The sequence below is a fragment of the Eleutherodactylus coqui genome, chromosome 1, assembly GCF_035609145.1.
Source record: "Eleutherodactylus coqui strain aEleCoq1 chromosome 1, aEleCoq1.hap1, whole genome shotgun sequence".
Taxonomy (NCBI): Eukaryota; Metazoa; Chordata; class Amphibia; order Anura; family Eleutherodactylidae; genus Eleutherodactylus; species Eleutherodactylus coqui.
Window position 1 is genome coordinate 58,320,108 of NC_089837.1, and position 243,793 is coordinate 58,563,900.

The 243,793-nt window shown below is 45.2% G+C and overlaps 4 protein-coding genes and 1 long non-coding RNA gene across 5 annotated transcripts in view; 1 reads left to right on the forward strand and 4 right to left on the reverse strand.

Annotated features, from left to right (window-relative positions):
* The window catches only part of EVA1A (eva-1 homolog A, regulator of programmed cell death), an 814,688-nt gene extending 738,356 nt beyond the window's left edge, over positions 1-76,332 (reverse strand). Inside the window, exon 1 of the mRNA XM_066594304.1 lies at positions 76,239-76,332. Within this exon, the coding sequence (XP_066450401.1) occupies positions 76,239-76,332 (94 nt within the window). The remainder of the gene's footprint in view (positions 1-76,238) is intronic.
* On the reverse strand, positions 54,337-55,082 carry LOC136609709 (uncharacterized). Its single transcript, XR_010790055.1, has 3 exons — positions 54,995-55,082; positions 54,539-54,632; positions 54,337-54,452 (listed from the first exon to the last, which is right to left on the reverse strand). It is a non-coding gene; the product is annotated as an uncharacterized lncRNA (long non-coding RNA).
* A 24,991-nt stretch (positions 76,333-101,323) lies between the features above and the next one.
* Positions 101,324-108,206, forward strand: MRPL19 (mitochondrial ribosomal protein L19). Its single transcript, XM_066596561.1, has 6 exons — positions 101,324-101,404; positions 101,554-101,662; positions 102,698-102,816; positions 104,915-105,049; positions 106,118-106,296; positions 107,904-108,206. The coding sequence occupies exons 1-6, from the start codon at positions 101,359-101,361 to the stop codon at positions 108,141-108,143; spliced, it is 828 nt and encodes a 275-aa protein (XP_066452658.1). The 5' UTR covers positions 101,324-101,358; the 3' UTR covers positions 108,144-108,206.
* Positions 108,207-114,066: 5,860 nt separating this feature from the next.
* GCFC2 (GC-rich sequence DNA-binding factor 2) lies at positions 114,067-148,369 on the reverse strand. The gene is made up of 18 exons (XM_066596574.1): positions 148,056-148,369; positions 145,051-145,161; positions 144,661-144,783; positions 135,760-135,969; positions 135,502-135,599; positions 132,375-132,493; positions 131,886-132,069; positions 125,928-126,051; positions 125,775-125,835; positions 124,635-124,747; positions 123,000-123,199; positions 121,507-121,657; positions 118,937-119,043; positions 117,646-117,722; positions 117,234-117,300; positions 116,844-116,990; positions 116,586-116,710; positions 114,067-115,424 (listed from the first exon to the last, which is right to left on the reverse strand). Exons 1-18 carry the CDS (start codon positions 148,324-148,326, stop codon positions 115,325-115,327), a joined length of 2,388 nt encoding a protein of 795 aa, XP_066452671.1. The 5' UTR covers positions 148,327-148,369; the 3' UTR covers positions 114,067-115,324.
* Positions 148,370-153,421: 5,052 nt separating this feature from the next.
* Positions 153,422-220,067, reverse strand: LOC136618248 (hatching enzyme 1.2-like). The gene is made up of 13 exons (XM_066594318.1): positions 219,865-220,067; positions 199,120-199,237; positions 198,638-198,659; positions 197,070-197,126; positions 192,542-192,676; positions 187,521-187,646; positions 186,353-186,470; positions 171,251-171,429; positions 171,001-171,082; positions 161,769-161,896; positions 161,539-161,654; positions 161,232-161,442; positions 153,422-153,470 (listed from the first exon to the last, which is right to left on the reverse strand). The coding sequence occupies exons 1-13, from the start codon at positions 220,065-220,067 to the stop codon at positions 153,463-153,465; spliced, it is 1,503 nt and encodes a 500-aa protein (XP_066450415.1). The 3' UTR covers positions 153,422-153,462.
* Between the last annotated feature and the right edge of the window lie 23,726 nt (positions 220,068-243,793).

The following is a 243,793-nucleotide window of genomic DNA, read 5'->3' on the forward strand; positions in this document are numbered from 1 at the left end:
TGTAATTGCATCCATGATTTCTATCAAGAGCTATTGTGTCAAGAAGCAGACATATTTTCTTCTAATGGTATATCATTTTTCTCATTGATGCTGACCACCTCTTCTTATAAGGAGCATCTTGTAAGATGACTTTGTGGGACCTTGGGGCTTAGTACGCAATGTAAGCAAGCCTACATGTAAAGCAATGTTAATGCTGACCCTTAAATTTCATCAGATGTTCTTTCTTGAGAAGTCGAATGGATTACTTGGAGATAGTTTTCAATTCTTTGAAGTTACTGTAAGCATTTAGCTGGGGCTTTGCTTCCAGCAGATGTGACTATTCATGAGGCTTTAAATGAGATTACTTCTATCAGCAGGTGGTCTCCTGGGCTCCCTGATCTGCTTCTACAAGAGGAAATCTTCACAAAACCTAAAATTATCTCCTGACACAGGAGATAAGCTAATAGGCATCATACAGGTCATTGACAACATTATACTACAAAAGGGATGATGACAGCCCCATAATTCAAGTTTATCATCATAAAGTCCCCTTACAACGTCAAGCAACTTTTTGCATGTTCAGATTTTTCCATATTAAGAAATTCATTCAACGAGGATTAGTAATTTAATGCAATACCTTATGGCTGAGGCATAATTTGGGGGAAGGGGATTTGGAGAAGTGATTAAAGTTTGGTTTCAGAAATCTTGACTCTCCCACCCTGAATGCTTAGCTCAACAGGATTATGTAGTGGAAATATTGTGGTTTTGAAAGTAGTAAGGGCAGTGGCATAACATGAGGCTCTGGGGCAACAATACAAAATTTGTAATAGGGCTTCCACCAAGCATGTGTGGCATTTATAATGCTGGAGTCTTATTATGTGATAGAGGGGTCTTTGGTCTCCCTCAGGCGCCAGGGTGCTGGTGCAACTGCTACTTATGCAATCCCTATAGATATGCTCCTGAGTAAGGAATTAAAGAAGTCAGATATCTAAATGTGGGCTGTAATTCCATGATGAATTTGAGGATATTTCATTGCAATTTTTATGAATGACATGATTGCAATGTGTTTTAATTGAAAGTGCCTATTTCTTCCCATAACAGAGCCAATCTTATCCATGGGTTGTGCCTGGAATTCACTTTAGAGGCCCTTTTACACGCAAAGATAATCTTTCAAACAACTGAAAGACTGAGAGATCTAGAGATCTATTTGCTTAAAGTGTTAATGGCCATTAACACTTTATCATCGTCATTTGCATGTGAAAGGACCTGCAGGAGTTGTTTGCAGAGCCTAGCATGTTTTTAAACCCCCCCCCCCCCCAGCTGTGCAAACAGCTGCGGGCACATTCTATTGTTCTCCTTGCAGCTCGTGTAAACATGCCGCGGGGAGAACATCCTGCAGTCTTTTGAAAGATGAGCGAAATACATTCAAATGGAATATATTTTGTCAGTCTTTCAGTGGCTGAACAATGGACCTTAAGTGAACTAAAATCCATAGTTCAAATGAAAAGTGCACGATGTCCGCATTTACATATAATGATTATCGCTCATTATCGGCCATTTGGTCGAACTTTTGAGTGATAATCATTGTGTGTAAAAGGGCCTTAATGTAGTGTGGCTGAATGCAGTATCAGACAGAAACAATAGACAAGTGTAAAAGAAAACAATGAAGAAACAGTCCTTGTATCACATAAATCCAAGTACCTCAAGGTTGGATTTCAGAAAGGCAGATTTTAATGGACTCAGAAAGAGGGTAGGAAAACTCCAATGGCTGGATGTTCTTAAGAACAAAAGTGTCCAAGAAGGTTGAGAATATTGTGAAATTAGATTTTCAAAGCACAATCATTAACAATCCCTAAAAGAATGAAGACTGGGAAGCATTCAAAGAGACCAGGATGGATGAACACAGAACTTGCACACATGTTAAAAAGGAAGACAAATATGTTTATCAAATGGAAATAGGGGGGAATATCTAAAGAAAAATATAATGTGGTCTGCAGAAACTGTAGGGCAACTGTCAGAAAAGTTAAAGCTAATAATGAATTGAGGCTTGCAAGCGAAAAGGATTTGGGGGGGGAATGTCGAAAGCAAAAGAAAAGTCAATGATGCTATAGGATGTTTACAGAATGAAAATGGGGCTAAGAAGGCCGAACTTTTAAATTCCTTTTTTTGTATCTGTTTTCTCTCATAAAGTAGATGCAACATCAACTGATCTTCTCTGTTCTATTGGGGGGATAAAAGAAAGCAGGCTATCTATAAGCAGAGAGATGGTGAGGGAATACCACAAGGCTCTGTCCTAGGCCCAGTGTTGTTCAACATTTTATAAATAATCTGGAGGAGGGAACTGATAGGAAACTGATCAAATTTGCATATGACACAACGCTAGGAGGGATATCTAACACTAGGGAAGAGAAAGAGAGTATTCAAAAAGATCTAGAAAAGCTTGTACAGTGGGTGGCGACTCACAGAATGGTATTTAACAAGGAGTAATGCAAAGTCCTACATCTGGGCAAGAAAAATGAAGAAAGCACATACAGAATGGGAGGAATTGAGCTTAGCTGCAGCAATATCTGTCTCAATGTCAGATGCCACAGGCACCTTCAATTTTTCAAGGAACTGTGTGGTATCCCTAATATAGGAAGCTGATTCTACGGCAAATTCACGCAGTACTTTATCCAAAAATTTGGAAATGTTGGAAAATAGGTAATCACGCCCTAACACAATCGGGCGGCCTGGGGGGGGTTTTAACATCTTTATGGATCTTCGGCAAAGTATAAATTATAGGCACTCTTGGGAGTGCCACATCTAGGTATTTAGCTAGCGCTTGGTCAATGATACCATCTGTAGTGGCTTCATTGAGTATCACACTTAGTTCTTCTTTAAAGCATGCTGTTGGATCACTCTCAAGTTCTTCATAGACCTCAGCTTCTGCCAGTTGCCTATATATTTCTCGCTCATATTGCACGGTGTTCATTATAACAACTGCCCCTCCCTTGTCCGCAGCTCTCACCGTTATACTCTTGTCCTCTGGCAATGTCTTCATCGCATTCCTCTCTTCTCTGGATAGATTATATTATCTAGCCTGGCTTTAGTCCTCAAATATTTAGCTCTCAGCTTTCTAATATCTTTCTCCACCAATTCTATATACGTCTCAACTGGACAATTGTTCGCAGGAGGTTGATAGTGGCTTTTGTTGCGCATTCCAACCCCACCGAGGGTAAACCCATCACGTGGGTTGGACTGCGCAACAACACCACCCCTCACTGGATTGGAAGAAAAATGAGCCCTAAGCCGCAAATTTCTGAAAAACCTTTTCAGCTCCAGGTCAACCTGAAACCAATCTACCACATTAACAGGGCAAAAAGACAAACCCTTGGTTAATACTGCAATTTCAGACTTGTCAAGAGTTCTAGAGGATATATTCACCACTAGATCGGATGTGGAGACCTCTTAGATGGACTGTGTGTCGCTCCTGTACAGTTATGCGTGAAGGGGCAGCGGATAGAGGTCACGTGGGTAAAATGAGGCTCCGTGCTGGCGTGATGATGTGGCTGGAGCGGGTCACGTGGTGATGACGCGGCCCTGTCTGGCGTGGTGACGCGGTGGGCGTAGATCATGTGGTAATGACGCGGCCCGTCCTAGCGTGACCACGTGACCTGCGCAAGTGTGATGACGTAGCGCTGGGAACTAGCTTGGTCTAGGAGGTCAGCGTAGGTATATTATACACTATGGATAGATATATAGACACTTTAGTAACCATGGCAGCAACATATATGCTGATTAGTCAGGTGATCCGTAGAGGTGCAATGATATGTTCAGATACCAAAATGGAGGACGGATGCCGGGTTGTGCTCTCATGCAGGTGCACAGTACAGGGTTAATATATTAATTACTGTTTGATGGGATACAGCTATGTAAGTAGGAATGTTTTGTTGCAACCAATGACCATTTGGCATTACCTCTGTTTTTAGTATATAAGGGGGGTAGATTTGTGTTACTGCATTCTTGAGAAAGACCATTGCAATGGCCGAAACGTTGCGTGTTTTACTGATGAAATAAAGAAAACCAGTTTTTTACTGCACCTGGACTTTTGCTGCTGTCACTCTATCTGACATTGGGACGTATTCTATTGAAGATAAGAGTCCATCTTCTGCCTGTGGCTTTGCAGCGTTTAAGAAAACCTCCCCTTTTTGAAGGGTTGTTTCCATTTTGTGCTGTTGTATATGTATATTGCTTGCAGCAATATCTGTCTGAGATGATTTAGTGACTCCTGCACTGAGCAGGGGGTTGGGCCCGATGACCCTAGAGGTCCCTTCCAACTCTACCATTCTATGATTCTATGAATACTTAGCTAACTTAAATGAATTCAAGTCTCCAGGTCCAGATGAATTACATCCTAGGATAATAAAGGAAGCAGAGAAGGTCATTGCTGAACCACTCACCATAATCTTTGAAAATTTGTGGAAAGCAAAAAAAGTCCAAGAAGATTGGAAAAGGGCAAATGTTGTCCCTTTCTTCCAGAAAGGGAAGAAGGTGGATCCAGGAAACTACAGGCCTGTGAGTGTGTCTTCTATACCAGGAAAGATCTTTGAACAAATTATTAAACAGCATGTATGCAAGTATTTGGATGAGAATGGAGTAATTACCCAGAGCCAGCATGGGTTTGTAACGAACAAGTCATGCCAGACAAATCTAATTTCCTTCTATGACAGAATCACCGACTGGGTTGATCATGGAAATGCGGTGGATATAGTATATCTTGATTTTAACAAAGCATTTGACAAAGTATCTCATATTATACTTATTGAAAAAATTACCGAATATAGTATCAACAAGGCAACTGTTAGGTGGATTCACAACTGGCTGAGTGATCGTACTTAAAGAGTGGTCATAAACGGCTGCACATCCAAGTGGAAGAATGTGTCAAGTGGGGTACCACAAGGCTCTGCCCTAGGCCCAGTTTTGCTCAACATTTTTATAAATAATCTGGAGTAGGGAATTGAGGGGAAACTGATCAAATTTGCCAACGACACAAAGCTAGGAGGGATTTCTAACAATAGAGAAGAGAGAGAGTATTCAAAAAGATCTAGAAACAGAATGGTATTTAATAAAGAGAAATGCAAAGTCCTACATCTGGGCAAGAAAAATGAAAAAGGAACATACAGAATGGGAGGAATTGGGCTAAGCAGCACATGTGAAACAGAGTCAACAATGTGATGCAGCAGCCAAAAAGGCAAATACAATACTGGTATGAATTAAGAGAAGAATAGAGTTTAGATCACGTGAGGTAATTATTCCCCTCTACTCTTCCTTAGTCAGACCTCATCTGGACTACTGTGTCCAGTTCTGGGCACCCCACTTTAAAAAAGACAAAGACAAACTGGAGCAAGTTCAGAGAAGAGTTACCAAGATGGTGAGCGGTCTGCCAATCATGTCATATGAGGAATTGTTAAAGGATCTAGGAATGTTTAGCTTGCAAAAAAAGAAGGCTGAGAGGAGACTTAATAGCTGTCTACAAATATCTGAACGGCTGTCACAGTTCAGAGGGATCAGTTCTATTCTCATTTGTACAAGGAAAGACTAGAAGCAACGGGATAAAACTGAAAGGGAGGAGACACAAATTAGATATTAGAAAAAACTTTCTGACAGTGAGGGTGATCAATGAGTGGAACAGGTTACCAAGGGAAGAGGTGAGTTCTCCTTCTATGAAAGTCTTCAAACAAAGGCTCGACAAACATCTGTCTAGGATGATTTAGTGAATCCTGCACTGAGCAGGGGGTTGGACCCGATGACCCTGGAGGTCCCTTCGAACTCTACTATTCTATGATATGTATATGGTTAGAGGTAGAGAACTTACATCTGCGAGGATAGAGGGAACCTGAACCTCTAAACGACAGTAGAAGCCTTTAGCAGAAGGATGATCACCTAGAAATGATCTTGGAATTTTATTCACACTAGCTCAACGCGTTTCAGGAATATTGGTGTTCTTCGTCAGAAAAACACTTAGTAAATGAAATAATACAATACTGAGTATTATTGAAGGTACATTCACACTTGCATTAGGGCTTTCAGTTAGAATTCCATCTTTTTGTTCGATTTTTAGAACATCAAAACTAAATTAAAATGGAAATAAACATCTATATTTTCGATTATAATAAGATAAAAAAAATCGAATGCTTTCCATTTGTTTCAGTTCTGTTATAGTTCTATTTTTTTCTACAGGAACGGATAGCGCTGCAGAATACATTATTTGTTCAGCAAAAAAACAGAACCATGGCAGAAGGGAAACTAATGGCACTATATAAGCAATATGGATTTAAAAAATAATGGGGCTGAAATGCATAAGAGTGGCTCTGTTAATGAAAAAAGTAAACTTTTTTTATTATCTTAGATGACCTATTTAAATAAGTTTTTCAGGGGACTCTTTTGAAAAACAAATTGAAACATTGGGCCAAATTATTACCGAAAGCCAGTCAGTTTCTGGCGCAAATTACAGATGGAGCAAAACTTAACCTAATGCTGATAACTTGCTACAACAAGTTCCCTTAACACAACATAAGCCATTGAAAAAACTATTGAAAGGGCAAGAAATGTTTCCTCAGTAAGACATTGACTAATATATTCTACTGGCAGTTTCTTGGCAGGAAGATAGCTATGTAGTGATGCAGGAATGAATTCTGGTTCCAGGTCATATAACAGCAGAGAATTAAAGGGTGGATATTAATTATAGAGAAGATAATCGCTTCCTTAGGAGATAATTCTTACATTTATTCTCCCGGAGGTCAGATACAGAAAGTTACTAGTACACGATCGGAGGAGATAAAGCTTCTCAGTTCTGTCTTATGTATCTTTTCAACTTGAACAAATGCCGAACCGTAAAACATGCACTCAGATCAGTTTACTAAACCACCTGCCTGCCACATAAGGTTGCCACCTTTGTCATCAAAAAAGACCATACAAAGTAAAAGAGGTGGGGTTATAGCCATGGCTTATCATAATGTATGTTTTTACCTTTGTTACTCCAGAGACTCCAGTAGTAATAGTGCCCCTCTTAGTGGCCCCAGTAGTATTAGAGCCCCCTTTAGTGGCCCTAGTAGTATTAGTGCCACCTTTAGTGGCCCCAGTAGTAATAGGGCCCACTCTATGTGACTTCCCCATCCCTAAACCTTTAGCTGGCCAGCAGCCGTATCGTCAAGCGCTATACTCACTCTGAAGTTCCGTTTGAGATGCCACTGCAGCACTTAGAGAAGATCCTCACTCCTCTTCCCACCCTCAGTGCTGCATATAGTGCATGCAGGAATGCAGACATTGGAGGAAGGACTGAGGATCTATTAATATGGCTGTTAAAAAATAAATACTGGCCTTGGCCCCCAAAGTAAATAACTGGCCAGGTGGTAACCCCACTCCCACTTAATAAAGAAAAGAAGCAATATAAACCAATAACCAGAATCAGAATGGCCCAATAGAGTACGGAAGGATTCTCTGGTGGGCCTATGCCCTGACACAATAGTCCTAATAATAAAAAGCCCATGTGCATACACAATGAATGGGTACTATTTTGGACTAATTTTTCAATGGAAAAATCGGAAAGAAAACCCGTCCATGTGCATATACCCTAAGACTGGCTGCACCCGGGTGTATTTACATGCATATTACGCAGTGAATACAACCTGTTGATTTTAATGGGTACTTTCATATGCGAGTATTTTACTGCACATTTTGGACACACAAGAAAAACCAAAACGCAGCATGCCCTATTTTCCTGCGCATTTGTGCACCAAAATTCACCATAGAATTCAATGGGGATGTAAAAATGGGCACACAATAAGACAGGATAAACACTGTAACAGGATAACATAACTTGCACATGAAAAAAGTAAATTAACATATGCCAACAAGCATGCAAATATGCATATGCTTGTGTGAAGCCGTTCTATTGGAGGAATTATCATAGAATCATAGCATTGTAGAGTTGGAAGCGACCTACAGGGTCCTGAGCTTGAAGAAGGCCATTCTGGCCAAAATGTTGCTTCTGTGGTGATGGGGCAATAAACAGTTTTTTACTTAATCCGCCTATGCTTCCAGCTATCTTGATATTGGATGTCCCAGACAGATATTTGTCCAGCCTTTGTTTGAACACTTCCATTGAAGGAGAACTCACCGCCTCCCATGGTAACCTGCTCCACTCATTGATTCCCCTCACTGTCAGAAAGTTTTTTCTAATATCTAATTTGTGTCTCCTCCCTTTCAGTTTCATCCCATTGCTTCTAGTCTTTCCTTGTGCAAATGAGAATAGGGCTGATCCCTCTGCACTGTGACAGCCCTTCAGACATTTGTAGACAGCTATTAAGTCTCCTCACAGCCTTCTTTTTTGCAATCTAAACATTCCCAGATCCTTAAACTGTTCCTCATATGACATGATTTGCAGACCGCTCACCATCTTGGTAACTCTTCTCTGAACTTGCTCCAGTTTCTCTATGTCTTTTTTAAAGTGGGGTGCCCAGAACTGGACACAGTATTCCTGATGAGGTCTGACTAAGGAAGAGTAGAGGGGAATAATGACCTCACATGATCTAAACTCTATTCTTCTCTTAATTCATACCAGTATTGTATTTGCCTTTTTGGCTGCTGCATCACATTGTTGACTCATGTTCAGTCTATGAACTATTAGTATACCCAAGTCTTTTTCACATGTGCTGCTTAGCCGAATTCCTCTCATTCTGTATGTGTTTTTTTTTTCATTTTTCTTGCCCAGATGTAGCACTTTGCATTTCTCCTTGTTAAATACCATTCTGTTAGTCGCCGCCCACTGTTCAAGCCTTTCTAGATCTTTTTGAATACTTTCTTTCTCTTCCCTAGTGTTAGCTATCCCTCCTAGCTTTGTGTCGTTGGCAAATTTGATCAGTTTTCCATCAATTCCCTCCTCCAGATCATTTAAAAAATGTTGAACAACACTGGGCCTAGGACAGAGCCTTGTGGTACCCCACTTGATACATTCTTCCACTTTGATGTTCAGCCATTTATGACCACTCTTTGAGTACGATCACTCAGACAGTTGTGAATCCACCTAACAGTTGCCTTGTCAATCCCATATTTGGTCATTTTTTTCAATAAGGATGATATGAGATACTTTGTCAAATGCTTTACTAAAGTTAATATATCCTATATCCACCGCATTTCCATGATCAACCCAGTCGGTGATTCTGTCATACAAGGAAATTAGATTAGTCTGGCATGACTTGTTTGTTACAAACCCATGCTGGTTCTGGTTAATTACTCTATTTTTATCCAAGTAGTTGCAAAAAAGTATTCTCTTCGGGATGAAGGTTTAAGCATTCCTTTGGGGTACATTACGATCAGATAATATACTGCTTGGGGGATTAGTGGAAGAGGTGTAAACTAACAAACTATATGGTGGGAATAGTAATCTATTTAGCAGGATTAGCTTTATGTAGATGGTTTAATGTGCTCTTTTGGTGGAGGGCCTATTGTTGCAGAAGGTCAATATGCTGTTAAGTGGGAGATTACCTTGCTGAGAAGGGCTAATCTGATATTTGGTGAGGGGATTAGCCATGTTAGGGGGTTCTGATGTACTGACCTGGGGGTATTATACGGTAGACACAAGAAAGGGGATCTTAAGATGCTTTGAGCAGCACTCTTGTCGTGTTTGGATCATCCAAATAGAGTTGCAGATAAACTACTCATAGTTCTAAGTAGAAATAATAAAATTTATGTTAGGCTTTACAGAGTTTGCAGTCTCATAAGGATTAGTTAGTGTACCATCCTCATATCGTTTAGGGATAAATTTTAGGCAAAGGGCTATTTTGTCAAAAAGATGTATGGTATATCCAAAGGTTGGAAGCGGAGAGGCACCTGTACGTCCTTTTATCTAGTGCATCATATTAATTAGGCATCTAATGTCTGCAACTTCCTATTTATGCATGGGCCTTTTTAATAAGCTATACTAATGCTTCCCTGAAAATATTTAAAGCAATATCTGACATTATCTCACTATATTAAATGTCAGTTAGTGTTACAACCTTGTCAAAACTCAAGAAGAAAAATAAACCTCCAATTCAGCCATCTTCTTCAAAATAAAGATGTAAAACACTTTGCCCATCCTATGAAACCTCTGTCATAAACTAGAGATCTGTCCAATTCCTATTAAACAATGGTGCCTGTGGGAAACTTTAACCTCTCATGTGTGACCTATGTAGATGTCGGGTCATAGTAAAGATATTCTTTGGGGCTTTCAAATAGTTCATAAAATCTATTTTATCCTTTTCTTCACATGACAAACCAACCAACAAAATATGTTCCAAACAAACCAATTGACTGTGGCTATAAAAGGGAGTGGATCACGCATTCTCCCACAAACTGTAAGGGGTTAATACATTAAGTCACATTGTTTGAAAGATCTATTGAACATAGGTCCTGATCTTTCCTCCGCAGCTGAACAACAGGTCTTAAGTCATCTGTGTGGTAGTTATTTTGTTTCTTCCTTGATTAGTGCCTTCTCCTAAACCCTGAAGACTCCTTGGCCAACTATGCCAAGTCATCAGTCATTGCTCTGACATGATTGGAGTGAAGAGAGTATGTGTAGTCATAACTCCTCTACTTTCTCCTTGCAGTTAGTATAACAGTCATTCTTACGAGTCTTAGGTGATTAGATTCAGACACCACTCAAGGTTAATGCACCTATTTCAGATACTGCTGCAGTATTCAGTCTTCTCTGGTTCAACCATAAAGCCTTATAAAACACAAATGGCCAATTTTGAGCAGATCTTAAGGAGGTGTCCAGATTTGATGTATATTTTGGTATTGTTCGTAGGGGTCAATGAACATAGTGAGGATGTAGGGATGAAGGAAGCTAAAGGTGTCCGTAGACAAGAAGAAAATAATCTTGGTATCTATATTGACTATTGCTTTGGACCAAGAGAAATTTATAACACAGATCAGGAGGCACACTTGACCTGCTGAATGAACTCTCATTTGCTACTCGTTATTACAAGGGATTTTCCACTTTTTACAAGAAAGCTAGTGTGGGATTAGAAGGACATGAGGCAGAGCTCTTCCCGGGGCAACTACAGAAACCCAGTAGTGAATCCGTACTTTTTGTGAAAGTCTAGAAAGCTTCTCCTTTAAATAAAAAAAATTCCAAAGTACCAGACAGGTGCCTGAGGCTGATGTGAGTTAATATGTAAATAGTCAATAGTAGGTTGTTGCATGAAGTGTGCCCCATGTCTAATTTAATTTAATAAGAGTTGGCAGGCCTCAAAGCAGTGTTCACTTCTGGATATTAATAAAGAGGATTAAACTTTTCAAGATACATAGTTTTGATTCCAACAAGTGAAGTCTTGGCAGATCTTATGCTCCGGCTCTGCACTCCTTTACATGTCTTTTTACAAGAAGAGATTCTTAAAAATAAGCTGATCCCAGTGTGTCCCATTTATATGACACTCACTGATCAGTGATAAGCCGTAATCTGAGAAGACACCTAGCAGTAAGTAGTCTATTCTACTACAGTGCCACTACAAGGGGATGTGAAGCACTACAGGGTATCCATTAAAATAAATAAATTGGATAGATATGTTAGGTCCTCCAAAACAAGATATGCTCTTTGTAAATACTCTCTGCTCTTCCTAATTGATGCCGTCATGAATGAAGAACATCCCCAAACCCTATTAACTCAGAATGCTCTCATAAGACAGACGTCTTGCTACACTCATCAAGAGAGCTTTAACCCCTTAGTGACGAAGCCTGTTTGCGCCTTAGTGACGGAGCCAAATTTTGGAAATCTGACATGCGTTGTTCAACGTAGCATAACTCCGTAAAGGCTTTACATATCCAAGGGATTCTGACATTGTTTTTGCCACATGTTGTACTTCATTTTGGTTGTAAAAAGAGACCGATATAATTTGTGTATATTTATTAAAAGTACCAATATTGGAAAAATTTTGAAAAAATTGTCATTTTTTCACATTTTCAACTGTAATATCTCAAATATGTCCAAACATACTGTACACATTTTTGATAAGATATATATTTCCATCTGTTTACTTTATTCTGAATGCACATTTGAAAAACTTTTGTGTTTTTTTTTAACCATTTAGATGACGTACAAATTTAACATTACTTTTCAGTATTTTGAGGAACACTTCGTTTTCCTGCACCAAGCCAAGTTCGCAAAGGCTCATAAGTGTCAGAATAATAGATACCCCCACAAATGACCCCATTTTAAAAACTAAACCTCTTAATGTATTCACTGAGGGGTGTCATGAGTATTTTGACCCCACCAGTTTTTTTCAGGAATTAATTCAATTTAGAGGAGAAAAAATAAAATTTCATATTTTTGCAAATATGTTATTTTAAAGACATATTTTTTTCCTATAGTGCCCATGAAAATGAGGATTTACACCACAAAATGGATTCCCTGTTTCTCCCGTGTTAAGAAACATACCCATTGTGGCCCTAATCTTATGTCTGGATGCACAACGGGACCCAAAATGAAAGGAGTAGTCGGTGTTTTTCAGAACATAAATTTTGGCCCCATATCACTTTTGTAGAGCTCTTGAGCGGCCAAAACCAAAGAGAACCCCCACAAATGACCCCATTTTGAAAACTAGACCCCTTAACGAATTTATCTAGGGGTGTACTGCCCATTTTAGCCCCACAGTTTTTGAATGACTTCAAGCAAAGCAAAAGGAAGAAATTGTGATTTTCGTTTTTTTGTCAATTCTGGCATTTTAAAAACAGCTTTTTTTGTACAACACACATGAATGAAGCCTTGCACCCCAAAATGGATACCCCTGTTTCTCCCATGTTCAGAGACATACCCATTGTGGCCCTAATCTTATGTCTGGATGCACAACAGGGCCCAAAACGATAGGAGTAGTCGGTGGTTTTCAGAACATAAATTTTCCTTGAAGGCATTTTAGGCCCCATAGCACTTTTGTAGAGCTCTTGAGCGGCCAAAACCAAAGAGAACCCCAACAAGTGACCCCATTTTGAAAACTAGACCCCTTAACAAATTTATCTAGGGGTGTACTGCCCATTTTGACCCCACAGTTTTTGAATGAATTGAAGTAAAGCAAAAGGAAAAAAATGTGATTTTCGTTTTTTTGGCAATTCTGTCATTTTAAAAACTGCTTTTTTTTGTACAGCACACACATGAATGAAGACTTGCACCCCAAAATAGATACCCCTGTTTGTTCCGTGTTCAGAGACATACCCATTGTGGCCCTAATCGTTTGTCTGGATGCACAACGGGGCCCAAAATGAAAGGAGTAGTCGATGGCTTTCAGAACAGAAATTTAGCATGAAGGTGATTTAGGCCCCATTGCCCACTTGTAGAGCCCTTGAGCGGCCAAAACGACAGAGAACCCCCACAAATGACCCCATTTTGAAAACTAGACCCCTTAACGAATTTATCTAGGGGTGTACTGTGTATTTTTACACTACAATTTTTGAATAAATCTAAGCAAAGCAGTAGGAAAAAAATTACAATTTTCATTTTTTTGGCAGTTGTATTAATTAAAAACAGTTTTTTTTGTACAGCACACATAGAGATGAAGACTTTCACCCCAAAATGAATACCCCTGTTTGTCCCGTATTCAGAACCATACCCATTGTGGCCCTAATCTACTTAAAGGACACATGGCTAGGCCTATAATGGAAGGAGCACCCGTTGGATTTCAGGGTACAACGGAATAAATTCCAGGCCCCATCGCCCACTTATAGAGCCATTGAGCGTCCAAAACGATAAAGAACCCCCACAAGTGACCCCATTTTAAAAACTAGACCCCTTAACGAATTCATATAGGGGTGCACTGAGTATTTTGACCCCACAGTATTTGAATAAATCTAAGCAAAGCAGAAGGAAAAAATTACTATTTTCATTTTTTTGTCAATTTTGTCAATTTAAAAACTGTTTTTTTTTGTACAGTGTACATAGGAATGAAGAAGTTCACCCCAAAATGGATCCCCCCGTTTGTCCCATGTTCAAAAACATACCCATTGTGGCCCTAATCTACTTACAGGAAACATGGCAAGGCCTATAAATGGAGGGAACACCTGCTGGATTGCAGGGTATAACTGAATAAATTCCAGGCCCCATTGCCCACTTGTACGGAATAAAAATTGACACCTTAAAAAAATTTCACCCCCTCCCCCCCGCGCCCTTTTCGGCATTCTCCAAATCTTAGATAAAAGTAATAATGTGAACTGTGTAGTATTTCCAAAGACAGGGGTAATTACGGAGGCTGGTTGGGAGGGGTACATGGGGCAATAAAACCGGGTATCCCCCCTCCTCTCATGCTTTTTGGGGGTATTTTGTGACCTCAGTAGCGGGTATGGGGTGTAAAAAGTGGCGCTCTGTGAGTCTCTGTAAGCTTGATGAGGTGCGGCGGTCTCGCACAGAAGGCGCTCAACAAGCTGCTCCTGGAACTGCATGAAGGTGAGTGTTCCCGGGGCTTCCTGTAAATTACGGATTACAGGTAGCGGTCTGAATAACGCCGGGCTCACACGGCCGGATGTGGAATCTGCTTGCAGAGGCCCGCAGCGGATCCCAGCTGTGAGCCCAGCTGTGACCCTGCGTACGGCCGCGTAATGTACTGCGCATAACTGCCTACTTACACGGGCAGTAATGTGCAGTATTTTTTTTGTTGTTGTTTGTATTTCCCGCACCGTCACTTAGCGATGACACGGGTACCCGCAGCCCATATACAAGGTAGTTGCGTATGGGCTGCGGGTATATCCACGACCACGGAGCACAATGGGCTCTATGTTGCGGATATCCGCAGTAAAATAGAACCTGCTGCGTTCTCTTTTCTGCGAGTGGATTACGCAATTCCGACCCGCTAATGTGAGCGGAATTGTGTAATCCAATGCGATTGATCTGCATATTACCGCGAATCAGACGCATGCGGAATCCGTAATTCCTATCCGGTCATGTGAGACCGGACAAAGGTAGATCGCTACCTTTTTATCACGTGACCGGGGACCGCTCACTGCTCCAGTCTCTCGGCGACCGTTGGTCGCCGGGAGTAAGGGGATTTTGCATTTCCTGGGCTCCCCGTCTCCTGCGCATGTGTCCGGTGTTTTGCCGGCGGTCGCATGTGCAGAATCCGGGAAATTTCACGGAGGAAGATCGCGTCGGGGTGCAAATACGGAGGGCTCCGGTAAAAAGTTTCATCTCATCTCACCGATCTCATTGGTGAGGGGAGATGAACCTTCCCCTTTTTTTTACTTTTACGTGATCGCCATTATCCATTGGATAACGGCAAACACGTGATCAGGAACCGCTCACCGCGGCCCCTCGTGAAATCTCCAGGCTCTCGGCTAAGTTTTGTAGCCAGGAGCAGGGAGATTTTAAATTACCACAGCTTTTGCGCATGCGTCTGCCATTTAGGCGACGGGCGCGTGCGCAGAAGCTGGGGTAAGGTCCGCGGATAAATCCGCGGGCCTTAGGTACGTCATTTCATCCTCCCTCACAGATATGATCCGTGGGGGGAGAGGAAACGCAAGCTTTTTTAACTTTTTTAAACTTTTTTTTTTACTTTTTACCACTTTATTTTTTTTAATTTTTACACTTGTTTTTTACTTTACATGATCACTGTTATCCATTGGATGACAGTGATCATGTCCCCAGTGACATCCCTCTGCTCCTGGCTACACATGGCAGCCTGGAGCAGAGGGATTTTAAATTTTCCGCGGCTCGAGCCCCTCTGTGCACGCGCCCGATGATTGACATCAGGCGCGCTTGCGCAGACGGGGATTCAAGTCCCGGGACATCGCAGAGGACCCAAGGTGAGTATTTTCACCTCCCCTCATGGATCCGATCCATGAGGGGAGGTGAAACCTTGCTTTTTTTTTTACTTTTTAAACTTTTTCGCGATCGCCGCTATTCAATGGATAGCGGTGATCGCGGGCCCGGGGGGACCCGCGATCGCGCTATCCATTGAATAGCGGTGATCGCGAAAAAGTGTGAGCGGTACCCGGTAACACCTCCTGGCTCCCGGCTACCTTCAGGAGCCGGGAGCCAGGAGATTTTAAATTTGCCGGGGGCTCCCGGGCTTCTCTGCATGCGCGTGATGTCATCGTCTGCACATCGTCTGCGTCAGCGCAGAAGGCCGGCGGCGGGTCTGGGAGGACCAGATCTCTGGGGGACACCGCGGACAAGCCGGGTGAGTATTTTCAGCTGCCCTGATGGATCCGATCCATCAGGGCAGCTGAATATCTGCCATTTTAACCATTTTTATTTACTTTATTGCGATCGGCGCTATCCATTGGATAGCACCGATCGCAATGCCGGAGGGGACTGCCCGCATCCTGGGGATGACAGCTCCATGCTGTCGGCTACCTGCGGGCACCGACAGCATGGAGCTGTCACGTCCTCAGGCAAGTGGGCATTAATCCTAAGAGGATGCATAAAACTACGTCCTCTAGGATTAAAGCCCACTTGCTGAGGACGTAGTTTCCCGATCGGGCAGTCGTTAAGGGGTTAAACTAGAATAATATGGGAAGGGAAATGAAAGGCCAGGCAAAAGTAAACAGCTAATAAAAAGAATTGAGAGCCTTGCTATTAGAAGCGGAAAGAAAGCACAAAGAAAAAAAATTCTGAAGGAAAGTAGAGAATAAAAGACTGATCACAAGCTAAAATGTTTCTACACAGATGTGCAGAGCATTGGAAATAAACAAGGAGCTTCTATTGCAGGAAGAGAAATATGATGTCATAGGCATCACGGAATCTTGGTGGAATGATACACATGATTGGAATACAAGGCTTGTCTGATACAACTTATTTATAAGAAATAGACCTCCTCTCCCCCATAAGAGGGGAGGAGGTGTTGTGTTGTATGTTAGGAAAACATTAATCTCCACAGAGATTCAAGCTTCAGTGGATGGAAGCTCTGTAGAAACTGTTTGGGTAAGACTACAAGGAGAGAACAACAGAAAGGACACCATTGTAGGCATTTACTATAGGCCACCTGCACAAGCAGAAGATTTTGATGACCTCTTTCTACATCAGATGTCCAAGTTCTCAAAAAAGCATGACATAGTGATCATGGGAGATTTTAACTATCCAGACATTTGTTGGAAATCTCTCTCAGGTAAAAGTTATGGGTCCAACAAATTCTTATCCGCTCTTGCTGCCAATTTTATCTTCCAAAAGGTAGAAGAGAAAAGGGGATCTGCTATCTTGGACCTAATTCTACTAACAGGGAGGAAATGGCTGTGGGAGTAAGGATGGCTGAGACCTTAGGAGGCAGCTATCATGTTGTGCTTGAATTTTGGATAACAAGGGGAGAAAGACCTGAGAGGACTCAGACTTTAAGGTTGGATTTCAGATAGGCAGATTTTAATGGACTAAGAAAAAGGGTAAGAAGGATCCAGTGAATGGATGTTCGTAAGGACAGAAATTTCCAAGGATGACATATGTTGCAAAATGAGATTCTCAAAATACAATTATTAAGAATCCCTAATAGAAGGAAGAATGGAAAGCATTTAAAGAAACCAGAATAGATGAACACAAAACCGATGACATAACTCTGCTTGCAGAAACAGAAGCTATTCTGAAGCAGCTGATAAGTAAGATTAAAAGTGAAAAAATGGGCCCTTCCTGTATTTAAAGAAGACAAAAATTATGAAAACTGCAAAAAATGGCAAATTCAAATCAAAATAGTCAACACGGCCGTAGAATGTGTTTGAAAATTGACCAAGATGAAGAATCTAAGCCAGAGATAGGATAATATTGGGGCAATGAACAATGCTAAACATGGACAAAATCTGGAAAAGTAGATAGAGCAAACCACTGTTTTCCCCCTAGGCATGAATGGATGTGAAAAATGGACTGCAAAAAAATCTGATAGAAGGAGGTGCATTGATGCGTTTGAGCTGTGGTGATGGTTAAAGCTGCTGCGTATGCCCTGGATGGCGAGAGTAACAAACAGAGAAGTCCTGAATTGTATAAGACCCGATATATTACTGGAGGGCCCATATTTTGGCCATGTAATGCGAGCAGAGTTGTAAAAAAAATCTGTAATGCTTGGACAGATCAGTGGCAAAAGAAGAACTGGCCACCAATGAACATGATGGCTTCATACTGTCAAAGCTGATGCTGGCATGGATATCAACCAACTGAAAGAAGCAGTGCAAAACCTAAAAACATTCAAGGGTCGATGAGGGTTGTGAATGACTGAACAGCTAACAACAATAATTCTTCGTTGGTCAGAGTTCATCTGGAATACCGTATCCAATTCTGGGGACCCCAATTTAAAAAAGACATCAACAAAACAGAGGAAGTTCATAAAAGAGGAATGATTAAAATAGTTGGGAATGTTTAGTGTTCCAAAAAAGAAGGCTGCGAGGAGACTTAATAGCTGTCTACAAATATCTGAAGGACTGTCACAGTGCAGAGGGATCAGCACTATTTTCATTTGCAGATGGAAAAACTAGAATCAATGGGATGAAGCAAAAAGGGAAGAGACATAGATTAGATATTAAATTAAACTTTTTGACAGTGAGGGTGAGCAATGAGTGGAACAGGTTGCCAGAGGCGATGGTGAGTTCTCCTTCAATGGAAGTCTTAACACAGAGGCTGGACAGACATCTGTCTGGGACGATTTAGTAAATCCTGCATTGAGAAGGGTCTTGGACCTGATGACCCCGGAAGTCCCTTCTGAGTTTAGGATTCTATGTTTCTATGATAATTGGTTAATTTTAAAAAAAATGTTTCTAGAAATTAACCAAGAATTTTTCCCAATTTGCATCTACACAAATATTAGAATTTTTGCAAAAATTTAAATTTTTTTGGAAGACAAAATTCATGACATATTCAAAGTAAAGCTCTTTAACACTTAAGGTATAAGCAAAGAAAAGTCAATACAACACATGATCAACATAATCGGTGAAAGGGCCCATAAATTGCACACACTGCTGCTTTGCATTTGTTGAAAGAGGAGTGGAAGAACATTTTCCAACAGCTGTGGTTCAATCACTGAGAGGTCTCGGGAATGTATAAAGGATTCTAAAAGCCTCATTAGGAGTGACAGTCCTGATTTATAACACATATTGAAGGTGACCATCAAAGGCAAGACAACAAAAACAACTAGGAAGGCAATAAAATGCCATAAATCAATCTAAAATATCCCTGTTTACGTTCAGTGATTACTCTGAATCTGAAAATCAGGATGTAGGGAGAAGTTAGAGGTGTCATGTTGAATGTTAACATTATAATATCAGATGACATATTTCTTGTTTCTTTCATCTAGGAGACAGATAACCTCCTCTACAAATAGTTTCCCTTTTAGGGCAGAATAAGGAGATAGGTTATCATCTTAAAAACACCATTAAGAGCTGAATGATGGCATTTCCAGAAGGTGATCAATTTGCAAACCTCAGGCTCACCTTCTTTATTATGCTATTCATAGATTGTACATAAGACATTGTATATTTTTATGAAAGGTTTGTCTGTAACAAAAACAAGATCGGATGCCCCTTCTCACACCTCCTCTAGTTGGAAGCTCCTCCTTTAGCCGTTAGTGAGTGACCCTTCCTCTAGCCCCTCCTCTAGTAGGGAGCCCCTCCACTAAGTCCTCCTCTAAATGAGAGCCCCTCCTGTAGTGGAGTGCCCTTCATCTAGGCTTTACTCTAATAGAAAGGCCCTTCTCAAGCATCAACCTAAATTGTATATTATGCTGGCTACTCAACCAACCAACTCTAAAATCACCAATGCTATTAGAGATGCATATGTGTTATACAGTAAACACAGTGTTGAAGTTTCAATAACATAGATAGGAGGAAGAAACGTAGGGCAACACCCTCTTCTTCAAGCACTGATACTGGCTTAGCACCTCCCATGGGATGGTGTTACAGTGGTATGGCCTGCTTCTATACTTAAATTACTGATATTAGATAGCTTGTAGGGCTTGTGTTTCAGGATTGTTAAAGTGCCATACACATTAGATAACTGATGGATGAACAGTTGTTTAGCCAGCAGGTATTCCACCTGACCTTTCCATATACATGCACACCATCACGGCACTCAACCACCATTACCCATACTCTCCTGTTGCTGGGACCCCAGTTGGCCAAAATTACTGTCCACATACTGCATGCCATGCTTTTTCATCCTCTTATTCCTATCTCTTTTCTTAATGGATCAGCGTGTGCTTACCTATTCTTTCTCCTCCAAGCAACAGTCAACATCAGCTATATCATGGAGGATGCCTAAGCAATTGGTCTCGCATAGCCATTGTAACAAAGGATAAGTATGTGCATTTCAGCACTACCCTTTTGCCTGTGTTCTTGACTATTCTGTCTTCCCTGCTCCCCAGCCTTGGTTTTGTATATTGGACTTCATTGTCACCTGCTCTGCCCTACTGCCTGGACATCGTTATTGATCCTGTGCCACCAGCCCTGACCTTAGCCAATTTTATGACTACGAACCAGTTCACACCATCAGATGCCATGCCTCAGCCCAGTGCAGCATCAGCAGCCACACTACTGGGACTGTCTTTGTGAGTAACAGCTTGGGGACCCCACAGTGAATATCAAATCCTGCTTGAAGGGGTAAAGGGTAAAAAGCGAGTTCCCCAGGTGTTGCCTCTTTACATAGCCCAAAGTCAAAATGGTGCGCAGGAAGACGGATCGATGTTCGTCTGTTTAATACACACTAAACTCGATCAAGAGTGTATGCATTCACAATGGGGAGAGGAGAATAAACCACTGTAAGAAAACCTCTGTGGTTGACTTATCCCGCTTGAAAACTAAAAGGTTTGGCCATATTAAAATCCAACAGCCCGATTCTTCTTTACCCAACATCTGCTGTCAGGTTGGTCAACTGGTCCTGCCAAAATCAGGTCTTCAGATACATTAATCTTGTGCATGGCCCTCATAGAGTGTCATCCTAGGGACACTTTGTTAAATGTACAGCCATTATTTTATTTATACACCCTGTATCAACGCATGCTCTGTCAGCTCCTCTGCCTGCATGTGATACATGCATTAATGCAGCTGCATTTTTACTACAAGAAGAAAACCCATAATTATATATTATTACTCTATTTATTCCTCCTACAGCAGTGAATATCATCTTGGAAACCACAAACAGAGGAATAAACCGTGATACATGAAGCAGAAAATAACTTTAACCCTTTCCAATCCATTTTGTATCCTCGTTTTCCTAGGGGGGGGCTTACTCTTTTTCTGCTGTTATACAATGTCACTATATACTGGCTAAAGCCAGTACTGCATGAGGTGACACGTTGGATAGGCTCCGATAGCAGAGAGGCTGGCAATATACAGTAAGAGAACCCCGACAGACGTCTTCCAACATCAGAGCTGTACAGCCTTAAATCATAATGTCTTTACACGTCAGACAATGGATTGGAAAGGGTTAATACCCCGTCCATGTGCTGTGCGATCTGTGGGACACCCCACATTTGCGTGTGCTATTCTTGAGTGAGATTCACTGCAAAAAAAATTAGGTCTATATTCGTGCGAGTTTTGTGTGTCTCAAAACTCATGTAAGAATACCGGCCTAAGCGCTCCGGCACACTGGCGATAAAATCGCGTGATGCGAGAGTGAGTAAAAATGCAGAATTATGAAACCAATGATTTTCAATGGTTTCATTCCTATTATCGATGTTTTCTGTCCTACGATGTTGCGACATTTGAAAATCGCAGCATGTCCTGTCTTTCTGCTTTTTGCAATGTTCACGCGATGCAATGCGTTTTTAACATTAGAAAATCCTATTGTCTTTGGCGCAAGAAAATTGTCAGCGCTAGCGATGCGAGATTATTTTCAGGAAAAAGGATCACTGATGCTCAAAAAATCGTGTCAATAATCGTGTGCCATTTTCTGGTGGAGATATCGCGATTGTCAGTGTGAACGAGCCCTTGGGAAGTAAACTACTTGCCAATCTCGTGTCAGAATAGTCCAACAGTGGAATCCAGAGATGACTAACTGACCGCTGGGCGACAATAAGAGCTTAGAAGCAACCCAACAACTGAGATTGTTAAGTAGGGTTACATTGGCCCACCAGAGCCCAGGTTCTGATATGATCATTTGGCCCATAAGGTCTAGCAGATACCATCTGATGTTGGTTTAGAGGCCAACTGCTCGCCACTCAAAGTTACAATTAAAAGTACATTTATATAAGGTCTTGTGTTTGATTTACATTAAGATACCTTTGCACGGGATGACTATCAGGCGCTTATGTGTCCCACAGACTATTGCTCCTGTGCTTTTACATAGAAGCAATACTCTATGAATGGAGATAGACTGCGCCTCCATTCACTGCAGACAGATAGTCCTTCATAGATGAATGACTGCCTATTTACATGGGCTGGCAGTCCTTGGGTTTTCAGTTAGGCTAAAAACCAAGTGACTCCAACAAGTGAGCTTTTTCTCGCTCAGTGCCCTGTTGGTGGCTTCAGCCCGAATTCACTGCTTCCAGCGATAATCGCCCCATTTAAAGGTACCTTTACAGGAAGAAAAGTAGGTGCTTTACTGAAGCCACTAATTGTACTAAATCCCACATTTCTGACAAATATACAGTACTTAAGGTGCCCATACATCTTCTTCAGCTGTTGGCAAAGTGATCATTGTGCCGACAGCTGTATCTCTCATCTCAGTTCAGCCAAGTGTTCGTGTGTTCAGGAAGGTAAAACAAAGCCATACGGCCATGGTGCAGCTTATCTCTTTGGGAACCAAAGGATTGTATGTTGACATTCATCCATCCCGGAAAGTTCATTGGCCCCCATACACATTACAGAGTTGTCTGGTTGGACTGAGAACAGCAGGTTCAGATGACTACAAACTAATGTGTATGGGGTCCTTTACAAGGCTGTAGCACTGTAAGGAGTAGTAAAAGAGGGACATCCAATACACATATATACTATAAAATATAACCAGTAGCGTAAAGAAGATCTGGAAGAAAGAATTTCCTAGGAACTTTTTGCAGGACCCGTGTGTCACTTTTTATTGGTGCACCCTACCTTCCCATATGATGTACCAATAACTATGTATGCAAATAACTATAACAGTGTCTCATGCAGTATAGTGCACTAATAAGGCCTCATGTCCACAGGCACGCTCGGATTCTGAGTGCAGAATCCTGCCGTGCCTGCAGACATGTGGCAAAAAATACATTTAATCACCTGTCCGGATGCGGCGCAGGTCTCCTTCATTGCAACCGGATCTTCTTTCTTCTGCGCGCGGATGCGCTTGGCACGCCGGACAGCATGCCGCGCGCAGTCGCCATGCCATCTCCTGCTTACCCGTGGATCGTCCGCAGTGTCATCTGTGGACGTGCCACGAACCGTATGGCTTCCATTGCAGTCAATCCGCAGATAAATGGAGTATGGTATTTAAATACCTGCGGATGCCCAATGATAGTCTATGGGCACATTGAACTGCTGATCATCCGCGCGGGTGACCCATGCGAATTCCGCACTTAAATTATGCGCATGGGGGCGTGGCCTGCGACCAAGATGGCCGGTCGCACTTAAGTGAAGCTCCCCAGGGGATCCTCTAAAATCCTGCCAAAATCCTGGCCTAATTTGCTCCACTCACCTCCCTGAGGCACCGACGGGACCTACACACCCTGCTACAGCTGCGGAGCGAGGAACAGCGGTGCCTCCAAGATCCCACCGGACGGCGGGAAACTCGGGACGAAGCGCGGGAGTAACTGCTCGCCAACGCCCTGCCAGCACTCTCAGCCACGACCCGGCGGCGCTGCGCGACATAGTCTCTGGACGCGCATACCCCCGCTACACCTCTGGGACCGGCCCCCGGCATCTGAAGACGGCGGTGCAGTAGCCCGCGGCTTAAAAACATCGGCGGCGCAAACGGCCGCACCGGACCACACCGCCCAGCCCCCCCCCCGCGATCAGTGCGGCCGCACACAGCCCTAGACAAGGGCCATCTCCCGGTCCCCGACGGGACACCTCGGCTGAAGCGCCGGGAACTAATCCTGCTGCCGGATCCCTCCTGTAACGTCCCGCTGACGGAGCCCCGGACGAACTCTCTCCTCTGCCTGTAAGCCCTGAGCACACCACGTGCTGGCCCTTTTCTCCTGCCAGACGGGACTCACCAGACCAGCGGCACGCCGGCCGGAGCTGCCGCACTGCTGCGCTGTACCAGCGTGCTCGCCGGAGCACAAAACCCACGGCAAGCTCCATCCACCGCTGAGCCCCTGCTCTGGGAGACCAAGAACCGTGAGTAAACCTGGGGGAGCCATTGCCCGGGAGATTGACATCCCCTGGGCTATATTGGAGGAGGAGGTTGCCCAATGCAATGGGAGCGTCACCCAGATAAAGCCCTTGGCAGGACACCCCATAAGACAGCAGAGGCCGCATCGCAGCCCCCCACAAATCCGGGCACCCGAGACAGCCGCTGACAAACGGCGCAAAAGACAGCGGGAATAACTGGCCTATTAAAGCATCTACCTGAGGCCCGAGGGCTATCTCCCTGGAGTCACCTCAAGACCCTCACCGAACCTCTGGGGCCTAATCTTCACGCCTCCGTTAAATACCACCTCCCGCCAGACCGACAGGACCGTAATCCAGGCCCCCACACAACGTTTCAGGGCCCACATCCTACACCCTCAGCGGCTGACTGTGCCCGACTAACACCGCCGGGTGTCTCAAGCCACTCAGCTCTTCAAAACAGCACGAGCAGGGCCCCTCTCCAGCCTCATACACTCTCTCTCAATAACATCGCGGAGCCACACTCTTACAGCCTCAATTATCTTTCCCGCTTAATATCTGTTCAACATGAGTACCCGAGCCAAGGGTAGCACTGCAGCCGAAAAACTTAAAGAATTCTCCCGGACAGAGACACCTGAACATTCACCACGGCCTTCGCGTACCACCCAGGCGAGAGAGAGCGAGACATACCTGGGGCAGCCCCCAGAACCCACTATGCGACAACTTCTTGAAGCTATCAATACCTGCAAATCCTCCCTCACGGGCAAAATAGACGAAATCAAAGCAGATGTTTCCCTGCTGAGGCAGGACTTACAAAATATGCGAGGCAGAATGAGTGAGATGGAAGACCGCGTTTCTAATATCGAAGACTCCCTAAGGCCGCTCCCGGCAGCAATACACAAAGCTACTAAACAGTCAGAATCCTGCCAGTCCAAGATGGACGACTTAGAAAATCGCCTCCGCCGCAATAACCTACGGATAATTGGCTTGCCGGAACGAGCGGAGGGCTCCCAACCGGAGACATTTACAGAGAACTGGCTAAAATCTATACTGGGGAGCAACATCTTCTCGGCCTCCTTCACCGTGGAGAGAGCCCATCGTGTCCCAGCCAAACCCCCGCCCCCGGGGGCCCCCCCGCGCCCCTTCCTGGCAAGGATTCTAAACTGCAGAGACCGTGACATCGCACTGCGTCAAGCTAGTTAAAGGCCCACTTAAATACAACAATTCGGTGATCTCCATTTTTCCTGACTTTTCCGCGGATTTACAGAAGCAGAGAGCCACCTTCATAGAGGTCAAGAAAAAATTCAAGGACAGAAACATCCCTTACTCCATGGCCTACCCTGCCCGCCTGCGCATCGTAGCGGACGGGAAAGCCCTCTTCATGCAATCACCAGCCGAAGCCATGGAATGGCTCCAGATGCATCCCAGACCATCCGCGGGCGCTGGATCCTGAATACGCCGTAGCTATACTCTAAATCTTACTTACAATGTTATTTGTATAATTCCCCTGGCCTACTGGGAACAATGTGCAATTAATATTTAACAACTTCCAAATCGGGACTCTAGCACATAATAAATAAGACGCAAAAAATTTATTAGTCTCAGTCGATGCCACCACTTCCCTTAAGGTCATAGGAATTTCCCCTATTCGTAACAACTGTTACTCTCTCGTTAGAGCGTAACTTAAAGATTTTCCTCTTGACATTCCCGCTATAATAGTCAAACGGAATGTCACATGTTAAATGTTTGTGTGATTATAGTTCAGTTTCTGTTAAATTCCCGGAGAGTCCGCGCTGGTGCTATTATTCCACCATTATACGTAAAATGCCGTCGCTCTTAAATGCCCCATTTGGGAACTACCGACTTACACCACCTAAATGTCGTTAACATGTTTTAGTTGGAATGTGAGAGGTCTGGGCACCGCCGCCAAGCGCAAAGCTGTGTTCTCATACATTAAACAATTTAACCCTCACATTGTATGTCTACAGGAAACTCATCTCACCATAGAAAAAGCCGAACTTCTTAAAAAACCTTGGGTCCAATGGGTAAGCCACTCCTTTCACACCTCCTCCTCCAGGGGGGTATCACTCCTTATCCATAAAGCAGTTAGATGGAACCCAATTAGCACCCGTAGAGACCCAGAAGGGAGATTCACCTTCGTATATGCTGAAATAGACTCTAAGCCCTACACCATCTTATGTATATATAACCCACCCCATAACAATCAATATCCATTGCAAGCGGCCATAGCATTCGCCCACCAATACCCCCTGGCAAATGTCATCTGCATGGGGGACCTTAACCAAGTAATGGACTCAGATATAGACAGGTTCCATACATCTTCCACAGCCCCGGCCACAGCTAAATCTCCCCTGCAACAGCTAATTGATGGTGTGGGATGGATAGATCTCTGGCGCATCAATCACCCCACTACCCAGGAATACACCTGCCACTCCCAGGGACATAACACTCTGTCCAGAATTGATTATATATTCGGCTCCCCAGCTCTAGCAATTCATCTCTCCAACATAACACACTGCCCGCGAGGCATCTCGGATCACTGCCCGATACTATTATCCTTAAAATTCCCCCAATATAAGATCATCCCCACCTGGAAAATCCATCCATTCTGGCTTAAACTTATCGATACCGAAGACCAAACACCCGCCCACATAGCAACCTTTCTGGACGTCCACAACAACAACACCCACTATGCCCTGAAATGGGATACCCTCAAAGCTTACCTCAGGGGTTGTCTAAAATCTGCCATCACCCACATTAAAAAAACCACATCCCAGACCGACCGCGATATTGAGGCCCGGGCTGTGGAGGCGGAGAGACTATATATTTCAGACCCTACAGACTCCAACAAAGTAGCATGGCTTAGCATGTCCCGCCTACATAAAATTCAAATCCACGAAAAAACCAAACGCAAACTATTCTTCACCAAACAATATTACTTTGAACTGGGGAACCAATCAAGCCACCTTATGGCTAATCTCATCAGACGGGAGGGCCAGTCCAACACTATCCTTAAAATCCAAAATACACAAGACGAGACGCTCACCGACGCCCAGTCCATCACAGAACGATTTAGGGAATTCTATGCCAATCTCTACAACTCCTCTACTAACAAATCCACTACAGACTCTCTCAACTACCTTCAAGATCTGGTATTCCCAACACTCAATGCCGACCAAACTGCGCTTCTAGAGGCTCCTATTTCCCTAGAAGAAATTCAACAAACCATCCGAGAGATGGCACTGAACAAATCCCCGGGCCCAGATGGCCTTCCCATTGAAATATACCAAAAATATAGCGAACATCTCACCCCATTACTACACGAAACATTACTCCAGGCCCAGCTAGGCAACTCCCTTCCCCCCTCATTTTATAAAGCCACCATAATCGTTTTACTAAAGCCTAACAAAAACCCACTAGACTGCAGCTCCTATCGACCCATTTCGCTAGTTAACACAGACTATAAAATTCTAACCAAAGTCCTAGCAACTAGACTAAACCAAGTTATTCTCTCCATTATACACCCAGACCAAACTGGCTTCATGCCTGGGAAGTCTACAACGATCAATATACGGAAGGTCCAGACCGCCATTCAGATTGGTACCAAATTTAATATGCCCTGGGCCCTCGCATCACTGGACATGATGAAAGCCTTCGACTCCCTGGAGTGGAGCTTTCTGGAGGCCTGCCTCCACCGCTTCGGTTTCGGTCCCCAGTTCATACACTGGATCAAGATTATATATAAATCCCCAAGCGCCAACGTGTCTGTGAATGGTATTCCATCGGCTGATTTCTTGCTGACCAGGGGCACCCGTCAGGGCTGCCCGCTATCCCCGGCTTTATTCGCCATAGCCATAGAGGCTATCGAGTGGGGTGGCCTGGAGAGTAAGGTAGGCCTTTATGCGGATGACACGATCCTTTTCTTATCTAACCCTGAAACCTCCTTCCCCCAGGCCCTACACCACATTGACAAATTCGCCCAGTACTCAGGCCTACAAGTTAACTGGTCCAAATCCACGATCCTATACATGGACCAGAACCCTGTGATAGACCCCTCAGTAGCTAGATATGGCCTGGCAGTGGTATCCACGTTTAAATATCTTGGGATAAATATAACCCGAAACCACAACAAAGCCTTGGAAGAAAACATTAACCCTCTATTTGAAACCATTAGACACAAACTTAAACAATGGTCCAGGCTGCCCCTATCAGTTGCAGGACGCATTAACCTAGTCAAAATGGCTATACAGCCGAAATGCCTATATATTCTACAGCACATGCCTACGATAGTCCCCAAACGGTACTTCCATTCCCTAAACTCCCACATCTCCTCATTTATATGGGGCTCATCGAGACCCAAATTAAGTCTAATGTCACTACAGAGACCCAAGAACCAGGCTGGAATGTCCCTCCCAGACCTCAGATTATATTACCTAGCTGGCCAGCTTCGTAATATCCGTCCGTGGTTCCAAAACACAGGAAAACCCACCACAGACCAATACCTTGAACATCAAGTGAAAGGCGGCAATCTGTTGGTGTATCTGGAGTTCCCTGATTGTTCAAACCCCTCCGATTTATTACCAATCCACAGACTGGCGCTGAGTGTATGGAGAGAAACAAAATCTATCCAGAGATTCGATGATACGGTATCCGATCTACCTCTCTGGAACAACCCAGGCCTGGCGGCGCTGCAGTCAGTCCCAGACCCCCAATATTGGAGGAATCTGGGGGTCATCTCGCTGAGAGACGTATACACAGACGGTATACTCCCTACAATCACTCAGCTGCGCGACTCAATACAATCCCCACACCTCCAGCTGTTCAGATTTTTCCAACTTAGGCACGCACTGACCACTCAGTTCCCCCCCAATTCTACTCGGATATCCAATTTCCCTACCATCGGAATCCTTAAATCTCAAGGTCCCAAGGGCTTGATTTCGGCACTCTACACACATTTGCTTTCAGCCAAAATAAGCCACAACCCGCTTCCAGTCTTTAATAAGTGGACTCTCGCTATCCCATCCCTTACAACGGATGATTGGACAGACATCATGGAATCCCACATGTCTGTCTCTCCTGCCGTGAATAATAAACTGATCCAACTCTATATAATCCATCAAGCTTATCTCACCCCTAGCCGATTACACAAAATGGGCAACATCCCATCAAACTCATGCCACAGATGCCACCAACCTGGGGCGAATTTCTGGCATCTAATCTGGGATTGCCCACCAATAAACAACTTCTGATCTGACATCACAGCCTTTACAAACTCACTTTTACTATCCCCATTTACTATATCAATGGATCCCAAGATAATTCTATTTGGTCTACTGCCGGAAGATCAATGGCCCAAATATACACGCATCTTTCTCAAGAAAATACTGTTCCTGGCCCGCAAGGTGGTAGTACTGCATTGGATGGCTGCAGACCCACCCCTTCTAACACAATGGATAAAATTAATAAACGATGTCACTCCATATGAAAAAATCATCTATAAGAACAGGGGATGCCCTGGCAGGTTTCAGGAGATCTGGGGCCTTTGGCTCATCAACCGACAAACTTTATCAGCAACCTGAGCTTTATCCAGACTCTTATCCTTCCCCCTCCCCCATCTACACTCCGCATTTCCCGTATCCCTCCCCACATTCCATTTGTATCTCTGATATATCCCCCTTTTTTTTTTTCCATAAGGCATTGAGCGGCTGCCCGGCGCGGGCTCTCCGATACTCCCTCCCCCCCTTATTGTTATTCAACTGTTCAGTAAGTAACCAAGCAAAACTAAACAAAAAAGCAATATTTTAATGACCAGTTTATGTAGGTGCAGAACAAATTTAGATGTATTTGTACGCATATATATTACTCGCATGGAAATACTCAACGCTATGTACAATGCTTTTCTTTAAACAAGTGTGCTCTGTACCGTGATTTTGTATTCTGTTAAATAAAACAAAGTTAAATTATGCGCATGGACATGAGGCCTAAAGATGATATACATTGGCTAAATAACACTTATTTATATATTTTCCTCAATAACAGTGTAATACAGTGCCATAACCACCATAAACTGGAAAGTGCAAAAGTAGCCATGCCAAAAAAATTTAAAAATCACCATACAGTGCACAAATAATACCAACATATTGTACAATCACTAAATATCAGAGTCATACATATAAATCTATTAACAAGGAGGAGGGAGGAGGAGGAGCATGGTGGCTCAGCGGTTAGCACTGTTGCCTTGCAGTGCTGAGGTCCTATGTTCAAATTTGACCAAGAACAACATCTGCATCTAGATGGTATGTTCTCCTTATGTTTGTAGGGGTTACTTCTTCATAATAATCACCTTTATTTATATATTGCATATATTTATTGAAAATAATTAGGAAAACTATTATGGCTTTTAGACAGTGCTATACACCAATATGATGAAGGTTTGGTTTGAACTCATTTGGATAGAAGTGAACTTTTGGCCAAATTTCGGCAAATTATTCGAACCAAACTTCTCAAAATTTTGCTCAACACTATCCAAGATATAAACTGATCTGCTATCTACAGGCTGGGTGATCAATATCTGATAGTTAGAAGTCCAAGCGCTGGGTCCCCTGACGATAATGAGAATGGGGTCCCACATCCCCCCATGAAGAGAGTGGTGACGGAGCATGCGCGTTTCTACTCTATTCATCTCTAAGCAACTGCCGAAGAGAAGTTAAATATAGTGCAGAGCAATCTCCAGCAGTCCCATAGAGAAGGTTGCATGGGTTCCCCATTCTCATGATCGGTGAGTGTCCTACTGGTTGGCAGATGTACTCTGTGTGATTGTACTGGTCCCACACAACTAAAGAAAGATCTGACTGCTGGTTCAGGTTGCTGTCTTGAAATAACATGCACACTTGACCGATCAGCTTCAGCAGACTGAACCCTCTTGACCGATCAGCTTCAGCAGACTGAACACTCTTGACCGATCACAGCTTCAGCAGACTGAACCCTCTTGACCGATCACAGCTTCAGCTGTCTGAACCCTCTTGCTATCAACAGATATCCATTGTGTAAGGCTGCCTTAAGAAACGTAAAATACATAATTCTGCAGTGATTGTTGTAGCTCAGATTCGAACCGCACTGACACATGCAACATTTATACAAGATTAATGTGTGACATGAGCAAACATGTTTGGAAGGCTGAAAGCAGTTAACTAATAAGCTAACATCCCCACTCAATCACTGCTGTCAGACAGGCGAGGAACGGCCCAAGAACTGCATCAATATATATAACAAGATAAACTGGGTGCAACTGGAATTTAGTTTGCTGCCATTTTCAACTAATGTTCTATAAATTGAGACTAATGCACACTACCACTTGACTCTGAGGTTGTATGGAATCATATCATGGCATCTACAGACTTATGTGTAGGGCCAAATTATTGCATTTTTAATTACAAATGAGACTGCAGAAAACCCACGTGGACCTGAAGATCTGACAATTACTACAGCTAGCCATAGACATAAAGGTTCTTTTACATGAGACGACTGTTGGGCACCGAAGTGATGATCGCTGCTGTGCTTTCACATAGGAGCAATCATCGCTCAGTGACTGGAGACTTACTGGGCCGGGGATCATTCCGACCTACCCACCTTCATTCACAGTAAACCCAATGATGCAGTAGCAGACCAACAATGATTTTATGGTCTGCATGAAAAGTAAATCGCAGATCAGTCTTTCACTGCAGTTATTGTGCAAACGGCTCGATCTAACCAGTGATTTGCAGGATTATTGTCCCATGGAAAAGGGGCTTAAGAAATTGTTGTCAGATTGAGACAATTTTGATGGGATCTGACAGTAATCTATTCTTCACGGGTAACCATGCATATTAAGATACCCAGAGGGGCATTTTACACAGCACAATTAGCTGCACCATTTGGTATAAGCAGGCATTGTTACAATTTGCAGAATATAAATAATTGGTAGCAGAGTTGACTAGAGGTGTAGTAATGTTTCAGTATTGCTAAATGTAAAAGCATGCCATGAGAGCGATATGCAATCACTGCTTCACCGCTCATCGCATGCTCGTTCCAGGTTATCTTTCAGTGTTAAAGTGCCTATGTTATTCCAAGCGTGCATGCAATTTCAATAGGCAAAGTGAAATAAGCCACTGTTAAGCACCTCTTACTCAGCACGATTATCACGCATATCGCTTGTTAGATTGAGTGGTTTGCACAATAATTGGGCAGTGTAAACACATGCAGTGCAAGAATGATCAGCGATAAATAGCTGATCAGATATTTCATTCAAATATAAAAATCATCATTGGTCTTCCATTGCATCATTTGGTGTAAACAGGCCATCATACATCTATGAACAACGGCTGTTCACTGTGAAAAGCACAGGAGCGAGCTTCGCTGAGATGAAGTGCCTGTCATTTATCCCATTTAAAGGGGCTTTAAGGCCCATTTAGACCCAACAATTCTCGGTCAAAATTCACTCAAAGCTGTTTTTTCAGCGAGAATCGTTGGGTCTAAATGCACAGACATCGTGCAGTTTTCGTGCACGAATCGTTTCTTGCTCAATTCTAGTTTTCTTGAATTGAGCGATGACCTCTTATCAGCAGTGCAGCCTGTTATCACAGTTGGCAACGCTGATAAAATTCTTCAAGCTCGCGTCCCACTAGTAGTTCACAGTGGGAAGCAAGCTGTAATCACGGAGAACAAATGCAAAACAGCTGTTTTGTTCGCCGAGCGATAGCGGCGGTGTCCCGCTCCGCTTGCATAGCTCTTAAGTAGCTACTTAGCTACTATAGACTATGCAAAGATGATTGCTCAAAACTGTTACTCAAACTGTTGTTTGGGTGACTTTTAAGCGATCATCTGTCAGTGTAAATGGGGTCTTAGACACCTCTGGTATCAGCTTACCTCTAGCAGAACAAGAGATTGGACATGTTGAAATCCAACATGCCGAATCCTTGACATCTGTCATTATGGGAAATTCAGGAAATTCAGGACACTAGTCCAGCCAAACTTGAGGGTTTTGGCCAACTTACATCTACTGGTTATTGATATACATATCTGACAATAGCTTATCTCCCTTGAGAACAAATGCATTGGGCGTGCTGAAATCCAACACCATATTTTTCTCTCCTCTTATGTGTCATATGGTTAAAGGCAGGAGTCTATCATACACATCAGATGATTGTCTGGTTCCACCAAAATTATCAGGTTTGGCCATTATCCATCTGCATGGCTAATAACTAATTACTAATATGTTTGTAACAAATGATCATAAGACAACTATGCTAAAACTTTCTATGGTCTCTGAATTAAGAACACGTTATAACAGTGAAAGCTTGACAACAAGCTTGTTCCTCCTTGTTCGTTGTTGTCCTTCAAAATCAAGGGAGGAAAATAAAAATTAAAGTACTTTGTTTCCAAGAGCTGTCCATAGCCGCAAGAAAATCTTAGGCCCCAGTTCACAATTGTTGTATGAGACCATCAACTAACAGATGACAAACGTGTTTTTCAGTCACTCAGTTAAAAATGTATAATATGTACAATAACCACTTATGGTCTGTAACATTAGGAACCAATGAGCTTACAAGAAATAGAGACTTGGTTGTGATCAGTTGAACCTATATGAGCATTTTATTAGACACACCGGCCCTTTTACGGTTTGAACTTCCCTGTATGAAAATCAGAACATGTCAGCACCTCCATCTAATTTGCGGCAACTACAAGAAGCCTCCTGTCCACATGGGCCGATATTCCTGCTGAATGATTATAACACCTGTTACAAACTATGCTATGATTATTTTACTGTGGTTCTGGAGAGCAAAGAAGGTCCAACACGCTATTAGACGTGTGCTTCTAATAAAGGGGCCATTCAGTGTACTGTACAACCTTTTGTTCATAAAACTATACTGACTACATTAAATGCAGATATACTTTGCATAGCATGCTTCCCGCTAGTAAGACTGATCAATGTACAGCCATAAGGAGAAATAATGGTAAATATCCGCACATGGATTCAAATGTTTTCTTAAACCACCAGCAAAAGTAAAAATAATGGGACTGTAAACACAAATCTGATGTTTTGGATCTTAGCAGACTAGTACTGCACTGAATCTTATGAAATAACCAAAGAGATTGTCATAGAGAGATGGATGTTGGTCGTATCTTTGCCTCTCTGGGGTGGGATGCAGATTTCCTCTGATGGAGGATCAGCTAAGTAGTAGACAACACAACCAATCATTAATTATAATATGCTGTCCATAGTTGGTGAGTAGAGATGAGCGAGCACCCAAATGCTCGGGTCCGCGTTATTCGAGTCGAGCTTTTCGTAAAATTCGAGAGCTCTACTCGAGTAATGAACCCCATTGACTACAATGGGAGACTCGAGCATTTTTGTATGTGGGACGCTGGGTCCCGAGCTTTTTTTTTCTTTTTCCTTGGTTTGTCTCTCTCTCTCTCTCTCTCCCTTCCCCTTCCTGCCAGACCAAAAATTTTTGAATGACGCGCGCTGCATCGCAGCGGGGAGGGGCCAAAACAGGCACGTCACAGAGGGGAGGAACCGAAAGCTGGGGCGGGGTCAAACACGATTTGATTCTTGTTCGAGTAATGAGCACCATCGAGTACGCTAATACTCGAATGAGCATCAATCTCAACAGAGTACATTCGCTCAACTCTAATGGTGAGCAGTCTCACAAGTTACATCTTAATTCTTAATTTTTTAAATTCCTATTTTGTATCTGTTTTCTCTCAGAAAGTAGATGGAACATCAACTGATCTTTCCTGTGCTATTGCAGGAATAAAAGAATGCAGGCTATCTGTAAGCAGAGAAATGGTGAGGGAACACTTAGCTAACTTAAATGAATTCAAGCCTCAAGGTCCGGATGAATTACATCCTAGGATACTAAAGAAAGCAGCGGAGGCAATTGGTGAACCACTCGCCATAATCTTTGAAAATTCCTGGAGAACAGGAGATGTCCCAGAAGATTGGAAAAGGGCAAATGTTGTCGCTAGCTTCAAAAAAAGGAAGAAGGTGGATCAGGAAACTACAGGCCTGTGAGCCTGACATCTATACCAAGAAAGATCTTTGAACAAATTATTAAACAGCATGTGTGCAAGTACTTGGAGGAGAATGGAGTAATTAACTAGAGCCAACATGGATTTGTAACAAACAAGTGATGCCAGACAAATTTAATTTCCTTCTATGACAGAATCACCAACTGGGTTGATCAGGGAAATGTGGTGGATATAGTATATCTTGACTTTAGTAAAGCATTTGACAAAGTATCTCACAACATACTTATTCAAATATGGGATTGACAAGGCAACTGTTATGTGGATTCACAACTGGCTGAGTGATCATACTCAAAGAGTGGTCATAAATGGCTGCTCTTCCAAACAAATTATATATTAGAAAAAAAACATTCTGTGAGGGTGATCAATGAGTGGTACAGGTTACCACTGGAGGTGGTGAGTATTCCTTTAATGGAAGTGTTCAAACAAAGGGTGGACAAATATCTGTCTGGGATGATTTAGTGAATCCTGCACTGAGCAGGGGGCTGGACCAGATGACCCCAGAGGTCCCTTCCAACTCGACCATTCTATGATTCTATTATCTCTTGTTTTCTGATCCCTCTATGATCACTTGATAACTAGTCATAAAAAAACAATGGGACTGATTTTTATGTGAAAACAAAATATTTCACCATGGATAACTATCTGAATTGCTTATAATCAACTAGGGCAACCATTCTTATGAATTCAAGTTGGCCATGGGGAATATCAACAATAGAAAATTAACAACCAAATAGCCATTTAGGTCAACAACTATTATAAAAAAATAGCTGACAAGCACATAACTTCAGTAGAGAAGGGACGTGATGAGAGAGGGGTATATGGAGTACCTGCATAGCACCTTTATAGGGCACCATTGACAACAAGGAGGTTTGAAGTTATGGATTCATCTCTATTCACACTGGCATTATCGTTCTCATTTAAAACAGAAACTATGTCACATTGCTAGATCCACTGGCACTTGAGGGATCCCACTGACTTATAATAGTGCATGCAGCAGTCTGTCCCAGTATGACATATATATATGTGATATATATACGAGGGTGAGTCAAAAATTATCCGAACTTGGGCTGTAGAATTTATCTTAATTAACTTTCAGAAGAGACAAATATGCTATTTCTGACACAATCTCCTTGCTTTTCAATACACTTTGTCCATCTGTCAACAAGTATTCCCTCACTAAAAACATTTTTGCAGGTTGAGCTGCGAGCTACAAATACACCTCTGTCTTCACCTCTTCATCAGACGTGAATCTTCATCATCTCAGGACTTCTTTCAAAAGACCAAACAGGTTCAATAGGACAAGATTAGGACTTGTTCTACCACTGTCAAACAACTCTGGTGCCACATAAGGTATGAGCCAGGACACCATCTTCAATTTCCACTCATAGTTGTGTAAGCAAATTTGATGGTCAATGATTACCATTCTTAGTTCCGACCAAGGCAATCAAAGACTTTACATTTTTTTAGCTGTTACTGATTGAACTCTACGATTTTAACAGCTAATCACTTATCATACAAGAAAATCTTTACAAGTAAAATCATACTAATCATTCTTGTAGCCCTAATACTAAATAATAATGTAATATTGGTCAGATAGGAGGAAAATTAACCAATTTACGACCAACTTTACAAAGACTGTGCATCTAAATATGTTCATTAGTGGCAAAGATCACAATAGCTAATCCTTCTTCTTTTGCAGCCAATATAATGTCTTTGCATTGAACTCCACAATAATAGACCTCCAATCTCTCATTACCAAGCCTATTACTATGTCCCACCTCAACATTAAAGTCTATTTAAGCTACATTCTGGAAATGTTTCCATCAAGGTGTCCTTGATAAGAATGTGAATGGACTTGTCAAACTAATTGCCTTTTATAAGCCTCTGAAAAGAAACCTACAAGGGAAAGGTCCCCACACTCAAACTAGTCCATATCAGCTCAGATAAACAGAGAACACTAATTAGCAAAAGGGGACAATGAAAGCCACCAATTAGGACACATAAAATGTTCACACTAAATGAAATTAGGAAATAAGGGGGTTGGAAGCACTTTGAAGATTCATGGTCAGTTACCTAGTCTACCTAATGGCATACTTAAGGCCCATTTACACTGGACGAATGTCGGGCAAACACTGTCCGACACTCGCCCCTGCACATACTCGCTCCTATGCTGTTACGTGGGAGTGAGTATCCCTGGCTCCCTCATAGAGTGGCCAGCAGGGGGCCAGGGCGGCGGAGGAAGAGATTTCACTCCTTACTCTCCCCGTCCCTCTCCATTCACTTAACAAAGCGACCATTCAGTACTGAACGGCGACTGTTTACACTGAATGACCATCCTTCATCGTTTATGCAGCTTAAAATCCTGAACGATGAGCATTCAGTGTAAACAGCAGCCATTCAGTACTGACCAGCCGCTGTGTTAAGTGAATGGAGAGTGGCGGGGGAGAGCAAGGAGTGAAATCTCCTCCAGCCACCCCAGCCCCCTGCTGGCTGCTTTGTCAGAGAACCAGCGATACTCACTCCTTTGTAACAGCATACGAGTATGTGCAGGGACGAGTGTCGGGCATCATTTGCCCAAAATTCGGCCAGTGTAAATGGGCCTTTAGTTTTTGGGAAATTTTCCTCTTGTTCTTCCTTAGCAGGCTATGTATATATTTACTCCTCTACCCATCTTGTACTGGTATTATTTTAAGTGCAAATTAATCACTTCATGTCTATTCGTTTTCATCATGTTATGGCCTTGATTTAAGTGCAAATTATTCACAGCAGATCTGTGCTTGTTCGTATGTATGTAGAAATGCATGTTGTTCAGATCTATTCCATAAGCCTGAGGAAGTACCCTGCATAGGTTTGAAAGCTCGCTATAACATCATGTAATTTTGTTAGCCATTAAAAGGTATCATATCTACAAGATTACTTGGTTTCTCTTGCTAAGAACAATCAGATTTTTCTTCATAGACAATGGAATAATTGACATTATACATGGTATAGTCAAAAAGACTGCTTATGTGCTATATCTCAGTGGTGGTGTCCTATATTGAAATAGCAATAAATTATTTAAATATGAAAGCATGGAAGCACTACATGATGGCATGTCATGCACGCCCCTGGGGGCCACAGAATAGAGAGTAAAACCCAACTGCAAGGTGGAAGAGTAGCATGTGAGAAGTAGAAATCTGCCTTCCACATCTAAGTGCCATGGGACTGTTACTATGGCTGAAGTAAGGAAAACTCACTTGGAGTCGCCTCACCCTGTTACGATACATGCATGAAGCCATCATTGGACTTCTGGTAATTCCAGGGACTCTCAACATTAATCAGTACCTCAGTCTCTTGTAGACGATTGATAGATCATCAATTCTCTGGATACAGCTCCTTTGTTCTGCTGTGGGGCTGAAAGCTCAATACAATGTAATCAGCGCTCCCCGTGGAGAACACAGCATGCGGTCCCTGCTATCAGCTCTCAGGCCTAAAAATCATCATCCAAAAAGTAAACTTTGGTAGCAGTTACACGCAACGATTATCATTCAAAACACATCTCTTGAGTGAATTTTGAGCAATAAACGTTGCATGTAAATGGGCCTTCAGTTTATTAGCTGCTCCTAATATAGTAACATAGTATATCAGGTGGAAAAAAGACACATGTCCATCCTATTCAGCCTATTATCAATGTTAGTCCAGAAGAAAGCAAAAAAAACCCAATGAGGTAGAAGCTAATTTTCCTAATTTAAGCGAAAAAACAATCCTCTTTAACAGGTCTGGAATTCAGAATAGAAGTAATCAGTGACTGTAACATGTAATATTGTAATGCCCAAAAAAGATGTCCAGGCCCCTCTTGAGCTCCTTTCGTGATTTTGCCATTACCACATCCTCTGGCAGAGAGTTCCATAGTTTCACTGCTCTTACAGTAAAGAACCCTCTTCTACATTGGTGTAGAAACCTTTCTTCCTGTAGACATAGAGGATACCCCCTTGTTACATCATAGTCCTGGGTATAAATAGATGATAGCTGAGATCTCTGTGTTGTCCAGATACTTATTCATACATAGTTATTAGGTTGCCCCTAAGCATTGTTTTTTCAAAAGTGAATAACCCCATATTTGATAACCTCTCTGGGTATTGTAGTCCAGCCATTCCATTTATTAATTTAGTTGCCTGCCTTTTAGCCTGCTCAAGCTCTGATATTTCCATCTTCAGTACCAATTCCCAAAACTGTACACAATATTCCACGTGTAGTCTGATCAGTAATTCATAAAGACAATGTACAATGTTGTCATCATGTGCCCCTAGACTACTTTTAAAGCACCTCATAATCCGATTTGCCTTGGCAGCAGCTGCCTGACACTGCTTGCTCCAGTACAGTTTACATTTAACTAAAATCCCTAAGTCCTTCTCCATGTCAGTGTTCCCCAGTGGTTTCCCATTTAGTGTGTAATGGTGACATGCATTTCCCCTGCCCATGTGCATAACCCTACAATTATCAGTGTTAAACTTCATTTGCCCATTTTCTGCACAATCCCCAAACTTATCCAGATGAATGTAACCACATTCTTTCCTCTCTTGTGTTAATATATTTACATAGTTTTGTATCATCTGCAAATATTGATATTTTTCTGTGCGATCCTACTAGGTCATTAATAAATATATTAAAAAGAATAGGGGCAAAATACTAACCCCTGTGGTACCCCACTTGCAGCAGTGACCCAGAGTATGCACCATTAATAACAATCCTCTGCTTTCTATCACTGACCAGTGCCTTACCCGGTGACACAGATTTTTGACCGGACCAAGCAGTCTCTTTTTATATACCAACCTTTTATGTGGCGCAGTATCAAACACTTTGGAATAGACAAGATATACGAGATCCAATTACTTTCACCTGTCCAGAGTAGAACTTACCTCCTCGTAAAAGCTAATCAGATTGGCTTGACAGGACTGATTCCTCATAAACCCATGAAAATCTGGAGTTATACAGCTATTGTCACTGAGGCACTCCAGAATAGCAACTCTTAGAAACCCTTCAAACATTTTATCCACAATAGAAGTAAACTAAAGACTAGAGATGAGCGAACGTGTTCGTCCGAGCTTGATATTCGTGCGAATATTAGGGTGTTCGGGATGTTCGTTATTCGTAACGAACACCATGCGGTGTTCGGGTTACTTTCACTTCCTTCCCTGAGACGTTAGCGCGCTTTTCTGGCCAATTGAAAGACAGGGAAGGCATTACAACTTCCCCCTGTGTTGTTCCAGCCCTATACCACCCCCCTGCTGTGAGTGGCTGGGGTGATTAGGTGTCCGCCGAATATAAAAGTCGGCCCCTCCCGCGGTTCGCCTCAGATGCCGTGTGAGTTACATGAGGGACAGTGCTGTTTGTACCGGAGCTGCTGTAGGGAAAGAATTGGTAGTTAGTGTAGGCTTCAAGACCCCCCAAAGGTCCTTATTAGGGCCACTGATAGCTGTGTGTTGGCTGCTGTTAGCAGTGGCAATTATTTTTTTTCTCAAAATCGCCTCTGCAGAGCGTTGCACCCGGCATTAGGGACAGAAGTGCTGCATAGGCAGGGAGAGTGTTAGGAGTGAGTGTAGCCTTCAAGAACCTCAACGGTCCTTTCTAGGGCCATATTTAACCGTGTGCAGTACTGTGCTGGCTGCTGTTAGCTGTGCTGCATTTTTTTTTTCTTCTCAAAATCGCCTCTGCAGAGCATTGCATCCTCCATTGATACTGCAGGGAAAGAATTGTGTAGGCAGGGCCACAACACAGTTATTATTCATTGAATATACGCAGTGCTGCCTTTTGGTGGAAAAAAACTGAAAATAATTCTATTTGTCCTGCCTCTGTCCGTCCTAAGGGCGGTGGACACGTGTCGGCTGCATGTGCAACGTTTAAAAATCAGACGCACCCAGCTACGTTTTACTCCTGGCTTCGCCATTTGCTTTCCTTAATTGGGAAAAAAAATACCTGCTCTGCCAGAGTTAATAACTCTGCTACCCTCACGTTCTGTGCCACATTAGCAGGGCCACAGCACAGTTATTAAACTTCTCATGTTCATTGAATATATGCAGTGCTGCCTTTTGGTGGAAAAAAACTGAAAATAATTGTATTTGTCCTGCCTCTGTCCGTCCTAAGGGCGGTGGACACGTGTCGGCTGCGTGTGCAACGTTTAAAAATCAGACGCACCCAGCTACGTTTTACTCCTGGCTTCGCCATTTGCTTTCCTTAATTGGGAAAAAAAATACCTGCTCTGCCAGAGTTAATAACTCTGCTACCCTCACGTTCTGTGACACATTAGCAGGGACACAGCACAGTTATTAAACTTCTCATGTTCATTGAATATACGCAGTGCTGCCTTTTGGTGGAAAAAAACTGAAAATAATTGTATTTGTCCTGCCTCTGTCCGTCCTAAGGGCGGTGGACATGTGTCGGCTGCGTGTGCAACCTTTAAAAATCAGACGCACCCAGCTACTTTTTACTCCTGGCTTCGCCATTTGCTTTCCTTAATTGGGAAAAAAAATACCTACTCTGCCAGAGTTAATAACTCTGCTACCCTCACGTTCTGTGACACATTAGCAGGGACACAGCACAGTTATTAAACTTAGATTATTCATTCACTAGAGGCAGTGGGGCCTTTCGTTTTCAAAAAAGGGAAAAAATTATTTTTGGCTGCAGTCTTGCGCCAATTTATTTCCTGCCTGTGAAATCAAATCACTGGTAATACAGCATGCTAAGGGGTAGGGGTAGGCCTAGAGGACGTGGACGCGGCCAAGTCTAGGCTGCGACCTAGGGCCAAGTCAGGGTGTGGGCACAGGCCGAGCTCCTGATCCAGGTGTGTCGCAGCCGACTGCTGCGCGATTAGGAGAGAGGCACGTTTCTGGCGTCCCCACATTCATCGCCCAATTAATGGGTCCACGCGGGAGACGGTTATTAGAAAATGAGCAGTGTGAGCAGGTCCTGTCCTGGATGGCAGAAAGTGCTTCGAGCAACCTATCGTCAACACGCAGTTCTGCGCCGTCCACTGCTGCAAATCCGAATCCTCTGTCTGCTGCTCCTCCTTCCTCCCAGCCTCCACACTCCACTACAATGACACCTGCTCAGGAGCGGGAACACTCCCAGGAACTGTTCTCGGGCCCCTGCTTAGATTGGGCAGCAGCGGTTCCTCTCCCACCAGAGGAGTTTATCGTCACTGATGCCCAACCATTCGAAAGTTCCCGGGGTCCGAGGGAAGAGGCTGGGGACTTCCGCCAACTGTCTCAACAACTTTCTGTGGGTGAGGAGGACGATGACGATCAGACACAGTTGTCTTGCAGTGAGGTAGTAGTAAGGGCAGTAAGTCCGAGGGAGCAGCGCACAGAGGATTCGGAGGAAGAGCAGCAGGACGATGAGGTGACTGACCCCACCTGGTGTGCAACGCTTACTCAGGAGGACAGGTCTTCAGAGGGGGAGTCAAGGGCATCAGCAGGGCAGGTTGCAAGAGGCAGTGCGGTGGCCAGGGGTAGAGGCAGGGCCAGACCGAATAATCCACCAACTGTTTCCCAAAGCGCCCCCTCGCGCCATGCCACCCTGCAGAGGCCGAGGTGCTCTAAGGTCTGGCAGTTTTTCACAGAGACGCCTGACGACCGACGAACAGTGGTGTGCAACCTTTGTCGCGCAAAGCTCAGCTGGGGAGCCAACACCAACAGCCTCACCACCACCACCATGCGCAGACATATGATGGCCAAGCACCCCACAAGGTGGGACGAAGGCCGTTCAGCGCCTCCAGTTTGCACCCCTGCCTCTCCCCCTGTGCCCCAACCTGCCACTGAGATGCAACCCCCCTCTCAGGACACAGGCACTACCGCCTCATGGCCTGCACCCACACCCTCATCTCCGCTGTCCTCGGCCCCATCCAGCAGTGTAGTTCAGCGCACCGTCCAGCCATCGCTTGCGCAACTGTTGGAGCGCAAGCGCAAGTACGCCGCCACGCACCCGCACGCTCAAACGTTAACCGTCCGCATAGCAAAATTCATCAGCCTTGAGATGCTGCCGTATAGGGTTGTGGAAACTGAGTCCTTCAAAAGTATCATGGAGGCGGCGGCCCCGCGCTACTCAGTTCCCAGTCGCCACTACTTTTCCCGATGTGCCGTCCCAGCCCTGCACGACCACGTCTCCCGCAACATTGTACGCGCCCTCACCAACGCGGTTACTGCCACGGTCCACTTAACAACGGACACGTGGACAAGCACAGGCGGGCAGGGCCACTACATCTCCCTGACGGCACATTGGGTGAATTTAGTGGAGGCTGGGACAGAGTCAGAGCCTGGGACCGCTCACGTCCTACCCACCCCCAGAATTGCGGGCCCCAGCTCGGTGGTGGTATCTGCGGAGGTGTATGCTTCCTCCACTAAAGCACCCTCCTCCTCCTCCTCCTCTGTCTCGCAATCAAGATGTGTTAGCAGCAGCATGTCGCCAGCAGTCGGTGTCGCGCGGTGTGGCAGCACAGCGGTGGGCAAGCGTCAGCAGGCCGTGCTGAAACTACTCAGCTTAGGCGATAAGAGGCACACGGCCCACGAACTGCTGCAGGGTCTGACACAGCAGACCGACCGCTGGCTTGCGCCGCTGAGCCTCCAACCGGGCATGGTCGTGTGTGACAACGGCCGTAACCTGGTGGCGGCTCTGCAGCTCGGCAGCCTCACGCACGTGCCATGCCTGGCCCATGTCTTTAATTTGGTGGTTCAGCGCTTTCTGAAAAGCTACCCACGCTTGTCAGACCTGCTCGTAAAGGCGCGCCGGCTCTGCGCACATTTCCGCAAGTCCCACACGGACGCTGCCACCCTGCGCACCCTGCAACATCACTTTAAGCTGCCAGTGCACCGACTGCTGTGCGACGTGCCCACACGGTGGAACTCTACGCTCCACATGTTGGCCAGGCTCTATGAACAACGTAGAGCTATAGTCGAATACCAACTCCAACATGGGCGGCGCAGTGGGAGTCAGCCTCCTCAATTCCTTTCAGAAGAGTGGGCCTGGTTGGCAGACATCTGCCATGTCCTTGGTAATTTTGAGGAGTCTACCCAGGTGGTGAGCGGCGATGCTACAATCATTAGCGTCACCATTCCTCTGCTATGCATCTTGAGAAATTCCCTGCAAACCATAAAGGCAGCTGCTTTACGCTCGGAAACGGGGGCGGGGGAAGACAGTATGCCGCTGGATAGTCAGGGCACCCTCCTGTCTATTTCTCAGCGCGTACAGGAGGAGGAGGAGGAGCATGAGGAGGATGAGGAGGAGGGGGAAGAGACAGCTTGGCCCGCTGCTGACGGTACACCGGCTGATTGCCTGTCATCCTTTCAGCGTGTATGGCCTGAGGAGGAGGAGGAGGAGGAGGAGGAGGAGGATCCTGAAAGTGATCTTCCTAGTGAAGACAGCCATGTGTTGCGTACAGGTACCCTGGCACACATGGCTGACTTCATGTTAGGATGCCTTTCTCGTGACCCTCGCGTTGCACGCATTCTGGCCACAACGGATTACTGGGTGTACACACTGCTCGACCCACGCTATAAGGAGAACCTGCCCACTCTCATTCCCGAAGAGGAAAGGGGTTCGAGAGTGTTGCTATACCACAGGACCCTTGCGGACAAGCTGATGGTAAAATTCCCAGCCGACAGCGCTAGTGGCAGAAGGCGCAGTACCGAGGGCAAGGTAGCAGGGGAGGTGCGGAGATCGAGCAGCATGTACATCCCAGGCAGTGCAACAGTCTTTAAGGGCCTGGCCAGCTTTATGGCTCCCCACCAAGACTGTGTCACCGCTCCCCAGTCAAGGCTGAGTCGGCGGGAGCACTGTAAAAGGATGGTGAGGGAGTACGTAGCCGATCGCACGACCATCCTCGGTGACGCCTCTGCTCCCTACAACTACTGGGTGTCGAAGCTGGACACGTGGCCTGAACTAGCGCTGTATGCCCTGGAGGTGCTTGCTTGTCCTGCGGCTAGCGTCTTGTCGGAGAGGGTGTTTAGTGCGGCTGGGGGAATCATCACAGATAAGCGTAGCCGCCTGTCAACCGACAGTGCCGACAGGCTAACACTCATCAAGATGAACAAAGGCTGGATTTCCCCAGACTTCTGTTCTCCACCAGCGGACAGCAGCGATACGTAAGCAATACGTAGGCTGCACCCGCGGATGGAAGCTACGTTCTCTCTCACCATCCAAAACGGGGACATTTCTGCTTCATCAATCTGTGTCTAATATTCCTCCTCCTCCTCCTGCTCCTCCTCCTGAAACCTCACGTAATCACGCTGAACGGGCAATTTTTCTTAGGGCCACAAGGCTCACTCAAATAATTTTTCTGAACAATTTTTATAAGTTTCAATGCGCTTAAAAGCGTTGGAACTGTAACTTGAACCAATTTTTCGTTACACTGGGCTGCCTCCAGGCCTAGTTACCACTTAAGCCACATTAACCAAAGCGATTAATGGGTTTCACCTGCCCTCTTGGTTGGCCATGGCCAATTTTTGGGATGTACATTAGTACTGTTGATACAGCAATTTTTGTGGGCCCTCGCCTACAGTGTAATCAAATTAATTTTTAGCCCACCTGCATTCCAGCTGACGTTACCTCAGCTGTGTTGGGCAATGCAATGGGATATTTCTATGTACCGCCGGTGGCTTCCTGGCACCCACCCAGGCAGTGGGTCCACAGGGAGTTTAACCTACATGTGTCCACTTCTAAAGAACCCCAGTCAGACTGGGGCATGCAGTGTGGGCCGAAGCCCACCTGTATTACGCACGACATTACTACCTCAGCTGTGTTGGGCAATGCAATGGGATATTTCTATGTACCGCCGGTGGCTTCCTGGCACCCACCCAGGCAGTGGGTCCACAGGGAATTATAAATGCATCTGTTTCCACTTGTAAAGAACCCCAGTCTGACTGGGGCATGCAGTGTGGGCCGAAGCCCACCTGTATTACGCACGACATTACTACCTCAGCTGTGTTGGGCAATGCAATGGGATATTTTTGTGTACCGCCGGTGGGTTCCAGGGAGCCACCCATGCTGTAGGTGCACACGGAGTGTAACCTACATGTGTCCACTTGTAAAGAACCCCAGTCTGACTGGGGCATGCAGTGTGGGCCGAAGCCCACCTGTATTACGCACGACATTACTACCTCAGCTGTGTTGGGCAATGCAATGGGATATTTTTGTGTACCGCCGGTGGGTTCCAGGGAGCCACCCATGCTGTAGGTGCACACGGAGTGTAACCTACATGTGTCCACTTGTAAAGAACCCCAGTCTGACTGGGGCATGCAGTGTGGGCCGAAGCCCACCTGTATTACGCACGACATTACTACCTCAGCTGTGTTGGGCAATGCAATGGGATATTTTTGTGTACCGCCGGTGGGTTCCAGGGAGCCACCCATGCTGTCGGTCGACAGGGACTTCACAATAGGGAGTTGTACCTGCCTGTGTCTATGAATTAAAAAGCCCGGTCTAACTGGGGCATGCAGACACCTTGACAGAATGAATAGTGTGTGGCACATAGGTTCCCCATTGCTATGCCCACGTGTGCAGCTCCTGATGGCGGTGGCACAGGATTCTATTTCTCATTGCTTCTGTACAGCATTGTGGGCTATCGCCCCGCCCCTTTTAAAGAGGGTCGCTGCCTAGCCGTGCCAACCCTGTGCAGTGTGTGCCTGCGGTCCCTCATCATGGCAGACGCACTTCTAAATAGACTTGAGGGTGGTGTGGCATGAGGGCAGCTGAAGGCTGCGCAGGGACACTTTGGTGTGCGCTGTGGGGGGGAGGGGGGGGGGGCGGTTGGGCAGCATGTAACCCAGTAGAAGTGGCAGTGGAGTGTCATGCAGGCGGTGATTGTGCTTTGTTGGAGGTAGTGTGGTGCTTAGCAAAGGTATGCCATGCTAATGATGGCTTTTCAGAAGTAAAAGTTGTTGGGAGGGGGGGGGGCCCACTCTTGCCGGTATTCTGGCTTAATAGTGGGACCTGTGAACTTGAGATGCAGCCCAACATGTAGCCCCTCGCCTGCCCTATCCGTTGCTGTGTCGTTCCCATCACTTTCTTGAATTGCCCAGATTTTCACACATGAAAACCTTAGCGAGCATCGGCGAAATACAAAAATGTTCTGGTCTCCCATTGACTTCAATGGGGTTCGTTATTCGAAACGAACCCTCGAACATCGCGGGAAGTTCGTTTCGAATAACGAACACCTGAACATTTTGGTGTTCGCTCATCTCTACTAAAGACCCATTTACACACAAAGATAATCGTTCTAAAGATTCAAGCGATTGTTTTGCATAGACTGCTAATGGACACTAATGACCATTAGCAGCTTATTACCTTCATTTGCATGTAAGTGAGCCTCCTGCACCTGTATGCAGAGAACAGCAGGTGGTCTGTTTTCTGCATTCAGCTCCTTTGTTCTGCTGTGGGTCTGCAAGTGGAATACAATGTAATTAGCACTCCAGTGGAGAATACAGCACCATGGACAGCAAACACAGCATGTAGTCTGTGTTATCTTCTCTCTGGCTGAATAATGGATTTTATGCTCACCTAAAAATCAGCGTTCAGCTGAAGAGTGAAAGATGGGAGCATTTAAGGCCCATTTAGACACAACGAATATTGCTCAAAATTCACCCAAACAATGGCTTTTAAGCGATAATCGTTGTGTCTAAATCCTACCACTGTTTGCTTTTCTACTGAACGATGGATTGCATGTTAGCATGAATTCCATTATTCGTAATAGCAGGGACCTCACACTGAGTTCTTTAGTAGCAATGAAAATATTATTATTAGCTGTCAGCCCATGGCAGAACAAAGGACTTGTATTTAAAGAATAGACCACCTGCTGTTCTGTAAATAGATCATGCAAATGATGTTAATTAGCTGCTAATGGACATTATTGACTATTAGTAGCTTTGCGAAATGATCACTCAAAACTGTCACTCAAACTGTCTTTTGAGCAAATTTTGAGCTATCATCCTTGTGTATAGATTGGGCTTTACATAAAACGATTATCGCTCAAACGATGGCTTTTGAGTGAAATTTAAGCGATAATTGTTGCGTGTAAATGGCCCTTCAGTGATTTGTCTATTTTAATATGCTCTGCTTTTCTTCCTGGGTAGAGGCCCTTTTACTCGCAAATATAATAGCTTAAGCTGCCAAACGATTGAAAGATTCAGCAATGGTTTTGCATTAAATTACATGCACAGGTAATCACTCAATTTCTCTCATTAGCTACATAAACTCAATATTAGTGGTGTGTGTTTAGTGCGAATTATCTGCCCAGCGGGATTCCATTGTTCTCTCCTGGCATCTGTTTGCCTTTCATAACCAATGAACTCATTGTGTATGGAGGGTAAACAAATCCATCCTGGAGTCTTTTGAAAGTCTGAGCGAAATGAATTTAAATTAAGGAATTTGATCGGTCTATCAGCAGCTTCAATGATGGATTTTGCATGGGATGAAATCCATTGTTAAAAGAAAAGTGCACACCTGCCCGTGTTTACACGTAACGATTATTGCTCACTTTTGGCCGTTTGAGCTAATTTTGAGCGATAATCGTTGCGTGTGAAAGGGCCTTTAGACTAGTGACATTTAGTGGAGAGTTTACTTTGTAACTCTCAATTTCACCTGACATCGCATTTTGCTTTGTGAATGCACTGGAGAAAAACTTATTTAATAGATTTGCTTTCTCTTCATCATTCTACAATTTTTCCTACATTATTTATTAAAGGGACAACACTTTCAGTATTAATCTTTTTACTATTCATCTACTTGTAGAACAGTTTAGGGTTACTTTTACTCTCTATGGAAATGAGTCTCCACCTTTTATCCACTTTTTACATACTTTATTTGCTTTCCTTATAACATTTTAGTGCTTCTTCACTACCTTCTTTTTCAGTTGTTTAAAATCGTTCTTTTTGTTGTTTTTTGTCCCCTTTATATCTTTATTGAGCCACATTGGTTTTCTGCTATTCCTAATTACTTTATTTTTTTCTTCTAAAGTATGCACTGCTCACAATGAGTATTTAGGATGCTTTTAAACAATTTCCATTTATTGTCTGTACTCTTATTTTTGAGGATATTGTTCCAGTCAATAAAGTTAAGGGCATCTCTGAGCCAATCAAATTTTGCCTTCCTAAAGTTCAGTGTTTTTATAGCTCCCTGATTAAGCTCCCTATTGAAAGACAAGTGGAAATTTATTCTATTATGTTCACTATTTTTCTTTGTTATTCTGTCAGATCGGTTGGTTAATATTAAGTACAAAATGGCCGTCCCTCTAGTTGGGTCCTGTACAAGTTGGGAAAGGTAATTATATTTAGTTATTGACAGAAACCTATTGTAGCATAAGGAGGCCACTTTGAGTGCACTTTCCTGACTTCAGTCATAGCAGCAGTCCCATGAGATTTAGGCTGGATTCACACAGGGCGGATTTGTTGCTGAAAGTTCGCGGTTTTGCCGCTGCGGATTTGCCGCAACCTTTCCGTTTCTGCGGCAAATCCGCATGCAATGGCCCAATTAAGACGCGTTTTTGACCGCGTATTTATCTGCGGTTCTGCCGCCGGTAAATCCGCAGGCCCTTTGTTGCGGAAAAAAACGCAGCGGTTATTTTTGGAGAGGCGCGGTTTTTTTTGCAGATTTGCCTGCGTATTTTACTAGGTGCAGATTCTTAAAAAAACTGTTTCCTGTGAGGTCATCGATCCCACCCATTTCTGCATAGGGTAGGAAGAGCTTTGTATTTGTGGCCATTTTCTCTGCAGACATGGACCGAGCAACAGTCCGTCTGAGCCGCGCATACCGACGCAGACTGATTACATTTGTGCTTATGATAGATAGAGAACAATCTGAAAAGGTGAGCGATTTGTGGTCATTGTGTGCTTAGTTTCCTTGTTGTTTGTTTATGCACTGCGGACTAGAGTGTAATTGCAGTCATGTGCTTTAAATTCATGTGCTTTAATTCATGTTAATGTGCTTTAAAAATTCATGTGCTTATTCTTCTTCAGACTGATCGTGCTTCCCGGCGTCAGAGACGTTTCTGGGTTCATCCCCTACTAACCGAGAGGGGGACGAAGGGCCATTTTGCGAGCCTCTACCACGATCTTAAAAAGTAAGTGAAGTGTTGCATGGGAATAGGTTTGATGTTGCACTCTGAATTGTTATTAATTTTAGCCCGCTCTCCCTTTCTCTTTCTCTCTGCAGCCATCCTGAGAAGTTCGTCTCATTTTGTCGCCTGCCTCTGGAGGCCTTTGACCGCCTTCTGGAGCTGGTGCGCCGGGATCTGACCTACCAGGACACGCAGATGAGGAAGGCGATCACTGCAGAAGAAAGGCTGCTCATCACCCTTCGGTAAGTTACATTTCTTATTGTGTCACTGTAGTTATTTTTTTTTTTTTGTTTTTCCTTTTTTTTTTTTGGTTCTGTGATTTTTGCGCGGTACCTTTTTTTATGCACTGATTGCTCCGGTAGTAGGACGTAATGCTATAGCATTACGTCACACTGCTTTTTCACAGCTGGGCTATCAAGCACCCCTGTTATTAGCACCACGCCCATCATGACACCTGCACGGCTACCCCGATCTCACCGGGACGGGTGGGTCTTTATTTGCCCGTGCGTGGCATTAGAACAGCATCATCTTGTGGCTGGTTGACTTCATTGACATTGTCAGAAGCTACATTGTTGAACTTACCAGACCAGCAAACTTGGGCAACCTTTTTTGTGCACCGGCAGTGAACGGGACCAAGTTACCTTTCTGAGTGTAGCAGGAACATGTTTTCATTTTCTCATTCTCCCTCCCCTTTTGTTTGGGATGGGGAGAATGGAAATCTGAACCATGTGTGGAATGGATAGTGAGAATTTCACGCCCCCCCCCCCCCCCACATCCCATGTATACCTTTCAATTGCAAATCTTATTTCCTTCACACGAATTCTTCTGCATTCTCCGATCTATTTCGTGTTGAGAACAATATCTGAATACTGCATACATAGAAGTGTTGATGTAATGCAAGTCTTCATTGTGTACTAATTTTTTTTTCTCTTCTCTGCTTCTTTTCAGCTTCTTGGCCACAGGAGAGATATGCATCCCTGCATCTCCAATTTCGTGTTGGTAAATCAACCATCACCGAAATTGTGAGGTGCACATGCAGCGCCATCTGGCAGAAGTTGCAGCCCATCGTGATGCCTTCACCTACCGAGGACACTTGGCAACGTGTTGCAGCAGGCTTTCAAGATGTTGCCAAATTTCCTAACTGCATAGGCGCCGTCGACGGCAAACATGTGCGTGTGCTTCAGCCAGCCCACTCAGGCTCCAAATTCTTCAATTACAAAAATTTTTTTTCAATTGTCCTGATGGCCGTGGCTGATGCACATAGCAAATTTGTTTGCATCGACGTCGGCGCCTATGGCAGCACTGGGGATTCTCGGGTGCTGCGAACATCACAGATTGGGATGCAAATTCTCCGAGATGGCGTCACGCTCCCAGCCCCACAACCTTTCCCGGGAACCACACATCCAGTCCCCTTTGTGATGGTATCGGATGAGGCTTTCCCGTTGATGCCAAACCTGTTGCGCCCATACCCGCGGAGAGGACTGAATGCCCGGAAAAGGATTTTTAATTATAGGCTGAGCCGGGCACGTCGTGTGGTTGAGTGTGCCTTCGGGATTATGGTGAGTCAGTGGAGAGTTCTAGGGACTACACTGTTAGTAGACCCTAACACAGTTGATGACCTTGTCAAGGCATGTTGTGTTCTTCACAACTACCTCCGGGACTATCGCCCAGAGGTAGATGTCGAAGAACTTGATCCTGCCTTTGACACGGTCATCAACTGGGGGGGAGGTAGGACGCCTGCTACTGCAGTGCAGGTACGCGAACTCTTCACTGACTATTTCCTTAGTCACGAAGGCACCGTGCCATGGCAGTTCTCCTGTGTCGGTGGTGTGCAGCCCTAACTGCAGTGTGACCCTCCCCCGGCGCCCAGCCCCAGAAGGAAGCGGAAACCAAACTGCGTAGAGAAATACGTATTTTATTGAAGGCACAAAAGGACACTCCTCCACCTTTAATTTAAAAACTTCAATAAAATTGTGTTAAACAGTTTTCATAATAAAATGTTTTAATATTTCACAAAAAAGATTGTTCTCCAAATTTTTCCGGCGCACAAAACATATAATCTGCATTGTAAAGAAACGGAATTGGTTAGACAATGATGGTTTTTTATTTTGTGCAAAATAAACATAGCATTAGTTGAGCCGTCTACTTTTTTTCAGCGCACATACCAATTACCACAACTTGAATACAACTAACTTTCTCCTTCACTGGCCAATCCACAAGCAGTATAGCTCTGGCCACACTTGCCGGTCATGCCGCAAGCGAAAATGATGATGGCAACAGGCACGCAGAATGGCCCTGTTGTCATCACCATTTTTTTTTTCCATGCTCGAACTCCTGTTACAAACATAGAGCGAGCATGGAAACAGACAGACATGAAAATAAATATAGGGAAAGAAAGGACTATGAGTCAAGAGAAGTGATGTACCCCAACCTTGGAGGACAGTAAGGCAGCGTTAAATTGAAAACAAAAAAAAAAAAAAAAGGCAGTCCTTCTCGTACAGTAGCACAGGCCGCAAAGAAATTTACGTGCGTTCCACTGCCGTAATGGAATTAGTGCGCCTTGCCTCTTTTGCCGCAGAGCACATCTTAGCTGGGAGTGAGCGATGTTTGCAACCCCAATCGTTCCCATGACCATCCATCGGATTTCTGGGACACCAGCATAATCCGTGCATTGGCAGACACGGCAACAGCACCACGGAACCTGTACTTTCCGATGGTTTGCTGTAGGACATTGCAGTTATCCCAAACTGAACGTTTGCGATTACTCCAATGTCGTATAAGTAAAAGAGTTTTCTCCTATAATGCATTGAGATGCATTTGGTGGCGTGCACAGTCGTGAGGTGGACTGTTGCGATGTCTGTTGCAGAGGGCTATTCATGAGTGATAGAAATGACGCTTGTGATGGGGAACCGCCTGAGGCAGTGTCGCCGTAGCCAGTGTCAGGAGAGCCATGGTGCATGGGGTATACCGGTGTCCTAGAAACCCTGGGCGGTTGATCAGGGAAAGATTGGGGTGCAGGCAGCATGCGGTTTGAGTGTTGAACAGGAAAGGCTGCATTTTTCATTGCCACAATAATGGCAGTGCTATCGGCAATGGCTCTTGGCGATCCGAAAATCTCTAGCACTGTGTACAGAACTGGCGGAATTGTCCACTGCCGCTCTGAGCTGAGTTCACGAAGGCGGGACGCAATGGCTGTACCCATTGTGTCCCACTGGTCGGCCGTCTCAGAACGGCGTAATAAAGACAGCGCCTCTTGGGTGGCATCTGCCTTGCTATTCTTCCGACGCGGGCCAGCAGCAACGCTGCGGCTGGCCCGCGCGGAAGTCACCACCCTGCTAACACATGCTCTGCTGGCAGGGGCAGTAGTATTGCCACACGACACAATTTGTTCCCCCACTTCTGGAGAAACAGAAGTGGGGTTCAAATCGGGCGTGCTACGCTGGCTGTCCTCCAAGGCTGGGGTACCTTCTCTGGACTCATCGTCACACGGCTCCTGTCCCGGCCCATCTTTGTCAGGTGAAGCGGTGGTGTCCGTGGGAGGCGCGGCCCCAATGTTCCCGCTGGATCTGTTGGCGAAACAAGAGTAACATTAGAGACCTAGAACCTCAAAATGACACCACATCGAACCCGAGCTAGGAGAGTTATTTGCACTTACGCGCGCAACACTCGACTAGTTCGGAGGAAGCGCAGTTGCTCCTGGTATGGACATTTCTTTTGTGAAGGCGACATGCCACTTTTTTCACAATCTTTTTCATGCTTCTTGTAGCGGTCCCGAACCGACCGCCAACGATTCTTGACATCTCTAACTGCAAATAATGAAAAAGGACAATTAAACAGGGTACAAGCAGTACCACCGACACCTGCAATAAAGAGTGTTGTTAGATGCAGTACAGTTCTGAGTACATCCAAGGAAGAAACAACAAAGCAGTTTCAGGAGTGTAAACTTACGTATTTCACTGTGGAGGGCAGCGGTTCCGGAGTCCCAATCGGGATACATGCCAGTGCATACCGATAGCCAGGCGTCTGCCTTTAAATCTCGGTCGCTGTAGCCCGTCTCGGCTGGGTCCCATATCTCAGGCCTACTTTCAACCTGAAGGGGGGGGAAGAAAGAAGAAAAAAAGTTGAATAGCATTCCAAGTGGGTGGATATGGTTGTGTCAGCGCACACTACACTCACCAATGTTATCATCCTGGCAACGTTTATACCCATTCGCTGGTACCACGCCATACTCCCGATATATCCTTTGCGACAACCGAAAATCTTTTTCGTCCTGTGAGTAAACAGAGAATGGTTGCATTTCATTACATACACAACATTAGTGCCCAGTGGCGCAGAATTTCAATTTGCACAAAATAACAACGAGGCTCACATCTTCGCGTCAGATGCCGAAGGGGAAAGAAGCAAGGGAGGAAAAAGGCGGGAAAAATGCATTGCAATGCAAAAGATGAAAAGGCCATAAATTGTGCAGCAAAGCAAGGGAGGAAAAAGGCGGGAAAAATGCATTGCAATGCAAAAGATGAAAAGGCCATAAATTGTGCAGCAAAGCAAGGGAGGAAAAAGGCGGGAAAAATGCATTGCAATGCAAAAGAGAAAGGACGCAAAAGAGCAATGATAGGCGAAGTAGTGCATTACCTTCGTTATCCGATGTGCCGCCCGCTGTGGAGGGCTGTGGTGCCGCCCGCTGTGGGGGGCTCTGGTGCCGCTGTGGAGGCCTCTGGTCACGCCCGCTTTGGAGGGCTCTGGTGCCACTGTGGAGGGCTCTTGTGGTGCCGCTGTGGGGGGCTCTGGTGCCGCTGTGGGGGGGTCTGGGCCCGCTGTGGAGGGCTGTGGTGCCGCCCGCTGTGGAGGGCTCTGGGCCCGCTGTGGAGGGCTCTGGTGCCGCCCGCTGTGGAGGGCTCTGGGCCCGCTGTGGAGGGCTCTGGTGCCGCCCGCTGTGGAGGGCTCTGGGCCCGCTGTGGAGGGCTCTGGTGCCGCCCGCTGTGGAGGGCTCTGGGCCCGCTGTGGAGGGCTCTGGTGCCGCTGTGGAGGGCCCTGGTCCGGCTGTGGAGGCCTCTGGTCACGCCCGCTGTGGAGGGCTCTTGTGCCGCTGTGGGGGGCTCTGGTGCCGCTGTGGGGGGGTCTGGGCCCGCTGTGGAAGGCTCTGGTGCCGCACGCTGTGGAGGCCTCTGGTCACGCCCGCTGTGGAGGGCTCTGGTGCCACTGTGGAGGGCTCTTGTGGTGCCGCTGTGGGGGGCTCTGGTGCCGCTGTGGGGGGGGTTCTGCCGGCAGAGCTCCTGCTCCCTGCTTCCAGTCTCCATCAAGTCCTGGCTGAAATGGCGCCAAGCAGCTAAAATGGCCGCTGAACCACTTCCTGGGAACAAACTTTATTGCCCCTCTTTTTCATGCGAACAATCTGCTGCGGAACCGCAATGAAAACCGCTGCAAAACAAGCAATAGCGGTTTTCATTGCGGTTGTAGCTGCGTTCATGGGGCCCTATGTAAAAAAAAACGCTGCGGAACCGTCAAAAGATTGGACATGCTGCATATTTCAAAACCGCGACGCAGTTGCATATCCGCACTGCGGCTCTGCGGAAAATTTTACGCCCTGTGAGAACGGGATTTTGGCCAAACACATTCGCACTGCATTGCACTGCAACCGCGACGGAATGGCCGCAATGCGGATATGCAACGGCCAACCGCGGGAAATAAGCAACAAATCCGCCCCGTGTGACCCTAGGCTTAGAGAGATACAGAAATTGGATTTCTGCTTCTCATATGCTACTTTTCAAGTATGCAACTGAGTGTTACTCTCAATCTCTTACACTGACCACAACACAAAAATGAAATCCATGTTCTGGTGGTCACATGAGCCCATGTACCATACTATCGTGTAGCATATCTAGACCTTACTATTCAAATACGCTATTGTTACTTCAATATATGACACCAGTATTAAAGGGGTTGTCCCGCGGCAGCAAGTGGGTCTATACACTTCTGTATGGCCATAATAATGCACTTTGTAATGTACATTGTGCATTAATTATGAGCCATACAGAAGTTATAAAAAGTTTTATACTTACCTGCTCCGTTGCTGGCGTCCTCGTTCCCATGGAGCCGACTAATTTTCGCCCTCCGATGGCCAAATTAGCCGCGCTTGCGCAGTCCGGGTCTTCTGCAGTTTTCTATGGGGCCGCTCGTGTAGAATGCCGGCTCCGTGTAGCTCCGCCCCGTCACGTGACGATTCCAGCCAATCAGGAGGCTGGAATCGGCAATGGACCGCACAGAAGCCCTGCGGTCCACGGAGACAGAGGATCCCGGCGGCCATCTTCAGCAGGTAAGTATGAAGACGCCGGACCGCCGGGATTCAGGTAAGCGCTGTGCGGGTTGTTTTTTTAACCCCTGCATCGGGGTTGTCTCGCGCCGAACGGGGGGGGGGGGTTAAAAAAAAAAAAAAACCCGTTTCGGCGCGGGACAACCCCTTTAAGATATAGCACTAAATCAATATTTTTGACTACACCCTGTAAACACCATTTATATTGAGCTAAGCATGTATGTATTGAAGTTGAGAAAAATAGATATCCAAAAGCTATCCTCTGTGCATGGCAAGGTTAAGGGAGATACGTAAAATCATTGGAATATTTCCTTGCCACATCTCCGTTAAGCAAAGGCACTCCAATTCTCAAGCTGGTTTAGAGTTCTACTATACAGGCTTCTTGTTATATGAAGACTTGATCTACCAGTAGGCCATGAGATCTGCCTTTATTTCCAGCAACACCTACTGTGTTTTTGGCATGTGGAAAAAAAACAAAGCATGAGCCCTCATGACAACATATGTTCTCCGTACAGCTGCAGTTTATTCTAAACATAAGACCAACGACATCAGAACTTATTGTAGACCTAAAACACACAGTGTTTCATATATTAAAACTAAGATCTCTTATTAAAGCTCTTAGCAACTAACCAGACTATTTTTTTCATTCTCTAGTACAGCTTTGTTGGATGAGGCCCGTGAAGTCATTTTAAAAATTCTCAAGTACCTACTGACTTCATAGCATCTTTACTCACATATAATAACACTCAACTTTGACCTTCTATTTACTGATTTGGACTGTAAAACGTAACTTTTAATACTACCATTAAAATGTTCTCAGAAACTCACAAACGGACATCTCATACTAGTGAGAGATTAAAAACATAGGACACTTCTCACTTATCTTTATGAGAAATAAAGTCAAGATTTATGTAGATTTCTTTTTCTTGTTCTTTTGCTTGTCTACTTCAAATCTAATATAGGACGATCCTATTTCTAATTTTTATTCTCTAAATGTCCCTCTTAATTGCAAGCGACCCAAGTAGTAATGATAAAGAGAAAGAAATTCAATCAAAAAAGTAGTGGAGCAACAGATCAACAGCCTTGATGGTAGGCTGCTGGTATCCAAAGAAATGAAAGATGTTCTCTAGTTTAGAACACAATTAAAGTTATCATAGTGATAACATAGGAACAAAATATCCCTCTGTTACTAGAATGATACAGAGTTTCCCTCTTATGGAAATATTTTGTATTTTCCTTTATCACTAAAGATGTATGGGTGCCTTATCTAACCAATTAATATAGAAATCTAATGTATCAGTGGTGTTGGAAAGTCACATATATATGGAGAACCGAGGTATATCTAGGTCCCTGAAGATCTCACTTGTGAGTGAAATGCGTAGGACCAATTTATCATTAAAGAATTATCTTTTTCCTGCTATGAGTCGATCCAACTGACACTTCCCCGTACCCAGGGGTATGCCACATAAAGACCAACTATCTCTCATAAGTTACAGTGACACCAAACATAATCCAACAAAGTGTATGAAATAATCTACATAAATCTTGGCTTTATTTCTCACACAGATAAGTGAGAAGTGTCCTATGTTTTTAATCTTTCACTAGTATGAGATTTCTGTTTGTGAGTTTCTGAGAAAATTTTAATTGTAGTATTAAAAGTATAGAATACTTTCTACATACATTTCTTTGGACTATTCTTGCCCCTGTGAAGTCAACTTTGACCTTCAAATCATAAATAATCGGAAGCTACAAGCACTGATTTGGAACAAGGCGGTGTCAAGTGTCTGGGAGTTTTTCTACAAATTCCAAGAATGAAGGAAAGTCAAAGGACATCCAATATGAATTTCTCCTCACTTCACTGATTGCATCCGCTCCAAAAATAGTTGAGCTGATACATGGCCTCATTGCCTGCCAATGTATCTCCAGTTCACAAATGTTACTTTAACATTTAATCAAATTCAACAGGTTGTGTCCCAGAGATGTTTTCAAGCTCACATGGTCACTCCCTATGCTCAACTCCGAAGCCTGTGCAATGTGCGACAATGTCCCTACAAGTTTTTCTGCAAACTTTTACCCTGTATCTAGAGTTAAAAAACATTTTCCAGACATTTAACTCCTTGCCGTACAAGCGATCACATGATTTCAATGTCCTTATTTATTGCACTGGTGTAGTGGCCTAGTACAACGGGGCCCCTCCATAACTATATGCATGCTTTTGTCTATGTAATGTCAGAGTCTTCTGTGTTGCATGATTGATGTGTATTGCATAGCTGCATTACTGAAAGTGATGTGTCTGGTATGTGAGCTGACTGTCTGGAAAATGTATCCGTTTGTTTGTCACGTGACCTTGTAATATATATGTGAATACAAGGTGTGTGTAAGAGAGTTCTGGATCTGGGTCGAGAGAGTTCTGTTCTAGAGAGTGCAAGAGGACCACGCAGGCACCTTTAGCTTGTGCGCCCAGAATGGAAGAGGCGGAAGGGAGTCTACCACCTGCCCTGGGACTGCCGTACCCAGGAGATATGGAAAGACTCTTCCCATGTTAGGAGAGAGAGAGAGTGAGGAACCGCCATGCAGTATACCTTCTGTTATCAAATATGAGTGTCGACCGGTTGAGTGCTGGAGAGAAGCAAGTGTGTTGCCAGGATCAGGACCTACAGATGAGACTGTGGTTTCTCTTGTTCACCCGTGAGTCCTCCCTGTCACACCACTTTGATGTTTTACACTGTTTTACTGTTGGCGTGCATTTCCACATTGTAATCAAGTTATTTTAAGTAAAGCAACCAGTCGCCCATCCGTTTCTGGAGGCTGTGTCTTAAATGAATCCTGTGTGTGTGTGGATTTACTCCAACAACCAGGAATTTCCCCGCGGAGGCCGCGCAAGGGTGAGTTTACTCTGCCATCCAGGAATTCCCCGCAGCAGATAAAAACAGTGGTGTCATGCATGACATAAGAAACTGAGGTAATCCATTACTGGGTTTCCCACATATCAACCTGCCTTGGCCCTTGGACATGTCACCGGTTACCCTCTGGGTGGGAGACAGTAGAGCCACCATGACAAGGCCCCAAACTCTACCCTGTTGTTTCGTAGGCCGTGTCTCGCTCTGCGGATGCTGCAGTGGTGTCGGACATCTACATTATGGTTGGATCTGGAAGTGTTGTAGAAGGTAATGCTCCCATTGATTTCAACGGGTGGTATACCTTCTATGGCACTTTTGGTTTCAACCACAATACGGATGGAGCCATGAACATCCAGCCAGCTACAGTAAGTAAGGGGCTGAGATCAGTTAATTGCCAGGGGTCCCGAGCAGAAGATCACTCTCTGATCAACTACTGAAAGAGGTTAAATGCTTGGAAAATACCTTTAACTAAGCCCCTTGACTCTGTGGCAATGGTAAGCCTTGTGCCACTTTAAAAAGGTATTTGGTAAAATTTGTAATGTTTACTCCCTAAGCCAAGGACCACATTTAAACAGGGGGCTTTTTCATTGCATACCCTTATTTATGGGGACATGACTCTATATAGACGTATCTCATGTTTGTGTATGGGTGTATGTAAATGATCGATCCCACTCAATTCAAATGCAATCCCTAAGATCATTAAAAGGGTATTCCCATTTTGGCTTTTCATAGATGAAATAGGAAACCACTGCCATTGCTATCAGCAACCTGGTCAGAGTATATGGAGGGAGCGCAGTGCTTAGCTCAGCACTGTTTCTATATTTCTCATTGGAATGAATAGGAGCTACACAAAGAGCATAGCACAACGTATTGCTCTGTTTCTGGTATAGAAACAGTGTAACATGCTGTGCTTCTGTGATAAGTGCTCGGCTCTTTCCAACAGGTGTTTGGAACAGAGAGGCCAGGTTTTCCCATCTCAGTCATAAAAAGATGAGATGGGAATACCCCTTTAATTAAAGGAATATTAATCCTAAGAATAAGAGTTAAAGCGACCCTCTAGTTAGGGATCAAAATTTTGTCCTGTGACTAGTGGGCGAGAGAGGTATATTACCGACATACATTCTTAACCATCACTCTGATGCACTGATTGCAGTTCTGGTTTTTGGACGTCCAAGATGGCCTACAAACTATTCATATTACCTAATCCCTACAATGCATTGGTAGAGTTAGACTACTAAACCCTATACCTGACTGGCCAGAGTTGCTCATGTGATCAGCACTGCCAAATCAGAGAGCAGTGCACATTGTACATTAGATAGATAGAATGCTAACATCTTGGACAGCCAGGATGCTGGATTGGAGGGGTGGCAGAGAAGAACTGCAACTAATATATCTCCCTTTCTTGTCAAGGGACAGCATTTTGTCCTGAGGGCCACTTTAACAGAAGATTAAATTATGTTTATGCTGAATGGAGTTGGTCGGCTAGAAGAGATCTCTGGCTTACTTTGCCTCCATACAGTGAATGATTACTGAGGAACAGAAAACCATTTTTTTCATGGTGCCTGGAATTGAAGACCTTATTTTGGGTATTTTTGTGCCGCTGATTCTGAAAATACCATCTATTTTGCTCTAGGAGCTCTAGTTTTTGAGATATTCCTGATGTCATTATCTATTTTTGCTACATTTATTTCCCCGCCAGCATTTGCTTACTATTAGTAGTACATATAATAATAATAATTATGATGATCTTTATTTATGTAGCACCAACATATTCCGCAGCGCTTACAACACACAGGGAAATAAAACAAGACCACAGTTACATGAAGTAATCAATTGATGGAGACAGTAGGGGTGAGGGTCCTGCTCCAATGAGCTTACATACTACAGATAATGGGGTGATACAGAAGGTAAAGGGGCTGGAGATGTGCGTGGTATGACGGGGGGGGGGGAGTGTGGGATGTTATGAACACAGACAATGGTCAGGCCGTATAGTGGCTGCATTGGTATGACTGCAGGTGCTGGTTGATTACGGCTAGCAGGAACTGCAGTCGGTAGGACAGGGAGCATGTTATCAGGGGCGTACAGGTTTGGTTTAGGTTATATGATATACCTCCGTGAAGAGGTGCATTATGATATATATCGCCACCACTGCACATCAAACTTGGTTTGATGACACAATTTATAAAGACATTGAAGAGAAATGAAATGCGTTTTGGCTACAAATTTACAATATTTCCTGCGATGAGCATGGAGAAGCTAAAACCAGGTAAATTCAATGGACCACAAATCCAGGAACTCATGAAAGACCAGCGTTTCCTAAATTCAGTGGACAACTCTGAGGCGCGTGCGCGGTCGTTGTTTTGTAGGGTTGTAAAGCATTTCCTTGGGAACTAGAAGGCCATAAACTCCGGTGAACTTGTGGAGAATATGTTGTCTTCTGTTTCTGAACCCTTTGGTGTAACATGAGCATCACATTGCAAGACCTGCCGTCGTTTTGGATCAGTTTCCAGATTATCTTGGTGATGTTAGTAATGAACAGGGTGAACGATTTGACCAGGAAATAAGAACCATGGAAATAAGAACGGTACAGTTGACACTGGGATATGCATATAGTGGTAGACTACTGTTGAAACATCCAGCCCAAATATCCAGGAGTATCTCATCTAAGAAAATCACAAAAATGTAGTTTCATCAACATGTCTCAATAAAAAAAACTTTTGTTTTATTTGTGTTTTAGGCTTCTTGGGATTTATCTCTGTACAATACAATATGTATACATGTATATATGGACATACATCATATCTTAATAAGCAGACCTGATGGAGAAAAACTAATATCATTTTCAGAATCTATGACCGCAAAATACCCCAAAATAGTTCTAACTTCTAGCATCTCAGTCACCAAAAAAGTATGTTCCCCGTTGTTGTTATTGCTGCTGCTTGAAAGCCCTGGAGCAATGATCGGGACAAACAAGTGCCCAACAGTCACCCTTGGGTAAAAGACCCTTAGTAATCAATGTATGATACGATTGTAATCAACCTTTTATTTACAGATGAAAGAAAATGTGACGCCTATAATCAGATTTACTGCTATTGTACAATCATTGAATGAGTTCAGCACAAAATCCATTGAAGTAGGTTAAGAAGACTTTCTGCTAGGCCTTTCAATTGTCTTTATTTAGAAAATCCTACCATTAAGTTATAGTTTGCTAAGTGGTGATTGCATTCAAAAGCTCCACATCTTCAATGGTCTGGGTTTGGTGGGGGGCTGGAGGTACTAAAATTAGCCCATACCCCTTCAAAACTGGTATCATTGAGAATAAGAGACAATCTTATGATTAACATTTCTTTCATGCCTTTCTCGAATGTAATAATATTGAGACTATGTGAGACCAGGTGGCAGTGAGATGATGAAGCTCTCTGCCTGAGGATGTGATGATGGTGAACTCGCTAAAAAGTACAAGAGGGGCCTGTTACATTATTACCGTATATACCGGCGTATAAGACGACTTTTGAACCCCGAAAAATCTGCTCTGCAGTCGGGGGTCGTCTTATACGCCGGTAATTCAAAAAAAAAAAAAGTGTAAAAAAAAAAAATTCATTACTCACCTGCCCCGGCGTTCTGTCGCGCTCCGGCAGGATGTCGCTCGCTCCGGCAGGCTGTCGCTCGCTCCTCGTCCCGGCGCAGCATAGCTTTCTGAATGCGGGGCTTGAAATCCCCGCTTCCAGAAAGCTAATACACACGCCGGCAGCCATGACATCATTGAATGGCTGTGATTGGCTAAAGCGCACGTGGCTTCAGCCAATCACACTATTCAATGACATCATTGAATAGTGTGATTGGCTGAAGCCACGTGCGCCTTCAGCCAATCACAGCCATTCAATGCTGTCATGGCTGCCGGCGTGTGTATTAGCTTTCTGGAAGCGGGGATTTCAAGCCCCGCATTCAGAAAGCTATGCTGCGCCGGGACGAGGAGCGAGCGACAGCCTGCCGGAGCGAGCGACATCCTGCCGGAGCGCGACAGAACGCCGGGGCAGGTGAGTAATGAATTATTTTTTTTTTCTCCACTGAATACCGGCGTATAAGGTGACAGTTGGGGGGTCGTCTTATACGCCCCGTCGCCTTATACGCCGGTATAATATGTTATAGTCACTGATTACTGCAGAAGCGATGGTGATCCGGGGATTATTCTGATTGCCAGATTAGAGTTGAGAATGATTTTACCACTAAAATGAGGAAAATTGGCTTCTACCTTATGAGTTTTTCTATCTTCTTCTGGATTAACATTGGAGGGGTAATAGGCTGAACTAGATGGACTTATGTTTTTTTTCAGCCTTACACACTATGTTACTATAACAATTTAGTTTGATGAGTTTAATAAATAATTGCGGAGAAGCCCATTTACTTTAGAGGCCATGATGAAGGTACTGCAATGCCCTGAAAAAGACCAAACAGCATAGAAAGCACAGCTCTTGCAAAGGTTATTCAGTAGGGAATATAAGGCCCACTATAAAGATTAACCACTTTATGACCAGCCCTTTTTGTGCCTCAAAGAGTTATCTGGGCTAGTGTCAACTGATGAGTAGTTGAAATCAATGGGACAGCCACGCTGCTGCTGCACTTCTTGCCCAGGACAGGATGTCCATAACATGAGAAGGAAGTACAGTAGCAGTGCGGCTCTCCCATTGATTTAAATAGAAATGAAGTCAGTAGCTGCACTTTTTCCCCTGTCCGCTAATGACAATGTCCAGCCTGCTGGACTGAACAGAAGGCCGGACAGTCAGATCATGGACAGGGTCCTGAGTGGCGGACCCCTGTACAACAATTACTAATGACCTCTCCAGAGGAGAGGTCAGACAACCCCTTTAAGGACCAAGTGATTTTCATTGGCACATTGCAAGAGCTGTAACTTGCTAGCATAACCATATGATGGCATATTGTTTTGGGACGAGTTGCATATTTTAATGGCACAACTCTGGTGTTGTAAAACTTTTAAAACTTTTATTGGGGTGTGCGGGCAGATGGAAAAATGGCCAGAAATGTTGACATTGCTTTTGGGTTTTGTTTTTATAGTGTTCACAATCTGGTAAAAACATAACATGATAACTTTCTTCGGATCGGCACGATTACTGCAATACCAAGTTTATATAGGTGTTTTAACATTTTTTTTACTACTTCTACACAATAAAAAGACATTTTTGAAGAAAAGCAATTGGATCTGCATTACCCCATTCTAAGACTCATAACATTTTTACAGTATTTTTATGGCATTCACCATGCAAGATAAATAACAAAACATTTCCACTGTCTGGGTCATTACGAACTTCTAAAATTTGCTTTTGGTATTTTATCAATTTAAAATCGTTTTTTTTAACTGTACTTTCTTTTCTTTGAATGAAACTTCGTTGAAGTTTTTTGACACTATTTTTCCCTGAAGATGTCTTGAACATGTGATTGTTTGATTGTTAGGATAGTACACTGCATTACTTATGTAGTGCATTCTACTAAGCCTATTACAGCATCCTATCAGACTTTCCAGGAGGCGGGGTCTAATAGGCTGAGTTATATAGCAGACATGAAGGACTCTGTTAGGCTTCAGGCTGCCATGGGAACCCACTGATACCTTGTGATCTGTGGAGTGCAGATGGGTGACAGAAAGTTCTGCTTACGTGCTGCAGTTGCTATCGATTGTAGCAAGTAAAAGGTTAAACTGGCAGGATCTGAGGTCAGTCAAGCAACCTCTTTAAAAAAAATTGTATGTACAGGTTTAAAGTCTATTAATGAGGTCAGTAAAAATCCGTTATGTGGTCATGAATGGAAAACTAAGATCTTCATATGACTACTTCATTAAAAAAACTACTCTCAGCAGATTCTCTCAGTAGCAGTAAGGAGGTAGCATGGCAGTGTGTGTGTTCCCATATACTGTAGGTGATGTATGGAGTCATCTGTAGAGAGGATGAGGGCCTGTCAACCATTGTGGGAGAGGCAAGGCTTTGTTTACAGGCTGCCTGGCAAGAGCACATTCCCTGGCTTCTTTCATCAGTCTCATCACTATGTGGATATGTTGTCCTGTCTCAGGAGAGATCAAAGGCCACCCCTGACAGCACTGCCCACAGTTCACTGGTCATCTAGAACAATGCCGGTCATCTAGTCTTGTGATATATTGTAGCAGGTACTATCCAGAATCCTAAACATTCTGCACAATGAGATCAGAGCACTAAAAATGTCCTAAGGAGCTTTTTTTCTAAGGACCAAGCAAAAATTTGTAACATATTTTAAAGAAATATCAAAAAACCTTACTTTAAAGGGTTTTTCTCCCAGGAGCTGCTCTTAAGTTGTTGCTCCCCTTTCTGGTTCAAAAGTGAAGTCCCGTGTAGTAGACCCCCTCTGAGACCCTAATAGGGCAGGTGGACAAGGATGTCTTGATGAGGAAAACCCTTTAACACCATATCCTCAGTTCACAGCTCATCCAACAAGCTGGATAGTATTATAGATGTTAGAAGATCATAAGATGGCCTTCAAGGAGCTCATTATTAATAAATTAGGCTTATTTATGGCAACGCTAAAAGATCAGTAAACATGTAAACCTAAAGGCTCTCTTACACGAGTGCCTCCTGCGCAGGGACCACACAGCAGTACGCAATTCATTGAGGAACCTGTTAAATGTAATGTAAGCGTGTTCCTGCATATTACAAGCACTAAACCCACACGCATAACATGTGGTAAAAAACACTTGTGTGAGAGGGCCATAAGACAGAGATGTTACAAGTCATGGCTTGACTTTGATAACATACAGTCATACTTAAACTGTGGGTTATATGAATATACATCATATGCAAATTAGCTCTTTCCCCTCCTCATTTAAACACTCCATCATATCCCCTCTGCTTAAAAAACCAACCCTGGACCCAACTGATGCTGCCAACTACCGACCAGTCTAAAACCTCCCCTTCATCTCCAAATTATTGGAACACCTGGTCTACCCCCGCCTTACACGCTTTCTCTCTGACAACTCACTCCTCGACTCCCTCCAGTCTGGTTTCCGCTCTCTACACTCAACTGAAATTGCCCTTACAAAAGTAACAAATGACTGGATGACTGCAAAGGCGAGAGGTGACTACTCCCTACTAATCCTCCTTGACCTGTCTGCTGCATTTGACACTGTCGACCATAACCTCCTTCTCACTATGCTCCACTCTATTGGTCTAAAGGATACTGCTCTCTCCTGGTTCTCTTCCTACCTCTCTGACCGCTCTTTCAGTGTTTCCTTTGCTGGTTGGGGTACCCCAGGGCTCTGTCCTTGGCCCCCTTCTCTTCTCTATCTATACTGCCCGAATTGGACAAACCATCCACAAATTTGGACTTCAATACCATCTCTACGCTGACGACACTCAACTATACACCTCCTCTCATGAGATCTCTGGACCATTCCTCCAAAATATCACCGACTGTCTGTCCGCTGTCTCTAACACTATGTCCTCCCTTTTTCTCAAACTAAACCTCTCTAAAACTGACCTCCTTGTCTTTCCACCTTCTAACCGACCTCCCCTCAACATCTCCATTCCAGTGTCTGGCACCATCATAACCCCCCGACGGCATGCCCGATGCCTTGGGGTCACAATGGACTCTGACCTCTCCTTTACCCCCCATATCCAATCTCTGGCCCAAACATGCTACATGCACCTCAGAAATATTGCTAAAATACGTCCGTTCCTAACCACGGACACGCTAAAGACACTCGTGGTCACCCTCTTCCACTCCCGCTTGACTACTGGAACTCGTTACTCATCGGCCTCCCCCGCACTAGACTCGCTCCACTCCAATCCATATTAAATGCGGCAGCTAGGCTCATTTTTCTATACAGTCATTACTCAGACGCCTCTGCATTATGCCAGTCGCTGCATTGGCTGCTCATCCACTGCAGAACTACATTTAACCTCCTCTACCTCACTCACAAAGCTCTGCATGGCGCTGCGCCACCATACATCGCCTCCCTACTGTCAGTACACCACCCAGCCCGCTCACTCCGATCGGCTAACACACTCAGACTAAACACCCCTGTAATACGAGCCTCACATGCTCACCTACAGGACTTCACTAGAGCAGCACCCATCATCTGGAATGCTCTACCCCAAGGCATCTGGACAATTCCCGATGCACGAAATTTCAGATGTGCCTTAAAAAGGCACCTCTTCAGGAAAGCATACCAAATCTCCTGACCTAGTCCCCTGCCCCCCCACCCCCCCACCCTATGGTGGCCCACCCCGTTTGCCTTCTAATAATTGATCTGCACATGAAATTCCCAATTGCCTGTGTTCCCCATGCCTTGCTCCTCCCCCCACCCTCGGCACCTCCTGTACCTTCCCCAACCCATTTGTGTTAAACCCAATGTACCTCATATTGTAATTGTTGTATTGTTTTGCATTTATCCATGCCTGAAAGCGCTGCGGAATAAGTTGGCGCTATACAAATAAAGATTATTATTAATGATTTCCCATGGAGCATTGCCTGATAAGTCTCCTTCCACAGCTGGATCTCTTTAATATAGATAGATAGATAGATATGAGATAGATAGATAGATAGATAGATAGATATGAGATAGATAGATATGAGATAGATAGATAGATATGAGATAGATAGATATGAGATAGATAGATATGAGATAGATAGATATGAGATGGATAGATAGATAGATAGATATGAGATAGATAGATAGATAGATAGATAGATAGATAGATAGATAGATAGATAGATAGATAGATAGATAGATAGGCAGATAGATAGGCAGATAGATAGGAGATAGATAGATATGAGATAGATAGATAGATAGATAGATAGATAGATAGGCAGATAGATAGATATGAGATAGATAGATATGAGATAGATAGATAGATAGATAGGAGATAGATAGATAGATAGATATGAGATAGATAGATAGATAGATAGAAGATTGATATGAGATAGATAGAGTAAGTCTATGTATCAGAACAACCCTTCACAGAGTAGACCTAAATATAAAAACTAATGTTTATTAGGATAAATACTTAAAAACACACACATGCAGGGCACAGGTGGCACGTGGTAAAGAGAAGAAAAACTAAACATCTGTAGTGCCTTTGTTCTACGAGGGTGCAATAGTCTGTCCAGGGCCACAGTGGAATGGAATTGGTCCTGCCACGGCACTAATAGAAACACAGAGCCATATATATTTCGATAGATAGACAGACAGAAATGATAGATAGATATGTGATAGATAGATATATAGATAGAATAGATTCTTTATTGTCCAGTATTCACTAATATCATCACTGAGTTACATGTAAAACCTCAGTTTTTCCCAGCAGGACTCTGGTTCTGTCCTGTAGGATCAGGTCAGTGACATAGGACTGCTGGCCAGGGGCCCTGGTATGCAGGCAGACTGTATAATCATGGACATGGCACAATCCCCTTCACAGTCAATAGACCCTCCCTGAAAAGCCCAAGGGTCTCAGACAGGCCACTCTCCTGACGGCCTACAATCTCCAATCCTTTAGAAACCCTGGACTCTAGCCCTGGGTCTTTACAAAGTACCTTTTGGTAGAGACCAGTCTACCAGAAAAATGCAAATGCTGCATCTTCCCATAAAGAGGCAGTAAGTAGGGTCATTGTGCAGCGCAGGTTGTTGTGGTGCTTGGGAACTGCTAAGTCCCTTACAAATAACTTTCTTTATGAGGGATAATAGGCCTTGTAGTTGTCACGGCACAGTCTCCTATGAGGGTCTCGCTGCTGGGAAATGAGGTCTTGGTCAACGTGCTTTGACATAACAGACTACATGACAGCAGAGCAAACTACCTCAATATCCAAGGGCAACAGGAAATAAACCGTTTCTGATGCCGGGAATGCATGGAATAAAGCCAAGTACAGAATGTCCATTAATGTCCATTGTATAAATGTATACGGCATGAACATATACTACAGTGGTGTATTCACTCATTGGTCTCTGTCTCCTATAGAATAAATGTAATAGAAATGATGAGGATTGTAGATTACGTAGATTTTGCTCTGATCAGATCCCAGACTCACCTCTGTGCCTTTAAAAAGTATTTAATAAAAAATACTAACATTTTAAATCTTCGAGTTTGTACTTATCTTTTCTGAGAAAGTCATGTGACAACTAATATCACCGTCATTGTATCTTTTCTAGGGATTGTCACTCATCGTTCATAAACTCCTGAATGGCAAATATACCTAGTGGGATAGAGATCCATTCTCTGCTTCCATACTATTGCACAACTAAAGCAGAGGATAGCACCAGTACATACTGAATGGCCCCTTTAATATAGATCCCCATTTAAAGGGGTTGTCCCGCGCCGAAACAGTTTTTTTTTTTTTCAATAGCCCCCCCGTTCGGCGCGAGACAAACCCGATGCAGGGGTTTAAAAAAACAAAAACGCATAGTACTTACCCGAATCCCCGCGCTCCGGTGACTTCTTACTTACCTTGCGAAGATGGCCGCCGGGATCTTCACCCACGGTGGACCGCAGGTCTTCTCCCATGGTGCACCGTGGGCTCTGTGCGTTCCATTGCCGATTCCAGCCTCCTGATTGGCTGGAATCGGCACACGTGATGGGGCGGAGCTACGAGGAGCAGCTCTCCAGCACGAGCGGCCCCATTCAGAAGGGAGAAGACCGGACTGCGCAAGCGCGTCTAATCGGGAGATTAGACGCTGAAATTAGACGGCACCATGGAGACGAGGACGCCAGCAACGGAACAGGTAAGTGAATAACTTCTGTATGGCTCATAATTAATGCACAATGTACATTACAAAGTGCATTAATATGGCCATACAGAAGTGTATAACCCCACTTGCTGCCGCGGGACAACCCCTTTAATACAACATTGGACTTCCTTTGGATTTCAGAGATGCAGCAATTCATCATGGCATAGATTCCACTAGATGTTAAAATCATTCTGCAGGAGTATCGGCCCCTGCGGACAGGAAGCTTCTCTTGTAGGTTAGAAGGAGGTGTTGACATGTTCTGACCAGCTGACAGGAAGGGGTCATCAATTCATGCTTCTTCTGTCAGATTCTGACCTCCCATCAGCACGATGCAACAGAAATCTGGATTCATCTGACAGGAGATGTTTTTCCACAGCACAGTGATACAATTTTTGAGCTCTTTTGCCCACTGGAGTCTCTAATTCTGTTTCTCTTAGCATTGGCACTGGAACTGGTCATCTGCTGTTGCAGCTCATCCATGCTAAGGAATGACAAATTTTGCATCCAATCACGTTAGTTGGAGCACCAGCATTGTATTGGGCTGCAGTTTGCAGCTTGTGCAGGACCGCTTCATCAGAACGATTCTTGACATCCTACTCTAACCCCTTTTGTCTTTCACCAGATGGTTCTCCTCGATCACGTCATTCTCGATACACTCTTGACACTGTTGCACGAGAAAACCCCAAATGTTGACAGCTTTTGAAATCCTGGTCCCGGCTAATCTAATACCAATGACCAGACCTTGTTGGAAGTTGCTTCGATTGCAGGATTTTCCCAATTTAACATGGATTCACACCTAAACTGATGCACGAAAAACTTGCTTGCTTGATTTTATGCTGCACTCTGAGTTCATAGGTCTAATGTCCATACAGGGGAACTCCAATTATGTGCGGATGTTTCTAATAAAGTGGTCATTCATTCTAACTGGAGACATTGACAGAGGTATAATCTGAAAAGCATGGGCCCCAGTACAAAATTTGCACCAGGGCCCCCACCAACCATGTGCCAATTTGGTGTGTTCCTATGGTGTAGTGAAGCCTTATGTCCATCACCTAAGGTACTAGGTATATGATATGCCCCTGGATGAAATATAACTATTACTACATGGACTTGATATATAGAGGTCTCGATAGCTATGATGGCCATGTTGGTTGTCATAGATGTAGCTTTCTAACAGCCAAGTCAGGGGCTTTTATTTACTGGTGTCTTATTTTGAGGAGTAAGGACGTGAGTGAAGTCTTCATTAATGCAGACCTGCAAATTTCCCAACACGTTCGAGTCTCGAGCCGCCTGAGTCTGGGGATTTGTCTGGCCCCACTAAGCATTACACATTACACCAGGCTATCATTTAAGAATTTAGATATGTTGTAATTCGTATTTCTGAGACTGCGGTAAATGTTGAGAAATGAGAGGGTTTTAGACACCAAACTGTCTGCTGACATCACTACTATTAACCTCGTGACTGCCAGATAGGACTAGAAAACTGTTCTAAACATTCATGCTTGGAGTCTTCTACAGAGACCTCTGTTACTTAAATACATGGAGTCACTATCAAAACACACTTTGTCAAAAAAAATCAAGCACCTAGATAAAGTTGTCGTTTTACTGCAAAACTTGGCATGCAATTATGTCTCAGGCAGATATGCAAATGATTAGGCACAATGTCCACGGGTGGATTTGATTTGCCGGAGATCCGCAAATCAAGCCACCCATAGGGATGCATTAGCATCCGCAGGACAGTAAAAAGCATGCGGATGTGATTTTTTTCCTTGCATGCAAATCGCACATGCGGGAAGAAATCACAGCGTGCTCCATTTTACTGCGGATCCCACGCAGACAGTTTCCATTGAAGTCATTGGAAGCCTTTTGATCCATGGACCGCCCATAGCTGTCACTGTGGATCTGCGGGAAAGCAGGAGATTTGAAAAAAAAGCACTGCGCATTCGCCGAATGCGTCGTCTGGTGCGCCGGGACACATCGGCCGTGTTGAAGAAAGAAGATCCGGCCGAGACGGAGGAGACCCGCTGAATCCCCGTGCTCCGGTGACTTCTTACTTACCTGCTGAAGATGGCCGCCGGGATCTTCTCCCTCGGTGGACCGCAGGGCTTCTGTGCGGTCCATTGCCGATTCCAGCCTCCTGATTGGCTGGAATCGGCACGTGACGGGGCGGAGCTACACTGAGCTACACGGAGCCCCATTGAGAAAAGAAGAAGACCCGGACTGCGCAAGCGCGTCTAATTTGGCCATTAGACGCCGAAAATTAGGCGGCTCCATGGAAACGAGGACGCTAGCAACGGAGCAGGTAAGTGAAAAATTTCTTATAACTTCTGTATGGCTCATAATTAATGCACAATGTACATTACAAAGTGCATTAATATGGCCATACAGAAGTGTATAGACCCACTTGCTTTCGCGGGACAACCCCTTTAACAGAGGGCACATTTTTGTAATGTGAGAAGCTGGATGATCATATCGCCAAACTTCTAGTGACCTAAGCCATTCTGGGCAGACTGGTTTTGGGACCAGAGGATGCATGAAGGAATGCACAAAAGGCAACCAGGCTCAGAACTCCATTGGTCGACCACTAGTTGAGAGCAGTGTCTAATCGTCCTACAAGCATGAGCAGCTCCAACTGTTTCGTTGGCCACCATCGTTACAAGTCCCGGCGTCTTTCAGGTTTTTTTGCTTGGCTGAAGGGAATTTAGTCTTACAGCACCCATTACATATACTATCTTTGACACCCACCATAGCCTCAATTTTTTGTGGTGTCATAAACAATGAAACTAAACGCTACGATGTTGAACCTGGTTGTCTTCAGCAATGAATCCAGGTTTAGTTTGGGCACTGACGATGGCCATGTTCATGTCTGGGGACCTAATGGTGAGTGCCTCAACCCTGCCGCTGGTGTGTTGGTCTGGGGGGCCATCACATTCGACAAGTCGGTCACCCCTAGTAGTGGTATGAGGAACAATGACAGCTCAGCGATATGTTCAGGACATCCTGCAGCCACATGTGTTCCTCTCATGGTGGCTTCCAGCAGAATAATGCTCGGCCGCACATACAAAGGGGTCACAAGAATATCTCTACAACATCGCTACACTTCTATGGCTGCCCGGTCACCAGATTTTTTGCCAATAGAACATTTATGGGACCATTTAGGACACCAACTTTGACAACCTACAAGTTTGCACGATCTAGAGGCTCAGTTACACCAAATATGGACCGATATGCTGCATGCATAACATATGTAACCTGTATACCTCCATGCTTGCTTGTATGACATCTTGCATCCATGCTAGAGGCGGCCCAACAGGGTACTAAAGCCTCCATGCCCACCTGTATCACATCTTATATCCAAGCTAAAGGCAGCCCAACAGGGTACTAGAGCCTCCATGCCCACCTGTATCACATCTTATATCCAAGCTAAAGACAGCCCAACAGGGTACTAGAGCCTCCCTTCAAGGGGTCAGTTTTCCACAATAAATTCTCCTTTTGCTCTGATATTGTCATCACTTACTGATATCAATGCTAAAATCACACAGAGAAAGTTTCATTCCATCCAGTAAACTTCTTCTAGGTGCTGGATATTTTTTTACAACGCGTTTAGTATGAATCTGCAGTAAATCTTCATTCATTATTTCAGATTGTAGATTTTCATTTGGAATACAAAAAAGTTTAAAAGTTCTATCCCAAAGAGATGGTCCTGGGCTGAGACTGGTGACCAGCATGTTATTTGAGGCCATGACCGGACGAGCATCAAAAGCTCCACAATGACAGTTCAGGCAGGGGGTCCACTACTAAGCACGCTACATGTGAGGGGCCGAAGTGGGGCTTATAGTCTCTCAGGCACTGCTCAGTCAACCCCTGGAGCCATCACAGATGCAGCTATCACTATCCTTACTTTCTGGCAGTTGGCATGAACGGAAAAGTTGATAACTTATTGCAAAACTTTGTGGAATATTTCTGAAGACAGAGCTGGAGATCCTGATAGTGGAACCCCTAAATGCAAAGCTACAATGAGGCTTTCATCCCTGAGGGCTTAATCACACATCTGTATTTTTTCTCGTGTGCAGTCAGTGTTTGCAGCAGGCTACACAAAGAGTATATGGAGCCATTAACTTCCAGGGGCTTTTTCATACATGCAACTTTTTTAGTGTAAACATATTCTGCCTTGTCCTATTTTTGTCTGTATCATGAATGAGTGCAGGACATGTAATGTATCAGGACATGCAATGTATCAGGACATGTAATGTATCATGACATGCAATGTATCAGGACATGTAATGTATCAGGACATGTAATGTATCAGGACATGTAATGTTCACTGTTCCCGCGGCTCGGACAGCAATGGCTTTTGTTGTGTTAAGATGAGATACAGTAAATCATTGCAACAAATTATAAGAGTTGGGTTAAACTTTGCTACATTTGTATACAACAGAGTGCAGGCGAAAAAGGTTGCAGCATTGCAAGAGTTTCCTGGTATTTGTAATTATGCATCCGTGATAAAGTGTGACATTTTGGTAGAATAGTCTGTCTTTTTCAAGGAAAATATGAACCGTACATCTTTATGTACCCCTCCCCCACTAGTCATTAAATAATTGGTTAAAATACCAGTATGCATAATCATTGATAATTCATCATAGTGATGATAAATTCACAATCACAAAAGTGTGACTTCCTTCTAAATATAATCAGATATGCAGTCTCTATATACACACAAGAATGATCTCATTCACTCACAGCAAGCAGAGATCTTCCTCTCTATTTGGGATTATGTTGCTTTTTTTCTCGTTAAGTCAACTCTGCTTGCTGCAAGGGAGTAGGAGGAGAAAAATGTGCCATAAAGAGTTGCCTAAAGGTGATATACCAGGATAGGGGATAACTTGCTGACCGGTGGGGATCTCACCGCTGAGACGCCACTAATCCTGAACATGGGGGTCCTGTGTCCTCTTTCCTCCTCACTGAGGACTTACTGTACCTGCCGTAGTGAGGAGGAGTGCTAAGCTCGCTGTCACTCCATTCATTTTCATTGGGACTGCTGAAAACAGCCAAGCTCAAGAACCACTGAAAATATGACATTGTGCGGGGAGAAATGACCCGCAGGGACGAGTTGTGGGAGACATGAGACCCCTGATCTCAAGATCGGAGATAACTTGTGGATAACTTGTGATCCTGGTACAACCCCTTTAACAACGAGTTCTGTGTTCCATTTAAGTCCAAGGAATATTTTGTAGACCTCCTTCCTAATGAGAAGAATCTGACTGAGGACCCATCTACATGTAGTCCCACAAGCAAACAAGCAACGACCCCAACAAACTTTCCATGAACAACAAGGGTGCCTTCAGACAGGACTGAATATTGTGCTCCAAATTTTGCACCCAAATTCTCAGGTCTAAAAGCCCATTTCGGAGTGCATTTCTACACAGCAGAATATTCCGTAGCGTCGTGTGGAATACTCCATTCCGTATGAAAGCGCCCTAGGACATAATTCACAGTTGGCCCAATGCATCTCACAACTAGCCCAAAGCTGATCAACCATTTTATACCCTCAAGACGATGATGCAGTCCAGAGGTTGGACTTCCACTGGAAATTGCATAAATGGTAATTCCATAATATACTCTGATGATGGGGCAGTTGATGGGAATCTAATTTCTCCACTACTGTCCCTACAGAGAATATAGCACAACATTCTGTATTCTGCTGATGGTAACTGGGCGACTGATGATTGATGTCCATGCATTGTTCTGCTCTACTATCATATTGTTCCTGCTTTATTAGGGAATTGCTTTCTATGCAATTTCCAGGTCCAGAAGTTGTCTGCGCAGAGCAGAATGTGAATCAGTGCCTCGCTGCAGGGTGAACATCCAGGGATAGAATCTGAGCACATTCCCATTTGTTTCTCCTACCTGAAAACTCAGATGAAGTCGCTGCCAGGTTGCCTAAAGCCACAATGTAAAATATTCCCAACGCACCAATGTGAGCAGCAGCGCAGAATCCCATCCTGAGAAGTCCAGCAATATCCAACAGTTCCTTAGAGTAATCCTTCCCTCCTGGAAGACAGTGCAGCCTCACACTGTGCTAGTCCCATTGCTTGGGGCAGAGGAACATTCAATATCCTCCCTTTCCAGGCAATGAATGGATCAGACAGGGAGAAGGCTGAAACTGTAGCAGGCTCCCATCTACCTGTAGACTCAGGCACTCCCCTGGGTCCTAGCTCCTGCTGCTTACACTTTCACAGGGATGCTACTGCTAAGGGGGCATATATTTTACAGTCTGTTACCTTTTTGCGTATTGTTCCATCATGGCCGGTCATGGTACGACAATGGGGTTTCCTTTTTCTTTTTCACTTTTTCAAGAATTAGCAAGTTGGTGATCGCAAAAGGCCAGATCTGCAGTGTTTTGTGCAAAATACTTGGACAGATTTATTATTGATGTTGTAGTGTAATTCTGGTGTACGTCGCATCTTTTGTTTGGTGCAAATCCATTTAGACAGATTTAATAGTGATTTACGCAAAGAAAGAAAATATGTTCCATCTCTCACTTCTCTTTTCAAAAGTCTCTAGAAAAGGAGGCGATTTTGAGTGGAATGAGGTTTTTAGAGAAATTTACGATATGCAACTTTTTAAAAAGTTGTACAATCTGTCGCCATCTCACTCCAGTGGGTGGGGATGTACAAAGTGACTCCTCATCTCTAGACATATTTAAAGATTTATTAACATCATGTGATATTTGATGAATATGTTACATGTTTAAACTGGAGAAAAGCAGAAAAGCTTGTAGGAAACTGACATCAAAAATGTAGTCGTTAGGGGGCAACATTATTACCTGTTATGGGGACCCATTATATGAGTCGGTAAGAGGGCGCTCTGGGAGCACTCTATTATTTGCTAAGGGCCACTGGGGGCATATTGTTACTTTTTAGGTGAGCATGCCCTAATGCATTTTATAATGTTTTCGCCCCCGTTCACATGAGTGTGCGCGTATTTGCGCGTCTGATTGCTGCACATTTGCGGAATGAACTATACTGTTTTTGCCCGTGCATCAGCATATTTTAATGTACTTTATGCGCCTGCAGGAAAGGTTCATTTGTGCGCGGCAAACAAAGACGCACCAATTGAAACGGCTAATTAGTCTAATGAGTTCCAGATCTGATCTTTTTCCTGCACAATTACGCAGCGTTTCGCGCATTTCCTAGCGTATCTTTAGTGACTTCTATGGGGACTTTTGATGTGCAAATGAACAGGAAGACAGCGTGCTGTGGGTTTTTGCGCAACCCAAATGCGCAGAAAAAATATGTGCATGTAAATGAAGCCATTAAAATAAATGGGCTCTATTCTGTGTATTGCGGGCGCATATATGCCCATATGGAGCCAACCTTAAAGGCGAACATTTTACTATTTGTTAAGGGACATCTCAAGGCACTGTATCACACAACCAGGAATATTGTATGACCTGTTAAGGGGCATGCAAGGGTCATATTATGACTTGTTAAGATGGTACTTACTTGTTAAAGGGGCACTCAGGTATCATACTGTTACATTTTATAACTTAAGGCGGCACTCAGAGGCATTTTATTATTTGTTAACGGGGAACTCAGGTACAGTATTAGTGCTAAGTAGGCGTATCTTATGACTTGTTAAGGAGCCATGCAAAGGGACATTGTATTACTTGTCAAGGCGGCACAAAGATGGCATATTACTTTTTAAAGGGGCACTTGGGCTGATTATTACCTTCATAAAGGCACATGGGACATTGTGACTTTCAGGGGGCATTATTACTGTCTAGGAGGCAAAAAGAAAAAACAGAGGATTATAGGAAGCAAACGGGAAATTGTTTTTTTATGGGGCAGACTGGGGGCAATTTTACCATCTAGAGAGACAAGAGGCATTAATACTTTGTAAGGGGCACTATATTGGAGATTATTTCTATATGGCAGCACACAATGGGCATTATTACTCTGTGGGTGCACAAAGGGGGCACTAAAGTGAGCACTATTACTGTTTGGGGTACAAAGGATGGCACTTTTACCATGTACACTATTAACATCTGAGGCACAATAATGGGCACTACTTGTTTGATACTTTTATTTTTAGGGGCACTACTGGGAATAGCAGTAGATTGCGGAGTTTAAGTAAGGGTCAAAAAGGATGGAGGGTGCTGGGAAAGTGAGTAGCCAAGGATATCTGTGTTGCACACTTTGCAGAGACAAGTTGTGACTAGAAGATATCTTCATGGAGATCTGGGCCAAATGGAAAAGATAGGGAAAATAAGCAACTCCAATCAAAAAAGACATTACCTCTGATCATTGGATATAATGGATATAGTGGCACTGTAATTACTTATATGGTGGTTATAGTGGTTTACATTCAGCATCAATAAGATGGTATTGTTCAGTCACTATGTGGTGGTGGTTGTATAATAGTATTAGTAATATTGCTTTCTGTACAGTGGTTTTAATTCAGTACTGCTATGGTGATACTATGTAGTATTTAATGGTAGTGGTCATAGACTATCAGCATTATTTCAGCCTTTATAGGGGTATTATTGGCCTTTGTACAGTGTATTTTGTTAAGTATCAGTGTGTAGATAATTTATTACTGTTGGTGACATTTGTTCCTGGTGTAGCTGTACATGAACTATATATGTATGGGGGCAATGACATATGCCTTGGGGCTTATACCCCTGACGTCTTAAGACCCTAGAAATGCCCTGCCTATGCCCAAATTTACTTAAAGCGACCCTCCCGTCCTGGACAAACAAAGATGGCTGGAGCGCTTCTCTGACTACCTGAGGCACACTGTGCATAGCATACATCAGTAGTCTGAGACACTACATGCTAACCTGACTTGTCAGTACGACTCACATGGACAGCACTGGCCAATCAAAGCAGCCTGTAGTGTTTTAGACTAATGATGCACACTAATTCACAGTGTGCATCAGGCAGTCATAGAAGCAGTGCGGCCATCTTTGTCCTGGACTGAAGGATCACTTTAATGCACCAGCTTGAACATTTAGTGCAGAGTAGTAAGAGTTAACTGACCTCCCTGGCGGTCGTATGCATATATGTATGTAGACACTTAGATAGTTCCCCACTTCACTCATCAGTGATCTGGACAGTCTTCCACTTGTACATGAATAGTTGAATTACGATCTTCCCCCATTTCACTTCTGCAAATTCTCATTTGAAAGTGGTCCAACTGGGGTGGATGGAGTTAATTAACCAAAACAGAAAAAAAAATCTTGTTTTCCAATATATGTGGTTATATATTTTTTTAAATCAGATTTTTAAAATTGGCACCAAATACATCAATTTTTAACAGTTTCAAAATGAAAAATAGCTGCAGTAAGGGTGAACACCCACCTGCATTTTTTGTGTGCGCGTTTTTTTACGCGATATCGCTGCATTTTTTTAACGCGATTGTCAATGGGACTTTCTAATGTTAAAAACACAACGCACAAAGGTAGCACAGCAGCAACTTGCGATGCGTTTGTAACATTAGAAAGTCCCATTGACAATAGAGTTAAAAAACGCAGCAATATCGCGTGAAAAAAACGCGCAAGAAAAGCGCAAGTGGTTATTCACCCTAATAAAGATGGAGACCGGCCTATAATTAAAAAACCTTTGATAAACTGATTGGGACAGAGTTCATGGCAGCAGATGGGCAGAAGCAAAAAAGTTATGTAAATTCCTCCAGGTCTACATATTACCCCGTGACCCCGGCAACAAAGCCTGGGCTGTGCAGTCGAAACATCTTTTATACCAATGAAAAATATAGTGCCATCCATGTGGATGTGAACCTTTATTATTGCACCTAATTGTGCTGTTCATACTTCTTCTTGTTTGGACTGCTGTTTGGGGGACTGGATCCAACCCCGTTTTTTGAACCTGCACACGTTTTTGCCATATTGGCATACCCTGCCTGAAATTAGGTGCTGCTGTGGAACCCTTTATCTATATTGTGACCCCGGCAACAGATGAAGGTGAAAGCAGAAAAAGGAAGAAAGGACTGGATAGGTAAAAAATATTGTGCAAAAAATGCACAACGGCCAAGGATCTGGCATCTGAGAGGGCTTCACAGGCTCAAGCAGTGGTGATGCTAAGCATCTTGGGTTGTCCACTTTAGACAAACCTTTTATGCTGGAAGGATCCTTTGACAATAAGCTGATCTCAGAATGTCCCAGTGCTGGGACCGCTAACAATCAGCTGTAATCTGTGGGAGAACCTGCCAGCAAGTGTTCCATTTCCCTGCAGCGCTTCCACAAGTTAAGTATTGACACAGTGCGTATTAAAATCAATGGTCTTGCTAGGTCCTTCAGAGCAAAATATGCTCTTTACAGCCATTCTCTACTCTGGGTAAGGGCTTCTACCCACTAACATTTTTTTAATGCTGCGATATCGCTGTTTTTTTTAAATGGGACATTCTAATGTTAAAATCGCATCGCACAAAAATCACAAGTTTGTGGTGGTGTGACTTTTGTGCGATGCTATTTTAACATAAGAAAGTCCCATTGAAAAAACCAAAGTACCAAACAAGTGGTGCCCATTATTGTGCCTCAGATGTTAATAGTGTACCACGTGGTAAAAGTGCCATCCTTTGTACCCCAAACAGTAATAGTGCTCACTTTAGTGCCCCCTTTGTACACCCACAGAGTATTAAGGCCCATTGTGTGCTGCCATATAGTAATAATCTCCAATATAGTGCCCCTTACAAAGTATTAATGCCTCTTGTCTCTCTAGACGGTAAAATTGCCCCCAGTCTGCCTCATAAAAAAGAAATAATTCCCGATTTGCTTCCTACAGTCCTCTGTTTTTGCTTTTTGCCTTCTAGACAGTAATAATGCCCTCTGAAAGTAACAATGTCCTCTGTGTCTTTATGAAGGTAATTATCACCTCAAGTGCCCCTTTAAAAAGTAACAATATGCCATCTTTGTGCCCCCTTGACAAGTAATAAAATGTCTCTTGCATGCCTTGGTGTTGAAAATCGGAAACGAGAATGCTCATAGCCTCCATCTGCCTCGCTCCGTATCCCATCAGCTTCACCACATCGGCCTGCGCAGATAGGTTACAGGACTGAATACCCCAGTTCCCATGTAAGGACCATATTACACAGAATGAACTGTCGGGCGCAGATATCTGGCAGGTCTTTCCAGTGATAATCTTTTTTGTGCTATCAAAGTTTCATCTGGGCACATCATTATTGTCAGACTTGGAAACCTATTTTTACAATAAGCTAATATCGATAATAACAGAAGTGTTTTGGATAGACGTTGACCAACATTTACTAATAATAGTGTATTTCACCCCAAAGTGCAGTGAGTAGTAGATGAACATTGTGCCAAGTTTATTAAAAGGTGCATGGCTTCTTCAGAATTTGGTGGATTTTGAAATCTGTAAAAGGGGAAAAATTCTTTCTACATGAGCGGATAAAGGTTTAGGATATAACTTTGGTCCAGGTAGGTGTCAATTTATGCCAAAAAACTGGCTCAAACACATTGATCAATGTAACTACAAGCACATCTGGTTCTCACATTGCAGAGAATACAGTATGCAGATGCAAAGACAGGGGCATAAATAATAAGAGGTGTAGAAGTGTGGGAGGGTGAGGGCTGTAGGCTTGGCTGTTGGGTCTTCCCCTTCAGCCAGAGAGACCGGTATTTTGGTATCTGGCGCAGTGGGTCACTTTGGTTCTGGAATCGGGAGGAATAGGCCTAACCTTTTTAGTGTGCTTATGGTCCCCTGGTTCACATACTCTGGCCGGGGCGCCAATAAGGACTCATGACCAGGGTCCATCCAGAACGGTTCAGATGCAGGCCGGGTATGAAATTAAGTCCTGCTCATTGCAACAGCGTGGAGACTCCCAGGAGAAATAGTAAAGGACTCAGGAGTTGTCATTAATGCTACAACTGGAAACTTTAGTAACAGAGCAAATAACTATAAAACACAGATCTTAGTCCAATTCCTGCTTTTCCTACTTTTGAATGCTCGATCCTGTGTAAAAGGACAAGAAAGATTATCACTGGGAAGACCTGTCAGATATCTGCGCCCGACAGTTCATTCTGTGTAATATGGTCCTTACATGGGAACTGGGGTATTCAGTCCTGTAACCTATCTGCGCAGGCCGATGTGGTGAAGCTGATGGGATACGGAGCGAGGCAGATGGAGGCTATGAGCATTCTCGTTTCCGACTTCCAACACCGAGGACGTCACACTTATAGGGCAAAAATTACTGCAACACAGCAGCACAGCAGCAGCAACTCCTAAGCACATCTGTCCTTTTTCAGCAGAGCAGCCACTCTCTCCCCCTTCTGGTTTCCCTTACCAGGTTTTCCCGATCAGGCCAGCCGCTCCTCGATCCTGCCCCATCTTATAGCCATAACACTTCGGCTTAGCAAAACATATCATGAATATATCAAAACATAGAACAAACCATACCCCTTACAGAATCAGCAGTGGGGCCCGTGCCCCGGTGCCCTAAGGCCCCTCTACCACGTAAGCAGACACTAGTATTATAAATGACACACGGTCGGTGAGGGCTTGTCCCAGATTTTGCATTTAGGTCCAGAAGCTTCACGTTATGTATCTGTACAAGGACAAGAGATCCAAAGCTAAAGGACAAATGGGTGTAAACTTAGACTTATGAGGGCAGCCGCCTAAATCCCAGATAAGAGAGTGATGATCCTCTCCTCAGCTTCACTTCTCCTTTGATACTAATTCACCTTGTGAGTAATTACAGGGTTGTTTTATTTTAATGCAGAAAATGATCTCAGTGCCGAATTTATGGGAACCGCAGAGTCTAGCAGGTTACTGGTAAATAATCATTACTAGAAAGCCCTGCTAACACCCATTTATAGACAAAACATGATACTTTTCTACCTCTTAACCCATTCAAACCCCAACAGCAACGATAACGGGATAAATGTAACCCTTCCGGTCAGTCATTATTTTTGTACATCATTTTGAGGATTTATCATCTTGTGTTGTGAAGCTCATCGCTCATCGTGCAGTTTAAACAGCGGCCGTTCAGTAGCAAATGGCCGTTGTGTTATGTGAATGGAGGGGGCCGGGGGAGCGAGAGGAGAGAAATCTCCTGCACTGCCCCGCTCCTTGCTGGCCGCTCCGGGTGCGAGCCAGTTCTACTAGCTTCCGTGTAGGAGCGCGGAGACACAGGGACGAGTGTCGGGCTTCATTTGCCAAACATTCGTCCTTTGTAAAAGGATCTTAAGTTAGAATGTTGTTAGTAGAGGTGATGAGGAGCCCGTTGGGGTATTTTTATCTCCCGATCTTGTGCTCTTCCCCGTGAAGATTGCCTACTGTATGAAATCTGACTCTTCATATTGGAGTGCACAATCTCTCATAGAGGTCTATTAAACATACATCTCCCGGCTCCCCCCATGTCGTCCCATAACAGCCCCATAACATGTTTATAGTGCTGTTGGGAGGTGACAGGTTCCCTTTAAATGAATAAATTACTTAGTTAGTCCTACTGAATAATTTTTTCACAAAACTGTATATCATTCTGCTCAGCTTCTCCTGCTCTATAAGCTACTATCTGCAGGCTTAATCGCATTTTCAGCATGATGGCTTCCCTTTAAATGAATATCCACCCTCTCAACACAACACTAACATTCATTTTTTAGTATATCTTTATAAAAGTGGGAGCTCTGCTTTCTGAAACAGAGTTACAAATTTATTGAAAAGAAAACATGGCTTTAAATGTGATACAATTCTGTCTGCCTGCAGTCACCACCAGGGGGAGTTTGTTGCAAACTATTTATGTACTGAACTCAATAATCCTTGGTGATGGTTTGCAGGTAGCAATAGATTTTTAAAAAGCAACATAAGAAGGTAATGAAGATATATTAGGGACTTTTTATACACAATGGACCTTGCCACCAAGGAAATTCCCACCAGACTTTATAAGTCTAAACTAGCTGATATACCTGGCTTTGCTTGAGTTAACTTGATACAGGTGTTTACATGTTGTTTGCATGGAAAATTTTATGAAGTTGTGGTTACTTCAGAGGAACCTAGGAATAAAATATGTATACAAATAGGGGAGCATCAGATTCTCCTCAGACTGCATGTACCGATGTCACTCTGCAGAATGTGCCACCCCTCCCTCTCCCCTCACTTTTTACCCTTAAAGGTAACGCCCCTTTTTATTCAAATTTACCTCCAGACTGGAGGTTGCAGCCCCTTCTTAGCCTTAAATGTATGCTCCATCCCTGCAGTCTATGTATGCTTCCTTATATACTTTACAGCCTTTTAGTTTATGCACACAGAGATCAGTTGGATTCTCCTCAGTATATAAACACAGAGGTCAGTTATATTCTCTTCTGTATATACACATAGGTGTGATAGATTCTCCGTAGTATATGCACATAAAGGTGAGGTAGATTCTCTTCAGTATGTGCACACAGAGGTCAGTTATATTCTCCTCAGTATATACCCACAGAGGTCAGTTATATTCTCCTCAGTATATACACACAGATGTCAGTTATATTCTCCTCAGTATATACACATGGAGGTGAGATAGATTCTCCGCAGTATATACACTCACAGGTCAGTTATATTCTCCACAGTATATACACATAGAGGAGCGTTAGATTCCCCTCAGTATATAAACAGAGGTTGGTTAGAGTGTCTTCAGCATACGCACATAGGGGTGAGGTAGATTCTCCTAAGTATACAAATCATTTCCCTAGACCTTATGGTTTCTGAGAAAAGAACTATCATAACTATGTACCATGGATTTTAAGTTTTTCCTGCTTAGAATTGAATATTGAAGTTCCGACCCCTTTACTTTTCCTATTTAGGATGTAAAGAATAGTCATGTCAAATTTCACGTTTGTGTGGTTCAGATGTGTGTTATAAGTTACATTACATCGGGGGTCACTTACTTTTACACTTGGAATTCAGTAATCAAGTTGCAACCCTTTTACTTTACCTAGTTGTGACCTAAAGAATGGTCATGCCAAATTTCAAGTTTGTACAACATCAGGAAGTTAAAGAATTAGATTAAGTACATAACATGGGAAGGGGGGGAGGGGTCAAATACTTTTGCACTTAGAATTAAATAATGAAGTTGTGACACCTTAACTTTTCCTACCGTATATAAGACTTAAAGAATGGTTGTGCCAAATTTCACGTTTGTACGATACCGGAAAGTTAGAAAATTAATTTAGGTACATTAGATTTAGGGGTTCTCTTACTTTTGCATTTAGCATTGAATAATCAAGTTGTGACTACTTTCCTTTTTGTATTTAGGATGTGAAGAATGGTTGTGCCAAATTCACAATTTCACGTTTGTGTGGTACAGATGTGTGTTATTATTTACATTACATAGGGGTTCACTTACATTTGCACTTAAAATTGAATAATCAAGTTGCAACACAGTTACTTTTCCTATTTAGGACCTAAAGAATGTTTTTTGCCCAAATTTCACATTTGTACGACACTGGGAAGTTGCATAACAATGGAGATCACTTACTTTCCAGTTAGAATTGAATAATCAAGTTGTGACCCTTTTACTTTTCCAGTTTAGGCCCTAAAGAATTAGTCATGCCAAATTTCAAGTTTGTACAACATCAGAAAGTTAGAGAATTAGATTAGGTACATGACATAGAGGGCCACTTACTTTTGCACTTGGAATTGAATAATCAAGTTGCGACCCCTTTACTTTTCATATTTCCTATTAAGTATGTGTGAGAGCGTGCTATGGTCTGATGAGAACTGGATTGTACGTTTTGGCTATAATTCCAAAAGGTATGTTTGCTGCAAAGCCAACACTGTGCATCACCAAAAGAACACCGAACCCGCAGTGAGCATGGCGGAGGCAACATTATGCTTTCTGGCTGTTTTTCTGCTGCTGGAACTGCGGCTTACATCAATTTAGAGGGAATTATGAAAAGTTCCAAATAGAAATCCATTTTGGGACAAAACCTTTAGGCCTCATGTCCACGGGGAAAATCAGGCCTGCTACGGATTCTACATGGAGAATCTGCAGCGGGTCCCTCCTGCCCCGCGGACATGAGCGCTGAAAATAGGAATTTAAAAGAATTTACTCATCCGGAGCGGGCGGGGAAAGTCTTCTCTTCCTCACGGCCGGATCTTCTTTTTCGGACGGCGGATGAACTCGTCACGCCGGCGGCACGTCGCCGACGTGCCGCGCGCATGCGCCGGGCACATCCGCCGAGCCGAAGCAAGAAACATCCGGCCGTGAGGAAGAGAAGACCTTCCCCGCCCGCTCCGGATGAGTAAATTCTTTTAAATTCCTATTTTAGGTCTCCGTAGGCTTCAATAGAAGCCCGCGGGAGTCGTCCCCACGGGAGACCCGCACGAAAATGGAGCATGGTCCAGATTTTTTCATGCTCCATTTTTTTTAAAATCACTTTTATTGACCATCCGCGGGTATTTATCTACCCGTGGGTGGTCAATGCATCCCTATGGGGTGCGGATCCGTGAGCAGGAGAAGAGTTAAAATCCGCTGCGGATTTTAATTCTTCTTTTGCCCGTGGACATGAGCCCTTAGGGTATATTTTTAACTTTATTTACATTTTTTTAAGATTTTCAAAACATTACATGGTAAATTAAAGTGTACCGTTAAAAACAGTTGCACAATTGTATTTTTTCATTCCATCCCACTTAGCATTTTTTTAAGTGCTCACGGGCATATTGTCATTGCATCTTATGCACATATATTTCATGCATATCCTAAATCCCCATAGCCTGGATTGGTGTGTATCACGTGCGGAATATGCATGATCACTATGTCGTGCTTTGAGAGCTTCTAATGTAGAAAGAGTTCATCCATATCTTCTGCTTGCCCAGGCAGTTTATAGTTAACCCTTTCCAATCCACTGTCTGATGTCTGAAGACATTCAGATTGAAGGCTGTACAGCTCTGATGTGGGAAGACGTCCGGCAGGGTATTCTTACTATATATTACTGGCTGCTCTGTCGTCCGGGGCCTCTCCAGCATGTCCCATATCGCAGTACTGGCTTTAGCCAGCAGATGGTGCTATTGTATAATGGCAGAAAGAGAAAGCCCCCTAGAAAACCCTGAATCCAAAATTGGATTGCAAAGGGTTAATGCCAACAATGGTGTCCTTTCTGTTGTTCTCTCCTTGTATTCTTACCCAAACCATTTCTACAGAACTACCATGCTCTGAAGCTTGAATGTCTATGTTTGCCACACACGAATGAACTTGCCTTGCCAGGGCAAAAAGTACAGCAAAATACACAAATGTTAACGCAAAAAAGCACAGTTCATTCCACAAATCTGCTGCACTCATGCGAGCATCAATATACTTATACTTATGTAAAGCCGCTCTTATGCTGGATCCACATGAATGTATTTGCACAGGATTTTGCACGCAGTGAATACAACCCATTCATTTTAATGGGTTCGTTCACATAAACGCATTTTGTGCATGCATTTAGTTCTTGCAAAAAACGCTCACACTCTATTTTCCTGCGCATTTGTGCACAAAAAAAGCACATATTGAACTAATTTACTTATTTACCCATTGCAATCAATGGGAGAAACATGGTTGCGTATTTTTTATGCATGCAAATGCGCATAATTTGCAAGTGCAAAGAGTATTGTAAAACAGGCACATGCAAATATGTAATGCCCATTGCGCAAGTACACTGTGAACATGTGCACACAAATATGCTTACACCTGTGTGACATCAGCCTCAGGTCTCCTGCACACGGGCGGAAATTCCACAGTGGGATTTCCCGCAGAATTTCCGCCCGTACCCGCTGCCATAGGATTGCATTAGTTAATGCAATCCTGTGGAGACAGATGCGATTTGACCGCATGAAAACTCTCACGGTAAACAAATCGCAGAATGCCACTGCGAGGCTCACATAGAAACATCACTGATGACGGCCGTCCGCAGGAGGCCTTAGACTTGCGGATTTTGGTGCAAAATTTTTTTCATAGGATGGGAAATTCCACTGCGTCTTACAGAACAAATATGTCCTGAGTCAAGGGTCCCCTCCAAATGTCATATACTATAGGGTACATTTGGTCTCTATACAGCCAAGGTGGAGCTTCATTTTAATGTACACTCTTTTGTCCGCTCTTGAATTAGTTCAGTAATAACTAAATGGTTCGTCAACAAGTCATCTTCTCTAATAGCCTTTCATGTCTCTGTTGGTGAATGTAGCCTATGTTCTCATCATCTCCTTGAAGTTAATGTAAGTGAAGTGCTTCTTGGTAAAACGCTCCTCTGAGCTGTGTGCGGTGTTGTAATGCCCATTAAATCAATCATTTTCAATAATGGCGTAACCTCCCCTCACATGTCTTCATGAGTCACCCATGTGATTGCTATTGGAAGAAGACGTTTACCTCCGAGGATTTAAGCTGGATGCCTAGTACGGTTTTGGATGGCTGTAACACACTTGTGCTTCAGACCATGCAGATACCCACATGGCAGACTGGCACAGGGGAACAGTCACATGTCGGTGTTTGCAAACTGGACATTCACAGTCATTTCATATTGTAATTTGGGACAGATTAGCAGATGAGAGTTGAGTGTTCATCTGTGGTTCATCTTTGGATATGTTCACATGCGGTAGAAAATTCTGGAACTGCAAAATCTGTTCCATATATTTACATGGATTACTTCTGCAGTAATTCCCATAAGTCCCGACCATTCCTGGATATTATGTTCAGTTGGTCCAGGGGCTGGTTTGAGGGTCAGAACTAGAGATAGGTGCAGGGTCCCAGAAGTGGAGCCTTCAGCTTTCAGACTTTCAATGCATATCTTGTGAATATGCCATGAAAGTCTCAAATGGGAACATTGCCTTTCCTAGCTACCTGTAACCCCTGTGGTTATGGAATGTGCTGGCTGCCAGCTTGTATGGGTGGCACCAGGCGGATGTAGGCTTGGGGCAATCGCCTCCTTGGGTCTGCCTGGTTATATGATCTTGTTTCTTTTTATGGCAGTGTCTTGTGGAGTTACTTAAATCAATATCCTCTTTGCTCTGTCCCCTCCTTTCTGATTTTCCGAGGCTCCGCTGACAGCCCATTGGCAAAACTGCAGCACAATTGCTTTGATCTGCTACTCTTATTTATGTTATGAGTTGAATTCTGGTGCTGTAACACAGTAACATAGAATGTTAGGCTATAAGAAGACAATGTCCATATAGATCAGCCTGTTTCCACCACCCTTGTTAATTCAGAGGAAAGCAAAAAAAAACCCAAAAGGCAGAAGCCAATTTAGCCCATTTTGGGGGAAAAAATTACTTTCCGACTCCATAATGGCAATCAGAATTATCCCTTTTTGTTTCTTGTGCTGTATTTATGCCATGAGCTTGGTTCTGGGGCTGCATTTATGTCATGAGCTTGGTTCTGTAGTTATGTACAGATCTTAGTTTTGGTGCTGTATTTATGTTATGAGCTTGGTTCTGGTGCTGTATTTATGTTATGAGCTTGCATCTGTTTCTGTAGTTCGGCACTGAGATTGCTTCTGTATTAATGTTATGACCCTGATTCTGTTGCTGTATCTATGAGCTTGTTTATGTTTTTCAGTTATGTACTGAGATTGATTTTGAGGCTGTATTTATGTTATCAGCTTAGTTATAGTGATGCATTTATACTATGAGCTTAGCTTTGGTGCTGTATTTGATTTGTGTGCTATATTTATGTTATAAGCTCTGTTCTGGTGTATTTATGTAGTAAACTTTGTTCTAGTGCTCTGTTTATGTAATGAGCCTGGTTCTCATGCCCTTTTTATGTATTGAGCTTGGTTTTGGTGCTGTATTTATGTTATGAATTTGTTTCTGGCACTGTATTTATGTTATGAGCTTCTTCCTGGAGCAGTATTTATATTATGAACTTTGTTTAGGTGGTGTATTTATGAGTTTGAATAGTGTGCTATATCTATGTTATGAGTTTGTTTCTGGTGCTGTATTTATGTTATGAGCTTGGTTCTGGAAATTTTTCACTGAGCTGCTCAGGTGTGGGTATGCTTGTATCTTGCTGCCTTTTGTACAAGCATAATATGGGTAGACTGCATATCGGTGCAATGTATAGTCTTTTTTTTTATGACGGGGTGCCAAAAAAGTTCTGCACTAGAGATGAGCGAGCGTACTCGGAAAAGCACTACTCGCTCGAGTAATGTGCTTTATCCGAGTATCGCTGTGCTCGGGTCTGAAGATTCGGGTGCCGCTGCGGCTGACAGGTGAGTCGCAGCGGGGAGCAGGGGAGAGCGGGCGGGAGAGAGGGAGAGAAAGATCTTACCTCCGTTCCTCCCCGCTCTCCCCTGCAGCTCCCCGCTCCGTGCCGGCACCCGAATCTTCAGACCCGAGCACAGCGATACTCGGATAAAGCAAATTACTCGAGCGAGTAGTGCTTATCCGAGTACGCTCGCTCATCTCTATTCTGCACGGTTGCCATCTAACATAAGGTCGTCACTATGTGGGAATACCCCTTTAACTCTATGCCTATGCAGGATATTTGGAGCTCTGTATCAGAAAAGGTATAATGGATCCAGAACAGAATCATGGCTTCTGCTATGAATGTAAGCCATGATGTTAATGTGAACAAAGCCTAATTCTTTCCCCAGAGCGGCTGAACCAATTCACTAGTTTTTGCACTAGGCCCGATATATTCATTCTTTCACATTAGAAATAACTAGGGACAAGATACGACAGCGGACGTATTCCCTGCAGTGGATGTTTACACTAGTACTAGATACGAGGTAAGATTTGGTGGAATGTTTTTAGCCTCAGGCAACAGTAAAACAGATGACATCTGGAGGAATCCTACAAATGAATGCAATTAATAAAATATTGTCCATGCACAGCAGAGGCTAATTAATCCCAGTTACTAATCCGTCATGTCTAGGGAAAAGTGATGTAATCAATGCTGCATCCCATGTCTGTACCTACCTGCACATGAGCACAAAGAAGGGAAAGAGCCTCGGAAAGGAGGATTCAGATGATATGCAAAGTTCAACTCTTTAAGGCCACCTGCAGACGGACGGGTCAGATCTTGCTGCGAGAATTGCTGTTTCTGCACCAAAAATCCCCATAGAAGATAATGGGGTGGGTGTTTGAATGTGTGCGTATTATGCAAGGAGATGCGTGAAACACTGCGTAATTCTGATGGGAAAAGGACACATCTGGAACTCATTAAAACTAATAAGCCATTTCAAATGCTGCATCTTCGTTTGCCGTGCACAAGTAAACACGCCTTGTGGGCGCAAAAAGTATGGTAAAATACACCAGTGCATGCACAAAAAAGCATTGTCTATTCCACAAACACACTATGCTCATGCGCATGCAAATAAACATATGCTCGTGTGACGTGGGCCTTAGGCAGTGGAAAAGCGGTTACAAGCAGCAATTCTAGCTATAAATGCCACATCACAGAGATTTGGTAGCAACATTATGCAATTTTTAGGGTATGTTGAGACAAAGTTATGCAAATTGATGTCATTTTGAGCCAATCCTGTGATCGGAGAACACGATAAAAGATGAAAAGCAGTCTGCGACGCCAACCTTGGAGACGTGATGTCCATAGAAACTGCTCAGTGTCAGTTTTTGTGTCTGTATAAAGATTAAGCAGTGAAGCTGCCTCTCCAACACCACCCAGAGCCATTTCATCAAATGGATGAGTTTACTAATGGTGCTACATATTGCCAGTTGATATTTGCATTGTATGACCGCAGAAACTCAACGGGATGCCACAAGTGTGGATCAGATTTGGAGACAATGGTCTACAGAATAAAATGTGCATTGTTGTAGTGGGAGAAGGACGTTACGACACACAGATCATCACATCAGGTGTCATGCACTTGTAGCTCCACAATCCAGAGCTGATGACATTCTGCGGTGTATATTGACAGATTGGTATACTCCAATATTGACTATGACAATTTCTTGAAGATTGGTTGAAGCAGCTTTGCAGTCATGCCTTCTGTTGGGAAGACTGCTCATAATACATGTACCAGCATTGTGATCACCTCTAGTACACATCAAGAGCACACTGACGGCACTCCGTTATGTTGATGATGTGCTGCAGCCTGTTGCACTACCATATAGCAGCAAATGCAAGAAGTCTGATCAGCATGTGGGTGAGCTTGAAGCGAGAATGATTGAAGAAAACTATGATATAGTAGGAATAACGGAAACATGGCGTGATGAAAAATGTGACTGGGCAGTGAACGTACAGGGTTACAATCTCTTCAGAAGGGATCGTGGAAACCAGAAAAGGGGAGGGTAATGTCTGTATGTTAAATCCTACTTAATGCCGAGACTATGAGAAGATATAGGTGTAGAAGATGAACATGTGGAATCTCTATGATTGGAAATACAGAGAGGGAAAACTAATGAAATCCTGACAGGATTTTTATATAGGTCACCAAGAATAACAGAAGAAACTGAAAACTTATTATAAGACAAATAGAAGAGATGTCAAATCGCAATGAAGAAATTATTATAGGGGACCCTAATTATCCGGATATCTTCGTAATATGGGAAGATGAAACCTGCGAATCTCACAAGGGTGATAACTTCTTGAGAACAATTAAGGATAACTACTTTACCCAACTTGTGCGGGAGCCAACTAGAGGTTGAGCCTTTCTAGATTTATTACTAACCAACAGGCCAGAGAGAATCATGGGGTGTAGGTTGATGGACACTTGGGAAATAGTGACCACAATATAATTAATTTCCAGTTGTCATTCAATAGGAAGCCTTATCAGGGAGCCTCAAAAAAATTAAGCTTTAGTAAAGCAAAATTTGATCAGCTCAGAATTACTCTCGGCAACATTAAAAGGGACGTTCTCAAAAATACAAGTACAGGCGACAAATGGGAGAAGTTTAAAATCATTCTAAAAAGCTCAAGTGAAAAAGCTATTTTTCAATTATATAAACAGTAAAAGGATTTGCACCGAGCGCACTGGCCCTTTAACAAATAATGCAGGATAAACCATAGAAGATGATGGGGGGAAGGCAAATCTATTAAATAGTTTTTTCTCTAGTATATTCACAAAAGAAAAAGAAATGTCACACAAGATGCAAGGGGATAAATATCACCTGCCTAACACAGGTGGAAGTGCGGAATCATCTAAAAAATATTAAAATCGACAAATCTCAGGGTTCAGATGGAATACACCCAAGAGTTCTAAAGGAACTAAGTGACGTGATAGACAGACCTTTGTTTCTTATATTTAGGGATTCTATGGAGATCGGGATTGTACCACTGGATTGGCATATCATAAAAGTCCGATCTATCAAAATAATGTGTTATTTACCCCCCTCCGCCCCGCCCCCTCCCATTGCAAATAGTGTTGAGGGCTGGAGAGGAGGCGGGAACTCAGAGCACTGCTCCTGACTCTTCCAGCCTCCTCCCCCTACAGAGAGGGACGCCGTATATCGGCCGGCGTGAAAACCCAGCCAATATACGGTCGTCTGAATAAGCTCTAAGAAAAAATGTAATAAAAAGTGATCAAAAAGCCATGTATTCCAGCATAGTACCAACGGAAACTACAGGATGTCCCGCAAAAACCATGAAACATCAAACAGCTATGTCGAAGAAAAAATCAGAAGATGGCGGCAGAAAATAATTTTTAAAAATTAAATATCTTTGAAAAAGGATAAAAGTAGTACTGCAAAAAAAAATTTGGTATTGTAGTAAGGGTACTGACTCATCGAATAAGGTTATCAGGTCATTTTTGTTGCAGTTTGTGCACCGTAGAAACAAGATGCTGTGAGGGTATATATATATATTGCCATATGTTCTTTATACTTTTATACCTATATGCAAGTTTTATTCAATTCCAAATGAGAAAAAACTTAAATGTCACCTTACATCAGATATCCCAAGGCTTTGCAAGAAGATGTTCTAGAAATTCAGAGAAGATACCGAACCAGACGCAAGGACGCATGTACTTGGCTGTTTTCCCAGAAGCCCATATCAAGATGTTCAACCATGTACATAATTTTCCCTGTCTCAGTCCGCAAATCCGGACTGCCCATATATGGTTATGAGCCCATCACCCCCTGGTGGTGAGAGGGCAGAGGGTATAAGATCTCATGTAATCTGTAATAAAGTGCGCAGTTTTTTTCTCCCGTGTGAGGAGCTAGACCAGACTCCTGTGTGTGGTGTCTCTTCTTACGGCCGGCAACGGGGCAAGTGGGGTGGGGCTGATTGGTGTTGCACTTAGAATTTTAACCCTCATAAATGGCGCAACCAACTGGGGCGGTAAAGTCGGAGCTTACAGCGCAATTCACCCGGATCCACGCCACTGAGAAACCGTCCTGCTGCAAACCGATCCTGATCAACTCACAAGAACTCCAGGTAAGACAAACATATATTTATGTTGTGTTTTACGCTGAGAGTCTTGCAGCAGGACTGACTATCTGTGGTTTGTGACCGGACGGGTTGGGTTAAGAGTTCTACACGGTAACTCGTGTGGGCTCCGGGTTTGCCGTCATGGACCACTGACCGTGATATGCGCACCAATGGCTCACCCAGAAACTAGTCTGTAGTTTATTTGTACTTTGAAGTCCGTAGTGTTTTAGCGATAGTGGAGATTGTTTGATTGTTTGTTGTATCTGCAGAATTTTTTTTTCCTCTTACTTTTCATTTGGTCTCACAGACGAAGGAACCCTCCGTTTGAGTTTATTTAGTTGTTAATGGTTTAGAGGAGAGGGAAGCACTCTGTAAGACAGGTCCCATTGACGAAGGAACCCTCCGTTTTAGGTTAGTTTAGTAGTTAATGGTTTAGCTGAGGAGAGGGATGTACTCTTTGGGACTGGTTCCATAAGAAGAAGATGCCTTCGGTTGTATTGCCATATATAAGGGGCTGACAATTCGGGTCAGAAGGATTCACTCTATGGAGCGTGTTATTATTATTGTTGATGTTCTAATATGCGTAAGATCTTATTAAAGAAGATAGAGCCCCTCAAGGGCTGCCGCCGTGTGGATGAATTTGTAGAATGTAAGAAAAATCTAATGAAAATGTGTGACACTGACCCGCATGGTAGATTACAAAATGGTGTCTGGGAGGAGGTCTTTAGGACCCAGAGGTGCCTTGAAAGATCAAGGTTTGCTAGGAGGAGAGAGAGAGACAGTCAGAGTAAGTTAAGTATATACACATTATTTGTTTAAGAAAGTGTCCGTAAGTGAAATGTTGAAAAGTACAGTAAGTGATCAAGAGGGCGTCAGGAGAGTGTCTATTAAAGGTTATATTGGCAGTTAGGTAGGGGAGAAAAGTGCTGAAGGAGCAAGCAAGTCGATAAGGAAGTTACAATGCACGTGATTTGTTGGTAAAGAGAGATGGAAATGTGTATAATACAAGATAGATAATAGATAATGTATAATCCATACTAGGTGGATATATGTGTGTATATATATATATATATATATATACTGTAGTGCAAATAGTTAACAGCTTGCTCTTAGGGGAGAAGGCTTGTTGACATGTAGCTGCGACTCTGTGTAGCCTTCCAAGGTCAGGAAGATAACAGCGAGAGAGAAAATTCAATAATAACCCTGGATAATATCTCTGCTTGCGTAAAAGGAATGAAGGCTTGAAATGAATTTAATTAGTTATACTGTCTTAGTAGGCAGGGAAATATAGTAATTTCTAATGTATATTCTTACTTATACAGGGGTTGAAAATGAATGTTGCAAGGTCCCAGCATATGTGTTAATTATGAGTTCAAATGTTTTTTCAATAGTTTAAGCTAAAACAACAATTCCGTCTGTGTTTCATAGTCGCGGAGAGATAACGGTTTGTTTTAAAAAAGGGTGGGGGCTTTCAGAACTCACTCTAAATTCAGGGTCACAGATTCTAAATACTTCAGCGTTTAATACAGCATATAATAGCTTCAGTAGATAAGAAATATAGAATGTATCAGCAAATTTTTTTTCACATAATTTGTCAACAATAGCGCTCATTCACAATCTCATCTCAATAGAATCATGTACTTTATAAAATGATAGCACTCACCTCGGTGTTTTTCAGCTGATGATGTATGTTTGTCAAACTTTTTTTTTTGTCTGTGCATCTGCATGGACTGGTACACCTCCAAGGGGGGTGACGGAGCAGACTTGAGAGCATGGATGGATGAGAGTTGGTGACCCGTGTTCAAGCTGCGGTGAGTGATGGAATGTGTGATGTGGACGTGTGGACGGTTAAGCTGAAATGGAGCTGAGAAGACGGACGCAATGAGCCAATATCGAAGGGGTGGAGCTATATGATGTAATAGTACGTAGTAATGTTTCATCCTTCTTGTCCAAGGGAGGGGGTGAGGATTTTGAGCAGCTAGTTTTTTTGTTTTGTTTTTTTTTCTCCTGTCTGAGATTTGATAAGATATTGCAGGCAGGAACAGACTAATAATGAATTCACTTAAAGGGATATCACATTTCCAATATTAATAGATGTTTTGTAGATTATTCTTCCCCGATGTAACTCATGTTTCTGTTATTGGTGCTAACATTTTACAGGCCTTATCTGCATCCATCAAATCTTTTTACAATGTTATAATAACTTAAACCCGGCTACTATTGTTCCAATTGAGTACCCTGGTTTAAAGGGGGGGAGGAGAAGGCATAGGTGATCTAGGTATTGCAAGTCAGCCATTTTAGGTATTGCAAGTCAGCCATTTTAGGTATTGCAAATCAGCCATTTTTAAATTTTTTGCAAGCCATTTTTTAAATTTTTAAATTTTTTGCAACAAGATTCTAATCTTTTTGAAATAAAATATCAGCCTGATTGTCTAGCAGTGATGCAACAAGAAAATTTAAGTTTTAAAAAGTTACTGAAAGCCCTTGCTAATAATGCATATTTTGAGTTGTTTTTTATAGATGGTACCCAGGGTGATTGACGACTCCACACTGGATATACGGTGGTTACACAACAAGATGTCCTAAAAAGCAGAATGTCTCCGCATGTCGCAGTACAAGAAGCGGAATTAAAAGCACTCACGGAGGCGTGTAGAGTGGAGGAAGGTAAGACGGCAAACATTTACACTGACTCCCGGTATGCATTTGGCATAGCTCATGATTAAGGCCCAACATGGAAGGCCAGACAGTTTTTTACCACAGCAGGACAGCCAATTAAAAATGATGCAATGGTGCAGTCTCATGGAGGCCCTACTTCTACCTGACAAAGTGGAAAGCTCACACCAATTCCTACACCGGAGAAGCAAGAGGCAACGCCATCACAGGCCACACAGCAAAAGCAGCGGCCCTCAAGCCGTGGAAGAACAGAAGAAAAGAAGAATTTGACTACACTTGGACTTTGATAAAAACATTGGACTTTGATTATAACTTTGGACTTTGACTAAAACTACAAATGGACTAAAAAGGGACGGCGTATGGTGAACAGTCAACAGAACTTGCCCACCATAGTCCCTGTGCCCCATGATGGCCCAGCTGACGCACGGAAAGACGCACCTCTCAAAGCAGTAATGATGTCGACGCTTGAACGAGGACGGGTGGCTCCTTGGTTTTCTGTAGCTGCTGCATCATTTGTCCAATTTTGCATGATCTTTGCCGTAAAGCAACAGGGCAGAAGTAAAATTTGCCACATCACGCTTGCCTAGGCCACTCTACCCATTTCAGGGATTGCAAATTGGCTACACTCAGCTCCTACTTGTTGGGAAGCATGAAAATGTGCTTGTTGTTGTTAATGTTTTTCAGGTTGGAGACCTACTCTGTTACCAAAGTAAATAAGCAGGTAACCGCACAGAAGCTCATGAATGAGGTAATCTGCAGATATGGGGTACCGGAAGTGATTGAGTCAAACAAAGGTACACACTTCACAGGTGAAATAATGCAACACATCATGTCTGTTTTGGGTATATTCTAGGCTTTCCACACACCCTACCATCCACAGAGTAGTGGGAAAGTAGATACAAAAGGTAATGAAGAAAATGGTAAAATTTTGAATTGAGTGTCTCCTATTAGTTTTTCTTTTTTTTCCCAGGAGGATACATGTCACAGTAGCAGAGTTTGGGGAATGATTTTCTTGTTAATTTTGTCATGGGTCCCTCCAAGGAATTGTTAGTAATGTATTCTGTAGTCTCTGCTTTTCTCCAAGGTCCTACAGATGAGTGTCACAATCTGAAACCAGGTGACAGGGTCTATGTAAAAAAGTTTGAGAGAGAAACCCGGTTTAAAGGTCCTTACCAGATGTTGTTCACCCAACTGCAGTCAAGCTCGAAGGAAAGCCCACTTGGATCCACACTTCGCACTGAAAAAACTGATGATCTTGCATATCCTTTACATGCTATAATGTGGTACAATTCCTCTAACACACACCTTTGACTACTGTACACTAGCCCCCTGGTTCAGAACAAATTAATACAATCAAATGTGCAATATGAATCCTACACTGAGGGTGAGAATCCAACACCGCATCGTGCTAAGAGAGACATTGACGCTCCAGGTGGTAACTTTTATCCACATTTATACATAGATGCAATAGGAGTGCCAAGGGGGGTGCAAGATTAATTTAATTCTAGACATCAGGTTAAAGCAGGTTTTGAGTCCTTATTTGCTATTGTCACTGTTAATAATAATGTAGATTAGATGAATTATATCTATTACAATCAGCAGAGATTTGTAAACTACACTAGGGATGCTTTGCAAGGGTTAGCCGACCAGTTAGGGCCCACTGCATCCATGGCGTTCCAAAATAGAGTGGCCCTGGATATGATTTTAGCAGAAAGAGGTGGGGTATGTAATTTCATGTATGTGTATTATCCCTTTGATCAAAAAGAGTATGAGTAAGGGACTGGATAATGTGACCAAAATTTCCCTTGTTTGAAAAAAGATGAAGAGCCAGTTCCGATAATGCCAACCAGATACGTTACCAGAAGAATGGAGAGATGGACTAGTACTGTGTCTGCCTCAGTCTCATAAGATGGACTGTCAGTGGACTTCCCATTTGCCTAGGGAAAGTGCAGAAGACCTTAGGTTCCGGCGAGGGCACACCCTGTGGGGTGTTAACTTGTACAGATAGAGGCCATGGATGCCCGGAAATAAGCCCAGGGAATCCATGGCCTCTTTCTGAGGTTAGGTAGGGATCCCTCCCTTTTAGGAGGAGGGACTTACGGGCAGTGGAGAAACCCTGACGCAAGGGAGAGACGACCGAGGAAGAGTGCAAGGTCTGATGCTTGATCTCCATATTAAGTTTTTTAGGGGGGTTTGTGAGGGTATATATATATATTGCCATATGTTCTTTATACTTTTATACCTATATGCAAGTTTTATTCAATTCCAAATGAGAAAAAACTTAAATGTCACCTTACATCAGATATCCCAAGGCTTTGCAAGAAGATGTTCTAGAAATTCAGAGAAGATACCGAACCAGACGCAAGGACGCATGTACTTGGCTGTTTTCCCAGAAGCCCATATCAAGATGTTCAACCATGTACATAATTTTCACTGTCTCAGTCCGCAAATCCGGACTGCCCATATATGGTTATGAGCCCATCAGCCCCTGGTGGTGAGAGGGCAGAGGGTATAAGATCTCATGTAATCTGTAATAAAGTGCGCAGTTTTTTTCTCCCGTGTGAGGAGCTAGACCAGACTCCTGTGTGTGGTGTCTCTTCTTACGGCCGGCAACGGGGCAAGTGGGGTGGGGCTGATTGGTGTTGCACCTAGAATTTTAACCCTCATAATGCACCCAAAGATGGCGGAATTTCATTTTTTTCGACATTTCACTCCACTTTTTTAAAAAGTTTTTCAGTACATTATACGGTAGATTAAATAGCACCATTAAAAATACAACTCGTCCCGCAAAAAACAAGCCCTCATACCGCGTTGTCAATGGATAAATAAAGGAGACACGATTTTTAAAAAGGAGGGAGGAAAAAACGGAAATGGTAAAAAAATGTCCTTATGGGGTTAAACGGAAGTTATGGGGGGGGTCACATCAGACCATTTGTAATAACCCAGTATATCCTTTTTTATGGGAAAGGAGAAAAGAATGATCAAGGGTCCCTTCACATGAGTGTATATGCATTTATGTACGACTGAGCCCTGCGCATGCATCGGCGTGTAATACGGTATTCTTTGCACTCGTAAAGCGTGTTCATTTGCGCACGGAAAACAAAGATGCACCAATTTAAGTGGCTAGTTAGTCTAATTAGTTCCAGATGTGTTCCTTTTCCAATAGAATTGCGCAGTGTTTCACGCATTTCCTTGACTACTGACTTCTATGGGGAGCTTTGGGGCGCAAATATGCAGAAAAATAGAACATGTTCGGTTTTTTTTTTTCAGTGCCAAAATGCGCATACAAAATACGGAAATGTGAACGAACTGATTGAAATCAATGGGCTCTACCCTCTGCGTAATGCGCATGTAAGTACACGCACAATACGCAAAGAGTAGAACCCACTCATTTCTTTTTTTCTGTGTGTTCCAGTCGCAAAGAGAAAAACGCCCCACGCTCTGTTTTCTTGCACTTTTGCGCACCAAGGTCCCCTTAGAATTCAAGTGTGCAAATGCGCGCGCAATACGTAAGGAAATGCGTGAAACACGGCGTAATTCCGCTGGAAATAGAACACATCTGGAACTAATTAGCCATTTAAATCGGTGCGACTTTTTTTGCCGCGTGCGAATTAACATGTCTTACGTGCACAATGAGAACAGTAAAATACGCTGACGCATGCGCAAAAAAGCATTGTTCAGTGCGCATGTGAAGGAAAACTAACACAAGTGGGAATGGATGGCAACTGGAGGTTGCTATGGTGACACTACCAACTTATTGTGGACAAATGAATACAAAATAAAATATCGATTTCTCCATTCATAGCGTTCAAAAACAGGCGGCTCCCCCCCCGTTATAATAACCCCCTTATAACACACTGTTGACACATATTACACGTCACGTGGTACAATTCGACCTAATGAAGCTGAAGCTACGAATTCTTTACCTCACATTTCTCGCTTCGCTTCTCTGACGTTCTTGACCGCTCTGGCTCTCCGTAGTGGCTGCCGCGCTTCTCACTGCGCATGCGCTTCTGTCTGACAGTCACACTGGGAAAACATGGCGGCGTGCGGGAGGTCGTTGCTCCCGGTACGGTACCGGGCAGGTGAGATGGGGATGAGATATACCGGGTCGAATACGGGGAGCGTACATGATATAGCTTACAGCACGCTGTAGGTGTGTGTATATCACACACCATTGGCTGAGCTTTACGAGGCTCTGGTAACCTGTAAACGTCTTCTCTTCTCCTTCCAGGTATTTTGACCCCTGCCAGACTCCTTAGCAGCGGCGACTCTACTACCTTCAGGCCTCCCGTTAAGCCATCGCTGGTAGATAAGAAAGCGGTAGAGGAGTCCCGGATGAGGTGATGTTATGGGGGTCATGTGGGGTTTCCAACCTGCGTCTGTCGTACAACCAGCACCCCTTTTAGACGGCACAATTATATTTTGAACCGGCGAGTGACATCATCAGTGGCGCGTTCGCTCGGGCGGCCTGTTCAGACTGGCAGACTCATCGTTGGCTTGGGCACTTCTCGTACGGTGTTTCGCATTCGCAATGTGAAACTCTGAATGAGCGCTGTTTAATCGGCGCAGCAGGTGAACGGGCAGCCATGATGTATACCGTATTTATTTTTTTTTATACGTGCAAAACTGAATGACTCCAAGAAGCGAACAATTCTCATTCTCTTTCATTCGGATGATCCTTTTTTTTTTTTCTTTAATGCATAATTGCTGCGTCTATAAACACACTACAACTCCCAGCATGTCTTGACACCTGCTGCTGAAGATAATGTGTAAAGGACAATAGTGAATGGGATTTTTAAGGCCGCAGTCCGAGCGGGCGGATGAGATGCAGTGGAAAAATATATATTTTAATTGTAACTGTAGCAAAACTGCATGAGGTTTTTTTTTAATTTGTTTTTTTTCCCCCTTTTTTAACTGCACCTCGACTGTTGCGTCTGAATACAACCTAAAGTCTTAGTCCTTTTCCATGTCAGTGTTCCCCAGTGGTTTCCCCTTTAGTGTATAATGGTGACATGTATTTCCCCTGCCCATGTGCAGAACCTTACATTTATCAGTATTAAGGGGTTCTGTCGATTGGGGAAAAAAAAATCAATCCTTACCTATTCCTCCCCATCAGTCTCTTACTGCATCTTCTCCTCCCCAGATCTTCCCCTGGCCCCTTCCCTGAACATGACATATCTGTATATGATGGCACACCGTTCCCTATGGTGCCCCCACAGACAATGCGTCTAGGGGGGCTACATCTGCACTGCTTCTAGGGAGGACTACTTCTGCACTGCGTCTAGGGAGGACTACTTCTGTAATTTTCTAAATGCTGTAACATATAATCTGCATACACTTTAACAATCTCTTTTTGCTTATCTCCCTCCATGCAGGTTCTTGAGCCCAGAATTTATACCCCCTCGAAGCAGAAAATTACCCCTGAAGTTCTATGTGGAAAGACAAGATATGATTGAGAGGAGAAAAGTCCTGAACATTCCCGAGTTCTACGTAGGTGCGGGAAATGATCACGTTTTATCACTAAGGGCCCTTTTACATGGAGCGATGATCGTTCAGTTAACCCTTTCCAATCCACTGTGACGTCTTCCTACATTCTGATTGAAGCTTGTACAGCTCCAATGTCAGAAGACATACTACAGGGTATTCTTACAGTATTACCATCCACTCTGCTGTCGGAGCCTCTCTGGCGCACACACACTGGCTTTAGCCAGCAGATGGCGCTGTTGTATAACAGCAAAAAGAGAAAGCCTTTTAGGAAACCCTGAATCCAAAATTGGATCAGAAAGGGTTAATCGTTTGTGTAAAATTAAACACTAATCGTTCAGTATAGACCCAGCCAGCCAACGACAATTTGTTCGCACGATGGTTCTGACAATCTGTACAAACGGGTACCTATTCATCTATGAATGGCCGCTTGTCTACTCTGGATGAGCCGGGCGGCCGGAAGAGATCTTGCCTTTGTGTTGTCCAACACTCTATTTCTTGTCCAGTCAAGTGAAGATTTGTGTGCCCAGTATGCAAGAACATACCAATGACCCTGCATTGTCCCCGACACCAGTCCTGAAGGGTGTAGCCTCTAATGGTTGTGGTGAGACATCCCGTCTCTGATCATGTGACTTCCCCATAAAACATGATGGCGGAACAGATATAGAAACTACCTGCTCCTTTCTACAGTTCAGGCGCTCCATATGCCTCAGCTGGAGAAGTCACATGATCGGCAGACGAGGTGTCCTACCACATAGATTATACGCTGTACTCTTTGGGACAAGTGACCTTGGGGGACAATGGGAGTCTGGAGTAAAAATATATTGTCATTGGTATGTTCTTGCATATCGCCCCATATTTTTACTTGACTAGCCAACCCCTTCCCACTGCAGCCCTTCTTTGTTTTCTCATTAGCTTTCTGTCATGTTTTGACACCATAACTTTTATTTATTTTGTATTTTTTTTGTTGATCAGGTTGTGTAAGGGCTCGTTTTTTGCAGGTTCATATGATTTTTTTCTTTTGATCACTTTTGATTTTTTTTTTTTTTTCTTTTTCTTTGATGTGGGTTGACCAAAATTGCATATCTGGCACATTGTTTTTTTGTTTTTTTTCTTCTTTCTCTCCTGACTGCGTTCACCACAGAGGATTAGAAATGTGATATTTGATTAATATAAACTTCTGCAGACTCGGTGATAGAAATTTTTTTTTTTTGAGATGGATGATTGGGTAAAGGGGGGCGTTATAAACTTGTAACATTTTTCTTTAGTCGAAACGGGACTTTAACTCGCGATAATCTGATCACTTGTACTATATAATGCAATGCCATAATATTGTGTTATACTGTATTCTGATCAGCCCAGGCTGCTGTGCAGCACCTAGCTGTTTGGGGCTGTCAAATGCTGATCAGGGCATCTAAATGCTGTCAGAATTACCAATGGCATATGAAGCCTGCTTCATACAGATACCCGACATTAGGAAAGGATTAAAGTGCACAACCCCTCCTCATATGCCCCATTGGTGTATATGAACATCAGGCAGTGGGGTACGCTCTTGGGACCCACATTTATGATTCTGGTGGACCTTCTGCTGTCTTTGAATTATAGGACAGTCATTCGTGTGATCAATGGAGGAGAAATGTGTAGCTTACTACTTACTTCTCCTGGCTCAGTTGCTTTCTGGGGTCCCTTAGAGAAGGATCCAGAGCGATCTGCTGTTTTTTGATGACCTGTTAAATTCTCACAGCACCATAAACTATTGTGCTATAAGGGGATGTGACAGGGAGTCGGGCGATGTTTGTATTTATTTATTTTAATGCTCACCTGTGATCTATCGCTGTCACCTGGTGAAGTCGCCACCCCTGGGATTTTTGGAAAGACTCATATTTTCGTGCCATGTGACATCGCAGGATCCCGCTAGTCGGAGAGCATGAAGTATACTTCGCCCAGCTCCCTGTAACGTTCCCTAACAGCACCATAACTTGGTTCATGGTGCTATAGAGAGGTGACAGATTGGCTTTATTTATGAATGGTTCACTTCAAAACAGAACACGTCGATGATTGACATGATGGTGCTAATCACTTCTGTCTTTGCTCCCTCTGATCATTAGGTAGCATTCTTGCCGTTACGGTAGCAGATCCTCAAATGAACGGAAAGCAGAAAAAATTTACAGGAATTTGCATAGAAAGAAAAGGACACGGCCTGGGGGCCACTTTTATGCTGCGAAATATTATTGATGGACAAGGTTGGTAGTGATCGCCTGTTTTCATATATTTGTAGTTGCTGTTCTGTAGACATCACTTCTCAGTAGCCGTCTCGTTGTCATCACAGGCAGGATTACAATGATGGGTAACACACACTCACTCTGAATGCCCGACCCTTCCATGTTTGGAGCTTCCTATTATGGAAATTGGGTGTGTGACCCTGGAGTGCAGTGATCTGATAACTTCCAACGAGGGCTGGTACCTAATGCTAGACTAGCCGGGATTTCATACATTACCAAACATGCAGGGTTTTCTCGTGGAACCGTGTCGCGTATACTGAGAATAGTGTGATCAAGCCAAAACATCCAACAAATGAGGGTCCTGTGGATGCAGAGAACTGTCACAACAATAGTTGGAGGAGGATGTGAAGAATCCTTCTAACTAACAGATGCTGCACAGTCAAGCAAATTGCAGCCGGCTACAATGTTGGTTTGAGCGCTGACATCGGGGAAAGTGTGGGGAAGACAAGTGTAAGGGCTTATTCATATGGGTATATGCCGCTTCGGTTGCATATTTACTCACCAAAACTGTGCAAATCCAATGAGCATTTTTCACTGTTTATTTTTTGCTTGTGTTTGTAAATCTAAAGTGATCGCTGCATATTTACATGCAAAAAAAAATAATCAAGCAGGGTCTATTGATTATTATTTTTTTTTAACAGATACGCAGTTAATATGCATGTATCGTGCGTAATCGCTGCATATTTGCTCATGCGCATTGATATCCATGGGCTATTTTGGGCCATAATACAGACAAAAATAAGACACATTGCTTTAGTTAATTTTTTATTTTTTTTTGCCCACACAACCAAAAATCGTGTGAAAAATGCGCACCTATGAATATACCAATTGAAATCAATGGTTTCTGTTCACTTTGTATTATGCGTGTGGATAATAAAATACGCATGTGATATGGTACATATTTACACCTGTGTGAATGAGACCTAAAACGTACATCCTTGGACTCGGGGGAACTTCTTTATAACCTATGGCAGAACCTTCTTATAAAGCTGCACATCATCCTTACTCATCTGTTTGCTTGTCTTATAGGTGTGGAAATTAAGTACGATTTGTACAGCCCCCTTATCCAAGAGATCCAAGTGTTGAAGCTGGAGAAGAGGGTGGATGACAAGTTGCTCTACCTTCGTGACGCCCTCCCTGAGTACAGCACTATCGATGTTGACATGAAGCCCGTCCTTTGCCTGGACATAGAAGTACCCGTCAACCTGGTGAGCAACTGGTTGTTGTATAACATGGAGCTCTGATAGATACTTAAGAGCTGGTCGCCATCAGGTGTTACATACTTGTAGGAATCTTCTACCTTTAATGAAACCGTGCCTCTAGTGGTCCATGTAACAGTTCACTGCGTGTCGATGGGGATCTGGCATATGAATATATAAAGGGACACTCCGGCAAAACCTTTTATCATAACCCTCCCCATAAAGTACATAGCAGTGCTAGTCGTTTACTTGCCGATAGCTTGTCTGCTCCATTATGGGCCGCCACTGTCCTAAATGACCTGACGCTCTGACTGCTGATACTTCTAGGGTCATGTTTGTGGACCACAGGTTACTCTAATCATTCTTTATAAGAGCTGCAATGTGAGTCTGGGGTGTCCCAATGCATCTAAAATGATGAACCTTCATTTGTGTGCGTAACCCGCAATTGGTTTCCGCTAGTGTGCATGAAAAATAATTTTTCCATAGCATGCTATGAAGGGTTATTGCTGCGGAATCCGGAGCGGAACGCCTGCTCTGGATTCCGCAGCAAAAATCCGCCCGAGGAGATGAAGCCTTACTGTTCCATTTCCTTATTGTTGCTCCCCTCTCTGCTCCTCTGGGGACGGTGAGGGATCCCTGGGTGTGGTGAGCGGCTGCTTCTGAAGTTGCTGCATCTTCTCTGATGTCCGGAGATGGTGAGACTAAGCAAGTGATGATGAGACTGAGTAGTGTGAGCAGCTTAGAACATTTAGGCCAGATTCACATGGGTATTTGTGTGTGCAATACGCAGAGAGTAGAACCCATTCAATCCAATGGGTTTGTTCATTCATTCATTCACATGCATGTATTTTGCGTGCTCATTTCAATTGTACAAAAAATATGCAGCATGTTCCTCTTTCCTGCACGTTTCCTCAGGGAAAGAACATGTATTAAACTAATTGGCCATTTCTATGGCTGATGGCAACGCTGCATGTTTTTTTTGTGCACGCAAATGTGTGTGAAGTACAGTAAAGATTAATGCGTGCGCAAATGCACAAAGCCCGTTCTACAAAAACGTGCACAAATACGTTTTACACTCTTATGAATCCGGCCTTACCGAAGTTGGCCGAATACAGAAAGCTTCCTGAATAGAATCGGCAGATGGCCCTATTCTAGCATTGTTCCTGGAGTGTCAGGATTTTAATAAGTGTAAATCCCAAACTTTTTCTTTTATAATTATCATCTGGATTTAACTAAAAACAATATTTCTTGTGGGACAAGCTCTTTGAGACTGAATGCAAAGTTGTGTTATTTTTACACAAGGAATAACTTGGATATTCTGGGCATATAATATTAAAGGGGCTGTACCTGAATTTCATTTTAAGCATTGTCAAGTTGTATGCAAGAACCTACTCCTAAATGTTGGAGAATTGCCTAAATATCAACTCCGTGATAAATGGGCAAAAATCAAACCGCCTGTGTCTGCTGACTAAAGCCGCAGGTAACGGAGATTCTAACTCGGAGCAGTGTGATACAAACGTTTATTATGGAACTGACCTTTTAAGCAGTTGGCTAATAGGAGTAAGTTAATTAATAAGTCTGTAATGATTGTACTACTTTGTCTCCTCCCCCATTAGATGCAAGTGAAGATGCGGCCGCGGCCTTGGTCCAAACGTTGGGAACAGGAAAAACACAACATTAAAGGGATCAACTTTGATCTCTATCTTACAGACAAGCACAAAGAAAGGGCAAAGAAGTCTGCCAGGCCGTGGGTGAAGTATGACATGCTGAAGATATACGACACCAGCAAAATAGAAAAGGAGATCCTAGAGGAAGTCCGCCAAAAACTATCTCAGCCTAGTAGGAGCAGCACATAGGGAGCGCTACAACATGGCGCTGAGCTCATCTGTACTATGGGAATAAACGCTTTATACACACTGTTTGTGGTGCAGGGCCGTGGTTGTCATTCTTTAAAAGCAGCACTGCTCCATAAATAAGGCTACCCACCATCCGTGCTTGAGAGCCATCATGTGACCAAACGGCTGAAAAGGGTTTGTTGGTTTTAGATTAATCTTAACCTTTCCCCCACTGCAGCCATTTTTTTTCTCTTCACTTTAAAGAAATCACAACTTATTTGTATGGTGGTACGACTACATGAAGGCTTGTGTTTTTTTGCTCATTGAGTTGTGTTTTTCACTGGTACCATATAATGTATTGGAAAACTTGGGGAGGGGAGGGGTCTGTGGAAATCTTGCGTGGTTTTTTTTTTTTGGTGTCGCCCAGTGGTGGGATTTCCGTCCCGTGAGAACCACGTAGTTTTGCCTTTAACTGCAGTCTTACAACACAGTGAATGCAGTAATCCTTTTGGCAGTAGTAAATATATATTTCTCTTGCACTGATTGTCCCGAGTTAGAAAAATCGCTGCGTCGTCTAGTTTTGTGCGATTCTTTAATAAGCATCCATTTTTTAATGGGAGCTTTTTTTAAATAATGCATGAGATCTGCTGCCCCATGCGGAGATAAGCTGATTCACTGGCCGCTCGACAGCAGTAAAATGCTGTGGCTGTACACAGGTTTTCCTGGAGACATGAAGAAAGAACCAGGAAGTGCAGAGCACTTTAAAATGCATCTTTTGGGGGTTTTTTTTCCAGACACGTAACAATTAACATAGGACAAAGTAAGTTTTTCACTGACTAAAATCGTACAGATCAGCGTGACTACAGCCTGTAAGGCACACTCAAACGCATAATACGGAGCGTCGAATCTACGTGGATTTGCATTGGGACATTCATACCCATAAAAACGCAGCATATCCATATTATAGACTTAAATAGCCCATTGAAGGCTATGGGACAGTGCAGATACGCAGTGAATATTACATGATGCTTTTGTTTCTTTGTGTGTGTATAAATACACAGTGCTTACATAAATGGGCAAGAGGAGACAAAATGCACATTGAATGGGCAGAAGAGTTAAGCTCCAGGAATACGGAGCAAATGCGTGGACCGAAACAAAATACGCCAGCGTGAATGAGCCCTGAGTCTGGATACGTTATTGTCTATACATAGAGGATGTGATTACCTTGGCACTGAGACTTTACTATAATAGTAGCCAGTTGGCACAATCCACTATGCACTGACTATATCAGCAGCTCCCATAGCGCTCCTGATTGTACAATATCTCAGTATGGAATTCAAATTGTTTTGCTTAGAGGATTGCCTAGTGGAAATACTACAGAAGCTAACGTAAAAAAGAGGGAGGTAAGCTTCTACGTCTAAAATCCTCCTTACTTTCAGGGAACAGACAGCATGAAAGACAAGTTGTCAAGGAGCTGGATGCATTTTAGCTAGTCCTGTAGCCTTTCTCAACAGCTTCAGAGCTGCACTCTGCTGTCCCCACCAGGCTGATACACCTAGAATGAAGCAGTAGTGAGCAATCCACAGACATGCACTGAGGAAGAACGAGAGGCCTGGGACCCATAACAGTGTGGCTCCAGGAATCAGGAGTTTAACACCTGTACTGTAGCCATTGTGGTATAATTCCTTTAAGAACACTCCTGCAACAAATACAGGCTGCCATTCGGTTACTATGGCAGTTTAGTACTTCTTGAAAGCCTCCAGGCCAGCCTTGAATGTCTTCCCATTAAGCCCTGCCTGTGGCATGGCGTAATAGAATGACTGTAAATGTATAATACTGCACTATATTGTACATTTGATTGAATGATTGCTAGCTCAAGTCACCTATGGAAATTTTTTTTGTCTGACCGCAGTCATTGTGTGCAATTAATAATGTAATACTTTAATAAATTGGACTTTTACAGATGCAATACTATTTTTTCTATTTTTGAGAAAAGATCAGTTCTTTAAAGCGACCCTTCGATCCTGAACAAAGATGGCCACACCGCATCTCTGACTACCTGACACACACACTGCTGCCCACCTGAGCAGCACCAGCCAGTACAATGTGTGCAGGTAGTTAGAGAAGCAGTTGGGCCATCTTTATCTAAAGAGACCCTTCGGCCCTAAAGAGCTGCTCTATTCCTATCAATAAAAAACTTAGTATTGCATCTGTAAAAGTCTAAAGTATTGCATTATAAATCCCCACACCGTCAGCAGAAAACAAAGCCAGAACTTTTTTTTTTCTGTCACCATTTGCCAGAGGCCAAAACAGTGATCCAAAAGCTGTAGATGTCCCAAAATGATACTAATAGGAAGTACAGCTCACCCTGCAAAAACAAACCCTCATACTGCCCATAAAATATAAGATGGTGACAAAAAGCAATTTTATAGAATTTTTCTTCAAGTAGTAGAATATAAAAAAAAATATTAAATGAATGGGTTCTTTTGTCGTAGAGCTCTGTCATATCCGAATCCATCAAACCTCAGAGGACAAATGCCTAGTACCTGTGTAAACACACCTTAAGGACTTTTTCACAAGAGCGTAGGCGGTTTTAGGTTTTCTCGTCCACGCCGTTTATGCCTTCCACTATCTATACAGAGGACGCTGCTAAAATGCCTCCTCTTCCCTTTCTTTGTAATAGAACTCTATGAGAGCTGCCGCTGTATATCGGACAAAAGATAGTTCTAGAACTATCATCGTTTTGGCCAGCGTATATGTTCCATTTTTCACGGTTCAACGTTTTTATGCACCATATATTCACCTGTGTGCACAAATGCGTTGGAAACCAATGCCTCAGATGGTTGGGCGTAAAAACTGCTGTTTATGCGCTTGTGTGAATGAAGCCTAACAGATCTTGAAGAGGGTAAGGAACTGCCAATATCGGTAAGTTGCTCATCTTATTTCTGTAGGACCTGTTATAAATACAAGCACGTTTCTAATATGGCCGATTGTCCTGACCAGGAGTACGAGCCTCCTCACGCGCGCTTGGGGCATTGTAAGGCTAGGTTCACACGGAACGGAATGTCCGCCCGCTGCTGCTAATGCTGGGGTTAGCCAGCCAAGTGGGCAAGATTTTGCAAAAATCTCATCCACATGCTGCAGCCAAGCCACACTGAAACTGACATGCCTGTTGAAAACAAAGATGCAGCATGTCAATTCTTTTTTTCATTTCCACAGCAGCCTCTCTATGGGGAGAGGATGGCGGCAGCGGAGTTGTAGGTGGCAAAGCCCGTTCAAGACCCATGGCTGAAGGCCGTGGGTTTTAAAGCTGCACCTATCCTGTGGAAATCTTGCATTTGGCCAAGCCGCGGGATTTCCGTCCCGTGAGAACCCAGGCTAAGAATCTGGGATGCCTGCAGTCAGGCCGGGACACTTGTAAATACGGGAGCATAAATGGGCCCAGAATGTTTGTCTAAAACTGGCATTGGGAACCATCACACTGAACAAAATCACTGCAGGCAACAGAATACCCGCTGCAAATCTGTGGTGGCCAAATCCACACCAAAACTGGAAGGATTTGGCCAGGTTTAACTGCGGTTCAGCTGTGGAATTTTAACACTTGTATTTCAAAGATTGACTTTCACAACATGAATCAACAGTCACCAGATTTGGAATTTGCAGCATTTTTTCAAAAGCACTGGATTTGCTTGTGGGTGGAGTTCTATTGTTTTGGCACCTTCATAGCTCTACAAGTGTGAAATGTTCCCACCATTATAGGCCTAGTCATGTGTCCAGTAAGCAGATTAGGGCCACAATGGGTATATTTCTGAACACAGGAGAAACAGGGGTATCCATTTTGGGGCGTAAGTCTTCATTCATTTGTGTGCTGTACAAAAAGAAAATTTAAAATAACACAATTGCCAAAAAAAACAAAAATTTCCTTCTGCTTTCCTTAGATTAATTCAAAAACTGTGGGGTCAAAATACACAGTACACCCCTAGAGGAATTCAAAAGGGGTCTAGTTTTCAAAATGGGGTCATTTGTGGGGGCTCTCCATAGCTTTGTCCACTCAAGGGTTCTAAAAGTGGGCAATGGGGGGGCCTAAAACCCCTTCAAGCAAAATGTCTGAAAACCACCCACTGCTCCTTTTGGTTTAGGTCCTGTTGTGCATACAGACATAAGATTAGGGCCATAATGGGTAGGTTTTTGAACACGGGACAAACAGGTGTCTCCATTTTGGGGTGCAGATCCTCATTTTCATGTGCACTATAGAGAAAAAAAATCCTGTCTTTAAAATGACAATTTAAGAATATGAAATTTTATTTTTGCTTGAACTCCTGAAAAAGAAAACGGAGTCAAAATACTCATGACACCCCTCAGTGAATACATTAAGGGTGTATTTTTTTTAAATAGGTGTCAATGATAGATACTCCCACAAATGACCCCATGAGCCTTTGCACTCTTAGCGTCGTGTAGGGAAAAAAAAATGTTCCTTAATGTTAATTAATGTTAAATTTGTACATCTCCTAAACAGTTTTAAAAAAATAAATAGTTTTTTCAATGTGCTTCCAGAATCAAGTAAACTGATGGAAATATAGATCAAAAATGTGTACAGTATGTTTGCACATATTGCTGTTGAAAATGTGAAAAATCATCATTTTTCTCAAAATTTTCCCAATTTTGTAACTTTTAATAAATATATACAAAGTATAACCAGTCTATTTTTACCACCTAAATGAAGTACAATATATGGAGAAAAAACAATGTCAGAATTACTTGGATATGCAAATCTTAAAGTCATTCGATGTTAAAGGGGTTGTCCCGTGAAAGCAAGTAGGGTTATACACTTCTGTATGGCCATATTAATGCACTTTGTAACATACATCGTGCAATAAATATTGGCCATACAGAAGTTATACACTTACCCCCTCCGGTGCTGGCGTCCCCGTCTCCATGGCGACGATGAAGCCTCTTCTCCGGTCGCACGAACAGTCGCGCTTGCTCATAGAGGAATCCTCTTCTGTCTCCCTCCGGGCTCACGAGCTGCGTCCTGGCTCCTCCCTCTTCTCCGTGTCATCGTAGCTCTGCCTCCGTCACATGGTGCCGATTAGCCAATGAAGTGGCTGTAAATCGGCAGTGGAACGCACGACTGGAGAAGAAAATCCACGGTGCACCATGGGAGAAGACCAGCGGCGCCATCTTTGAAAGAAGAATCTTCAAAGCTGCAGAACGGGGATCCAGGTAAGTGATTTTTTTTTTTTTTTAAATAACAAATGGATTCTTTTTAACTGTGCACAATGTGGGGGTCTGTTGGAAAAAAATTTTTGATTTCGGCGCGGGACAACCCCTTTAAAGTGACACATCAGATTTTCAAAATTTGGCCTGGTCATTCAGTGCATTAAATAGGCTTAGTCACTAAGGCGTTAAAGTGAGCACAGTGTGGTATTGTGCTTTCTTTGTCAGGCCTAATACTATAGTGAAGCCCACTTCAATCTTGTTATATCATGTACAGAAACACAGTTGTGAAGGCATGCTGGGTAGTGGCTGTTTTTTTTTTCTTTGCAACAGCGCCCCCCCCTGCCCATGGACTGTGTCTGGTATTGCAGTTCAGTCTCATTCAAGTTAACAGCAGCTACAATACTAGACGGTCCATTTTATAACCCAGAACAACCTCTTGTTATCCTTCATAGCTTATTCACATGGGACAAGTCCGCCACAGTACACACCGCAGCATTCCTATCATAATTGCTGCAGGTTTTCCAGCTATTTTACCATCTTTAGACTTTGAAGAGCAAAATCCACAGCATAAACGGTCACACTGCAGAGCTCTAACTCATCCACTGTGCTGCTCATACAATCTGTAGTGAACCCGCCCCACGTGGATATCTCCTTACTGGCCACCGTTCAGTAACATTTGTGACAACTTAATAGAAGCCGAATGAATAAATCGATTTGAGGCGCCTTTATATATAAAATGATTTATTAGTTTACAAAATAGAATTTAAGACATCAAATTGTTTCTTCCAAGAGGATTGTATAATAAGTCTGTGTCCCCAGTAATTTCACAACGGGGGTCAGGCACAGGACTGTATTTAAAGGAGACCGACCAGAAGAAAGAAAAACAAAAAAACTTAATACTTTCTATGCCAAAAGACGATTAAGGCTGCAGGCCCAAAGTCTGTGGTGTAAGATTGTGGGATACTAGTGACAACACTGCCTGGCCTCATCCCTGTTCCTTGCAGTGTTGTCATAGAGACCTATATGCATAAACTAACCCCATGAAGCAAGGTAGGATTTGGCTATTGCTGTAATTGCACCTGTCAGAAGATGCTGCCTTAGGCTAGTTTCACATGGCGAGAATCTCACGCAAGTTTCAAATTGACATTTTCCTGCCCGGCTCTGCTTGATTTACAGGTTTCCCCCTGCATGAAACTTAAGAGGTTTTACCACATACAAGGGATAGGTTGCTGACACCCCCACCGATCAAGAGAATGGTGGTCCTATCTCCTCTATTTTTAATGCAGGTTTAATGCAGTGAGGAGGAGCCTGGAGCGCTGCTCATACTAGTGTACCTGATGCTCCATTCAATTTCCATGGGACTGCAGAGATAGAAGAGCGGCAAGCGCTCCAGTATTTCCGTCAGCCCCACTGAAATGATTTTATGCAGACCACACATGGTTGGACAGAGCTCCATTCTGAAAAGGGAGGGGAGGGGGAAAGCAACCCAATGCAAGACTCCTCTTCTCGAGATTGGAAGGGGTCTCAGCAGTGAGACCCCTGCTGATGAGGAAATAACTTGTGATCCTGGTACAACTCCTTCAAGGAGATGTCTGTCAACTGGGCTGGGCAAAGGAAAGCCTCCCACTTTCACAAAATCGTATATCAGCATCGATGAGTGAAAAATGTGAAGGTTTAGAAAAGTTTCCTTTTTCTTCCCTCTGCTGAAATCTGCAAACAAACCCCAAAACATAGAGAAAAGGGACCATAAATATGGGAGTATGAAAGGTTCCTAAAATCAAGACCGATGATTAAGGCTGGGATCAGACAGGTAGTTTTGTGATTAAATAAATAAAATCAGCTGATGGGTTCCATTAATATTTGGGACAACCGTGCAGGTGGCTTCATCAGCCATTTGTTTTTAATGAGTTGATCATGTGTGTGCGTAAAGACCACTGAGATAGACGCTGTTGGCCACCTCCATCCTGTAGGCAAGTTGCTGGTCATGTCCCTCTCTTAATGCCATACTGTGCAATAACATCTTCTGCAAGATTCTGAGCTTTGATCTTCACTAGCAGAGACACAAGATTCTCCATGCCTTTCCTGGAAGCAGAGACAAAACGTTAAAGCATTAGTGGAATGGTCATGACAAATTTAAAGCAGTTATCCCGCTATGGTTGCTCGGACACGCTATCACATCCTAAGCAGTGAGGATCCAACTGCTGGGACCACTACGATCTTCAGAATGATGAACTGCAGCTTTAGCTAAAGAGTAACAACTTTTTTTTCTTTTTTATATAACTAGTAAATGTGCCATTAAAAAATGCCCATCCTCAGGATAGGTCATCAGTAGCTGATCAACGGGGTCGGCTGCCTGGCACCCCCTGGCGCTCGTCTGTACTCCCCAAATCAGAGTTTTTGTGCACTAAGCTGCTTTGCTGCAGAAAGACAACAAATTTGTACATTGCGCAGTGGCCTGAAATAGTATTGCAGGCCGAGTCCCATAGGACTCAGCTTGCAATACTAACTCGTGCCACTACACAATGTACAGAGCAGTCTGTGTACAGAGCTGTTTTGTTGCAGGAAGACATATTAATCATTGCACTCAAAGTATGTTTGGAGCGTGGAAAACATAGAAACCAGGACTATAGTACTATTGCAGCGATTGCTGTCCGCTATTTCCTTCCAACTCCTGGCTGCCTGTACTCATCTCTTCTGACAAGTGTGCTCACTGGACTTATTGGGATTAATCCGCTGAAGGAAAGTACACCCTCAAAGTTCTGTGACCTGTATAAATGCACTCAGCACATGCGCCCTTCAGAAGGTATCTCCCGACAAGTCCAGTGAGCACACATCATGGGGAGTGTTAATGGTAGTGAGGTCAGAGGACAGGCGGAGTACAGCTGCCAGGAGTGGGAGGGAGAGAACAGACAGCAGCCACTGCATAGTACTACAGTCCTGGGTTCTGCTTTCCATGATCAGAGTGCGCTCCGAATGCAATGATGAATACACTCAAAGACACCAGCTTGGGTGTCAGCTGCTATTGATTACCAATCCTGAGGATGGGTCATCAATAGCAAGAAGTTGGAACTTCCATTTAAGAACACTACATATAGGTGAAGCCTATGTTAACCCAATGTAGCCTGATTTGAGAACAATTTACTCCATCCAAGTCGTTAAGAATATGTGCAGAGACAACAAAAAAAAAAAAAAAATAGACAAGGACAAATTCCTAAAACACCACAAAAAGGACACAATTCTCACCTGTCATTCAGCTTGTGCAGAGCGTGGACACAGTTGACCAAGTGCTTGCTGAAGTTTGCCAGTCGTGGTAAAGTTACGTCACTGCAGAGTCCCTTAAACCAGCTCTGAGGTAGATGCTCGACTATCTGCAAAGAGATGAATCAGAGTAACCCACAAACATCTACAGAAAAGATCAAGCAGAAAGTAGACTGGCCATAACCATCGGAGAAAACAGCGGTAGGCGGGTTCACATCTGGATACAGTTCTTCATCGCATTACCTTGCTGCATTTGTTCACCAGCTCACAGTTGGGCTCCGCATTGAGAAGAACCAGGAGGAGGTAACGGTTCAGCAGCTTGTCCAGGCTGAGCTCTAGTAGTAGGTCTTCCTGAAGGAAACCATCCCATAGAAGAACATTGCCAAGTAACTGAGGATAAAAGCAAGAGAAGTGGAATAAATAATACCGCCAAATCCAAGATGATTCTTATGCGTTTCATACACTTTCTTCTACACACTCCCAATGCCATACGAATGGCCCTACCCCACTTAAGTGATAACAGATGTAGTACTCATGGGGTTCTCTCATCACTGAAGTCCTAAAGTGTCATGTCACATAGATAATATACATATTCCATGTAAGAAGGACAGTAGTGGCATAACAATGACTTACTTTTACAGCTGACCAGAATTGTCTCTCCTGAAATTTAGACTGTGGAGAATTTCTGTCCTCTAGTAATCTGGAACAACATGGAGAACAGGAACATTTAAGTCTTCTATGATCACAGCCCGGATCACGATATAGTAGCCATTCTAGAGAAATATCATCATACGTCCTGAGTATTTCTAGTCAATGTCAGCCATGCAGCTAATGCTTAAAAGCCATGCTTTCTAAAATGCATGAGAAGGAAAACTCAATGCAAACAGAACAAGAAACTACATCATTTATTTTCTGCAAAAACTTTGTAAGATATATGTGGTACCCCAGCCCCCCATCTATAAGTTGGTGTTGGCTCAGTCCCATTCTCCTAGTACATGATACAAGAGACACTGTTTCAATAGATTTAGAAATTGGCCAATCATACCTCTTAGGATAGAGAGGTATAAAAACATCATCTTCTATAGCTTTATTTAATCTTGAAACCAGAGAACCGACAAGACCCTAAAGAGATAAAAGACAAGTGTTATAATTATACATCACAATCCAAATAATCATCAGCTACCAATATATTTCACGGGGTCATTTATCCAGCACATGGAGATCAGCTTAAAACGGACACCATCCGCATAACTAACTGAAACTTTCTGGATTTTACCACTGTGGCTTATCTCTATCAGTGTGGTATTGGTGGGACTCCCACCTCTGTAGAACGAAGGGGCAGTCCCTCAGTGCAGTAACATGTTCAACTGAATGGGCTGAGCTGCAATAAAGGGGACGAAGCTCTTTAGCGAGCGTCACAGCCCTCTAGTTCTGCTAATCAGCAAAGGCTCCAAAGATGAAACCCCCATCAATCACGTAGTAATGGAGAGCTATGAGGTCGCTCCTTAGGCCTCATGTCCATGGGCAAAAGAAGAATTAAAATCCGCAGCGGATTTTAACTCTTCTCCCGCCCGCGGATCCACATCCCATAGGGATATGCATTGACCACCCGCAGGTAGATAAATACCCGCGGATCGTCAACAAAAGGGATTTTAAAAAAAATGAAGCATGAAAAAATCTGGACCATGCTCCATTTTCGTGCGGGTCTCCCGCGGGCTTCTATTGAAGCCTATGGAAGCCGTCCGGATCCGCGGGAGACAAAAATCGGAATTTACTCACCCGCTCCAGTTCTTCCCTTCGCCGCCGCGCCATCTTCTCTGCGTCGCGGCTGGATCTTTTTTCTTCGGGCCGGCGCATGCGCGGGGCACGTCACCGACGTCACTGACGTGCCCTGCGCATCCGCTGGGCCGAAGAAAGAAGATCCGGCCGCGACGCAGAGAAGATGACGCCGCGGCGAAGGGAAGATCCGGAGCGTGCGAGAGGTGAGTTAATTCTTATTTATTCTTATTTTCAGCCCTCATGTCTGCGGGGCAGGAGGGACCCGCTGCAGATTCTCCATGGAGAATCCATAGCGGGCCTGATTTTCGCCGTGGACATGAGGCCTTAGAGTTTTATCATCATGTCCTATGTATATATCATATGCATTAGAGGTTTTATCACAGTTGTGTTCACAGTTTTAGTAAACAGTAGTTGTAGCAAGACGTGTTTACAAAAGGTTTTGCTGAAGTGCAGTAATGGCGCAGTTCTGTCCCAACATATGTGCAAACTCTAAATGCTTTTATCTTGTGTATGGTTTCCAATCTTCATGATTACATGGACATCTTGCAACATCTCACCTGCACGGGTTTACTTTTCTCATCTCCAAGTACATGCGTTTTGCAGAAGTATACCAGTCTGCGAGTCTGAGCAGATGACAAAGGATCCCACACATTCTCAACAAGCCCTGAAATAAAACATCAATTATACACAATATATGCATATTACTCCAGAGCTGCAGTCACTGTGTACATACATTACTTATCCTGTACTGATCCGGAGTTACATCCTGTATTATACTCCAGAGCTGCACTCACTATTCTGCTGGGGGAGTCACTGTCTACATACATTATATTACTTATCCTGTACTGATTCTGAGTTACATCCTGTATTATACTCCAGAGCTGCAATCACTATTCTGCTGGTGGAGTCACTGTGTACATACATTACTTATCCTGTACTGATCCTGAGTTACATCCTGTATTATACTCCAGAGCTGCACTCATTATTCTGCTGGTGGAGTCACTGTGTACATACATTACTTATCCTGTACTGATCCTGAGTTACATCCTGTATTATACTCCAGAGCTGCACTCACTATTCTGCTAGTTGTTACTGGAGAAAGTCAACAAGTTAGTTGATACTCTTGATTTCAGAATTTAGAATACAGCTCTGCGGTATAATACAGGGAAAGAGTACAAGAAAATGAGATTAAACTGTCACTTATTGTTGCCATACAAAAGGTCCATGGAAATTATAATAGATATCAGGTTATCTATAAGGACAGAAGAAACTACACTGATCTGATGATTTGGGCCACTGTCACACACGGCGTCTTTAAAATGCTGAGTCTCATAAGCAGCGTTTTACTGTGATTCTGATCTGCGTTTTCAAACGCCTTTCACTGCGTTTGACAGCACTTAACACATCCCATTCATTGTTGTAAGTGATAAGGTGCGTTAAAAAGCGCAAAAATAGAGCACACAGCGCTTGAAAATTGCAGCTTCAGTCTGGGAGGGTTATACCGTGATTAGCACAGTGTTCAGAACGCCGCACTAATAGCGGTAATAAGCGTACCATGTGAGAGCAGCCTTAAGGTATGAATTTACAGGGTTTTTTTTTTACTGGAGTTTACCTTTAACCCCTTAAAGGGGTTGTCCCGCGCCGAAACGTTTTTTTTTTTTCTCCAACAGCCCCCCCGTTTGGCGCGAGACAACCCCGATGCAGGGGTTAAACAAGAACACCGGACAGCGCTTACCTGAATCCCCGCGCTCCGGTGACTTCTTACTTACCTGCTGAAGATGGCCGCCGGGATCTTCTCCCTCGGTGGACCGCAGGGCTTCTGTGCGGTCCATTGCCGATTCCAGCCTCCTGATTGGCTGGAATCGGCACGTGACGGGGCGGAGCTACAAGGAGTCGCTCTCCGGCACGAGCGGCCCCATTCAGAAAAGAAGAAGACCCGGACTGCGCAAGCGCGTCTAATCTGCCGATTAGACGCTGAAAATTAGACGGCTCCATGGAAACGAGGACGCTAGCAACGGAACAGGTAAGTGAAAAATTTCTTATAACTTCTGTATGGCTCATAATTAATGCACAATGTACATTACAAAGTGCATTAATATGGCCATACAGAAGTGTATAGACCCACTTGCTTTCGCGGGACAACCCCTTTAACAACCTTTAACAAAAATGACCCAATAACTTTATTCTATGGGTCAGTACGATTACTACAATACCAAACTTATATAGTTTTTTTTCCTGTAGTACTTGTATTTTTTATTTTATTTTTTTTTTAAGATATTTCATTTTTTTTATTTTGTGTCCACAATAACTTTTTTATTTTTCGGCCGACATAGTTGTGCGAGGGCTCATTTTGTGCTGTACGTCCTGTCGTTTCCATTGATACCATTTTTGAATACAATTGACTTTTTGATCGCTTTTTATTACATTTTTTCTTGGAGACAGGGTGACCTTTTTTTATTTTTTTTCCTTCGGACCACATTCACCGTGCATGATAAATACTACATTACTTTGCTAGATCGGACTTTTACGGACGCACCGATACCAAACACATATTTTTGGTTTATTAATTTGATTTTTTATTGCAAATATGGCAAGGGGGGGTTCTGAACTTTTATTACTTTTTTTTTTTTTTTAATAATTAGTAAAACTTTTTTGTTCTCATTTTTAAACTTTCTGCATTCTGACAGGCAGCCTATCAAGCCACCCTACGGGGATTGCTTGATAGGCAGTCTCCCAAGGCAGTCCTGGGGCCTTTTAGAAGGCCCCCGGCTGCCATGACGCCTGCGCGGCTCCCCCGATCTCACCCAGAGTGTCTGTACGGGACCCCTGAACATCGTTCGGGGATTTAAATGCCGCTGTCAGAATTGACAGCGGCAATTAAAGGGTTAATGGCTGCGATTAGCCATAAGGCCGATTGCAGCTATTGACCGCGGGTGTCAGCTGAAATAAACAGCTGATGCCCGCGCTGTATGGAGGGAGATAGCTGCGCTATCTCCCTCCATACATGTCCTGCAACGGCAGGATGTAAAAACAATATGGGGCCGTCACTAAGGGGTTAATATGGTTGTTAGAGATTTTTAAAAAAATTGCATGATGTGATATGCATCCATGTACCATATCTCCCTACCTGAGACTTTGGGAAGCACAGTCTTCTCAATGACAGCACTCAGGACTTTATGATCTGGGTTGTTCTCCATGTGGTTTTCATTGTCATGTTCGCTGAAGCAGAAATCATCCAGGTCATCATACCACGCCATTTGCTTGAGCTGTATAGTGTCCTAGCACAGGAAGAACAAGGAAATCAATGCAGGAGCTCATCGTATTAGTCAGGGGGGACGGGGGGGGGGGGGGGGGTGGATCATGCATAAAAAGCAGTTAACATCATTTTTGACTTAACCCCCTGTATGTGCTGGCTGGGAGGGGATTCCTGTGAATGAACATAAACTTATGTCCTATTGAGAATGCGAACTCAGAAGCTGAGCCTGCACCATCAGCAGAGAGGAACCAGCTGTGACTGACAGCTGGCCTCCTGCTGCAAAAACAGAGATTGGTGAGAACACCAACCCCTGCTGTTAGTCTCCAACATGGCACGATCAATGTTGATTGCGGCATGTAAAGGGTTCAGAGAGGGAGGGCACTCTCTCTGTGAGGTTATCAGCCCTCCGCCATGTAATCGCGGAGGGCCGATGGGTTGCCATGGCAACTGGACAAGACAAGGTGTCTAGCTCTGCCATAGTCTGTGATCACTATGAGAAGCGATAAAACAATACCATGTGTTGCATGGTCATACTAATAATCTATTCAACAAATTGAACACACTTTTTATCCTGCTTGGCTAATGCTATTTTTAAAAAAATTTCATACATTGAAAAATAAAAAAAATAGAAAAGTTCTGGGACTTTAAATACAGCATTGCAAAAAATGAAGAAATTTTGGTATTGTCATATTTTTTTCTCCCGGCCCTCCCAAAAAAATGCAAAGCATTATGTGGACTCAAATAATGGTACCAATAAAAACTAGAGCTCACCACGCAAAATATACGCCTCTCAATTGGCCGTTCAACGGAAAAAGAAAAATGATATGGCTTTAAAAAAGTGGATATAAAAATCCCCCCAAAATGTTGCGTTCTTAGGTCCAAAATAGACTGTCACTAAAGGGTTAAATGGAAAATTCCATTGATACACCGTTTTATGCCTACTGCAGGGCTAAGAGGGTGTTATACCATACAAGGAATATCTTTAGTGTTTTATGTACTGCTCCTCCCCTTCAGCCCCTGCACCAGCATAACAGAATCCGTTTTTGCTGAAATGCTCCTTTAACCCTTTGCAATCCAATTTTGGATTCAGGGTTTCCTAGGGGGCTTTCTCTTTCTGTCATTATACAATGGCACCATCTGCTGGCTAGAGTTAGTAGTGCGGTATGTTACATGCTGGAGAGGCCCCCCCGATAACAGAGTGGCCAATAATCTACAGTAAGAATACCCTGCAGGACGTCTTTCGACATTGGAGCTGTCAGGATTTCTAAAGACATCTGACAGTGGATTGGAAAGGGTTAATGACAATCTTCAAGCAACTTTCTTACTTTCTAAAGGGTGGGCCGGACATACGAAGGTTACGCTACCTGCAGAGGATTCCAGTCTATTAACTGCTTCCGGACCAGAGGACTGAGCAGTTTGGGGATACATAAGCTGATGTAAGCATCGTAATACGTCTCAGGGAACCGCTCCCTCCACTCGTGAAACTTGGACAGGATGTTTTTGATCTGGCAGAAATTCTCATGGACGTCTTCGAAGATGGGTTTACACAGGAGGAGGACGTCCTCTATAGGGGGAACACAGTACAGGAAAAAAAAGCAAAACGATGACAAGAGCAAAATTTACAATGTGGAATATAAGAAGATGTCCACATGTAATGGAAATACTGCGGGGTCCTGCAGTGGAAATGGCTGTAGAAAATTCACAGCGATTTACAATAGAGCCGTATGGGGGAAAGACACTTCATTTGTAACTTTTGTAAATTCTGTAATTTTCGTATTGTTTCCCGTGTGCCTCGAAAGCACTGCGCAATAAGTTGGTGCTATGCAAATAAAGAGCATTATTATTTCATCCATGCTTTAGAGGAAAAAATCCACAGCACGTATTTGATTTACTGTATCGATTTAAAATCTGCAGTACGCCAATTTATTCTGTAGATCTGCAACATTGATTTAAATGAAGGGGTGAAATCTGTGTCAAAATCCACGTGTAACATGTAGAATTTGACAATGATTCACACCAAAGGCCCAATGTCCACTTGCACATATGGATTCCACTGCTGAATCCAGCAGCGGAATTCAGCAGTGCCCGCAAACATGGAGAGGGAAAAAAAACATTTTTTTTTTTTTACTTGTCCAGCTTCAGCGCAGATCTCCTTTGTGCCGGCCAGATTTTCTTTCTTCAGCACAGCAGATGCGTCCATGCGCAGTGCAATTAAAAAAAAATTTTTTAAATCTCCGGCTTTCACGTGAATCCGCAGCCCGTCCACAGTGACAGCTGCGGATGTGCCGCAGATCGGATGGCTTCCATTAACTTCAATGGAAGCAATCCCGTGGGATCCGCAGAAAAATGGATCTTGCTGTGATTTCTTCCCACTCATGCAATCCGCCCATCAGGAAAAAAAAAAAAAAAGCACACCCACATGCTTTGAATTGTCTTGCGGATGCTAAGGCATCCCTATGTGCAGCTAGGGGTGCGGATCTCCTGCGCGGAGGACTCGCACAGAGAGGAAACTGTAATTCGGCACAAGTCATTGTGGTAACTTTACGTGTTGCTAGTGGTTCTTTAAATCACATGCAAAGCATATTTATGATTGCACTCCAAGTATGCTCGGAGTGTGAAAAACATAGAAACCAGGACTGTAGTACTATGCAGGGACTGCTGTGGGCTCTCTCCCTCCCACTCCTGGCTGGCTGTGCGCCTCCTCTCCCAACAAGTGGAGTTGTGGGGATTAACCCTCTGAAGGGTGCATGTGCTGAATGCATTAATACAGGTCACAGGTATACTTGACTTCAGAGGGTTAATCCCCCCACAAGTCCAGTGAGCACACTTGTCAGGGTAGAGGTGTACAACAGGGAGTACAGCCAGCCAGGAGTGGAAGGGAGAGAGCTGACAGCAGTCACTGCTTAGTACTATACTCCTGGTTTCTATGTTTTCCATGCTCTGAGCATGCTCAGAATGCAATGATGAATACACTCTTTGTGATGCATTTGCCCCATTACCTCGATTTTGCTTGTATTCACTTTCTTGATCCACAGGTAGCTCCTCGTCACTAGACATTCCTTCACGATGAGCTTTTTGACCACATTCCTCAGGTTTTTGCCGTCTTCTTTTCCTACAGGGGTAAAATAAATCTAATTAGTTCCAGCAATGGATTTCTCTCTAGATCACATTGTCCCTCAGTACATGCTACACCATTCTTGCTCTGAAATAGTTGAACAAGACTCATTCTCCAACAGATTTAAAAGGCCTGCTTTTACTAGTTTCTGATAACCCTAGATTTCATCTTGGATTCTCCTCTCGGTAGAAATGAATTTAATCCACTCCAATTTTTGTATGTCTTGGAAGGTAAGACCTGGCTCCACTAAGCTCTCTTGTGCAGGCTTAAAAAAAATGTAACCGTAGCCGAAATTTCATTTAGTAATGATTGTTTCAATGAGCACTGGCTCTGATTGGCTGTGGGCCTCAGCTCAGCCAATCACAGCCAGTGCTTCCTGAAGGTGGGGATTTTCCAATCCCCATCCAGAAGAGATGCTGAAAACCAGTGTCGGGGACCAGGAAGAAAATGCAGCAAAGCCCCGGATGGCGCTTCTAGGTTAAATACAGGTTTTCGTGGGATGCAACAAAGAGGAAGGCTCCATAGGGAAACATGGGCTACAAAACCTCTTAAGTCGCAGGCATATCGCAAAACTCACGAGATTTTTGTCGCGCAATGTCGCATGCTACAAAACATCTCTAATGTGAAGGAGACCATAGGAAAGCATGGGCTTCACATACATGCGATAGGTAGCATTGTCAAAACGCGAGAAATTCGCACGACTGTCACCCTGTGAAGTTGGCCCAACTTCCATAGTTGTGAAAGCAATGCACCTGCATGGCAACCTCTCCATTCATCGTCTGCCTGGATGTCCCGCCAACGGCCACTTTACCAGGTTGGCTATACCAAGTCTAAATAAGAAAAATGTGTTGCCATGCCTTGCATCGTTGTGAGCAATAATGCAACACTGTGCTCTGCCTTATTAAATTCTCTTGAGTGTCTGTATGGGGAGGAGGTTGTTCGGCTCTTTTACAGTTTGGGAAGAAGAGAGCGCTGCTAGAGAAATGATGGCACTAGATCCACCAAGGCAGCATTCTTAGGTCACCTTCGCAGCTCCAGCTCCTGCAGGCGGCTCTTTGTTTCCTCATCATTCACATTTTCAGTTCCTGAAAGTCAAAGATACAATCTGTGAAACCTTCTATGACCTGATCAGCAGATAACATGTCAGAAGACAACTACAAGTTATTTGTATACCCACCAGCCAACTTCTGGAGTATAGACGACTCAAGCTGGAGGTCATTCTGTCTGCGCTTCAGTAGAGTTCTGCTACGACCCTCCAAGATCTGGGACATCTCAGACTCCAGCTGATAAATCTCTTCAATCTAATAAAGACATTGGACATTTATCTGGCAAAGGTATAATCATGAGCATCTCCTAATGTACACATCTGAAGACAAAGGAGAATGGACACACTGTAGTGTACAAATGTCTTTACTGGATGCCTTTGGATGGAATACAACTGGGAAAACACAAAGATATATTTCTATATACCAGCCTGACAGATGCCAAAGGACACTCTTGGCATGCACTGGGTGAATGGGAGTCTATGGATAGGTTTGCCACTTGTACCAGTTGCATACGTCACACACAGTGTAAGCAATTTAACTAACTTAAGACAAAAAGGCATATATGAATATGTGAGAAAATCCGTGTCCACAGCAGCCATAATAGCATCATACATATCTATAATTGTTATGGTCCTTTTGTATTATAATTAAAGGGGGAGAATCTCCCATAAACTTCTCTAGCCTCGAATTTCCTGTGTGTTTCCATTCCTTATCAGTTACAAGTTGGACTTCATATGTTCGCATGGTTGAGCACAAGTCAACCTTAATGAACCAAACACACACTCTGACATGCCAAAAGTCATGGGACAAGAACTAATATTGTGTAGGACGCTCCCTCTAGCCAAGAAACTGGGTATGGCAACAATTCCACAAGTAGAGAGAAGACATCTGGAGGGATGTTGAGCCATGCCATCACATTCCATAAAATGCTCCATTGGGCCATGTCAGGCACCATTCATAGCAACTTTCCACAATGCTCCTCAAACCAATTCTGGACAACTTGGGCCTGATGGCACTGTGCATTGAAGTCCATGAAGGGTTGCGATTGGTGACCAAGCAGCGAAATGTAGCGGGCACCAGTCAATGATGTGTTTAGGTGGACCCAACCCATGCCACAAGAACACACCCTAAACCAATCACCAGCCTGCACAGCGAGTAGTTGGCAACTTGGGGCCTCAGCTTCATGGGGTCTGCATCACACACAAACTCTACCATCAGCCCGAAACAACTGGTACCAAGATTCAATGGACCACACCACATGTTGCCAGTCTTCTAGGGCCCATATGGCAACATCACGAGCCAAGGTGAGGTGCTGTGTTTGGTGTGATGGCGCTGACAGAGGCACTCTGGTGGGTCTTCTACACCCATATTCCTTGGAAGCAAAAAAATAAAAATTTTAAAAACGCTGCATTAACTTGCAAGATATAGTGGTGGATCCTCCTGCATTGAATATGGATGTGATCTCTGCAGAAGTCGCTTGTCTGTTTACTTGGACAATTGTAGAAAGAAGCCGCCGGTTGTGATAATTAAGCACCTGTGCACGGCCACTGCACTGTCCACTAAGTGGTATTAGTGAAATGAATAGGACTCCATGTTCTAACCAATGCGGAGCCATTTTCGATCAGGTAGCCATCTTGTATGCCTCTTTATTTTACATTAATTTTTCGTTTAAAATGAGACTTATTAATGATATTAAATAGTTGTTCAAAGAGCCTTGAGTGAGCAGCCGAGGCCGGAGCTACAGCTGATGGCTATGAAGCAGCCAGACTGACCGCTGTGTCAAGATAACTTGTTCCTTGCTGCTCACACGTTTCTAAATATTTATACTAAACATTTTATTGTTAAACATTCCTGTATCCGTGTTCAGAGAAGCTACTCATGTAGGATTCCGGTGTGTGTGTGTTTGGCATTTTAGATGTTAAATTCTTTATCTTGCATATTCAGATGTGCGTTTAGTTTTATGGACCAATAGTAATAAATGAATTATAATAAATTTGCTTTATTGTAATTCAGGCATGTGCCCCTATAAAAACTGATGCCTGTCAATTAGAAAATATATAACTTTGGATCACATCCAGTCTTGTTGTGGTGGAGGTTATTACCGAGCTCGGCCTATATACTTTTCACTGAATTTGGACCCCAGAGGCATACAGTATAGCAAATAGATTTATTTTCACTAACAGTGGTGATGCTTTCAGTGAGGTTTTCTTGGTACACGACACCGGGGATCGAGGAATGTTAAATGCCTACACAGTCTGAAACGCAATGCCCCATATGTCTGGCAGCCGCCATCATGCCTCGAACGCCAACAATTCACAACGCCTTGCCATGAGCACGCTGGCCAATGCTCCACCTCACAAGATAGCACCTCATAACTTATACAGAACTGCTATCCCCATGACCCCTGGCAGGTCAGTGTTTTAGATCTATCTACATAGAGCACATTTCTGCTGCCATTAAGTTGCTTCAATTGTTACAAACTTTGTTAATAAATTTACTTGTCTTGATTTACAGTTAAATGAAGTTTTATTCTTGATTCAGATCTAAAGTCAATTGTTCTGTTTTCATGTCAGCAGAGAACAGCGCATTATGGGAGCTTTGATGATAGGTCGCATTTCTAAAGGCCCTTTTACACAGCCTCAAGAACGTTCATAGGAATGTTTGCTTGTGTGATCATTGGGCCTTGTGAAAATGAACCCCATCAGCAGACATTGGCCGACCATTTTGTTTGTGCTTCATTAAAATGATCGTTGTTATGGCATACCAATAGAAGTCTACCTACAACACAGGGAGGAAATAACACCACAACTACTTACGCTATATGAAGACATATTGGGAAAAGAACATCTCCCAGAATCGATGCTCGAGGCCAATATAGTCCTCATATTAAAACCTGATAAGAACCCAGAGGAGTGTGGGTCATATAGGCCCATCTCCCTCTTAAATACGGACTATAAAATCCTTACCAAGGTATTGGCCTCCTGGCTGAACCAAGTGATCAAAGATATCATACACCCAGACCAATGCGGGTTCATCCCGGGAATGTCCACGTCAGACAATATCAGAAGGACGCAGGTGATTACGCAGGTGGGGGGGGAGGTGGAGGGCAAATTGGGCCCTGGCCTCATTGGACGCAGCCAAGGCATTCGATTCAGTAGAATGGCCATACCTGATAGAGGTTTTGCGGAAATTCGGATTTGGAGACCCGTTTATTAAATGGGTCTCTATCCTATATAGTGCCCCGGTGGCAAAGATAATGGCGAATGGCCTGGTCTCCACCTCCTTCCCACTCCACAGGGGGACCCGACAGGGCTGCCCGCTTTCCCCTCTTTTATTTGCAATTGCCATAGAACCCCTGGCTCTTAAGATCCGACAGCACGCATCATACAAGGGAATCCAGATTGGACCTAGAGAGGATAAGATAGGATTATATGCGGATGATATAATACTCTATATGTCAGAACCCAAACACACCCTACCGCTGGCCATATCTCAAATAGATGAATTCGGGAACTACTCAGGCCTACGTATTAACTGGCAGAAATCTACCCTTATGCCGCTGAGGGGAGAGGAGTGGAGGACGGGAGAAGTACATCATAATCTGCAAATTGTTCCCGCATTTAAATATCTAGGGATCTATATCACCAGAGACCACACCCAAAGCTTTGATCTAAACATTGCACCCCAAATGACGACCCTGCAACTAAAACTAAAAGCTTGGAGCCCTCTACCACTATCTGTAGCAGGTAGAATAAACCTTATCAAAATGATAATACTCCCCAAGTACCTATATCGGTTAGAACACGCAGAAATAAGTAGAACACAAAAATTCTTCAAAAAAACTAACTCATTAATAACCTCATTTATTTGGGGAAAATCCAGAGCCAAACTCCGTATGGAAACCCTACAAAAACCTAAAGAACTAGCAGGAATGGCATTACCGGACTTTAAAATGTATTACCTAGCGGGGCAAGTCAGATACATACGCCACTGGTTGTCGGGCTCTCCTCTCCCGAACTCCGAGCACCACCTGATGTATTTCCTCGCGGAGGCATCGCTTTGGATCCTCCTGGAGGCACCAGGGCTGTTGACAAAACAAATGCTGCCCATTCACAGACTCGCAACAAATGTCTGGAAGGCATGTAGGCAACTGACTGGGCGGGAAGACACCCCCCTGGAGACCCCTTTATGGAACAACAGAGCGCTGCCGCACTTACTGAACCTACCAGGCAGACAATTTTGGTCAAATTTAGGAATCACCACACTGAAACACTTATACATCAACGGAATACTAGCCTCCTTTGAGCAACTGCAACAATTATACCAGGTACCTAGGACGGGATTCTTTAGATACCTACAACTTAGACACGCATTGACGGCTCAATTCCCGGAGCCCAGGAGACCCTTTTCAGCATACCCATTAATAGGTATACTGCGCACACAAGGCCCTAGAGGCCTAATTTCGGCACTATACACTCACCTGCTGCACTCCAGGACCCCCGGCACACAGATGACGGTGATGGAAAGATGGAAAGAACTTATCCCAACACTGACTAATGAAGACTGGGAGACCGCGATGGCTATATACACCGGGGTCTCACCAGCTGCGAATAACAAATTAACCCAACTATATATCCTACACCAATGCTACTTAACACCGAGTAGACTCCATAAAATGAATAGATCAATTACCAGTCAGTGCCATCGCTGTCACGCACCAAACGCAAATTTCAACCATCTAATATGGAACTGCCCGATGGTGCACACGTACTGGGAAGAGGTCACGGAGTTTCTAACCCAACTGATGGGAATACCAGTACCACTGGATCCAGCTATGTGCCTGCTGGGGGTCATGGACGAGGAGCAGTGGCAGCACTATGATAAAATATTTCTTACTAAAGTACTATTCTATGCCCGTAAAGTTATAGCGCTACGATGGATGGACAGACGCCCCCCGACAATTACAAAATGGCAGAGCATTATTAATACTATCCTACCATACGAAAAAATAGTCTACAAAAACAGAAAATATCCTGAAAAATTTGACAAAGTTTGGGGGATCTGGTGTGGGTCAACAAATACAAACTTCACACAGGAAATGTTTCAAAATTTATTAAGACGAACTGCACCCAGGCTCGACATGTAAAACAAGCAATATTGTCGTTAATACTATAAATGCATGTGTTAATATATATCTAATGAGCACAGAAGAAATGTAACGTATTTGAGTACTGAATACCAATGCCAAAGAGCTTTCTGATGTATACACAGTTAATGTAAATGTTATTGTATGTGATGCATACTGTTCAATAAAACGAGTTTAAAAAAAAAATATGATCGTTGTTCACAGCAATATAATAGTATGAAGATGAATTGTATGCAATGTAGAAAAAAAAACAACTTTCTGACAGTGAGGGTGATCAATGAGTGGTACAGGTTACCACGGGTGGTGATGAGTTCTCCTTCCATGGAAGTGTTCAAACAAAGGCTGAGTGATTTAGGTAATCCTGCACTGAGCAGGGGGTTGGACCCGATGACCCCAAAGGTCCCTTCTAACTCTACCAGTCTACGAACAATTTCCTGTGTAAAGGCCATTTAAAAAGAGCACCAACCGCACTGATCACGGCAGGAATCAATCCATGTAAAAGGGCCTGAACAAAGGTTGGACATAAATCACTATCTGCTTCAAAAGGCAACCAGCAGAATTTTGAACGGCGCTCTTTATGTCAATGACTGGTTGTGATGGAAGGCATTAGATCTCTTAAAAACGCACCTCTTCAGGGAAGCATATGAAATCTCCTGACCTAGTCCCCTGGCCCCTCCCTATGGTGCCCCACTTCGTTTGCCTTCTAATAATTGATCTGCACATGAAATTCCCTATTGCCTGTGTTCCCCATGCCTTGCTCCTCCCCCCACCCCTTGCACCTCCTGTACCACCCCCAACCCATTTGTGTCAAACCCAATGTACCTTATATTCTAATTGTTGTATTGTTTTGCATTTATCCATGCCTGAAAGAGCTGCGGAATAAGTTGGCGCTATACAAATAAAGATTATTATTATCTCCTCATGCTACTTATCTTGTCGTTACCTTATTGTTCAGACAGTCTACAAAGTTCTCCACGAAAATTTTCATCTCCTTGAAGAATTTGTAGCTTTTTTCACCCGACGACGTCTCAAGCTTCTGAAGTGTATTCTTTGCATTTTCAAGATCACGGCTGTATTGTTCACTGGCCAAGACGTGTGCTCTGTGCACCTCTTCAATGGAGGCTATTCTGAAGACGAGGAAGAATGGGAGAAGGTCTGGTTCAGGTGCAAACAGTACGAGGAAACCCTCCCGCTTCAGAAAGACATGTAGTTCAGACATTTTCTGATATAACCTACTAGTATGGAATTTTGGGGTGCTAGAAGGGATATTTTTTCCTTAATTAGCAGTAGAGAGAATCTGTGATTGTGAGGACCCCCAACATCCACAGTGCGAAGCTTCTTTTACCATACAGTATCATTCTCCGGCACTAATTGCTTCGAGAAGCTATAAGAAGTAAAGCGAGCAATCAGAAAGCCAATTTAAAGCAATTACCTTGCAGTCAGTCTTTTTCTAATATCCTCCACTGTCACTAGTGAGGTAGAGAACTTTGGCTCCACATACTTTTTCACATGAAGGGGGCTATGTTCACGTAACGAAACACTCTCAATAGTCTGTTGAGGGGAAAAAAAAAAAAAGCAATTAAAAGCAGCAGATGGAGACACGGACATGGAGACAAACAAACATATACATGTATGAAATGACAGATATAGGATGTGCTGATAAATAAAGGCTACAATAGTATCCTATCTGCCATTGCATATCATTTAAAGGGCCACTGCAGTGTTTGTTTTTTTAATTCTTTCATTATGCAGCCAGTTTCCCCCAGTATATACAAATGTGCTAGTGTTATCTTGGCCAGTTATTCCCTTCTGTCTGAACCTTCCGGCCTCCTTTTCCTCAGATGGTCATGTGATCTCCGTTCTGACCAGCTCAGATCTGCTTTGGAGTTATGGACTCATTTTCTAATCAATGTCTCAGTCTGTGTGATGCAGCTAAAAGAATCAACCACAAAAACTGCCTAGAGGTGGATACAGAATCACAGTTACTAACGATGATCACACAGCTCCTGTCACACAGTTATAAGAGAGGAGATCACAGCTCATCCACCTGCTTACTTATGGTCTGTAGCTTTTATGGTACTTGTGGGTTATCCGTCACCACTCTTAATATAGGAAATATCATAAATATTTATGTTTTGGAGAAATAAAATGGGTTTTCAGAAATAAAAATTGTTAGTTTTTTTTTTGTTTTTTTTTAACACATATGCATTGGTGAAACATTTGTAAAATTAATTTAAAAAGTGGGGCAGATGACCCACAAGTACCACTTATTCAGGTGAATATAAAAGTTAATGATTAAACTGTCTTCCCCTGTGGACAAAAATAGTATAGCCTTAACTAATGCATCATGGGACTCAAAGAGAAGTCACCCTCAAGATGGTGTCTAATAAGAGGGCTGCACGGCATGATGTAACTATAATACACAGAGGAGACCTCCAGGGTGCGATAGGCAATCAGGTGAAGAGGCTGCCATAGAAAAATGTGTTTTCAGCATAGTGGCCCTTTAATAATGTCTACTATGTGGCAACACATTTCTATTGGGGCAGGTACCTTATAATGTATGCCAATTTAACAGCAAGCAGCTCGATAATCCAAAGTATTAGAATTCTGGTTGGATCAAGGACAAATTAACCTCCGTATGATCAGTTGAGAAGCAACTTTTAGGCCTCTTTCACACAGGCGACAGAGCATTGCTGCGATTTTCTCACGGCGATGATGTCACTCATGTTAGAGTCCTATCGCATCAGTGGTCCACGCGATATTGCTGCATTTTCTGGCATCGATACCGCGATTTTGTGGCACTACAAAGTTGCATCAATATAAGCCCTACCCCAAAAATAAGCCCTAGCTGCAGAAAATTATTTTTTTGAAAAAGGAAAACCCATCACCTAAGACACGCTGTCCAGCTCCACTGCATCTTCTGACCAGTCCCAGTTACTGGTCTTCATCATCTCTTCTGGCCGGGGATTGAAAAATCCCCTGCCTCCTGGTAGCGCTGCCTCTGATTGGCTGAGCACTGTGACGCTCACCCAATCAGAGCCAGCACTTAATTAACCAATCACAGCCATTCAATGATTCATCGAGCGCTGGCTCTGATTTGCTAAGCGTCACAGCCAGAAGAGATGATGAAGACCAGTGCTGGGGACCACTAAGAAAGCGGAGACGGACAGCGCTTCAAAGGTGATGTATTCTTTTTCATCGCAAATGTGGAGGAACCCATTGGAAAGCATGGGCTTCACATACATGCGATTTGTAGCATTGTCGCAACACGAGAAAAATCACATGATTTTGTCGCCCGGGTGAAAGAGGCCTTAAAGCGAAACATCACACACAGTTGAAAATCCAGCTTTACCCTGAATGGAGGCATTGACATAACTCCCAGTCTCACCTACATGGTTCCCACCAATCGGAGTCATTTCCTACAACCTGCCTGATCACTGTGGTCCTGGGTAGCAGTTTATAATAGTTCCACAGTATTGCATTTAAAATTATTAGAATGGCAGACTACAATGGTATTTGTCGTGCTGTAATTGTATTACATGATACCTATCAAAATTATTGTGTGACCATGCAGTAATTGCTTACACCAAGTTCTATACCACGGTAGTCTCCGACTAAGGCCGCCTGCAGACGAGCAGGTCGGATCTGGCGGCGAGAATTCTCGCCGTGGGACCCGACCTGAGCGCCTGCAGAGACAAGCGCATACTCACCGGCGCCCGGAGTCATACACAAGTGACTTTTTCCTGCACCGTGCGGCAATAAAATTGCGGCATGTCATATCTTTGAACATGCCCCTGCATCACCCATTGTTTTCAATGGGCCGGCAAAGCATCGCACTGTGTGCAAAGTGCATGCGAAAACCATAGGAATCACTCTGCTTTTAGCCGCGGTGGAGGATGACTACTGAATCGAGGAGGCTGTAACACAAACACGTCTCACATCCGCAGGGACATCGCATGTTGGCGAGCACGATATCAGGCAGAGTTTCACGGCCCAATATCGCACTCACCCGTGTGAAATTAGCCTTAATTCAATATTGTTTAAAAAAGATGGAACAGAACCGAGCATAACTGCAGAAAATCCCACAGAAAATAAGAGGTAACTAAAAAAGGGCAGTTTCTTCCTGCTTTTGCTGCTCCTCCAACGGAAAAGAAAACAAAAACAATGATGTCAACAAGCCCTTAAAAGGATTTCAGGAGAAATATCGATTACCTACTCTCAAGCAAATGATCCGTCCTCTTCTCTGGCCTACAACAACCTATCCATTGATCACCTGGCCTATATGCAGCAGAGCCCCATTCAAGTGAACATGACTAAGCTGCAAAACCAGGCACTGCCACTACAAAATGTACAGAGCTGTGCCGGTTATAAAATGAAGAGGCTGCAGTTGATGGTCACGGATGCCAGGAATGAGACCCTCACTGTTTTGATACTGGTGACCTATGCTGAGGATAGATCATTAATATTTTAGTCAAAGAAAATCCCTTTAATAGGGTACATTGAAAGGCGTTGCCCTCATGGAACAGCCCATTTACTAAAGGTCATCATAGTATACAGACCTGTGGACGCTTGATTGCTTTTCTTATCTGCTGCTCTTCCCACTTGTTCTGAACGGCATCCAATTCTTCATCGTCATTGTCTGTTTCACTGCTGGGGGCTACAAAGAGAAAAAAGGGGGGGGGGGGGGGGGAGTAGTATGGTTATATCACCAATTGCTATAGAAAACAGAACATTGACTTTTTTTACATAGTGGCTTATCTCTAGGATAAAGTTCCATATGAGATCATATACAGGGGATGGAGATAGAAGAACCTTACACATTTCATCAGCCATTTGCTCTTTAATGGTTTTCAACCCTGGGGCAAATTTAATCCTCTTCTCATGATCATCAAGCTCATCGTCGCTTTCTGATTGGCTGGACTCAGACTGTTCATGAGAGACATCAAGCGATATGTAATCTCCGTGAGCTCGGGCCAGTTTCCTCCGCGTGCGAGCCGCTCGGATCTGCTTTGCATCTGGGATTTCATCTGTGCTGAACAAAAGGTCAGTAAGAATTGGTCACAAACCTTGACTTACATTCCCATATATGAACAGAATATGGCCACCACTAATGTTCTGTGCAGTGTTTTTTTACTTTTTTTATTATGTAGCTATCCCCCAGTATATCTAACTGAGCTAGTGATACCTTGGTTAGTTTTTCCTTTCTCTATGAAACTCCTGGCCTCCTCCTCAGATAATCATGTGATCTCAATTCTGACAAGATCTAGTTGGGGATTATGCTATCAAAAACTAGTCAATTTCTTAGTCTGTGTGATGCTATTACATTATCCCTACCACAGAAACTGCTTAAAAGGTGGACACAGTCAATCACAGTTACTAATGATGATCACCCTGGAAGGCCCCAGGGCTGTAATGGCACAATGCCTATCAAGCCATCCCCATGGGGTGGCTTGATAGACTGCCTGCTAAGTTATAGTATGATGTAATGCTATGGCATTACATCATACTGCAGGAATGATCAAAGCATCGCAAGTTGTTGTCCCCGGTGGGGACTCAAAAAAAAAATTAAAATAAGAAAAAAAAACTGCTGGTTATGAAAAAAAAAAATAATAATAAAAGTTTAAAAAAAAAAGCCTGTTGCCATATTTACAATAAAAGAACTTAAATAATACATCAAGAATACATATTTGGTATCGCTGCATCTGTAAAAGTCTGATCTATCAAAATAACGCATTATTTACCCCGCACAATGAATGGCGTCAGAAAAAAAAAAAAAAGAAAGGAAATGCGCTTTTCTGGTCACCTTGTGATGGGGGTGGCGGTAGGAGGGACTCCTGACTGTGAATAATACGTTGAGGGAAGCTCCTATGAATTTGATTAATTCTGGGGGGGGGGGGGGGGGTGTTGGCTCCTGTGATTGCTGCGGATAGGTAGAGGAGATAACAGGAACTACCGTGAGGGACAACTAACTGAACACTTTGGGAGGGCAAAAACAGATATTTTTGGTATAACTTACCGTAAAATTTCTTTCTCGTCACGTTCATTGGGGGCCACAGCCTAGACCATGGGATATAGCCACTGCCCTAGGAGGCGACACTAAGCAAAAAAAGTGTTAGCTCCTCCCCGCTGGCTATATCCCCCCCTGCAGGCACTCAGCTAATTAGTCTGTCTGCAAGCAGTAGGTAGCCAGTGGGAGTACATTTATACATATTGTGTTATATACATACCAAACATAAATCTGGTGTAATTCTTTGCCACCAAAAAAATGACCGAAGAACAGAGAGTTTCGGCAACCGCCTAAATAATAAGGGGTGGGTGCTGTGGCCCCCAATGAACGTGACGAGAAAGAAATTTTACGGTAAGTTATACCAAAAATATCTGTTTCTCGTCCGTATCATTGGGGGCCACAGCCTAGACCATGGGACGTTCACAAGCAGTCCCGAAAAAAACATATACTGGGTGGGCACTGCACGTGCGGTCAAACGACTGCCGCCTGCAGGATTTTCCGTCCAAGAGCGGCATCGGATGATGCGGCTATATGGACTCTATAAAATTTCGAAAATGTATGCACGGACGTCCAGGTGGCTGCCTTGCACACCTGGAGGGCTGAGGCTCCATGACGGACTGCCCAGGAGGCCCCCACCGCCCGTGTGGAGTGGGCCGTAACCCGAAATGGTGGCGAGCGTCCCGATGCTCGATATGCTTCCGTTATCAGGGACCTTATCCATTTTGATAGGGTGACTTTTGAAGCTGCTAGGCCCCTTCGAGTCCCCTCCGGAATAACGAAGAGGGAGTTGGTCTTGCGGAAATCCCTTGTTCTCTTCACATAGGTTCTCAGCGCCCTTACTACGTCCAGGTGGTGTAGTAGTTTTTCCTTTTTGTGTACTGGATTTGGACAAAAGGAGGGCAAAACGATTTCCTCATTAATATGAAACTGAGAGACTACTTTTGGTAAAAACTCGGGTGATGGTCTTAGTACCACTTTGTCCTGGTGAAAGGCCATATATGGTGTTTGTATAGACAGTGCCGCTAGTTCCGAGACCCTTCGGATCGATGTGATGGCGACGAGGAATGCCACCTTCCAGGTTAGTAACCGCATCGGGATTTCCTTGAGCGGCTCAAACGGCTGGTCCGTAATAGTGTCTAACACGAGATTGAGCTCCCAAGTTTGGACCGGAGGCTTAAACGGGGGTGTTGTATGGGCAACTCCTTGCAGGAAAGTCCGTACTGCCATCCTGTTTGCAATTGGTCTTTGGAACAGTACCGTTAGTGCTGAAAGCTGGCCCCTCAGCGACCCTACCCTTAATCCTACTTCAAGGCCTGATTGTAGGAATGCAAGAATCCTGGACACCGAAAATTGCATTGGTTGTAAACGCCTCTCCTCGCACCAGATGAAGAAGCGCTTCCAGACTCTATAGTAGATTGCTGATGAGGCTGCTTTCCTGGCTCGTATCATTGTCTGGATGACATTCTCCGCATAACCCTTCCTTCTCAATACCTCGGTCTCAACGGCCAGGCCGTCAAATGTAGAGACCTGGAACCCGGGTGAACAAAAGGCCCCTGGGATAGCAGGTCTCTTCGCTCCGGAAGGTGCCACGGTGTGTCGTACAGCATCTCCATGATGGCCGCGTACCAGCTCCTTCTTGGCCAATATCGCCGGTCGCCCTTCCTGCTTGATTTTTCCCAGGATCCTCGGTATGAGCGGGATTGGCGGGAATACGTATAGGAGTTTGTACTCCCTCCACGGAATTGTCAGGGCATCGGTTGCCGCTGCCTGTGGGTCCCGGGCTCGGGACACAAATGGGTGTATCTTGCAGTTCAACCGTGACGCCATGAGGTCCACATCTGGTGTGCCCCATTTCCGGCATATCGTCTGAAAAATTTCTGGATGCAGGCCCCATTCGCCGGGATCTATCCTTTCCCGGCTTAGGTAATCCGCCATCCAGTTTTCTACTCCGGGGATGTACACCGCGGATATTGAGCTTAGATGCCTCTCTGCCCATGTCAGTATGGCTGCCACCTCGCTCATTACCGACGAGCTCCGTGTCCCACCTTGCCGGTTGATATAGGCCACCGCTGTGGTGTTGTCCGTCTGAATGCGTACGCTTTTTCTCTTGAGACTGGGCCCGAAGTGTTGGAGCGTCCGGTAGATAGCTCGCAGTTCTAGAATGTTTATGTGAAGCCTTGCCTCTCTTTGTGACCACTCTCCCTGAACCGATTGGTCCCTCAGTGTTCCGCCCCAACCTGAAAGGCTGGCGTCCGTCGTCACTACTGTCCATTGCCTGGGGCCCAACGGTCGCCCTGCCTGCAGTCTGCCAGGTCTCAGCCACCATTTCAGTGACCCTCGGACCTGAGGGGTTATCTGGATCTGCCGTTCCAGGGTCAGCCGGGACCCATCCCAGCGTGACAGTATCAGGTGTTGTAACATCCTTGATCGGAACTGAGCGAAAGGGATTGCCTCGAATGCTGCCACCATCTGGCCCAGGATAGCCATGCAGTATCTGATGGTCAGTGGTTTCCCCTGCCTTAGGGACCGGACGCCCTGCCGGAGCTTGTGTGCCTTTGCTTGAGGTAGCCGGATCCGGTGGAGGCTGGTGTCGAATATCATGCCCAGAAATTGCAAACGTTGTGTTGGTTTTAGGCATGACTTTTCGTGGTTCACTATCCAGCCGAATTCTTGTAGGGTTTTTATCGTGACGTTCAGGCTCCTGACGTTGTCGTCCAACGATGGTGCTTTTATTAGTATGTCGTCTAGGTATGGAATAGCTTCTATACCTTCCGCATGAACTAGCGCCATCACTGCCGCTAGTACCTTCGTGAAAACTCTTGGTGACGTAGACAGGCCGAATGGCAGCGCCGTAAACTGAAAGTGCCTTCCCTGTGTTTCGAAGCGGAGGAATTTCTGATGTGTTTCCCGGATTGGGATATGAAGGTAGGCGTCCTTGATATCTATCGAGGACAGAAATTCCCCCGGCTGCATAGATGTTATCACGGACTTGACTGACTCCATCCGGAAATGTTTTGTCCTGACGAATCGATTCAATCTCCTTAAGTCCAGGACCGGTCTCACTCTGCCATCCTTTTTGGGTACTAGGAAAAGGTTCGAGTAGAACCCCTGCCTCTCCTGGGCTCCTGGCACTGGTTTCACAACCCCTTGTGCTAGTAGGTTCTGTACTGCTTGTTGTAAGTTGGCTACCCCTTCCGGAGAGGACGGCACTCTGGACTTGCAGAAAAAATTCCGTGGGAGGGTTGTGAATTCGATTGAGTACCCGGATGTCACAATCTCCTGTACCCACTTGTCGTTCACGCGCCTCCCCCATGTCTCCCAAAATTGGGAGAGTCTGCCCCCCACCGTGGTGACACTGGGTGGGGGCAGTGCCTCATGCCACGTTTTTTGGTCCCGCCATTTTCGATGTCCCGGGTCGTGGTCGCCACGTCTGTTTTGTTTTAAATGAGGGGCCCCTCTTTGACTCTGCAGGGGTTCTCGTAGAGTGGGACCACTGCCCCGCCCCTGGGCGGGATGGAAAGCGCCGAAAGGGCCTAAAGAACGGCTTCTTTCTTAATGGGGCCTTCTCCTTCCTTGCCGCCATTTGCGGTAGTGACGTGCTCTTGCCGCCTGTGGCATCCTTTATCATGACATCCAGTTTGGGGCCGAATAGTCTGTCTCCTTCAAACGGCAATTTCGTTAGCGCTATTTTGGACGCTGTATCCGCTGACCAGCTCTTCAGCCAGAGTGTTCTCCTTGTCGCTACCGATGCGGCGGACGTCCGGGCCACAAATTTGGCTGCGTCAAGCTGAGCTGTGCATACAAACTTATTTGCCTGTATGATATTATCTGTCAGCTCGAGCAACTCGCTTGGTGGAGCGCCTGCTATGATGTCTTTCCGTAATTGTTTGGCCCAGGCTGTGGACGCCTTACTGACCCATGCAGCCGCAAATATCGGTTGCAAGGCTGTGCCTGTGGCTTGAAACACTGTTTTTGCCAAGGTGTCCAGCTTCCTGTCTTGCGGGTTCGCTAGCGTCGCTACTTCGGCTGTTGGCAATGCTGTGCTCTTAGCTAGTCGTGACACGGGTGGGTCGACTACTGGAGGTACCGCCCAACTCTTTTTCAAGCCCCCTGGGAACGGGTAAGTAATTTCCCAAGTCTTCCCGGGTTGCCTGAATTTTTTATCCGGGTTCTGCCACTCCTTGTTAAGGGCTTCCGAGAAATCCGGGTGGTCCGGAAAGACCTGTCGTGATTTCCTCTGTCGTCTAAACGACACCGTGGACGGGGCCGTTTCTACTGTTTCTTCCGTAACCTGGAGGGTTTCCCTTACGGATATCACCAGGCTGTCCATTAGGCTGGCTAGGCGTGACACTTGCTCTTCGTCTAGTTCAGACATTGACGAGGCATCAGAGCGGTCGTAGTCTTCCGACCCACTGCCCTCACCTGCCGTTTGTGCCGTGTCATGGGATGCCCGAGAGCACGACGCTCGTGGGGACTCATGGTGAGCCCGGGCCTGTCTTGTAGAATATCGGGATCGCGACGAGTGCCGTGATCTATGATACGTATGCACAGATTCTCTGGAGCCGTGGGAGCCGCGAGAGTCCCCGGACCGCCTGGACCTGGGGGACCTACCTGACCTCCTGGTGCGCCGTGACCTCCGGGGGGAGTCCTCGCTACTGCGGGACCTCCTCCTCTTGCGTGTCCTCCCTTGTGCGTATTCCGAGGAGGACGCGTCGGAGCTAAGCTCTAACCGGCGTAAAATTGCCGCAGAGGATGAGGCCAGGCCGGAAACGGCAGCAGCCAGGGACCTTGCCCATTGGGGCTCGGGCCCTGGCTCCACAGGGGCGGCGGGGGGCACCGGAGTCCCTGGGGGAGCGCGTGCCGTGGTGCATCCCGCGCAGCGGGGGTCGGTTTGACCGTACGCAAATTTAACGCTGCATGTAGAGCAAGCGTAGTGCTTCACCCTCCCCTTGGCCGGGCTGGAACCCTCTGATCTGGGGTCAGACATGGTAACACAACACAATTTGCAACTGGTGGGTACCGTTTACAGGAATGCCTGCAGGGGGGGGAGGGGAGGGCGAGGGGAGAACACCGCAAAGTGCCGCCTTGGGCAAGGCTTACCCGGTCTGGCAGCTGTTTGTGCGGTTCCCCCGGTCCAGCTGGAGCCTCTGGTCCTGACGTTTGAATGTTGTCGGGAGTCGACGCGGGTACACACACACGACCTCGTAGCGTTGGTGACCCGGCAGGCGTTGTGGCAGGGACTTGCTGCGGCGTTGTCACTGCTGCTGGTGCCCGAGACAGGAGGTGCTGCTGCTGTCCGGATGCTTCTCCACAGCAGAGGGACACTGCAGAGTCGGATGGCTGGACGGCTGCTGCTCAGAAGCGCTGCTGCCCCTCAGGCGGGCTGCCGCTCAGGCGGGCTGCCGCTCAGGCGGGCTGCCGCTCAGGAGGGCTGCCGCTCAGGCGGGCTGCCGCTCAGGAGGGCTGCTGCTCAGGAGGGCTGCTGCTGCGGGCTCGGGGAGCTGCACAGTGCCAGGCTCCGGCGTGCGTGTAGGCAAGCTGACACGCTGTGCTGCAGAGAGCGGCCATTCTTTTTCCTGGCTGCCCTTTTTAAGCTTGCCGCGCTCGGAGGGGGCGTGGCCTGGCCGGGAAGCGTCCCCGTGACCCGGAAGTGACGTCTTCCGGCCGTGACGACGGCGCTCCGCCCCCCGGAGCGCCGCGCCCGGAAGTGGCTTGCCGGCCGGCGCCCCGGCGTCCTGCCCTGCCCTGCCCCGCTCCGCTCCGCTTCTATCCCTGCCAAGGGAGAAACTGCCGCCGCTGCTGCTTCTCTGCCGTCCGAGAGTTGTGATGCCCAGGTAACCTGCGTCTTGTTGCCGCTGCCGCCGCTGCGAGGAGGGAGTCCCGAGTGATTATTTTCTGGTGCTCTCATGTGGGGTCCCAGGTGGAATGCTGCCCTCGCTTAGTCCCAACAGGGTATTGTTCTGGGGGCCACAGCCTGTCCACACGTCGACAGCTCCAGCAGTGCTGCCCCCTACGCGTCACTGTCAGACAGTGCGCTACTCCAGGGAGGGGGAGCCCTATGGCTGGCGGGTAACCGACTCGGATGCGCATTGCATGGTCGGGCCCCTTTTTCTTCTCTGGGTGAGACGCCGCAGTAGTGGTGGAGACACCCCCTGCCTGCGTCTCCCCCGGGAGGCCAGTAAAGCCAGGGAAAAGCCCCGACTCCCCGGATTCCCGCGAATAGCTTTTCCTACGTCTGCCTCCTAGCAGACACTAAGCTAAAGACTAATTAGCTGAGTGCCTGCAGGGGGGGATATAGCCAGCGGGGAGGAGCTAACACTTTTTTTGCTTAGTGTCGCCTCCTAGGGCAGTGGCTATATCCCATGGTCTAGGCTGTGGCCCCCAATGATACGGACGAGAAATCCCCTTTGTGACTTTGATTACTGCTAGAGGGAATTAGCGGTGGGGGAAGCTCCTGTGACTACTGATGGAAGGGGAAACAATGTCATTAAGAACAGAAAAATTGTTTTCTTGATTTCCCCTTCTGTGATGCACTGTCATTAAGAAGGTTTACATGAGCAGGCTGTGGGAGGGAGGAGAGGAAGCTCTGGGAATGGTTATCACACTGTGAGGAGATGCTCTGGATGGGATTATTATACTGTGAGGGGGGCAAACACACACACACACACACACACTTTTAGGCTAGCATTTGCTTTCACGACATTCAGGATGCATAAAAAAAAAAGTTATGTTTATTCTGTGGGTCAGTACAATTACAGGGGTACCAAATTTATATAGTTCTTTTAGTGTAGTAAAACTTAAAAAAAAACTGAAAAAATATGGCAACAAAAAGCAATTTTATTTAATATTTAACCCTTTCTTTAGACCCCCTAGGGCACTTCATCTTGCAATCATTAAGTCGGTCATCCAGTAATACATCGGCTTAAATGCTGATCACACCTATTGCCAGTGGGAATATGTATGTAATGGGGTCGGTCGGCTCCCGACACCCAACGTCAGGAAGGGAGGCGTGTGTCTCCACTCTGGACGTGCAGATATTTGCTGATAGGAGAGCTTTAGATGATCTATGCAGATTAGACCAGGATCTGTACAGTAGGTGTGATTGATGGTATAGCTGTATTATTTTAACATTAATTATATCTTTATATAAATTTGGCTACTAAAAACTACTCTTGGCTCCTAAATGACTCTGCTTAGGTGCCAATGGTTTAGAGGGGTTTTTTTGTTTTGTTTTTTACTCTGGAGCCCGTCTAGGTGAGAAGAATTCCTGCAATATTTTTTAGTACTCTGAAGATAGCTAAAATGTAAGCCATTATTAATGTTATCCCCACTCACCCGCCACAACAAACTAACCCCCTACATGTATGTCAGCAGACGTGTATACATATATGATTAGTGGGGCTATGCCTTTTTAGTACAAAGTACTGTTCCTCCACAGATATCTAACACTCAGATGCCTATTGCCACTACTAGGGGTGATCTGTACACAGCTGTACAAGACTCCCATTTACTTGACAATTAGATCTCCTACTTCAAGTAAGTGTATGAGGGAATAGTGCTCTGTAGTAAATAAGCCGAGCAAAGTACCCCTAAGAAGTACCGTCTATCAGGAAAATACTCCAGATGCTGTTCCATAAGAGGGATAAGTGTAATGAGCGATATTCTGTATTACAGGAAGCATCCACATGTCAAGCCAATTACTCCAGCTGACCTGCTGATGAGCTGTGATGTGAAGGAGGTGAAGCCGGACTGCTGCTGCTGGAATATCCTTCCTTCTCCGTAACATCCACACTTCTGTGTTCGTTCTGATCAGACTCCGAGCTGCTGTCCAATCCTAAATTATAAGAGTTACATTTTTAGTACAGTAATCCTGATAATCTGACTGCTGCAAGGTGATTTAACAGGAAATCAATCTGATAGTCTGGAATTTGTGTATGTGTGTTTGTGCAATAATCCAAACTTCCGTTACTTCTTTGGCATTTTGTTAGTTCCAAGGATGACGGATTACTGGAAATTTCCTGCAATTGACATTTACACCTGTCATCATACCCAGGACCGTACTGACCTGCTGTATATAAGTCTATATTCTTACTTTACTGACCTTTTTCCTGGGGCTTGCTCGTTTCTTCAGCATTGTCTGGCTTCTTTTTCTGTACTTTAAATAGGACGGCATTTACTGTGGGCTTCCTGATCTGAAAGGAAGCATCTTCACCTGTAATTAGAGAGGAAAGGAGGGCTGAGAAATTCATACGAGAACATAATATTGCTAAGGGTCCTTTTACACTGACTGATTATCTGGTCTCATTGTTCCTCTAAACGCTTGTTCGCCCGACAATCAGGCCATGTTAGGAGACCAATAATCAGCCAGTATGCAAACGCTCATTCGCCTGCTGATTTTTCAGTTTGGACTCATTCACACAAGCGTAAATACGCAGCGTATTACATGCACATAATACGCTGTGAATAGAGTCAATGAAAGTACATGGATTTTCATTGATGCAATCACATTTGCGTATATACATTGTGTATAATATGCATGTGAAAAAGAACACAGCATGTCCTATTTTACTGCATTTATGCGCATACAGCCCTATTCTCTATGAGTTGCGTATTGAATGCCATACATATGCAATACATTGCGTATATGTGCTGCGTTTAATACGCAACGCCACTATGAGAGAGCGGGGAATTAAACAAAAGAAAAAAAGATACTGGTCACACTGCACATTATATGACTGTATGCGTGAGATACACCGCCATGTCTAGTGCACAATCGCTGACACACACAGCAATAGCCAGCGCACATGGTGGTAAAATGCTGCATAATACATACAGCATTTGACATATATGGCCGTGTAAATGAGACCTTTAGGAAAGCATAAAAATGCTCTCTGATTAGCGCTACACCTCCCCATGTGAACAAGGTTCTATACAAGTGGCCTAAAGGGGAGATGATTGTAGTTGTGACTGTTCGTCCCCATGGGCAGATTCTTGGTCCGTGCAAAAGAAAGTGAAATGAGCGACAATTAACGTGTGCTGACTGATGCTCGTTACATCGGACCAAGAGCTCAGCTTGTGTAAAAGGACGTTAAGATAACTGCATGACCACTTCCGAAAAAATTATGGTAGCTAATAAATCCAGAAAGAAGAGACCCGTCAGCTCCTATGAGCCCGATACACTAAACTTATGGGTTTACAACAGAAGGGGTGCGGATGATCCGATTTCTCTACTTCCCTTCCTCCCTGTGCCCCCGTTGTGCACGTATTATGTGCACTATAGGAGCCTGCTGCATGCAATGAGAAGACCAGTCCTCATCATTGTGCAAGCAATCAAGGCGTCCACTATATGCAACAATCGCCTGGCAGGCATCATCCAGTTACTGACTGCACCACTGCTCATGCAGAAGCGTCTCTCCATGACCAACGTCAGCCAAGGTGGGAGAGATTCAGTGGAGGCGCACTGTAGCAGATCCCTGAGCAGCACAACCTGGTGCAGAGCTCTGTTATTGGCTGCAACTCCTGTGATGCCTCGGGCGAGACTGCAGCTGTAAACACGAACCGGAGTGTATGACAAATTTATGTTACTCAATGAGGAAGGGTAGTACCGAGATGTTACAACTCAGATAACCCCATTAAGCTTTAAAGGGGTTGTCCCGCGCCGAAACGGGTTTTTTTTTTTTTTTTCAATAGCCCCCCCCGTTTGGCGCGAGACAAACCCGATGCAGGGATAAAAAAAAACGGATAGTACTTACCCGAATCCCCGCGCTCCGGTGACTTCTTACTTACCTTGTGAAGATGGCCGCCGGGATCTTCACCCTCGGTGGACCGCAGGTCTTCTGTGCGGTCCATTGCCGATTCCAGCCTCCTGACTGGCTGTAATCGGCACACGTGACGGGGCGGAACTACGAGGAGCGGCTCTCAAGCACGAGCGGCCCCATTCAGAAGGGAGAAGACCGGACTGCGCAAGCGCGTCTAATCCGGCGATTAGACGCTGAAAATTAGACGGCACCATGGAGACGGGGACGCTAGCAACGGAGCAGGTAAGTGAATAACTTCTGTATGGCTCATAATTAATGCACAATGTACATTACAAAGTGCATTAATATGGCCATACAGAAGTGTATAGACCCACTTGCTTTCGCAGGACAACCCCTTTAACTAGCTGATCGGTAGGAGTCCAATTGCAGCAATGTCAGAATGGGGGTGTTACGTCCCCTAAGAAACCAGCAAAACGAATGGAGTGGCAACACGTATGCTCCGCCATCACTCCAGTCAATTCAATGCAAGCATTAAAATAGCTGCATTCAAGCACTGGGTAATCTCCATCATACTCATTAAAATGAACGCGGTTCCGCCACTGCATTCGTTTTTCCAGTCTCTTGGGTGACAAAAGAACCCCACTGTGGCGATCAGTGGGGGTCCCAGTTGTCGGACCCCCACCAATTAGCTAGTTGTGCCCTATCCTGCAGATATGGAAATACCCCTTTAAGTTATTCTCTATCAGCTTTTCAGAGGCAAGATGGGAACCTGCTGTTGTAGTTACTGGCAACCATCCCGAAAAGAGCCGAGCGCTTCGGCCCAGCGTTGTCTCCGCAAACAGTGCTGGGCTGTCGGACAGCGCGCCGGGAATACCCGTGGGCAGCTCCTTGTGCGATCGCGTGAAAAAATATGTGGCATAGACTAGTTCAAGCCTATGGCAAGAGGCAATGAAATCAATGGGTGCGCATAAATGTGCGCGACAGACGCACAACACCTGCGTATTCACTGCGCACGGTCGCACAAAATCAACGCAACTTATTAATACACAAACGCACAGTGTATACGCAGAGTTTGTGCATATTTAGGTCTTTTTTATACACCCATTGATTTCGATGGCTGACCACAGCACACAATACACACCAAGAACGGTCAGGCTAAGTATCTTTCACGAGATTGCGCATCGTACGAAAAAAAAATCCTATGTTAATAAACCCATTGAAATCAGTAGGTTATCTTCCCCACATATTACACAGGCACAAGATATTGCACACGTAATACGCTGTGGAAATATTGTCACCACAATACCCCTTCAAGGTTGCCATGGATACGACAGGCCGCCCTCCTCACCCTCCTTCTCTGTACTAAAGCTGAGAGCGCTGCGCGGGCCTGCAGTCCGGGAGGACGGGTCAGGATCAGCACAGCCCGGGTCCTCGTCGCCCTCCGACTGCTGCTCGTCACTGTCCGCCGCCGCCGTCTCCCTCCTCTTCCTGGATCCACACGTGAGTCCCCGCCCGCCGGTCCTCTTCGGCCGCTCCACTCTCCCGCGGTCCTCATCCTCGTCTTCCTCACTGGACGCTGCTTTCCGGACCCGCAGATTTCGATTCGGTTTCTTAAACATCCTGCTAACCGGTGACAGTCGCCTTATTACTACGTCACTTCACTGAGCCGGCAGCAGCGTAAGCCTCAGCCAATCACAAACCTCTATTTTTTTCTTCTAAGAAAAAACTTTATGGATAGCTTGAAAATGCGAACAGTCTCTCAAGTAGTATTTTTTTTTTAAATAAAACTTTATTAAGTGTGAATTTGGGAACAGTGGGCCTTATGTCAAAACGAAAAAAAAAACAACAGCTTTTGTTGCTGGTAGCAAGCAATGCAGCATTCAGTTCTGAGAGAATAAGGGTTCACGTGGGTGTATGGTGCATTCACACGGGCGTATGCGTATTTTGGTCCGTGAATATGCAGCTTATACACAGGCCGAAATACACAGTTTCGTTTTTCTGTCAATCGGCGTGTTTTTATGCAAGTAAAAAAAAACCCATAAAATTCCCTTGATTTTGTGCGTAAATATGCAGCGTATGCACAGGTTTCTTGCATATTTCCTGCATATTTACGCATGCTGATTGATTTCAAAGTAAAAAATAAATCTTGCCAACTTATTCCGCAGCACTTTCAAGTAATTTATTTATTACCCCCAACCAAGCTTGAGTCAACCACCTGAACCATGCAGGGATTAAACTTGCAACCTTCAGGTCATGAGTGAGAGCTTAGCACTCTGCGCCACACAAGGCTTTAGTAATATACATCAAGATGGGACAGGCTACGTTTTTTTACGGGACGGAGAGTTGAATTGAAAATACGCAGGCGTGAATGAAACCAATGGGCTCTATACGCTGCATTTTACGTACATAAATACACGCGTAATACAGTGCGTATTTACACTAGTGTGAAAGAGCGCTAATATAGGTGTGAAAAAAACGCAGGTGTGAGCAGCACAATAGCAATCAAAGGGCTTTTGGCACTGCGTATTAAGCTCTTGAAAAATACACGTGTAATACGCGGGCGAGATACGTCCCTGTGAGTGAGCCCTATCTGAACGTTTTAAAAACTTTTGACATGTCAGAGGGACAAGCACAATTGCGCAGTGTATCACGCATCTCCTTGTCTATGGCGCACACATTTGTGCACCCCCACATTGACTTCTATGGTGACCTTTGGTGCGCAAATATGCATAAAAAATATAACGTTATTTATTTTGCACAACCGAAATGCGCAGGAAAATATGGAAATGTGAACAAACCCATATAAATCAATGGATTCTATTCTCTGCGTATTGCGTTTGCAAATTTTGCTGCATTTCTAACGTGTCTAGAAAAAGATGCGAGGTCACCGCAGACTGAGGTTTTTACAGTTTGACATTTTGGGTGCAAAGAAAGTCAGAGATAAAATGAAGAAAGTTTGGTAGGTGTTAGGCCTTAGTCAGACGGGCGTTTTCTCGTGTGATTTGCGCATGCGCATGCGTCCGGCGATTTTTTTAAACCATTGCTTTGCAATGGTATCGGATACATGAGCGCTTTTTATGCGCTCGTCCGATAAATTATTAAACAGAAATCGCAGATCGCACCTATGTGCGATCTGCGATTCCTGTTCTCTTCTCTATGCGCTCAATGGGGCCGGCGGCAGCAGCGCCGACCCCATTGAGAACATATAGAAGACAAATCATACTCCTCTGCCACAGCTGTAACAGCTGTGGCAGAGAAGAACGATGTTTGCCCATTGAATTCAATGGAGCCGGCAACACAGCAGGTTCCACTGAAAGCAATGGGCTGCCGGCGAGCGCAGGATGAATTGTCGGGAAGGGCTTAAATATATAAGCCCTTCCCTGCAATTCATCCAGAGATGTGTAAAAATAAAAAAAATATATATACTCACCTTGTTCCGGCAGACGGAGTTCAGAGCGGCCGGCCTGCAGGGGGTGTGAAGGGGGTGTGAGTCAGACTTGCCCCTGATTGGCCAATCAGAGGCAAGTTTGACTCACACTACCTTCACACCCACTGCAGGCCGGCTGCTCTGAACTCTGTCTGCCCGTGTGACTAAGGCCTTAGCCAGAAGCTCAAAATGTGATTGTTCTCAGCAAGAGAAACCAAGTCATCTTGTGGATATGTGGTACAAGGACATGGAAAAATTTATGTACTTTAACTGCTATTGCCTCTCTGTTATCAGCCAGGTAGCTGAACTATAATATAGTGTTCTCTGCTTACACTGTTGTAATTGGATACCAAGATAATTCAACTTGCATTTCTTCCTTAGCTCTTCCACTAAGTCCTCATGTCCACAGGCAAATTATGAATTAGGATCCGCAGCGAATGACCCGCATGCGGATCCGCATCCCATAGGGATACATTGACCACCCGCGGGTAGATAAATACCCGCGGATGGTCCATAAAAGTGATTTTTAAAAAATGGAGCATGAAAAAAAATGGACATGCTCCATTTTCGTGCGGGTCTCCCACGGGGACGGCTCCCGCAGGCTTCTATTGAAGCCTATGGAAGCCGTCCGGATCCGCGGGAGACCAAAATCAGAATATACTCACCAGCTCTGGATCTTCTTCGGATCTTTCTTCGGGCCGGCGCACGCGCACGGCACACAACCGACGTGCCGCGCGCATCCGCCGGGCCGAAGAAAGAAGATCAGGCCGCGACGGAGAGAAGATGAAGCCGCGACGAAGGGGCGAGAGGTGAGTTAATTCTTATTTTCAGCGCTCATGTGTGCGGGGCAGGAGGGACCCGCTACGGATTCTCCATGGAGAATCTGTAGCGGGCCTGATTTTCCCCGTGGACATGAGGCCTTAGGCCGCCTGCACACGGGCGGAAATCCCGCGGCGGTATTTCCCGCGGGATTTCCGCCACTGAAAGTTTGCATAGGAGTGCATTACAATACGCACTCCCATGCAGACGGCCGCGGTTTGGCCGCGCAAAATCTCGCGCGGCAAACAAACCGCGGCATGTCCTATTTTTGTGCGGGGCACGCACTCACCCGGCCGCCGGCTCCGGTCTGCGCATGCGCCGGCTGTGCCGCAGCCGGCACATGAAAAAGCCGGGGCCGCCAGGCGCGGGTGAGTACGCGCTCGTCCCTGCAAGGCTCTCGGGTCGGGTCCCGCGGCGAGAATTCTCGCTGCCGGATCCGACCCGCTCGTCTGCAGGCGGCCTTAGTGTTGACCAATAGTTATAAATCTGTGATTAAGCCAGCCCACACTGTATAAGGTTGCTAGAATCTCTTTGTATAGACACTCTGGATTTCGGATGCAAATCCACCAGAGTCTGTGTGCACATAAAATAAACACCATTTCTTGAGGAGATCCTGAGTCGTCCTGTCAAAGATCATATTTTAGATATACACCTTTTCATTGCCTAAAAAATAATACTTGAGGTCATAGCAAGTTTTACAACCTACTCAGGGTTCTTCCTCAGGCTTATGGAATAGATTTGAAGTAACATGCATGCATATGATATGTACACACACACAGATATGGGGCAAAAGTGTTATGGTAGTAGTGCAGAGTGTCTTCACCGGAAGTGGGCTCAGCTGCAGGTAATGCCCAGGGCGTGACTTGGGCTTTACCTGGAGCTGAGCCCACTTCCCAAAAGCTCCAAGCTCAGCCGGAGCCGGCCGTGACTGATAGCTGGCCTCCTGCTGCATCCTAGCCAATGGCAAAGCAGGATGCCTGTATCTTGTGTCCTGTTGCCATGACAACCCGTCGGCCCTCCATGATTATATCATGGGGGTCCGATGACAAAACAGAGGGAGCTCCTTCACTCTGTGAACCCTTTATACAGGGCAGGGACCGCCATACACTGTGTCTCTATTAGCTGCAGGGTGATGACATCACCCTGCTCAGCTTCCTGCCTTGCTTTGCTGTGCGTCTGCCATCTGTCTCTCTCCCTCTCCTTCTTCTCCTGTACTTCGGCTGGTCACTCTGTCTGCCGCATCACAGCAATCACGTGGCAGTGCGACCAGCCGGGAATGCACTGCATGTGCACTTGTATATGGCAGAGGGCAGCCATATACATAGCCTTAAAGGAGATGTCCCGAGGCAGCAAGTGGGTCTATACACTTCTGTATGGCCATAATAATGCACTTTGTAATGTACATTGTGCATTAATTATGAGCCATACAGAAGTTATAAAAAGTTTTATACTTACCTGCTCCGTTGCTAGCGTCCTCGTCTCCATGGTGCCGACTAATTTTTGGCCTCCGATGGCCAAATTAGCCGCGCTTGCGCAGTCCGGGTCTTCAGCAGTCTTCTATGGAGCCGCTCGTGCCAGAGAGCGGCTCCGTGTAGCTCCGCCCCGTCACGTGCCGATTCCAGCCAATCAGGAGGCTGGAATCGGCAGTGGACCGCACAGAAGAGCTGCGGTCCACGAAGACGGAGGATCCCGGCGGCCATCTTCAGCAGGTGAGTATGAAGACGCCGGACCGCCGGGATTCAGGTAAGCGCTGTGCGGGTGGTTTTTTTAACCCCTGCATCGGGGTTGTCTCGCGCCGAACGGGGGGGGGGTTTAAAAAAAAAAAAAACCGTTTCGGCGCGGGACATCTCCTTTAATATTTTGGCCAATATAGACAAGCTCACAACCCGCGTCAAGGGTCCTTGTTTCCTTGTGAGTCCCTAAACTAATATCAAGCAAAATCACAGAAAAGCAAAATATAAACAGACAGAAAAATCACCACGTGGCCTGACACACTCGGTATGCCTTTTTTGTGCAAAAATATATGCACAAAAAATATCTATTTATTCATTTATGGTATATATGCAATTTTATATTTGGGGGATTAGCCTTTATACTACTATTTTTTCTTGATTACACAGATTTTTTGCCCTACATTGTGTGGGCAGTACTGGACTTCTGTAGAAAATATGAGAGGTTACATAACATGACAAGACACCAGTATTATAAGCATCACATGGTAGGTAGGACCCTGTAACAGAATTTCCACTGGGATCCTGCAGTATAATTTTACACCTCAAGACTTCTTTTCATTTGGAATATAATTACAGCTGAGCTTAGACAGGAGATCACAAGAAAAAAAATCCCAGTAACTTATTTAAGACATGAACTTGAAACAGGCATGAATGCATATTTGTAAATTTATTAACTTCGTAGATAACAATTGCTGCAACAAAAAGGAAAAAGTTTTATTCCATTATCTTCCCCGTTATCTGTAGGTGCCTCTCGCAGGTCAGTTAGTTTCTTATTATCAAGCCACTGAAAGATAAAGAACATAATTAGAAATTATGAATTATTATAGGATGAACATTTTTTTTATTTTTTGTGATCTTTACTAGAGATGAGCGAGCACCAAAATACTCGGGTGCTCGTTACTCGGGATGAAATTTTCGCGATGCTCGAGGGTTCGTTTCGAGTAACGAACCCCATTGAAGTCAATGGGCGACCCGAGCATTTTTGTATATCGCCGATGCTCGCTAAGGTTTCCATTTGTGAAAATCAGGGCAATTCAAGAAAGTGATGGGAACGACACAGCAACGGATAGGGCAGGCGAGGGGCTACATGTTGGGCTGCATCTCAAGTTCCCAGGTCCCACTATTAAGCCACAATAGCGGCAAGAGTGGGCCCCTCCCCCTCCCAACAATTTTTACTTCTGAAAAGCCCTCATTAGCAATGCATACCTTAGCTAAGCACCACACTACCTCCAACAAAGCACAATCACTGCCTGCATGACACTCCGCTGCCACTTCTCCTGGGTTACATGCTGCCCCCCCCCCCCCCCCCCCGCACGACACAGTGTCCACAGTGCACACCAAAGTGTCCCTGCCCAGCCTTCAGCTGCCCTCATGCCACACCACTCTCATGTCTATTTATAAGTGCATCTGCCATGAGGAGGAACCGCAGGCACACACTGCAGAGGGTTGGCACGGCTAGGCAGCGACCCTCTTTAAAAGGGGCGGGGCGATAGCCCACAATGCTGTACAGAAGCAATGAGAAATATAATCCTGTGCCACCGCCATCAGGAGCTGCACACGTGGGCATAGCAATGGGGAACCTATGTGCCACACACTATTCATTCTGTCAAGGTCTCTGCATGCCCCAGTCAGACCGCGGTTTTTTATAAATAGTCACAAGCAGGTACAACTCCGCAATGGGAATTCCGTGTGCACCCACAGCATGGGTGGCTCCCTGGAACCCACCGGCTGCACATAAATGTATCCCATTGCAGTGCCCTGGACAGCAGAGCTAACGTCATATTAAATGCAGGTGGGCTTCGGCCCACACTGCATGCCCCAACATGACCGGGGTTTTTAATTCATAGACACAGGCAGGTACAACTCCCTATTGTGAAGTCCCTGTGGACCGACAGCATGGGTGGGTGCCAGGAAGCCACCGGTGGTACATAAATACATCCCATTGCATTGCCCATCACAGCTGAGGTAATGTCATGTTCAATGCAGGTGGGCTTTGGCCCACACTGCATGCCCCAGTCAGACTGGGGTTCTTTAGAAGTGGACACATGCAGTTACAACTCCGTGTGGACCGACAGCATGGGTGGGTGACAGGAAGCCACCGGCGGTACATAAATATATCCCATTGCAGTGCCCAGCACAGCTGATGTAACGTCAGCTTTAATGCAGGTGGGCAAAAAATTAATTGGATTACACTGTAGGCGAGGGCCCCAAACAATTGGTGTGCCAACAGTACTAATGTACATCAGAAAAATTGCCCATGCCCAACCAAGAGGGCAGGTGAAACCCATTAATCGCTTTGGTTAATGTGCCTTAATTTGTAACTAGGCCTGGAGGCAGCCCAGTTAAAATAAAAATTGGTTCAGGTGCAAGTTTCAACGCTTTAATGAGCATTGAAACGTATAAAAATTGTTTACAAAAATTATATGACTGAGCCTTATGTGCCTAAGAAAAATTGCCCGTTCGGCGTGATTACGTCAGGTTTCAGGAGGAGGAGCAGGAGGAGGAGGATGAATATTATACACAGATTGATGAAGCTAAAAGGTCCCCGTTTTTGATGGTGATAGAGAACGATGCTTCCATCCGCGGGTGCAGCCTACGTATTGCTTAGGTATTGCTGCTGTCCGCTGGTGGAGAAGAGAAGTCTGGGGAAATCCAGGCTTTGTTCATCTTGATGAGTGTAAGCCTGTCGGCACTGTCGGTTGACAGGCGGGTACGCTTATCTGTGATGATTCCCCCAGCCGCACTAAACATCCTCTCTGACAAGACGCTAGCTGCAGGACAAGCAAGCACCTCCAGGGCATACAGCGCGAGTTCAGCCCACGTGTCGAGCTTCGACACCCAGTAGTTGTAGGGGGCAGAGGCATCACAGAGGACGGTCGTGCGATCGGCTACGTACTCCCTCACCATCCTTTTACAGTGCTCCCGCCAACTCAGCCTTGACTGGGGAGCGGTGACACAGTCTTGCTGGGGAGCCAGAAAGCTGTCAAAGGCCTTAGAGAGTGTTCCCCTGCCTGTGCTGTACATGCTGCCTGATCTCCGCGCCTCCCCTGCTACCTGGCCCACGGAACTGCGCCTTCGGCCAGTAGCGCTGTCGGATGGGAATTTTACCATCAATTTGTCTGCCAGGGTCCTGTGGTATAGCATCACTCTCGAACCCCTTTCCTCTTCGGGTATGAGAGTGGAAAGGTTCTCCTTATACCGTGGGTCGAGCAGTGTGTACACCCAGTAATCCGTAGTGGCCAGAATGCGTGTAATGCGAGGGTCACGAGAAAGGCATCCTAACATGAAGTCAGCCATGTGTACCAGGGTACCTGTACGCAACACATGGCTGTCCTCACTGGGAAGATCACTTTCAGCATCCTCCTCCTCCTCAGGCCATACACGCTGAAAGGATGACAGGCAAGCAGCATGGCTACCCTCAGCAGTGGGTCAAGTTGTCTCTTCCCCCTCCTCCTCATCCTCCTCATGCTCCTCCTCCTCCTCAACGCGCTGAGATATAGACAGGAGGGTGCTCTGACTATCCAGCGACATACTGTCTTCCCCCGCCTCTGTTTCCGAGTACAAAGCGTCTGCCTTTATGCTTTGCAGGAAACTTCTCAAGAGGCATAGCAGAGGAATGGTGATGCTAATGATTGCAGCATCGCCGCTCACCATCTGGGTAGACTCCTCAAAGTTTCCAAGGACCTGGCAGATGTCTGCCAACCAGGCCCACTCTTCTGTAAAGAATTGAGGAGGCTGACTCCCACTGCGCCGCCCATGTTGGAGTTGGTATTCCACTATAGCTCTACGCTGCTCATAGAGCCTGGCCAACATGTGGAGCGTAGAGTTCCACCGTGTGGGCACGTCGCACAGCAGTCGGTGCACTGGCAGATTAAACCGATGTTGCAGGGTCCGCAGGGTGGCAGCGTCCGTGTGGGACTTGCGGAGATGTGCGCAGAGCCGGCGCACCTTTCCGAGCAGGTCTGACAGCAGTTTGTGGGCCGTATGCCTCTTCTCTCCTAAGCTGAGTAGTTTCAGCACGGCCTGCTGACGCTTGCCCACCGCTGTGCTGCCGTGCCACGCGACACCGACTGCTGGCGACGTGCTGCTGCTGACACATCTTGATTGCGAGACAGAGGTTGCGTAGGAGGAGGAGGGTGGTTTAGTGGAGGAAGCATACACCGCTGCAGATACCACCACCGAGCTGGGGCCCGCAATTCTGGGGGTGGGTAGGACGTGAGCGGTCCCAGGCTCTGACTCTGTCCCAGCCTCCACTAAATTCACCCAATGTGCCGTCAGGGAGATATAGTGGCCCTGCCCGCCTGTGCTTGTCCACATGTCCGTTGTTAAGTGGACCTTGGCAGTAACCGCGTTGGTGAGGGCGCGTACAATGTTGCGGGAGACGTGGTCGTGCAGGGCTGGTACGGCACATCGGGAAAAGTAGTGGCGAGTGGGAACTGAGTAGCGCGGGGCCGCCGCCGCCATCATACCTTTAAAAGCCTCCATTTCCACAACCCTATAAGGCAGCATTTCCAGGCTGATCAATTTGGCTATGTGGACGTTTAACGCTTGAGCGTGCGGGTGCGTGGCGGCGTACTTGCGCTTGCGCTCCAACACTTGCGTTGGCGACGGCTGGACGGTGTGCTGAGAGACATTGGTGGATGGGGCCGAGGACAGCGGAGGTGAGGGTGTGGGTGCAGGCCAGGAGACGGTAGTGCCTGTGTCCTGAGAGGGGGGTTGGATCTCAGTGGCAGGTTGGGGCACAGGGGGAGAGGCAGCGGTGCAAACCGGAGGGGGTGAACGGCCTTCGTCCCACCTTGTGGGGTGCTTGGCCATCATATGTCTGCGCATGCTGGTGGTGGTGAGGCTGGTGGTGGTGGCTCCCCGGCTGATCTTGGCGCGACAAAGGTTGCACACCACTGTTCGTCGGTCGTCTGCACTCTCAGTGAAAAACTGCCAGACCTTTGAGCACCTCGGCCTCTGCAGGGTGGCATGGCGCGAGGGTGCGCTTTGGGAAACAGTTGGTGGATTATTCGGTCTGGCCCTGCCTCTACCCCTGGCCACCACACTGCCTCTTTCAACCTGCCCTGCTGCTGCACTTGCCTCCCCCTCTGAAGACCTGTCCTCAGTAGGCGTAGCAAACCAGGTGGGGTCAGTCACCTCATCGTCCTGCTGCTCTTCCTCCGAATCCTCTGTGCGCTCCTCCCTCGGACTTACCCCAATTACTACTACCTGAGTGATAGACAACTGTGTCTCATCGTCATCGTCCTCCTCACCCACTGAAAGCTCTTGAGACAGTTGCCGGAAGTCCCCAGCCTCATCCCCCGGACCCCGGGAACTTTCCAAAGGTTGGGCATCGGTCACGACAAACTCCTCCAGTGGGAGAGGATTCGGAACCATTGCTGCCCATTCTGGGCAGGGGCCCGAGAACAGTTCCTGGGAGTCTGCCTGCTCCTCAGAATGTGTCATTGTAATGAACTGAGGAGGCTGGGAGGAAGGAGGAGCAGCAGCCAGAGGATTCAGAGTTGCAGCAGTGGACGGCGCAGAATTCTGGGTGGTCGATAGATTGCTGGATGCACTTTCTGCCATCCACGACAGGACCTGCTCACACTGCTCATTTTCTAATAAAGGTCTACCGCGTGGACCCATTAATTGTGAGATGAATGTGGGGACGCCAGAAACGTGCCTCTCTCCTAATCCCGCAGCAGTCGGCTGCGATACACCTGGATCAGGAGCTCGGCCTGTGCCCACACCCTGACTTGGGCCTCCGTGTCTTCGCCCGCGTCTACGTCCTCTAGGTCTACCCCTACCCCTAAGCATGCTTTATTACCAGTAGTGCAGAAACAGAACGCTGTAATTAAATGTGCCGCTTATTGGCCTGTGGTTGGAGGCTGACTTCGCTTACGGAACGCACAGCAGAGCCAGGAAAGAATTTTGCGCAAGCCTGCTGTAACACTTAGCTGGCTGCGTATGAATTAGGACAACTACCCCCAGCAGAGACGCAGTACAGTCAGGACGGTCACAGGCAGCCCAAATAGATTTTTTTTCCCAATTTTTTTTGGAAAAGCCCACTGCCTATATAGACTGGATATGTCTTTCACTGTCCCTGCCTCACCACCACTACTGGCCCTGGACTATGTAAAATTACTGCAGGACGCAATGCTCTGGACGCAATGCTCTGCACGGCCGATATACAAAAAAAAAAAAAAATGTGCAACACTGCAAAAAGCAGCCTCAACAGTACTGCACACGGTCAGATGTGGCCCTTAGAAGGACCGTTGGGGTTCTTGAAGCCTAAAATAACTCCTAACGCTCTCCCTATAGCAGCTCCGGCACCAGCAGCACTTTCCCTGAGCTATGTCAGAATGCATCTGTGACGAGCCGCGGGAGGGGCCGATTTATATACTCGGGTGACACTTGATCTCGCCAGCCACTCACTGCAGGGGGGTGGTATAGGGCTTGAACGTCGCAGGGGGAAGTTGTAATGCCTTCCCTGTCTTTCTATTGGCCAGAAAAGCGCGCTAACGTCTCAGACATGAAAGTGAAAGTAACTCGAACATCGCGTGGTGCTCGCCTCTAGTAAAGAGCATCTCGAACACGCTAATACTTGAACGAGTATCAAGCTCGGACGAGTACGTTCGCTCATCTCTAATCTTTACCCCTTCCTGCTCCAGGAAATAAAAGTAGTTCCCATGGATGGGTTTTGCATCATAGGGGATTGGTGAGAACACCAATCCCCACTGTTGACGTCTTACGTGGCGCATTCAATGTTGATCATGGCATGTGAAGGATTCACAGAGGGCGTGCCATGTTATCATGGAGGGCTGATGGATTGCCATGGCAACCAGACATCAGCAGAGGCGGCCCAGGTCTGCCATGGTCTGTGATCGCAATGATTAGTGATAATTCATTGCAATACACAAGTACTGCAATGAACTATCAGTGTGATTATAACATTGCAGATGCAAGTCCTCTGGAGGGACATAAAATGTAAAAAAAAGTAAAAAGAGCACGTTTAAAAATATTAAAACTAAAAAAATCTTTTTTTGCACAGTTTACTCACTTTGTTTAAAAAAATGTTATAAAACCCACGTTTGGTATCGTCGCATTAGTAACTACCGATACAATCAAATGAACACACTTTTTATCCTAATAAAACAACCCAGTGAACCGGAATCAACACATATATGCATAATCATCATAATAAAAAGTCCTGTAATACTTTATATATTGGCGGCACCATACCAAAGAATACGAGAAAAAATGCAAAAAATATGCATATTTATTGAATACAGAAAATTTAAGAAATTTAAAAAAAGAGATAAAGTGCCACAAAGAGTTTCAGCTATACAAGGATCCATATAAAGTAGTTACAACCCCACATTTCAATTAATAAAGAGTAATAGACACGTTACTCGTATGTAATCATAAATTATATAAAGTGTAAGTGCAATAAAATACCCATGAGTATAGAGGATCAACATGGCCAAAAGCCCAATGTACATTTCAGCATCTATAAGAGATTGGGCCCACTGGAATATCATCTGCTATTCTGCTGGACCAGTCTGACCCCGTGTGGGCCATAAACATGAAATTCTTGGCAGAGCCTGCTAAGGTTGGCTAGATGTGATAAAACATAAACTAAATCTTTGACCACCTTTAGAAGAGAAGTTGGGATTAAAGTTGGCAACACACAAAATGTAGCTGTTGGCTATAGATTGAGGGAAATGGGCAACTGCCAAACATCTTTGTCATCATGTGGACTGGCCTTAGAAATGTGCAACCTGTGCCATCACACAGAGTGCATCACTCGTTACTGCTAAAGAGAGTGCCAATGGCCTTCCTTGACAGTCTGGGGACCTGGGATTTGAATCTCAGACCTTAATTTGGTGCCTAAAATTATGGAAAGGCCTTAGGATGCTGCTACTTTTTTCAGTCCATTGATTGAATGGTGTTGGGGCATTATATGTTATGGTTATATGATCACTGTATACTGTATTATTTGGGCACTGCATGGCACACCACAAGATGGGGGCATCAACAGAGGATACTGCACAACACATCATCCAATAAAAGGTAGACCTCAGTCACCTTATACTGAGGGGAAACCAATGGCCAAACAGATCTAATCCTATCTCAGGCACTGTTAGGTGATGCTTATGGATATGACATTGTCAAAGCATCCTGCCAACAATTATCTAATTTCTATGACCAGCGTAAGCGAAGAGGAACACTGACTGGCATAGTTTATTATTAGCGAATCATATCTAATGTCTATGGGGCATGGCAAACAATACTTCAATGTTTGTAATTTGGGGCTAAAACCAGTAACAAATTCAGTATCTCCTTGTCCTTGGAAGATAGGCAGTGTCAGAGGCGTTTGACCTGCACTGTATCTTCTCTACTGAAGCAGTATAATCATTTAGTAGAGCTGAACATGCGCGATATTGGGGTAAAGCCAAGCTGAAAATGCATTTTTATCACGCAGTCAGGGTGTTACATTGGTGTTGTTTTTCCTTTGGAGAAATGATTTTGATCATTTTTGAATGATTGAAAAACAGCTTACCTGTAGAGTAAGAGGCTTGAAATGTACTGGAGTTGGAGCTAGCTGCGCTCACAAACTCTACAAGCATGTTACGTCCAGATGAAACCAGAGGTGTGATTGGTCCATTTCCATAGGTCTCGTTCAATAGGACAGGAGATGATTCAGTGTAACCATCAAAGACTTTAACATAATCCGTAGAAGAGATGGCAAGATTGTCAAACTGCAGTGAAATCTGGGGAAAAAACAAAAAGTACTATTAGTTTGGACCAGGCTACATAAATATCCATTTTGTATCTAGTTTGATTTTACCAGTATTCATAATTTTTACCCTGCTGTCAGGAACTTGAATAAGCCAGAGGCACATTCCATCACTACTTTTGTTTGCAGAAGAGCTGTCTCCAGAAAGTGATCCTGAGGCCGTCACCAGCTTTCGCCTGCACAGGTCTTTATTTTTGGTTGTATAAATGAACAGAGTTAGCAAGGAATGTGTAGTCAACATCAAATAACAGATAAGAATTGGGATTTCAGAAAAAACATAAGACAAGGAAAGCAACTTACTGCAGCTATAGTAGGCATTAATTTTATCCACATCCAGAGTACTCATCCCGGATCTCTGTCCAATAAACACAGTAGAGTCAGGTACTGGGACTAAAGTGGGCAAACCTTCTCCTATGGAAAAATCATTCCTGTAGAGAGAATATTTCGGAATGTTTGGGTAAGATCCCTCGGACATTCACATGTTCTACATCTGATGTTGTGTACCTGATCATGTGTAGTAAATGTCCTGTTGGGGGCCTTTATGCTGGAGAAACAGGGCAAAAACTGAAAGCGAGGATGAGATCTAATCGCCATACAATTAAAGAGAGGAAGACAGAATTACCTGCGGCCGAGCCTTTTCTAATCATGGACACAACATAGGAGATATTAGAGTTTTGATAATTAAGGGTGGTTTCAAGTCACAAAGCCATAGAAGAATTTGGGAATATAAATTTATAACAACTTTTGACACTTTCAATGGAGGATTAAATTATTCATGAGGATTTATGGGTGAATGGGAGGTATGAGATATCTATAGCACAGATAAGACTGCTGGCCTGGTTAAAACCCCCATCAACAGTAATTCAGGGACCATAAACTCTCACTCCCTTATCAGTGCCTAGTTAAAGTGTTTATATCTGTTGCGGTATTCCTTTTAAGAGCAAACCAATCACATCCATGTCTGTGCCTTGTCATAAGTATGTATGTTATAAGTGTGTATAAATATTCATACCTCTTCGGATCTATTTCATTTTAGCCTAAAGAAGAACCCGAGAAATTCGCAAGCTCACTATAACATTCTAATGCTAATTCTAATGTTATAGTTAGCTTGCGGCTGTTTATAGTGAGCTTGCGGCTGCTATAGTGGGGATCGCCGCGGCTGACAGGTGAGTCGCGGCGGGAAGCAGGGGAGAGCGGGCGGGAGAGAGAGATCTCCCCTCCGCTCCTCCCTGCTCTCCCCCGCAGTTCCCCGCCCCGTGGCGGCTCCCGACTCTTCAGGGACGAGCAGGGAGATACTCGGCTAAAGCACATTACTCGGACGAGTAGTGCTTTAGCGAGTATACTCGCTCATCCCTAGTCTGGACAGGTAAGTAAAATTTATTTTCAGGTCTCATGTCTGCAGGAAAGAAGGGACCCGCTGCTGAATTTTGTATGGAGAATCCGCACGGGTCCGAATTTCCCAGTGGACATGAGGCCTAAGAGTTCTAAAATATTGCAGCAAATAAGTTGGACTAGTAATTCAGGAAATACACTTGTATGTCTATCACAGAGCTAACCAAGTGTCCGTTTCCTGAGGTCCGAACCAGGAGAATGCTATGTTTAGAGTAAGAGGGCTTCATTAGTCTTTCCAGTAAACTCCCCATCTTGCCTCCCCATGTATGGACATGGCTTCTGGTGAATTCTAAATTGTAGTTTGCCTGGGCAATTGTGAATGTATTTATTAATCTTTTAGCTTCAAGGTAAGCTTGTTTGCTGTTCCCTGTAGGGTTGGATAGATATGTCTGTGAACAGATCAGACTGCAGCTTATAGTATTTAACTTTACGTTCCATCGTCTGGTAGATAAGGTATAACATATGATCCATCATGACTAGAGATGAGCAAGCATACTCGCTAAGGGCAATTGCTCAATTCGAGCTTTGCCCTTAGCGAGTATGCTCGCTCATCTCTAATCATGACCACTTTTGAGTTGTAATACAGTCCCTGAAAAAAATTGAGAATTACTATCAACAAAATGTTCTAATCAAGTATAATTAAAGCTTTGGCAAGCCTTAAGGGAGTGAAGAGAAGATTGTGCATAAGTTTAGAGCATTTCTCCACTTAGGGTTGTGAATACACTCCACAGAGAAATACACAAACTGCAGTAATACGTAACGGCCAGTAGAGGTCGCCCTTTTACCATCCAGTTTACATAACTATAGAAAACATTGGAAAGCTCATTACAGCACAAACCCAAACCTGGGCTCCCTCCTTATGTGTCAGTCACGTGTAGCTGCAAGATGGTGCCCAAGATCGCACTGACTTCCACAGTTGTCTGGGTTATTACACCTTAGAACCTCAGTTAGTGTGCTGCAGCAGTCACCTCCACTACTCCTGGGTCTCAGCCAAGAACTGAAAAGGCACTAGATGTAGCGAAGCATCAGTTAGGTGCTCACTAGGGTATCAACACAGAGGAAGCTCTCTAAGATGTGGCCCTGCTGGATTTCCTGCCTCCTGGAAGTCCCATCATTAACAACCACTTTAATTTCGGCTCCAAAATAACTTTTTTTTAAAGTTTTTCATTCTAGCATCCATGACAATGTCCAAGGACATGTACGTATGTATTAGAGCTGTATAAGACTGATTACAGCAAAAACATGGTTTACAAAAGATATAACGACCAATTCTTGGTGGTATGAACAAAATTATCTGTGTGCCAGCTAAAAGGGGTCCAGCAAGGCAAAATCCTTACCTAGACTTGCAATGTTGGAACCTCCACTTTCCATCCCAGTCAGATATTGGGCCATGTGGTATGGACTCCCTCTGTGCCTGTCAGTCATTGCAGGTATGGTTATTAAAATAATCAGAATAGCCAGCACCTTGCAATGACATCATGGGCATAGAAAGAATCCATTCTCTGTGTCAGAACTAGCCCAGAAGTTGAGGTTCTCACACCCAAGATCTAATTAGGTATTTCACCTCTCTGGACAACCTCTGTATAAAGGTTAGCTCACAACAAAAACAACTCAAAACTATTGATCCTCTTATAGTGTTTAGAAGTTATAGAGAGAAATTCCCCTTCTTAGACACAACCCTTTATTAACCAGAATGATGAAGCAGTAAGAAAGAGCAGATTGCACACTAGTAGACTTGTCCCAGCCATGTTTTACATGGTCACTAGAGATGAGCGATTACCAAAATGCTCAGGTGCTCATTATTCGAGTCAAGCTTTTCGTAATATTCAAGAGTTCTATTTGAGTAACCTGTGCAGAGGTCATTTTGCAGGGAGGGGGAGTACATAGTCACAGCTGTTCACCTATTGTGAATGGTGGCTCCTGTGTTATCTTCATATAGATGTTACCTGTCAGTGTAATCCTGCCTGTGATGCTAGTGAGATGACTGCTAAAAAGCTTTCTCTACAGGTCAGGAAGTAACAGACAAGAATTAGGCTCTGCGGTTAGTGTGAAAAATGCAGGATTGTAGTATTTTTGTCATAATAAGATTGTGACCGAAAGTCAAATATATTGTACAGTTCACTCCCTAAGCATAACCCATTAAGTCCTGTAACCTCTTTAATAATAACCACTTAGAATCATAGAATGGTCATCTGGAGGGACGTATTTCTTCAACAAAGATTTATGAAAAACATTATGAATCCTCCATGATTCTGGTAACACCAACTCAAAAGCCACCGGATTGATGACTCTGGTAACAGGGAAAGGGGCTAATTTCATTGCGGGAATCTTTAACCCCTTCCATCCCTATGACGTAAGGGTACGTCATGGGAGCGGGGTACTTCCCGCAAAATGACGTTCTCTTACGTCATAGGGATAGCGCAAGATCATAGCAGATCTCGCGCAATCCCGCAGCAGGAGTCGGCTGTCACTAGTACCCGTCCTCCCGCTGCGACAGCGGGGGGCATCAGAGATGTGCCCCCCCAACGTTAACCCCTTCCCTGCCGCGATCTAAGTAGATCGCGACAGGGAAAGGGTTCACAGAGGGAGCTATGGCAACAGGACGCCAGATACTGGCGTCCTGTATTGCCATTGCCTAAGATCGCTGTAATAAGCGATAAGGCATGGCAGGAGAGAAGTCCTGCCATGCCTTATCTCAGCGATCATAGTATGCTGTAGTAAAAGTCCCTCAGAGGGACACAGATAATGTAAAAATAAGAGCAAAATAAAGTACAAAAAATAAAAATGTTAAAAAAAGGTTAAAAAACACTTTTTTTATGCTTTTTCTCATATTAGCCTAAAAAAATCCCACATATTTGGTTTCGACGCATCCGTAACGATGTGTAGAATAAATTGAACATGCTTTTTATCCTGCACGGCAAAAAACGTTTTAAAAAATGCTTAAAAACTGAGGCAAAAACGCAATAAAATTGATCAAAGAAAGGTGTGTACCTCAAAATGATACCAATAAAAACTACAGCTCATCTCACAAAAAATAAGCCCTCAGAGAGCTCCGTCCATGGAAAGATAAAAAAGTTATTGGACTTTGAATGCAGTGATTTTAGAAAAAAAACTATAATTTCCAAAAAAAGGGTTTTTATTGTGGAAAAGTGGAAAAACCTAAAAAAAAAGTAAGAATTTTGGTATCGTGCTAATCGTACAGTCCTGCAGAAAAAAATGTAGTGTGTCATTTATGCTGCATAATTAACGGTTTTACAAAAAATCTATTGCAGAATTGATGCGTTTTCTCTCCCTACGATCATAAAAAAAAATACAAGTTTTACAATATAGTCTATGTACCCAAACAGGGTACCAATGAAAACTACAGTTCGCCACGCAAAAAACAAGCCCTTATATGGCCATGTCGACGGAAAAATAAAAAAGTTATGGCTTTTGAAAAATGGAGATGAAAAAATACCAAAAATAGTTTGGTCCTCAACGCCAAAATAGGCCATGCCCTTAAGGGGTTAACCTCAAATTCTTGGAGGAAAGATACACCAACTAACCTACAGAGAAGGCATCCGAGATGGTGCGTCTATTGGCACCACCTTTCACCATGTCTCTCCTGGCCTGTTCTAAATTCCGTCGGACCTCACCCCAAACCTCCTCAAGCTTGGCAATTCTAGCATCAGCTGTGGCATTCTTGGAAACCGAAGACACCCCCAAAAAACATCTGGGGTGATAACCCACATTACAAAAAAACGGCGAGGTACCAGACGCGGAATTGCAATTATTATTAATGGCCAATTCTGCCTATGCCAAAAATTCTGCCCACTGCTGTTGCCGATCGCTCACATAGAGCCTGAGATACTGAATAAGTTCTTGGTTTATGCGTTCCGTCTGCCCATTGGATTCTGGGTGAAAGGCCGTGGAGAACAACAACCCCACTCCCAAGTTCTTACAGAATGCACGCCAAAAGTGGGCCACAACATCATCAGGAATACCATGCAACCGTACAACTTCCTTAATAAAAATGGATGCTAATTCAATTCAGGAGCCAACGGTAAATTCTTCAATGGAACAAAATGAGTCCTCTTAGAAAAGCGGTCAACTACCACCCATATTACCGAATACCCCTGGGAAACGGGCAAATTGATAATAAAATCCATGAATAAGTGCGACCATGGTCTAGATGAAACAGGCAGTGGCAATATGGGCCCCTCGGGATGTCTCCTGACACTCTTCCCACGAGCGCAGGTGGTACAGGCTTCTACAAAACTCCTGACATCCCGGGCCATCCGCGGCCACCAGTACAAACAGTTACATAAATCTAACGTACTGCGGATTCCTGGGTGCCCCGCTAAGACCAATGTATGGACCTCCTCCAGTACTTGCAACCGCCAGGTACTGGGTACAAAAAGCTTCCCTTCGGGAAGAGAAACCAGAGCAGCAGCCTGGGCTGCCAAAATCTGATTAGCTATGTCTGACGTCAAGGCCACCACCACTATCCCAGGCGATAGGATCCCTTCAGAATGGGAATCCTCCGACTGAGGGGCTCCAAAACTAGGGGATAAGGCATCAGCTCTAACATTCTTTGAACCTGGAATATATGTAACGACAAAATTAAAGTGTGAAAAGAACAAAGCCCACCGGGCCTGTCACGTGTTTAGACGTTTGGCAGACTCTAAATAAATCAAATTTTTATGATCAATAAATACTGTAACTTGATGCTTAGCCCCTTCCAGAAAATGTCTCCACTCCTTGAACGCCCATTTGATGGCCAATAATTCTCTATTGCCAATATCATAGTTTCTCTGTACAGGACCGAACTTCTTGGAAAAGAAGACACATGGCTGCAGCTTGGCCAGGGAGGCGGAGCCCTGAGACAAAACCGCCCCCCCCCACCTTGTTTGGACGCATCTACCTCCACCACAAAAGGCAAGCGGAGACCAGGCTGTACCAGTACAGGGGCTGACGAGAATGCTTTCTTCAAACTTACAAAAGCCTTTATTGCCTTAGGTGACCAGTTAACCAAATCAGCGCCCTTCTTGGTAAGGTCCGTCAATGGTTTTGCCACCACAGAAAAGTTCCTGATGAAGTTAGAGTAAAAATTTGCGAAACCAAAAAAACGCAGTGCCTTGAGACTGGTCAGTTGGCATCATGGACTAAACGCCACGTAACTAACAAGGGTAACAAGGAAAAGCCTAAGGCAAGGTCAGAGCAAAACTGGGTCAGCAGACTGGTAGAGAAACCTGAGCAGGTGTCAGCTGGAGAACAAGCAAACACCTTCTACTTTTTGGAAGATAAAGTTGTCATCAAGAGCGAATAAGAATTTGTTGGATGTCTGGATAGTTACAATCTCCCATTATCACTATGTCATGCTTTTTTGAGAGCTTGGCCATCTGATGTAGAAAGAGTTCATCCATATCTTTTGCTTGTCCAGGTTGCCTATAGTAAATGCCTACAATGGTGCCCTTTGTGTTGTTCTCTCCTTGTATTCTTACCCAAACAGTTTCTACAGCACTCCCATGCTCTGAAGCTTGAATCTCTATGGGGATGAATGTTTTCCTAACACACAACGCAATACCTCCTTTCCTTTTTTTAGGTCTATTTCTTATAAATAAGTTGTATCCTTCAAGCCTTGTATTCCAATCATGTGTATTATTCCACCAAGTTTCCATGATGCCTATGATATCATATTTCTCTTCCTGCGTTAGGAGCTTCAATTCTCCTTGTTTATTTCCCATGCTCTGTGCATTTGTGTAAAAACATTTTAGTTTGTGATTGGTGTCTCTTGCTCCTCTTCTTTCCTTCTGAATTTTTAGTCTTTGTTCTTTCTTTCCACTTCTAATAGCGAGGTTCTCAAATGTATTAATTAGCTGTATAGTTTTACCTGGCCTTTCACTTCTCTTCCCATATTGTTCGAGTTTAAAGCTCTCCTAATGAGTGAAGCAAGGCGCCCACCAAATATATGCTTACCTGTTTTTGTGAGGTGCAACCTGTCTCTAGCAAGCAGTCCATCGTATAGGTAATTCACTTCATGGTCTAGAAGTCCAAATCTTTGCTGATGGCACAATCGACATAGCCATTTGTGCACCTCTAGAATCCTTATTCCATTGCCATCCACATGTTCTATTTTGTGGAATATTATGCGAGAGAGAGCCCATTGTTCTCTATGGGCACGTAATCAGTCCTGCCCATACGCATTTACATTACATGAGCAGCGTGTATACGCGCCATTGCGAAGCGATGGCGCAGGAAAACTAAACAAAAAAAAAAGGTGGACTGCGCATGATAGTCTATACAAGCATGCTCCATATCACTATATACAGGGAGAAGTATATACATCTCCTGTGTACAGTGGTATTGACCATGCTAGTGTAAGGCTGGTTTTACATCTGGGTTGGAAACTCTGGTCAGAGTTCCATCACAGATCCGGCTCAAAATGCAGAAAGAAAAACAACTGTATGTATTTTTCTTTCTGTTCAAAAGCCAGCAGCTGGGAGGAAGCGGACGGACCCCATTATATTCCATGGAGTTTGTCCAGTGCTGTTCAGTTCTGTCCAGAGATGGAGCCATTTGATCATTGAGATTCCCATTTCCTATTCCCCAAATGGAGCAGAAAAGTGGAATCCCCAATGCAGATGTGAAAGCACCCTAACCTGGGTATCTACTGTATAATAATATATATGTACAGGTGCTATAAGCTGCACATCCTGTATATAGTGATATACCAGTATGATCCATATCACTATAGACAGGAAAATGTACATCCCCCTGTATATAGTGATATGGACCTTGCTGGTATAACCTAGTATATCATTATATACAGGATGTATAGCTTATAGCAGCTGTACATATATAAAATTATACAAGAGATATTTGGCTTACACCAGCATGCTCCATATCACAATATACAGGAAGATGTACATGTCCTTTATATACTGTTATGGAGCATGCTGGTATAACCTGGGTATCTCTTGTATTTAAAGGGGTTGTCCCGCGCCGAAACGGGTTTTTTTTTTTTTCAACCCCCCCCCCGTTCGGCGCGAGACAACCCCGATGCAGGGACGTACAGAAAGCTTACCGGAGCGCTTACCTGAATCCCCGCGCTCCGGTGACTTCTATACTTACCTGTGAAGATGGCCGCCGGAATCCTCTTCCTCCGTGGACCGCAGCTCTTCTGTGCGGTCCATTGCCGATTCCAGCCTCCTGATTGGCTGGAATCGGCACGTGACGGGGCGGAGCTACACGGAGCCGGCATCCTGCACGAAAGGCTCCATAGAAGAAAGCAGAAGACCCGGACTGCGCAAGCGCGGCTAATTTGGCCATCGGAGGGCGAAAATTAGTCGGCACCATGGAGACGAGGACGCCAGCAACGGAGCAGGTAAGTAAAAAACTTTTTATAACTTCTGTATGGCTCATAATTAATGCACAATGTATATTACAAAGTGCATTAATATGGCCATACAGAAGTGTATAGACCCACTTGCTGCCGCGGGACAACCCCTTTAATTATATATGTACAGCTGGCATAATTTATACCAGCTGTACATACAAGATTATATGCGGTACACACCTCCTTGTACCGCATGGTCTACTGATTCTCTTCACTATCGGGCACTATCAGGCACCGCCGGCCGGACCAATCACATGGCCGGCAATGCACTGATAGACTGCAGTTGTGACCAATCACAGCTGCAGTCTCTTAGTGGAAGGCAGGACTGCGCCGGGGGAGTTTGCAGCCTGTAATTGACTGTTGGCTCCCCTCCCTGAGTGCCACCCAACCCGAAATGATGAAACCGCATACGGCGGGGGCCCGCAGGACCAGTTCGCTAAGGAGCCAGGTCGCAATTGTGACCCCTGCAATCCCTAGCGGTATGCCATCGGAAACGTTTACACTGCCCTTGGGCAACTGCTGGGCATTTGGTCAACAAGTCATTGTGAACTGGCCATGGTATTAAATCTTTAATTAACTAATCGTCTGCTTTGTGTCCTCCTAGAGAAAAACTCTAAAATAAATATAATAAACACATGTCTTGCAGAAAAATTGAAATGTCACTAAAAATGTACACTAAAAATCACACTGTTTGATGTTATAATAGGAAATAGCAGTATATAGAATGAGGTACATAAAGAAAAATCACTTATCTGGACTTACCTGCCGTAATGCATCACTGATTTATAATCATAAGGACGATTTAAGGTGTTCCCATCAACAATGTCAAAATTGCCCCACGCATCTGAAAAAGATAGAAACATCAGTACATATTATTACAACCGTATGTAAGAATTTATTAGGTTCTCCGCATAGACAACAGGAGGATTAAATATGGGGATCATGGAGCCAATATCTATAAAGATTTGACTACCAACACTTGGCACTTTCTGCAAGTTGTAGAACTTATTACCTTTCTCTATGTTATTCCACTCGACATAAACGTACTGATTCCGGTCAACTCTGGTATGTTCATGGTAGAAACCAATATTGTGCATACCTTCATGATGTATTATGCCATACACCATACAGCCTGGAGAGTTGAGGCTCACTGTCTGTTTGCCTCCAATTCTTCCAATGTAAGACCAGCAGCTAGGTAGAAGATATAAAAAAGAGATATAACATTACAGTCGGGGGTCGTAAAGTGAACATTTCACTTGACAGATCTTACTCTTGTCTTACCTTGCACCAGTATGAGGGTGGTTTCTAAGGATGAGCGAGTATACTCGCTAAGGCACTACTCGTTCGAGTAATGTGCCTTAGACGAGTATCTCCCTGCTCGTCCCTAAAGATTCGGGGGCCGCCGCGGGGCGGGGAGCAGCGGGGGAGAGCGGGGAGGAGCGGAGGGGAGATCTCTCTCTCCCTCTCTCCCGCCCGCTCTCCCCTGCTCCCCGCCGCGACTCACCTGTCAGCCGCGGCAGCCCCCGAATCTTTATGGACGAGCAGGGAGATACTCGGCTAAGGCACATTACTCGAACGAGTAGTGCCTTAGCGAGTTTACTCGCTCATCCTTAGTGGTTTCACATCTGTGTCAGAACCTCCAGCCGAAGTTTCCATTGCAGATTTGGCTGAAAATACCAGAAGCAAAAGCATTCAGCGCTTTTTCTTCCGTCCAAAAGCTGGGCAACAGGTGCGGAAATCGGGCAGACCCCTTAATAGTAAGATGGGGTCCACCTGGCCCTGTTCTCTTCCATCCAGAAACTGAACTGTTCGGCTTCAGGGATTCTCCATTCCTGTTCCCTTGATCACCCTTAGGCCGTCTGTACATGACCGCACCAGAATCCGACCCTGTGCCTGGCCGTGACCGCTGGGTACCTGTCATTCTTCTTCTCTTCTCTGCTATGGAAGGTATTTGCTGCAGAACCTAAAGGCACACGCCAACCCTGTATTCCGTAATGCAAAGATGGCCGTCTGCAGGGGGCCTTACTTTACTAAAATTATTACAAAAACTTTGGATCAGATTTGTTTTAAGTAGTGTAAATGGAATGTGGGCCAGTTACCCAAGCCAATCCATATAGTTTGTTCTTACATTTGCAAAAGGGCCTCTAAAAATTGTGACTACAATCTGTTTGTGTGGGACACTGCACCACTTCTCCTTTGTACCAGTTTAAAAAATCTCCCCCACTGAAATATTGAGAAACTGAAAAAACATCTACTCCAAACCTTTAACCCTTGTGATTTTGCAATTGTAGCATCACCAAGGACAAGGGCTCCCTTTTCTCTCTTGTTGGCACCCTGGATAATGATAGCTGGTGCTGACGGTTTACAGGGACGGCCCTGCACCTATCTAATAATCCTAGGTCTGTCCTGTACGAAGACTGTTTGTTTGGATTTGAGTTCAAGAATTTACAGTAAACGGACAGAACCAACCATTCCTGGTTCTTGTTTAGAAAGTTGCCCTGCGTGTGGACTACATCTGGGAGATCTGCTGTAGAGGACGCAACGGTGGCGTCATTAGTGACCATTGTACTTAAGGTAACCCCCGGTTACAACCCCTGTGATCTCCACCAGGAGTAACGAGTTTGGGTCCCGAGCTACCCCCAGGGGAGAAAATGATAGAGGCCTATGACAAGGCCTTTCTCTAACCCGCTGTCTCCTCGGCTGTGGGCTCGCTCCTAGGATGCTGCACACACAAGACCTAGTAAAGCAGCTATTAAAGTTGAATCCAATATAATGCAGTTATGCTGCTTCACAACATAAAGATAAGTGCATATAGCAGGTTAGATGAAAATAAAAAAGGCCCAATGTCCATGGGCGAATTTGATATGCAGAACATGCGCAGGGCACCCGCGTAGGAGATCCGCAAATCATAGGGATATATTAGTGTCCGCCCATAGGGATGTATTAGTGTCCACAAAACAAATTGAAATCATGCGGATGTAATGTTTTCCTGGCATGTGGATCACACGCACGGGGAAAAAAAAAAAAACGCAGCATGCTTCATTTTTTGAAGATTCCCACACGGACAGCTTCCATTGAAGTCAATGGAAGCTATGCGATCTGTGGCATGCCCACAGCTGTCACAGTGGACGTGCCGCGGATCCGCGGGAAAGCAGGAGATGTTTGAAAAAAAAAAACGCACTGCGCCAGCTGTCGTCTCCGCACACATCCACCATGCAGAAGAAAGAAGATCTGGCTGGGACGCAGGAGACCCGCACCACATCTGGACAGCTAAGAAAACTGTCCATGGCGTTGGGCAAGAGCGAATTCTGTACGTGCCGTGGACATGAGGCCTAAGGGGGGCAGAGATTGTGCAAACACTGACTGTGCTGGCCTGTGTGAAGTAAGACTAAAGATAAGACGTTAAACACACACAGCTGAGAAGACGTCCTAACATCCCAGTTACTGCAGAAGCTGAATGCCTAATAACAAGCAGTGGATTCCAGAGGGGCTGCACTTCAAACGTGATTCACAGTGTTAAAACAAGAAAACTATTAATGCCAGTATATTACAAGGTTGAAAACAATGGGAGAAACTCTGCGATCCTCCACCGCAGTTGACAGCCACGCAGAGGATTCCTACATCCCCAAAGTGATGCAAGGCTGTTTTCATATGAAAACACCTCGCATCCTCGGGGAATTCACATGGTGGAGAGCGCGATATGGGGGGTGGAGTCATGTCCCCATATCACGCTTGCCCATGTGAAGTTAGCCTAATAAAATGTTATTTATTTTTCAATTCCTCACAATTTTCAGTATCACTGCTTGCTGAGCGTGAATGATAAATTCTTTATTTCTAGAGGCTATAAACCTGTCCTGATCACATTCAGCTGGCACAGATTACAAGTAAAACACTGGAACAATTGTAACTAGTGTGACGTTCTACAAACAGGGTAATTTATTAAGATGGGCCTTACATACAGCAGTCCTAATCTTAAATTTGCTACAGTAAGGGCTCATGCCCACAAGCGTCGTGGGATGTGCCTGTGCATTTACACTGCGGGAGTACTGCAATATTAAACAAAGAAGTGCCTGTGAGTGATTGCGGAATTCTGTGCGAATTTACGTGGTCTCCATTAACCCCTTCCCGCTCCAGAACGCACATTTACGTCCTGGAGCGTCAGGGTATGTATGCAGAGAGGTCGCGGGGCGACCTCTCTGCATACAGCACGGGCGTCAGCTGTTTACTACAGCTGACACCCATGGGCAATAATTGCCTTTAAGTGCCGCTGTTAATTCTGACAGCGGCATTTAAATCCCCCGTACGCCCCCCATTGCCCCGCCGTGAGATCGGGGGAGCTATGCAGGTGTTATGGCTGCCAGGGCCTTCTGAAAGGCCCCAGGGCTGCCTTGAGAGACTTCCTATCAAGCCATCCCCGTGAGGTGGCTTGATAGGCTGCCTGTCAGAATGCAGTATGACGTAATGCTATAACATTACGTCATACTACAGGAATGATCAAAGCATCGCATATTGTAGTCCCCCAGGGGGACTTAAAAGTTGAGAAAAAAAAGGTCAATAAAGTTTTTTTATTTGTAAAAAAAAAGTAATAAAAGTTTAAATCACCCCCCCCTTTTGCCATTTTAACTTCCCAGCCAGCACCCATGTAATTAAAAAAATCTAATTCATAAAATAAAAATACTTATTTGATATCGCTGCGTCCGTAAAAGTCTGATCTATCAAAGTAACACATTATTTAGTGCGCACAGTGAACGTCGTCCGAAAAAAAAATAAAGAACGCCAGAAATGCACTTTTTCAATCACCATGTCTCTCAGAAAAAACACAATAAAAAGCGATCAAAAAGTCATATGTATTCCAAATTAGTACTAACGGAAACTACAGGACATCCTGTAAGAAATGAGCCCTCGCTGAACTACATCTACGGAAAAATAAAAAAGTTATTGCGTGCACAAGATGACCACAGAAAATAATTGAAAAAAAATTAAATGTCTTAGAGAAAAAAAAGAGTAGTATAGTAAAAAAAAAAATATACACGTTTGGTATCGTAGCAATCGTACCGACCCATAGAATAAAGTTATTATGTCCTTTTTGTTGCAGTTTGTGCGCCATAGAAACAAGACGTACTGAAAAATGATGTAATGTAGTTTTTTTTTACATTTTACTCCACTTAGAATTTATTTAAAGTTTTTCAGTACATTATATGGTACATTAAATAGCACCATTAAAAACTACAACTCGTCCCACAAAAAACAAGCCTTTATACAGTGACGTCGATGGATAAATAAAGGAGTTATAATTTTTTTAAAGGGGAGATAAAAAAACGAAAATGGAAAAAAAAAGGGCTGTGTCATGAAGGGGTTAATGCTATATTAACGGAGACTTCCCGCGCCGTAAATCCACAGCAAATAGAACAATTTATTTCCTGGTGCGGAAATCCGCGGTAGAATTCCGCATGTGAGCATTGGCAAGCAGAAAGCTATTAGGTTCAATAGAGCCTAATAGCCGTGGATTTCCCCCGTGGGAAATGCAGTAGAAATCCGTTCGCAGGCATTCACCCTAAGATGTGCCAAATTTAATAAAGGCAATTTGTCAACAAAAAAATGAACTTTTGTTTAAATAAAGTTTTTATGTTTAAGGTATTTTCAGATAGTGCAGATCAAAAATAGACCTGAAGAAACCACACGTGGTTTTCATAAATAGGAAAAGCTAATGGGTCCCAACTCGATTATTCAATTCTAGCGCAAAAGAATTGGCGTCAAAATTTTACGTACGGAATGTAATTTTCTCACTTTCCGGTGTCATAGAAACGTGAAATTTGGCACGAGCATTGATTATGTCATAAATAGGAAAAGCTAATGGGTCCCAACTCGATTATTCAATTCTAGCGCAAAAGAATTAGTGTCCAAATTTTACGTGCGGAATGTAATTTTTTCACTTTCCGGTGTCATAGAAACGGGAAATTTGGCACGAGCATTGATTATGTCATAAATAGGAAAAGCTAATGGGTCCCAACTTCATTATTCAATTCTATGCGCAAAAGAATTAGCGTCCAAATTTTATGTACGTAATCTAATTCTCTCACTTCCTGATGTCATTTTATATAAAGGAAACGTTGCATGGTTACCTCCACGTGGTGTTTCCTGGGTAACGCAGAGAACTATGCAAAATGGTGAACATATGTTTTTCCTCAGTATCTCTAAAGTAACCACGACTTCATAAGATTTTCCGTGTGAACACCAGATAAACACCAGTACCAAATTAACTCGGGCGAAGCCGGGTATATCAGCTAGTGCAGTATAAAACACAGCTGCATTGAAAACTGGGGCAAAAACCAATGCAGTTTTCCCCGCGTGTATTTTGGTGCAGTTTTTCAGGACTCAATAAAAAAACCTGTATGAGTAGGGAATAGTTGCAAATAAAAAATCAGCACTACTTTCCTCTTAAAGGGATTTTTCAAGTTATTACTTTTATATTTTTGGCCCATCATGCCGCAGTGCTGAACCACCCTTTCGGCGGTCTGGCACCATGGCATCTGACTGCCGACGTTACGCAGACAGCAGTCCTAGTAACGTCTCCTAAACCTGTCACATGGGCTTCTAATATAGATGCCTGAGGCAGCTTTACAGGACATCACTAATGACAATCCTGCAAGCACCCATGGGCTGTAGCGGCCATGTGGATGAACAACTGCAGCCAATGTAAATAGAAGATAAAAATGCAGCGACCGAGGAGCGGGCCACGGCCTAGGAAACAGCAAGGTAGATTTTTGGGCCTAGTCACGGTGGCTTTAGCGTCTCCCACCCCGAGGGTAACCGGTGGCACATCCAAGGGCCGAGGGCCAGTCTGCTTAAACAGGGGGGCCCACTTGGGGATTACCTTATTCCTTTTGTCACTCGTGACACCACCGTTTCTTCTGCCACGGGGATTCCTGCTGTTGAAGTAAATCCTCTGTCTTGCAGCTTCCGTGGGGGAATTCCTTGTTGACGGAGTAAATCCACACACACACGGGTACTCTTTAAGACACAGCCTCCGGAAACGGATGAGCGACTGGTCGTTTTACTTAACTTCAGCAGATTACAATTTAGCAGTAACTGGCTCAATGGTGTGACAGGGAGAATTCACCGGGATGCAGGAGAACCCACAGTCCAAGTTATCTGTAGGTCCTGGCCTGGGGTACATTCTTACTTCTCAAGCTCTCTCTCTCTACCGGTCCACACTCACTGGCTACTCCACGCTGCACGACTCCCAAAACACTTCAGTTGTTCTCACAGACAAGAGACGATCCTCTCGGCCTCCTCCATCTTCTGTATCTGTGGGCTAAAGGTGCCCACAGACAGCTGCCTTGTCTCCTCAAAGCAACCACCAGAAGACCACGAGGAACAATCTAGCCATTCCAGACACCTCCTTTTATATCCTTCCATACAACATGTAACGACAATACAGTACCATTTTTCAGACACCCAGACATTAACTCATTCAGTGCTGCAAATCTTGCACTCGCATCACTCAAGCAACATCAAAAGACACTGGCAAGAGACACATGTATTCGTATTGTTAGGAGGGGCCCCTGTTGTACTGGGACACTGCAAAAAGAGCAGCGAGTGGCAGTGGCGGGGTAGCGGTGCGCAGTGGGAGGTGAGTATAGTGTATTTTTAACCACTTATAATAATAATAATCTTTATTTATATAGCGCCAACACATTCCACAGAGCTTAATGTGCCTCTCCCACTGCCAACACTGTTGGGGACTCAGAAAACCCCTTTTAATGGCTTCCCAGGCCAGCACACCCACCCTGTCCACTCACTGTATAAACGACCAATCAAAAAATCACAGACTTTGGCAGGCACATACAGTTCATAGCAGTATCAGTACTGAGTAGTCACGTGTGCATTGATCAGCACATGAACGCTGCAGTACATTGGGACCGGAGTGGCTGTGCTGAATTGGGGAGCCATATAAGAGGTGAGCTGTGCTTATTTTTTTCTTTTCTATCATTGCCTTCCCATACAATTCTTTTTTAGCCCCAGAAACCTCTTTAAACATATCTTTTTAATGTTCCTTGTTAACTATTAGAGATGAGCGAGCACCAAAATGCTCGGGTGCTCGTTACTCGGGACGAAATTTTCGCAATGCTCGAGGGTTCGTTTCGACTAACGAACCCCATTGAAGTCAATGGGCGACCCGAGCATTTTTGTATTTCGCCGATGCTCGCTAAGGTTTCCATGTGTGAAAATCTGGGCAATTCAAGAAAGTGATGGGAACGACACAGCAACGGATAGGGCAGGCGAGGGGCTACATGTTGGGCTGCATCTCAAGTTCACAGGTCCCACTATTAAGCCACAATAGCGGCAAGAGTGGGCCCCCCCCAACAATTTTTACTTCTGAAAAATTAGCAATGGATACCTTAGCTAAGCACCACACTACATCCAACAAAGCACAATCACTGCCTGCATGACACTCCGCTGCCACTTCTCCTGGGTTACATGCTGACCAACCCCCCCTGCACGACCCAGTGTCCACAGCGCACACAAAAGTGTCCCTACGCAGCCTTCAGCTGCCCTCATGCCACACCACCCTCATGTCTATTTATAAGTGTGTCTGCCATGACGAGGAACCGCAGGCACACACTGCAGAGGGTTGGCACGGCTAGGCAGCGACCCTCTTTAAAAGGGGCGGGGCGATAGCCCACAATGCTGTACAGAAGCAATGAGAAATATAATCCTGTGCCACCGCCATCAGGAGCTGCACACGTGGGCATAGCAATGGGGAACCTATGTGCCACACACTATTCATTCTGTCAAGGTGTCTCTGCATGCCCCAGTCAGACCGCGGGTTTTAATTCATAGACACAGGCAGGTACAACTCCCTATTGTGAAGTCCCTGTGGACCAACAGCATGGGTGGCTCCCTGGAACCCACCGGCGGTACATAAAAATATCCCATTGCATTGCCCAACACAGCTGAGGTAGTAATGTCGTGCTTAATGCAGGTGGGCTTCGGCCCACACTGCATGCCCCAGTCAGACTGGGGTTCTTTAGATGTGGAAACAGATGCATTTATAATTCTCTGTGGACCCACAGCATTGGTGGGTGCCAGGAAGCCACCGGCGGTACATAAATATATCCCATTGCATTGCCCAACACAGCGGATGTAACGTCAGCTGTAATGCAGGTGGGCTAAAAATTCATTTGATTACACTGTAGGCGAGGGCCCACAAAAATTGCTGTATCAACAGTACTAATGTACATCCAAAAAATTGGCCATGGCCAACCAAGAGGGCAGGTGAAACCCATTAATCGCTTTGGTTAATGTGGCTTAAGTGGTAACTAGGCCTGGAGGCAGCCCAGTTTAACGAAAAATTGGTTCAAGTTAAAGTTTCAACGCTTTTAAGAGCATTGAAATGTATAAAAATTGTTTAGAAAAATTATATGAGTGAGCCTTGTGGCCCTAAGAAAAATTGCACGTTTGGCGTGATTACGTGAGGTTTCAGGAGGAGGAGGAGGAGGAGGAATATTATACACAGATTGATAAAGCAGAAATGTCCCCGTTTTGGATGGTGAGAGAGAACAATGCTTCCATCCGCGGGTGCAGCCTACGTATTGCTTAGGTATCGCTGCTGTCCGCTGGTGGAGAAGAGAAGTCTGGGGAAATCCAGGCTTTGTTCATCTTGATGAGTGTAAGCCTGTTGGCACTGTCGGTTGACAGGTGGGTACGCTTATCCGTGATGATTCCCCCAGCCACACTAAACACACTCTCTGACAAGACGCTAGCCGCAGGACAAGCAAGCACCTTCAGGGCATACAGCGCGAGTTCAGGCCACGTGTCCAGCTTCGACACCCAGTAGTTGTAGGTGGCAGAGGCGTCACGGAGGACGGTCGTGCGATCGGCTACGTACTCCCTCACCATCCTTTTACAGTGCTCCCACCGACTCAGCCTTGACTGGGGAGCGGTGACACAGTCTTGCTGGGGAGCCATAAAGCTGGCAAAGGCCTTGGAGAATGTTCCCCTGCCTGCGCTGTACATGCTGCCTGATCTCTGCGCCTCCCCTGCTACCTGGCCCTCGGAACTGCGCCTTCTGCCACTAGCGCTGTCGGATGGGAAGTTTACCATCAGTTTGTCCACCAGCGCCCTGTGGTATAGCATCATTCTCGAACCCCTTTCCTCTTTGGGAATGAGAGTGCAAAGGCTCTCCTTATACCGTGGATCGAGCAGTGTGTACACCCAGTAATCCGTAGTGGCCAGAATGCGTGTAACGCGAGGGTCACGAGAAAGGCATCCTAACATGAAGTCAGCCATGTGTGCCAGGGTACCTGTACGCAACACATGGCTGTCTTCACTAGGAAGATCACTTTCAGGATCCTCCTCCTCCTCCTCTTCCTCAGGCCATACACGCTGAAAGGATGACAGGCAAGCAGCATGGGTACTGTCAACAGTGGGCCAAGCTGTCTCTTCCCCCTCCTCCTCATCCTCCTCATGCTCCTCCTCCTCCTCCTGAACGCGCTGAGATATAGACAGGAGGGTGCTCTGACTATCCAGCGACATACTGTCTTCCCCCGGCTCTGTTTCGAGCGCAAAGCGTCTGCCTTTATGCTTTGCAGGGAACTTCTCAAGATGCATAGCAGAGGAATGGTGACGCTAATGATTGCAGCATCGCCGCTCACCACCTGGGTAGACTCCTCAAATTTTCCAAGGACCTGGCAGATGGCTGCCAACCAGACCCACTCTTCTGTAAATAATTGAGGAGGCTGACTCCCACTGCGCCGCGCAAGTTGGAGTTGGTATTTCACTATAGCTCTACGCTGCTCATAGAGTCTGGCCAACATGTGGAGCGTAGAGTTCCACTGTGTGGGCACGTCGCACAGCAGTCGGTGCACTGGCAGATTAAACCGATGTTGCAGGGTCCGCAGGGTGGCAGCGTGCGTGTGTGATTTGCGGAAATGTGCGCAGATCCGGCGCACCTTTCCGAGCAGGTATGACAAGTGGGGGTAGCTTTTCAGAAAGCGCTGAACCACCAAATTAAACACATGGGCCAGGCATGGCACGTGCGTGAGGCTGCCGAGCTGCAGAGCCGCCACCAGCTTACGGCCGTTGTCACACACGACCATGCCCGGTTGGAGGCTCAGCGGCGCAAGCCAGCGGTCGGTCTGCTCTGTCAGACCCTGCAGCAGTTCGTGGGCCATGTGCCTCTTCTCTCCTAAGCTGAGTAGTTTCAGCACGGCCTGCTGACGCTTGCCCACCGCTGTGCTGCCACGCCGCGTGACACCGACTGCTGGCGACAGGCTGCTGCTGACACATCTTGATTGCGAGACAGAGGTTGCGTAGGAGGGTGGTTTAGTGGAGGAAGCATACACCGCTGCAGATACCACCACCGAGCTGGGGCACGCAATTCGGGGGGTGGGTAGGACATGAGCGGTCCCAGGCTCTGACTCTGTCCCAGCCTCCACTAAATTCACCCAATGTGCCGTCAGGGAGATATAGTGGCCCTGCCCGCCTGTGCTTGTCCACGTGTCTGTTGTTAAGTGGACCTTGGCAGTAACCGCGTTGGTGAGGGCGCGTACAATGTTGCGGGAGACGTGGTCGTGCAGGCCTGGGACGGCACATCGGGAAAAGTAGTGGCGACTGGGAACCGAGTAGCGCAGGGCCGCCGCCGCCATCATGCTTTTGAAAGCCTCCGTTTCCACAAGCCTATACGGCAGCATCTCTAGGCTGATCAATTTTGCAATGTGCACGTTTAACGCTTGAGCGTGCGGGTGCGTGGCGTCGTACTTGCGCTTGCACTCAAACTGTGGCGCTAGCGACGTCTGGACGCTACGCTGAGAGACATTGCTGGATGGGGCCGAGGACAGCGGAGGTGAGGGTGTGGGTGCAGGCCAGGGGACGGTAGTGCCTGTGTCCTCAGAGGGGGGTTGGATCTCAGTGGCAGGTTGGGGCACAGGGGGAGAGGCAGTGGTGCAAACCGGAGGCGGTGAACGGGCATCGTCCCACCTTGTGGGGTGCTTGGCCATCATATGCCTGCGCATGCTGTTGGTGGTGCCTCCCCAGCTGATCTTGGCGCAACAAAGGTTGCACACCACTGTTCGTCGGTCGTCAGGCATCTCTGTGAAAAACTGCCACACCGTAGAGCACCTTGACCTCTGCAGGGTGGCATGGCGCGAGGGGGCGCTTTGGGAAACAGTTGGTGGATTATTCGGTCTGGCCCTGCCTCTACCCCTGGCCACCGCACTGGCTCGGCCTGTGCCCACACCCTGACTTGGGCCTCCGCGTCCTCGCCCGCGTCCATGTCCTATAGGCCTACCCCTACCCCTCAGCATGGTGTATTACCAGTGATTTGATTTCCCAGGCAGGAAATAAATTGGCGCAAGCCTGCTGTTAAACGTAGCTGGCTGCGTATGATTTGTTTACTATCTCCACCCACCACACACGTACACAGAACGCTGAGGACTGACAGAGGCAGGGCACATAGAATTTTTCCCTTTTTTTAAAAAGAAAAGGCCCACTGACTATATTCAATCAGATAAGAAATCTGTTCCACAGAAATGCAGTTATAAGAAGTGCAGCAGAGCGGAGACTTTTCACAGGCAGCAAATAAATTGGCGCAAGCCTGCAGGACAAATAGAATGTTTCCCTTTTTGGGAAACGGAGGGCCCACTGACTATATTCAATCAGATAAGATATGTGTTGCACAGAAATGCAGTTATATGAAGTGCAGCACAGCGGTTACTTTTCCCAGGCAGGAAATAAATTGGCGCAAGACTGCAGGACAAATACAATGTTTTCCTTTTTGGGAAACGGAGGGCCCACTGACTATATTCAATCAGATAAGATATGTGTTGCACAGAAATGCAGTTATATGAAGTGCAGCAGAGCGGAGACTTTTCACAGGCAGCAAATAAATTGGCGCAAGCCTGCAGGACAAATAGAATGTTTCCCTTTTTGGGAAACGGAGGGCCCACTGACTATATTCAATCAGATAAGATATGTGTTGCACAGAAATGCAGTTATATGAAGTGCAGCACAGCGGTTACTTTTCCCAGGCAGGAAATAAATTGGCGCAAGACTGCAGGACAAATACAATGTTTTCCTTTTTGGGAAACGGAGGGCCCACTGACTATATTCAATCAGATAAGATATGTGTTGCACAGAAATGCAGTTATATGAAGTGCAGCAGAGCGGAGACTTTTCACAGGCAGCAAATAAATTGGCGCAAGCCTGCAGGACAAATTGAATGTTTCCCTTTTTGGGAAACGGAGGGCCCACTGACTATATTCAATCAGATAAGATATGTGTTGCACAGAAATGCAGTTATATGAAGTGCAGCACAGCGGTTACTTTTCCCAGGCAGGAAATAAATTGGCGCAAGCCTGCAGGACAAATAGAATGTTTCCCTTTTTGGGAAACGGAGGGCCCACTGACTATATTCAATCAGATAAGATATGTGTTGCACAGAAATGCAGTTATATGAAGTGCAGCAGAGCGGAGACTTTTCACAGGCAGCAAATAAATTGGCGCAAGCCTGCAGGACAAATAGAATGTTTCCCTTTTTGGGAAACGGAGGGCCCACTGACTATATTCAATCAGATAAGATATGTGTTGCACAGAAATGCAGTTATATGAAGTGCAGCACAGCGGTTACTTTTCCCAGGCAGGAAATAAATTGGCGCAAGACTGCAGGACAAATACAATTTTTCCCTTTTTGATAAACGGAGGGCCCACTGACTATATTCAATCAATAATATATGTCTTCTGGCCCTGCCTACACAATTCTCTCCCTGTAGTATTACTGCAAGGCGCAATGCTCTGCAGACAGCCGATTTTGAAAAGAAAAAAATATGCAACACTGCTAACAGCAGCCTGCACAGTACTGCACACGGATAGATGTGGCCCTAAGAAGGACCGTTGGGGTTCTTGAAGGCTACACTCACTCCTAACACTCTCCCTACCTAAGCGCCACTTCTGTCCCTGTAGTATTACTGCAAGGCGCAATGCTCTGCAGACTGCCGATTTTGAAAAAAAAAAAATTTGTGCAACACTGCTAACAGCACCCTCCACAGTACTGCACACGGATAGATGTGGCCCTGAGAAGGACCGTTGGGGTTCTTGAAGCCTACACTCACTACTAACACTCTTCCTACAGCAGCTCCGGCACCAGCAGCACTTTCCCTCAGCTAACTCACAAGACATCTGAGGCAAGCCGCGGGAGGGGCCGACTTTTATACTCGGGTGACATCTGATCGCCCCAGCCACTCACAGCAGGGGGGTGGTATAGGGCTTGAACGTCACAGGGGGAAGTTGTAATGCCTTCCCTGTCTTTCAATTGGCCAGAAAAGCGCGCTAACGTCTCAGAGAGGAAACTGAAAGTAACCGGAACACCGCGTGGTGCTCGTTAAGAGTAACGAGCATCCCGAACACCCTAATATTCGCACGAATATCAAGCTCGGACGAGTAGGTTCGCTCATCTCTATTAACTATGTATACTAAAATAAATTCCTAATATCTTGCATTTTCACATTGAGCCATAAGCATTAGGGATGAGCGAGTATACTCGCTAAGGCACTACTCGCTCGAGTAATGTGCCTTAGCCGAGTATCTCCCTGCTCGTCCCTAAAGATTCAGGGGCCGCCGCAGCTGACAGGTGAGTTGCGGCGGGGAGCAGGGGAGAGCGGGCGGGAGAGAGAGAGAGATCTCCCCTCCGTTCCTCCCTGCTCTCCCCCGCAGCTCCCCGCCCCGCGCCGGCCCCCGAATCTTTCGGGACGAGCGGGGAGATACTCGGCTAAGGCAAATTACTCGAGCGAGTAGTGCCTTAGCGAGTATACTCGCTCATCCCTAATAAGCATCTTAACAGTCTGATACTTCCTGTTCTGTAGAGAAAACTTCTCAGCCATCATCTCATTATCACCACAGGCAGGATTACAATGAAATCTAACACATTTATAGATAACACAGAATCCATCATTTACATTAGGTGAGGGTTACAGATCACCGCCTCAGCCCTTCCTGCACAGGTTACAGAACGTGCTCACAACATTCTCACAAAGAAGTTAATGATTCCCCTTGAGTCACTGTGTCTATGGCCAATGAGGCTGCAGTACAGAACAAGAAATGTCTGATTCTTAAAAAGTGGTCAGAGTAAAAAGTGCAATATATTAATATTTTTGTTTTATATTTTTATATACACATAGTGACATGGAAACTGTTTTTAAAAAGTCAGCTGAAATTTAAAAAAAATGTTTAACATAAATTGATTTAAACATTATTTTCTCATGACACATTTCCTTTCAGATGTGTAAATCCTTATAATCTGTTGGGCTGTGGGAGATCACTCCCTTTCACTAAACCACACCCACTTTTCTTTAAGTGTAGAAAGCAAAGTAAAATTCCAGAAAGTTGCACGTTTTTATGTATAGACATACGCCAAAACATATTACTTTTTACTCCTGGAAAACTAGTGCAAAGACTTTTAAAATTTGCCTAAAGTGTTTTATAAAGTTGTAGAACTTTTTATTATGTAATAATTAAAGGGGTTGTCCAAAAAAAGTTTTTGTAAAAATAGGTCACCCATGGCAAAAAAACAATGAAGACTTTATACTCACCTCATCCATTGCTGAGCTCTGTAATTGGTTGAAGCAACCTGTGATGTCTCATACACAGGCTGCTGCAGCCTGTAAATAATGTCACAGCATCCTGGAGCTGCCGATGGGTGACCTACTGGGAGCTGAGAGAGGTGAGTACAAGCTCTTCATTATTTTTTTTGCTATGGGGGACCTGTCTTAAAAAAAAAATCTTCTCTGACAACTCATTTATGCTCATATATATAAAACTGCAGAAACACTTTAGGGCTCAGTCAATGGGGGCCATTGTGCTTTTTCTTCTCAAATCCCATAATGGCCCCCAAGTTAAACTGTGACAACTAGTGTTAGTGCAATTTTGTAAGGTCCAAAATGTTTGTCATTTCCTTTATTTTTGACTTAGTAAATTAGAACCACTTTTTTCCACAGACTGTGACTGGTTTTGTAGGGTTCCGCTGGAACTAAGGTGCAATACCAGAAACAGTTCAAAGACAACAGTGGCATTGATTGTGGCTTATAAACAACCCTAATACATTAACATTAGCACTTACCCACTTCCAGACTCTATACTGAGATAGTCTGATTCCGTACTTTGGTTCACAAACTGCACACAAGTCATTACTCCAAATTCCTTCAAGGCACTGTTAATCAGATCTTTGTCTGATGCAGCTAAAGATGAAAAGAGTTCCAAGTTAGCTCTGGAATGGTATACAGAGCCCCTACAGTTCTGCGCCATAGGCACTCCATGTGCTCCCATGTGGAGCTTCTGTATTTTTTATTTTTTTTTCAAATCAGAATTTTATTAGAGTTTTGACAATATACAAGGATATCAAATAATATTACATGTAACATAACATATATTGGGAAATAGAGTACACATATGCCTGTGTCTACTAACTCAAACTCTTCTCATCACTTTCGGTGGGCGTAATGATACATACTTATGGTCATAGTCATACCAGAGGAGTTAAGTATGAGACCGTACAACAATTCTACTCCTCCAGTTTTACTCTCATACCCAATAGATAACAGGAATAAACACCTGAATCAACATCCAAATTAAGAGAAAGGGGGAGGCGGAAAAAGGGGGGGGGGAGGTAGGGAGGGGGGAAGGGGGGAAGCATAAGGATGTGTTGTAATGAACCGATAACCAAATGAGGAAAAAGGAGCGGGTGTACCTCGTCTCGTTAGTCCTACATCGCCAGGAGCCGTACCTCACGCCAGGGCGCCCAGGTTACAATGAACTTGTCATAAGTGTTGTTTGACCAGCTATGTAGTTCTTCCAGTGAGTACAAATTATCGACTCTCTCTCTCCATTGACCCAACGTAGGGGGAGTATTTTGTAGCCACAGACGGGGAATTAGGGATTTAGCTGTGTCCAGAAGCAGAGCGATCAGTTTATTTCTTTTAGGATGAAAATGCTTCTGTGGTCTCCATAACAGGACTAAGTCAGGGGAGATGGAGATCTTTGGGGAGATCTTCGGGATGATTTTATCCACGTCACTCCAGAAGGAAGTCAGGGCCGGGCATGACCACCAGATATGGAGGTATGTCCCCTCACTGGCCTTGCATCTCCAGCAAGCCTTCTGGGTGGAAAGCTTGTGGTCCGATACCACCTCACAAGCAGTTTGTAGTGTGCCTCCTGGGCTGTGACGCAAGGAGACAGTCCAAATGAGGTATTTAAAATCAACTTAGTCTCTTCTGCATTTATGTGGATACCCAGCTCCCTCTCCCATGAGGTGAGGAAGGCTGGTTTGTAGGACTGGCCTGGTGAGATGAAGTTCTTACATAAAAAGGAGATTCTTTTTTGGGAGGTTTTGTTCTCCGACCAGGCCTTTTCAAAAGCTGTAGAGGGCCAAGTGGATTTGTATTTACTAAAGTATACTCTGAATGTGCCAGTCACTTGAGCTTTCTCTAAGAATGGAAAATTCTCTCCGTGGAGCTTCTGTATGGAGCCATATTATAGAGATATTATAATCTTCTGTATTATGGCATCTAATAGAACATGCTGCTTTTTTTTTCAGAAAATACCCCAAAATGTTTTTGAAATATGGTACCAGGATACAGAATGGGCCTATACACTTCTATAGGTGCCGTAGTAAGGGATTTTAATCTGAGTCCTAATACAGCCTTGTGCATGAGGCCTTATGCATATAATACATCCATAAAATGATATTCAAATGAAATAAAATCTATGTTTATAATAATCATATTAAAATTAGTAATACAACATTATTTATACTACAGTTGCTAGTGAATACAGCTAATTAATACATTTAAAACCCTTGCTATTAGAAGTGGAATGAAAGAAGAAACAGAAAAAAATTCAGATGTAAAGAAGAGGAGCAAGAGACACCAATCACAAACTAAAACGGTTCTGCACAAATGCACAGAGCATAGGAAACAAACAAGGAGAACTGGAGCTCCTAACACAGAAAAAAATATAATATCATAGGCATCATGGAAACTTGGTGGAATGACACACATGATTGGAATACAAGGCTTGAAGGATACAACTTATTTATAAGAAACAGACTTAATAAAAGGGGAGGAGGTATTGCATTGTATGATAGGAAAACATTCATCTCCACTGAGATTCAAACTTCAGAGCATGATGGTTCTGTAGAAACTGTTTGGGTAAGATTACAAGGAGAGAACAACAGAAAGGACACAATTGTAGACATTTACTATAGGCAACCTGGACAAGCAGAAGATATGGATGAACTCTTTCTTAATCAAATGGTAAAGCTCTCAAAAAAGCATGACATAGTGATCATGGGGCATTTTAACTATCCAGACATTTGGTTGTGGTGGTTCTGAGATTGCTGCCATGCTGATAGTCTAGTGCAGATTTTGCAGGTGGTTCTCCATCTTCTGACCCTGGTGGTTGTGGTATTAGGTGAGACATGCTTAGCTGCACCAGAGGGTAATTGTCACGGCTATTTATTCTGGCTGAGTCTAGACTGAATTGCTGTTGAATCTTAAGTCTAGCTCTGACTCTGGTCTCAGTCAGAGCTTGCTCCTAGATCGCACATTTGTCTGCTACATCAAAGCTAAGTTTGTGGTGCTTATTTTTCCCATGTGCCACGAAGGGTTAACTAAGGAGGGCTGAGGTACGAGGTCAGCTACGTCCTTGTTAGCACAAATTGCCTGCATTTAGGCAGGTCCCCGTACCTGAGGTTATTTTGATAGGGAAAGAGTTCCCATATTTTGGTTTGTTATTTTTTTTTACACTGCTTGTGCACATTTGTGTGAGATCTGTGTGTTATGGATCCAGCATGTCCTGGGTGGATGTGACATATTTCTTGGGAATCTCTTTCAGGTAAAGGTATTGGATCCAACAAATTCTTATCTGCTCTTGCTGACAACTTTATCTTCCAAAATGTAGAAGAGATAACAAAGGGATCTGCTATCTTGGAACCAATTCTTACCAGCAGGAAGGAAGTGCTTGAGGAAGTAAGAGTGGGACCTTAGGAGGCAGTGATCATGCTATCATTGAATTTTGGATAACAAGGGGAGGAAAACCTAAAGAGACTCAGGTCCCAAGGTGGGATTCCAGAAAGGCAGATTTTAATGGACTCAGAAGAGAGTAGAACGGATCCAATGGCTGGATGTTCTTAAGGACAGAAATGTCCAAGAAGGTTGGGAAATATTGTGAAATGAGACTCTCAAAGCACAATCCTTAACAATCCCAAAAAGAAGGAAGAATGGGAAGCATTTAAAGAGACCAGGATGGATGAACACAGAACGTACACACATGTTAAAGGAAGAAAAATATGCTTATCAAATGGAAAAAAGGAGTAATATCTAAAGAGGAATATAATGCGTTCTGCAAAAAACTGTAGGGCAAGTGTCAAAAAAGCTAAAGCTAATAATAAATTAAGGCTTGCAACACAGTCTAAAAGCAATAAAAAACGAATTTTGCAGGTATGTCAAAAGCAAAAGAAATGTCAAAGATGCAATTGGATGTTTACAGGATGAAAATGGTGAATTGGCTAAAAATGATGTTGAGAAGGCCGAACTTTTACATTCCAATTTTGTATCTGTTTTCTCTCAGAAAGTAGATTAAACATTAACTGATCTTTACTGTGTTATTAGAGGAATAAAGGAATGCAGGTAATTTATAAGCAGAGAGATGGTGAGAGAACACTTAGCTAACTTAAATAAATTCAAGTCTTCAGGTTCAGATGAATTATATCCTAGGATACTAAAGGAAGCAGTTGAGGTAATTGTTGAACTGCTCGCCATAATCTTTGAAAATTCCTGCAGAGCAGGAGAAGCCCCAGAGTATTGGAAAAGGGCAAATGTTGTCCCTATTTTCAAAAAAGGGAAGACGGTTGATCCAGGAAACTACAGACCTGTGAGCCGGACTTCTATACTGGGAAGGATCTTTGAACAAATTATTAAACAGCATGTATGCAAGTACTTGGATAAAAATGGAGTAATTAACCAGAGCAAGCATGGGTTTGTAACAAACAAGTCATGCCAGACAAATCTTATTTCCTTCTATGACAGAATTATCAACTGGGTAATCAGGAAAATGCGGTAGATATAGTATATCTTGACTTCAATAAAGCATTTGACAAAGTATTTCTTACTATACTTATTGACAGAATGACCAAATATGGGATTGACAAGGCAACTGTTAGGTGGATTCACAACTGGCTGAGTGATCGTACTCAAAGAGTGGTCATAAATGGCTGCACATCCAAGTGGAAGAATGTGTCAAGTGGGGTACCACAATGCTCTGTCCTGGGCCCAGTGTTGTTCAACATTTTTATAAGTGATCTGAAGGAGGGAATTGAGGGGAAACTGATCAAATTTGCTGATGACACAAATCTAGGAGGTCTAGATAACACTAGAGAAGAGAGAAAGGATTAAAAAAAAAACTAGAAAAGCTTGGACAGTGGGCAGCAACTAACACAATGGCATTTAACAAAGATAAATGCAAAGTTCTACATCTGGGCAAGAAAAATGAAAAAAGCACATACAGAATGGGAGGAATTGGGCTAAGCAGCAGCACATGTGAAAAAGACTTGGGTATACTAATAGATCATAGACTGAGCATGAGTCACCAATGTGATGCAGCAGCCAAAAAGGTAAAAACAATTCTGGGATGTATTAAGAGAAGTATAGTCTAGAATCTAGATCACGTAAGGTAATTATCCGCTTGTTCTCTTCCTTGGTTAGACCTCATATGGAAAGTTGTGTCCAGTTCTGGGCACCGCGATTTAAAAAAGACATAGGCAAGCTTGAGCGAGTTCAGAGAAGAGCTACCTGGATGATGAGTGGTCTGCAAATCATGTCCTATGAGGAACGGTTAAACGATTTGAGGAATGTTTATCTTGCAAAAAAGAAAGCTGAGAGGACACTTAATAGCTGTCTACAAATATCTGAAGGGCTGTCACAGTGCAGAGGGATCAGCCCTATTCTCATTTGCACAAGGAAAGACTAGAAGCAATGGGATGAAACTGAAAGGGAGGAAACACAAATTAGATATTAGAAAAGCTTTCTGATAGTGAGGGTGATCAATGAGTTGAACAGGTTGCCACGAGAGGTGGTGAGTTCTCCTTCAATGGAAGTCTTCAAACAGAGGCTGGACAGACATCTGTGTGGGATTATTTTATGAACCCTGCATTAAGCAGAGGGTTGGACCCGATGACCCTGGAGGTCCGTTCCAACTCTACCATTTTATGATTCCAAGTGGTTATCATTAAAGAGGTTCCAGGACCTAATAGGTAATGCTTAGGGAACGCTCTGTTACAATCATTGATTACAAACGCACAGGGTCATATAAATGGTTGTGGCCAGTACTACATGGGAGTGTTGTATCTTGTCTTCACCGGAACTAGCAGTGGAGAAATGGGTTGGGCTGACTCATTGACAGGGAAGGTGCTGGTGACGCCCCCAGCAGTGGATTGGCTGTTTCTCAATAACAACCCCCCTCAGCTATCAGCATGTCATCTGCCTGGTGGCTTACAGGCGCTGCATGTGTTGACCCCCGCGTCTTCAGCGGCACTGCAGAAAGAGCGGAGCACAGCCACAGGGAGCCTTATGGTGCAGGAGCCGCAACGGCACACGGGGCAGTGGCTGGGTAACTGACAGGAGCAGTGAGGGGAAATGAGGTGAGGCTGAAGGAGCTGAGCACAGCGGCACACCTGCTGCAATGGCACAAGGGGCAGTGGCGGCGTAAGTCACAGGAGCTGCGAGGGAAAAAGTGAGAGATGGCTGGCTGGGAAAGTTACTGGAGGCACCAGGGGGGAACTTACAGGAGGCTGCAGGGGACAGCGGGGTTGGCGATGAAGAATGAACGAGGCCGGCAAGCCTGGCAATCCACTGCTCTGGCCCATTCAAGCATCAGCAAATCAACAACTGGGGGCATCACCAGCACCTTTCCTGTCAGTGAGCCAGCCCAACCCATGTCTCCACCCCTAGTTCCAGTGGAGACAGGATACAACAGTACCGTACTACACCTGAATAGGACTGAGTTGCATTTAGCTGCAGTACCAGGCACAGCCACATCTATATGTATGACGCTGTGCCTGGGTATACAAAGAAGGGAACAATGAAACCCTGTGTTCCCACTATTCAGCTATCTCACAGATAGTACATCAATATTGAAGTCCTGGAAAAAAAAACCTTTACTATTATTGATGTTATTACATCCCAGTTGTTATTCTTTGGTCAAAAGAAGTAACTTAAAAAAACACTTAATGACAAAACAAATAAGAGGCACTTACAGTACTGAGGATCTAGAACGTAGGGTACTTGGGCGCTTCCATTTTCATTCTTTGGCCACTTGCATTCTTCACATTTTATAGCATTACGGTAGATGTTAATGGCAATATCACCTCCATTCAGGTACTTTCGAATACCTAAGAAGATGGAAAACATGAATTGTTTTCTGATATTTTTACAATAGGTCTCACTTAAAAATATAATTACGCTACGGTTTTATGTGTACAGCTCCTGTACAGACCTATGCATCTCTATGGTTACAGACTGCATACAAATCATGTGCAGTCTGACCCTATAGCCATACTTCATTCCATTTGTCCCCTGTTTCTATCATAGCAAAATATATCTCCATGTAAATTAGGCCTGTGCCTGTCCATAGACATTTGGTTTGACAAAGAAAACCGCTGTCCCTAATAGGGCATATGGACCCTATAGGGGACTGACCCCTGCTTGGCATCTCCCTGTATGAGCTGTGGTGGGGAAAGGTTAACAAAGATCATCTCTCACTCTGGTGAGCTCAGTCTGGCCATGCTTTACATGATATCCATTCATTTGAAATAACCAATGTGTAATACCACATTTCACCTTCAGGGGTTGCTGCAAAGGTAATCCATGACCATCCCAAGCTCCCCATGACTGTTGAGGCTTTTGAAAAAAATTGTCTTGATGAGAAACCCCCTTCAATACTGGGCAATGTATCATCCACAGCATGCTCTATTAATTCACCAAAAACTAGCTACATATTTCAGGAGGCCAAAAAGTTACTTTTTTGGAATCTTTAACCCCTTCACAACCACCAATGGGGGCATTGCATCGGGCAGTCGTGAAGGGTGTATGGAACGGGCTCAGGAGCCGAGTCTGCTTCATACCAGATTACTTCTGGTAACTGCCGCGATCAGAGCTAACTCTCAGTTAACTCTTTAAATGCCACTCTCAAAGCTGACTGCGCATCTAAATGGTCAGCAGAGAAGGGGGAAACCACTCCCATGCCCTGATGGCACCTCTGCAGTAATATTGGAGGTACTGATAAGCTAGCATGGCAGCCTGGAGCCTACTGCTAAGCATAGATTCCTCCATGTTGATAGGCAGCATGAAGCATTGCAGTATATAGTATAAGCAATCAAATGATCACATTTAGAAGGTTTTTTTATAACAGTAAAAAAATGTAAAAATATTATAATTTAAAAAGAAAACTTTTCCCCCATAAAAATCGAAACAATTAAAAAACCCAACACATTTGGTGTCGCCATGTACATAAGTCCAAGTCGTCAAGTCCAAACTATTAAAATATCACAATATCTATCCTGCAAGGTGAAGGCAGGTAAAAACTAAAATGATGGAATGCCAGAGTTGTGTTTTGTTTTTTTAAAATCAAACCTCTAAATAAAAGTTGAATTAAAAAAGTGATTAAAAAGACATATATGGTGAGATGGGAAAACCCACTCTTATCGTGGATCGGTCGCATCCATAACATTAAAATGACTCTACTTCCAAAGTTGCTATATCTCTTTAGAACCCTCCCCATACCAGTCCCAACCCCAGAACTACGCTCCTTTCAAAAGAAAATATCCTCATTCATCTGGGCACACAAACGCCCCAGAATATCCAAACCCATAATGCATCTCCATAAGAAACACGGGGGGCTGTCAGTACCCTGTATTATAAAATACTATAAGGCTGCGAGACTGGCCCAAATACCACCCGTATATGCAGGCTCCCAATCGCCACTATGGACCACCATAGAGGAAACCAAATTTAAACCATACACCTGGCCATCACTTCTGTGGACAAAAGTCCCCCTCCTACCCAATCTAAAAACCAACTCTCCATATACTTTCTTCTCCATACTATTATGGACACAAACTAGATTTAAAATAAACGTACCCGCTACCCCATCACCATTGACACCTTTGTGCCATAATCCAGACTTCCCACCCGGGCTAGAAGAGTCTCAATTCATATGGTGGAAAGCAAATAATCTGAATATCGATGTCCACTTTTAACAGCCACTACAACCCACCACCTGGCGAGTGGTGGAGGAAAATGCAGATCTTCCACTTTTGGACCTCAAAACTAAAGCTATCAACAAAGATAGAATTAAATCGGATGGAAGCCATATGTAAGTTTTGCCCCACTCACCCGGGAACCTTATCCCACTTTTATGCCATGTTAAACAACACACTATCAGACCACAAGCTACTTTGCATGCTACAGTGGGAAACTGATTTTAACACAACCTTATCATTAGCTCGCTTGCACCATTGTTGTGAAACCCTCAGCAAGAATAGCTGGCAAATATCATTAACCGAGACCTCCCTAAAGGTACTACACAGAGCGTACCTAGTACCCGAAAGACTATACAACATATACCCAGATATCTCACAATTATGCTTTAGAGGATGCAATGACACGGGTTCTCATAAACACATATGGTGGTCATGCCCAAAAGCCCAGGACTTCTGGAAAAAAATCTCCCATCTCATAGCTTCGGTAACAGGGACAGATATTGGACTAGACCCATTCATCCTATTACTGGGAAATAAACCCACAGGAATGCGCAACCCTACATTTAAGTTACTCCAACATATAACTATGGCAGCTCGCATACTAATAGCACAACAATGGAGAAAACCTACACTACCCTTCGAAGCCTGCATAACACGAATAAATAAGATTTTTGTAAACGAAAAGCTTGTAGCCATCCGGCAAGACACAACTCCCCAATTCGAGAAGATATGGAATCCCTGGATAACGCACATCAACATCCCTAATCTATACAACCAAATGAGGACATAAGTGGAAGATCCTGCTAGATCCATCTAGTTATATTCACTAACCTAAAAATATCCACTATGAAGGTGGCAAAGACTTCTAATAAAAAATAATGAATCTCTTAGTCATGACCAGAGCTGGAGGACATCGAGATCTGTTTTACCCCCCCCCCACCCCCCTATCATTCTAATAAAAACATGTGAGACTCATAACACCATGATGTAACCCTATCCTTGCAAACTGAATAAATATTTTAGCTCTGTTATTTGTTATTTATATTATATAAGTTAAAAACAGGCCAAAGACTCTGTACTGTAATGCCAAAACTTTACCCCCCTGCGTGGGGAAATTGCGGCAGAGTGTTGCCACCCTTAAGATTTTATTTCAATAAAAACCGTTGAAACATAAAAAGACATATATTCCCCCAAATCTTGCTAATACAGCTCACCCCACAAAAAACAAGCCCTCAGACATCACAATTGACAAAAAAATTAAAATGCTACGGGTCTCAGAATATGGCGACGGAAAGCAATTTTTAAAAAGAAAACTTGTATTTACTTATTAAAAATAGAGAAACATTTAAAAACGATATAAATTTGGTATCATAGCAATCATACTGACCCATAGAACAAAATTTATATGTGATTTTTACTGCATTGTGAACGCTGTAAAAGCCAAACGTTCCCACAGATGTCGCAATTGCATTTCTTCCTACTTTTACATTTTTTTAAGTTTTTCCATACATTATATGCTACATTAAATACTACCAATAAAAAATACAATTCCTTCTGCAAAAAATAAGCCCTCATACGACCACTCCAATTGAAAAATTAAGTTATGGGTCTAGGAAGGCAAGGACGAAAGAATAAAAAAAAAAAGAAATATCTTTGGTCCTGAAGGGTTAATGGGATTTGAAATATTCTTGTATGAAAAAGGCAAAACTGATATAGAGGGGATACCCTAAAGAGCTTAAATTAACGTGGCAAATCTTACTGATTAGTGGGGTTCTTACGAATAAGACCCCGCGATCTTGAGTAGGGACTTCCTTGTCCCATTCTGCCTGTCACTGTAGGGGTTGCTCCTCCCACCCCCAGTGACATCAGCATGAATGGAACGCTGGCTGAGCATGTGCAATCAGCTCTCCATTTATTTCAATGGGGCAAATAGAAATATCTGAGCTGGTGTTGCTCGGCTATCTCCATAGTCGCATTGAAAGTGAGTGGAGCGCTAATGTGCTTGTGCAACCAGCGCTCCATTCAGTCTTCTACTCACTGTGAGGAGTGCGGGGCACACGGGTCCACCTATATTGAGATCTGTTGTATGCTTGAAAAAGGCATTGTGTAATGCCGAAACGCGTCGCATTAATAAATAGTATTTCATATATAGACCCCTGATCTATTGCATTGCTTATCCCGGAGCGTGGGAATTTTTTTCACTTGTGCTGAACGGATCTGCTGTGGATCCGGAATAACTTGCCATGTTGGAACAGCCCCTTTAATTGACCAACCAGAAAAATATATATGCAAGCTTTCAAGGCTACTAGGCGTCTTTGTCAGTTTGGTTATACCAGCCTGGCAAGCAGCCTAGTAGCCCGGAAAGCTTGCATATATATTTTTCTGGTTAGTCAATTAAAGTATTACCTCTACAATACGTTTGTTGCCTTTATACAGAAGTATTTAACATCATATGGAGTTTTCTGCCTAATACGGTGCTGTAATGTTTTTGCTCTACATATAGAAACTTTAATAAAAGCTTCACCTTTGTTTGCAGCCAGGATGAGTTCAAATACGGTCGGACCCTCGGCAGAATTCTTATCTGTGGAGATAATATACAAAGATGATAAAATATGAGAGGACAAGGAGCAATCACTATGAAACAGGATGATTTGGTTAGTTCTTATGGATTATGATTTTTTTCTTGGATATACAGTTGCACACGTGTACCGTAGCAGAGCTGTTCACATTTGGCACATACAGTATTAGGGTCATATTATCAGAGCTGCTTATACAGGATGTCAAATTGAGCAACTGCTCAAGGCTCCCATCTCCCAGGGATCCCACTTCCAAAGGACTAAGCCCCACTAATTTTCCATTGATGTCTTCACTGACCCAAACCATAAGGGAATATTAAATTTGGCCACTTCACTAAAAAGTTCGAGGACCTGAGGGAAGATAAAGGGTTCCCTGAGTCACTGGCTGAGAAGGAATCTGCACTCACCGATATGGAGGGGGCTACAGAGTCACTTATCTCGGTTTGCACTTGGCTATGTGTACGAGTAGGAGTCATTGTACCTTGTCCCACATTTCAGACAGCAGGGGCACGATGCTCTCATGCCCGGGCACAGGGCCCTAAGGTCGGGTACAGGGCAGCATTTTACCTCGTTGTAGAGCCCCCTTGGAAGAGTGGCCCAGTGAGGCCTCTGAGGGAAACTTCTGTAGGCAGACATTATGCGATGTTCAAAATTTTTATTAATAAAACTTCAAGTTGGGCCCATCCGGCTGAAATAGGTGATCGTCAACAAGCCCCTTACCTCAGGAACAATAAACAGAACAAAGTTTCCCACCGCAGACTACTCTGTGGACTGTCTTGAATTACTAAGTCCATAGAACAATAGTTAGCAATATTCCCTAGTGCAGCTGCGCAATTTATGGAGTATCTAGCTAATAGGTCTTCCATTTGCTGCTGTAGTATAGGCTGTACACCAGCTATTATCACAATAGAATCCACAATACAGGTTACTTCAGGAATGGCTGCTGAAGTCTCCTTTAGAGTACATGTCAACGGAGACAGCCTCAAATAGCCCGTAGGGCAGGAACTTGGGGACGAATGGCACACATACACTCTCTTCAGCTCTACAGCAGCCATCAACTACGCTGTCCTTCCGGCTTCTGGTCAGAGATCGCAAGGCAAGGATAGAAAAACTATCGCACCCTGAAGTCTCATTCTGCTGTGGGGATGGGAATTTGCTTTAGCCCATAACCCTATGCCAAAGCAAGCCCTCTTTGTACAATACTCGATCGTTTTGCTACTACATCATTACCATAGGGATTTTGGGGAAAAAATGGTGACTTGATGAACTATTACTTGTTAGCCAGAGTCCCATTTTTAATAAAACTGGTCCTGCATATCATGATGTCTCATCTAAAGGTCTATCCCATTAACTCATATTAGAGGAATGGTGTCAGCAGGATTTTAGCAAGAGATGGGGGTGGTGGGGTCATTCAAAGTCACAAGTGTAAACACATACATATATTGGAGCTGCACTATGTCTGTATGTGGTATTAGTATATTCTGGCCTTAACAGTATGAAAATATTCAGTACTTACTCTTAACAGGATGTTTCTGCACCTGTAAGAAAAAATAGGAGACTACTGAGTCTAACAGAAAAGTTCAAGACATTCCAAGAAAATGATTAGAGATGAGCGAACCTACTCGTTTCGAGTAATTACTCGATCGAGCACCGCGATTTTCCAGTACTTCCATAGTCGGGTGAAAAGATTCTGGGGGCGGGGGGAGGCGTGGCGGAGCGGGGGAGTAGCAGCGGGGAACAGGGGGGAACCCTCTCTCTCTCCCTCTCCCCCCCACTCCCCGCTGCAACCCCTCACTCACCCACGGCGCCCCCCGAATCTTTTCGCCCGAGTACGGAAGTACTTGAAAATCGCGGCGCTCGGGTGAAAAAGGGGCGTGGCCGAGTAGGTTCGCTCATCCTTAAAAATGATACAATAATGTGGTGTGTACAAGCAATGTATAATTTCTAGCTTCCAAAGACATAAGAAAAAGAAACTAACGTGAGTAGATCGTAACTTACCGGTTTTGTCAGAGCCTGGCCAGCCAAACACAGCAGTAGAGCAAACGTCATCAGCTCCATGGTCTTGTACATTGTAAGATACTGCAAAGAGATCTGCAGGAGATGTTCTGTGTAAACCCTGAATGACAGCAGGAACAGCCAATCATTACACACAGAATCCTTCATCAACAGAACAAAATAACCCAAAAACCATGACATATAAGAATTCCCAGTAATCAGTTATATACATACTTAAGCATCTGAATGGCACAAATACCTTAGAAAATTCCTCTCAGTGGGGAGCACCATAAATATATACTAGAAACCAATATATAGCAGGTCAAGAATTAGTAGAGTGGATGCTGTATACAAAAATTGTTACAAATAAAATTTTGGACAGAAACTGTCCCATTGTCTTGGAGTTGTCATCTTCTATTGTGTTGTTTGATTGGGTTTTAGGGAAACTGGGCAACAACCAATATGGCTGCTATTACAGCTGCGATGAGGGTTCTCACACAGCTTTTCGACGCTCATGATCAGCAAATCTACTTGTCTATACAGCCCAAAGCGAAATCCCTGCATTATTAGTTAGATTTGTCATTCAAGTAATGGACATGTAACGTCCAAGGAGGAGGCCTACAGCTGAGGAGACAGCAGGGTAGAACAGAAGTCCCCAACCTTTTGTACCTTGTGAGCCATATTAATCTTTGGGTGAAGATCGGGAATCCCATTCAACTCCAAAATGGAGAAGATATTTTTAGGCTGGGTCTACACTGCGCAAGTTGCCATGACCAAACATAATTTCTTGTGATTGTCGGGTTATAGCGTCTTTGAAATCACAATGTGACCACACATAGTTACCTCAGTGCAATCTTTAGCTGCATATTATTTGTTGTGCCTAAAGCTGCCTGCAGCTTTAGGGTCGTTCCACATGGGACGACTGTCGGGCACAGAAGCGCCCAATAGTGATCCCAGCAATAATTGCTCCTTTGCTGTCATACAGGAGCAATGATTGCTCAGTGAGTAGAGGAAGAGCAGGGCAGAGATCCTGTCACCTCTATTCGTACCCTGTTTCCCTGAAAATAAGACGTACCCAGAAAATAAGACATAGCATGATTTTCCAGAATTTTTGAGGATGCAAAATGATTTTTCAGGCTTTTTGAGGAGGCTTGAAATATAAGCCCTACTCCAAAATTAAGCCCTCCTAACAGTTAATTTAAAAAGTCAATTTAAATAGTGTCCAGGCAGCTGTACATGTAAAAAAGTTAAACCTTTTTGAACAAAAATTAATATAAGACACTGTCTTATTTTCGGGGGAACACGGTAGTAAACAGGCAGCTGTCTATAGTTGAATTACTGCCGACGGGCCGACCCTCATTCAGTTTTTATGTCTGGAGAAACTGAACGATGAACCATAAGTTATTCTGCAGCGCCGTCTTTTGACAACGGCTGCATCAGAAGCATGGCACGAGTCCCCCGTGCCATGGGGAGCAGGTGCTTGGCTGTCCCATGATAGCCTGGCACTTGCTCTAACAGCAGGGACTGAAAAAAACACGGATCCCTGCTCTTTAACATTTTAAGAAACCACGGTCAATGCGTTCCTGCATGTAAAAGACTGACAAGGGGAGAAAACTCCCTATTTCACCCATTGACCTCCACAATGAAAATTTTAAAAAGTATAACAAAATAATAAAAATAAAAATGCCAAAACCACACCTTTCCCCCTTTACTACGTAAATAAATAAAAAAACACATGTGGTATCACTGCGTTCATAATCACCCAGAAAAACGTTAGTATATTATTTATCCCACACTGTGCATGTGATGAAAAAAAACACATGACGAAAATGACTAATTTTTGCCTATGTTGCCTTAGATAGAATGGAATAGAAAATGATCAAAATATTGCATGGATCAACAAATGTTGGCATGAAAAAGTACAACCCATTCCTCAAAAGAAAACCCCCATTTGCAGCGCTGTTGACAAAAAAAGAAAAATGTTTGTGGGTCTTTGCATGCAGTGGTAAACAAAAAAAAACATTTTTAAAAAAGTGTGAAAAAGTTGAAAAAAAAACCTATATAAATTGAGATAATTATTCAGGTCTGCAGAAATAATTTAACATATTATTTATACTGCACGGTGAATGCCATTAAAAGTAAAAAGCCATGCCAGAATTGCATATTTTGTCATTCTTGCCTGTAGAAGAAAATGGAATGAAAAGAAATGAAAATATTATATGTTCCCAAAAATTTGATTTATTAGAAAACTAAGAGTTCATCCCACAAAATTCAAGCCCTCATAGAGCTCGATGGAAAAATAAAAATGTTAGGGCTCTTAGAATGTGGCAACCCAAAAGCAAATCTTCAAAAAAAAGGGTTTTTGTGTGAACAGAAATAGCAAAACATAAAAAAACCTGCATAAACCTGAAGTCACCGGAATCGTGCTGTCACCACATTATTTATTTTGTACACCGAGTGCCGTAAAAATGAAATCCAAAAAAACAAATGGCAGAATTTCTTTATTTCCCCCAGTCTCCCTAAAAAATTAATAAAAGTTATACAATAGATTACTTGTACTCCAAAACAATATGTACTCACGTTTATTTCAATGAGACCCCAGTCACTACACATAAGTTGGCGCGGAGAATTCCACTGCTTCAGCTCCAACCTCTGTGTATTTGCGGCACTGACAGCATGCGTCATCTCAGCTGATTGGTCGGGGTCCTGAACGACGGACCCCAGCTGATCAATTATTACAATACAACTAATACAATAGTATTTTTCACGGAAAACCCTTTAATTCCCCACACCCCTGCCACTCTGGTTCTGTATGTACCCCGGTACCTTTTTTCGTTCCTACTTCATCAAGCCAGCGATGACCTCACCAACACCAGGACCATGTGACTTCTACAGGCAAACACCGACTCACTCCAGCTGGTGATTAACTGCAGCAGTCACTTGTCCTATTGTTGGGACATTATTGTTCTACAGTCAGAAGTGAAAACCACCAAGTGGAACGGGAGAGGCGACTATGGCTTTTTTCTTCTCTTACAGCACTCTGATTTTTCAAGTGCTAAGAGAGAAGCCTGCCATTGTAACTCTCGAAAACTTTTTTTAAATGGAGCTGTGGGACAACTTTTGAAATATGTGACTGTTTCTACTGGGTGCAAAGGAAATCGATAGTCCCATTGTAGCTTTTAAAATCCTAAATGCCCATTCCCTCCTTAGCCTGATATCTGCTGCCAGGGAACAATTAGGAGACTTCCATATACATTACATTGTCACCTGATCCCCCTAAAATTGGTGATCTCAGCTAGTTTTTACTCAACCTGTTTCATGGCAGGTTGAACTCATAGGAGAACCGTCTAGCTAACTTCAAGTGTCTTAAAGATGCATCCTCTAAGGACTATTCACACAATTGCATGCGTTTTTATGGCCGTTTGCACGCACCGTAAAATTGCATTAATGAAGAATAGCCGCGATTGAGTCTCAAGCTTAATTAGCGTTTTCTCGTCAATTCACAAGGGCATATCGCAGGAAAAATTAGCTGCAGTGTTGAATTCCGCTGGTTGGCAGAAATCCTCAGAATGACTTCTAATAGCTTACGCAGCTTAAATAGAGGCAGTTGTCTTCTTATCCGAGTGCCGGACGCAGATAAACGCATTCCCCCTCCCTTTTTTTAAGGTCCAATAGGAGTCTATGGGAGCTTCCAGCGTTTTCTGGCAAAAGATAGGTCAAGTCCTATCTATTCCCACAGCGAGATGTCACGTTTTGACGGTGTGATTTTTTTCACGCGCCCGAAAATTACTTATATGAATAAATGCATTGCAATCCAATGCTAAACATGGTCACGATTTTCTGCTGACATATTTTCATGGCTAAATAGCAGCGTAAAACCAATCGCGTGAATGAGGCCTAATAGTGAACACATCTATAGAAACAAGGTTTACTACAACAGATTCTCATCCCTCATTATACTACAGATTACAGCCTTTCACTGCTGAATGCTGAAACTGAGCCCAAGTCATGGATCTTTATGGTCCGTAATGGAGGCTTGATGGGTTCTTAACTATGTAAACAACTATTGTACCTGCTAATGGATGACAGTTTTCTAGTTGTATAACTTTATTATAAAGGTATAATGACAACTGTAATTTCCTTTAACAAATATTTTATTAGTTAATAGTAATACAAAGTATATAAATATAACTCACAATACTGAAGTGTATAATGAATTAAGAAATATCATGGTGAATCCATTATTGCCTTTCACATGTTTCGTTGTGATAACTTGTTTGAATCATATTCCACAGTTTTGGAAAATGCGTATAATTAAGGCATAAGACATCAGCAGTTACATTTCGATAAGGTGTAGCAGTTTGTATTAGTATGGTCCTGAGGAGTTTGTCGTGACCGATACCCAACATTTGGAAATTTCCCAGAGTCTGGGTGATGAGGCTGGGGACTTCCGGCAACTGTCTCAAGAGCTTTTTGTGGATGAGGATGATGAGACACAGTTGTCTGTCAGTGAGGTAGTAGTAAAGGCAGTATGTTACCATGCGGCGGTTGCTGGTCCTCCTGGAGCGGCGGTCTGTGGGGTCCCACGGACGGGGCGCGTCCCCACGGCTTGTTGTCCGGCTGCCGGGGGCGCGAGTGTCTGGCTGGCTGGGCAGCGTGGTGCTGGGGGCGCCCGGCGTCATGCGCACGCACCTGTGAGTGCAGCTGCCGTGTACAAGCTCCCTTTTGTTGAGTTCTGTTGAGAGTTGGCTGTTTTCCTCTCTCCGCCCCTGGGCGGAGGCTTTTGTTTAAAGGTTGGGCAGAGACTTGCAATCACTGCCAGTTATTGGTATTCCTCAGTGTGCTAGCTAGTCTGCCTCTGTTGGTCTCCTGCTTCTGTCAGCTTGTCTGCTATCCCTTGCTATTATCCGGAAGGTTTTTCCATCTGCTTCAGTTCTTCTTAGTATTGTTCGTGTTGGTTATTTACATCTGCCTTTCCTGTTGGTATTCTACCCTTCCATCCACGTACACCAGCGTCCCTTTTTCGGTCCCTAGTTAGAGTAGCCCAGTTGCCCGCCCAGTTGCCCGCCTGGGGTTAGCCAGGAGTGGAGGCAAGCAGGCAGGGACAGGGGTTGTGGGTGAGATCTAGGGCACCCGGGCTGGTGTATCCAGGGTAGTATACTGTAGCATAATAACTGGCCCCTAAAATTGCTCTCCAATGTCGGCCATGAGTACCCTCGCAAGTCAGTTGCAGGATTTAGTGGTTGTGATCCAAGACCTGTCCGGTCGTATGGTGGCCCAGGAGCAGTGGGAGTTAGTGCATGTTTCTACCGCCCCTTCTATTCCTGAGCCCAAGTGTCCTGAGGTATTTTCAGGGGACAGGAGCAAGTTTTTTGTTTTTCAGCAGGCATGTAGATTGTATTTTCGGATGCGACCCCGCTCCTCCATCTCAGAATCCCAGAAAATTGGATTGATTATGTCCTTACTTCGGGGTTTCCCCCAGACATGGGCCTACTCCTTACCCGAGAGTTCGGCTAGCCTGCAGTCAGTTGATTTGTTTTTTCAGGAACTTGGAGGTATTTTTGATGAGCCAGACCATGCGGGGTTGGTGGTATCTCATCTCATGTCTCTACGTCAGCAGCAGCAGTGGGTAGAGGACTATTGCTCTAAATTTAGACTGTATGCATGTGACACCTCTTGGAATGATAGCGCCCTTAAAGATGTGTTTTTGTTGGGTCTCTCTGACGCTGTCAAGGATCTACTCATTTCTCATCCCGCTCCCGTGACACTCAATGATGCAATGGAATTGGTGGTCAAATCTGACAGGAGGCTGAGAAAAGAGGAGCATCAGGCCCGTAAGGCTAGGGAATCCCACAGACCCGCTCCCACTTCTCCCATGCCAACTTCTAGGGCCGAGCCTATGGAAGTGCCTCTATTGTGGGAAAGCCGGACATCGTGTAGCAACCTGTCCTCAGAAATGTCTACAACATCAGTCCGAACCGGCGGAAAACTTCAGATCCTAGGCGATTTTTGGGAAGATCACCTAGGATCACAGGTACTCCCTAAGTTGTTGGTGCCTTGTCAGATTGGCTTCCGGAATTTCACACGGTCCATTCAAGCTTTTATTGATTCGGGTGCTGACGCCAATTTGATTAGTTTAAGTTTTGTCAGACCTCTGATGACTGAATTCTTGGCGTTAAAGATTCCCATTCGCTTCACTAGTATTGATTCTACACCTCTGTCGGCGGGTGTTGTACAATGGAGGACTCCCATTTTACAGTTCACTGTGGGTGTTCTCCATTCTGAGAATCTGTCGTTCTTGGTAATGGAAAGGATGTCAGTTGATGTAGTGTTTGGTATGCCCTGGTTGGCGCTGCACAATCCCCGATTTGATTGGTCCACTCGGGAATTGACACATATGGGGTTGTCCTGTCATAGTCACTTTGCTACTATATCCATGTGTTCAGCAGATACCATACTTATTCCTGAGTATTTGTCTGATTTTCATGACGTATTTTTTAAGAAACTGTCTGAGACTTTGCCTCCCAATAGGGAGTAGGACTGTGGTATTGATTTGATCTCAAACAGTCCCATCCCTAAGGAAGCCATTTTCAATTTGTCTGGGCGTGAGCACAAAGCCCTTAGGTCCTATATCTCAAAATCTCTGGCCAAGCGACATATCAGGCCATCCAGGTCCCCTGCTGGGGCAGGTCTCTTCTTTGTAGAGAAGAAGGATGGGACATTGAGGCCTTGTGTGGATTATCGGGCTTTGAATAAAATTACAATGAAGAACCAGTGTTCCTTGCCCTTGATTCCTGATTTATTGAATCAGGTGGTAGGGGCCCACTGTTTTTCCAAATTGGACTTAAGGGGGGCTTACAATGTAATTCACATCCGAAAGGGAGATGAGTGGAAGACCGCGTTCAACACCTCAATCGGACATTTCGAATATCTAGTCATGCCCTTCGGACTTTGTAATGCCCCCGCAGTGTTCCAGGGATTTATGAACTCAGTATTCCACGACTTCCTGGGGGTATTTTTGGTCATATATCTCGATGACCTTCTGGTGTACTCCCCAGACTGGGATTCACATGTGTGGCACCTGAGGCTGGTTCTGACCCGTTTGCGTGAGTACCACCTTTTGTCAAGTTGGAGAAATGCATTTTTGGTACTAAACAAGTATCTTCCCTTGGTTATGTGATTTCACCCATGGAGATTCAAATGGAGTCTGATAAAATGACTGCAATCTCCCAATGGGTCAGGTCAGATAACCTGAAAGCTCTTCAGCGGTTTTTAGGTTTCGCAAATTTTTACCGTAAATTCATTAAGAATTATTCTGCTATTTCTCAACCCCTGACCGATCTTACCAAGAAGGGTGCAGACTTGGTAAGATGGTCGCCAGAGGCCCTAGAGGCTTTTAGTCATCTCAAAAAGGCGTTTACTGCTGCCCCAGAGCTAGTAAAGCCTGGCGCTCGGCGACCGTTCTTCATTGAGGTCGATGCGTCTGAGGTGGGGGCGGTGGCTGTATTGTCTCAGGAAGTCAGCGGGAGATCTGGATATAGTCCATGTGCGTTCTTCTCGCGGAAGTTCAGTTCAACGGAACGGAACTATGGCGTGGGTAATCGTGAGTTATTGGTGATTAAGTGGTTTCTAGAAGAGTGGCGTCACCATCTTGAGGGGGCAAGGCATCCCATTACCATGTATACTGATCATAAAAACTTGGTATATCTCGCCAATGCTAAGAGACTCACAGCTTGTCAGGCCAGGTGGGCATTGTTTTTCCTCCTCCTCCGCCACCTCCACCTCTCAATTGAGAAGTGTGAGCACGTAGCCAGCAGTCGGTAGCGCATGCCGCAGCAGCACAGCGGTGGGCAAGCGTCAGCAAGCCATGCTGAAACTAATCAGCTTAGGTGACAAGAGGCACATGGCCCCCGAGTTGTTACAGGGTCTGACGGAGCAGTCTGACCTCTGGCTTTTGCCGCTGAGCCTCCAACCGGGCATGGTCGTGTGTGACAACGGCCGTAACCTGGTGGCGCTTCTGCAGCTTGGCAGCCTTACAAACGTGCCATGCCTGGCCCACGTCTTCAATCTGGTGGTTCAGCGGTTTCTGAAAAGCTACCCCCACTTGTCTGACCTGCTCAGCAAGGTGCGCCGCGTCTGCGCACATTTCCGCAAGTCCACCACGGACGCTGCCGCCCTCAGGACACTGTAACGTTGGTTTCAGCTGCCAGAGCATCGACTGCTGTGCGACGTTCCCACACGCTGGAATTCTACGCTGCACATGTTGGCCAGGCTTTACGCGCAGCGTAGATCAATTCTGGAATACCAGCTGCAACATGGCACGGCAGAGTGGTACTCAGCCTCTGCAGTTCTTTACAGCGGAGTGGGCATGGATGGCAGACATCTGCCAGGTCCTCGGAAACTTTGAGGAGTCTACCCAAATGGTGAGTCGTGATGCGGCCATCATTAACATTACCATCCTGCTGCTTTGCCTGCTGAGAAGTTCACTGCTAAGCATAAAGGCTGATGCTTTGCGGTTAGAACAGGAGATGGGGGATGACAGTATGTCGCTTAATAGCCAGACCACCCTCACGTCTATATCTCAGCGCATTTTGGAGGAGGAAGAGGAGGAAGAGGAGAGGGAAGAGACTGCTGGCCACACTGCAGAGGGTACCCATGCTGCTTACCTCTCATCTCTTCAGCGTGTATGGGCTGAAGAGGAGGAGGAGGATCCTGAATGTTATCCTCCTAGTGAGGACAGTGATGTGTTGCGTACTGGGACCCTGGCACACATGGCTGACTTCATGACTTCATGTGAGGCTGCCTTTCCCGTGACCCTTGCGTTAGATGCATTCTGGCCACCATGGATTACTGGGTGTACACCCTTCTTGACCCGCAGTATAAGGAGAACCTTTCCACTCTCATTCCCGAAAAAGGGTACAAGAGTGATGCAATACCACAGGGCCCTGGTGGAAAAAGTTCCTATCTGACAGCACTAGTGGTGGAAGACGCAGTTCAGAGGGCCAACTAGCAGGGGAGGTGCAGGAATCAGGCAGTATGTCCAGCGCAGGCAGGGGAACACTCTCCAAGGCCTTTGCCAGTTTTATAGCCCTCCAAAAAGGGAGAAGTAGCTTGGTCTATCGCTCTCAGATATTACTCCTCCTCCGCCTCCTCAAACAGCATATCATCACGCTGAACTGCCAATTTTTCTGCGGGCCAAAAGGCTCTGTTAAAACCAATGTTTTCGGAGGGCTGCCTCGCGGCTCTGTTACATATTAAGCAACAACGAGCTGTATCTTTAAAAAATGTTTATGGGTTTTACCTGCCCTCGGGGTTAAGCAATTTTTCAGGGGTGCACTTGTACCCTTGGTACACCAATTTTTCAGGCCCTCGCCTATACTCTTAGGCAACTAATTTTTCCAGGCTTCGCCTATATTCTTGGTATACTAATTTTTTCAGGTGTTCACCAATACTCTTGGTATACCAATGTTTCAGGGGTTCGCCTATACTCTTGCTACAGAAATGCTTCAGGGGTTCGTCTATACTCTTGCTACAGAAATGTTTCAGGCGTCCGCCTATACACTTCCTACTGAAAGGTTTGAGGGGTTCGCCTATACTCTTGCTACAGAAATGTTTCAGGGGTTCGCCTATACACTTGCTAATGAAAGGTTTGAGGGGTCCGCCTACACACTTGCTACTGAAAAGTTTGAGGGGTTCGCCTATACTCTTGCTACAGAAATGTTTCAGGGGTCCACCTATACACTTGCTACTGTAAGGTTTGAGGGGCTCGCCTACACTCTCGCTACAGAAATGTTTCTGGGGTTCGCTTATACTCTTGCTACAGACATGCTTCAGGGGTTCGCCTATACTCTTGCTACAAAAATGTTTCATGGGTCCGCCTATACACTTGCTATTGAAAGGTTTGAGGGGTTCGCCTATACTCTTGCTACAGAAATGTTTCAGGGGTTCACCTATACTTATGCTACAGAAATGTTTCAGGGGTCTGCCTATACTCTTGCTACAAAAATGCTTCAGGGGTTCGCCTATACTCTTGCTACAGAAATGTTTCAGGGGTGCTCCTATACACTTGCTACTGAAAGGTTTGAGGGGTTCACCTATACTCTTGCTACAGAAATGTTTCAGGGGTTCGCCTACACTCTTGCTACAGAAATGCTTCAGGGGTTTGCCTACACTCTTGCTACAGAAATGCTTCAGGGGTTTGCCTACACTCTTGCTACAGAAATGCTTCAGGGGTTTGCCTACACTCTTGCTACAGAAATGCTTTAGGGGTTTGCTATACTGTGGGTACACAAAGGTTTCCCATAGCGGTGTTCAGCTATCTGGCACAAATGCACGGTATGACTTGGGTAGGGTGCAGATGGCTTTCCCATTGCATTGTTCAACTATCTGACACATAACACAGAATGAATTGTGTGGGGACACATGGGTTTCCCATAGCTATCTAACTCACGGTACCTTGGGTCACACAAGATGGAGGCTGGGACCAAGCCTGACCCTGGGCCCGCTCACATGCTTCGCACAGAGAGGATTGCGGATCCTACCTCAGTCACGGATCCTCGGGCTTATTATGCCTCCTCCTCCTCCTGCTTGGGGTCTGGGGATCAGCACTGGTCGACATGTATTTGCTCTCATGTTACCACAGTTATCTGAGACACTGGTTTGGACCAATCAAAAGAAGCATAACTGAATTAATGAGACGTTCACAGCAGTACTAGCATCCGAGTCCGCTTTATGCCCACGATTGCTGAGGGTGTGGGCAGAGGCAGAGGTCATGGGGGGGGGGGGGATGCAACTGTGCCAGGTTTGGCCTGTGGAACTTCTTCATGGTTCATAAAGGCTTTGGAGTGATGAAAGCAACCGTAACTGATTTAATGAGACGTTTACAGCAGTAATGGCATCCAAGTCCGCTTTATGCGCACGATTGCTGAGGGTGTGGGCAGAGACAGAGGTCCTGGGGGGATGCAACTGCGCTAGGTTTGGCCTGTGAAACTTCTTCGTGGTTCATCCAGTCTTTGGAGTGATGAAAGCAACCGTAACTGATTTAATGAGATGTTCACAGCAGAACTAGCATCCGAGTCCGCTTTATGCCCACGATTGCTGAGGGTGTAGACAGAGACAGAGGTCCTGGGGGGGGATGCAACTGTGCCAGGTTTGGCCTGTGGAACTTCTTCGTGGTTCATCCAGTCTTTGGAGCGATGAAAGCAACCGTAACTGATTTAATGAGACGTTCACAGCAGAACTAGCATCCGAGTCCGCTTTATGCCCACAATTGCTAAGGGTGTAGACAGAGGGAGAGGTCGTAGGGGAGGCAACTGCGCCAGGTTTGGCCTGTGGAACTTCTTCGTGGTTCATCCAGTTTTTGAAACGATGAAAGGAACCGTAACTTACAGCACATTGGGTCAACCATGTGGAGGCTGGGACCGAGTCTGACCCTGGACCTGCTTACATGCTTCCCACACAGAGTATTGCGGATCCTACCTCAGTCACTGTTTCCCTGGCTTATTATGCCACCTGCTCCTCCTCCTTGGGGTCTGGGGATCAGCGCTGGTCGGCATGTATTATCTCTCGTGTTACAAATTACCACAGTTATCCGAGATACTGGATTGGAGCGTTCACAGTAAGCGTAACTGATTGAATGAGACGTTCACAGGGTCACTGTATACCTGCGGTGGCTACTTTTGCGACACCTCCTGCTTCAAACCAATCTTTGGTGTTAGTGTGCGCTGCTGCATTGTGGAGATGTGTAGAAGTACTGCCATCTGAGTCCCCGTTATGCCCACGTTTGTGGCTCCTGACAATTTTGTGATAGAGGTGGCACGGGATTAGAATTATGATTGTACGTTAATTTATCATCAATCAGCATTGTGGGCTATCACCAACACTTTTAAAGAGGGTCGCTGCCAGGGCCTGCCAACCATCTGCAGTGTGTGTCTCCAGTTTCTCTGGTGGTGTGGCTATCAAGGGAGGGCATGAAGGCAGCTGAACGCTATCCAGGGAAAAAATTTTGTGCGCTGTGGACGCAGGCTCATGCAGGGGGTTAGATAGCAATGCCAGCATGTAACCCAGGAGAAGAGGCAGGGGTATCACACGCAGATTGGCCTTGGTTGCAGCTAGTGTGGTACTTAGCTAAGATGTGCCAGAGTGTGTGCCGTGCTGCTTATCGTCTGTCCCAAGTAAATTGTTAGGGGGTTGACGCCAGACTCTTGCCCCCATTTTGGCTTAATAGTGGGACCCGGGAGCCTCAGATGCAGCCATGCATGCTTCCCCTGCCATTCCCTATCTGTTTTGTGGTGTTTCAGACAACCTCCCCCATGTGGAGCATCGGTCAGCTTGGAAAATGCTCAAGTCTCCCATTAACTTCAATGGGGTTCATTACTGGAAACGAGCTCTCGAGCATTACGAAAAGTTCGACTCGAGTAACGATCACCTGAACATTTTGGTACTCGCTCATCTCTAGTAAGAAGCTAAAATAGATTTACAAGCTCTGTCATACTGGTTTGTAAGGGCCTGAGGATTTGTTTAGTTTAAGAGATTTAATGACCTCCAAGATTTCAGCTGAGTTGAACAGTTGAGACAAAGTATCCAACTTGGAAGGAGATAGCGTAGGTAAGTTAATTTTGTTTAGGAAATTAGATATATTAGTGTATCAAGGGTGGGTAGTGGAGTTATCATTAGCTGAATTATATAGAGATTTATTGCCCGTTTCCATGTAACAATCACTCAAAATTTGTTCAAACGAACGAATTAGACCTATAACCGTGCAGTGTAAATGCGAAAAAATTTGATCACTATCTATTCGCATGTCGTTATCACTGACTTTCAATCAGCATAAAAATTATCGCTGCATTGCTGACTTTTCGTTCCAACGAAATGCTCCCCACTCAGCACTTCACATAGATGGTAAAGTGCAGAGCAAGAATCTAGCGAGAAGCTTGTGATCCAAGAGCAAACTCTGCCTGTGTAAACGCTCTGCATTAGCGCTAACGACCTTAGCAGTGATGTCAGCGCTCTGTGCAGTGGTTTAGCCGACTGTGGTCCCCTATAAACGGGCCATTATAGTAGTGTGCTGAGGTATCAGCTATACTCTGAGGGTCAAACATTTTGTTATTTCGAGATACATAAATTTTATGCGAGACTTAGCTCTTCGATGTTTTATCTGCCTTGCTAGTATTAGTGAAATGGATGTGACTCCATGTTCTATCTTATGCGTAAGCATTTTGTAAGCCTGTAGCCATCTATTCACTGTATTCATTTGTCCCCTTTTTTGGAAGATTTATCGATATTAAATCGTTATTTACTAAGCCTTGAGTGAATCACTAAGGTTTTTACTCCAGAAAGATAGCTATATGACCTTTAGACTGGCTGCCGGGTCAAACTGACATGTTCCTAAGCATTCTCTCTAAGCAACGTATTGTTTCGATGTATTGTTCCAAGAAGTTAATCACGTATGGTCAACTCTGCACCTGCGTGTGTTTGGTTGGCATTTTAGATGTTAAATCCTTTAGCTTGTTTATTTTATATTTTGTTTATGTTCTTTGACCAATGGTAACAAATGAATTATAATAGATTTGAATTATTGTAATTGAATATGTGACTCTATAAAAGTGTTGCCTGTCACTCAAATAAACAGATTGCTCTAGATCACAACCCATGCTGTGTGATTTAATGTTAATCTTCTGACCTCAGATTATCTCTAACAAACAAAGAATTTGGACCCCGATAGCATATTGTATAGCAAATATTGGTTTGAAACTAACAGTTTTGGCACCCAAAGTATAGCTACTAGCCTGTTATCTTGCTGATAGTATGTTATTTTTAGTTTTGCAATCCACTGCCTGTCATTAGACATTTGGCTTCTCTAGTAACAGGGACATGGGGACAGTGCTAGTTACTACATATAACACAGGTGGCGGAAATCAAGTTGCTGTCTTGCAGTTGATTGGAGCAGAGCTGTGCAAGTCAGCATGGGCTGTATGGAAGAGGAAGTTCTGGCCAGCTGTTTAACATGCCCCCCTTCAGCCACTCCCCCTCACCACCTGAAAGGTGATTGCAATCAGCAGGGCAGTAAAAGAAATAAAAAAATCTATATGGAAAACTGAAGTGATAGTACTGGGAGCTAATAGCAGCGAAGCAGTGACAAATTATGAAGAAAAATAGATGCCAGCAGCACTAAAATAGGACAGGACCACAGAATTATGCAAGCCACAGAAGTGGAATCCAGACCAAAATTCCAAAAATCAATAGTGAAGAAAATAAAGTCCGTGGCAGCATGGATAGATGCAATAAAATCTTTAACTTTTATTCCTCCATTACATAAAAAGCTGCAACGTTTTGATCTTCAGTTAGGTCTTTGTCAAGCATAATGCAGTATCCACACTAGACCTACCATATATAGCAGCATCATTCAAATCAAATACAAAACAGCTGGACACATAATACAATACCACTAGTGATATCTCCACATGTATATTCCATCTATCACATCAAACGCCATGGCGTCCCTCTCCAGTTAAAGCGCATGCATAGGAGTATGAATATCTCACGAAACTTTGGTGACATCAGGGCTGTCAAGACGATACACAGGCTGCGCATGCGCAATAGTGTGAACTCGCGCGAGATGCCAATCACCGGGTACCTTGAAAATGCAAGGCCTCCACTGCTCCTGTGCACTAATGTAAGGCTTTAACTCCTTAATAACATGGCCTATTTTGGCATTGAGGACCAAGCGATTTTTGGTATTTTTCCATCTCCATTTTTCAAAAGCCATAACTTTTTTATTTTTCCGTAAACGCGGCCGTATGAGGGCTTGTTTTTTGCGTGGCGAACTGTAGATTTTTTTGGTACCATTTTTGGGTACATAGACTACATTGTAAAACTTTTATTATTTTTTTTATGATCGTAGGGAGAGAAAACGCATCAATTCTGCCATAGATTTTTTTTTTTTAAAGCGTAAATGATACAACACATTTTTTTTTCTGCGGGCCGGTACGGGTACAACGATACCAAAATTCTTATATTTTTTTTAGGTTTTTCCACTTTTCCACAATGAAAACCCTTTCTTTGGAAATTATTATTTTTTTATAAACTCACTGCATTTAAAGGGCTATAACTTTTTTATTTTCCCATGGACGGAGCTCTGTGAGGGCTTACTTTTTGCGAGACGAGCTGTAGCTTTTATTTGTACCATTTTGGGCTACATACGTCTTTTTAATCACTTTTATTGCGTTTTATGGGAGGCAAAATGCTAAAAATTAGCATTTTGTCTCAGTTTTTTAGCATTTTTTTAAACTCTTTTTGCCGTGCAGGATAAAAAGCATGTTCAATGTATTGTACGCGTCGTTACAGATGCGTCAATACCAAATATGTGGGGTTTTTAATTTTTTGACATTTTTTTATGCTAATATGAGAAAAAACATAAAAAAAGGTTTTTTTAACATTTTTTTTTACATTTTTATTTTTTGAGCTTTATTTTTCTCTTTTTTTTACCACACTTGTGTCCCTCTGAGGAACTTTTACTGAGGCACTGCAGATCGCTGCGATAATGCATGGCAGGGCTTCTTCACTGCCATGCCTTATCGCTTACTATAGCAATCATAGGCTATGGCAGTACAGGACGCTGGTATCCGGCATTCTGTTGCCAAAGCAACCAGCTGGGCTCTCGCGATAACTTAGATCGCGGCAGGGAAGGGGTTAACAGCGGGGGGCGCATCTCCGATGCCGGCTCCCGCTGTGGGATATCGCGAGATCTGCTATGATCTCGCGCTATCCCCAAGACGTGAGGGTATGTCATTTTGCGGGAAGTACCCGCCTCCCATGACGTACCCTTACGTCATGGGGCGAGAAGGGGTTAATCATATGGCGAACTTTATCACAAGACTTTTGTCAGCGCTACAGTGCCGATATTCACCCTGCGCATGTGCAATAACACGAACTCGTGCGAGATCTCATTCACTTCATACCTCAGGATTACAGAGCCAATACAGCGCCTGTGCACTAATGCCACTTAGCACAAGACTTTTAGCCATGTGACGGATTTTATTATAAAGCTTTAATCATGTATCTTGTTATACCCTATGTACGGTGAGGTGACCATACAACAAAGCTCACAGTTGCTAAGATTATACGTAAGTAGGTGAATAAAGGCTATATCAGCACTAGAGATGAGCGAGCACCAAAATGCTCAGGTGCTCGTTATTCGGGACGAACTTTTCGCGATGCTCGAGGGTTCGTTTCGAGTAACGAACCCCATTGAAGTCAATGGGCGACCCGAGCATTTTTGTATTTCGCCGATGCTCGCTAAGGTTTCCTTGTGTGAAAATCTGGGCAATTCGAGAAAGTGATGGGAACGACACAGCAACGGATAGGGCAGGCGAGGGGCTACATGTTGGGCTACATCTCAAGTTCACAGGTCCCACTATTAAGCCACAATAGCGGCAAGAGTGGCCCCCCCCCCCCCCTCCCAACAACTTTTACTTCTGAAAAGCCCTCATTAGCATGGCATACCTTAGCTAAGCACCACACTACCTCCAACAAAGCACAATCACTGCCTGCATGACCCGGGTATAACGGAGTTGTCGCTGCTATGACCTTCCCTTACCATTTCCCCACCTACCATTCGCCGCACAAACCACCGACACCATCTGTTGGATAAATTTGGCCACAGCAGCCATTTTATTATCACAAACAACATTAAAACATTTAAACTTATTTCACCCCCAACCTCAATAATAACAATATCCCTCAAATGTCAACCTGGAAGAGGACCTTGGAGCCCACCCCCTGTCTCTACCACATCCTGCCGCCTCACACCAACAAGGGGATAGCTGTCCCGGCCACCCGCCGCAACTTGGCTGACTCAGGCGACGCTATCCCCGAACCTTTTCTAACTTTTCCTCCCGCCGCAGGTCGGCAGACTCGGGAGACCGACGACACTCTCCCTTAACCTCCGGCCGCCGTCTCTTACCGACCCCGAGGCCGGCTAGCCACCCCTGGCTAGCCTCTCCCCCCGACTATCAGGGCTCCGCCCTGTAACCCCGGAGGCGACAGGCCACAAATTACGGCAAAGGAGGGGAAAAGGGGGCTATGTAGCCCCTGCCATTCCCCCACTACCTTCTATACGGGCTCCAAGGATCCCTCTCCCTCCCCCGCTGCTATGACAAGATCTCCTTCTCCTGACCCCCACCTCCCCCCTCTTGCTTCCTCTAGGGCGGGCGGGTGGGACTCTTTTGCTTGCTTTCCTCTTCTTTTCGCCGCTCTGGGCCTCTCCCGTGCTTCTGCTCCTTATATAGCGCCTCCCGGTTGAGGCCCCGCCCCCTCCCAGAACCCACTGCGCCCGATGACGCCTCTCCTCCCCGTTAACCCTTTCATGCCGCCTCCCGCCTACCGCCCTGCGGGCTTCCGGCTCCGGCGGTTCTTGACCCGGGTATAACGGAGTTGTCGCTGCTATGACCTTCCCTTACCATTTCCCCACCTACCATTCGCCGCACAAACCACCGACACCATCTGTTGGATAAATTTGGCCACAGCAGCCATTTTATTATCACAAACAACATTAAAACATTTAAACTTATTTCACCCCCAACCTCAATAATAACAATATCCCTCAAATGTCAACCTGGAAGAGGACCTTGGAGCCCACCCCCTGTCTCTACCACATCCTGCCGCCTCACACCAACAAGGGGATAGCTGTCCCGGCCACCCGCCGCAACTTGGCTGACTCAGGCGACGCTATCCCCGAACCTTTTCTAACTTTTCCTCCCGCCGCAGGTCGGCAGACTCGGGAGACCGACGACACTCTCCCTTAACCTCCGGCCGCCGTCTCTTACCGACCCCGAGGCCGGCTAGCCACCCCTGGCTAGCCTCTCCCCCCGACTATCAGGGCTCCGCCCTGTAACCCCGGAGGCGACAGGCCACAAATTACGGCAAAGGAGGGGAAAAGGGGGCTATGTAGCCCCTGCCATTCCCCCACTACCTTCTATACGGGCTCCAAGGATCCCTCTCCCTCCCCCGCCACAGCAAGCGAGGCTCGACCCCCTTGAGCCTGCGCCGCCCTCCACACCAACAGCGCGCGCTCAATGCCCTCCTGCAAGCCTTCCATCCATAAGTCCATCCCGATCTCGTTCAGATGGACGCCATCTGACCTCCAATAGTTGTCAGTACCTTTCTCCAGGTCTATGTGCCGCACCGATATTCCCCCTTTCCCCCCCACAAATCGCGAGACTTCTTTATTTAGCTTCACTCTCGCTCTGTTTAGGCCCTTTTCTGAAAGCGCCCCCCTCCACACTTTCCTTGGCACCACTTCGGACCAAACCACCACTACACCCGGGTATGACGCTTGTAACCTAAGGAAGTCATACCGAATGTCCCTCGATAGGTCCCTAAATCTCCTCCTTCCCAAGTCATTCCCCCCCGCATGTATCACTAATACGTCCGGAGCCCTGTCCCATCTCACCCTCCTTTCCACCTCCTCTAAAACAGTGCCCCACGACAAGCCTCTAATCCCCAACCACCTAATTAGTGCTTCACTCTTCGGGAACCTTAATTGTCTACCGTTGGCCCGCACCCCCGCTCTCTCCGCCCCCCAGAATACATATGAATGGCCCAAGATCCATACTAAGGCTGGGTGACCATCTGCAAAACAAAAACAACGATACAATTTGTTAACAACCGCCCCTATATGTCCCCCCACCCCTAGCCTTAAAGCAGGTGGGGGCGTACATAGGATTCAAAACGTCCTGACTCCCAACGACCTATTCTCTTTATCGCCTCCACTCCCATGCCCCTTACTGACGCCTCGGTTGCTGCTCCCACCCTAAATGAGTGTGACCCAAACTGCTCTTTGTCAAACCCCGCTACCCCCAATGCCTGCTTAAATATTGCTATGAATTGAAAACGGGATAAGAATTGGCCATTCTCATGGCGCAACAAGGGGCCTGACCGAGACTCTAACCCTCCACTATACTGTTCCCATGTCCTCCTAGGGCACATAAAGGCCCCTGGCACCTCGCCTAGCTGGATTACCTGTCCCCGACCCTTCTGGTCCGTCTTAGATCGACGAATCCGCAACTCCAACCTCCCTTCTATCACCCTTACGTCCCCTACCTGCAACCCGCCCCCGGAAGTCCTGCTGGGAGACACCAACTCATTTATCCTAAATGCCCCGAAAAATGCCAGTGAAAAGGCTACCCTGAACAACCGCCTCTCAGACTCACTCCCGCACACAATGTCCAATGCTCTACCCAATTTCTCCAAGACGTCAAAGGAAACCGGCCGCCTAGTGTCTAAACTCCCCCTACCTTTCCTTAAACCCTTTAATGCCTGTTTGACCAAAAAAATTTTTGTCACATCCCCCACCCCCTTTAACTTAAAACCAAATGCTATACCCGCTATAAATTGATTAACTTGTGCCACTGACCTCCCCAATTCCGCGCTTCTCCCCAACCAGCTCAACAGTAGGCCTACTCTATCGTCCTCTGAATGTGCCCCCCCCTTTCCTCAACCATTCCTCCCACTCGCGCCATGCTGCGCCATACGCTGCCCTAGTTCGCCGAGCCAGTGACCGCTCTATCAGGCCCCCCACTGCTCGCTTACCACGTTCCAGATTTGATCCGGGCATTCTCTCCCCACCAGCTGTGCACCCGGCGCCAGTGTCCGGAACCGCTCCCACTGAAACCGAGAGAGAGCATCCGCAATTGAATTTTCGACACCTGGAACGTGAGCCGCCACCACCCACATATTCAATGACAATGCTTGGAGCACTAACTGACGCAGCAAGTTTACCACAGGGGGGGATGATGCCGAAAGGCTGTTAATTACCTGCACCACCCCATGTTATCGCAGTGGAATTTTACTTTTTTATCACGGAAGTGGTCACCCCACAGCGTGATGGTCACCACTATTGGGAATAGCTCCAATAGCACTAAGTTCCGTACCAATCCTTCTTGCTTCCACCGCTCCGGCCATTCCCCCGCGCACCATCTACTCTGAAAATAGGCCCCGAACCCTGCACTACCTGCCGCATCAGTATATAACTCCCAGTCCACATTATTGCTGACCTCACCTATGATTACCGACCTGCCATTATATTTTTCAAGGAAGGTGGACCACACTGCAAGGTCTGCCTTGTGACTGGCCCCCAAACGGATAAAATGGTGTGGTGCGCGAATCCCCGCCGTTGCTGACGCCAACCGTCTACAAAACACCAGGCCCATGGGCATGATCCTGCAGGCAAAGTTCAGCTTGCCTAACAGTGACTGCAGCCCTCTTAGCGTGATCTTTTTCCCTCTCTGCGCCGCGCGTACCTCCTCTCGTAAGTCACACAACTTATTTTCTGGTAAACGACACACCATTGCCACTGAATCAATGGTGATGCCCAGAAAACTTAGACATGTAGTGGGCCCCTCCGTCTTGTCGGGTGCTAACGGCACCCCGAACCGCCTCGCCACCCACTGTAAGGTGCCCAGCAAGCTCGCACAGACTGGCGATCCCCCGGGCCCCACACACAAAAAATCATCCAGGTAATGAATGATCGACTGCACAGCCACCATATCCTTCACCACCCATTCTACAAATGAACTAAATGCTTCGAAGTATGCACATGAGATGGAACATCCCATGGGTAAACAACGATCTGCAAAATAACTCCCTTCCCAAAAACACCCCAACAACCTAACACTTTCCTGTGCTACCGGGAGCAGGCGAAAAGTCGACTCAACGTCAGCCTTCGCCATCAATGCTCCCTTCCCGTACTTTCTAATCCACTGAAGCGCCGCATCGAACGACGTATACACCACCGAACATAGCTCAGGGTCTATTCCGTCGTTCACTGATGCGCCCTTTGGATACGATAAGTGGTGAATCAGCCGGAATTTATTCGGCTCCTTCTTTGGAACCACTCCCAAAGGCAACACCACGAAATCTTGCACCGGCGGTTCTTTAAACGGCCCCGCCATGCGCCCCAAGCTCACTTCCTTTTTTAACTTCTCCGTCACCACCCCCGGATAATCTAACGCCGATCGTAAGTTTTTCAACGAAAAGGGGACCCCATGTAACGGGGGCGGGATGTGAAAACCATCCCTAAAACCCCTAAAAAGCAACTCCGCCTTCTCTCTATCAGGGTATCTATTTAGATGAGGTACCATCTCTTCCAGAATCAGCGGGGTCATCCCTTTTTGTAAAACCGCCGGGACCCTTTCCTTTCCCTTTTTTGAAACATTTCGATGCCCCGTGGGACCCTGCGCTACAATGGGAGCAGGCATGGCGAAACTTGCAGGTTGCACCGAACTTGCACTGCCCCTCATTGTATTGCCAACAGTACCCAGGCCTACTTCCCCCCGCTGAGCTCCCCTGACCTCCTGCCGAACTAGAGGCCAGGCCGAACGACCCGGCACCGCCCTGAAAGGGCTGTCCAAATCGCGCGGGGGCCATTACTCTCAACCATAATCCAATGTCTTTATGCTCCCATCTGATAGATGGGCGCACCGCCTTACGCTGCCTGAACTGCTCATCATAGCGCAGCCAGGTCTGCCCCCCGTATACCCTATATGCCTCACCTATTGAGTCCATATAGCAAAAAAGGCCGGAACAATTGTCCGGCGCTTTTTCGCCTATCACGCTCGCTAAAATGGCAAACGCCTACAGCCAATTAGCGAACGTCTGGGGGATCAGGCGCCATCTCCTCTTCTCCTCCTCCTCTTTCTTAAACTCCGTTCTTCCAAATTGAATTTTTCCAAGGGGAGAAGGGAGAATATCTCAACATATTCATCCTTCCAAATCTTTTCCCTCACCTCTTTTTTGAGATGGGCCCCCAGCGGTCCCTCAAAGCAGACGTAAACTTTGCCTTTTGCTTTGTCATCTAGCCGTATACCCTCCCCGTCCTTTTCTGGCTGTACCGCCACTGTAACCCCTGCTGCTGCCCCTACCTCCGTAGTACCCCCCATGGTCCCCGCTTGGAGGCTTTCCCCGGTGACTTGTGAGGCCCCTACGGGCCCCCGCTCCGCCAACGGGGGGGGGGTTGCATGGATCCCATCGCCTGTCCTACCCCAGTCCCCCCAGCAAGCGGTCCTACCAGTCCGATCCCCATGCTGGATGACGCACTGCACGGCGAGCTCCATGCTGCGACAGGCGACGGGTTGTGGCCCCCCCCCCTGCCTTCTCAAGAAATCTAACATAAGCCCCAGCAATGCACCTGCCTCGCCACCTACACCCGGTGTGGTTCCTGTCGCTGCGCTACCCCCCGCCACTTGCGCAACGCTATTCCCCACATGCGCTGCGCGGCTAACATTGCTGGACATACTGTACAAAGAGCTTAACTCACCTGGCTGCGTAGGGGCTGTGAACCCACCAGCCGCCGAACCTCCAGATTGATCTCCTTCGCCGTGCTGCGACCGTTCTGCCGGAACCGCAACCGCCTCCGTGCTTCTTGGCCCCGCTTGACCGTGGGTCACCTCTGTCGATGTCCACCGCCTTCCTGATGCGCTCGCCGTCAGACCCAGAGATGTTCCGGGCCGCTCCACACCTGACCCGCTGCAAGGCTGCTCTCGTCCTGCAGAGCCGCCACCTCCTCTCCCTCTGCTCTTTGCATTCAGGTTAGCGTTTGGCCCCGCCCCCCTCTCAGCACGGGGCCTCACGCTGTCCGCTGCACTCCTCCGTTTCGCGGGAGTTCTCCCCGCCTTGCTCCCCCTGCCTGTCGGTGTTGCCGGGGGGAGCCTACTACGCGGGGGGGCCGGGGAGAGACTCCACATCCTCTGCCTGCGTGAGGGACCGTGCTCGGGGCTCAATCTCTCTGGCGCACGGGCCCTCCGCGGCCTAAGCTCTTTTGCGTGCCCCGCTGGTGCTGCCGCCGCCGGCCCCGCACCCCTGGTTGACCTCCTTCCTTCCACCCGATCTGCTTCCGCCATCTCCGCGTTTCCTGCCGCCACTTCTTGCGTTGCTGCCGATGCCACATTGGTATCAATCGCTGAAGATCCTGCCGCTGCACCGAGCGCTTCGTCCGAAAGCACTAAGAGCCACTCCAGACCCCTTTCTTCTGCCGCTGCCCGGATTCTGGAAAGGACCGCCTCCATCTCTTCAGGTACTGCGATCTTCGGGCGCTTCCTTGCTGCTTTCGCTGCTGGCTCTCCTCTTCTTCCTGCTTCACTGCTCAGGACGGAGTCTTCCTGCTCTGCCGCCGTCCGGGGGTCCCACGTGACTTCCGGTGCTTCGGGTAAGCCGCGCGTTCTCTGCCCTCTTCGCCGTCTGCCGATCGCCGCCCTGGCTTGCTCCTCTCACCGTTCTTCACCCGCCGCCTTCAGCTGCCGATCCCGCTTCTCCTTCACTCCTTCCGCACCTGCCGTTCCTGCTGCCGACTCGCCGCTCCTGCTTCAGCGCTCGCCGACACTCTTCCGCGCTCGCCGCACCTCTTCAGCGCTCACCGCTCCTCTTCAGCGCTCACCGCTCCTCTTCAGCGCTCGCCGCCCCTCTTCAGCGCTCGCCGCTCCTCTTCAGCGCTCGCCGCTCCTCTTCAGCGCTCGCCGCTCCTATTCAGCGCTCGCCACTCCTCTTCAGCGCTCGCTGCTCCTCTTCAGCGCTTCTGATACTTGATCTTCGCTTCGTGCTCTTTTGCTTGCTTTGACTCTTTTGCTTGCTTTCCTCTTCTTTTCGCCGCTCTGGGCCTCTCCCGTGCTTCTGCTCCTTATATAGTACCTCCCGGTTGAGGCCCCGCCCCCTCCCAGAACCCACTGCGCCCGATGACGCCTCTCCTCCCCGTTAACCCTTTCATGCCTGCCTACCGCCCTGCGGGCTTCCGGCTCCGGCGGTTCTTGACACTCCACTGCCACTTCTCCTGTGTTACATGCTGCCCAACCACCCCCCCTCCCCCCCACAGCGCACACCTAAGTGTCCCTGCGCAGCCTTCAGCTGCCCTAATGCCTCACCACCCTCATGTCTATTTAGAAGTGCGTCTGCCATGAGGAGGAACCGCAGGCACACACTGCAGAGGTTGGCACGGCTAGGCAGCGACCCTCTTTAAAAGGGGCGGGGCGATAGCCCACAATGCTGTACAGAAGCAATGAGAAATAGAATCCTGTGCCACCGCCATCAGGAGCTGCACACATGGGCATAGCAATGGGGAACCTATGTGCCACACACTATTCATTCTGTCAAGGTGTCTGCATGCCCCAGTCAGACCGCGGTTTTTAATTCATAGACACAGGCAGGTACAACTCCCTATTGTGAAGTCCCTGTGGACCCACAGCATGGGTGGCTCCCTGGAACCCACCGGCGGTACATAAAAATATCCCATTGCATTGCCCAACACAGCTGAGGTAGTAATGTCGTGCTTAATGCAGGTGGGCTCGGCCCACACTGCATGCCCCAGTCAGACTGGGGTTCTTTACAAGTGGAAACAGATGCATTTATAATTCCCTGTGGACCCACAGCATGGGTGGGTGCCAGGAAGCCACCGGCGGTACATAGAAATATCCCATTGCATTGCCCAACACAGCTGAGGTAGTAATGTCGTGCTTAATGCAGGTGGGCTTCGGCCCACACTGCATGCCCCCGTCAGACTGGGGTTCTTTACAAGTGGAAACAGATGCATTTATAATTCCCTGTGGACCCACAGCATGGGTGGGTGCCAGGAAGCCACCGGCGGTACATAGAAATATCCCATTGCATTGCCCAACACAGCTGAGGTAGTAATGTCGTGCTTAATGCAGGTGGGCTTCGGCCCACACTGCATGCCCCAGTCAGACTGGGGTTCTTTACAAGTGGACAGATGTAGGTTAAATTCCGTGTGCACCTACAGCATGGGTGGCTCCCTGGAACCCACCGGCGATACACAAAAATATCCCATTGCATTGCCCAACACAGCGGATGTAACGTCAGCTGTAATGCAGGTGGGCTAAAAATTCATTTGATTACACTGTAGGCGAGGGCCCACAAAAATTGCTGTATCAACAGTACTAATGTACATCCAAAAAATTGGCCATGCCCAACCAAGATGGCAGGTGAAACCCATTAATCGCTTTGGTTAATGTGGCTTAAGTGGTAACTAGGCCTGGAGGCAGCCCAGTTTAACGAAAAATTGGTTCAAGTTAAAGTTCCAACGCTTTTCAGAGCATTGAAACATCTAAAAATTGTTTAGAAAAATTATGAGTGAGCCTTGTGGCCCTAAGAAAAATTGCCCGTTCAGCGTGATTACGTGAGGTTTCAGGAGGAGGAGCAGGAGGAGGAGGAGGAGGAATATTAGACACAGATTGATGAAGCAGAAATGTCCCCGTTTTGGATGGTGAGAGAGAACGTAGCTTCCATCCGCGGGTGCAGCCTACGTATTGCTTACGTATCGCTGCTGTCCGCTGGTGGAGAAGAGAAGTCTGGGGAAATCCAGGCTTTGTTCATCTTGATGAGTGTAAGCCTGTCGGCACTGTCGGTTGACAGGCGGTTACGCTTATCTGTGATGATTCCCCCAGCCGCACTAAACACCCTCTCCGACAAGACGCTAGCCGCAGGACAAGCAAGCAACTCCAGGGCATACAGCGCTAGTTCAGGCCACGTGTCCAGCTTCGACACCCAGTAGTTGTAGGGGGCAGAGGCGTCACCGAGGATGGTCGTGCGATCGGCTACGTACTCCCTCACCATCCTTTTACAGTGCTCCCGCCGACTCAGCCTTGACTGGGGCGCGGTGACACAGTCTTGTTGGGGAGCCATAAAGCTGGCCAGGCCCTTAAAGACTGTTGCACTGTCTGGGCTGTACATGCTGCTCGATCTACGCACCTCCCCTGCTACATGGCCCTCGGAACTGCGCCTTCTGCCACTAGCACTGTCGGATGGGAATTTTACCATCAGCTTGTCCGCCAGGGTCCTGTGGTATAGCAACACTCTCGAACCCCTTTCCTCTTCGGGAATGAGACTGGGAAGGTTCTCCTTATAGCATGGGTCGAGCAGTGTGTACACCCAGTAATCCGTAGTGGCCAGAATGCGTTGAATGCGAGGGTCATGAGAAAGGCATCCTAACATGAAGTCAGCCATGTGTGCCAGGGTACCTGTACGCAACACATGGCTGTCCGCACTAGGAAGATCACTTTCAGGATCCTCCTCCTCCTCCTCCTCCTCCTCCTCCTCCTCTTCCTCAGGCCATACACGCTGAAATGATGACAGGCAAGCAGCATGGGTACCGTCAGCAGTGGGCCAAGCTGTCTCTTCCCCCTCCTCCTCCTCCTGAACGCGCTGAGATATAGACAGGAGGGTGCTCTGACTATCCAGCGACATACTGTTTTCCCCCGGCTCTGTTTCCGAGCGCAAAGCGGCTGCCTTTATGGTTTGCAGGGAACTTCTCAAGATGCATAGCAGAGGAATGGTGATGCTAATGATTGCAGCATCGCCGCTCACCACCTGGGTAGACTCCTCAAAGTTTCGAAGGACCTGGCAGATGTCTGCCAACCAGGCCCACTCTTCTGAAAAGAATTGAGGAGGCTGACTCCCACTGCGCCGCCCATGTTGGAGTTGGTATTCCACTATAGCTCAACGCTGCTCATAGAGCCTAGCCAACATGTGGAGCGTAGAGTTCCACCGTGTGGGCACGTCGCACAGCAGTCGGTGCACTGGCAGATTAAAGCGATGTTGCAGGGTGCGCAGGGTGGCAGCGTCCGTGTGGGACTTGCGGAAATGTGCGCAGAGCCGGCGCACCTTTACGAGCAGGTCTGACAAGCGTGGGTAGCTTTTCAGAAAGCGCTGAACCACCAAATTAAAGACGTGGGCCAGGCATGGCACGTGCGTGAGGCTGCCGAGCTGCAGAGCCGCCACCAGGTTACGGCCGTTGTCACACACGACCATGCCCGGTTGGAGGCTCAGCGGCGCAAGCCAACGGTCGGTCTGCTCTGTCAGACCCTGCAGCAGTTCGTGGGCCGTGTGCCTCCTATCTCCTAAGCTGAGTAGTTTCAGCACGGCCTGCTGACGCTTTCCCACCGCTGTGCTGCCACGCCGCGCGACACCGACTGCTGGCGACGTCCTGCTGCTGCTGACACATCTAGATTGCGAGACAGAGGTTGAGGAGGAGGAGGAGGAGGGTGGTTTAGTGGACGAGGCATACACCGCCGCAGATACCACCACCGAGCTGGGGCCCGCAATTCTGGGGGTGGGTAGGACGTGAGCGGTCCCGGGCTCTGACTCTGTCCCAGCCTCCACTAAATTCACCCAATGTGCCGTCAGGGAGATATAGTGGCCCTGTCCACCTGTGCTTGTCCACGTGTCCGTAGTTAAGTGGACCTTGCCACTAACCGCATTGGTGAGGGCGCGTACAATGTTGCGGGAGACGTGGTCGTGCAGGGCTGGGACGGCACATCGGGAAAAGTAGTGGCGACTGGGAACTGAGTAGCGCGGGGCCGCCACCGCCATCATAGCTTTGAAGGACTCCGTTTCCACAACCCTATACGGCAGCATCTCAAGGCTGATAAATTTGGCTATGTGGACGGTTAACGATTGAGCGTGCGGGTGCGTGGCGGCGTACTTGCGCTTGCGCTCCAACAGTGGCGCTAGCGACGGCTGGACTGTGCGGTGCGAGACATTGGTGGATGGGGCCGAGGACAGCGGAGGTGAGGGTGTGGGTGCAGGCCATGAGACGGTTGTGCCTGTGTCCTGAGAGGGAGGTTGGATCTCAGTGGCAGGTTGGGGCACAGGGGGAGAGGCAGCGGTGCAAACCGGAGGCGGTGAACGGCCTTCGTCCCACCTTGTGGGGTGCTTGGCCATCATATGTCTGCGCATGCTGGTGGTGGTGAGGCTGTTGGTGGTGGCTCCCCGGCTGATCTTGGCGCGACAAAGGTTGCACACCACTGTTCGTCGGTCGTCAGGCGTCTCTGTGAAAAACTGCCAGACCTTAGAGCACCTCGGCCTCTGCAGGGTGGCATGGCGCGAGGGTGTGCTTTGGGAAACACTTGGTGGATTATTCGGTCTGGCCCTGCCTCTACCCCTGGCCACCGCACTGCCTCTTGCAACCTGCCCTGCTGATGCCCTTGCCTCCCCCTCTGAAGACCTGTCCTGAGTAGGCGTTGCACACCAGGTGGGGTCAGTCACCTCATCGTCCTGCTGCTCTTCCTCCGAATCCTCTGTGCGCTGCTCCCTTGGACTTACTGCCCTTACTACAACCTCACTGCAAGACAACTGTGTCTCATCGTCATCGTCCTCCTCACCCACAGAAACTTCTTGAGACAGTTGGCGTAAGTCCCCAGCCTCTTCCCCCGGACCCCGGGAACTTTCGAATGGTTGGGCATCAGTGACGATAAACTCCTCTGGTGGGAGAGGAACCGCTGCTGCCCAATCTAAGCAGGGGCCCGAGAACAGTTCCTGGGAGTGTTCCCGCTCCTGAGCAGGTGTCATTGTAGTGGAGTGAGGAGGCTGGGAGGAAGGAGGAGCAGCAGACAGAGGATTCGGATTTGCAGAACTGGACGGCGCAGAACTGTGGGTGGATGATAGCTTGCTCGAAGCACTTTCTGCCATCCAGGACAGGACCTGCTCACACTGCTCATTTTCTAATAAAGGTCTCCCGCGTGGACCCATTAATTGGGCGATGAATGTGGGGACGCCAGAAACGTGCCTCTCTCCTAATCGCGCAGCAGTCGGCTGCGACACACCTGGATCAGGAGCTCGGCCTGTGCCCACACCCTCACTTGGCCCTCCGCGTCCTCGGCCACGTCCACGTCCACGTCCTCTAGGCTTACCCCTATCCCTCAGCATGCTGTATTACCAGTGATTTGATTTCCCAGGCAGGAAATAAATTGGCGCAAGCCTGCAGGCCAAATATAATGTTTTCACTTTTTTGCAAACGGAAGACCCCACTGCGTGTATTCAATGAACAAGAAGTTTAATATCTGTGGTGTGGCCCTCAAAAAGTGTCACACAAGTATAGTGTAGCAGAGTTATTAACTCTAGCAGAGCAGGTATTTGCCAGTCAGGATACACAATGGCGCTAGGCTGCAGTAAAGCGTAGCTGGTTGCGTCAGATTTTTGTACGTTGTACACGCAGCACACACGTACACGGAGACCTTAGGACTGACACAGGCAGGCCAAATATAATTTCTTTTCCTTTTTAGCTTAGGGAAGACCCCACTGCGTATATTCAATGAACAAGAAGTTTAATATCTGTGGTGTGGCCCTCAAAAAGTGTCACACAAGTATAGTGTAGCAGAGTTATTAAAGGGGTTGTCCCGCGGCAGCAAGTGGGTCTATACACTTCTGTATGGCCATAATAATGCACTTTGTAATGTACATTGTGCATTAATTATGAGCCATACAGAAGTTATCAAAAGTTTTATACTTACCTGCTCCGTTGCTGGCGTCCTCGTCTCCATGGTGCCGACTAATTGTCGGCCTCCGATGGCCCAATTAGCCGCGCTTGCGCAGTCCGGGTCTTCTTCTTTAATGAATGGGATCGCTCGTGCAGGATGCCGACTCCGTGTAGCTCCGCCCCGTCACGTGCCGATTCCAGCCAATCAGGAGGCTGGAATCGGCAATGGACCGCACAGAAGAGCTGCGGTCCACGGAGGGAGCAGACCCCAGCGGCCATCTTCAGCAGGTGAGTATGAAGACGCCGGACCGCCGGGATTCAGGTAAGCACTCTCCGGTTTGTTTTTTTAACCCCTGCATCGGGGTTGTCTCGCGCCGAACGGGGGGGGGGGGTTAAAAAAAAAAAAACGTTTCGGCACGGGACAACCCCTTTAACTCTAGCAGAGCAGGTATTTGCCAGTCAGGATACACAATGGCGCTAGGCTGCAGTAAAGCGTAGCTGGTTGCGTCAGATTTTTGTACGTTGTACACGCAGCACACACGTACACGCAGACCTTAGGACTGACACAGGCAGGCCAAATATAATTTTTTTCCTTTTTAGCAAAGGGAAGACCCCACTGCGTGTATTCAATGAATAATAAATGTCTTCTGGCCCTGCTTACACAATTCTATCCCTGTAGTATTAATGCCGGGTGCAATGCTCTGCACAGCCGGTTTTGAGAAAGAAAAAAAAATATGCAACACTGCTAACAGCAGCCTGGACAGTACTGCACATGGATAGAAGTGGCCCTAGAAAGGACCGTTGGGGTTCTTGAAGCCTACACTAACTCCTAACACTCTCCCTGCCTAAGCCCCACTTCTGTCCCTATTGCTGGGCGCAATGCTCTGCAGATCCAATTTTGGACAAAAAAAATACTGTGCTAACACAGTACTGCACACTAGTAGATGTGGCCCTGAGAAGGGCCGTTGGGGTTCTTGAAGCCTACACTGACTCCTAACGCTCTCCCTACAGCAGCACCAGCAGCAGCACTTTCCCTCAGCTAAGTCACAAGGCATGCGTGGCGAGCCGCGGGAGGGGCCGATTTTTATACTCGGGTGACATCTGATCGCCCCAGCCACTCACAGCAGGGGGGTGGTATAGGGCTTGAACGTCACAGGGGGAAGTTGTAATGCCTTCCCTGTCTTTCAATTGGCCAGAAAAGCGCGCTAACGTCTCAGAGAGGAAACTGAAAGTAACCGGAACACCGCGTGGTGCTCGTTACGAGTAACGAGCATCCCGAACACCCTAATATTCGCACGAATATCAAGCTCGGACGAGTACGTTCGCTCATCTCTAATCAGCACTCATTGTAAATACCAAGACCACTAAAAATCATGCAAGGCATAGCCTAATGAGATCTATATAGAATACCTGAATCATGGATGTCCATAAATATATATATATAAAGACGAAAGCCCTCACTGACTCACTCACTCACTGATTCACTGACTGACTCGCCGCTAATTCTCCAACTTCACGATGTCGTAGAAACATGAAATTTGGTAAGAGCATAGATTATGTACAAAATAGGAAAAGTAAATGGGTCCCAACTCGATTATTTAATTCTAGCGCAAAAGAACTAGCGTCAAAATTTTACATACATAATCTAAATCTCTCACTTCCCAATGTCATAGAAACTTAAAATTTGGCACGAGCATTGAATATGTCATAAATAGGAAAAGTTAATGGGTCCCAACTCGTTTATTCAATTCTAAGTGCAAAAGAATTAGCGTCCAAATTTTACGCACGGAATGTAATTCTCTCACTTTCCGGTGTCATAGAAACGTAAAATTTGGAACGGGCATTGATTATGTCATAAAGAGGAAAAGTTAATGGGTCCCAACTCGATTGTTTTATTCTAAGCGCAAAAGAATTAGCGTCCACATTTTACATACAGAATCTAATTCTCTTACTTCCTGGTGTCATAGAAACTCGAAATTTGGCACGAGCATTGATTGTGTCATAAATAGGAAAAGTTAACCCCTTAGTGACCGGGCTTTTTTGCTTTTTTCCATTTTTGTTTTTTCCTACTCCCTTTTAAAAAATCATAGCTCCTTTATTTATCCATCGACGTCGCTGTATGAGGGCTTGTTTTTTGTGGGACGAGTTGTATTTTTCAATGGCACTATTTATTGTACCATATAATGTACTGAAAAACTTTTGTAAAATTCTTAGCGGAGAGAAATGGAAAAAAAACGACATTCCACCATCTTTCGGTGCGTCCTGTTTCTACGACGCACAAACTGCAACAAAAACGACCTGATATTTTTATTCTATGGGTCAGTACAATTACTACAATACCAAACTTATATAGTATTGTTTTTGCTGTAGTACTTGTATTTTTTTTTTAAGATATTAAATTTTTTTCAATTATTTTCTGCGGTCATTTTATGCGCGCGATAACTTTATTTTTCCGTCGACGTAGTTGAGCAAGGGCTCATTTTTTTGCGGGATGTCCTGTAGTTTCCGATGCTATAGCATTACATCATACTGCTATTTAACAGGCAGTCTTTCAAGCCACCCTGTGTGGATGGATTGATAGGCAGTCTGCTAAGGCAGCCCTGGGGCCATTCATTAGGCCCCCTGCTGCCATGACACCTGCACGGATCCCCCGATCTCACCGCGGGGGGGGGCCGTGCGGGACCACCAAACAGCGTTCGGGGGATTTAAATGCCGCTGTCAGAATTGACAGCGGCATTTAAAGGGTTAATAGCCGCGATCAGCCGAACGGCCAAGTGCGGCTATTGCCCACGGGTGTCAGCTGTAATAAACAGCTGACGCCCGCGCTGTATGGAGGGAGATAGCGGCGCTACCTCCCTCCATACACGTCCTGCAGCTGCAGGACGTAAAAACACTATGGCCCGGTCATTAAGGGGTTAATTGGGCCCAACTCAATTATTCAATTCTAGCGCAAAAGAACTAGCGTCCAAATTTTACGTACGGAATCTAATTCTCTCACTTCTTGGTGTAATAGAAAGTTGAAATTTGGCACGAGCATTGATTGTGTCATAAATAGGAAAAGTTAATGGGTCTCAACTCGATTATTCAATTCCAAGCGCAAAAGAATTAGCGTCCAAATTTTACGTACGAAATGTAATTCTCTCACTTTCCGGTGTCATAGAAATGTGAAATTTAGAATGGGCATTGATTATGTCATAAAGAGGAAAAACTAATTGGTCCCAACTCGATTGTTCAATTCTAAGCGCAAAAGAATTTGCGTCCAAATTTTACATACGGAATCTAATTCTCTCACTTCCTGGTGTCATAGAAACTCGAAATTTGGCACGAGCATTGATTGTGTCTAGAGATGAGCGACCGTACTCGTCTGAGCTTGATGCTCATTCGAGTATTAGCACCACGCGATGTTCGAGTCAATTCCATTTTCTTCCCTGAAAGTTTTGCGCCATTTTCTGGCCAATAGAAAAGCAGGGAAGGCATTACAACTTCCTCCTGTGACGTTTCAGCCCCACCCCCGCACTGAGTGGCTGGCGAGATCAAGTGACCCTCGAGTATTTAAAGTGGGGCCGCCCGCGGCTCGCCACAGTCACACACTGGGAGAGATCAGAGACAGTGCTGGTGCTGCTATAGGGAAAGTGTTAGTGTAGGATCCTGTGTACAAGAACCCCAACGGTCCTTCTTGGGGCCACATCTGACCTAGTGCATTACTGTTGTGGCTGCTGGTAGCAGTTTTACAAATTTTTTTTTTTTTTTTTTGGTATATCGGGCGTGCAGCCCCATTACAGCTATAGCATTCTCAGGCTGCAGTCTGTACTACATAATATAGGGACAGCGTTGCTGAGATAGGGAGAGTGGTAGTGCAGGATTCTGTGTACAAGAACCCCAACGGTCCTTCTTAGGGCTGCCTGTGACCGTGTGCATTTTACAGGTTGTCTGATGGGAGTTGTAGTCCATCACTATTGCACTTAGGCCTGTTTGCGGCCTTCCTGTCTATTTTTTTCTGCCTGGAGTTTGCCTTACTAGACTGCTCTCAGCGACAAAGTCTTCGCACATAATTCCAATATTATTTACACTGGCCTGTGTCTGCAGTGAATTAGCGACGCACAGCATACGGCCACAGCAACTGATAGAGGGAAAGTGATATACACAGTATATAGCCTGTATTCTTTTACCAAAAAAAAAACAAAAAGCTCCTCAGTTAGGCTACCTTTGACTGTTTAAATTTCACTGGGTGTCTGATGGGAGTTGTAGTCCATCACTATTGCACTTAGGCCTGTTTGCGGCCTTCCTGACTATTTTTTTCTGCCTGGAGTTTGCCTTACTATACTGCTCTCAGCGACAAAGTCTACGCACATAATTCCAAGATTATTTACACCGGCCTGTGTCTGCTGTGAATTAGAGATGCACAGCATACGGCCACAGCGACTGATAGAGGGAAAGTTATATACACACTATATAGCCTGTATTCTTTGACCAAAAAAAAACCAAAAAGCTCCTTCTTAGGGCTACCGCTGACCATTTAAATTTTACTGGGTGTCTGGTGGGAGTTTTAGTCCATCACTATTGCACTTTGGCCTTTTTGCAGCCTTCCTGACAATTTTTTTCTGCCTGGAGATTGCCTTACTATACTGCTCTTACAGGGGTCTGCCTATACTTCTGCCATGTAAATGTTACAGGGGTCTGCCTATACTGCTGCTACAAGAATGTTACTGGGGTCTGCCTATACTGCTGCCACTTAAATGTTACAGGGGTCTGCCTATACTGCTGCTACAAAAATGTTACAGGGGTCTGCCTATACTTCTGCTACAAGAATGTTACAGGGGTCTGCCTATACTGCTGCCTCTTAAATGTTACAGGGGTCTGCCTATACTTCTTCCACGTAAATGTTACAGGGGTCTGCCTATACTGCTGCTCCATAAATGTTACAGGGGTCTGCCTATACTTGTACAGAAATGGTACTACTGGGGTCTGCCTTTACTCCTGCTACCGAACTGTTACAGGAGTCTGCCTATACTTCTACTAAAGAAATGGTACTGGGGTCTGCCTATACTACTGCAACCGAAATGTTACTGGGGTCTGCTTATACCTTTTCTACTGGAATGTTACAGGGGTCTGTTTATACTATGGGTGCACACAGACTTCCCATGGCAGTGTTTTACCTATCAGGCCCAAAAACACTAACTGACTAGGACATGAATTGTGGGCCGAGGACAATATGTATTTTCTCTTGTGTTACCAGAGTTATCTGTGAAACTCGTTTGGGCCACTGAAGAGAAGCGTTACTGGCTTAATGAAACGTTCACAGCTGTACTAGCATCGGAGTCCGCTCTATGCCCGCATTTGCTGAGGGTGTGGGCAGTGGCCTATGTCCTCGGCTGAGTAAAAGTCTTCCATGTTTGGGCACTGTAATTTCTTCATGTTTATTACTTTTTTGGGGTTCCTTCTGCTTGCCTATGCTGTGAGTGCACAAAGACTTCCCATTGCGATGTTTTACCTGTTGGGCACAAAGTCACTGACTGACTTGGGTAGGGTGTAGAGTGCAGATGGCTTTCGCCTTGCGGTGCCGATTGAGCTATCCGACACCAACACAGAATGAATAGTGTGAGGGGACCCGGATTGCCCATAGCTATGTAACTCGCGGCACCTTGGGTCACACAGTGTGTTTGCTGGGACCGAGCCTGACCAAGGGCCTGTTCACATACTTCCCACACAGGCTACAGCGGGTCCTGGTCATGGTTTCTTGGCCTTGTAAGGCCACCTTCTCCTCGGGGTCAGGGGATCAGCACCGGGCATCATGTATTTGCTGTCGTGTTACCACAGTTGTCTGATACACTAGTTTGGGAAAAAGAAGAGGAGTGTTACTGCATTGATGAGACGTTCAATGCTGTGCTAGCATCGAGGTCCGCTTTATGCCTACGATTGCTGAAGCTGTTGGCCGAGGCCTACGTCCCGGGTGAACTGCAAGTACGCCAGGTTGGGCCTGTGGAACTTTTTCCTGGCTAATCCAGTCATTGGAGCGGTGAAAGAAAACGTAACTGATTTAATAAGCCCGTCGCAGATGAACTAGCATCGAAGTCCACTTCATGCCAACGATTGCTGAAGCTGTTGGCCGAGGCCTAGGTCCCGGGGGAACTGCAAGTACGCCAGGTTGGGCCTGAGGAACTTTTTCCTGGCTAATCCAGTCAATGGAGCGGTGAAAGAAAACGTAACTGATTTAATGAGCCCGTCGCAGATGAACTAGCATCGAAGTCCGCTTTATGCCTACGATTGCTGAAGCTGTTGGCCGAGGCCTAGGTCCTGGGGGAACTGCAAGTACGCCAGGTTGGGCCTGTGGAACTTTTTCCTGGCTAATCCAGTCATTGGAACAGTGAAAGAAAACGTAACTCATTTAATGAGCCCGTCGCAGATGAACTAGCATTGAAGTCCGCTTCATGCCTACGATTGCTGAAGCTGTTGGCCGAGGTCTAGGTCCCGGGGGAACTGCAAGTATGTCAGGTTGGGCCTGAGGAACTTTTTCCTGGCTAATCCAGTCATTGGAGCGGTGAAAGAAAACGTAACTGATTTAATAAGCCCGTCGCAGATGAACTAGCATCGAAGTCCACTTCATGCCAACGATTGCTGAAGCTGTTGGCCGAGGCCTAGGTCCCGGGGGAACTGCAAGTACGCCAGGTTGGGCCTGAGGAACTTTTTCCTGGCTAATCCAGTCAATGGAGCGGTGAAAGAAAACGTAACTGATTTAATGAGCCCAGCGCAGATGAACTAGCATCGAAGTCCGCTTCATGCCTACGATTGCTGAAGCTGTTGGCCGAGGCCTATGTCCTCGGCGCTGTGTAAGTCTGCCATGTTTGGGCACTGCAATTTCTTCATGTTTATTACTTTCTTTTGGTTCCTTCTGCTCGCCTCTGCTGTTGGTGCACACAGACTTCCCATCGCGGTGTTTGACCTGTCTGGCACAAAGGCACTGACTGACTTGGGTAGAGGGCAGAGCGCTGATGGCTTTCCCCTTGCGGTGTCGATTGACCTATCCAACACCTAGACAGAATGAATACTGTGTGGGCACATGGATTCCCCATAACTATGTAACTCATGCCCATGTTTGCAGCTCCTGACGGAGGTTGGCACTTTATTGGAATGAAGATCGAATGTCAATTTCTCATTGATTCTCAACTGCATTGTGGGCTGTCGCCCCCCCCCCTTTTAAAGAAGGTCGCTACCTGGCCCTGCCAACCCTCTGCAGTGTGTGCCTCCAGTTCCTCCTCATGGCAGACGCACTTGGAAATAGACATGAGGGTGGTGTGGCTATGAAGCGAGCGTGTGGCATGAGGGCAGCTGAAGGCTGCGCAGGGACACTTTTGTGTGCGCTGTGGACGCTGGGTCATGCAGGGGGGTTGGACAGCATGTAACCCAGGAGAAGAGTCAGCGGTGTGTCCCGCAGGCAGTGATTGTGCTTGGTTGGAGGTAGTGTGGTGCTTAGCTAAGGGGTGCCTTGCTAATAAGGGTTTGTCCGAAATAAAAATTGTTGGGGGGCGGGTCACACTCTTGCCGCTATTGTGGCTTAATAGTGGGACCTGGGAACCTGAGATGCAGCCCTGCATGCTGCCCCTCCCCTGCCCTATCCGTTTCTGTGGCGTTTTCATCACTTTCATAGGTTTTCCAGATTTTCACAAGTGAAAACCTAAGCGGAGCATCGGTCATATACAAAAATGCTCGGGTCGTCCATTGACTTCAATGGGGTTCGTTACTCGAAACGAACTCTCGAGCATCGCGGAAAGTTCGACTCGAGCAACGAGCACCCGAGCATTTTGGTGCTCGCTCATCTCTATTGTTGACTTTAGTAAACCTTGGCAAACTTGATCCAAACTGTGTGTTCTTGTACCCCATACTACTTTTACTTAGCATATCTGCTATTCCAGATCACAGGGAGTTTACTCTGTATATTGAGCTTCCTTTAAACATGCCATTTATGTCAAGCATATTCACATTTAGGCCAGGCTCACACAACTGTATGCTAATTGTATATTTTTGTGTGCGGAATACGCAGTAGCAATCACCTATACATTCCTATGTTGCCGCTTACATAATCTGCACGAAACACATGCGCAAACAGAATCACAGCATGTTCTATCTTGGTGTGTATTACACGCGTATAAACACCAAGGTACAACATGGGGATTGGCAGTACGCATATCACTGCATACCTGTCGCGTGCTTGTGTGCCGCACGCAGCTAATTATAATTATGTGAGCCCGGCATTACTAGAACATTTCTTCATCTGAACAATACATAATAACAATATTTAGATTTTCAATTGCTCATACGACCGTAATGTTCCCATGTGAATAATGAGCGAGCATGGAATATTGAGTGGTAGAGCATTGTATGGAGCTGCGAGATCTCTGGGGCTTGTCTGTACACTTACTGCCTGAAAGCCTGACTGTGATGAGCATTTAATGAGAAATTCAGCAAGTGAAAACTGACATGAAAGAGGAAATTACAGCTTCAGAAGTCAGCAAACAGCAGCTTCCAGCAGGGAAGACTGCTCCCACCATATGACATAATGCAGCCTGGGAGGGGGGCGCAACGCTTTACATCAAGTCATTGCAATCTGAAAGTCTTTTATTTCTTGCTATTTACTCATATTGATGTTTAAGAGAACCCATCAACATTGAAGACCCTTTTAAATGGGTTAACCTAAGATTTAAAGTCACCCTCCAGTTTTCAGACAAAATTCAATTCTGGAACTGGAGGAGGAGGGGGTATATTACCTGCAGGTGTTGTTTTCTGCCGACCCTCAAATCCCTTTTTGGCCATCCGAGATGGCCAATGCAATTTTTCAGACTACCTAATGCAATATACTTGCTTTCTGATTGGCCAGAGCTGCTCACATAATCAGCCCTGTCCAATCAGAGAGCAGTGCACAGTGTGCATTAGATAGTTAGAGGACCATTACAGCCATCTTGAACAGCCAAAAAGACCAGCGGATTGGAAGAGCAGAAAAGAAGAACAACTACAAGTAGAGATGAGCGAACGTACTCGGTTCGGGTGTTTTTGGACTCGAGCACCGCTTTTTCCGAGTAACTGACTACTCAGACGAAAAGATTCGGGGGGCGCGGGGGGTGTGCGCGGGGGGTTGCAGAGGGGAGTGGAGGGAGAGAGAGAGCTCCCCCCTGTTCCCCACTGCTACCCCCCGCTCCACCACGCCGCACCCCGAATCTTTTCGTCCGAGTAGTCAGTTACTTGGAAAAAGCGGTGCTCGAGTCCAAAAACACCCGAACCGAGTACGCTCGCTCATCTCTAACTACAAGTAATATACACAGCATTGTACAGTACAATGAAAGTGAGTAGGGGTTTTGTCAAATACAGGTAGCCAATTATGTTCTGGATTTACAAATCTGCAGCATGCTCTATTTGTTGTAGAAATGCAATGAGTGGATTCCATGGTGAAAATCCACACCAAAATGTACATGCTTATTTCGATGCATATGTACCATGCCTCCCAACTGTCCTGGATTCTGCAGCAAAGTCCTGGATTTGGGATACTGCCCTGCGGCCCCAGGTGGCAAGAGGTGTGTCCTGCCCCTCACCTCCAATCACCTCTGACCTGAGGCGACCCTGCGCAATGCTGTGACCAGCATCAGCACGCATCACCAAAGCTCTTTTTAGGCGATGCGTCTGCTTGGCTCTGCCCTTTCTCTACTATCTGAGCCGAGCGGCGGGCTTGTGCCGCCAGGTAGTTCTTCATCCTCTAAAGCCTCCACAGTTCGCCTGGGACTGGAATCACTTGTTGCTCCAATTGATGAAGACTGATAACAGCTGTTAGCTGAGTATATATATGTTTTTTTCCTGGGACACTAATAATGTGAAAAAGGCACTGAGGGGCACTATTAGTATTAAACGGGGGGCACTATCAAAATACTAACGACCACCTGTCTGTGAGTGATGAGCTGCTGAAGTTCGTAAATCACATGCAGCGCACGGAAATCTTTTGACCAACTTCAATCCCTTTCATTATACTATATTAGTAAGTGGCACATTGCACTAGCAGAAACACTGACACTAGTTAGGCCAAGTGTCCACCGGCGATTTGTTATGGCGTGATCCGTGGCAATATATCGCACGAGGAGCACGCATGACACGCTTTCCATAGGATAACTATGGAAAGTGCAGCGCAAAGTACACTAGCGGTCGGCTTGCGTCTAAAAATCGAGGCATACCGCGATTCTCTGCGATGAATCTATCATTAAGATAGGTTCATCGTGGAAAATCACGGTCACATTAATGCATCTCCACGGCGGTATATCGCATCGCCCATTGACAGCCAAGCTTACTATTAAAGGAGCACTGAGGGGCACCATTACTATGAAAGGAACACTATTAGCCCTTTCCAATCCACTGTCTGATGTCTGAAGACATTCTGATTGAAGGCTGTACAGCTCCGATGTCAGAAGACGTCCGGCACGGTATTGTTACTGTATAATACTGGCCGCTCTGTTGTCAGGAGTCTCTCCAGCATGTCCCATACCGCAGTACTGGCTCTAGCCAGCAGATGGCACCATTGTGAAATGACAGAAAGAGTAAGCCCCCTAGGAAACCCTGAATCCAAAATTGGATTGCAAAGGGTTAGTATTGAAGGGGCACTGCGGGGCACTATTACTACTGAAGAGATACTGAGGGGCACTATTACTGTGAGGGCAGTCACTGAAGGGCACCATTATGGGATATAGAGGGTACTTGAACAAGGAATGTCCGTAAGCAGCACCAAGATCTGATCCCACTAGGGGTTGAGTGAAAAAATGCACTGGCTGAGGAAAATAGGAGACCGAATCCTGCTCCTAATGCGAAGTTCAAGTAGAAAGAAGAAGACTTCAGCAGCATTAAAGGTACAATATCGTAGGTGGTTTTTATTCCTCCATCACACACAGAAATAGGCAAGCGACGAAAAGGCCATCTTGGCCTTTCTCAAGCGTGTGTGTGATGGAGGAATAAAAACCACCTACGATATTACACATTTAATGCTGCTGAAGTCTTCTTCTTTCTAATGGGATATAGAGGGTGTGACTTTGAGTTACAGTGGAATGGCCTGTTATAAAAAAATTGCTGTTGGCCTTCTCTTCATGGTTCAAGAGTTGGGAGGTATGATTTACTCATGCACAGGGGGGTAACTATAGAGGATGCAGGGGATGCTGTTGCACCCAGACCCAGGAGCCTTGGGGGGCCCATAAGGCCTCTGTTCTCCATATAGGGAGCCCAGTACTATGAATAAAGCATTATAGTTTGGGGGCCCTGTTACATATTTTGCACCAGGGCCGAGAAGCTTCAAGTTACACCTCTGTACATGCAATATGTGATCATACCCAAAGGCTTTCCCTTTTTTTCTTAAGTCCCTTATTGACGGCTTGAACCTGGATTTCCCAATGCGGAAATGTCACAGAACCCCTGTCAAGAAATGATATGTCACTACGTTTCAAATCCATGTGTAGAAAAATCTGCACTATATAGACTACAACACGGATTTCCATTGAAAGTGATGCGGTTCCGTAGCTAATTTTCTGCTGTTTCAACTGAGCCTTAAACTTTCTGAAGCCATTCTGGAAAAGGAAACTAGCTGTGTTGGAGTACATTGCTTTATGCGCCAACCATCTCACCGTGGAGAAGGCGATCATCATGCCTTGACTAATCCCCAAGTTATATATAATCTATGTAATTGTTCTTATTCCACCACTGTAAATTCTCATAAGCTGCAGAACTGGCTGCTGTGTATATATAGAGATTATGTGTTATTTCTGGTGCTGCAATAAATTCTGCTACTCTCGTTGTATAAAAGAATGTACCCAGGAATGTCACTATTCACGTTCACCCGCAATTACTTGAATCCTTATAACATCTGGAGAAACTAGTTCAAGAATGTCAGGTTTCTGTATATTAGTTACACATTTACAGGGCGCACCCCATAGACACACTAGAGGGCTCTATCGTCATGTGAGAAGTTCCAACAATATGTTAAGTGCTGGCACTTCTAGTTTTTATATAGATATATTCAGTATACCGGCCGCATATACTCCCTATCATGCCAACCATGGATGTCCCCAATCCACACTAGTTCCTTATTTTAGTGGAGTTGAAATGCATGGGTCATGTTTGGTTTTTAACAAAAGTCACAAAAACCCCACAATTTTACAGAGATTCATATGTGAGCAAATATGTCAATGTAGCTCCAGGCTTAATTTTTTTTCTTTGGTGGTATACCCCAAGGGTCTGTCCTGGGATCCCTACTCTTCTCCATGTATGCTTTTGGCCTAGGAGAGCTCATAGAATCCCAAGGATTCCAGTACCACATAAATGCTTGCGATACTCAAATCTACCTCTGTGGTCCTGATGTAACCTCTCTGCTATCCAGAAACCTAAAGTGTCTGCTTTGTATTATCCTACTTCTTCTCTTCCTAAAACTCAAGATGTACAAAACTGAATCCATTATCTTTCCCCCATCTAAGTTAACCATTACATCAGAACTATCAACCAAACTGTGCGAGAACTTAAAGGGAACCTGTAGCCTCCCCAGTGCACTATAAACTAAGTTATGGTGCTGTTAGGGGACATGATAGGGAGCCGGGTAAGTTATTTTTTATCCTCACCCGCTCCAGTGACCCAGTGGTGCCCCCCTTTGAAGTTGGCGCACAGCACAGAAGTCTGAGTCGCATGTGCGCGCTCTTCAATATAAGTTTAGGGGAGAGTGCGGACACGAGACTCTGAAAAGCAGGTAAGTATGAAAAATTCAGCAACCGACTCTCCGTCACCTCCCCTAACAGCACCACAGGTTAGTTTATGGTGATTTAGGCAGGTGACAGGTTCCCTTTAAATTCAAAAAAATGCGAACATTTTTTTTTCCATTTTTGTTTTGTCCTCCCCATTTTCAAAAAATGATAACTTATTTTTCTGTTCATGTAGCTGTCTGTGGGCTTGTTTTTGTGGAACAAGTTATCTTTTTCACTAGTACTTTTAGTGTACCAAATGATGTACTGAAAAACTTTAAAACATTTCCAAGGGGAGTGAAACGGCAAAAAAAAAGCAACTAACCAAACAATGTGATAACTTTATTCAATAGATCAGTATTAGAGATGAGCGAGGATACTCGCTAAGGGCAATTACTCGATCGAGCATTGTCCTTAGCGAGTACCTGCCCGCTCGGAAGAAAGGATTCGCGTGCCAGCGTGGGTGAGCGGTGAGTTGCGGGAGTGAGCAGGAGGGAGCGGGGGGAGGGAAGAGAGAGAGATCTCCCCTTCGTTCCTCCCCGCTCTCCCCTGCCTCTCCCTGCACCCCGCCGGTACCGGAATCTTTTCTTCCGAGCGGGTAGGTACTTGCTAAGGGCAATGCTCGATCGAGTAATTGCCCTTAGAAAGTATGCTCGCTCATCTCTAATCAGCATGATAACAACACCATTTATTTAGTTTTTTTTCTGCATTTTAAAAAAATATAACTTTCTGCCGCCATCTTCTGATTGTCACAACCGATGTAGCTGTGTGAATTTCTGTTTTTCAGGACAATCCATGGTTTCTATCGGTATTAATTTGGGATACATATTACTTTCCGATTACTTTTATTAAATTGGTGTTTTTTGTGTATTTTGTTTTCTGTCAACATTCACAATGCAGAATAAATAATGCATTACTCTGACAGACTGGACTTTTACGGATGCCGCAATACCAAATAGGTTTTCGCTTTGCGTTTTGATTTTTTATTATAAATATTGGAAAAAAGGGATTTTTTTAAGCTGCTAATATCCTTTATTTTTTATAATAATGTTTTTTTTTTTAAACTATTTTTTCTTTAGGCCAGGCTCACATGAACAGGTCGGATTCGGCATGCTGATATCCACAGTGGAAGACCTGTAAATGATCGCAGAAGCAAATTGAATATGGTCACGTATGCGTGCGGTTTTAGGTTGCAAATGTACTGAGTATTACAGCGTATTGTCTGCGCAGAAGAACAAACGCAAGCAGGGAATGACATCAGAAAGTTATCCAACCTCCTTAAAACACCCTTCCATCGCTCAGGCGCCATTCTCTTGTGCTGTCGTGGTGAGATGTTCTACGAGCCTTCAGAAAGGAATAGTGCTCCCTTGTCTTGGCTTTTATAAACCACATAAAAAAAACAAAAAACACTTATTCTTGTGGATGAAGAGCCCAGAAGAACAAGTGGAGGTTGCAGACAGTCTGGATGGTGTGTTGCTTTACGGACCCTGCCCTGCATTGTCTGCCCTGCATTGTCTGCCCTGCATTCTTTATACCATTTGTGTCCAGTTTCCTAGCAATGTGCGTACAAATCCATGTTCCTATGCACTACGGATCCAACACATCCATAGAGATCATTGGAGCTCATGCGCATAGAATCTGTGGCGAAACTTCGAAAGTCAGACGGTGATCGCGAAATGTGCAATTCAAAACGCTCATGTTAGACCAGCCTTTGTCCTCTAAGGGGACTTAAATTCACAATTGTTTGATCGCTTATACCATACACTGCAATACTGAACTATATTGTATTTCTGCCTGTACCAGAGGCCTGTGATAATAGGAAGAAATATATGGCAGCTCTGGGGGCCTTCACAAAACCCCAGCTGCCATGACACCCAGACAGCCTCTGCAATCTCATTATGGGAGTGCTATTTGGGATTGCTGATGGGGGACATTTAAATGTTGCTGTTAGACTTGACAGCAGCATTTAAAGGGTTAACATTAGAGATGAGCGAGTATACTCGCTAAGGCACATTACTCGAGCGAGTAGTGCCTTAGCCGAGTATCTCCCTGCTCATCTCTTAAGATTCGGGGGCCGGCGCGGGTGACAGGTAAGTTGCGGCGGCGAGCGGGGGGGAGAGAGAGATCTCCCCTCCGTTCCTCCCCGCTCTCCCCGCCGGCCCGCGAATCTTTACGGACGAGCGGGGAGATACTCGGCTAAGGCACTACTCGCTCGAGTAATGTGCCTTAGCAAGTATACTCGCTCATCTCTAGTTAACATCCTAACAGCCACAATTGGTATTAACTCCATTCGCATCTGTTGTGGCCTGGTGTTGGCTATCGAAAACAACCAACACCGGCTCTGTATGGGGCGGGCTCAGTTTCCAAGCTCATTCCATATTAACCCTTTCCAATCCAATTTGTATCCTGGTTTTCCTAGGGGGCTTACTATTTTTTTACCGTTATACAACAGCGCTATATGCTGGCTAAAGCCAGTACTGCATGAGGTGACACGTGGGATAGGCTCAGACGAGAGGCTGGCAATATACAGTAAGAGAACCGCGACGGTCGTCACTAGTCACTCCTGCTCCCTATGTGACTTCAGCCGACTCTCGTGATGTTATCGCGAGAGCCTGGCTGGTTGTTATGGCAACAGGACGCCAGATACCGGCGTCCTGTATTGCCATTGCCTAAG

What these genes read in the sequence shown, in the direction of transcription:
- LOC136618248 (XM_066594318.1), bottom strand. Translation starts at nt 220,067, where the DNA reads ATGGCGGGGCCGTTTAAAGAACCGCCGGTGCAAGATTTCGTGGTGTTG. An exon ending in CATCCTGGCTGCAAACAAAG is followed by an intron (nt 192,677 to 197,069) that starts GTGAAGCTTTTA and finishes CCATCTTCTTAG; the next exon opens with GTATTCGAAAGTACCTGAAT. An exon ending in CTCATGGGAGAGGGAGCTGG is followed by an intron (nt 186,471 to 187,520) that starts GTATCCACATAA and finishes TTTCATCTTTAG; the next exon opens with CTGCATCAGACAAAGATCTG.
- MRPL19 (XM_066596561.1), top strand. Translation starts at nt 101,359, where the DNA reads ATGGCGGCGTGCGGGAGGTCGTTGCTCCCGGTACGGTACCGGGCAG. An exon ending in CCCGGTACGGTACCGGGCAG is followed by an intron (nt 101,405 to 101,553) that starts GTGAGATGGGGA and finishes TTCTCCTTCCAG; the next exon opens with GTATTTTGACCCCTGCCAGA. An exon ending in TAGAAGTACCCGTCAACCTG is followed by an intron (nt 106,297 to 107,903) that starts GTGAGCAACTGG and finishes CTCCCCCATTAG; the next exon opens with ATGCAAGTGAAGATGCGGCC.
- GCFC2 (XM_066596574.1), bottom strand. Translation starts at nt 148,326, where the DNA reads ATGTTTAAGAAACCGAATCGAAATCTGCGGGTCCGGAAAGCAGCGTCC. An exon ending in TGAATACAAGCAAAATCGAG is followed by an intron (nt 123,200 to 124,634) that starts GTAATGGGGCAA and finishes TTCCCCCTATAG; the next exon opens with AGGACGTCCTCCTCCTGTGT. An exon ending in ATACCTCTCTATCCTAAGAG is followed by an intron (nt 117,301 to 117,645) that starts GTATGATTGGCC and finishes ATGTTGTTCCAG; the next exon opens with ATTACTAGAGGACAGAAATT.